This window comes from Xiphophorus maculatus, chromosome 21 (assembly GCF_002775205.1).
Source record: "Xiphophorus maculatus strain JP 163 A chromosome 21, X_maculatus-5.0-male, whole genome shotgun sequence".
Taxonomy (NCBI): domain Eukaryota; kingdom Metazoa; phylum Chordata; class Actinopteri; order Cyprinodontiformes; family Poeciliidae; genus Xiphophorus; species Xiphophorus maculatus.
Genome location: NC_036463.1, coordinates 8447008 through 8696493, shown reverse-complemented (window position 1 = coordinate 8696493; position 249486 = coordinate 8447008). Strand labels below are relative to the sequence as shown.

Genomic DNA, 249486 nt, shown 5'->3' with positions numbered 1-249486 from the left:
TTGGCCTTGTGGCGCAACAAAATAGCCTCTTCCTCACCCCAGGACCCTATAATGAGCCGACACAATGAGGCTTCAGTTCAAGTTCACTGCTCCCCTCTCCTTGGTCTCTCTCAGGGTCTTTGTTGATGTTTGTCAGCCCATAGGAATTTGGGGGTTAGAATTTGGCTGCAAAAGCCAATGGCAGACTCAGACCACAATTTTGACTCCCAGAATAACACACAAAAGGGGAAAACGTTTGCTGATTGAAAAATGGTTTCAACCTGTCAGACAAGAAAAGACATGGGGGTAAAAAAAAGTTGGCTGATTTAATTGGTATAATGTGACTGAAAACTGAGAAAATTTCATTTTTACACTTTCATCTACTTTTCAGAGACTATTATAGACACATTTCAAAACATTTTACAAAAATGCATAAAAAAACATATTTTTTGTTAATGTGTGAAAGGAAAGCTTTTCCAATTTTAAGCCAATTAGGCGTACCAAAATCATTTTTACTTTTCATCTACCAGAATGAATTTTTTTTTTTTCAATTTAACTTTCTTCCGCTTCAAGTTTACCCAAATTTCTTGGTAAAACTGCATTTAAAACAGTAAAACCTGGAAAAAACGTGTTGGGTTTTGTGTTGCTCATCCTAGTAGTTTGCTGGAATTTTAGCCAATTTCTCATTTGTTCCCATATTTTCACCAAGACAGGGATCTGGGATTTTTGGTGTCTGGTTCCAAATATTGACATTGTGGTTCGGAAGACTTAAAGACAACTAATTTGTCTTTGGGTCGCTGTCATTGTTGAAGAGCCATTTGACCCAAAGTTTTACATTCCTGGCTTATGTCTTGCCAAAATGTTATTTTGTGGAAATAACATTTCCACAAAATGTTATTTTGTAATCATCCTTTCTATTTTGTGAAGTCCATTAGGATATAGTATATATAGGATATAATATATAAAAGATGTTTACAGACCTTTAGCCATTACTGTCCAATTCTATCTTTAGTCACTAAATGCTTATAAACTGTGTAGAGGCTTGATTTTCGCTTCTGGCCCATAATTATCATTCCTGTTGTGCTTGACACAAGAGGCATTAGAGAGGTCAAATGGAAAGGCTTTTGGCACTTAGGCTAGGGGTTTGGCTCAACATAAATAGTGATTGTAGAGTGCTTTGAGATGTTTTTTTTTTTTTACTTTTTATCATACAGACCTTTTACAGTGCCTTGCAAAAGTGTCACATTTCATCTTGTTACAGCCGCAAACTTCAAAGACACATTGATAATTGTTCAACTTCTGAGGTGGAATAATAATAATAAATGGTTTTGAAATGCTTGTCACAAATAAAAAGTCTGTAAAAATGTGGTGTGCATTTGAAATGTTAAGTTCATTACCTGGAAACGGAAAGAGCTTGGCACCAAGAAATGTCCACATCTAAACTAACAAGGAGAGTGCAAATCTGGTCTCACTGAGGAGGCAACACAGGGATTGTTGAAAGAAAGCCTTAAAATGTGTTATTTGCAATTCGCCACAAGCCATGCAAGAGACATCCACAGCAACTATGTGAAAAAAGGACTTCTGGTAGATGAGACAAAATGTAACATCTTTGTCTGACATGATAAAAGCTAATACTGCTTTCTCTTCACTGTTATCCAAATTACCTTAAGTTGGTCTATCACACAAAGCCATACAAGAATATGCTGACATTGTGGTTGCAACATGGAAAAGTGTGGTAAAAGTTCAGGGGTATGAATACTTCAAAAGGGCCTATAGGGCCTAAAGCTTAATAAAACCATCATTTTTTTCTATATATTATTTATGCACCTACATCTTATATTTTATAGATAAATAGTGTACTATTCTGCAGACAGAGCCTGCTCTTCTTTCAGCTTCTCCAAGTGTGTTCTTGTCCTTCAGTATATAGATACCATCATAAAACATGGTAACCCCAAAAGACATTCCATGTTTACAAAACTCACAAATTATTCAGATGTTTGAGTAGGAAAGGACGATGGGCACACTGATGCAACTTTTTCAAATTGTGAGCTGGCCGGACCAGACTTTATCTTTCCCCTGGTTCTGTGAGAGGTGTTACATTTCTATACAGGAGTTAAGGATGATCTTATTTTTTGGTGTTTTTGGTTCTTGATAATGTCAGAATTGTAAGCATTTCTCATTTCTGCTAGTGACAGCAATTTTGAAATTTAGGGAAAAACACTTTTTGAAGCAAAACAAAACTAGTCTCTCACCATCAAGACACTATATCTTTTTTCATTATGTAGCTTTAAATAAACAGATATTCTAGAATGCATTTATTTGCTGGATTAAGTTGCATGGAAAACAAAACAAAGCAGATTATATATGTGTGAATGGGAGAGTATCATGACCTGCATTTGTGTATTTCATGTTAGTTTGAGAACAGCTTATTAAACAATTTATACGAGTAAGAATAAATGAAAAGAATAAAATGTGTTGTTTTTAATAGAAATAATAATACAAGTGATAATAGTACCTCATAGAGTTTGTTTGATTTAAACTAAATTACTGGTTTTCTTTGATTCTCTTTGACTTATCTGAAGTTGGGCTGCAGAGGGAACAGGTCGAAAAGGAAACCAAGAATTCCATTTGCAGCAATCCCATCCAGTTTATTCTGTTGGATCCCAAGGTGTTCTGATCAGCTGGGGTATAAAGTTCTCCAGGAAGTTCTTCGTCTTCTGAGGGTTCTTCTCCCTATTTTGCAGTCATGAATTTGCAACTGAAACCCTTGTCCCTTGTGAGGTCGGGAGGGGTGCTGGTGCCTATCTCCAGCTAACGTTCCAGGCGAGAGGCGGAGTACACCCTAGACAGGTCGCCAGTCTGTCACAGGGCAACAGAGAGACAGACAGGACAAACAACCATGCACACACACACACTCACACCTAGAATTTAGAGAGATCAATTTACCTAACAGTCAGTTTTTGGACTGTCGGAGGAAGCCGGAGTACACGGAGAGAACCCACGCATGCACAGGAGAACATGCAAACTCCGTGTAGAAAGACCCCGAGCTGGGAATCAAACCCAGGACCTTCTTGCTGCAAGGCAACAGTGCTACCAACTGCGCCATTGTGCAGCCCAGCCATCTCTCTAAATCTCCTGCAAAAACATTCGTTACTTTTACATTTTTATCCATTTTGTCACATTGCAACCAAATTATGTATTGTATTAATTTGATTTTTGTCATAGTGCAACAAAAAGTAAAACCTAGTGGTGAAATGAAAGAAAGAATGACATATTTTTATGGGTATATTCCTGCCGACTTTGCACATCTTGAAACTGAAAGAAATAGCTGATTCTTCCTTGAAAAACAGCTCAAATTCAGTCAGATTAGATGGAAAGCATCTGACAACAAAACGTTTCGAGTCTCATTATAGATTAATTAATTACTTGGTTTAGTTTCAGTCTGAAGTATTGTGTCGCCTCCAACGGGTTTTTTCTTACATTACCTTATATTTAACTCCAGACATCTTAACTTAACTTTGACTAGAGTCCCTGGCCCAGGATCAGCCCACAGCATACCACCACTATGTGTCACTGTGTGGATGATGTGCTCAGGATGATGCATAGTTTGAGTTTTCCACCGCACATAGTGGAAAAGTTGACTTTATTTTTATTTGATGAACACACCTTAATTGAGTTGTTTCCGGTGTCTTCCACATAGCTTGTCAAACTTTAAACTAACAGTCTCAATCTTATCCTGAAGGATATACTGTATCCTGCAACTTACAGATGTGATTTTGTTTCAAGACACCTGATTTTAAATTATTTTGAATAATTCTAAATAATTAGGTCATTTGCAGGAGTCTATTGAATTTAATTCAGGTCTGCCAAACCAGGGATTAATTTAAAATCTGCGGGTCACATGGCTGTGAAGACTGAAGTTGAAAGCCCAGCTATAAACAGAACTTCTTAAGGCTTTGTTTCACCAGTGATTTTCTTCATCCCACTTTTCTTTAAATGAAATATGTGTATAGTGTTTAAATAGGGTAATGCCAATGGCAATTAGCTGTACTGGATTTCATTTAGGAGTATAAGATTAAAACTTTTAATCTTATAGTCCTTTAATAAAGGTGGCTGAATAAATATGTACACCACATGTTTCAGACCTCTATTGGCAGAAAATGTTGAAAACCTTGCGTCATCTCCCTTCAATTCACTGTTTTGACCACTGAATTTGGGATATTAGTTAATATCCCAGTAAGCATTATAAGCTCAAGAAGTATAAATTCTTCTGAAAAATATTAAAAATATTCATCTAAATAAATAAACAAACACCAGGGGGGTTTGAGCATCCAATATATTCATATTGGAACGCCTCTGAGTTTCTTGGTCGTTCTAAGCAGTTTACACATATAGGCTTTAATAGTAGTGAATTAAAAATAAATTGTGCATCTGTCCTAATGCAATAGTGAAAGGTGCTCTTGTTACCGTTAGAAGTGCACGCAATGGGTCTATGCAGCAAAAAAGATCGAAAGACCTGCTTGTCTCTCCACCCCCATTTCATCATCGCCGCAAACCTCCCTCTGCCATGTTTGTGCCGTCGTCGTGGGGAGAGACTGCTACTGTATAGACGCTATTTCACACTACTCCGTTTTTTAACTATCATAATGTTGACGTTCTGAGTATTAAATGCACCCACTGCTTCCGTAAACCTTAAGCGGTTGGGCTTTGCACAATGGCAGCCGACGCTCAGGGTGAGTATTTTCTTTTTCTTGACCTAAAATTGCTAAGTTAGCTGTAAGCTAACATGGCTAGCTAATGCTAATGGCAGCTTCTAAGGAGGCTGCAGCCAAGGTTGTAGGCCGTGTTGTAGACCAGCGACGGAATGTAAAACACCAAAAATGTTTACAGCGCCAATAACAACATAGCACAGCTAATTTTGTAAACGTGATAATAATCAATTTAATAAACTACTTCAATCACGTTGACGCTATAAGAACGAAACAATTACACGTAAGCTAGCACGCAAGCTAGCTTATAAATTGGTGCACAACTTGCAAGAAAAATCTGTCAACTTTAGAATGGCTGGTGTAACCCCAAAGTAACGTGATGTTTAGTGATTTTACATTTATATTACTGCTATTTACGGAGTGTTTTTACTCGAGGCGTGTTGTGTTTACTTGGTATTAGATTATCGAGGCCATCAGAAGCTTCGAAGCTTCTTAAGACGAGGGTAGTTTTGAGCTCACCCAAAATAACATTACTGTGCACGTATAGTTGCATTAATAATTGCAGACAGATTATACAGTATTTAGTTCAATAAAAATTTTTTTTCGTTTTGGTAAATGTCACAATAATGACAGAGAGAATATGTCTTATTAATGTCTTCAAGATCATAAGTTTATATACGGAATGATTAATGTCTCTTTAAATAAAGAGGAAAAGCCCAGATGTTGATTTCATGGTTTTGGAAAATTCTGGCAGGTTAATTGACACAGTTGAGATAAATGGAGGCCGACCCCTGGATGTATTTTAACACCTTTCTTTTTTGAAATTCTAGGAAAGAAACATAAAATGTCAGATTTCAGTTTGCAAGTGAACACAGGGACAAACAACTTTATTTTGGAGACATGCCCTGTGGCCTGATGATTCTAAAGTGGAACCGTTTGGTTGTAAGGACCATGTTACACTTGTATGATGAAATCGGATGCTTGTAAGCCTAGGAACACCAATCCATCTGCAAAGAATGGGGTTGTTTTGCTTCAAGGAGGAACTGGTGCACTCTGCATTAGGAAATAATGTCATGTGGAAGTATTGAAGCAACATCTAAAGACATCAGTCAGAAAGTTAAAACTCTTTTGCAGATTGATCTTCCAAATAGACAGTAACCTGAAACATACAACCAAATTGCTAAAAAAGTGCCTTAAGGACAACAAAGTCAATTCTTTGGCATAGCCATCACAAAGTCCTGATCTATAGCCTATAGAGAAGTTGAGGGCAGATTTAAAAAGGTGTGTGTAAGTGGTTTGGTCTACAAATGTTACTCAGTTCCAGCAGTCCTGTCAGGAGGAATAGACCACAACTCCAGCAAACTATTGTGAGAAGTCAGTTCAAATGCAATCCTACCAAATGCAGAGGAAATGTATATAGAAATCTTATCTTGGAGACATTAATAAAAAGACTTGTCACAATAACAACTTTTGCTTGATGATAAATTGTCTCAGAAGTTATTGTGATAAATAATAATATTGTCGTTTTGAGAACATTTTCAAGTAAAATAATGATAATGGCATAATAATGCAAGAACACATTCTCAAACATCAGTAAATACTAGAGAATAGTCTCAGAATTTGGAAAGGTTATATTTCTGTCGGTCCTGCCTATATAGTGAATGAATGACTAAAAAAAGTCATGTTTATTCTATTTTATTTTATTTTGCGTTTTTCAAATTACACTATGCTTCTAGAACAAGAACTCAATCATGTAGGGAAGGAATCTTATATAGACGCTGTTTTAAAAAATTTATATGTATTCAGATTCTGAATATATTTATAAACCTGGAAATCTCTATGCATGTATTAAGGGTGCACCCAGTTGTTGGTGTTCCCATTCTACATTTTAGATATGAGTTTTTAAATAAGGTTCTAGTCTGACATAACATAGTCTGTGTTCTTCTTATTCGTTGAGGTTTGTAACTTTGCAGGGTGTATTTTAACGTATAAACCCTGACAACTTTCAGCTTGAATAAATCATTCACTCACTAAAGACATTTCTATGCATCTGAAAATGCACTTAAAATAAAATTGCTGAAATAATACATAGTTGAAGTTGATCCATATATATTTAGTGTAATAATATTTACCTCAAAAATATGATTTTGGGGGTTACTTGATGTGGTTCTCAATATGCTGGGTCACTGTCTAAGAATTCAGCATTCCTGAACATTTTGCTTTTATTATTATTTTAAGTGATCCCACATGCACAGTATTAATACATTTTTAAGTTATGCTACTTGCAGTATTCTGACCTATTTTGTGTGTTGTTTTCTAATTTTCTTTAGATGTTTATGTTACAAATTGAAAAATGTATGTGCTGCACACCTAATCAAAAACGAAATGTTTTCAGGTTTTGTTCTCAGTAAATTGATATGTGTTTGCTATAGCATTGGTATGTCTGTAATGCTGATGTACCAATGCTAAGTCATGTGACTGCTTGGCATAGTTGCCGTTTTAAAAACTTCATGGTTGAAGCTAAAAAGTATTCTCCATCAACATCAGTGAGCAAATTTTTATGATTCAGACAGACAGAATTAAATAAAGTCTTGAACTAACCTAAAAAGTTAAACTTAAAGTACATTTAGGATACGTGCTGAAATACTGTGGCAAAACTTGTCCCCATCTCATTAACCTATTTTTTTAAGTTTTCTGTCTCATTTCTCTTTCCTCTCTCTTCTAAATGTCTTTGGGGCATATATTAAAAGCTGCTTCAAGGGTGCTCATACACAGAAGTGTAAGCTAATTAAAGTTTGGTATTAAGTAGCTAAAAACACATTAGCAAAGAACACTTCTACACTTGTAAATGTTATTCACAGGGTAGAAATTTCATCACATAGCACAAAAATCCTCATGGACCAGTTGCTGTGAAGAAAAAATGGCCAATCTTGCTTTGGATTTCTAATATCTGGCACTCAACTTTGTAGCTCTTCGTTATGCCTTGTGTCTCCAGTGGTTTAGTTTTTAGGGCCATGTTTGTAAATCTTAAGTTAACATCAAAAGTTAGATTGTTTCTTGAAGTTTTCCTTATCAGACATGCTGCCAAGATAATATTATCAGTGTTAGTGTTGACAATGATTGGAGTTGCTGAACTGTGCTATTCTTAGATAATGAGTATTAATAGACAATATCTTAAGATGCCCTGCTTGACAATAATCATGTAACTGTATTTTTTTTAATTCATTGCTAGTAATTTTATGTCTATACAAGATTGTTTGCAGATTATGTATTTTATGAGCTGTTGCTGATTTGTTAATTTATTAATTGAAGCTTTCACATAAAATCTTGTCCCTTATTGTTCCTTGATACTAAAGTAGCTCACTTGAATTAATAAATGAGAAAATACTGTTGTTATCCAAAAACAAGTAAATATTTAAACTGGTATTAAAGATGATCATGTTTTACTGCAAAACGGCAATTGGTAGTATATTTATAAGAGAAACTGTTTCTCTGTTGCAGACTTTGACTTTGATGAGTATGACAAACCTGGTGCTGAGCGTTCCCGCAGAAGAAGGGGTGAAGATGCTCTGGAGAGGTAAAACCTCATATCAAAATGATCTTCCTTTCATACCTGTGACTTTGTTGGGAGCCAAAACAGTCTTAAATTATATGAGACTTTGAATATTACCAATGAAATGTGCTGCAATATGAGCCTTCAAACAATAAAACTTGTTTTGTGTTGCTGTACTTGCTGTTAAATGTTAATTATCTACCATTCCTGCTTTATAGCAACTGATTTTTCTGCAGCAGTGCCCTGTGTTTAGTAGAGGGACTCCAGTGATTACGATTCATAGATGTAAACAATCCTGCTATGGTGACGCTAGAGCTTGTTTACTGCATTTACCAAGGAACAGCTACATACAGCATTGCTCTTATTGTTTAGTCAAACAGAAACTTAAAATTGTTCTTTTAATCTAAGAAGTTAATGTTAAAAGTATGTTAGAACGCCTCAAAAATATACATACCTGTTATCTGTATAGTTATGAAACATTAAAGATCTGTGCAGATGGCGAATTTATACATTTTTTGAGGCGAATGCTTAACAATATTAAAAAGATATGTCGTCCAATGCTAATTTCTAAAAATAAAGCTATTATGTCATTGCTAATAGCTCAATAGAGTAAAAAGGGTCAATTTCCTGTAAGGGTCATGTAAAAGGTCCTGTAAAACATTGTATTTTTTTATGAACAAAATATAATCTTGCAGATTGACAACCTGAGTGACAATATGGTTTTAGGAACAGTCAAAACTGTCTCTTAAAATTTTCACCTTTAAGCTAACTGTCAAGTCATTGTTTATGTATCCTTCCAAATATCTAAGAGTCACTTATCTATTTAGTACGAAACAACAGAAAATTCAAACATAGAAATTGTTTAAGGCAGTGGTTCCCAAAGTTTGGGGCGCACCTCCTGGGGGGAGGTGGGGACGCGGGAAGCTTTATGAATGAATGGAAAAAAAGAAAAAAACAGTTACACAAAAGTGTTTCACTGTAAAGATGGTTTGTAGTGTGTTGTGTTGCAACCTGAAGTGTGAAATAAACTTCAGTGGAGTTTCAAAACAAAATATGTGTATAGGTTTATGTCTGGTTGAACGATGTGTGTGCCCAGTTGATTTTTTTTTTGGGGGGGGAGGGGTGGGAGGATTTTATTGTAATCCATAGGGGGCGCCAGTAAATCTTTGGGAACCACTGCGGGGGCCCAGAAGAAAATCTTTGGGAACCACTGGTTTAAGGGCAATTGTTTTTACACTGCTATCCTCATGTAGTAACCTCTGGGGCTGCAAGATGACTTTAATCTTCAAGATACTAAAAAATGACTAGTGCTCTGTAGTAAAAAAACAAGGCAGGGTTAATTCTATCTGCATTATCCATCTATTTATTTGTTTATTTGACACTGCTCTAATTTTCTATTGTCCAGTGATTTGGAAGAGGATTTGTTGGAGGAAGACTGGCTGTCTGCTAAAAAGGTAAGCGTAAACAAAAATGTTTGGGAGTCGGTTGTTGTTTTATTTTGCAGCAGCAAAACAATTGAGTTTGAAGCGGATTTTGTGCTTACGACAGGAATATGACGCCCAAAACATTAGGCAATATTACTGTTGAAACCCTTGAGAATAGTTGTGAGGATTGGACATGTAGCAGGTGGCTCCTCTGCAGGGGGAACTGTTGATGTGAAACAGGAGGAAATGTAGTGGACAAAAAAGGCCAGTGTTGACCTGCCCAGATTGTCTTCACCACATGGGAATAAAGCATCCTCAGGGGTTGGAGGTGACCTGCCCCCACGCCTTTAACAAACACACACACTCCTAAAAGAGGCATAGGCAGTGCAATTTTAACATGGACTGAAAATGTCACATTAGAATGATGTTTTTTAACTTTGTTTTAGAATCCTTCAGAAATGTCAGATGAAGAGCTAAATGATGACCTTCTTCAAAGTGACGATGACGACCTGAACATGAGGTACATTTCCATAAAATAATGTTTCCAGATTATTTTGTAGCTCAGATTTAGCATCAGTGTTTGCTTCTGTTTCTCTGACACTTTAGCCCTGCCTCTTTTATTAATCTAATTGACATTTTTGTCAATGTAGCAACTAATTAAAGCAGCTGATTTCCCTCAAGATATTCAAAGCATTTTTATGTAGTTAATTTCTTCAATTTATTTCACATTTTGTACTTCAATAAAGAGCAAAATATAGGTAGAAAAAGCAGATTCTTCAAAGATATATACGATGCCACCCTTAATACCTTTTCAGTCATGACTGTAGCTCTGAGTAATATGTTTTTTTTAAACCCTTTACTAAAATTAAATATTGGATTATGTTTCCATGTAATGTATTAACTTTATTCACCAGTTTATGTCTTTTTTAAAAAGTATTATTTTATATTTAAAATTAGCTAGACAAAGGTGCTTAAAACAGCAAAAGTTCAAAATAATATTCAGGGCTTTGGCAGTTACTTTACAGTATGATGATGTTTTCCACACTTTGCAAAACGTTCAGCTGATTAGCATCCTGCATTGACGTGAAGGGCAAATTTCAAGAAGAGAAATGTAAATCACTTATTCTTATGATTAATTGATTACTCAGATTATTATTTGGATAAAAAAGGGTCACATTCTGCTGATTTTTCATTTAAACACTTAAGCTTTTAAAAAAAAATACTGGGAATACACTAGAAGAGGCAAATAAACAAATAGTTCAATTTCTTTTTTATATAAGAAAATAAACATTTTATGACCTGAAATACAATAACAGCAATCCTTTGGAGTACGCTTGACTATCTGTGTCAAAGGAAGCTAAAAATAATAATTCTAACAACATATGAAAATCTCAACCTTTTCTGCTTGTCTTAACATCAGTTGTTCTTTCAGCAAATGACTTTTTACTGAGCCTGTATACTGCAACTAACTATTACTCTATCACAAAATTAGTTGATGATTATTTCAATAATCATTTTGTCACGTTTAATAATTTAGCTTTTGTTGAGGTGATTAACTATCACAATGAGTCCCAGCAGCTCTAATGTTGTTTTCTCTCTCAGTGGTCAACATGCTACATACAGCATGGGAGCTTCCTATAACCAGCAGGGCAACTTGCGGGAAGTAGACTACGCAGATGATGTCGTGAATCTGGGTGCAGAGGGCTGCGAAGAGGAAGAGGAGTTCCGCCAAGAAGAAGATGCATATGCAGAATCCTACAACCAGGAGGACAACACAGAGATGTCTGAGAACCAAATTGATTATGCCGGAGAGCCAGCTGAGGGTGACGATGGCTACCAGTATGAAGTGCTAGACATCGACATCAACGAGCCATTAGACGGTGAATTTCAAGTGAGTTTTCACATTTGCTTGTTGCTGCTGTGTAAAGGTTCACATGCACACACACAATCACACCCACACGTTCTCCCACTCACATTTTCTCCCCCCCCTCTATTGTGTCCTAGAGATAATGTCTCGTCTTAGGAGAAGTCAGGATGAAAAAAAATCTATTCAGGAGACGGAGACATCTGTTGGCGTTTTTTGGGCAGAGGACGATTAAAATCATTATCGCCTCCTGCCAGCAAATTTCTCCATCTTGCTGACAAAGTTTACTTGACGGCTTGTTTGGCCGCTGTCGCCTTCAAATCCCACTGCCATTGTGACCTTGGGCCCGTGTATCTTTAGAGCAGCGAGAAGCCTCTTTGTGTTGGGGAGATGTGCTGCCAATCGCCAGAGGTTAATGTGGGAGGCCCCCCCCCCTTTCTGGCTTTTACACTGGATCTGATAAAGTCTCACACAGGTGAAAAGATTATTGACCTTCCTAAGGACACTCCATACAGTTTTCTAATGATTGATGTTAGTTTCTCTTTTATTCGTTTCCCTTTCCTCTTTAGCCAGACTAAGAGGATCAAAGATAAGGCCAGATCCATGTGCAAATGTCTGTTATGCTCCATTTACCGTGTTGTGATTGTATTTGGCACCTGACAGAGATATATTAGCCCATCTCCCCTTTCAAAACAAAGATAAGATGTCGACCTTCTTAGCCAAAGTGGCTGTCTCTTTTGAATCTAGGGGGATGTGTGAGTATAGATGCGTATTTGCTGTTTACAGGGTCACTAACCTGGTTGACCTTGACTCTTTGCTCACCCTGGTTTCATTGAGGATTATGTGGACTGGTTTAAATGATTAAGATGTTCTCCTCTCTTGGGAGAGTCACTCCATTTGTTTGCTTCTATGCAAGTTTGTTTTTATGTTTTGCATTTATGTGCTTTCCAGTTGGGAGGTTAATGGGGTACAACAGAGAAACACTGTTGTGTGACCTGCAATCTGACCTTATTTACCAGCTAATGCTTGTTACTCTGAATCACTTTACTAGCTCTGTTAGTAAGTGAATGACTTGTAGATTTTTGCCTCTGCAGCAGACTTGTTTATTTTGAATTCATAATAATAAATCGCAACGAATCAGAAGCCGAATGAAACAGTTATGAAGATAAAAAGAGAGAAAAACTGATTTGTCATCCTGAAATGTTTTGCTTCCTTCGCTACACAGTCGTGAACTTACAGTTCAGCCAATAACAGTGATTTGTGAGGAGTCAGTCAATGATATTTTCACCATCACTGAAGCAGGGAGGAGTGTTTTTATCTGTGCCTGCATTTCTGTATATCATGTCAAACATTTACATCTCATTGAATTTCAAATGCTGTCAGGAATAGTAATGAAGCCTTGCTCCCACTGTTATGGTAATTTGCCTTTGGAAAGGGGTGGGGCTCCCTGGTGCCTTCCAAATCCTCACCATAACATTTTGGTCTCCGTTCTCTTTTGTTTTTTGTCTCTGTTGATGTAAAAAATGTATATATCTAAAATGCAAATCCTACATTAATTCAACAAACCTGTATTTTTCTTAATTCACTCACCTCTTTTGCTTCTATTCATTTGTTTGTTGAGATTATTCTTGCTATTTTACTTTCTAACAGGAATAGGATATGATTTTTTAGACCAAGAATTTCTAAAATACAGTAGTACATTGTTGGTAAATATCAGAGAACTGACACTTATTTTGTGTATTTACGTTTAAGAATGAGGAATTTCAAAGATCTAATGGCAATGAAGCAGAAACGACTCAGGAGGAAGATGCTGAGGAGGGGAGAGGAGTAGAGCAGCAAGAAAAAGACGCTACAGAGGAACTTCCAGTCTATGAGACAGAGGAGGTGGGTCTGGACTGAGTACTTTGATTTGTGATTAAATGTAAAACTACATAACACATACTTCTCATTTGTATGACTTTTCTCAATTTTGTCATAATTTCTTTTTAACAAATTTATATTAAAAAAATAACATTTTTATTGTACCTATTAGAGATAAAAGAAAATAATCAAAAGGGAAATGTACCAAGTCAGAAATGAGCAACTTTTCTAATCTAATCTACGTTTTTTGCCCACACTCCTGCAAAATAAAACTGACTTGACCCTAGGAATAAGAAATATATCAACATTTTTAAATTTTGTTTATATATAATGTTCCTTAATGGTATAAATTTTTGATATTACAACTTAATCTTTTTTTTTAAAATTTGTTCTGTTTTACCAGTAATATTGGTTTCATTCTGTTGTGGAAAGTCAAAAGAGATTTTGCAACCATCATTGCAGCAAAACGTTTCCTTAACCTTTCTTTGTTTTGATGGTGCTCAAGACTGCTAGTTGATGTTTTTATAGACCAAAAACGCTGTATGCTTCTTGGAAGTTATGCATTTCATGGAAAAAAACAAACAATTCTTAGTATTTGACCTTTGTATTATCAGTCAGTTGACTGGTTCATCTGTGGATGTCTTTATATTATTTTTAGCTAATGTTTTCTCAGTAGACTCTTTGTCAGGCTTAGACAGCTTCTTGATACCATAGAGCTTCAAGTTAAAGATCTCTATGAAATCGACCTGTTTCTGACAAATGCAACTCTCTTCTGTAAAAGTTGTTATAATTTTTAAGATAACATTTTTTTACACTAAAAACCTGGATGGCTAAAAGAATAGTAACTCTGGCATGAATTACTGTAATTGTAGCTGGAACATTTTAAGTGATTTACTTGTGTGTGTTTTTTTTTTTTCTTAGTATTAGTGGCTTTTATTTGCAGCAGTAGAGGGATTTGGGGGAAAGACAATGCAGCATAAGTTTCAGATTCAGGAATCGAATCCTGGACAGCTGCAGCTGCTCTACCTCTACACCACACACTGCCATGGTACTTGTGATTTTAATGTTGGGCACTGTCTTCAGGGTGGGAATAAGACTCTTCTTGAGGATGAAACGCAGGAGGAGTCTGATGAAGAGGATGAAGAAGGTGCAGAATCTGGCAGAATACGGTTTAAATCTGAGAGGAAGGATGGCGCTGTTGTGCGCCTCGCGGATTCTGGCAGTAAAAAAAGGCACATCCCTGAAACTCTAGGTATGCTTTTTCTGTTTTCTTGATTATTTTTGTGGATAATTTATACTTTTCTCCCTGAAAGAGGAAGGCATGAATATTATGTTTCTACGTGTCTCCAGAGCTTTCAGACAAGGCCAAGAAAGACTTGATGGAGTTTGAGGTGCAGGAACGGCAGAAGAGACAAAACCGTCACGGAGGCCGAGGCAGAGGAGCAGGAATGGGAGGAGGGGGGCGAGGAGGCAGAGGAAGAGGAGGTTTCTCTGGCTTTGGAATGGCAGATTTTAGAGGAGGACAAAGAAGAAAAATGCATGACCAAATGCTGCCCCTGATGGGAAACATGAGCATACAGGTAAACTGATGAACTTATCTGCCCAAATTCCATTTGGGTCCATTTGGATTTTTTGAAAGTGTCTCTCCCTTACAATAATTTACATATTATATACAAATTTATTGTGACAGACCAAAACAAAGTTAGGGTATAGTTTTCAAGTGGATTGGAAATAATACATGGTTTTCAAAATGAACAGCTTAGCGTATTCTTTTCAGTTCAATACTCCTGAGTCAGTTTTTTTTAGAAAGCAGATTTTTGCACTTTGATCTGCAAGTACAAGCCTCTTTTATGGTCATTTTATATTACCTGGATGTAGTGTGCATTATTTCCTTTTTATGCTATCAACTTGTGACATTTGTGACAATTTTTTTGTAAAATCTGTTTAGCACAAATGCAGGTTTAATACATTTAAATAATGTCAAATATCTTCTGTTTTGACAACTCTAACCTCCAAATTATCAGGGTGTAAATCTGTATCGATGTACTGAGAGGAACCTTATTTACCTTATATACACTATTTTGAATAATAACATTGATACTTTAGTGGTAATGTAGCAAGACATGATTTTTTTTGTTTGTTTTCCAATAAACCAAATTTTATATATACCAACATGATATGTGGGCAGAACCAAAGACATGGTTGTACCATGTTGCAGTAACACCAAATCAAACTTTGACACTAAGTAATGTTTATACTTGAACAGAAAAGCATGAAAAAACTCATTTGACTCTGCCCACGACTCCTCACACAATGTTTTTATTTGACTTTGTCCTCGACGCGTCATGCTACAATATTTTTATTTGATAGATCTTGTTTTGAAGTCTGTCTTTCCAATGACAACATACATCAAATATATGTACAGCTTCTAATCGTCAGAGCATATCTCCAGTTTGATGTTTTTCTAATTTTAGTTTCACTTATTAGTGGCTACTTGCGGAAAATAGCTTCTCCAAGAGTTCTATTTTCTATAAATAACTCACCTGATTTTTCTCTTGTACATATTCAGTTATATTCATGTTATAGAAACTACAAGAACAATCTGAACTGTTGATATCAGGCTTTTTCTTGTAAAAAAAAAAAAGCTTTTTCTGCTTAATATGCTGCAACGATGCCTTCTGTAAGTAGTACACATAAACCAAACTGAAATGAATATCTTTTAAATAAATTTTTAAACAAAAGCTGTATAGATCTGTGGCGGTTCTTCAAACTTTAGCTCAAGGCTACAGGTAACAAAACAAACTGAGCTAAAGAGAACCCCTAAGGTTAAACTAGTTCTCAAGGCTGCATTTAAACTCCAGCACTGCATTTTTTTAGGTTATATTAATTAATGATAATAAGCTGTAAAATTCCAAACACAACACCAACACAGGGAATGAAAAATTAATGGCACATAGATGACATGCCAACACCACAAACAGTTTGTTGTCTGGAGTTAATGAGGTCGTGCTTTTTGTGGCATACTGTAATTGTCAGGTTTTTACCATTTGACTAATGTGGTCAGTGGCATGTTTGTTTGTTTGACCAATTATCAAAGATCAATTTGAAACACCACTGAGCTTTACCGTTTGATCCCCCCAGCATTTATCAGTTGGTTAGTATATTTTTTGCAGGTACAGATGTTTATGTTTGTGAATCATGTTCACTGTAGCTCACTTTGAAAGTGTCCACTAATATATAAATACTCCTTAAATTAAGATTCTGTTTAACAGTTACACCTCATGTTGCAAATGAAATGGTGTCATTCTTAATGGGAAGACCTGTGTTTTGACAGCTTGTCTCGTTTTCTTACGTTTTCCAATTAACAGCCGTCCTCTCGAATGCCTTCCCCGCATCAGCAGCATCTGCAGTCCCATCAGCACCACCCTTCGCGTCCAAGAGGGCCACTTCCCTTCCAGGAGCACGGACGCCCCATTCCCCAGCAGGCTCTTCAGCCGCTGCTCCCCTCTCACCTGGCTCATCGCTCCCCACCGCTACGACCCCAGCTGGAACAACCCCCACCTCGAATGATGAGTTCCCCGCCACCTAGTTTCCCTCAGCATCACCAGCAACAGCCCACTCAACCCAAAAACATCCACATTAACCCCCACTTCAGAGGACCTGCGCAGACCTCTGTACAAAGTAGGTTATCCTGTCAGTAATAACTTTTTATTTTGACATGTGTTGTCTCATATTTAATTACTTGAGTTGTAATTTTTTTTATTGGTGAGAGGAAAAAAAAACAAGGAGGTACATTATTATGAATTATTTTAGTAATCCTGTACTCCATATATCCCGATTCCTAGGCGTATCAAGAATAAAGCCATAGTAAGCCATGTTTGCATTTTGTCACAAGCTATCTGGGGAAAAACTGTAAACAAAATGCATTTTAGTGAGATGAGACAGAAATTAAACTATTGGGCCACTATTGGCCACACTTTGTGTGGCAGAAAATCAATATTTCATGTAATCCCTAATGCAGTATCTCTATCTTGAAACATGGTAATAGCAGAATAATGCTGTGGGGACGCCTGTCGTCATGAGGAATAGGGAAGCTGGTCAGAGTCAGTGGGAAGATGGCTGAAGCAAAATGTGGAACAATCCTGGAAGAAAGCCTGTTAGAGGTTCCAAAAGACTTGAGACTGGAGTGTAATCAACTCCTAGCAGGACAAAGACCCTGAGCATTGAGCGAGAGCTACTGTGGAGCGGTTCGGATGAAAGTATACTGAGTATCAAGTCCATCGCTACACCATGGGGTTTTGCTCTAGGATGGTGGTTCCTAACTCATTCATTTCTTTTAAGTTTTGCAAGTATAAAAAATGTATCAGAGATCACAAACTGGGGTTCAAAGTGTTTAGTGTGTGATAAATCAGTCAAGATTTAGGATGTTAATTTCCAGATGTTGAATTTTTTCAAATTAAAAATCCAAAAACTATTTAAAAAAATCTTGAAAACTGAGTCTTAAGAATACAGAAGATTTAAATGAAATATTGAAAGAACCCTTAATGACTGGATGACATATGATCAATGTTACTGTCCATTGTTTCATTCATTTTTGCATATGTAGTATTTATTTACACAATTAAGTGGAAAAGCTCTGAATGAGTTGTTAATATACTGTCTCTGAATCCTTTTTTGTTATTAGAAATGTAGTTGCATCAAAATTGAATGTATTGAATTATTTGATGCCAAATGTTATGAAACTGCAAATGCCTTCTCTACTTTTTTGTAAATTGTTCTTATATTAATATTGCCTTGAGCTCCCTGCTCCATACCTATCAACGTAAAAATATGCAAATGTAACATTTATGCCTAAGAGTCCTTAGTATAGAGATATCTCCTCCTCTCTGCAATCATCCCCTCTCTGCCTACTGCCTCTCATTTTCCTTGTTTTCCACCCCTCCCCCACCTTTTGCTCCCTGTTTCTGCCCCTCTCTTCTCATTGCAGTGCCCTTGATGCCTCCTGCTCAGAGCCAGTCCAGACCTGCTGTGGGTCCTCAGAGGTTTCCTGTGAGTAGCAGCTGCTCCTCCACCTTCCATTTGCTTCACTTTCTTTCACTTGCCACACACGGTCGATGTCCCTTTATGTTAGAGGAAATATCATTACTTCAATTAGACCGTCTGCACTTACCAAATACTGTTAAAGCAAATCCGTAAACAGCGATACGAGCCTGGGTGTACGACTGGAAACGCATGATAGGAGCTCCAGGCTGAAGACTTTTGGAGGCAGGGCTCTGCTGTGACGGGAATTACTTAACAGCTCTTCATGGATGGTGTGGAGCTCAGACAAGCCAGCTTGGCACATAAGGGTATTGTGAATATGGGATATACTCCTGGTAAAAATTCAGTCTCTGCAAGTTTGTGTCCTAAAGACGCAGAAACGTTCTCTCAATGATATCTGAGCTAGTGAAACATGGTGGTGGACTGAGGCTTCCCCCCACCCTCCATCTTATATTCTTACATTTGACATACAAATGTATCTGAGATTAGTGATTTTTCTGGAAGAAAGGGTCTCCCATTTGAGTCACAAAGAAGCCCTCCCAAAAGGCGACAGAAATATCTTTCAAGTCATAATTGCATTGAGGAAGCCTGCTTTCCATAAAGTGAGCCGAAGTGCCCTAAGTTGCACTATCCTTTTAGATAATGATGCCCAGGCATCAGGTGGTGCTGCTGCTGACTGACATATTTCTGGAAATTGCATTTTATATGGATTTATGCAAATTAGCAATCAGAAAATGACTATATCCAATTGCCTTCATGTTGGATGTACAAATGAGCCTGGCTGTTTCTCTGGAGACGCTCTTAATGAAAAGCTGTATTTTTATTTACCTCTTTCTCAACCTTCTGTGTCAGAATGATGCTGCTCCTGTTCCCATATGTCTAACATCATGTTGGATGTTGACAGCAGACTTGCTAAAAAAACAGTTTGGGCTCTTATCAGAAAGCAGAAGATGTATTGGGAAGAGAATTCAGACAAGTTGAGAGATAAACAGCACGATATTGGATTCCCTAGCTGTCAATCACATTTAGGCTACCATTGCCAAGGACATGATTTGAAATGCAGGTGACACACCAGCAGGCAACTCTCCATTTATCAGTAGACATGTGATTACGCGTGATTATCATACATTATCATCCCATCAAATTTAATTGTTTAAAGGCTGGACTAATGGGGGGTCATAGCCTCCAGTATTAATGCATTAAATTTTTGGAGGTGGAGACAGGTTTTGAAATATTAATCTTAACTCCAATTAAAGCCCTTCTTAGGAATATTTGTTTCTACACATCTTTTAGCCTCTAAACTCCAACTTATGATGATTTTTTTAAATTATTCAATAAAATGATTAATTTATTTTAAAAATCAACATATGGAGGAAAAAAAATAAATGCTTGAAAGAACATTTTGTAAAAAAAATAAAAATTAGATGCTATTTATTTGATAGTTATTTGCTGTAATCTGCTGGATAGGGAAGCTTGGCTTACTTCCATCTATGGACAGTCGTCTCTTGGTGATATCTACTGATGCTGATGGCTGTTAAGGAGTTGCTAATGAGGTGTGTGAAAAAGAATTAATGTCACAACAGCGTCTGTGCCGAGCCAGAAAACAAAGCTAGCCAGTTCATCTTCTTGCTACCATGCTGTTTATTAGTTACTGTTTGAAATACAGTCTGCATCTACAAAAGTTAACAGGACTTCTGTGCAACACTGCTTCTAATAATAATGGTAGAACTGTGAACTGTAGAATGTTAGGTTGAGACTATTTGTGAAATTTCAAAAGGACAGTTGAAACTTTTTTCTATTGCGAGGTTCTGTGGAGTTTTGGAATCAGTGTCCTACACATAGTAGGTAGTCATTGGGATCAAACTGGTATCAGTTGTACTTTTAATTTCTCCCATCTTAATCAACCCTGCTTTCAAAAATGCTATCATACCCCCTATAATTGCCATTTATAGGTGGCATGTGACATGAGTCACATGTCTCATCCCCCCATCCCAATTTTAAGATGTGCCTAAGTCTGAAAGCCTTTGGAGTTTTGGAGTTTATCACCAAAGGTGCAAAAAGCTGCTCAGCACTTACAGTATAATGATAGTTTGATTGCTGTATTGCTGAAAGGCTCTTTCTTTGCTTACTGAAAAAATTATATCACATTTTCAGCATACCAAAATGCAAATGAATGCATTTTTTCTTCTTCTTAATTGACACTCTTTTGTTGTTTTCATATCAACAACCTTTCTGGTTGAAAGAAAATTATTTTAAATCTAAATCTGCCTGGACTAGGACTCACTTAGAGATTAACTGTAGTGTGACATTTATGAAACCTTTATTCTGTCTGTGTGAGCACAAAAAGTGTCAATTTCAAAGCCTTTTTGACATCGCCCAAGCTTGAGATGAGCACAGACCTCAATATATGGATGGGATTAGTTCACAGTTCTTACAGATTTACTGTAAATATGCAGTTTCTCTGTTTGGGAAAACAAAAAAATGAAGATCCATCCATCCTGTCCATCTGTTGTCTTGTTTTCCCCAATTTTTATTTCATCTAAATTGTTAGTTCATTGCAGTACTTGTTGTACCAATTTAAAGTGATTTGCTACATTCTGCTGCAAATATTTGATTATATGACTCCAATGAATTGCATCATTCCTTTTTTTAACAGACGATTGGCCCAAAAATGGATCGGAATTAAAATGAATGGAAATTAAATGCAAGACAAAGCTTTCAGATGATAACATACAATTAAATTACATATGACATTTGAGCATTTTTGCATTAACATTTTATAGCCATAATTCATTGAAATTCTTGGCTATAACAAGAAACAAACCAATAATCAAAAGTTAGTCAGTGGCTATGAAAAAAAATGTTTTTTCGAACTACTGGTAGTTTACAGGTACAAAATTGAAGTAGAAAGGGGAAAACGTATGCATATGTATTGCCATGGAATTCAAATATTTCAAAAATCAATTAACTTTATTGTTCACTCTAAGAAATCCATATAAATTCTCTTAAAAAACCATCTTGTTAAAATCAGATGTTCATTATGAATTGGGTGCTTTAATATTTGGCCTCCTCTAATATATTTGCCTATATTACACCTTGTTAGCTTGGAGCTTCACCAGCTTCACTCAAATATTGAGCTTTCCAGACACTGTTTTATCAAGGATTAGAAGTGAGAGGATGAGCTGTGGTATTTGAGAGGTATTATATGGACACCGGAGTCCTCATTGTGCAGACCTGTCTGTCTGACCTTTTAGAATAGTATGATTGTGCCCCCATTGTGATCCCCTGTCTTCATAAGCCCCTTTGATTAACTTTATGTTAAGCAAGTTTTGGGGACTCTGGCCTTGCTTTTTAACACCTCTTCTCTCTAAATACCTCCATAGAGCAGTGGAATAAAGATGGATTAGGCCTTGATAGCATCTTAAGTAATTTACAATAGGCTCAGAGGAGGCAAGCAGCCCATTTGTGGAAGTGTCACGTGTTGAATAGGAGGTTAATTTTTCAACAGAGATGGATGTTTAAAGAATAAAGGAGACAGTTATGAGGGGGGATTCAAATTCCAAGGAGGGATTAAATAGTTGTTATCTGGTTTTCTTGGTTAAATTGATTGGGTTTAGAGTAGAAAGCTGTCGACCAGACGAAGTGGTTGAAACAAAGATGAGGCCACCTATTCCCCCCGAAACACCCTTTCCTTATTAGACACTGGCTCTTCATTTATATCAATAAAGCCCCTAGAAATATTAATGCAGGTTTGCTCAGGAATTCATGCTGAAGGGTTCTTTTGGTATTGGTATGCATATTGATGTTTACATCTGTTTAAAGACCCCAGCACTTCAATTACTCTCACTCTCCCTGCCCAGTCTAATTCTCCACAAATTCCCTTTATTAGTTAGAGTGGTTTTTTGATTATTGAGTTTCCAGATTGGTGAAATGATTCATGAGTTGTGTGGGGTTTTCTTCCTAGGGCCTGGGAGACTTCCAGCAGCACATGCCGGGTAATTTTGGTCCACCCCAGCGACTGCCTCATCACATGGAGCCCTTAAGGAACCAGCCACCTCAGGGCCTTCAGGACAGGGAGCCTCTCTTTATAGGAGGTTAGTCTCAACGTCTAGCCTTGATGAGTGTTAGGAAGCTTTCAGAGCATATTGAGCTCTCTTCATCACCTCTAGCACTATACCTAGAGGGTATGCTGCCAGCTCTCTGGTGCTGCTGTATTAGCAGATCTCATGTTAAATGCATGTATGTATATACATGTGAATGAACCTTGGAAATGGCTTTAAACATACATATTTATGATTTTTCATACCCATCGTTAATGTAAAATTGATAACCTATATTCTTGTTTCCCCCTTCACCCTGATAGAGTTGTCTGATGTTGTTTTTCATGCTGCAAAGAAATCTGAAATTTCTTCTTTGAGAGAAAACAAACTAAACTGAGCTGTTGTTGTTTTGTCTACCCTGTGTGTCCACAGAGTGTGGAGATTCATCACGGTTTCCAGGTCAGCGCATGTTTGATCACCCAGGGCCTGGCTCTTTGATGAACAGCGGCAACAACCTCCACCACCATCAGCAGCAGCTGCCCGGCCAGGCCCACATGGGCTTCGGCCCTCCCGGAGCGCCCTTCAACCAGCCAGGCCAGGGCCCGTTAGGACTGTTCCAGAGAGAACCCCCGAGACCCAATCTCCCTCCCCACCAAGGCCACCAGGGGATGGCGAACCTGAATCAACAAGGTGGTCCCCCAAACCAGCCCCGGCCTTTCATGAGCCCTCGGCAGCCATTCGGCCAGCAGGGCAACATGTTCCCCCCTCCACCAGTTCAGTTTGGGATGCAGGTACAACGAAGAGTAAGTGGTAGACATTTCTTTATCTTGTTTATGCTCTCATTCTGCTTGAAATTTCTGTTAAGTGTTCTGAGTAGTTTTTATGTTCCCATAAACTTGAAGTTATTATCAAACAGTCTCACTTAGCAAGAGCCAATGCATTTTGTCAAGAGAAATAGACTAGAGCTCCCCCTAGTGAGGGAATCCTTATCGTATCATATTTGAAATCCAACAACAAATAAGATACGCAACAATTAAAGTTAAGTTTACATCAATCACCAATAAGTAGCATATAAAATAGACACTTGCAGAATGAAATGACAAGTGGGATAATACGTAGGCTATGAAATATAGAAAGGTAAGATTTTAGCCTCGTCTTCCAAGTTTGTCTGTTTTTGATGGTGGATACAAATAAATAGGTCAGTAATATATGTGTGGTCTTGCTGAGAGGACCTTCATATATATCCTCAAATTTAAGCTTTAAGTCAAGTTTATTTGTCTAGCACATTTCAGTAACAATCCAGTTCAAAGTGCTTTACACAATAAAAGCATGACAGAGTAGCCAGTTATGAAACAAGCAATAAATATTAAATATTGCCAATGGCCATAATCAAAATCATCAAGCAAAGATATATGAAATGTATTGATCAATGTTCCAGTTATTAATTAAAGGCAAAAAGTTTCCATATGACTCTACAAAGATGTCTTAGCTTACTGACAAGGATTTTGATCATGACTCTGTAGGATTTTATTGGTGTCATTTCTGAAGATGAATTTCTCAAAAACCAAAGAAAAGTGCAGAAAAATGTCTCCACTTTGCCCTCCAGTTATTATCCTTGAAAGCTGTTAAGATTACAGATTACAGATAACTTTGTAATATGATTTACAGCTGCTAAACAGAAACAGTCTATACTAAGGGCTTTATAGTTTTATTGGATATTGAGAGTATTTCTGAAAATGATAAACTCCTTTTTGATTCAGTCAGCTTAAGCTTTTACTTTTATTTAGTGATTTGAGTCTCTCACTCTAAAGCAGAAGCCCAAACTAAACAGCGTAGTAAATATGTGCAGCAAAACTATAGGGCTAAGTCTCGTAGAGCTTCCCCATCTCTACAGGACTAGACTTGCAAAATGTTCTTTTGTCCCTTTTAGGGATAACCTTATTCATAATTTTAACTGACTGGCCAAAATAGAGAGGGTCATAGTCTATGTTTGTATTCTATTTTTATCATGCATTTTGTTGTTTGTGTATTTATGTCAATCATATTTGGGCTTTTCTGGGTTCAAATCAAATAGTCCCTTTGGTGATGATAGCATTAATTTTGATCTGCTCTGTTTGTAATCAGCTAGTCAATAGTTGAAAAATCAATCAAAACTAAGTACTCCAATCATTTTTCAGTGTGTCCTTTAAAATGAATATGGATAATCTTATAATTTTTTTCTCGTATACACACACAAATAAGTTAGACCTCAGCATAAAACCTGAATAGAGAATTAAGAGCCTCAAAGTTGGTATCTGAGTTGGTGGACCAAAAATACTAAATTTCAGTTTTGCCAACTTTGCAAACAGAATTTTTCACCCATTAGGTTATTTTACTTAGATAGAAGAGGAGCAGTTATAGGGAATCTGAAGACTTCAGAGAGAGGTACAAGTAGGTGCCATGGGCATCAAAAGGCCAAAAACATGTTTTGCTCCCTGATCACGTTTCCTGGGAGGCAGAGGATGTACAGAAAAATGTAAAAGACTCCATAATAGAACCTTGGGGTATTCCATGCGAAAGACATGATATCAGTTGAACACAATTTCACAAGTTTGCAGTCTATTACAGAGTAAACATTTTATAGAAAAGTAATTCAAGATGATTTAAAATATTTGTTTGAATGTGAATTCTGCTACCGTTTCAGGGCTTGATGCCTTCCCCTCCTGTCTCCCAGCTGCCACATCATGATCCTTTATCTCCCCATCCCATACATCAGCAGCAGCAGCAGCACCACCACCATAGGCAAGAGATGCCCCATCAACAGCACCAACAGATAAATCTCAATGAGCCTCGCTCCATGACACATCATGGTCAAAATCCTTTCCATCAGCAGCAGGGGCATGGTGGCCCCAGGCACATGAATCCCCGTTCTCAGAACCCCCCACAGAGGAACATGCCAAACAGGCAGAGAATGGTAAGAGATCAACAGAGAAGGTCATTATTGGTCAAAGTGAAATCAGAGTGTTCTGTTTTGCCATAGTGTCGCAAAATTATTCTTTAGTATTTTTTCATTGTATTTATTTTTTTCAGTTGGAACCTGTCAATTTCATTTGAGACCAAAATTATGCAAGTAGATAAAAAGTAATTAAAGACCTGAATTAAATCTCTTTGTGTCTTCAGAACACGCCCATCTCCAAGCAAATGCAGCACCGCAACAGTAACCTACGGGAGCTCCCTGTAGCACCTGCTAACACAAACATGAACAGTTCCTCCCCCGCTGCCAGCATCCATCCTGTTGCCAGGACAACGCCGGGAACGCGTCCGGGGCAGAACACTCAGCCGACGTATGGCGGTGGCAGAGGAAGAGGCCAAGCTGCGAAGACTGAACCACAGGCTGGGGAAGCAGGCAGGGTGGTGACTCAACAACAGGAAACTCCAAACATACCGTACAGCTCAATACCACAGGTCAGTGATCTAGGATCAGACCCAATTGCAAGAAAAAAACAACAAAAAAATTGCCGTCCAGATAGTTGAGAAATGGTTTCCCCTGTTAAGCTGATCTAAAATGGGACGCTGTATATTAACTCAGGAAATACTGTGCCTTGCTGCAGTAGTCGTTCAGTACCTTAAATTTTAGGTTTATTTAGAAATATGGCTCAATCTGGCCTGTACTGTTAGTAATCCAAGTGAATACCAGCAGTCCACTGTAATCCATTCTTCATTGTCTAAATGTTACATATTTTAAACTACTAGAGTTAGTCCAAGTTTGGTCATTTGACCTAAAAAAGGGAAATTCTGCTGATTCAGAAGTGAGCATTTATTTTTTTCTAAGTAGCAGAAGTCGAGGTAAAGGTTTTGTACAGTGGATGTCTGATATTGGTGGGGGTTTGGGACCACAAGTAGTTAAAATGTTTGAATATTTGAAACCATCTCTATGAAAGCTTCTATTTTAACATTTCAACACCAAATATACTCAATATGCATAAACTGCATGTTAATGCGTGTTAATAAATGGTACTCCTGGATTGGCTGCTTTGTAAACTCCATCCAATAGCATGTCAAGTAGCATTGTCTCTATATATTTCAGTTTCCCAATGCACTTTTCTTTTAGAATATTTCAGATTTTTCATGAGTAATTTGGAATTGTGTTCCACAGACAAATCTGCAAATAGACAGGGCTTCAATGTTGTCCAATGATGTAAAATCTCTTTGGAGTAAAATAAATTAGCCATGCCTTAAAAGATACAAATTAACATAATGTTGGGAAAAAACTTTAATTTTGTTTTCAAGTGCGAGAAATATAGGATGCTTCAACCCCATTAAATAACTATGGCATATAATTGTGATTTTAATATTGACTACAATTATTATGATTTTTTATTCTTTGAGCAGCCCTTTTTACTGTTAAATCACCTTTTGCAACATGCTTTTTATGCTGCAGGACCCTGACGAAGATGAGGAGACGCGGCAGTACCGTCTGAAGATCGAGGAGCAGAAGCGTCTGAGAGAGGAGATCCTGAAGAGGAAGGAACTGCGGCGGCAGATGCAGGCTGGTGTCAGGAAGAAGGAGCTGCTGGAGAGACTTAACGCTCAGACAAGCACACAAAACCAGGACTCTACTCCTACACAGACTCAACCTTCACTACCAAATCAACAAAAGCAACACCCTGTACCACAGCAGCAACAGCAGCAGCAACAGCAGCAGCAGCAGCAGCAAGAACAAAACCTGCAACAGCTACAGGCTCACCAGCAGCAGAGGCCAGTTCCTCAGAGACCACAACAGTCAGTAAATCACACATTAACTAATCCTAATCAGGACAGTGCCATGCCTCCTAGCATTCCTGCCCTGATCCCTGTCCCACGCCCCAACGTCAAGTCACGCCTACAGATGGTAAAAGGGAGCCCACAGGAGCAGCAGACCCCCGGCTCAGGCCCTGAGCAGCAGTGGAAGCAACCCCAACAGAACCAGCAGCAGCAACAACAGCAGCAGCAGGAGCCACTTCTGCTGCAACAAAGAAGAAACAGCTCTTTGCAGAGTGCAAACAAACCGGGCGCTCAAGTTCCTCAAAAGAACGCCCCTCTTTCAGTGAGGCAAGGCCCAGCTCAGACTCTAGGACCTAAACCTGGGGCGAAAAGAACTGTGATGCAGCGAGTGAAAAATTCAGGTGTGGAAGCCCAGCAGGTGCCACAGAAAGTCAGAGTCGTCAAACTTTCAGGACCGGTGAGCTCAGGATTTCATTTTTATTTGACACCTTCTTTTGTGTCTGACATTTATTTGATCCTTTGCTGTAGATTTTACCCACAAGGGAAACTGCATAACTGGGGAAGGAAATGCCATTGATTCCCTCTCACTGTCTATTTTGTTATGTAGTTGATATCTAACCTATGAGAATGACATGGTGATGTCTGTGTCATTTTGGTAAAATTGGATCTGTTAACAGTATCTTCTATTAAGCATTAGGAGCTGGTATTTAAGCCTCAATGTCTTTACACACTTTTTAGTTCTTGGAACTCAGAACGTCTGGTGGCATTAATAAAAAAAAGATCAGTTTGACATTTATCTGTAGAGTTGGAGATTCCTCTGCTCTGCTTTTAAAGGTTGAGTCCTCTTTTCAAGACGGATGGGCAAAATAAGAATAACAAGATATTCAGGAATGCCATTTCATACTCTCTTGATGCACTGGATTTCAAAACTATTGATATCCTTTGAACTTTTTAAACATTTTGATTATGGTACAATCCTATGCTTGAGAGTTTTTCATTGAAATATTTTTTTGATTGAATAATATTGTCAATATTTGCAAACTGACACAGGGTGTGTTGTCAAGTGGTGTTCAACACATCTGAGTAATTACTTTGTAGGACCCCCTTTTGGGTCGATTACAGCTGCAAATTTTATTAGGCATATCGTTACAGTGTTGCACATCTGCAGACTGAAATTCGAGCTCATTCTTATCTGCAAAATATCTCAAACATACTGCATAGAGAACGTCATTGTTTTTTGACACTGTAGTCTGGTAGACTTTGTTCGATTGGGGACCAAAATAGCAACTTTTGTTACATTTTCAGTTGGTGCAGTTTGCTTTCACATTTCACTGTCAAAAGAACCAAACCTTTTGAAAAAATTTTCACCCCCTCACCTGTGGTGGTGCTGCACAAAGATCCACAACATGAAGCCCTCCAAAGAAGACATATAAGGCAACTTCCTTCTTCACAAAATGTAAATAAAAATGGAGTTGGGTCATATTTTAGTGGTTGTAGGATTTCTCTTTTGTCTTTGGCAAAAGACCACGACCCATTTCTCCCGCTAGCTCCAGACACTCGTGTTTTTTAGGTTGTAATCAAAACGCACCATAGTTCACTTCAATGGAACCGAACCTGGGTTTAATTACGCATTCACATTGGACTTTCTGGACAATCGAACCAGAGTTTGATGAAAGCGGACTAAAAAGAGCTGGTGTGAACACACTTATAAAATTCTCCCGGAGATTCCAGCTCTGTGCTTTGACTTTACCGTTCTTGTGTTCACATGCGCACCAGGATTAATCTCCATCTAGCTTTTAATCAGTTTTCTCTGTATCCGCAGAAAAAAAGATCACCATAGCATGATGCAGCTGCTACCTTGCTTTACCATAAAGATGATGAGTTCAGGATGTGCAGTTGCAGTTTTCAGCCATTCATAGACTGTTGGTGGCACAAAAGGTTAAGTTTTGGTCTGATCAGACAGAATAATCTTCTTCCATGATTTTAGTTTACTGTGTGGCAAACTGTTAACAGGAAATCTTATGGATTTCTTCAACTTTCAACCATGGCTTGTTGTTCTAACCAACTAACACAGTTTTCATTTTTAAATAAAGGCTATGTAGTGTAGTGCACTATTATTAGTTGTCCTGATTATGTGTTTTTGCATATAGTTTGGTGGACATTTTGGCCGTACCTTTTCCATTCTTGGACATTGGGTTGAACTGAGCTCTGTCCAAAGTTTGGGTTATTGATTTATGATTTAATGCTGCTTTAGATTTATCAACAACCTTATCCCTGACTTGTATGCTATGATCTGTAGTCTTCATTTTGCAGTTCATTCATCAATGCTTTCTAAGAAGCATCTGAGGACTTCAGAAAACAGCAGGGTTTATACTGAGAGAAATTAAAGATGGAATCTTATTGAGGCCTGTCAAAGTAAAGCATGTTAAACGTATGTGCATGCCACACTTTTTTGATTTTTATTTGTTAAATCTTTAAAACACAGAATTTTCTTCCTGCTTCACAATTATTCACATTTTCTATTGAGCTGTGGCATAAAATCTCAATAAAATACATTAAAATGTGTAGTTGTAAGATGACAAAAAACTTGAAGGTTTATGTTAAGTTACTGCTTTGTTCTAATTGCACACTAATCTTTTTTTTTGTTGTTATTTTGAACAATGACAAAGGGGATGCATGTTGAGCATTAATACTCATCATTGAAGAGACATGTCAGTGGGATGTGATGCTATTTGAAATAAGCCGTTTTCAGCCCCTCATTCCTTAGGATGAAGCAGCTGCGGTAAAATTGCAGACTGGCTGCAGATGAAGTTCACAGGGTGTCACTGTGTTAATGGACATACTAAATCAGGAAATCAGATGCAGAGCCATCTGATTTCCTGAACCTTATAGGGGAAAAAAGTGTAGGAGGATCTGAAGTGGAGGAAAAGTGGTTGAAAACGAAAAACCTCATAAGTTGCAGAGCGAAGAAGATTCCCTCCTGCATTGTTCTGCTGTCATCAACGAGAGCTTGACAATGTTATCTCCTCTTATTCCCCTTCCCTCTTCCTCTCTGTCATCCCTCAGTTGCTTTTGATATCAACCCATCTCTCAGGTGTGAGGCAACAATAGATGCCAATCCAAGACCCTTGTAATTAATCTTTCTTGGTTGAAGGTGTAAGGGGGGATAACATAATACCTGTGTAAGAAAGTTGCCACTTTTGAGGATTTTGGATTTGTATAGCTTAGGCACAGAGATAAGAGGCAAATTATATTTTCATCAGAGGTAATACAAAAGCAGTGCAAAACACAAAAGCTCAGGAAAATGGTTGTGTGTGAAGCGGGGGGAGGGATGGGATACACATCGAGCTGCTGTCGCTTCAGTGTAATACAGCTTAGCATTTGATGGGTGCAATCAGGAGCTGTGATTTCTATAGAAGGGATTAATCCATTTACTCTCCGCTGGGGACAGGTCAGAGATAGCGGCTCTTTTCTTCCCGTGTATTGATCTGTCACATCTTTCTGCAGAGTCGGAGAAGGAACGACCTTCAATTCGTCGCCGCATGTCAACAGCGGAGCTGTGACTTTATTTGATAATGAGACCATCACCTTGTTGGGTTGATCTTTATTCTCTGCAGAGTGGCTGATAGAAATCCAGTTCCAGTGATTGCAGATATTTAGTTTCTTTTGTGGAGCTCCTTTCGCAACCCTTAGTCAATTATATACAGTTCCTTGCAGAAGTGTTAATACCCCTTGAACTTTTCAATGTTTTTCAATGTATTTAATCGGGATTTTATGTGACAGACAAACACAAATAGTGCAATAGTGGAATGGAAAGAAAATTATATGTTTATTTTTTATATGCATGTTAGAATATTAGGGACATGGCAAATGTTTGGAGAAGATGGTCTGGTCAGATTAGACCAAAATAAATCTTTTTTTATTTTGGAACATGATGTTGGTTGCATAGTCCTGATAAAAAAAAAAATACTAAAATTATAGTCTCCCTATTATTGCAAACCTGGAAACCTTTTGCTATATTTTGTAAAAAAAAGTCATTAGTTTCAGCCAAAATTGGAATCAGCAGGTCAGGTTTTTTAGAGATTGGTGATTGGACAGAAAATTGCAATTGGTGAACCCCTACCTACTTCTAAGTACATTAATCACTGTAGTAATCAATGTAGCGGCCATTAATTGAAAAAAAAATATGTATTTAACAGTTGCTGAAGGAGTACTAGAACACGTTTCGACTGTTTACATTTTTGACGGAACATTTCTAAAGAAAAAAACATGTTAAAATTGTCTTTATTGATCTTCTACATACTGTATTTATATAACTCTATTTCTGTTTCTATCTTCTCAAAGCTGTAAGAGTATTTCCTAAGTACAATACTAAATAATTTGACAATTATTTCAGTAATCAATTCATCACAATAATAAGATGAATCGTTTCAACAGTCATTTTGATTGGTTAATAAAGCTGCCATTACAATTATTACATGCTACTCTTCTTTGAGAGAGCACAGAATTATCCTGCTCTTGGATAATGGGAGGACAAATGCTGCTGTGTAAAATAACACACAAATAAAGACGAGCAGAATTTGGATAGTGAGTGTTTTTCCCCATTGTTCCAATCCAGAGTGGAAAGGGGCCCGAGGCAACCAGCAGCCCAGCGCAGCAGCAAGGCACCTGGCAAGCACCTCCACTCAACCAGAGCATCCAGAGGAAGGTGACCATGATGGGACAGCAGCAAGCGGGACCAGGTGGAACACCGCAGGCTAGCCGTGGGGGCTCGGGAGACGCACAGCAAAGCAGGGTGTGACATGAAAGAGATCTATCTCTATCTCTGTCTCTTTTGTTTTAGGACACTAAGAATCTTTTTACCTGTAATGTATTTATTACCAGTGTAAACTCGTGTTTCATGGCAACTCCCAGCCAAACCGTCTCCTGTAAAAAATGATTATGCCGGCGCTGGGTAGATGTAGCAATCATGCAGTAGGACAGACCGGTGTGCCAGGTTCAGGAGTATTGACAGGCTGAAAGCAGCAGAACAAGCAGGGATCCTCTATCTCCCCTGGCCGCTCTGCGCACATGTCACCACCAGGCTCTTGTCACTGGTTCCAGACTCGCAGATGCTGACAGTGTAAGGCAGCCACCACTACGCCTGCATGGCTGCTCTGCCTTTATGCTTCCTCAATCCCCAGATACACACACACACACTCGTAACCATATTTCTTCCACCTCCTCCTCTTTCTGCACCAGGGGAAACATACCTCTCTCTCACACAAGATCATATGAAGATATGTCATGCAGCCTGGCATCATCTTCTGACGTTTATGTTCTGTGTAGAAATATGATGAGTCAATCACGTTAAAAGTCTGAAAGGCACAAGAGGAAAAATGTGTGACGTTTTTTAAACGTATCTTTGCACAAAGAAAAGTCGTATCTTCAACAGAAGCAGAGTTTAATTTTTTTTTTTTCCCAAGTCTTGTTTTATTTATTTTTGCTCACTGCTTGGTTTAGGTTGTCGTATCGGGCCGGGGTCGAGGTAGAGGGACCGGTCCGATGGGACGGGGTCACCCACTACCCACTAGGCAGAGCCAGAGAGGAGCAGAGAAAGAACACAGCACTGTGTGCATCGAGGGCCTCTCCACATCTACCACTGAGTTTCAGCTTAAGAACCTCCTCATGTCTATCGGCCCTATAGAGGTAGGACACACCACATCTTTAGAAAGGTTCAAGTTTAAAATACATTTTTGTAAACTTTTCCTGATTTAGTTTTAGCCACAAACATCAATCTCATTTATGTGGGTTTATTTGATGGAACTGACCTTCTGATAAAAGAGTGGCTAGAAGAAAGCAATTTTTGAAGTAAATGCAATCATGTCAAACCCTGTGGTGTACAGCTAAATTTTAGTGTAAAACAAACACTTCAATGGCAGTGGCAGCATTATGCTGTGGGGTTGCTTTTTTTTTTCAAGAACAAGGAAGCTGTTCAAAGCTGATTGAAAGATGGATGCACCTCATATTGTGTTGATGATCTGGCAGAGAAGAGATCTGTAGAGCATTTTCTGTGTTGAAGTGCTCTTATTCATTATATGCTTATATATAAGGACATCTATTTTACATAGAGAAATTGTGATGAAACTCAACCTTTCCAGTTAGTATTTACCAGATATGGATCTTGATTTGGGACAAATTCTCCATTTAGACACCTTGAATCTTCTGTAGTTTTTATGCCAGGCCACTATTTGGCTCTGTGATTGTAGCATGTTGTCAAAACATAGGTCTTAGCTCTCACGTCATTTAGAAAACAGTAACCAAGTTTTCGTGTGATTCATATGTATTTTTTGTCAGAAGTTGTATTAAGCTGAACAGGTTCCGTGGCACCATAGAGTACAATCCTATCACCCATTGTTTTTATTCGCCAGTGTTGGCATAGACAAATCCTATGGCCATGTGTTCTGGGCATGTGTTCTTTCACAGTGCTTCGCACATCTGCAGGAGTTGTTCTTAAAAACTCCCACTCTGAGACCTGGTTTCAAAAAGTGATCGCGTCAGAGACTCGAATCGATCACTGGGAATGTGTAACACAACGGCTTTATCGCAACAGAAATGTTAGTTTCACTTAAGAGCAGCTTTGTGTAAATGGGGCCTGAGTAGCAAGATTAGAAACTGATGTTCACAGAAATACTTTGTCTAATTTGACTGAGCTTGAGTTACTTTTTGAAAAAGAAGGGGAAAAAAGTTCAGTTTCTCAGATGCATTGAATACAAATTTATGTCACACTTTTTAGATTTCTAATCCTTTAATTTCTCTTTAATTTTGCTGTTTTGCTCTACTATGTTTGGTCTGTCACCAGTAAAAACATTGATGCTTGGTGAAAAAATATGAAACGGTTCAAAAAGTATGAAATTCATCTCTCCACCAGTGTAGAAATGTGATCTCTTAGCGCCCTCTGTTGGGTTGATTTTGAAGTTAATGAATAAATTACCCCAGTTGGCCCCACCACCCCCAGGTTCTCTTGTGTATTGGATGAGTATCTCTCTTTATTCAGTTCGTTCCTTCTCTGTCTCCTGCAGATGTTCAAAATGATGCCGCAGCAGAGAAAAGCTATTGCCAAATTTTCCAACCCCCAGCATGCTGCGAGTTTCCAAATGAGCTTCCATAGGTAATCAATACTCACCTTCCTTTCATCTTTGTTTACATAATTAAATGATTAGTAGTCCTGATAGAGCCTGTGATGATTTCACGTACGGTGTCTCTCAGCAATCTGTGGTACAAACAATATTATCACCATTGCTACACAGGCACATGATTGATTTGTCCCACATTGATGTGTCGCTGACTGATGGCTGAGGAGCTCAGCAAATCCACCAAAGGGTCTCTTTCTCCTGCTGTGGTGGGAGTCTCTTGTGCAAAGCTCTGCTCCACGTGGATACAGGATTATTTCTTCAACGCACTCATCGTCTCGCCACAGATTTCATCATTCGTCTCCCTCCAGTTTGGACATGTGAACACAAAGACAGTAGATGTGTGCATGCATGTGTTTGATTCTGCCTGCCAAGTGGCTGTAGTTTTAAAATAGCATTGTAGAGACACTAAACAGTGAATCATCCCTCGATGTTTGAACTTTCTTTTTTTCCCCCTATCTCAAAAGGACATGGTAAAATCTATCATGGGACAATTAATGGTTGCTACCCTCTTCATTGAGTTATCTATAATAAACTTAAAAAGTCACTTGATTATCATTCAGTTTAAACACCTCATAGTATGTTTATTTTATACTTCGGTTTTATGCAGGGAGAAGTTTGTGGTGTCATTTTTACTCCCTCGCTGTAGATGGCAGCATTTTATCTCTTTCGTTGCATTGTTGGTTTCAGCCTAAGCTTATCCTCATGTTGGTTTTTTGGCCAATGGCGCCATCTAGTGGGGATGTTTCATGCAGGGACAGAAGGGACAAGGATGCTGATGGGATGTTTACTATAGCAGCAGCTGAAGTCAGAGATCCTTAGATGATTTAGTTTTCAGAATGCCAAGCACTCTGAGGAGTTTGTAAATACTGTTTAGCCTTTCTGGTTCTCCTCAGAGTCCTCTGGATTTAAAGGTTAAAGAATTTCTGTTTCTTTTTGTTCTGAATGTAATTCAGTCTTTTAGCTGTTGACTGTAAGGCATTGGAGATAAATGTTTTCTTTTGACATGCAGTTTGTTTGTTTGTCAGATTATGTACTTGTCAAAAGTTCAGAGCTGTACCAAAAATAGAAAGTTTATTATTATCAAAGTGACTTGATTTGTTATAGTTGGCAAGTTCCATATTTAGAATAATTTTTTAAAAATTACTTTGGGAGAGAAACTGCTTTCATTCATTCCTTATTCTTTTTTTAAGCCAGAGAAAGGATCTAAGATTTTGAAGTCATCTGATTGGTTGGTGCCTTGTAACTGAGCAGGGTGGTTTACTTGGATTTGAAATCATTGTCACTGCTTAACACTATTAGTTAGAAGAAAAGTCAAAGAAATTTAACTGAAAACCTTGTACTATAAATTGAATTCACACAAACACTCATCTGAACATGCTGAAGTAGTTCAGTTAAAAACTATTGGGGAAATTACCCAGATTTCTCCATTACTTATTATGACACATATTTTTCCAAGTTTTTCTGTCTTTTTATATAGCAATACATAAATCAGTGATAAACGGGTTTTCTGTGACATTTCAATTGACATTTAAACTCATTTCATCTCCCTTTTTTTCTCCACTACATTTTTTATGTATTCCACAAAAATATCACTGAAGTTGGTGACATTTAAATATTATTTGTAGTAAATGTTGAGGGAGCAACCATTAAACTTCTAGTGGTCCTGTATACAAGTAAACAAGACATTTTGCTCTTAATTTATCCTTTTTGACTATTTCTTTCCTTTCCTTGTGTTAGTCAAGTTGTAACAAGTTAGTTTTTTTATATGTAAAAGCTGAGCTAATTTGTCCTGAGAGAAATCCTTTTTACAAGTGGTGTGTTTCTATTTTAGAGTCACAACGAGAATTGAAATTTCTGTTCATGAGTGAAAAAACAACAACAAACGTTTAAAGGAAAACAACAACAGAAAAATGCTAATAAAAACATGGCCAATATACCGTAAACATGCTGGTATGTGAAGCCGGTCAAACTTTAGCTCAAAGATGTGTGCTTGGTTATGTGTGACGTTCATGTGTCTGGTGCCTTTATGACAACGTCTATTTATATGTGTGTTATATTTTAATCTTTGGTACTTCACAGAAGCTGTGAGTTTGTGGGTATTCACCAACTCAGGATTAAACCATTTCTAAAAATATTCCTTAGGTTTAAGTATTTAAGAGGTAGGCTTAAAAACATGCGACCTCATTGTCCATTTTTGCACTGATTTTATCAGGAATATTAAACATTTTAACATTCAGATTTTACCGTGGTGACATCCTGATGTGCAGCCTCATAAAACAAAGTCTGCATAATTTTACTGTGGTATAATTTAGATGAAATAAGGATAGATGAAAAATTGGAGTATTAAATATGGATGTTGGATAGTTTGATAAAACTTTCCCTTGGCTGCTTATCTGGATGACACCCCAAATGAAGATCCTAATTTTGTGTCTTAAGCTGCAATCTTGTTTACAAGTTCTTGTTTACATCTGACCATTCTGCATGTGTCACAAACTTTTTTAGTGATATTTCCTTAATAATTTGGGTTTAATTGAAATAATTTACTTTTAAAGAAGCTGCACATTCATGAAGTTACTGCACTAAGATATTAGTAACTGAAGGTATGAAGCAATATGTTACTAATTCCCTCTTGTAAACAAGAGGTTTTGCATTTAAGTTATACTTTGTGTCTGAACTGACTTCAGCATGTTTCATTCTCTTTGATTTAAGTTTAGCTATTTTAAGAGATTTTTTCTTTATATGTTTCATGTTCCTGTGTTTTAAGTTGTTGATTTTTCTTAAGGTATTAGTAAATCCTGTGGATTTGGAAGAAGTATCAGCATTGCTGCTCATAATGACAATATTATAAGACATTATGTCTTTATAATTCCAAACACAGATTCACGTTGAATCTTTTGTACTTTACAATGAAGAATTACTTGCATACAAACTGTGAATAGTTGAACTTGATGCAGTAAGTTTGCATATTAACGACATATTGCAGTGAGCTGTTTAACTAGCAGCAACTGTTTCTTATCAGACCACATGTGGTAACATTTTTTTTTTTTTTTGGTTTATTTTTTTCCTCTTATCTTTTATTAAGAAGTTCTATCCGTATTAATTGATAATCAGAAGGTTTATGCCAGCTTTGATCAAAGATGTAATGTAGTTGGATGCTCAGAACCACTAATGTATTGCTGTTTGTTTTTGTATTAGGCCTCGGGATCCAGATGATAGGAAGATCTGCTGTAATCTTCACATTAATGTTCTTTTATGTTTTTTTTCCAGATCGATCCCATCTATTAAAGACGCACTTATTGTGGTTTAAGCCTGAGTGACCATATAAATGGCCTAGCATGTAGTTAAATGTATTTTTCCTTGCTAGTTCAGCATACTCGTATTTAAAGTAGATGATTTAATAGAGTTGCAAACATGAATCATTTAAAAGTGGCAATGTTTCAGTTCTGTAACACAGGATTTTACTATTTAAACAAAGGTGGACTTTTTAAACTGCTATGCTGTATTGGCCATTAGCGTGGTTAGTAAAAATCGTAGCATTTGTGTGTTCCCTTGATAATTCAGTTCCCTACCTGAACTATGATTTGCTAAACAGAGCCAACATTTTCAAATCCAGTATGTTCCCTAACAATCCCAAGTTGATAGTTCTAATGAGTGAAATGGAATATCTTTGCTGTACTCTATCAAGCCTTCGTGTTATCTGATGAAAGTTATGCTCTTTTTCACTCTTGTGCTGCCTCAATGTAGCTCAGACATTTGTCAATATGCTGTAGAAAATAGTTTCCTTTTAAATATCTTCTTAACGTTTCTTTGCTTCTCCTGACTTCATCTTGCTGATGCTGAACATAGTTGCTTAGTCTTTGTCTTCTTCTTTCAGTAACAACTTTAACACTGAAGAGTACTCTTGCTATCACAAGCAGCATAGGCACGCCTAACTGAAAATGTCCAGTTGTTTATTCTGATCATAAACGGATTTTCCTTTGGTCATTTCTATTATTTAGTCAATACAACTGCATGTTAGGATTATTTGTGGATTTGTTTTTGTCTGTGTAATATTTAAAAATCTGATATTACTCTTAAAATTAGAGTAAGATCAGATTGTTTCTGTTGGTTTATTTGTATTAAGGAAAATTGGAGGAAGTTGAAGCTCATAAAACCTATTCAAATTCAATTCAAACATGATATTTTTTATTTCAAACATGATAGCAATATAAAGTAACAAATTGTTTTGTTTCACTGGAGGTACGTGTTAATTTTACTTGTGTTCTAAAACCCCCTTGCTTTTCTTCAAGGCCTTGTTTTTTTAGAATTAAACCAGTAGATTTGCTTTATCAAAAGAATGCAATACGTTTGTTTCTTTAATTTTGGTTTCTGTCAGTCTCTGTTCCATGCCTCTGAACATAGGCTTGTCTTGTACAAACTTTATAATCGGTTTTAGACTTTGTTGATCCCTGTAAACCTAACATAATTAACTTTTTTTTTTTTTTTTTTTCCCGTTCAGTTTTATTTTTTTATTGTATGTAGTCAGGTCTTCTCTGTGACATTCCTAGTCTTTGGTATGATCCACTTCTTGTACTGTTTTAGTCACACAGGCTAATAAGTTTTGCATTTAGTACTGTCTGTAATGTCTGAATTAAATCCATGCACTTTATCTTCAACAGAATAATGGTGATCTGAGCACTTTGATGGGCCAAGGACACTCCTGTCTCATTAATGCTGCTTCATATGCTTAACACTCAGGTTTTCTTTCAGCTGTTCAGTTCCTGGGCTCAGAATGAAGGTTTTATGTTGACCTTTTTTCCCTGAACAGCTGCAGCTGATCTTTTGTTGCTGCCTCTTCTTTCCTTTGCTCTTCTACTTACTTACGGCACACAAACTTGACCATTTCTCATCTTTCCTTCCACACCTCTGTTGAGTGAATTGCAGCAGGTTGGCCTCCCTGGATTACCATTGTTTGTTAGCCCTGTGGATGGAGGTTTCCACTTATGTGACGACTTCTGGGCTCGCAGAGCAGACACGTTACTCTAAAGAGAGCCGCTTTATGGCTTTCTCTGCACCAAAGGGTCCTCCAAGCTTCTTGACAATCACTGTTTGGTCAAACTCTTTAAGAAGCCTCTATGGACTCCTGATGTCAAACTGTATGTTGCATCAAACAGTGACTAAAGAAATCCAACATGTTGGAGTCTTGATGGAAAATGTTAACAAAGCATCGTGTTGTGTCTTTACACCCTTGAGTGATATTTCAAATGTGAAATGATCAGGATTATGTCTGAAATTATTGTTCCATTTGTTCTGATGCTGTGAATGTGGAAAATCTTCTACAATTATGTACATTTGAACTTGCAAAATGTTTCTATAAAGTTCTGATTTGTTACATTGGAAAGCAAAGATGGAAAATAAACTACTTGACACAGCAAATGTGTTCTTGACTAATTGGGGGAGATGGGTTTTTGTTTAAAGGATTTAAAAAGAAATAGATTTCCTTTATACTTGTTGGTTCGGTAATCAAATTATAAAGATGCTGCACATTTTTCATTTCTTTTTTTTTTTTTTGCTTCAATCACTGGTTTTCTAAACTTGGCATGTATATTTTTTCATGGTTTTGACCATGAGTTTGCTTAGATTTTTCAATATGACATTTTACTTGGAGGCCTCACAGCTTGCTTTTGTGCAAGCTGTGAATCTGTTGGTCAATTGGGTGAAAGATGGATTAAATTGTTGCATTTTTCTGATCATGGTGACCACTGAAAGAGCCTTGCACTATTGCTAAATTCACCATATCACACTAAAGCCAATATGATTTGCATATCAGCAAACCTGAAAGTAAGTGCTCATTATTTGGTATGAGTGGGAAATGAACCATTAACTTTCTGATTGATTTCCTATTGCTCCATAGGCTTCAAAGATTTTCTCATATACAAAGTCTCTCAATATACAAAGTCTGGTTTGGTCATTTGCTGGTCATGAATAATGCATCTTGGATTGTAGAAAAATGCCATCAACCACTCTTATTAAAGTTGCATTTTACTAACTTCTGTTGACCAGTTTAAACAAAAGGAAATACTGTAGATCTTGATATAACTGTTGTTTTAACTCTTGGTGTTATTTCAGTGACTCTGTAGTGTTCAGCCTCCGGTGTTCATGATATTCACACTGGGATCTCATACTGGCCCATGCCTACCCTAACAGAAGCCACACATAGTACTACTCAGGCCAGAGGTTCCTGCAGATGGTGAGAAAAGATGGTGCAGAAAATGATGTGTGGATCTATTTTCAGAGTAGCTGCAATCATACCTTTCATTTTTATTATATATTTTTTTGATGAATTAACATTCTTTAATTTATCTTAGAAAGAGTTAAGACCTTTAGTATTATTTTGGTGTAGTAGTAGTTATATATTTTATTTGTTGGGGTTGTTTTAGTCATTTTGGGACTGCAAAATGACTAAAACAACTAGACTTCTCAATTATTGGAGTGTCAGGTTGTTGATGCTGTTCAGTTCCCTCTGCCGCCACAGAAGAGCAAAAAGGACTTTGATGGACCAAGCCAGCCAACACCATTTGCAGAAACTGGGAGTTTTGTTTTCCAGCAAAACCAGACTGTTCATGTTTGCGAATGTCAGCATTTGTAAAAGCAGTTGTTGAGCCCTGGCAGACTGAGGGCCCCCAGAGGGATTAGAGGAGGCTCTGTTTACCTGCTCTGAGGAATGCTGCCCTGCGCGGACGCTTTTGTATCTGATGGGGACCCAAGGTCACAGCGCCGGCAGAGATGGGCCGCTTTGTCTCCTCCCTGAAGTTTCCACCTCACAATATCAACAGGACAACACAATGTGGGAGAAGAAAAGGGAATTCCTGCTCATGTTGCAACAGTGCTCAGAAACTCAGGTTCGCTGCCCCTTTTTACCTCTGAAAGCTCAATGATGGATGACTTTTTTGTCAGTTTTTCAATCTGTATGGCTAGAACTTCCTAATTCCCACCATGTTCTAATTCACTTTTAGGGAATAGTTACTAGTTTTTCTGTTTCAACTTTAGTGCAAATTGTTGACCAAAATTCACCACTTTAGTCATTTTCTTAGGGTTTTATGACTCTGGTGGTCTGTATTTGACAGTCAGCTAACAAGAAAATGAGTTGTGAGTGAGGGGGAAGACTTGTGGCAAAGGTCAACAGACTGGGACTCAAACCTGTGATGGCTGCATATACGAATGAGACGTCCATACGCCACCATCTGAAAGGACTATTAAAGTGTCTTTAACCTCAGTGTGAGATCTGTTTCAGAAAGGACAAAAACGTTGAGCATTGTCAAACTCTTCAGATCATCTACACCAACTTTTTCTGTCTGCTGCTATCAGGAACACCAAACTACTGCACTGCTTTCTGCCCCATCCTATTAAGGCACTTTGTCTTATTGCAGGTATTGTGTTTGGATCGTATATGTGTTATAATATTTTTAAGGCAATCTGTTGAATGATCTCAAAGAAAGGCTGCTCAAAGTAATTTGAACAAATTCCTCAAAAGTATTTTATTTCAGTCAGTACATCCATTCATTCTTCCAGTTATCCAGACTAGGTCACATGGCTAACAGATCCAGGTCAGTAACCCAGACATCCCTGTCCCCTGCGACACGCTCCAGTCCATTCTAGGCAACCCTAAGGGATGTCTAGGTCAGAAACTTTATACAATATATGGTGCCTGGTTTGTGTTCTTGGTCTAACCCAGGATCTCCTCCCAATGAGAAACCTCTGCAGGAAACCATCTAGGAGGAATCTTAGTCACATGCCAGAACCATGTCAATTTACTCTTTCATGCTGAGGAGTTCTGGCTCTATATAAAGAGTTCCTCATGGTATCGCTGAGGCTCAGTCCAGCCACTTTTACAGGTTCTTGTTATTCTGGTGATCTGATCATAAGCGAGAGTCGAGACACTCTCACTAATAAATCTGGAGCTCCATTTTATGGAGAAGTTTTCTCTTTGCTTTTTTTAAAAGTTAGTTCTCAATTGTAAAAGGATTTCTTCCATTGGGTGAGGGATGCTGTCTTTTCCTGAAGTGGATTTTGTGAAAGTGGATTTAACCTTTGACCAACAAAAATAAACTATGTTAGAAACCTAAACTCAGATTATTTCTGTCATGCAAACATTTCTTGTTAAATCAGATCAATTTGTGCCTTTTTGTTTCCAGTGTGTTCCACGTTCTCCAATTATCAGTACCTCTATTTTACCACACGGTGTCACCATTGTACTGACTAATAACCTCCAAGCAACCGTGCAAGAAATTGGCGCTGGAATCAATTTAACAAAGATGCACCTCGAAAGCTCTCCATTAAGCGCTAAACGCGTACTATAAGTCTGTATGAAAATAGCGGAGGATTACAGAGATTTGCTCAGACTAAGTGAAGCTGTGATGTGATTTTGGGACTATATTTCCTACAGCCCGTGTTTGACCTGAAGCCGCCGACACCGGTGGCACAACAAACACGCTCCTGTTTAATCTGTCTGCACGTTGGGGAAGTTATTTGCAGAGGGCAAAGCTCGTTAAATTTGACATAGGCTCTCAACATTTCACAAGCATGCAAAAGGCAGTTCAAAGCGCAATATTCGTCTCACTCTCTGCGTTTCTCTCTCTTTCTGTTTTCATTTTTTGTTCATGAGTGTTCCGCCATTAATTCAAATAATCCAATTGGAACTCAGAACGCCAGATTCTTGTTCGTTATTGCCACACAGTTTGCAAATAGAAAATGGCATTAACATAAGAAATAAAGCTAACTTACGAGCCTCGAGGGTGGGTAGGGGTGGGTCTTCTTTATATGGTGATTTCTTAAGTGGAGCTCATTTAGACAAAGACAACTGCAATTTTCAAGATTTTCTTTATCTCATTTTTGTAATAAACATATAAATAATAAACTCTAGACATTTCTTGACACATCGCCCTGTTATGAAAGTTAACTGGTATGGTAGAGACTATCCAGACATGTGCATCTGCCGCAGGTCATTTTCTATACATAGAAAACTATGTCCCTATTACAAAATATGAAAAGAAAAAAAACAAAACATTTTAGTACATTTACAGGAGTTACTTATTAATTTATTTAACGAAGTTGCTTCAGTACTACTTTAATGGTTACTGAACTGTCAAAATCAGAAATTTTTGACATGTTCATTTCCTCTGAAGAAAACAAAGAAAATAGAAACATACACACACACACAGAAAAGCATAAAATGCAGACATGACACCAAAAATAATAAAATAAAATAGCAAATAGCAGTAAAAGAATTCCAATACTTTCCAAGCTACTGTATTTTTTTTTTAAATTAAAATATATTCTCATATCTTACACTATTTCAAATAACGAAATGTGATTCGGCAGCAAATCTAATTTACATTTCTGTGTATAAAAATATAATTTATGGAACCCCGCAAAGTTTGTTCTATACCCCCAAAATATAACAGTCAGTTGCACATGTATAGTGATCTTCTTCTCTGTCCAGTTATTTTTTTTTACTCATTTTTATATATTTTTTTGTTGTTTTTCTCCGTTTTCAAATCTTTTTGCTTTTTGTAGTTGAGATATACAAAAATAGATTATGCACAATTTGCTGCTCGCATCGTTTCACAATCCATTTCTGTGACAGCAGCAGCAGAGTTCACATGAGAATAAATTATTCAAAGAGGATTTTTTTTAAGGCTCCATTCATTCATTGAAAGGGGACGCATCATGGAAAAGTCACTGAAATAAATATCCCAACTCCGCTGGGGCCTTTTTGTTCGTTTTTCTTTTCTTTTTTTATTTTAAGATTATTATTATTATTATTTAATATGTCATTCTACTGGATAGTTCGAGGGTCCTACTTGAGTCTGATTTTGTTCCTGTGGGGGGGATTTTCAGCTTGGGTATGCTGACATTCCCAGTGGATGGATCGAGTGGTCGTCCAAGAGCCACGTCCCCAGCTGGTAAAGAAGTTTGGAGTACCAGTGGACCCCCTCGTTGTGCGCGCTGACCCGAGGCCGGGAGATGAACAGCGATGAGGACACCCAGTGGGCGATCCTAACGGGCGCCAGGGCCCAGTGCGCAAGCTGGTGGTCCTCGATCACCGCGTAACAGGATGCCAGAACCTGATCCACCACCACGGTCCCCTGTGCCGTCACGGGCGCGAAGGAGCCCTCGTGCTCTTGCGTGTAAATCCGTTTCACGTTCACGGCCACGACTCGCCTCCGCTCCCCGTCGTAGACGAACACCTTCTGTCCGGGTCGCACGTCGCTGGCGAACGTTGCCGACCGCGTGGAGTTCTCGCGGGCGACAAAGATGAGGTGCGCGGCGGTGAGGGTGATCTTCTGGCCCGTCTCGGTCTCGATCACGTAGAAGGTCCTCCTGGTGGTGGAGTCTCGGTCTATGAACATGATGAAGTCGGTGAAGATCGGGTTTCCGACGCCGTCCGCAGCCAGGACTCTGTCCCCGGGTTGGAGGTCTCTGACCGGCTTCTTGGTGCCGTCCTGCAGGGTGACTGTGGAGGATCCCGGGAAGCAGCCACCTGACTTTGCTGCCACTGAATTTTCTGTTGGAATAAAAGTTTATGTAAAGTCATTACACTGACTCAAAAAAAAAAAAAAAAGAAAGAAAACGAAAGAAAAAAACCAAACTTAAAATGTAAATGTTCTTGATTTTCCCCTGAGCCTTTAGTCATTGATTCATGCTTGTTGGAGAGTGATGTTTTCCTTAAATCTGACAGTTCCTGTGAGACCACAAGGCTTTAAGATGTGTTATAACCACTATCAAAGAACTACATTTCTTTCCATTTTGTTCAGTCTTGACACATTTTGATGAGCCCAAAGATTTTTGCATATTTAAGCTCTTTTGGTTGTTTTGTATCAAATGTGACCTGAAACATGAAAGTTCCTGTAAAATTACAAAATTTAAATTTATATTATAGCCATCATACAAAACCTGCTGAAGAACCTGCTGAAGAAGGCATTTCTTTCAATGTTCACATGTCTTCTTGGCCCTATATGCATTTTTATACTGATGCCAAACTGGCTTCTTTAAACAAGATGTTAAGCCTGATTTTTTGTGTGTGTGAAATCAAAAGACTTAATCTCATATAATAATCATCATTACAAAAACACCTAAAAACTTCTTTTTCTTGAACTTATTCATTTTCCACAGGTCTCAGTGCTCCCCCATGCATGTGATATATGTGTATTGACTTCGTCTATAACCTGAAGGTTTTATGATGTTAGAAAATGTAAAGTCATTGCCTTAATTAAAGAATCATTGCCTCTCAAATTTCTTCAGGTTTCACACATTTGGGGTCTCCATGATATCATATGTGTATCAGCCTGAAACCTGATTTTCTTTTTTTTTAAAACCTGAGCTGTCATTCAAAAGCCACTCAAGAACTAATTCCCCCTGATTTTATTTATTTATTTATTTATTTTTTTTAGCCTTTAGACGTCTTGATGTTCCTGTATGCATTTTGCATATTGATGCCTCGCAGACTCCTTGATGTCAGATGTGTATTGGCTTGGCCTGTAAAACCTAAAAGCCTGGGCTCATCTATCCTTAATTAGAAAAAAACCCAATAAAGAACAAGCATTGTTATTCTAAATCAGCTTGGTGGATGGAGCTACTCTTGGTAAAGAACACTCACGCCTTTCCCAGCTTCTCTCCCCATATTTACTCAGGTGCAGAAACCTCCATGTGACAATTCACACAAATAGGCGACTCACAACTACTATTTACCCAGTGGAGCCACTTTTCCATGCCTCTCGAGTTGTAGATTTGAATTTAAATGAGTGCCCCCGGACTCTTAAATGCTTGCTGTTGTGCAACATCAATACACCCCCCCTCCACCACCACCCTGTCTACCACCTCTCCTTGCTTTGTTGTCAGTCTTGATGACGATAATTTTGGCCTTGGTGGAAGCTCTTCACATACCAGTTTCTAGGATCATGCAGGGAAAAAAAAGAAAGGGGGAAAAAAGGGAGGTTTTTCTACTCAGAATTTGGGGGCTTTTAATCTTCTTTTAAGGTTCCTGAGCATGAAATGAGGTGACAACTGCAAACCAGATTTGGCTAACATTGTTCGGCCAAATCCTTTCTGTAAAGTCGCATGACCCCTGATGACATGTCAGCCTAGAGCATACTGTGATCTCAGAACGTGTGACATGAATGAGAAATAAGGGATTTATCAATAAAGTGTGGACTGAGAGAAGCGCGATGGTTCATCTGTCAGTGGTAAAGGGAATTTAAGTGTGACGCAGTTAAGGTCTGGATTTTATAGATATATATATATGAGACAAAATGAGACAAAACAGAAGCCAGACATTTCACAAGTGATACTGAGATCTAAACACACTACATCATTATATTATGTATTTTTTAAAGAAATGGGATTTATCTAAAATATTGTTGTATCCTTTTCGTGGAGCTTTAGCTTTTCTGGGTCACAGCCAGCAGCCTTGTTGAGACTGCAGTGTGTCGTTCCCACTAGGAGACGGTGTGGGGCAATGTAAGCTTAAGGAATGAGCTGCATGGTAAATGCTCACAAATGGATGATAAGTGCTCATACATCACTGCCTGAAATATTCCTGTGAAATTCCTTCCTCATCACCATTGGTACTGCCAGGAGGTGTATAACGTAGATTAATCAGTCTCATTTGAGATAATTTTTAAACAGAAGATAATTATTTTTAATCTGCAACCTGTTGCACCTGATTGACTGCTGTGTTCTTTAGACACCATGGGTTTGTTTTCTACGCTTCCCAGAAAAGCATCTAGAAAAGAAAATTGCCTTATTTTTCTGAGATATAACTGATGACCAACCCTTTACAAATGTAAACCTGTTTCTGTATATTTTGTTTTCAAAAACAGGTTTCAAGAATCAGACCTTCATATCTTTAGTCCAGGTATGACCTGTTGACACGTTGTGATTTTTATGCTGCACAATATAAGGTTGGTCTTGATGCCAAAAAGTATTGAACATCTCCCTTTTTTCAGAAGCAGAATGTCGATTTCATGGTCGATATTAATTAAAAAACATTTGTGAAATACTCCCTAAACAACAATAAGAAGAATCTGAATTCAAATAAGTGGCTAATCTCTCTGAACGTTTATATGTTCTTACAATACCCATCCTCTATTGACTAGACAACTCAGTGAGTTGTAGGAAACCAATTCAACAACAACTGACATTAAACCCTTTTTCCCAAGCACTATTGTTGCCCCCTGATAGAATTACATCCTGGGCTGTGAGCCAAATTGACATAATAAAAAAAACCCAGTGGTAAGAGAGAGACAGGTACTCCTTCCTGGTACTGCTTATTCCCCAACCCTAGCCTCTCTACATGGTATATGATTTGATTTGTCTCAAAGGTTAAACCTCTGCCCTGGAAATGATGAGACACCCAAGTTCAAGTTGGAGATTGGAAATCCAGCATTGTTGGTTGTTGTTTTGATAACAGCAATTAGCAAGGCTAAATAATAAAGTTTTCCCCTATTTTTCTGTATAAAAGTTCACAAGTGGAGCTCATACTGAAACACAAGGTAAATGGTCAAAACACTTCATATCAGTTTTTATGTGTGGCAGCCATGTTGGATACTGAATTTAGGGGATATTATTGTTCCATTTCTGTCAGGAAAAACTGAACATCCAATATTCAAGTACAAATATAACATAGACATCCCACCCTGAAGTTATTCATTCCCCCTCCTGGAAAGCCTCTTGGATCATTACCAGGACAAATGTAGTGTTAACCAGTAGGACATGTTTTAAAACAAATCTGCAGCCATTTTTAATCAGCTCCCCTCACTTTTCTTTGCAGGGCCATCTGATAAGTCCAGAAAAAAATCCTGAGCTGCACCTGCTTTTGAAGATTCATTTGCACAGCAGTGTGCACCTCATAGCTCCCACCTTAATGCAACGTTGCAAGCAGGAGAGATCAAGGGGGGTAATCGCCATCCTACAAATTACCCCTAACCCACCTCCAGTAACTAGACACTTATGCGTAATACTGTACATGAACATAAATTGAGAGGAGTAGTCAAGTTACAACTCCGACTTCCTCCACAGTCCAGAAACATGACTGTCAGGTTAATTGGTCTCTCTAAATTCTCCCTAGGTGTGAGTGAGTGAGTGTGTGTGTGTGTGTGCGTGTGTGTGTGTGTGTGTGTGTGCATGGTTGTTTGTCCTGTCTGTCTTTGTGTTGCCCTGTGACAGACTGGCGACCTGTCCAGGGTGTACTACGCCTTTTGATCGGAACGTTAGCTGGAGATAGGCACCACTACCCCTCCTGACCCCACTAGGGACGAGGGGGTTAGAAAATGGATGGAAGAATGGATAGTCAAGTTACATGACAATGAGTCACATTGTTGCTGTATTTGTTCATATAACTAAGTAGTGTTTTTTTTTTCATTTTTCTTTTTTACCTTTAGAGTTGCATTAGGGACATTTTCTCACCCTTATATATTGATACGGTATTAGAAAAACTGCAATTCTGTGATGACTTGATTCTGATTTTGGTCCCTATCTTCTCCCCATGCTCTGTCTTTTAAAATGTTCTGGAGACACCCCTGCTTACCTGCTTTCACAGAGCAGTGGATGTGGGCCTTTGACTCATAGTAGACCCAGTCGAATCCGGCTTCCACGGCGAGCCTGGACAAGGTGCCATATTTGCTCTTGTCCCTGTCTGAGGTGGTGATGTCCACGGCCCTGCCCTCATAGTGCAGGGACTCGTCAAAGTGGTGCCCGTCCTCGTCCCAGCCCTCTGTGACCCGGAGCTTCACCCCGGGCCATTGGTTCATCACAGAGATGGCCAGCGAATTCAGCTTGTCCTTGCATCTCTGCAGCGAAGCAGAAATCAGGTAAATCAGCTGAGAGCAATGCAGATCATTCAAATAAATTGAACTAAAAACATGTATATTTTTTAATCCTATTGCCACACTTTCATTTGCACACTTTCTCCATTAAACATCTGCTTGATTTTATATATATATATATATATATATATATATATATATATATATATATATATATATATATATATATATATATATATATATATATATATATATATATATATATATATATATATATATATATATATATATATATATATATATCAGTAGCAAGGAAAGATGAACATTTGGACTCAGTGAAGCCTCTCCATCCCCACATGAATCCATAAATTCTCTCAGCTGTGCTGAAACACTGCACCTCTGATCCTGAGCTTGCATTTCTCAGTGTGAGCAGCAGCGTCAGAGGGCACAGCTCGGGTAAGAAAGCTGCTCATGAAATATGGATAAAGCACTGCATTCGCTTCACTGGCCCTATATCATCTGGGTCTTTGGTTTCTGGAAGGTGCGTGAAACGTCCCCCCTTTTCTCCCTATCAAAGAAGGGACAAGATAAGCACATTATAAACGCTCAAGCTAATGTTTTTTGTTTACTTTAAATCAATAACTGGTTCTGGGGGTGATATGAAGATTATCTTTCCTTAAAATGTGTGTGTGAGCACTCAGTGAAGATACTTGGCCCTCTCCAGGACAACTGTTCTCAATATGTCAAATAAAACATCACAAAGAGTCCTTTCAGACATAGGACAGGGGGGGTGGGGGGGGAGACTTTCATTATTCTGCTCCTGCAAAGTCCTGGAAAACGTGACATGCCTCCTTAAGTGGAGGTGTTATTAGTTTGCTGACAGACAGACCTGTGAAATATCAGAGGAGCCTCACGGACAGCTCAAGATTTCTGAGGTTTCACAGAGACCTTTAATCTGTGTATCACACTTGTAGCATGTGATGAATAAAAAAAAAATGTGTTTTTGGGGGGAGCAACTCACAGAGTGGGGATTGTCGTAGTCAAGAGCCGTAAAAAGCTTGAACCCTGTTTATTAATTCATCAGGTCGTGTGCCGCAAATCAAGCCAAGTTCTGCTCAGCCACCATGCATGAAGCAAAGCCCAGCAGGGAGCCTGCAAACCTGCGCTCTTGCGCTCCGGAGGGGTGAGGCGCTCAGCAGCCCGCCTCTTAATCTTTTTTCACAAATGATTTGGTTAGAGGAAACACTTATCAGCTACCTGTCAGTGCAAACATCTCTTTCCCCCACTCACTTATTACATAAATACCTACTTTAAAAGCGATTTAATCCATTAAGTCGAACTCATCTAAGTTAAAATAGAAATCAGAGACAGAGACTTAGACCAGCTAGTTAAAAAGGAAAAGATGATATTTCATAAAGAAAGTAGAGGATACGCTCATCTCCACCTGTTTATTATGAGACTCATGGAGCTGAGCGGTGAAGCCGCAGTAAAAGCGGCCCCGTCACCTTTGGAGCTCTGCTCCTCCAAAACTGTACCAGACTAAACGGGATAGTTCTCAAGTTCCCTGGCAATGAATTGGACTTCCTTCACTGAGAAGCAGGGTCGCTTCTCCTTCGGTGAATTGTTTTATACATTTTGTCACAGCTCACATCTACCAGAGTTACCGCCTGCGCGTCTATCACCGAATATCTATTTTCTAAAGCGCCAGAGACTGGGTTAAAAACTGCGCGTAAAGTTCTGCCCGCCAATGCGCGCAACCTAAGGCACAGTGCAAACCACGCTGGTAAATCTTTATACATAAGGCTTAAGTCACCTTCAGTCGCCATCACTTTGCCTGGATGTTAACTCATTGTAATAGTTTTATGTGATGTAAATGAAAAGAACGGCGATCAGGTCTGCTACATGGACTCTAAGAAGTTAAACTTTTGCTTCAAGTCAAATTGAGGATGCCTTGAAGCTCTTCAAAAATAAGACATGGTCCAGGTTAACAAATTGGCTGAAAAATAAACAATGCTACACAAGACTACAGTAACGAAGTTATCACCCTCCCTTCCACGCGTGTTTAAATCTATTCCAGGAATAACACCCAAGTTCCTTTAAAACCCCCATTTCTATTGGAAATGAACCACAGAACCTCTAAGTTTATCCTCACGTCTCCACTCTGGAAAGAAGCCATCCTCCAAGGCCTATAATTTCCTAATCCCCATCTTTTGGTAACTTAAACGTATCGGATAGAAAGGAGAGAGGAGGGATATGTGGGGAAGGCTGAGACCTCACGCACGCAGCGAATATTTCATCGGAGCCCATGTCTGGTGCAAGGCGCGAGTTCAGAGACTCCAGCGCGCCACCATCGCCACCATCACTCCCACCGTCGCATTTTTATTCTCACTGAGCCGATACGAACCCAAAGCTGCCTGTTCAGTGTTTTCCTAATTCGCCGAGCTCTTAGTGCCGAATGCAAGGACGGAGAGACGCGACGTCCTGCAAGCCTGGAGACATGAATCGAGTCGCGCAATAAGATCTGCCGTCCTTCCTGCAAAACGCGCTTGCAGAAAACGGCCAACCGGTCCACGTCCACTGGCTCCCCACCCTGAAATGCAACATCTTTCACTGCACCGCTGCGCGCACAATCCAGAGGGAAGAAATGTCTAAAGCGCATCACCAGGGAACACAATAATCACCTTAATCCAGAAACACACACACACGCACAAAAAAGAGTCAAAGAACGAGGCTCTGCAGAGCTCTCAGATGGAGCCTCGTTCAGATACAAATATAGATATGAGGAGATGGAGGAGGCGGAGGAGGAGGAGGACGAGGAGGAGGAGGAAAAGGGTGGGTAGGGGTGTGGGGGGGCGCATTAATATTTCAAATTCACTGTCACAATAATGAAGGCCGAGTGTCCTGACTGTCCGCCTGCACATCACTCCTCCAGCTGGATCTCTGTGCGAGAAAGTCCCAGGCTGGCGCATCAGAGTGCATCTGCATTTACAGTGAAGTTAAAAGGCTCAGTGTGAAGAGTTCAGACTTCACCTAACGTGCGCAATCAGTCTGACAGGGAGGCTGTTGCAGTGCGCAGTGATGGTGGTGGAGGAAGAAAATATACAGGAAAAAAAAAAGATTATTCAGTGCTCTTACCTGAGTCATCATCCTGTCGGCTCCTGTGTTCTCCTCATCCTTGAAGATGATGTCTGTGTTATAATTGGGAGTGAGCTCTTTAAAGCGCTCGGAGTTCCGTGTGATCTTGCCCTCGTATCTACCGCTCGCCCCCAGGGTCTTCTCCGCCACATTGGGGATGAACTGCTTGTACGCCAGAGGTGTCAGCTTCTTGGGGTGTCTCCTCCTGCCGTAGCCCCTGCCCGGTCCGCATCCCATCGCGGAGGACACCAAGGACAAGCAGATGAGAGCGACAGAAGCGATTCTGGTCCAGCGCTGATGCATGTTAAATATAAAATAATGAAGAAAAAAAAAAAAAGATCTAAAAAAAAAAAGAAAAAAGAGTCACCGCTGCGGCTGCTGTCTTATCTCAGCTGCAGATGTCCTTGTCTCCTCTCTTCTCCCTTTTTTTTTCCGCCTGCGTCTCTTGGTCTCTTACCGCGGCAGGTGCGGAAATGAGCGCCTCAGACTGATGGTAATAACGGGGCACATCGAAAGAGGATATAAAAAAAGAAAAGTAGTGAGAGAATTATAAGCCACGGGATCTCTGGTTTAAACTGCAGCCGCTCGTGTGAGCCGAGCGCTTTTACTGCTTTGTATTATAGCAGCGATCTATAGCAGGGGTGGGACTTAATTGGCTCGCCTAGACAAACCCTCCTGATGTTATCCCACTGAAAAAAGGGGGGAAAAATCAGGAAAAAAAAAAAGATTTTCTCCCACCTTACGGTTAGTCTCCCCTTCTCGGAGGACGCGGGCTCCTCCTCCATGGGAAAACATCAATTATGAAGCAAAGCGTCTCCTACCCTCCCGTTTTCGAGCCTATTCACATCACAGGGAGAAACTTGCAAAGTGCTGGACACAGATCTGAAATCAGTGTTAAGTTCTCCGTGTGTGCACCGGGGCAACTCTCCGCATGGAGACACTCGTGGACGCGCAGTGCGCATACCTGTGTTGGATGACTTCGCCGTGATCCGTGTCCAGTGAGGATAAAGACGTTAAAGACATAAAATAAAATGGAGATCTCGCTTGGACTTGAAACGACCTGATCTGGCATTCCCTCTGTAAGAAAAAACAAACAAAAAACCCCCATAAAACATAAAACCTATGCGCAAAGTTGCGCAAAAATGCCACTGGTGACACTTTTAGATAATCTAAAGTCTTATGAGATTCCAGTAAACTTACTTGAATTGATGTTACGATTTTAACGGAAAATAGTCTAAATGTTTGTGAAAGAATCAGGTCTTTGGTGCGCTCGTGCTGTGCGCCATTTTACGCATCCAAGCAACAAGACAGACCAACAGAAAAAAAAACAACATATTTTGTCTTAGATCCTATTGAAAAACTAGTCAGGGACACCTACAACTCCAGAGACCGTTAGAATGAGCGGGTTTGATTATCAGATGAGATTTCTACGTATTAAAGCACTCAGAATTAATCAAATGACCTCCACTGTTTTGCTGACCGGTTCAAAGCAGGGCATAGCTGTGAAGTTAAAGAAAAATAATCTATGTTGTCCATTTTTTAAGAGTGAAAATAAAAAAAACTGACATGCAATTACAACTGTAAGCCTTCAGAGGTTTGTCTCTACCTGCTTAGAACATCTAGAGATTGAAATGTTTGTCCCTTTTTTTTTTTTTTTGCATAAATAGCTTCAGCTCAGTGACATTGGATGGAGAGTATCTATGATAATCAGTTTTTAATTCCTGCCATAGATTGTTAGATTTTAATCAAAACTTCAACTGAGCTTTTCTATGAATTTTATCCTGCAGGAAGGTGAACCTTTATCTCAATTTCACATCTTTTCACACAAGTTTTAGTCCACGATTTTACTCCTTTATGAACTCTGAGCAGCTTCTCTGTCTCAAGTGATGCAAAAATATCCCCGTAGTTATCATGCTGCCTTAATACTTGTCACTTTAATTGATCATGTTCGGTAGGTTTGCAGTTGTGCCTTTCAGTGCACATTTTCAGATGAGTGATGAGTGAGAACAGTGCTCAGTAAGATGTTCAAGGCTTGGAACCTGACCCGTCTTTAAATTTGTCCAGAACTTTCTCCCTGACCTGTGTTCCCTGGTCTTTGTGAAGATGTTCTTAGCAGAAGTTCTCAAACACATCTTTGGGAATTCCATATAACAGCTGGACTTATACCCAGATTAAATGACAGAGGGGTATCAGAGAAAAGGATGATTAATGCAAATGCATATCACACATTTTAGGCTTGTATTTGTAGAAAAAAGAAAAAAAAATTCACCTAATTGTTCTCCAACTTCACAAATCCAGATAAAATACAATGAAAGTTGCAAATAATGTGACAGACTGTGGGAAAATACAAGGGGTTTAAATATCTTTGGAAGTTTTTGTAAAGATGAAGGGTGGGGGAGTGCAGACATAATCATGTTCCATTTTGCACCTGTACTGTTTTCTTATGTATGCAACTAGACTTTATGAGTCAGCAATATAGGAAAGCTGCTTTGACCCAACACACAAAAAAAATAATTCTTGTTTGACATAGCTTCACTCTGTCAGTCCTAACCCCTCACTGCATTCAAGACACATGAGTTCAGACAAAAACAGATATTCAAAACAGTTTCAGGTATTAAAAAAAAGATTTGTCTCATAACAAAGAGTAATTACAGACAGAGGACTGTTTCGGGGCCAAGCTTGGCTCTCATCACACAAACTGCGTGGCACGTTCGCTCTGAAGTGAGGACAGATATGCCAGGCTTTGGTGTGGCTTCAGTCTCATTAAAGCAGGCTCTGGCTGACCTCCAGTCTGGTGTTGTTCAAGCCTGTGCCAGGCTTGTGGGAACCAGAGGGGGTAAGACTACCTGCTGCTCAATGAGATCGTGATCATCAGCTCCTGGCCAAAAGATGGCGTGTGCACCTGGCAAACTGCTGTATAATCCTAAAATGCTTCCAGTGGTGGATTTCGGTTTGGGTGTTTGACGGATTTTCTTAAGATGTCCTCCTCCATAGTTGGTTTTATAGATGAGCTAGTCAAACATAAGGCTCACAGCAATTATGGGAGCACCACAGTCAGTGTTTTGCCTGGTGGACCTCAGAAGTTTCCTTCAGTACAAGTAATCATAAAAATGTCTGTCAGGCAAAATAAAACTCACGATAAGGTGAATACTACAGGCCAAAGAGGGTTCTATGTAAATTAAGCGAGTGACAAAACGCAACGCAGAATGAAATGAATTATGGAGAAATCGCAATGAATTATGCAGCCGAAGGAGCGAGCTGCACTGATGGGTCTGAACTTGAGTTTCTCCCGCAGAGGAAACCAAGAATCTTTCAGGCAGACCTGGGGCAAAGAATATTTGCAAACATTACACTTTAGTGTTTAGCTTTGGTCTACGGCAGCACCAAATGGGTGGAGTTAGAAGCTAAAAGCAAAGGGAATCTCTGCAGGCAGACAGCACAAATCTGGTAAATGAGAATAATAGGAGACCTTTTCTTTTCTTTAACTGTCTAAAGGAACAATTTAAAACAACATGATTTCATCGACGATGAAATGATATGTAGCTTGATATGATATTTAAATTTTTACTTAAAAATAAAAATCTACAAAAGCAGGAATGCACTGATACACTAATTAAAACCCTGTGACCAGACAGCACACAAAAGTTTAAAACAGATTTAGGTTGTAAAATAACATCTCCCAGGACAAAGTTAAAGCCATCTTTTGGAAATGAAAAGAGTGAAGCAGATAAGGTGTCATGGTGACTCTGGAAGAGCTACAGAGGTATACACTCAATCCCTACTTATTCACATTGAAATATTGGCAACTTTTTTGTGCTGAGTGGAAGTTATTTGCAGAAAATTCACTGTTCTTTTATACAGCATCTCTAAAATATTCTAAAGAAAATGCAGCTTGGGAAGATGAAATAGCTTGGCAGAATGCTACTTGACAAGTTTTTTTGTCAAGGAGCCAATCGAGGAGTGCCATTTCTTTTCCTTTTCCTTGGCACTGATTGGCTGTACCTACAAGAGGCAAGGAAGACTGCAAATGTTAGCAATGTGTAGACAGTTTCCATCCATCCATCCATCCATCCATCCATCCATCCATCCATCCATCCATCCATCCATCCATCCATCCATCCATCCATCCATCCATCCATCCATCCATCCGTCCATCCATCCATCCATCCATCCATCCATTTTCTGTACACCCTTGTCCCTAGTTGGGTTGGGAGGGGTGCTGGTGCCTATCTCCAGCGAACATTTCGGGCAAGAGGCAGGGTACACCCTGGACAGGTCGCCAGTCTGTCGCAGGGCATAGACAGTTTCCACTGTGCACATTAATCCATCTTAAGGTATATTTGGTACTTACACTTTCAACATAGTTAGTTGCAACCATTTCTAGAAGGGACCTGTAATATTCACGGATTTCAGCTGTTCAAGTTTCAGCTGTGGTCCCAAAGTCCCCCGAGAAATTGGGGGTCCTTTGTACAACTCTGTACAAAGTGGGAAAATCTGTGTACTGGATAACTATTTGTAATGGACTCCACAAATCTGACCTTGATGGAGAAGTTGGAAGGACAAATTGATAAAACAAACTTTCAATTCAATAAATAGTTCATTAATAGCAAATTAACAAGCTTTATTTACCGTTAGGCACCACCTGTATAGTAAACATGTAGAAGAAAGGGCTTTTCACATCGCTCTAAATGTACAATCTCCATAGTGAAACATAGTGGTGGCAAGATTGTGCTTTAGGGATGCCTTTCTTCAGTGTTGTGTATTGTATCACAGTTTCATTCACATTCTCATTAGGGTTAGATATTTCTGCAAAACTCAGGTCTGTTTATGATGTAGTCTGGATGGGATTGAGGTTATTTCAATTACACAATTCATATTAAGAAGTTTGTTATGCCTTTCCCATTCAGGCACAGAGCAGCCAGTGAGTAATCACTTTTTGCCATTTTTGTGTCTCTATTCCCTTCAGACTTCACCTGCACTGCTTCCTCCGCTAAGAAATACTCGCAGCTATTGTGCTGCCTTCATTTTAAAATCCTCCCTCTTCATCTTGACATTGAAAGGAATTAATAGATATGCTGTTGCTAAGACGAAATCCACGCCTATGTTTGATTTCTCGAACCACAGTCCTCATGAAGCACAAGCTAGATGCAACCAGGAGTGTTTGATGGAGTTTAACCAGAGTAAGTCCCCCCAATTACTGCTTAAAGCCTCCTCCTGTCTGAATGTTTTGTAACATTGTTAGACGGATTAGGACTGCGGAATAATCACGCACAAAACATTTAAGCAGTGTCAGGCTGCTGTGCTGTTTTCCCTTTACTGCAAATAGGGTTTCCTTTTTGTCAGTCAATCGGAAAGCCGGCTCAACTGCAATTCATTGTGGGTTTTTCTCGTTCGCAGGTGGAGTTCACATTCAGACCTTTATCCTGTTTTGAACATTTGACAAACCGTTTACAACACAGGCAGGTAGCCACCAATCCCACAAACATGTGTCCTCTTTTGTCCCGGCAATAATGTGTGAATGGCCATCCTCTCAGTGGTTTATCTAAGTCGCACGCATAAAGCATTATGTGGAAGCAGTGAGTAACAATCCAGCCCAACAGATACAGGTGCCCTGGAGCTAATCCGTGAGCTACAATGGGAATTTCACAATACTGTATTTGGAATCACAGCTCTCCCGGAGTCCGTAAAGGCATTTTATTTGCACTCTCCAGCCGCTCCCAATACTTAAACATTAAACGCCAAGGCTAGACAGGCAAAACCACTTTGAACTGCAGGGCAGGGTGAACTCTGAGGGAGGGGAAGGAGCGCTGAGAGAGCACAGAGCAAAGGGGGCTGGTGTTTGAGCTCAAGGTGAGTCAGTGCAACACCATCAGAGTCTTTTGCAATGGTGACAGAGAAGGGAGGGACCACATGTGTCAGTATTTTTAAATATGACTGTATTTAAAGTTTCACACCAGACAATATAAACAAAATCATATTGTTACTTTTATGCCTCTGTGTTTATGCGCAAAAATGTATTATGTAATATACCTTTAGAGGCTATATGCAATTATCTTTTAAAGCTGCATGATGCAATGTTTTTAAACAATGTGTTTATATATATATATATCTGTGAAAAGGAATTGGAGCTTCTCCTTGTAGTCCTGTTGCCGTCTGCATAAATACCCTCAGTCAGACCATGATCCTAACAGATTGCTCAGTCAACAGACAGATCACCCAGGTGTCATTTGTGGACATGATTGAATTGAGAAATGAGCATCAATAATTAGCTATAGAAGCATGTCTTTTCAGTGTCTGAGCAAATGATTGATATAAAGCAGAAACCATCTGTCTGCAGTAGATGTCTAATTCTACTTCCTTCCCTTACAACCACTAAATGTGTTGTATTGGTGTTGGAGTGACTTTCAAGATCTAAACAACACTTTAAATGATGGTTATTGTCAAAAACAGTCTTGTGGTGAGTCCACCAGGTAGGCTGGGTTTCTAAAGGGTGCCAGTTTGCTAAGCCTCCCTGCAACTGCTTTCACACAATAATTCTCCTGACTGGATAAATCACCAAGTATGTTTTTATGAACTCACACTAGAGTTGGATAGAGCAGCTATAACTGCTTTCCTCTTGGTTGGCCATTGGGTTATGAACAGGCATTCCAGATTTAAGGTCACCATTCCTCATCTTATCCCTTGCATTCATTATTTTTCTTTCATTCAAGCTTTCAATTTCAGACAGAAAATAATATAACTGATAGCTACAAACATAACCATATCAGAAAAAAAGTTGTAAAATTGATGGGTGATATATGCCCTGCAGAATGTACATCTAAGGTATTTGTGGAAAATTCACCTATTCGCACATCCTTTTGGAGAGCATATCTAAAATATCAACTTGGAAAACTGAGACACCTTGGCACAATGCCACTTGACACTCTTTGGGCTGGCATGTGCAAAGCAGCCAATATAGGAGCAGCATTCATTTTCCTTGGTACTGATTAGATGTACTCCCAAGAGAGGTTTTAAGGAAGTCTCTGGATGTTAGGTTCTGTGGTCGTGCAAGACAGTTTCCACTCTGATATCAAGGATGGAAAATTAAATAAATACATTTCTGGTGATTGGATACTGGCTAATCAGCAACTAGGCCAAAATGCAGCAGTCCTGCAAAAGTAAATCAACCCTTGTTGCTTTTATAAGAATTAAGAATGAAAGAGGCAGCCAGGCACATTTTATGTAATGAACAACATCCAGTGACTAACAGCAGGTGTGACCACTTCTAGAAAGGAAACTGCATTAACTGTTTGCTCAGCTGAACCATTCAAGCATGTGATACATATTACTATATATTTAAGTTGTTACATGGATGACAGTGACTTATGGAAAAATGGCAATTGAACAAAAATCATCAAAGTGTAAGTCTTAGGCCACCATAATATTAGAACTTTTCTTTAAGCACAGTGGTGGAGTGGTGATTACAAAAACTTGCTTTGTACTCACAGGACAAAGTCACATTACAGACATTGAATCAGACACTTTTAACTACCAATGTTTTAAACAATTTTGAGTCCACCTGTCCAACAGCTTAAACTAAAATTGTATCATTCAGTACAACAACATTGCCAAGCCCATCAGCTTACTCTGTAAGCTGAGAAGGAAAAGAATCAATGTGTTGTATTGCAACGTTAGACCTCAGTGGAACTGAATGCACTTGATTATTTACTAATAATAATCATAGAGGTGTACACACTTCTATAAAAGTAGAAACTTTGGCAGTTTTGTTGATCTAGAGCTTACATGTGTGTGTTAGCATAATACCAAGTTGGAAAGACATAAGCAGTGTCCTTAGAGAAGCATTGTTTCTGCAGACCAATCTCTCAAGAGTTATTAATTCATTTCCAAACAATCTGAAGTACATCATTCTACACTGAGAAAAGGGAAAACATGAAAGTGCCAAAAGTTAGCTATGAAACACTTAAATAAATTTGAAACTCAAAGACTAAACAAAACCTAAAAATATGGCACGCTAATTTTAACTTACAAAGGTACATCTGAGTAAAACACAAAGCCTCTGGAACAATATCAGTCCTGTAGATGAGAACAAGGTATGTTTAGGTTTAGTCATGATGCACAAGACTGTGTTCAGAGAAATTATAAAAAGAAACTATAAAAAGAAATTTTACTCTCACACTTCTGGTGTCACTGGTAGACACACACTTTGCACACTTGCAGTCATGTGACCTGACCACTGTGCAGTTATGGCATGGACAATGGACTCCTCTGTAACACACACTATTCTGGAGTCAAACAAGAGGATATCGGTATGACATGAAGTTTGACCGAAATTGAATCACCATCTGGAGAATTTACCAAAACTTAAAGGCGATTTGAAAACAAAATAGCTAAAAAAATGAGAAGAATCAAGATGTTGCAATGGTTCAATAAAAGTACAGAGATCAACGTGGTAAGCAGTAGTTGACAATGATGCCTGTTGATCTCAGGTCAAGGAAGAATGGACTTGTTTAAGATGTTAGAGAAGCAAGGTATACAGACTACCATCTCTGAATGCACAAAATGTTGAACCGTGATCCAGATAGTTCCAGCAGCAGAAGACCACTCCAGGTCCATCTCCAGATTCATTTGGAAATGTTAAAATTGCCACCTGGTTTTATACACTTTAAATTCAGAGATTATGCTGTTTCTTTTCAGTGTTTCAGGCTGATGGCTGTGGTGTGATGGTGTGGAGCATAATTTTTTCAGCATACTTTTGGCCCTTTTGTACCGGTTGAGCATAATTTAAACACCAGAACTTATCTGGGTATTACTACAGACCATTTCCATAGTTTTTTGTCATTAGTGCATCCATCTTCTGCTGGCAAACTCTAGCAGGACAGCAGATCATGATCTGCTGACACTAATCTCAGTTCTTCACACATTGGTTACTTGAACATGGCAATGGGTGATTTTATTTTATTTTTTCCTGTCATCACAGTCATTAGATCTACAGCAGTGTTTGGTGTTATGGTTAACCTATTTTAGCCAGTTTTTCTCTTTTTTGTCTTGTCTTGGGTCTAGATTAATATGTTACCTCACCTCCCTCCTCTTATCTTCCCCCAAGTTCTCTTACAAACCTTCATAATAAAAGAGCCAAAGCAGGAATTTTCCTCCAAATATGTGAAGCTTTCTCCCATGGCAACAAAAGCCTTTTGCTGTTCCCCTTTATATCCAAATAGACTTGGCATGCTTGGAATGAATCAATATTTAATTGAATCAGAAATAAAACTGAATTGTGACTTTATGAATCAGAGCCATCCATTGTTAGAACAACTAGCATGGCCTGTTTCATATTTTCTGTGTTGAAATTTACAATCCAGGCTTTTGTTGTGTAAAATAAATTTTGAAGCCTTGAGTGAAGAGCAAACTCTGACCCAAATCATCAATGACAATAAGCAGCAAAACTAGTAGAATGTAGTCAATTAAAAACAAAGAATGACACAATCTTTTAAAAAAGAAGACTCATTTGAACTCCTGCTAGTATGAGCTGTCTGTTCCACTCTTGTCTAAATCAAAGCCCTCACTTTAACAACAACAAAACACTTCCAATGGCAGGGACCCATAACTAAAAATAATATCCTATTGCTGAAGTGCATTGCAAAAGCAGTCATTCCTGTTGAACTTTCCCACATTTTGTCATATAAAAACCACAGAATTTAATGTTGTCAACTGGATTTTGTGTAATAGATGAACACACACTCCATAGTACTGGAAAAGATAGAACATGTTCTGTGGTTTTCAAAACAGTTCAAATCCACACTTGAAAAGTGGCAAAGAGTTATATTCATTCTAATTTTGATTGCACCAACTAGGGTCCAGTGCAACTAATTTAATATCAGGATAAATGCAGCTGTTCTGTGAAGAGCTTAGAGGATTGTTAGAGAACATTAGTGGACAGTCATCAAGAAAAACAGCGGCATCGCTGGGACACACTAAAAGACACCTTCAGCTTAACAATTATGAACTACTTTGTGTTGGTCTGTCACATAGAATCCCAACAAACTTCTTTGACGTTTGTGGCTGTAATGTAATGAAACATGAAACATTTCAGGCATGCTTTTCCAAAGTTTGACAAAAGTATAGAACCATATTACTGTTTCTTTTTTTGTTGTTGTTGTTGCACCATGTTGATTATACTCAGATTTTCTTAAAACAAGAGTTATAAAGTGGCATAAAGAGTACAGTTAGAGTATTATATTTAACACTAAATGTGAGCTTTGGCAGATATAATGCTTGTACCAACACATGTTGATCTACAAGGCTACAGGAGAGAGTCAGTTGGAGAACACCACCAATGACTCGAAGACATAAAGTTGTGAAACAGCATTATAAATGATTAATGCCCCAATCTGATTCACTGTGATCTGAGAGCACTGGCTGTACAAATATACTTCTCAGAGATGAGCAATGTGCTTCAACATGAACTCCTCTGGGTTTGCTTTCATTAAAGTGAGGACACTGATTCTATCTCTCTAATGAGCCCTGAGTGCTTCGAGTGTGTGCCATTTCACCTCGGGCAGCGAAAAGTGATGGTAATAACTCCCCTCTGACTGAAAAGGGGAATAGGAACACAACAAACAGCAGAAAAAGCTTCAATCACGCCCCGTTAGCAGGCTACTACACTACCTGTGCCGACCGCAGTAACCACCTGTCTGCCTGAGTCACTTCATTTTTGATAACGAGGTGCTCAGACATTCCTCTCCTCAATCAGCTCTTTCTCATTTGTTGCAGTTATGAATGCAAAACATCACGTCTCTTAGCAAACTGACAACAAAACGTTTGTTTGTTCCTGTGCAAGGTAAAAAATAAGTTTTTGTTTTCCAGAGGATTTCAACCAATCTCCGGTCGATTTGCAGCAGATATCTCAATTTGTAACCAAAAGAGGAGGAAGTGCTGACATGCAATAGATAGACTTGGTGCTAGTGTTAAATCAAAGCTGATAGCAATCAACCTATATCCTTCCCGCTTCTGCTCATTCATTCAGACCCCACTAATCCAGGAAACTGCAGCTGCTGATCAAAATTGTTGCTTAGAAGGAACAAGGAAAAAGAGCTGATGTGGCTGAGCCTCATATCTTATTGTAAGAGGTTTGGATGGACACAGATCTTTGTCAGCTGGATGTTTGATCACAATCTGTAGTGGAAATATTGGCAGTTTAATAGTGTTGACAAACTACTTGTACAGATCGGATTTTATTTTACTAAAACAACCGCAAGCATCAACATTTAGGAAGCAGACTGAAGTCAAGAGGAAGTGATTTGTGGTTTGCAAACATTTTCATGAATAAAAGTCTAAACTCTGCAGGGTGCATTTGTTTTCACTTCACCTGAGATATTACTTTGTAGCATAACTTTTTTTGGTAAATAATGCAAGCCTTTTGGAGGTGTTTCTCTGTCATCTCTTTTCATGCAGACAGAGAAATTTTTGCCTCTTTGCAAATTAGTTCAGTCAGACTGAATGGAGAGCATGTATGGAAATTATTCTAACAAAGGGATATGCTTTGATCTAAATCATTCTATATTTAGGCTCTGGCTGAATGTTTAAGGTAGTTCTTCTCAAAGGTGAACCTGCTCCAGGATCAATTCTGGAACCGGTGTTCTTCCAGTAGTGTTCTTTATTAAACATCATGCTTCTTCCTATCCACTGTAACAACAGTTTCTGTCCCTATTGAAACAACCTCTACCTCATGATGCTGCCACCACTATGTTTCATTATTGGGAGATCGTAAATCAAGTTGGTGTGCAGTGCTTGTTTTCCTCCAAGCAGAGTGCTTTGCATCAACTTGTTCTGATATGACCTGAGCACTGTCTTCCACATGTTTGCGTGTCTCGTACAAGATTTGTGACAAACTGCAAATTTGACTTGGTGTTTTCTTTCAGCAGCGGCTTTCGTCTTGATTTGTAGAGTGCACAACTAGTGCTGGTTTGTTCCGGCAGGTTTTCTCACCCGAGCTGCAAAGTTCTGCATCTCCATCAGAGACACTGTGAGAGTCTTGGGAGATTCCCGGGTGACCAGAGAGAATCAACGCTGATATTAAATGCTCTCAGCTCCACCTTGGCTTATACCCTCATGTCCTCAATAGCAAGATCCACCCTGAGATGTCTTCAGTCTGTTTCGTTTTACAAGCAGGACCTCTCTGAGAAAAGATTCATAAAACGGACCAAATCCATTGACGGCAGCTTCATAAAAGACCTAGGCTCTTGTAGCTATTTTTATGATTTGTTTAGCCAGATTGCTCACGTGAGCTCAGGGTCTAATTGTCTTAAATGGCAGCGGCTTCTGTTTGTGACACTTAAAAGAGGCTATATTGAAGTGACCTGCATTAAAACCTCTTTGATGTACGGCAAGCGATGGATCGATTTAACTGACCACAAACAGACCACAAACAGACATGTAGCTTAATTTAACTCTGCCACCAAACGTTCATTTGTGGTGACATTCATTTTATCAAAGATAAAATAAACAAGATGTGACATTAATTTATTCAGATAAACAAAAGTATGTATTAAAAACTAAAACAAGTCTAACCAGAAAGACAGTTTATTTTTAAGGAAATATCACAGGTTTCCTCTCAGGCAACATTCTAAATCATTTTTTTTAATCATTTTCATTTACAATGTTTTGCTTACGCTGCAAAATCTTGAAGTTACACATAGAAAGTACCAACATTTACAAGGTAAAAATGAATAATTAAGTTAGTTGTTTTTCCCTTAATAAAAAGATAAATCACAATTTCAAGACTGCAGCTTTTATTTTTCGGGTTATTTTTATCTCACAATAGAATGGATGGATGGAGTTAGATAAGAAACAGTTATGAAAGTAAAGTTGTTAGACTTTGGCAGATGTTCATCTTCCTCTTACCGTGAACATGAAGGATTTAGGTTAAAGCATAATCAGGAATTAGAATGGTCTAGTCAAAGTGCAAACCTAAATCCAAGTGAGAATCTGAGGCAAGACTTGAAAGCTGGTTCTCACACCTTTCTAAAATATTTATATGTTAGAAATCTTTTCATTTCCCTTCAGTCAAACTCTTTGCGTTGATCTAAAATCACAGGGAAACACATGGAGGTTTGTGGTTGTTCACTTACAAGAATTGGGAATACTCTTGCAATGCAACGTAGCTGCAGTCTACAAGCTCTCTTGACAAAGCATGATAAGTTTGAAATGATAGATAATGCACATGTTTTTCACCACAGTTGTTGATTCACAAGCTGAGGCGAGGCACATTCTTTCACTCTCCACCAAAGTTCACAAAGTCTAAAGGCTGCCTCTACTTCTCGCTCCGTCTGTGCACAGCTCGGTAAGCCCAAACTAATCCTGTCCTGCCACCGCAAATAAAACCCCAAGCCCTAAATACATTTCAGAAGTACAAACGAGGAACTGGAGCATTACTTTAGGTGGGATGTATGAAGAAGAAGGTGGGCTGCTGGGGCATGTCTTAGCAGGTCCCAACAACATATTTCGGTTGCTATATCAGTTGCTTTTCAGGATTCAGTTCCTATTACAAATTGATCTCTGCAAGGTCTAAAAAAGTACCTATGTTTGGCTGCTCTGGTTTTAAACGAACTCAAACTCATTTCCTGTCGACAGGTGGGAAACTCCTCATCCTTTATCTTTACTGCCTCAGTAAAACGTCTGCCCCGTCAGTCTCAGAGGGAGGAGTTTCACCTTTCTTTCCAGTGTGCTGCTGAAGGTTTATAAAAGGCTTAGATCACAGGTGAGGGGATCACAGAGCAGACAGCACAGGTGTTTGAACAGTGAACTGAAGACTGTTTTAGTGCCCTGTATATTTGAACATAATCTCAAATCGTACGTTATGTTTCAGCTTTGTGAAGACGTGTTTCTGTCTGCAGATCAAAAGCACAGGAAACGGACCTGCTCCCACTGGAGATGGTGGCAGCATATTGTACTGTCGCCCAGCTTGCAGATAATCCTGCTCAGGGCCTTTATTATTTAATACCAGCGTAAATTGATGATTGTTTAGGGCGCCTTAAAATTGATGTTTATGTCATTACAGGAAAGGTGCTTCCCCCACTTTAGATCTTTTTTTGTGTTTCTCATGTAACCTCGCCTCACATTTATTTGAAAATTCCACGTTGCAAACTTTTGCATATGAGTTTCATCCAAACATTTTGCACCTTTTAAGGAAGGTTAGGGCAATGGTGGGAAAACATTCTCCACTTGCGAAGCTCCCTGAAAACTGGCAAGATGGTGTGCAAAAACTCACCCACTCGCTACATTGTCCAGGCTGCCAACCAGACTGGAGCTCAGCACTCAAAAATGTATCAAATTTACTATCCTCAAAGTATTTTCCTTAAATACGGAGGCACTGAGTGAGATGTTGCTGTCTGAACAGGCAGACGTGGAGAGTCAAAGAGGTGCTAAACGTTTTATCACAGCAAAAGCTTGACAAATCTGAGATTTAGTCTAAATCTCAGGTTTAGACTAAATCTTAGACAAAAAGGTGCAAAAACAGACTCGTACTAGGAGTGTCAGCTGCTTTGGTCCCTATCAGACTGTTTGTCTGTCTGCATGTCTGGGTCACAGTTGAAATAGTTGAAACAGTGTGCAGTGTGACGCACAGCAGGCCAGTGCAGAAAGCAGAGCAGCAGGCGAACTCATCCAAGGTGCTTTAGGGGTTGCTGGAGGCGGTTTATGGTGCTCCATATCATTTCGTGTGAAAATGTAATTATTAGGCAGCAAATTTGTTCCTAGAATGTATGTACAGTAATACTACTTTGTATTTAAGGGTGCAAGAGTGAAGAAGAGTTCTGCCAAAATGTTCTGATTTTTATTTGTGATTATTTTACAAAGAGAACAGATTTTCTGTTGCAAAATTTTTGCAATAGTTCAGAATAAATATAACAAATTTATCATTTTCTCTATATGCTGTGAACATTTTCATGTCATTACCATTTTAATTAATTTAATCACCATTCACTTCAGGATCATGGATGAGCCAGAGTCGATGGCAAAGGAGTGTGAAATCGCCAGGACAGGAACAAAACCGAGACATATGAACAGCCATGCACACACACACCATCAAATCTAAATATGTAGCTGCCATTTTGGCTCACAAGCATGTTTTTAGGATTGTGGTGAGGAAACAGAAAAATTACTCACATGCACAGAAAGATCAACAAATAATTTAGGAAGTTTTATTACAGTTTTTTTTTTTCAATTCTCAGGTGATGTTTGATAGAACATATTGTCTGAGAATTAGTGAGTTACATTTAACATGTTATCAAATCAATACACACAAATACAAAAATATTTTACATTTTTAATGAAAGAGTAGTTCTCATACTAAAAGATTGAGTTTTATCAGTCACTTTGGTTTTCACTTTTTATCATAATTAATTTAGTGTTTACTAATTTTTTAAAAGCACAGTCTGGATTTATATCCATACACAGACAATCCAGTACGTGAGTTGTCCTTAAATGCACTGTTGAAGTTCACCTGGTCTAACATAGGACAGAGTCCCCTCGATACAGTACCGGCAGGTGGTCAGATGCCTTTACAGCAACAGGTATACATTACATGCAAGTTTAAATTCATTAATAATGAGCAAACAGATTCAGAAATAGACTGTGATGCATTTTTTTCCCCTTCAAGAACACAACTCACACAGCAGGAACACTCAGAAATTTCAGCCCTAAATATCTGAGTTAAAGTATGATTCTGTCATAATGAATGAGGCTAAAAATAAAGCAAACTGTGAGAATCATGAGAATGATTAGGATTAATTTTAGAACTGCGACTGGTACAAATCTATTTAAATAGCTGTTTTAAGTTTTTCCATTTGATAAGATTCCACACCCACGTTCCCCAGTAATATACACCAGTTTCTGCAACTGCTATCAGCTTAATCAAGTAATATTACGATGATATTGGCAGAATATTAAAAACACTGAAAAGTGCAACAACAGAGAAAACCTTGTTTTGTTACTTACGTATAACTAAATTACGAACTGCATTACTAGATATAATCATTTATATTATACTAAGAATGTACCTTAGATCATGTTTTATGTGCAGCTATGATGGGGGTAACCAGTCCAACTGGACTCATTATCAGTCTGTCAACTTGCAGATGTTTGTTGTGAGGGTAAATCTTTACCCAGTGAAGTCGCAAACTACTACAAAATAACAAAAGATTAAAACTAGACTGACATTTTGTTTTGTAGTACAGTTGGTACCTCAAAACCAATTGTTTTGAGTCTTTTTTTTTTCTTTCCTACCTCCATTTCAGGTAACCTGCAAAAAGACACTCCTATAGGTCAAAGTTCACTTCCAAGTGTATGTGTGATGATTTCATCAGAGTTTCAGTAACCACTGGACAACCAGACACAAATGGAGGCGGTTTCTAAGCTAACATATAAAGAAAAAAAATAGGTTTAATTATTTACACTAAATGTAGTGTCCTGTTGGGTAAAAACACATATCCACTCATTGTTAAAGCATCAATCTTTAAATTTCACAGAAATAATCACATTTTTGTGGAATTAGTTTTCACACAACACACACTTAGACATATTTTGTTCACAAATATGTTTAGATGATGCTTCTTCAACTTTGTGTAGTATCATTCAAAAATGATGCTTCTACAACCTCCCGTCTGACCATAACAACAGCAGGAAATAATAAAAATGAAATCACATAGCACATAAAAATGGATGCTAGATAATAAAGGTTCCCCAAACACACATAAAATGTGTCCCGTAAGAAGCAATATCTCTAACACTAAAGGGGCAAGTAAATTTCAAAGCTGAGGTAATGGATGTTGAAAGATTAATAAAGAGTGTCCTGTTTATCTCACCATTGTTAAAGTTGTGGTTTTTAGATGTTTACAGAGGTCTTGGCTGCAGCACTTAAAGCTTTGAAAAAGCTATAAAAAAATAAAAGAGTGACAATCCGTGAACTACCTCAAAGAGAGTTGGATTTGTGCTCTGCTACTGCTTTTACTGCGCAGTATTTATAGCACTGAAGTGTGTTCACATGCAAAGAGTCTGTCACATTGAAGCCACAAACTTTGATTTGTTTAATTGGGATTTTTATGTGGCATACAGTAGCACATAATCATGAAGTGAAAGGATCAATGTCTTTCATAATAAAATCTAAGAAGTGTGGCATGTATTTGCCCACCTTCATTATGATACCCATAAATAAAATCCGGTGCCACCAAATGCATTCAAAGGTCACATAATAGCTAGACAGAGTCTATGTTCATGTACTTTAATCATCTGTTTTGTGTAATTCTGGAGGAGCTGCAGAGTTTCACAGCATACGTGGGAGAATCTGTTGACAGGTCAACTATCAGTCATGCACTCTTTCCATCTGACCTTTATGTAAAAGTGTCAAGAATGAAAACATTCCTGAAATTCTAAAGTTAACCATAAGTTATGAACATTTCCTGAAAATTATATTTTTTGGCCAATAGCAAAAACACGAGCAAATCCATATTTTTTGCTAGGGTATTGCTGGCTTGTGCTGCTAAACTTTAATTTGTACAACCGTATGTTTCTTTTTTATGCCCCCTAGTTTCCTACAGGGATTTATTACTTGTTTCTCATTCATTATACATATCTTTGTTATCTTCAAAATTCAAGTGGCACAAACAAGGAGACACAAAAACATCAGAAAGTTGAGCAGCAGTGATGGACCGAGTTAAATACATGGAAAAACTGGAAAAGTAAAATAAAATGAACACGAGGAAAAGTTCTAAAGATATCAGTATTTTTGTAAGGAACTGCTTAAATAAGATTTGCAGGATGGAAACTTAAATGCATCTACTCATTGCTGTCTATCCCCCTCCATCTGATTCCATCATCATCATTTCTGATTGGAAAAAGAAAAAGAATCAGCTAGTAATCTGGATAAAAACCAAAAAACATGGACAAAAATAACCTATGACAGCCTTTCATTTTTTCAGGTAATCTTATTGAACATTTTATATGAAGGCCTGAGTTTAGACATTATGATTTTTCATGCCTTTTTCCTCATGAATGTGGAGGATCAGTGTGTGAGAGGATCAACAGATGATGTGGGGGCCAACAGGGGGCACTGGGGGCCTAATCCTCAATTCAAGGGAACATAGAAGAGAATTTGCTTTTGCTTCTGCTAATACCTCCCTGCACCGACTTTGTAGCAGCCAACTGAATCAGATGGACAATTAATTTCTCTTATCACATTTCAAGATATTAATGTGCTTTGAAGAAGCAATCAATCTTGTGTGTTCAACGAGCCTGCGGACACGACTGCTCCCATCTGAACCGTCATCAGTGAGTCAGTGATGTCTAATCAGGACTTGATTGGCACCCTGGGTAGAAACGACCTGTGAATCAATCAGATGTGAAGTGCATTTTCAAGGGCTCAGCCAGCTCTCTGCAGGCATACACACTCCTGTTGGGCTCTCTGTAAATATTCCCATGCATTTAATGCGGTGCGTTTTTCCACATATATGCCCGGTTTAAACCTTTTCTAAGAATATCTGCTTAAAATCGGATTGCATTCAACATAATCAACAACTTTAAGAGGCTTTCGCTCTAATTATTCTCTAAGTCTCTCTGCTTCTGTGAGTTATTTGCTGTGGAGAATTATGATAAAGCACATTGTTTTCACCAATTATCCTCCACGGAGAGAATGACCTGCTCCCCCTCTCTACCTACTGAGCCGTGGTTACCAATGGAAACGGTGTGAGACTAACATTTACTCTTTTGTGTGATGCATTGCAGTTTAAAAAAAAAAAAAGAACAAAGCACAGAAGCGTACTGTGTGCAAGAGCGAGAGGGAGACAAGGCTCTGCAGAGGCTGAACTTTCTCAACTAACGTACCTTGTGAGGCTGATGGTGACAAAGATAAATTAGCCAGAGAAAGAGCAGGGAACGCTTCAACAGCAGCCGACCCTCCGACACCAATTAGCAGATTGATTATGCGCCTGAGAGAAGCGGACGCTTGTCAATCAGCGCCACACAAGGGGAGCGACAGGAAGGAGCTGGTGTGGATGTACCTGGAATGTTAAAGGAACAAGAGGCTGCTCCAAGGGACTCATACAGAGGCACTGATCCATAGGACTGTGCAGCGATCAACACTGACACACTAAAACAGCAAAGGTGCAAATACCACTATGCCATATAGAGGCCCGAATACCTGCAAACTAAAATACCTGTATCACTGGATGCAAGCAGGCCCGTTTGTGTGCCCAGATTCCTATACTACAAAGATCAGAGTAGATTACTGTTCATTACAGTGGCCTGCAAAATTGTCTATACCCCCTGAACTTTGTCACATTACAGCCAGGAACATGAAGTGAAGTGGAATGAAAATGATACAAAACTGCCTACGAATCAAAATCTGTGCGATGTACACCTTTTATTCTGATACCCTTAAATAAAACCCAGTGCAACCAATAAATTGATATGTAATTTACGTATAACCTAATCTCAGTATAAAAGCAGGTATGCTGCTAAGGCCCCAGAGGTTTGTTAGAGAACACTAACGAACAAACAGCTTCACAAAGAATATTGTTCTTTGCAACCTAAGAATAAAGTTGTAGAGAAGTTTAGCACTTTTGACCATTATGTATCTCATTAAACTAATTGCACACTTAATGTTCTGCAAAATCTGCTTGGAAGCATGGGCCTTCAGCATTTAAACAAACAAATGTGAAGAAAAGGTTTGCTAACAGCTTCTACCGCTAACAGTCGTTAGCACCAAGACATTCTAACTTGCAACAAGAAAGCAATCAATTTAGGTGGAAGGTAATTCCCAGTTCTGAGTTCAAATGTTTGTGGAAATCAAATGCAGCATAAGTACAGGGCAAAAACAGAAGAAAACCTGTTAGAGGTGGCAAAGTAGTTGGGGCTGGTGAGAGATTCATCCTCCAGCAGAAGGGCAACACTAAACGTACAGGCAGAGCTACAGTGGAAAGGTTTACAGTACATCAAATGAAATTAATGTGTTGAAAAGGCCTAGTTAAAGCTCAGGCTTGAACTTAATTACAGCTATATGTATAAATTCACATATGTTCTTTCCCTTTCGCAAGTAAGCACAAACTCTGAATTGGACCAGTAAACAAAATAACTTTATGTGCATGGATGTTTTCAGTTATATGACAAAATATGACCTTTTCAACAAACATAACAATATTTGCAAAGTATTGTTTGTGTATGTCACTAGATTTGATCATTTTCTCCAGTTGATGCACAAACATCTCCATGTTATTCATTTAATCCTGAGGAGGTGGGCAGTGCTGTCCTCTGGATGGTAGCAGTCCTGTTTGACTTCATTTAGCAAGGACACGCCAGCAAGGACATAAAGTAAATAAACTCTAAATTTGGTGCAGCCTGACAAAGGCAAAAGAAGAAGAGGTGCTTCATCATTTTTAATTTACATAGAATATTGGAAATCCTAATGTTTTCATCAGTTCAAACTGGGTCACCTGCATAGGGTTAATAATAGCAGGCAGATGTGCAGCTGCAGCTCAGTTTGATGTATGATTTCACATATGCAAAAACACTGACTGAGGAAAGTCAACAGTTAAAGTCCACAAAGCTCGATGGGATAGCTAAACTTGGAAAAGATAAGGACAGAATTAGATTTGGCTGCAGGAGGAGAGACCATTAGGTCCTGATTCTCTGCCTCTCCCTCACAATATATGGTTCACAGTCACTCTTAAAAGGATGAGATGATGACATCACCCCCATATTCAGAATACCAACTGCATGAAAGAATGAAAAAAAAGAGGGGAAACAGAAACCAATTTGTTAGATTAAACATTTCTCATGCCGCTGCGTGATTTAGAAGGCCCTCTGACCGCAGTCGCACAAGGTTTTACCCACCCTAAAACACAGTATTCTGAAAATCTAGCCCAGACAGAATTTCTAATTATAGGCTACAGACGCAAGAAGGTCAAAGGCTTATTAAATGTCAAGATTAAAATTCCCAATGCATATTATAAGCTACCTCCTCCCCTCACTAGCAGTTATTTGCTAACTCATGCCAGCAAAGTGAGCAATAATTCTCTAGAGGAGCAGGTTAAAGTACATTTGAGGTGAATATATGCGTGTGCGTGTGTGTGTGTGTGTGTGTGTGTGTGTGTGTGTGTGTGTGTGTGTGTGTGTGTGTGTGTGTGTGTGTGTGTGGGAGGATAATAGTGTTTCAAATAATGTGCAACAAGGTACTCCACTGAGCAGATATCTGCCCATTGCTGTTTATAATCTGTCATAAAAACTAACTAAGCAATTTACTTTGTGATTAAATATGTTTATTTAAGTAATTATGAATACTTAACATTAATTTGGTACTTGTATCATCTTAAAAACACATGTTTTAAGTGCTTGTTAAATTAATAATCAGTAGCAGCACTGAAATTATTTAGAATTTAAATTCTTTCATGAGCCATTTTATTCTTTAGTTTTTACTCCAATCTTGGCAAAATGCACAAAAAAATTATCAATTTGCAATCTTGGGTTTGCAAGCCTCTTGTGTAGCGTTTGTATATTCTCTGAACATGTTCAGTCAAAATGTTTGTCACAAAATACGATGACGTGCGTAGCAGAATAGAGACTGTATTGGCAGCTGCAGCGCTGCAGCTAGAATTCTAGTTATTAAATTTAACATTGTTCAAAGATGAGGAAGGACTTTTTCTGTAGATTTTTACAGCAAACCATAAACTGGACCAACAGTAAGATATATCACAGGCGAAATTGTTGAAACACAGAGGAGACATGTTGACGTTAACCTAACATTTCAGGAAACTGCTCCAGAGGACTTTCTTTTGCAGAATATGGGTTTATTGAAGACTGTAGCTTTATGTATAGAGTCAGATTTAGATGAAATGGTGACGGTACAGTCTGTGTATTTGAGGTAACTCACATTTTCTTAACAGAGTTAACTTGGAGCTCAATCACTATATTGAGTCTTTTGGCAGAATTTCTGGTTGGGATAAAATATCTGTTACAAACCAGAGAAAAGGGGTTTGATGCTACTGTCAGATCCAACGTGTTATTGGATAGAGATGGCACAATTACACACTAAAATATGTCTCTAATTATGATAAGGTATTGACCCTGGAGTTGGTATTGGAGAAATAACTGTTCTTTAAGGCCTCAGATTGGCATTGGGGCCAAAAAAATGACGATTGGTGCATCATCCCTACTTAGTTTTTTTCTTCTTTTAGTCGAGAAACTTTACTTATTTGAAAAGATACTTTGCAAAATAAAAATGCTTGTATTACATAATTGGTAATTGCAGAATGCAATATGCGTTTTCAACGTAAAGGAAATAAAATGAATTCCTTGATGTGTGTGCATGGAAACTGTCTGAAAATCTACCCTTGGAGTAGCATGTTTAGGTGCCATGAAAGCTGCCTTGCAATGTCAAGGCAGTTCATCACAATATACATCTTTTTTTTCTGCCTCTTTTCTAACAGTGACTTCTTTACTCACCTTCTTTAAAGAACCTCCCAAAAGATGTGCAGACAGACACTCCACTGGACCAGATAAGCTGTTGCTAGCAGACATGGTCCGTTATGAACCAAGGCCATTTCCGTCAACAAGATCAATCTCACTCAAGAAAAAAATAGGCTGTCTGCTTTTTTTTTTTCCTTTCTTCTTCTTCCCCCTCCTGTCGCTGGACCAGTTCCAGTGGTGTCTAATCACTTTGCCGCTCTGTTATAGAGTTCACCTTCCATTACAGCATTAAAGCTCCTTAATCATAATTGAAAAATTGATTAAAGAATAATGACATGACACTTGTTTAATCAGCCCACTCGGAGCCAAGCAAATAAACTTACTCATCCACACGCAGGCGCTGTCTGGTGTGTGGATAATGAAAGCTGCAAGGTGAAAAGCACTTTATCAAATGAATGGCTGAAACAGAGCCCGACCATAGTTATTATCAGTCCGAGCTGGAGGCTGAGACTCCTATGAAGACAGAGATGCAGCTGAGAGTTATCTCTAACTAGATTTAATTGCTAGGTAAAAAACAGCTATAAGAAGGGCAGAGGGGGGATAGAGGGGGATTGCCATATTTATGAAAGTAAACGTGATACCTCACTTCCATGCTGCCTCTTCACATGTGGTTTCCCTGTCTCAGGTCATCTTCCCTGCATCTGCAGCTTGTGAAGGCAGCTGAGAAGGAATAAAGCATTAATTATGCCTGTGTGGTTAAATGGTGTCTCAGGGTATTGGCGTGGCACCTCATTTTGAATTTGACCCTCGGTGATTCTCGTACATTTGGGCTCAGATGCTAGACCGGGCACGTTTCTGGTCGGCGCTGATGCATCCAGGGTCTGAGGCGAACTCTGGAGAAAGCCATGCATTTGCATTCATATATTCACAATACAACAATAAAGCTCTCTGTGGCTCCAAGTCGGGGATGACACAAGCTTTTCCGACTGTGATCAATTTACCCAGCCACACAAAGGTGTTGGGTTTTTCTGAGCACCATTCCCGCTTCTTCTTTGTGATCTGACGGATTCAAAGACTGGCACAGAAGACAAACTCTGTGAATCATCTTATTTCTGTAGCCTATATTGGTTGGCACTTATTTACATTTTAATAACAGGGTCATTTGATATAACGTGGTCGTCAACAGTGCTGCATTCATGCAACCTGCACAACTGAGCGGGAAACATTTTCAGTGGTAATTTTACATGCCTTGCAAATGTACTCAAACCCTTTGAACTTTTTTTGCTCTTGTTCTCTTTGCGAACAGAAATTTCTATGTATTTTTAACTGACTGTCAAAAAATAAAAGTGCACTATCTTTTTCTTTTCCAATAGAATCACCCAAAAGTGTTACATGCATTTTTCCCATTTACTCTAACACACCAACAATATTAAAAAAAACTACGTTACAAACCGCACTGGAATGGTGTGTGAAAAAAAATCCAGAGACTTGTTAGAAAAATTAAAAGAAAGCTATAAAATCTGCAGATTGCCATAAGATATCTTGTGGGTGTCGCAAACGTGCAGAACCTCTGGTCAAATTAATCTATAACTTGGCTTTTTAACCCAAATGCAAAATGCTACATGTTCTGTTAGGTGAACACATCATCCTTATGGTGAAACATAGGGACGTTATTATTATTTTATACGATTTTTACCGTTATTAAATGGCTCACCTTCCAGAAGAACAGTAATCCCAAAAATATATCAAATTTGCCAGACTTCAATAAACAATTAGGTCAGCAGAAAGGATCATCAGGGCTGACTTTCCCTCCATCTAGTACTGAATAAATCTTCATAAAAAAAATATTAAATTAGCTTAAAATTCACATATTTTTCCTTGGTAACACTTAATAATATTAAGCACTAAGGGAAAATAAAATAAGAATTTATACTATATGTTTGTATGCTGTGAGGGCTTGAAAACCAATTTAAATTCCTTATTTACAAGGAATTTAAACATCTGATCAGGTTGTGCAGATCAGTTGACAAAAATGTTGAAAAGTTCAAGGGGTGTGAAAACTAGACTGATTGTGTTTCTAGTTTTGGATTTATTCTGCTCTTAAAGAAGTCTCCCACAGGGCAGAAACAGATTTTAGGCACAGGTATCAGTAGGAATTACAGACGGGCTTCTGCAGAGTGTCAGCAGCACTTTCTTATGGTTCACTAAGTAAAACTGGGTGTTGTTAAAGATGAAGGCCCACAGTAAAGTTTTACATAAATGATCAGGAGTTATTTTTTTTATGTTCTTCACTCCAAACCTTTGAACACAGGATACATGCAATTTATTCTGGCTATGGTCAGTTTCATCCACACCCTGTCAAAAGATTTGAAGGGAACTGCACACAATGAAACAATAAAACTGAAATATCAACCAAGTGTAGTTTTAGATTCCCAATTGCATTATTCTAAATGTTTAAATGTGTGGAATTGGCATTATTTAAATTGTGTAATAAGATCATTTAATTAAGCTTGATCCAAGCCAAGTTCTTAACACCCCATAATAGTCATTACCTTAAATGGGTTTCTAGAAATCCACGCTTGCTCTTCGTTTCCAAACAGGATAATGTATTTAATATTATATTGGTGCCACTTCCTCTTGACACATAAAGACCATATTTCATTATTTGGTGCCAGAAAAACTCAAGTTTTTCAGTGAACTAAAAGAATTAAATCTGTGCATTTTTCATGTTTTCAAAGCAATTAACTATTTAAAAAACCCAACACTTTTCTGACCGTAAGAAACAACAGAGGCAGGGGTTTGTATAACATCATTTCTACTGCCATTTGGTCAGTTGTTTCTTAAAAGGGGGAGAGAGTTACTGTGCCAAATCAACTTTTTTTTTTTCATATAATTTGTATAATTCCTTTATAATTACAATGTTATTCCTTCATGGAGTGTTGCTTTGATTCTTTCATGCATCTTTAAGGAATACTTGAATCTCACATGGCAAAAATTTGGGGGTATATAAACACAAACCCTTCCCCACTCAGTTCCACAAGATTAGCGGCAGCAACAATTAGCAAACATCTGGTGGAACGAGGCTGCTGAGTTTATCAGAGCAACTTGTACTCAGTTCAACACTCCTAAGAAGAGTTGTTAGTGACTCAATTAGAAGGCATTGTTGTGACGATGTGCTGAAGACGGAGAAAGAGCAGGAACTTCTTAAAGAGACAGAGGCTGATTTCAAATTGCAAAGTTAAATGTCTTCTAGGCTGTTGTTCGCATATATGGCATTTTTGTAACAACTAAAGAAAATATAATTACTAGATAGAGTTACAAAAAGCTATTATCTTCCTGAAAAAATACATAATACCCCGTCTTTAAGTCCAAGTGGTCAGGGTTGAAATAAGTTATGAGGTCTAGGGGACTATGACTTTGTTTTTTTACACAGATCCAGGTTGTGTTTGATAGATATGTCCCTTTAATAAATAAAAATATTTGAAGCTCCATTTTGTACTTACTTTGCTTATCTTTTGCTCACTACAGAACAGCAGGGATATGTTTTTTTGTTGTTGTTGGTTTTGTTGTTGTAATGTTTCTGATGGCAACTTATTGCACTAAGGTTGAATTTGTCTTTTATTTCTCTGTTAGACATGTGAAGCAGAAGAGTTTAACCAAAGAAGATTCATTTGTTTCATCTCTAAATGCGCCAACACAGATCCCTTAAGGACTGCACTCAGTGAAGTGTGTTAAATGTGCATCTTTTGACTAAATGTTAAATTGGAAAGCACTGTTTGCCCAGTTTGATCTCTACTGAGTATTATCTTAATGTTCTCTAGATCTTTTCAAATAATTTGTGCTTCGCATAAAATAAGAAAATATATTACATTTATGTATCCCTGATGTTTTATTGAGATGTCCTTAAGCTAAAGTTTAAAACTAGATTCATACACTGATTATTTGGTGTCAGTTGAACATATTCGCTTTAGAAGTACACAATCTGGATGCTCTCACATCTGAGCTGCTACTCAGCAACTTGGCAGCACACTGGGAGTCACTGAATGGCAAATAAGGGACAAAGAGAGCCAAACACGAAACAAAAGTAAAGTCAAACAATAAACAATATTGAAGAAACACACTCCCAGCCCAATATACATTGTTTTGCAAGTGCAGCATAGTTAATGTCAATCCAAGAAAACTGTAAATGTTCTCCATAAGTACACGGATCTCAGTTGATGTCCTGCTTGAGGAAAATATATTTTATTAATGAAAATTTCCCTGCCTGTTTCAAATAGAATAATTAAATTCATACTTAAATATTTAAAATTACAGAATGCATATTCAGTTCTTGGTTAGCAAAGCAGGTTTTTTTTTTTTTTTTTAAATACACATCTAACTTGCTGTCTTGCATTTGTTCAAATTTGTGGGAGTATCTGAATATCAATTTTGGCTTTGTTTTGGCCCAGTCATTGTCTTTCCATCTGTGTTAAAGAGAGGCTGAGCTCTTCACTGAGACACTTTGATTAAAAGTAATAAATGTGAAGGAGAATAAAGTAAACAGCATGACAGTAAGTGTCAATTCATTATACCCCCGGCTGTGTGAGCTATAAAGCAGGCAAGAAAAGCATTAGCCATTATGTTTGTAACAAAATGAGTTACACTGACACTTGTAAACATCGTAGTCTATCACACTGACAGTACCAGGATATTCAAGATAAATGAACATCCCGGTGACCCAAACTGTTGGAAAGCCATCAAGAAACATTTTTCTGACAAAATCTAGTGTTAAACCTTAAAAGAATCTACCAAAATACAACCACGACCACCTACAAGTAATGAATGTAGAAAGAAGTTTTCCTGTTTGTTAATCTTATTATTTGGAAGATAAATATAGTTGACAATGTTTTGCATTAGATGTGCGTTCAGGTATATTTCAGTTTAAAGGTAAGAAACATGAACCCAAGTATGTGGTACATAATGCAAATGTTTTTAATTTATTACCAAGCACAAGCTTTTAATAGAAACAAATTTTGACAATGTTACCTGAAAAGACACAGAGAAAACAGAGGTTTTCTCCAGCATTGTTCAGAGAAATGGTATTGCTTCTGTCATGTGTAGAAAGTACATAGTTGTAATTTGTGTTGTTTGACAAACATCAAATCTTGCTCTGCACTGCAAAAACTAATGCCTCTGGTGCTGACGATGTTGCCCAAGTATCTTCAGTCTAATTGCCACCAAGCAATATCAGTGACGTAATGTTCTTCCAGTGACAAATACAGAAATATGATCTTACATCATCGGCACTAAACCTGGGAAGAGAGCGCAGACATGTATGATCTATATACACACTCTCTCTCTTTCTCCCTCTATCTCTCTCTCTTTCACACACACGCACACACATTTTGGATAATTAAGCTTTTTGCTGCTCAGGCTTCATTGTTGCAGCCTTTCAGAGCCTTTGAATGTGGTGCTAATTTGGCAACGATGGTGCTTTTTATCATCTAGCAGATGCTTTTCAATCTCGTGTGATGCTGTGGGAGGAAAACGAGGATTTCAGGATAGTTCAGGGGAGTTTGGTAAATTGGTGGATTTTGGGAGGAGGGGGGTTAAGGAAGCTTTCAATGTGTCTCCACTCATGGTGGGAATAACAAGACCAGAGTGCAGGAAGAACTAATTACATCCCCTGAAGAGTTGTTTGACAGTTTTATAGTGCAACATCTATTTTGTCTATCCGGCATATTGACATCTGTCTAGGGAAAAGGAAAGGAGGGCTGGAGAGGGCATTGGTTTCTTAATTATTTAGACTTAAATGAAATCTATTTTAGATATCACAGAATAGAATTAATAATGATCACTCCTTTATCATAGAATTTTATATGTTTGCAAGGATCACGCAATCCTGATAATCAAAACAAGATAGGTAAATTATTGATTAAGATTTCTTAGATTGCTTGCTCATTGAGAATGAGGTTAAGTAGATAAACAAAAGTTAAGACAAAATTCAAGACACTATTAATTAAACTAGACAAACAGAAAATGCAGGTTTTTGATCCTATATTTGATCTCTACTTTAGTTCTCAAATCATGTAGATATTATGTCTGTTGCTTTTCCTTGTGTAATCCAGGTCTCTTATTCTTGCGTCCTTATCTTTTCTGGAAACGAGGCGCCTTGGCATGGCCATATGTAGTTTAGTTACACAAGTGATAAGGACGGATCTCCAGATAGCAGTGTCCAGGACAGCAAATATTTACCTCTCCAAGATAAAATACCTGCCAAAGTACAATTACTCTCTATAACTTCCAAGAAAATGATCTTGACAGTATCTCATGACACCATTATGAACGCGTTCCCTTTGTTTTCTCAGTATTCTTCAGATCTGCAGTTGAATTTGATTTTAATTATTTGTAATGTTATTATTATCATGTGATTACAACATAAACATTAGAACAAATACTGCTGAATTGCTGCATAAATCAATGAATGTTTTGACCACTTGAAGAAATATTTCCCCATCATTATAAATGTTTGAGGGTTTTATCCCTTCATTAATTCAATCCCATTGTTGATTCCTGCAAGGTCGATTGGGGGAGGAGGGTGCCATTTTCTAGTGGTTATTGGACAAGAGACATCATACATTATGGACATGTCATGCAGATCTAGGAAGGGGACACAGACACACAGATGACAACTGACCATGCGCACACATGTTCTTACCCAAGGGCAATTCATAGAGACTAATTAACCTGACAGTCATGTTTTTGGACTGTGGGGGGAAGCCGGGGTTCCCGTAAAGAGCCCATGCATGGGGAGAACATGCAAACTCCATGCTTCAAGACAACAGTCCCATCTCTAAGTCTACAAAAATTTCCTCACACCATTTTAAACACCTCAGACATTGTTAGCCAGTGCCCTGCAAAGTTAAAACTCACCTGACGCATATCTTGTGTGCTGAGTATAGAAAGGTCAGCGTGTACCTCTGTTCTTTGCCAGATTGACTGGCCACTACTTATCTTAATCATATTCTTGTCTTCCAGAATCTTTGTAAATCCGCTGAATGGTTCCTGTATCTTCTTCCTTTCTCCTGCAACCTACCTTTGCTGAGACCAAAGCAGTTTAGCTAAATTCAGCACATCTTTGCAACATTGCTCTTTTGCTGTGTCTGGTGTAATGTTTATTGCGTTGAAATTGACCATTTCAAGCCACTGGCACTTAAAAATCAGACGGCTGTTGAAGCCGACGCGCCTGGAATCAACAATATCTTGTCAAAAGTTGCCTAAATCACATGCTTATTCCTGCAGAAAAGAAGCAAAATGCTGACTCGATGTCTGCAAAACCGAGCTCTTTGTATAAACAGGAAGATGTTTCTGATGAAGCAGAGTCACTATAGAAAGATTTTCATTGCCCACATTTCATAATTGTGTTGTTATGACGCATGCACTTCCATATGTAACAAATGGCTTGATGTATTGAGGCTTTTGTAAGCAGTGAGAGTTCCCGATGTCTCTCACAATTATGTGTGAGTATCATCGCTATTTAGCAGAATACCCTGTAATATTATTCCTTCTCTCTGTAAATTAGGGACTGTGAAAATTACAGGCTGGAGTTCTGGCTCACAGATTTATGAACTTTAAGTGCTGATATTGATGGAAGGGTAATAGTAGAGCTCAGCCCTGAGTGTAAATAGTGTCTAAGGTGATTACACTTTTATCACATGGGGGAAATACGAGGAGAAAAACCGTGAGAGACCTTACATGAAAGGCTGTACTTTGGATAAGAAAGCACAAGGTTTGTTGCAATTTGAACATTAAGCATTGAAATCTTCACTATGGATTGTTGATTGTTAATCAGAGAAACGTTTATATGTAACAATGCATTTTAGAAGCTGTACTGCTTCTACTGCTGTATTTCTTGCAGATTTCTCATTCAGGTCCAATAGCAGTTGGTGCCTAACCAAATAATCAAAGCAAACATAATATGGTTATTTTGATGATCTTTTTTTTTTGTCAGTGAAGATGTGCATTAATAGAAACTATTAGAATCAATTAAAGGGAAAAAATAGAGGACATTTTTTAAAGCTTCTTATTTGAGAGCAAAGTGAAAATGTCACAAATAGAGTAAGTTGATGTTAAAGACAAAGATTTATTTAAAAAAGCAAATATTGTGACAGAGGTCAAAATTCGAAGAGAACCTCTGACAGAGTTACATAATTAAAACTAAGATGATGAGAATAAAGTATGAATAATGTCATTAAATGGGCTGGAATTACTATGCTCTATCAATGTTTTTTTACGTAAGGATTAACTGTCTCATCTTATTTTGATGGGATATATTTACACATTTTTTAAAGTCTTCCTCTTTTCTGTGTGTGATTGGATGCAAGAAGGTCCTGGGTTCGATACCCAGCCCGGGGTTTTTATACATGGAGTTTGCATGTTCTCCCTGTGCATGTGTGGGTTCTCTCTGGGTTCTCCGGCTCCCTCCCACAGTCCAAAAACATGACTGTCAGGTTAAGTGGTCTCTCTAAATTCTCCCTAGGTGTGAGTGTGTGTGTGCATGGTTGATTGTCCTGTCTGACTCTGTGTTGCCCTGCAACAGACTGGTGACCTGTCCAGGATGTACCCTGCCTCTCGCCCGGGACATTCGCTGGAGAAAGGCACCAGCACCCCTCCTGACCCCACTAGGGACAAGGGGGTTAGAAAATGGATGAATGGATGGATTTCAACCTTATAATTTTTTCTGTAATCTTGACTTGTTTTTCTCTACAGTTAAACTTGTTTCTTGTAATTTCAACTTGTTATTTTTACTTTTTTGTTTCAACTTCAATCTCAACATTTCATTGACACTGAGTTTTTCTCAACATAATACTTTGAATTTTGACTACTTTTGTCCAAAACCTATTTTGATATTTTCTCAACATATTAGTTTTTTTTTCTTTTTATGGTTTGCTTTCTTTTTTTAAATCAACACCAAAATTTATTTTTCTCGTCATTTCAAGATTTTTTCTTGGCATTTTGACTTTGTTATTTTTGTGTCTTTTTTGACATTTGCCTTTTTCCTTCCCAGTTTGATTTTAATTTCAAAACAGGTAAACAAAACAATATACTTCATTTTAATTTTTATTTCCCAAGTTACACTAATGCGTTCAACTGCAGGTGATTGCCATTTTTTAAAAACAATTAATGATGTTACAAACTAAAAACTCTCACAAATTGTTCATCTTAGATGTTGTTGCACTTGTGGCCCCCACTTGACAACTGCTAGACATCCTAAGAAGCAGCAAAATTAGGGCTGTTTAAGATGACATCCAAACTGAACATACCCAGGTGTTTTAGGATGCTCATCTCCACCCCTGTTTGAGCTACAGGATTTGAAAAGTTCCTTCAAACGTCTAAACTGTAAACATGAAAAAGATATAACAGATATACAACTTAAAAAGCAAAATTCCATGTTTAACGAGGTCTTGGTTGTGAAATATTTCTATATGTATCATCGACAGTCACAGGGAACAAAAGCTTCTTTGAGATTCAACAAAATCATGGGAAAAATAAAGAGCACCTGATGACCAAACAGCTTGTAAAACCACCTTAAGCAGCCATAACCTGTATTTGTTATCCGTCTGCTTATCAGCCTCTCGTGTATAATTGCTGAGAAGGAAGTTTGACCATCTCTTCGTTACAGTATTGCTTTAGTTCATTGACCTTTAAAGGGCACCCCTTTCTGTGTTGTGCACAACATTCAAACATTTAAATGAGGCTCACGTCTGGACTTTGACTAGGTCATTGCAGCACCTTCATATGAATTTTTCTTAGCCACTCTATAGTTGATTTGATGACATTTGCGGAATCATACTTCTGTTCACAACCCAGTGTCAGCTGAGCTTTGCCCTTTACCTTTTGGACTTTGGATTAGATTTGATAATAATTTTGGGCACTTCATGGTTGACTCAGCCACTACAAGGTGTCTTGTTTATGGGGCAACATAACAAGCCCAAATCATAACTCCTCCACCACCATGCTTAACAGCTTGTATGAAACTGATTGGCAATGTTTGATGGAGCGCTTAGTGGCCAAACATCTTCATTTTTTTTCATCTATCCAAAATATGTTTCAGAAATCTCTTTGTTCCTTCTGATGCAACTTCGCAAACTTAATGTTTGTTGCCACATCGCTTTTACAGTGATGACAGTCATTGCTTTTACAGTGCATTAACCAAAGGATGTTGCAAATCTTGTATGAAAAGAGAAAAACTCCAAACCTCAATATTTGTTTCAGCGTAACAAAATTAATCTCACAGATCTTTATTTACTAGATTGAGAATGTACATGTCTTTGCATATACCACAGTTTTGCTGCTAGAAGTGGAACATTTTATATCAAGACAATAAATATAAGGACTTTTATGTCCTAAAACAACAATGCTGTCATGCAGGCAACACCTTTCTCTGGAAGGTGTCGTCTCGTTTACTTTAGAAAGTATTTGACATTGCTCTGCAAAATGAATTTGGCTATTAACTGGCATTCCTGCAATCCATGCCTAAAAAAACTTTAGAAAAACATATTTCTACAGAATTTACTGTATAGTGACTTAAACATTTGCAAAATACAAATCAGATTAGGTTGACAGTGTCAAAGTGACTTTAAATACTATAGAGAAGATCAGGGAAGCTGCTGGTTCGATGCCATGTGTTCATGCTAATTTTGCAGCAATGTCTGTGAATGAAATAAATAGTTATTACCGTCTTCTAAACAATTTAATGAAGCCCAAATGATGTGATAATGTTTTAAGCTCCTAGACAAAGTCATATAATTCAAGTGCATTGGAGTTACAGATATCGATGTAATGAAAAGACCTGAAACACACTGCAACCATGAAATCAGGAAGACAACTTTGGGCCTCCACAATATTTATACATTCCTGGGTATGGTAAAGATGGAGATTAAAAAATAAACCCAATTTGTCAGATTATCAGATGAAAAAATATATAAATCTGTACAAACAATGAGCTAGGAAACTATATCTTTACAATCGCTTTCTTAATACATGATTTGTATTCATGCTTCATTTAATTTTCCCAAATGAAATTTATTTGAAGGTGCTGTTGATACAGTTCCTGTTCAGATTGCTTTCTATGTTTCTAGTTGTAGAGAAGACAGATGAAGCCTATAAAATTTAAATGAAACTTTATAGGCAACTTAAGTCTTGATTTTTATTTTTTTTTCAACAAGATGTTTTGAACTCAGCGGTGGAAATACTGTTCAGCTTGATGTGTAATCTAATGATCTGACGGTGATGCATGATCAGCGGCTTGCTCTACAGCAGCGGATCTTGAAACTTACTCTCCTTTCATTTCCAGTCAATCTGCCTGGCAGCTCCTCTCTTCACAGTAAAGCATCTGTTAAATTGTTTTGGTAAATTTCAATCTGAAGGTTCTCGTTGCGCCGCGGCTCCCTGTGAAGCTCTCTTGACACCCATGTCGAAGGGATCAGATTTTTTTAAATTTTCATCAGTGAGCTGTGCTGCAGCCCTCCCCGCCTTCTTCCTCCACACGGCTCTTCCATTTGGCCCCCTGCTTTCTGCTGAACATATAGCTGATATCTTTCAATCAAGAGCTCCACTGTCCTTGCAATCACAGTGTCATTGTTCACCTCATGTTGTGGAAAGCTCTTTTGACAGAGTGCTGTGATGAATCACCTGGCTAAGGCTTTTGGAAAAGAAGCATTTAGATCCCATCGCCGTTTTTTTTTTTTTTTTCTCATAGACTTAGGGGGGGGGAAAAACAACATTCAATTCACTTCTGCTCTTTCTGCTCTTTCATGTCTTCTGCAGCTTTTTTCGTTTCATACACAGTGTTTTAAAAGTTATTCACAGCAAACCCTCCTCTTTTCTTTTCGCTGGGATTCACAAAGCAAATATCTGGGGGGTTTAGCTCATAAAGGGAGCGCTTTTACTTGCTTAAGGTGCTGATGGCAAGGCACACTCTGTTATGTTGGAGGCTTAGAAAAACAAAACTTTGCAGGGTAAGTCTCAGCCGCCAAATTAAGTGGCAGAGTCTTCCAATTCTTCTCTGCTCACCCCGTGGAAAAACGAATCCCCTTGCTCTTTTGTCCAATAAGCCTTAGAAATGTAGAGAAACTTGTGGCCCTTTTCAGCTCAGTCATGTAATTCTGACATTTTCTACATCTTCTTCGTCCTCTTATATCAACTTCTAAAAGTGAAAAGAGAGACGAATATAAACATGCAAGAGGAGCATGTGAGCACACGATGTGGTTCACAGGTAGTGTTTTTCAAAAGGATGATCACATCTTAGAAAAAAACGAACTGAAGGAGTGCTGATCGCAATCCCTTCAAAATGGGCAGATTAATTCTGAGCACCTGCAATTTCACTACATCAAAACGCAAACAGTGCTAATAATTCAGGATTTCTGTCTGTGGCCGAACTGAAAATGCAAAGAGTGAAGCACAATCACAAACCTATACTGAGATCTGTTGGTCTACCAAAACTGATAGGGCAAGCAGAGAATAGGTCAAGAGGCCTGTGGTGATTCTAGAGGAGCTGCAGAGACTCACAGCTCAAGTTGAAAAATCTTCTTGAACTGTGATAATTATTGCTAGTAAGCAAATCTGGCATTCAGGAGGAACATGCTGAAAGACACCAAAAAGGGGTTTGAATCCAGGATCTTCTTGCTGCAAGGAAACATAGATACAGACTGTGTTACCTTGCAGTCACATAAAAGCTGTGAAGCAGAAATGGAATTTTATACTATAAATACAACATCCTGATGGTGAAAATATGTCCTGGCACCATCCTACTGAGGAAGATTTTTTGAAAATCTTTACAGATCTGGAAAGGGTCGTGTGCCCCATTTCATTCTGATACCCCTAAATAAATAACGTGCATGTGATTGCTCTTAATGCATACCTTCCTTCTACAACAATTATGATGAGGGGATGCTTGTCTTCAGAGTTGATGAGAAGATGGATATCAGATGAAAATCAGATGAAATAAAGAGCTAATAAGAATGATTTGATTGCTTCATGTGCAGAGCTAGTAACAACATACTCCACAGCACTGCAGTAAAACATTGTTCTATAACACTCAGGGAACTGAATGCAAATGCACACTTTTTGAGGACCATGCATTAATTCTACTTATTCTAATTATTATCTACTTTGTGTTGTCCTACTACACAAACTCCCAATAAAATATATCATGCACAGATCTATGTTAGGGATGAGTTTGCCAAAGGTGACCAATGCTGTACACTGTGGGAGAAAATAATTTCTTACTCCAGAGACATTTTACCTGCCTGTTGTGCCGACATCACTCCGCCCAGTGCAACACACACACAGACGTCTCTGAGTGATTGGACTGACAGTTATGGAATGGCCTCCAAAAGCTGAACCTTAACCAAACACTGCAGATTTCAGTGACGTACAGACAAAGCAGTGTTCATGCCGATATATTTATACCTTCAATACATTCTGACCACAAAACAGGGAGTGAGTATTTTATATAGAGCAGTTACAAATTGTATTTCAGTAGTCTCACATAAAGAGTAACTACAATGCATTCATTTTGTTTGGGAAAAGAGAGCGTGCAGAACGGCACGTAAAAAACACAAAGCTGGATATTGAGCACATGTAAATTCGTGCGACTATTAAGTTCAACTGTTTGGCGATCACACGTTTATCAACAAGACTTTGAAAAGCATTTTCTAAACATCTTTTCTAGTATTGAATGCAGGGCATGTTCCAACAACAGGTTTTTTTTTTGCTTTGTTTTTTGTTTTTTTTCTGGTCACAATTATTTTTTAGTGTTTCTTTCATTTCTGTTCTGAATGAGGCCATGCAATCAAGACACAGCAGCTTCAGTAATGTGAAATTCGGAGACCTGGACAAGCCCTCCGCTGTCTGCAGCGGGGAGGCCCGACACCTGGGCAAACACTGCAGCCCGATGATCTGTCATCAGCTATGGAAACCAGCTTCAACCTGGTCCCTTTTGTCAACGCACAAAAGAAAATGCCTCAAATTAATTTAGCACTCTGCATTCATCTTCTGTGGAGGCTTAAGACCTCATCTAAGCTTGCGAAACAGCACAGAGCTCATGGAGCTCATGTAAGAATTTTGGCTCTTAGATGAAGCCAAACGCTGTTAAGACATGACATGTTGACTGTCTCATGAAGTATGTGTATCCTGTTAATTCAGACAGTTGGTAATACCTGGGATCTAGGAAGCCTTCAGATGTACTTCTGTGTGTACCTTCCTTCTCTGATCTTTTTTACTCAGCCTTTTCCTCCACAATGCCAGACCTCTTGAGGACATACACGATAATTGCCCCCTCAGCCCTCGTCCTCCCACAGGCAACTTCAAATGGAGCATTACCGATACAAGATCACGTTGAGAGCTGTGGTGATGACCACTATGATGTTCAGTGATGACACATTTGTGGTATTCCTAGTGGTTTTCAACTTGATTTTACACCTACCATAAGTGAAAATTCAAATAGGAATGCAAATATTCAGCGTTTTCCTTTTAAAGACATTATTTACTAGCACCCTTGGAAAAGATTTGTGAAAAACGTAAGATGAATGAATCCTTATTGAAAATATATGTTTACATTAATATGTAAAAAATCTTAATGTAAACATTAAATTTTTTTAATATTTACATTAAACGTAAAAAAATGTAAACATTAAAATTTTTACTTATCTTAAAGTAGTAATTGTAGATGAATTTAATGGGGAGAAGAACCATTATTAAAGACCAAAAATCCTGCTTTTGGAGCCAGAAAGGCTACAAATTTTGAAACAATATGAAACAATAATAAATCTAAATTGGTTTTGATTTATTATGTATTATTGGTTTATATAATTCACACACACACACACACACACACACACACACACACACACACACGCACACATATATATATATATATATATATATATATATATATATATATATATATATATATATATATATATATATATATATATATATATGCAGTATATACAGTATATATACCCATAGTCTTTACACAGAAAAGGTTTCGTATGAGTGAAATGGTCTCAGAATTAATAGTGCTAGTCAATAAAAGCCTATGGAGTGACTGAGATTATATGCTCTTCAGTATGTGGATAAATGGCCTCTTCACAGTATACACTGCCAACATGAGCTGCATTTTGAGTCAGACCTGCAGCCCTGAAGGAATATGTTTATCCCAGATGAGAATCCTATAGACTACTACAAAGCATTGCACCAAAGGAGTAACCTGAGTGCCATTTCCATGGAAACACCATGTGGCTTGACTGTAATCAGCACTCAGTAGCTACAGCTGTCACACAAAGCCTTTCAGACAGGAAGGACCTTGAGAGTAAGACGGACCAAGGTGAGGCAGTGTGACAGGGATGTTATTTTTTTCTCTCTTTCTTCTTAGCATCATATAATGAGGCAAGCTACCTAAACTTTATGAGTATCTCATCTTTAGTTCTTTAAACTAATATTCAATGTGAAAAAAACTCCTGTCTTCAGCTAAGAATGCAACTTTGGTTTTCTTTGTTTTTCTTTTTTACAGGTGAAAATCTGGAAAGTGTCATGTGCTTTGGTGCTCAGTTGTTCTGAAAAAGTACTTTTCAGAATCACCTTTTTCCTACAAGTAACCCTGCGAGTGTGCAAGTATGTTTCTACCAGCTGTGCGCAAATGGAGAGAAAAATATTTAAAAGCATCCATTTGATCAAGGTGTTCATCTAAATAAGCATCTTATGGCAAACTGCACCTGAGTTCTGAGCTGTGAGTGTCTGTAGCTTCTCCTGCGTTACAGTAGGCCTGTTGGCTGTTTCTACTTTAGCAGCTAGATAGGCCCATAGTCTTCAGCTGTGCCATAAATAAATGAAAGCTGAATAACTTTATCAGAGAGCTGTTGCTGACCCCATTAATCTTCATCATCAATATTCTCTATTCATGTTTACTCTTTAGTAATCACAGTTAAATCTAACATTGCATTATTTACAAAAGGGTGAGAAATAACAACTGAAGAAAAAATAAATATAAATTCTTTGAGGTTTAGAATGAAGAATTTTTTCTATTACTGTTGTGTTCTTTTTTACAATATTATGAGACAATACATTGATATAGCAATATTAATGTCACCTAAAATCTTCAGTACACGTTTTGAAGTGGTTGTAATGTGATAGTATGCAAAAGGTTTTGAAAGGCACTGTAAATCCTATTACTACCACAGTATGGAAGAAATGTTACAGTATGACAACATATTGGCCTACACACCTTATATTAGCATTACAAATGTAAGAAATACAAAATGTTTTTAGTGCAAACAAGTCTAAGGGCACTAACTTTTTAGCTGTAACAGTAAACTTGCTAGTAGATGCATTCTAATACTTATCAGCATAACTGCCTTCTTTTATTTTTTATAAATCTTATTCACTTTATTAGGAGCTCAAAGACTATTAGTGGGGATTGATAAGACTTAAACTGAGTTACTTATCATTCCTTCCTAAGTTTACAAATCCTTTCCAAGTTTTCTTCAGTGTAGCCAGAGGACGAACAATATACTTTGTCCCTAAACTCCGTCTCCTGGCTTGCTTCCCCACGGGTTTCTTTTCAGCAACAGGTTAGCCACAAGGGCAGATTAAGCCGTCTCCCCCTCCCCAATCATGCGGTAATACCAGCGGGCTGCACTGGGTTTTTGCCTGTTGAATGGTGGCTTATGGCAGCTAAAGACGTCTAGAGGGGGAATCCTGAGGGGATTACTCTCACGTCCTGCATGAAGTGGGAAATCAAAACAGTCTGGAGCGCACTATGGAGGAACCTCATACATCCCACATTCCCCCGCTTGTGCACACACACCAGCGCACATATACGCTCTTCGGAAAACATGCACAATTATACTGTTGATACCCATGTATAGACATCTAACAACTAATCGCTCTTAGAGAGGATTAGTTGGACTGATAATGAAATCACAGACTGAGGAGCTGTGGTTCGGAGGATTTTGCACAAAAAAACCTGAATTGTTTTGTCTCTTCTTTGTCCTATCGTTAAAATTGGAAGCGTAAGAAAATGTGTAACTTCTGCAACGGATGTCATCGTGTGACCTCACACCACTAATGCGCAGGGAATCCCAACATTTTCCAGCTTTCTTATAGGAAGTGTTTGGCCTGGCTCTCAGCGGCAGCGGAACGCATCATCCTGGCATTAATCTGCTGCAAAGCCTGCATCGTCTTTCACCAGAAGAGCCTGACTGGGATTACACCATCTATCCATGTTCGCCTGTAAAACGGAGCTGTTGGGCACAGAAAAAGAGTCTTTGCCATGGTGAATTGCTAAGGATCCGCATCAACTTCTTAATTATCATCCAAGTGCAACAAATAGTGTTTTTGTTTCACTTCCTGTCATCCTGGTTCTGAGTCAATTGGAATTTCACCTAAATCTGAAAGCAAAAGAAATTGAAAACATCTAGGATGTGCATTTTAAATATTTCAGATTACATAAGTATGAGTCAGAATTGACAAAATAATTAATTTGATAGCAGTTTTGTTACTACCTAAGATTTAATAAAAGATTATAAAATCTGGCTTTGCTATTATATATATCATGACATAATTAAGCTCAAAGTAAGTTCCTATATTATTGCAGATTTAGAGAACATTGTATGTAAACCTGCTAATATTAGATCAGATAATTAAATGCATCTTGGGATTTCTAGACATTGTTTTTTCCCATTTGACTAATCTTTTGTCTAATTATGTGTACCCTTGATCTATCTACAATGCAGAAAAACAATTGTATGCAAAGATTTTTACATAACATAAATTTGTACATAAAATTATTTTTCAATCTTAGCATTTATATAGTACTATAAAATGTTTCTTATCTTCTATAAAATTGTGATAAAAACACATTTAGTCATTTTATAGCATATACTTTTTGGCAGATTTTTACCACTGTATTGCCTGAGTCATATTGGATTCTATGTAACATATACTTTATTTACTTCATATAATATTGTGACTTAAATATATAATTGAGTTGAGTCAGCAGTCCATCACAGGGAAACACAGAAATATACAGGAAAATGCCATACAGAGAGGACTCGTAATCTGAAAGTCATTACATAAGACGTGGGATATGTTCTGGTCTGCACAACATCACTGAGCTAACACAGAGATGAACAGCTATCTAAATTTATACTTGCCCCCAAGGCCAAATTCCAGTCACCTGTAAACCCAACCTGCAGGTTCTGGAGCTGTGGGGAGACACTTAAGAAAGAGAACACCTCATGCACCAAAAGCACTTGTCAACTACACAAACAATGATCCAGCTGTGATTTGAACAACCACTTCTAAACCTTGCTGCATTGTCATGATCCATGGTTCTTAGTGGTGTGGTTATCACTTTGATTTTATACGTGCACCATTTAAGGTTGCTGTTATTTTTGGGTGTGCCACATGCGGTTTACAGATTGTACATGGTGTGAGTTTCTTGTGTCCTGTTTATGATTTAGTTTTTAGCTTTAGATTTAGTTAGATGTTTTTGCTTACTAATTTGTTATTTTCCCTTAGCCTTTCACTGATTAACCTCTCCTGTTTCTCATGTCATTTAATCGCCGCCCCAGCAGTTAAAAGTCGGTAAGCTTCTTTACCTCCTTGTCACATCCTTCCGTTGCCTTTATCCGGATTAACACTACCGGTACAGATGGCGTCTCTCCACCGCGCACTTCATCACCATTCGTGACACCCTTGATTTACACTACTTTGGGGTCAGCTTCACTGTAAAGCCTAGAGGTGATCCACTAAGCGTGCATAAAATGAAAGATCACCCGTCAAAGTCAGTGGAAAAAAGGAGTGGTGTCATATAAAATACTGCAGTTCTCAACTTCCAAAATTAATTGTTATCCATTGCTCTCTCACTTTGTCTACCTTGACTGGCGCTCCTAATATGACTACAACGAGAAGACATAACTTAATAGGTTTTATAATAAGTCTAACTAAAAACTTTATCAAAGGGAAAGGTTTTAAGCCTATTCTTAAAAGCATTTGGGTCTACTTTAAGTCTGGCTCATGGACTAAAACTGGGAGACGGTCTCACAGTAGAGGAGCCTGATAAATAAAAGATCTGCCTCCCATTCGACTTTTTCTAGGAGCCATGAGCAGCCCTGCAGTCTGAGAGCAAAGGGCTTGGCTGTTATATTTTATAACGTGATGAAAAATCAAGAATTACAAAACATTAAAACCCACAAAAAAATTTGTTAAAAAGGTGTTTCTGTACTGTCTGGCAGTGTACAGCTGTCTCCCCACCAAATTAAAAACTATATCACTTAATAAAGTGTGTAACTTTTTGTACACACAAGTTATTTTCATGTTTGTCCTGTCATATTACAATTTACTTTTCACTTTTGAACAACATAAATCATTCTAACATCACAACAAGGTTATGATCTGTTATCTGGTAGTTTAACATAAAACATTTCATGTTCAGAATCCAATCTAGCCATACCTTTATGTATGTTGTCAAGATTCATAGTAGTCAGGATGCCACATTATCACATGAGTACAACGTTTATGTTCTAATAACATAGTAGAAAATAATAAATAGGACGGTATTTTTTATTTCAAGATAGATTTGGTTTGCACAGTATTAGAAGAAAGATATTTATATAGATACTCCAGCAGAAGCTAATCTAAATTCAGAAGGACATCATTCAAGGACCTGTCCACCCACATCATCAAATCATCAAAGGAGGATTTTCAGACTTAGGAAGTTATCTTTTAGCATGTACAATAGAGTGAGTCATACACACACACGCACACACACACACCCCTACAAAAACAGTTTCAGCTCGCTTCAAAGCAGCAGCATCATAAACAGCTGTTGCCTGCAAAAATAAATTTACATTTTGGTTCGGCAAACCAGCAAAACTAATGATTTCAATAAGTAACTAAATCCCACTTCCACTGAAACTGACCTGTAGCTTACGCGCACAGAAGGGTGGTGAGAAATGTAGGTCAAAAGCTAATTATGTGGCCTGGCAAGTGAGGCTTATATCAAGAAATTTCTCAAGGACTACGGCAAATCTGCCTGCACATGCTTTCTGAAAACCCATACCATGTGATCCATTAGGCTATTATTAGTTTGAGTATGGGATACAGTCACACCTTCGCGTCATGAACTTAATGGTCTACAAAAGCCAAAGTCCAAATGTCAGTGCGAGCTGTCATGGTGGTTTTGTTGACTTAAACCAAGGTTAGAATACAACAAGGGCAATCATATTTGTCAAACCCATCCCTCTTGGAGGGTCTCATAGAAGAGCGGTAATTTAGGGATCAGAATGGGAGAGCCACCTGTTGAGAGACGGGCGGTAAAAAGAATCTGCAGGCCGTCCCCGGCGTGCCTCTGTTTGTAGCCAGGAAGTAGCTTAATGTTGCATTCCACAAGTCTCAGGAATGCTGCTCTCAGAGTGCGTGAGATTAATATTTAACAACATTGCGTTAAAACTGCTGCTTTGAGTCTGTGGTTTAAATGGTCGTGTTGTCATAAGAACCCACCTGTCACTGTTATCAGGCTCTCCTACATAACAAAATGTTTACGCCTCTTCTCAAATGACTTCTCCAAGTGGTTTTAGTGCTCAGAGGTGAATTATTTCCACATTATAGTGGGGTCTTCACCTTAATGTGCAAATTACTTTTAGATTACTTTGCTTCTACAGCCTAAATGAAGAACTACAAATTATTGGATCAGTCAGAATTTTGTGGCAGGTTAACTGTTGACATGTTATGACAACATTAGCTACATCCTGGACCACTAACCCATTTCAACCCACCCAAATGGTAACAGAGTATCTGTTTTATTAACACATCTTGCTGTAGAGACAGAAAAAATAATAATCAATACAGTTCAATTTACTGTGGAATCTGGGTCCTCATCAGATGCATGCATTGCTAGGCAACAGTGTCCTGAAGCATACATTAATGCAAGATAAAATACAAAAGTTCAAAATGCATTAGCAAGGTGCATTTGCAATTAGCATTGGCAAACTCGATTCAAACTCAGACTCTGTATCTGTTACCAACAGTCTTCAAGTTTGCCCACACATTACCTCTGGGAAATAGGTCTGGAATTCGATAGTGCCATTCTAATAGTCTTCGATCTATACTGTTCCACTGTAGCTCTGGCTGTATGTTCAGAGATATTGTATAAATGTGAACCTTCCTGCCAGTTTCCAGTAATTTGTTGCCTCTTCCAAGCTTTTACCTAATAATACCCATCGTCTGATCACATACAACCAGATTCACTATCAACGTAATTACTTCTATTCTATTTTATTTAGCGGTATCCTAGTAAAGAGAATATCTCACTTTTAAGATTTTTGGATCATTTGAATTGCCCTTACACCTTCATCCAAATGTTTGATTGAGTCACATTAAATCCCACTAAAATATTATGAATTAATCCTATGAATACTTTTTCAAAGCACAAAATACTGGATGGCTGCTTTAGCTGTAAATTCTTGAAACTACACCTCTTGTGGTGTTCAAATAGTGTATATAAAAGTTTAATTTTGTTATAATCATGCATATTAAATGTATTAAATTTAATCATTTAGATTTAGGTTAAATAGACAGTCAAAATAATTAAAAAGAACTAAAAATATAATTTTTGCTTCTTTTTTCTCTAGGAAAAGATGTACATATACGAACAATTACAAAATTACTTCATGTAGCTAAGAATCAAAATTTTATTGCTCACAATTATTGAGTTTTATTCTGCGTCTGATGTATGACAGAGACAACTCATCTTTTGCAGGTAAACCATTATAAAATCATATTGTTGACATCCTGATTTTGAGTCTATAAAAGATTAAAACATTACATTAAACTTATATTTCCAGGAATAGTGTGTTGGCTAAGAAAGTGAAGAGACCCACATCTAACTGCTGGTCAAACCTAACTCTCTCAGAGCAATCACTGCACTGATTGGGTGACAAAGATGAAAAAAGGCCTTTCAATAACCCGGACTAATGTTGTGCCTTTGCTCAGACCGGCTGTTGCCCCGGGTGCGTGTGAAATGCTTGCCGTGGACAAAGTAAACCAGTGCCGGTGCCCATGCTCCATTGTCCTCAAAGCCTCCCAAAGAGGTCTCTTCACAGGTCCAGCAAACACACTCTCCAGACTCTTGGCATATCTCTGAAGATCCTCCTTTTGTGCGAGGAAACACATTACTCTCTCAAGGGGAGGAACAGGGGAAACAAGGCAGCACTGGTGAAAAGGCTTAAGTATCTCACCCCCACACCTCAACCCCCGTCAGACCGCCTCGCCTCTCCTTCTTGCCAAATGATAATTGGGGCTGAAACACTTTTTTTCTGGTCAAAACCTAATTCAGTGAGTAAATTGCAACATGGGAAAAACATGAATGGGGCCCAGGCTGTGTGGTGACTCAGCCACAGAGGCGCTAAGAGTTGCTCTTTGTGATTGTGTACAAAAGGGAAATGTTCTGTTAATCAGCATTGTTGTATCAAGTAAGTGTGCTTTCCTTCAAAACTGCATGAATGCTCATTCTGAGCTTTTCGTCAAAAATTATTGATGAATAGCTCAATTTTATCAAATGCTAATTGATAAATTAACATTTACAAACCTAACATTTGGGATGCAACATAACTCACAGGTGAAACATCTGTATGCCAGGCACATCATTCTGCTGTTTTGTTCAAGCGGTGTGTTGCAAACAAAAACACAGCATAGACGGTGGAAAACAATTAACTGGTTATTTTTCATGGCGGTCAAATGCAGTTGTCACAGAAAACAAACCACAATGCTGACCTGACCAGCTTACGCCGAATTATTTCCCTCTTTGCTTGTTTGAAAAGAAAAGCAAAGAAGATTAAAACTCAATAAGGAATGCAAAAAATGCCTCTGCACACGGATCAGGGACAGTTTAAACTGGACCGCGCAAATCTTTGTTTCACAACACAAAAACTCACAAGAATATTTATGGTTCCTTTTAAAGTGACATCATAAAATGAAATTCCCAGTACTATTTTAGCAGTATAGAGCACCAGAACTAGAATAGAGAAAATGGGTATTCTACATATTTTGGCAAATAAATGTCTTTAAATTTCTAATAGAGCAGAGTTGCTGGGGTTTCAATTGACAGAAAAACTAAATAATTGTTAATTGGGCTGCGCAGTCCCCCAGTAAGAACGCCCCATGTTACATTTCTCATCGAGATCTTTTGGCATGGCGCTTGCATGTTCTCCCTGCACATGTGTGGATTCTCTCCATGTACTCCAGTTTTCTCCCTCAGTTAAAAGGTATGCATGTTAGGCTGATTTGATGCTGCAGATTGTCCTCTGGTGTGAGTGTGTGTGTGTACATACTTGTACACACACTGCCTGGTAGACCAGAAAGTTGCCTAGGGTTTATTCAGCAGGGGTTTGAATAGTTTTGGACTTAACTGCATTCTAAGGTTTTAAACTGAGCTGGTGATCATTGTGAATAGTATCATAGAACTGTTTTCAGAAGATTCAAAATTGGCAGAATGTAATGTTTCTGGAGGTAAAACACAGTTGTTTACAATAAAATCAGTATTTATATTTATCTTCTGTGCAAAATCATACATTTGAACTTAATTTTCCTCCAGTTTTGGATTCTTATCGAGTTTAAGGCTCCAAAACCTGAATGAATAAGAAAAGCACATTGACTGGTCAATACATTTTCATAAATCATATACATTGCTCCAAAACTCTATTTTGAAATCTTTTTGTTGCCAGATGAATAAAACTTTACTTGATTTATTCACACAAACAATTAGAGGGTGCATCAACACGTGAACTGGCTTCTTACGAGGATGCCATTTCCAAATATTTGTTGACAATTGCACCAAGAACGGATGCAAATGCAGGCAATGTTTGGTCATTTGTGCAAAAGAAGTAAGATGATCTTTCAGGGGAAGATTTCTTTCCAAGCATCTTGAAATATGTATGTCTTCAATGTAAATAACTTTAATGCTCATCATACATAGAGAAAATACCACTGTATACATTGTATTTTAGTGATGAGAAATCACTCCCTCCCTCCCAAAAGTAACAATATTCAATTGCTAGTGACTCACCTCAGCATGATCCACACTTGGAGAGGCTCCAACTGTTCATCACCCACCTACTTTCTGATTTATTCAGCTAAAATATATTGAGTATTGAGTAATCACCAGATGGTCAATTGAGCTTTTAACATAGAAAATAAATAAAATGAGGCAATGTTTTTATCCCAATAAATGAGAACACTTTAAAAAGTAACACATTACGTTCATTGACATGGCAGAGTTTTACTTCACAATATGTGTCTAATTTTCTCATGTTTATATTTGTCTTTTACTACACTAACTTACATGGCTAAAAAGGCGCCCTTGTATCAGCTTTATGCATAAATCAAAATATTCATGGGAAACTGTGTCAAAAGCAATTACTAATGCTTTCAAACCTTGAGCAGATTCAGCTTATTCTTTAAATTAAGTAAAACAATTAAATCAAAACTAAACAAAGTATAGCTTTGGGCAATCTCAGGAGATAATTTTCAAAATTGCAAGTCTCTTCTTTCCTCTGTCTCACCATGGAAGCTCAGATCTCATTTAGACAGCCAACTCTCTCATTACTGCCTTCTTCATGCACATCACGTGAACAGGTTAAACAGTAGTTGTACTGAGGTCACCTGAAATTTCTTTGAAACAAAAAAAAACTTTTGCTCTTTTTGATTTTGATTTCTTTATTATGAAATGCTTGTGAATCGGCAGGAAGCAGCAGCAAAAATAAGTTGTACTTTTTCAAACTAGAGTTGCAAAAGGGAAATTTATTTTTCAGAGTTCCATGTGAATTCTTGTGACTTCTATTTATTGGGGCTGTCTTAGCAGAGCATAGTGTCGCCTTTCCTGCAGGATCCTGGGAATGCGATTTGCATTTCGTTGTGTATTCTGCATATCCGCCACCTGCAGTGGATGGCAAACCAAGGAACTTAAAGGATGATAATCTCCTTGGAATTCCTCTGAATTTTCTTATATGGATGAGAGGAGGGCTGGACAGTGGGGTTGAAAGGTCAACGGGACCAGTTTGCTGAGACCCATCTGTCGGCCCCTGCTCTGTTTACGCACCATCTCAGGAGTGAAAGGCAGGCGTCTCAAGAGCTATCCTGTTCTCATAACACCACAGTGCTTCATGTAGCTGAAGAATCCACAGAGGGAAGCTTGTGGTGGTCTGTGCACGATGAAGAGCAGCATTCCTCCTCCTATTCATCATCTGCTTGACTAATAATAACCAATAGACTCAAGCTGCTTTTAAGCTTGATGCTGTATGCTGCAGTCTGAGATTCTCACGGTATGATAACCTTGGTTAAAATATGTCGATTTTACGCTATTTCTGTATTTTCACAAAAATGTCAAACAAAAGTGTAAGCTGTACTTGATATTTGCTCATTACTAAGTTGGGTAATCTGCCCAGGAAGAGCCTCCAGTTGCCTGTTTGTCTGGCCAGCAGTTCATAGCTTACCAGATGAAGTTTTAAACAATTCCAGATAGGCCCCAAATAATTCCTACAGCTGGCAAATTTTGATTCAAAATATTTTTTCATAAAACCAAGAACTTTTTTCTCTCATATCAATGCCTCAAGTGATGATAAAACACAAAAAGAGCTCACATTTGTAAATATTGCTTGTTGAAATCCAGTTAAAAGATTAACAAATTACCTTAAAATCACATCCACCAGTGATTTGAAAACTGTTGGGCTTCACTGTGCATTAATGTAAGTTAGGTTTGGATCTCCTTAGGTTTGCACAACATGACAGTAATCATTATTTGCAAAGCATTTCCAAACAGACAGCTCTGCCTTTACTGTCAGCAAGTAGTAGCCTTGCTGTCAGCCAGCTGACAAGAAGCATACAGCAATATATTAGAGAGTAGCAACACATATAATAGAAGACAAGGTTTGAAAGTATGTCATTTTTAATCTTTGTCATACCTTGATCACTGTAGATTGAAGCATGAAAAATGTACCCAATTAAAAGTTATTCTGAAGATGTCTCATTAAAATTTGTGCATAAAATTCAATCCTCAACCAAATCAAGTTGCTTTACAAAATCACAAGAAAGAAAAGTGCATAATGATTGGCCATCTATAAACATAAAAAACTATCCCAAGACGAAAATGTTTCTTATGTAGAAATAACTGATTTAATATTTAATTTAGAGACGAGTAAACTAGCTAACCATGTTTCTGTGTATTCTCTATACTTTAGATCAAAGTAAATCTAAGCTTGTATGAATTCATTCCTTCAAAATGACACACTTCCATCTGGAGGACTGCCAGCAGTAAAATACTCTAACTAAAAGTTTCATACCTGCCACTTCACTGAATCGTTTCATTCACAAAATCTATGATTATGTGTTTTAATAACACCACTCCACTCGATGAGAGAAAAGGATGGCTCAGGGAATATCAAATGTTGATGTATGCAAAATTAGATGGTTTCCTCACTCAGGTGAAACCATGATACTGTATTTAGACTGCATTTTGCCTTAACTTGTAAAAATTACAGCCTTGGCTATGTGTTTAAGAGGAGCTGACTGGAGTTGGAAGGCAATATATGAAGCCCATGACCACATTAAACACTACTTTAATATCTGACTTCAAAGCGGAAGGGTAAAAGCACCAGGAGCAAAAACAATAATTTCAGACATAATTATAAATATTAGTTAGGATTTAAACCTATTTTAGGAGCGATTTTTACACACTGACCTGATATGGAAGAACACTGGAAGAAGAATGCATTAGGTGAATGCCTCAATACTGTTAAATATTAGAAAATAAATAAACGTTTGCAATGTAGTACTTACATAATATGTATTGAACTACTCAATAAGTAGATCAATTTAGAATGTTTGTAGGAGACTTTTAATTTGTCTGAATCATTGGATTGAATTGACTTTTTTTGCAAAGTGCCTTGAAACTATGTGTTGTGAATTGGTGTCTGAATTGAATATGTCAGTCTGTCGTACTCATTATTTACACAGTAAAACAATTTTTTCTACCTTACTAACTGACTTTTGCAAAACGTTCTGTCCAGTACAAAGCTCATCCACTAATTTTATGTTTTAATATTCACTAATTCAGTTTATAATACCCAAAGAACACATGCTTTCTGAGCAGATCCTCACTCTGCTTTTTTGCTTTTATTCCTGTGAATAATGCCAGTACATCACAAAGCAACAATTAGTTTAAAAGTGTAACACGTCTGAGGTTAAGTGTATAAAACATGTTACTAGGGAGAAGGTATTTATCCTAGTTTTAACATTATTTAGAAAAAAAATTGCATATTTTCCTTTTTTTTAATTTTCTGAAATGTTAATAAAACCACAAGACAAGATTACAATATGACTTTTTAATTTGAAGAAATTATATAATTACAAGAGAGCCCTTTCAGCAATCATAATTACATTAATTGATAAAGATTAAGTCGGCTCAGATGAAAGATTTTGAGGTAATCAAACATTTAAGGTGCATGAACCTTCCAAAGAAAAGGAAACAAATGAGCATAAATCTTCTGTGATAATTTCTCTCTGTGCTGGAGTTGTGTAAACTGGGGAAATTCCTATTGTTGGCAGATGCACCATGAGGCCTTGAAACTCCTTCAGGCATCTGTTCTACAAGTCCCGGCTTTACGAGACACAGCCTGAGGAGCTCAGCCAAAATATTCAGACCAAGTATACAAAATAAGTCATCACGTAGTCTAGATGAGAGATGGACCAGGAATTGTCTCATGAGGATGACATGCAGGGAAAATAAGCACAAATAGTTCACTTTTATTTTATGCTGTTCAGTAAGCATGAAATAATAATGGTTTGTGACAAATAGGAGCATCAAAGTCCTTGAGAAAGATTTAGACTTGCTTTGTGTGGACAGGCACGTGCAGGTCTAAACAAGCCTTGATGAACATTTAATAAATCTTACATTGAAGGAGGAAAACCCTCTGCAGATTGATTAACTGCTGACAGCTTTATGACAAAATTACTATTGTTGCACTGAGAGCACTCATCATTAGTTAAATCAATAGTAAGGCATGATCATTTATAGTACACCGCACTTCTAGAGTTTCTGTCAACCCTTTCATTTGGTCCAAGTCTATCACCAGTCACCTGCACTGCAACACACAGGCTCTCCTAATAGGCAGTAGTTATGACCTGAGAACCTGTAATGTGACACCTTGCAGCATTTAGAGAACAACATACCTCTGAGGGTTTGTTGGAAATCATTAATTTTGCAAACATTTTAGTTGTTAATGCTTCAGATTTGTTTGGAAATGCTTCAGCATTAGAAGTGTGCAGATTGTTACACAATTAATCCTGTACTTGTGTTAAGCTTGCAGAATAGACTGGAGTCAGCAAAATTAAAGAAGGTTTCAGGATTTGACAGCATCTTACAGAACAGGACCCCACAGGCGTTACTTGCTCTTTTAATGGAGTGAAAATGCCAAATACCAAAAAGAAAATCACTATAATCTCTTTTGGTTTATTTCGGGTATGACTTTGTGCAAATTCCCCAATATGAATATGTTTTTGTTGCACAAATTAACAATGGCATGATGTGTTGACCCTCAACTTTTGCTGGTTGAAGTTAAAGAAGGCCTGAATAGTAGAACAACAAAGACTGCTGATTTTATCTTTAGTTACAAATATGGAAAGGAAAACTCTTACAAATTATTTTTTGCTTAATTTACTTATGAAAATCATTTCAACACCCCACACTTGGGTTTCATCATCAAGACCAGAGGAGTTTGCAGTGCCAGTGTCTTCAACTCTGTTTGATACAATTTATGATTATACCTACATGAAGTTTAAATGTAAACTTATATAACAGAGAAATGTCCAAAGTCGTAACAGTCACTTAATGTGGCAGAATTCAAAACTGAAATTTCCATCCATCCATCCATCCATCCATCCATCCATCCATCCATCCATCCATCCATCCATCCATCCATCCATCCATTCATTTTCTTACAGCTTCATCCCATTGGGGTCGGGATGGGTGCTGGTGTCTATCTCCAGTCGACAACGGGCGACAGATGGGGTACACCCTGGACAGATCACCGGTCCATCGCAGGGCAAAACAGAGACAAGGTCTAGTCCATACATACATAGTCTTGTACATCCGTAAATAAATATTTATATCTCGTAGAGCACTTCTGGATAGATGCAAACTACATCTCGTTGCTTGTACTTGTGACAGTGCAATGACAATAAAGTTGAATTCTATTCTATTCTAAACAGGACAGAACTGAAACTTTTCAATTTGTTTTGTTTTTCAAACTTGTTGCGCCAAATGCCGTTGCATCTGTTTTTTCTGACTTAAAATTAGCAAACTTCCAACCTTTTTATTTATATTTATTAATATTCATTCCTCAGCTAGATACTCTCCCTACAATGGACGAATGAGATAAGGGATGACAACTTGGACCTTGAACAGTTTTAAAGGCAAAGTTTAACATTCAGTTGTTAGCATTCGTTGGTTTTGGCTGAGATTTTGCTTCCTAAGTGCCAAGATGTTATAGTACTATGAAAGTGGACGTAGCTTATATTTCTTTATGGAAAATTAAGACCTTTTGTGATTCCAAATGGGATTTCTGAAAGTTTTATCACAAAACAAACAGTAATATCATTCGTCGTAAAAGGTGAATGATGACCCAAATGTGGCCAAAGTGCTTTAGGAAAGCCAGATTCTCAGGATAATTGCCATTTGTGGTTGTCTTGGCCCCCCTTCTTATAACTTTCACATTACATAAGTCAGTTAAGCCATTGTTATCACACAAATATTGTTTGGTGGCACTTTAAATTGTTCCCATAAAGTTGTCCAAAATTCCAGTCTTGCTGTGCTTGGGCTAAACATTAAATTCAAGATGATGCCTTGAAGCAAGTTGAACTTCACTGGGCTATTTCCTATTTTAGGGGTGACATTTTCTTTTAGCACAAACTGCCAGTAAAAGAAAGAAACACCCACTTGAAACCAAACAATGCCAACTTGTTTGAGTGAAATGCTTAAGTTTAATCTCATTTGGTTGATTAAAGGAGCTTAAAGCACAAAGAATGTTATGCAAGTTGCGTCATAATAGAGACTGGAAAGGAGATTTAGAAATAGGAGAAAGTCTTACAAATGCCAAGGAGTTGGGTCAAATACATATATATTGCCTTTCAAGGTTACTAAAAACAGTCAATTTTACATTAGTAAAGGCGGTGGAGTTGGCAGCACTGTTGCTTTTTGAAACTGTCTTGGATCCTTGGTTCAAATCCCAATCTGGAGTCTTCATGTATGGAATTTGCATGTTCTCTCTATGCTTACTCCCTGGGTACCTTGGCTTCCTCCTACAGTCCAAAAGCATTACTTTTAGGCCCCCTTTTCTCTGATACCCCTACATGAATCTCAGTTTTACCATACCCTATCTTACAAAAGCTAAGCCATTTTTTTTACATATAATAATGGGCAGACAAATTGCTCTGCAGATGTGAAGAGGGGGTAAAGTAGGGAGCTCAGACTCAAGTCCTGCATCTGTCAGATGCAGTCCTCAATAAATGTAACTGTATCAAATGCCTTTATTACCTCCTCAACATGCAGTTACATTCTACAGAGTCCTGTGGATGAACAAATGATTTCATTTGGGTGTGCGCAAGAAGAAATTAATCTAAAAGTTTCACAACAACATCAACTCTGGAATGCTTGAATCTGATACCCAAAGGGTATAGGCATGCAGTACCATGAAGACTTCCTGCTGTGACTGCAGTAAAATGTGGTTCTAAAAAATATTGATATATAGGACGCAAACACAAATGTACGCCACACTTTTTAAATTTTTATTTTTCAAAAGTGTTTTGAAAACCATGCATTCTTTTTAATGCACAATTTTGATTGATCTGTAGATATATTCCAGTACAATTCTGAAGCATAAGGTTGTAATGTAACAAAAGATGAAAGAGGTGGTTTCCTCTTGTGTTGAATTAGCAAGTAAAACCCTGCTTGCCTTACGTCATTAAAAGTTTTGACAAAACCCTGTATGGACTATCTTTGAGACTCAATCGACACATATCCCTCCTCAAGTGGACGTCCTCCACCTCTTTCCCACTGCAACGCTCACAGAACCACAGGAGAATGTAACTTCAGCTCATTTTTATCATTTTTCTCAAAAGGTGTGCGCTGTTTACAAAACCACAACAAATGTGACACTTAGCACATCGGTGGGTACAAAGCCCCAGTCGAGTGATCTGGACCTGGCAGTGAAAGATGAAAGCTCACACCAAGACTGGAGCTCTGGTTGACGCTCAGACAGACAGGTGGAAGAAAAGGACGGAAAGACAACTGGGAGTTTTGGACAGGGAAGACAGGTCGGTGGGGGGAGGTTAAGCCAAGGCCAAGGCTAACATCTTTCCTGTTTGATATACTTTGATATGAGCACTGCAGTCTGAGAGTGTAAAAGGGTGATAAGCAGGGACTTGTCAGCCTCTTTATGGGATGCACCGTTTGTTTATTAATCACTAGGTTCTGTGATGTGTCTCTCATCACCCCAACAGGTATAATTAAGCTTTAAAGGGCATGGGGGAGGCTTGATGTGTCTGCAATTCATTTTATCTCCTTGTTCCTTTTGAAGTCGCTGCATGTGAGTGTACACTGCAGGGTGTGGGTGTACAGTAGGTGAGTAAATCTCTGTATGGTCAGGGGGGCCGCTCTACAAGGAATCTGTCTGTGGTTCCCGAGTTGCATGACCTGAAACGTCTGCTTACACGCCAGCTCATTTAGCCTGACACGTCTTGTTTAGCCTCTGTGGATGCTGTCATTTCGAGCACTGACAGTTCAAAGGTTGGCAGTTTTTGATGGCCAGGTATTGTGCTGCTTTGTGGGACATCTTGGGTTCCCAGCAGGCAGCTGTGGAGGCCCCTTTCCCCCCTCCTCCCTCGTCCCCTTACCGAAAGTATGCGACAGGTGTCGGTGGTGAAAACAAAACAAAGAGCCGTCTTGTTGTGATTGGCGAAGTGCTGTTGAGCAGAACCAAAAGGTTAAGCGAAACGAAATATACATCAGAGAAATGTTCTTTCTATACCACTTCATAAGTCCTGAAATTTACTTGTGGTGTCAAATGAGATATTTTGAGCGGGACATCATGTAGGAATGTAAACAAGTCAGCACTGCTCCTCAGTAGCCTTGATCTTCTGACTGTCTTTCAGCAAGGTATATTCTTACTTATTTTACCTTTAAAGAAAAAAGTATACACAGTCTAGTCTGGTATATTCTCTTTTCTGTTCCAAGTAAAATAAGATAACTGAAATAACATCTTTGAGGCAATAGGTGCTATCAAAACACCTCTGCTACCTACAAGAAGGCCAGACCATTGTCTCTAGAGTCTGATGTGCTTCGTCTTGATTCTGCTCTCTCAGGAGTCGAACGAGGTGAGAAAAGATGAGGCACTCTCTTGTTTTGTTTGGCAACAAGTCCTGAGGAGGCCAACAGTCAATATTTCCCTTTTCGGTCTTCTCATGGAAGAAAGATCTATGCATTTTACATAGAAGTGATGCCTGGTGCATCATAAGCAATGTTACTAATCCCCCATAATAATCACAATTGTATTTAGCAGACGTGAGGTGAAACTTCATGGTTATAACAATGTGATGCATGAAGAGGGTCACCAGATTTTTAACTTCAAAAAGTCGTGATTGTGATTGATTATTACAAAATCTGAAAACAAGGGGTATGAATACTTTTACAGGACACTGTACAGAGAATTGCTCTAAGGAACTTTCAACCATCACTCACAATAATTCAGTTACTATGTTCTTTATAGCAGACATTATGCATATGATGTAAAAAATATACATTTGTTAACCATTTAACTAAATATGTGTTACCTAAAAGTACATACTAATAATAACAGCCAGTCTGTAGTTGATGTTTTTAAATAAGTTATGTTGTGGCTTCTTGGGCATAAAAGTTAACTCTGACCTAAAAATACTTCTCTCGCGTGAGCCATGCTGATTTTTTTTTTTTTTTGGTAATATTTATTAAACTGACTTCTGAAACAGTTTAGCATTTTTGGTAAGGAACTCTTACTAGTGTGTGAATCACTAAGCGGCTGCTCAGCATGCTGTGCTTTGGGCCGGCCCTGCTTGCACACAATTTGTGTAATTGTAGCTAAATAGAGGCCATCAAGCGTCACATTTATATCACCAGTTGCAAGGCTGACACAGGAACTTCTAATCATCAGATAGAATCATGATAATAAGTAAATGACAAGCTAGAAACAGAGGTTCCTTGTGATAACAGGTTTTAGTTGTCAGTACTGAGACATTTGATACTTTCAAATTGAGCCAATAAAGCAGAGTGTCCACAAATAAACGCTCATCAGATTATCAGAGAGATATACATGATCAAACAGATAGAAACAAAAACATCTGCGGCTGCACCTACTTTTGGCACACTGAATAACATGCAAATCATGTGTTCCTACTTCAGCTTTCATCAGGCACTCAGATTAACACTCTTGTTTGGCAGACTCAGAACAAGCTTTGTTGAGGGTGAAAAAGTGGCAAACTTATGGAACACAAATCATCACATCACAGGTTTGTGAGTGATACAGAAGTGAATGAGTGGCAAAGGAGTATGTCTGCCGAATGTTTGGTTTTTTCAACAGTCCAGGATGCTTTCAACATTCAACCCATCTGATGTTATTTTATTGAAGTCAGTGAGAGTTAATAGTAAATATTGCTATGGAAATTAGAACTTAAATATCAATATTTCTGTTGAGATAACATATAAGACAATTTCCGATTTCAAAAAAAAAAAAAAAAACAGGCAATAATTCACCTCTACTGATGGTTTCAAAACATCTTGAAGTGAAAATATTTCCATTATTAGTAATTATTATTATTGCTAATAAGAAAAATAATGTTTCCATTAATAATAATTATTAGTATAATTATTAGAAATTATTATTACTAATAATGGAAATATTATTTACATTATTGGTAATGATTAGTCTAAATAGAATATTAGTAAGTATTCTATTTATATATTTTATCAGCAATTTTGCATATTTTAATGCAAAATTGTCTCTGTTTAAAACAATTGTTTCTCACTACTTTATTATGTAGTGCATTTTAGTTTATTATGGTGTTTTAGTTTCATATATAAAGAAGAAAAATAGAGATTGATCACAGTGATGCTACTCTTAGCCAGCAACAAAGGCAGTGACAGAGATGAACTGGGACGCAGGGGGCGGTGCAGGTGGAAGAAACCTAATGACGCTGCTGTCCCCCAGCTGATTCAAAATTACTGGCTTGCTTCGACACTCTGTTTAAGAATCAATATGAAATAGGGTAATAACACTCTGACTTGCAAAAGCATGAACGTCCTTTTATTGTTTTCACACGACAAACGAGTAAGATGATGTTTTGGAGCGTTGCGTGGCACAGTGGGTTGCGTGGCACAGTGTTTACAGAGGCTACGGACCTCAATGCAGCCATCCCAAGTTTGCCTCCCATCCTTGGTACCGTTGCCACATGTTGCTTTCTCTTTGCCCCCTTCCTGTAAGAATACTATTGAAAATAAAGGCCACTAACATCGAAAAAAAATGTGTTCTGACTGAATGATACCAAAATGTAACTTTTGCGCCATATCAAGCACCATCCATGAAAAAAGTTGTAAGCTCTTAAAAGATGAAACCCTTGGTTAAAAAAAGATGGTGGCAGAATCATGATGTGGGAATGATTTTCTTCAGGTGGACCAGAAAATTCGTTAGAGTTGATGGGAAGTAACTCTAGCTAAATGCAGGCCAATCCTGGAAGAAACCATCTTGAGAATGTAGCAAGCGCTCTCCTTCGTTCTGAACACAAACAATAAATATATAGCAGGATTTATAACGTGCTACTTTATGTTGGTTTATAGCTATGACACCAACATGGTGGGCATCTACTACTGCTGTCAATAATTTCATGTTTTCTTTATGTACTATTTGTTCTTTCCTTGAAGCAACTATCTAGGAAACAGTGCACTGTTTTCATTCTGTGCTGTATGGCTGGTTAAGAGCATATATACAGTATATTCAAAGTCAAATTCAAGTGGACTTTATTAAACCCAAAGAACAATTAAATGTTGTAGCTCATTTAGTTAAATAGTCATAATAGATGGTGATGGCTGTGGGCAGTCTGACAGAATCTAGGACATTTTGAATGCTGCAGTATCAGATTAGAGCACTTTGGGAAAAATACATAAAATAACAGGTATATGTAGAGGCCAATTCAGGGTCTGATTCCCAACCTCAGGACTTTTGCTGGATGTCTTCTCTCCTTTTCTCTCTGCCCATTTCTTGTCTGAAACGGTTTGAACAATAGTGCCACAAATTACATTCACTTTAGGAGCCTTGTATGTGTGATTGATGTATAGGTCAAAGTAAAGTGGCTTCACAAACAAAAGACCAATCTTCTTAGAAAAAAAAAGGAAAAAAGAAACATATATATATAAAAAAAATATCAGCTAAATCAAGTTTTCTCTACCCTTCTTCATCTTGATATGAATCCATTTTGGTGCATGTAAGGTAGCAGGGAGGAGACAGCAGGGAAAGTCCCCAATTATGTGGTAAATCTAGAGAGAGGTTGTGATATTTAGTCTTATTGCCCAGAAGAACTTGGCATTTATGAGACTCACCACAAACACATTCCCCGCAGCAGCGCAGGCAAACTTCAAGCTCTGTGCACCAGCTCAATCAGATGAAATAGCTACTGCTTGTGATTTATGGTGGAGTTTTTGAAAAAAAATAAATAAATAAAAGTCTCCAGCAGCCCTGCTTATTTAATTCAGGTGCTCTTTAAAAAATAGAAAAAAATGAAATAAGTTAATTATGTTTACAGTTGCTACTCTTTGACAAAAAGGTTGATGAATGGGTCTTAAATTTTCCACAGCTGGGAGCTGCTGAGAACACTGCTCTGTGTTTCCAGTTCAAGGAGTGCACACTTTAATGTCTAGATGTTAGGAATATTATCTAGAACCATTAATGAACAATGGCATTACATCAGGCAAATGCCAAGATTTTCACTAACAACCTTTTTTTTTCCTCCAGAATTGCAGGCATACGTTGCACCTTTAACGCTCCATAAAGGTCAGCTGATTGCCCTGTGAGCTTAATGCGTATGATTTGGCTCAACTGTGTGTGCATTGTATGTAATCAGCATGGTGTCAAAATGTAAGGACAAAAAGGGAATGCACACATGTTGTAATGCCTCTCAGGCACAACGGGGGTGATTGGATTTTCAGTGCCCTCGCAGGCCACAATTTATGGCCATTATGGTGGTCTATTTCCAGCTATAGTGATGGATTCTGCTCAATTATTGTCCATTATGGAGAAAGATGGCTGCGCAGCCATGCCAGAAATTACTGATTCCTGTAGCAGCACATTACATTAAAATCATCTCTGCTTGTTGAGCTAAGCCAAAACTGAAGCAAAATTATGTTCTTTTGTTTTCAGGCTGATTAAGAAAATGATTCTCAACTCTTTCTTTACCTTTAATTCCTGGTAATTACAGTGACACTTCTACCTCTCAATGCATTTAAAAAAAAATTGTCTATTATGTCTGTTTAATGTTTGGATTTTATAGTATTATCAAAAGAAGGATATGGCACTTCCCTGCAGAAAATGTAAAAAAGTATAGCTTGCCACAAATGCAGTGCTGTAAAAAAGTATTTATGACAGTGATAACCTTAAAACATAAAAAAGCTGCTTTAAAATTATTTTGTTTATCAAACAGCTACTAACTGTTTGAATTAATAAACTCAGGCTTGATTGCAGCCAGATCAAAAGAATCAAGAAATAACTCAAACTGAACCAGTGTCACTATAAGAATTAGGCTAAAAGATTTGAAAAAGTAACACATCCTGGCATAATCTAAAACAATTGTATAACAAAAACAAAGTTACTGACATCTATCAGTCTGGAAAGGGTTACAAAGCCATTTCTAAGGCCTTTGGACTCTTATTACTCATAGTGATAGTCATCTTCTATTACCCATAGTGAGACAAACAAAATTACTCCAGGGATTCATTAACAACTCACCCAATAAGTAAAAAAAAAAAAAAGACATCTAAATGACTGCAGGCCTACCTTACAAAAAATAGCATCCATGTTTAAAAGCATTGCCTTCCAAAAAGAAGGCATCTCAAATTTGTCTAAAAGACTTCAAGGTGATCTCCAAAATTTTGGGGGAAAGTTTGAACTTTTAATGTGTCCCCATTAAAGCTGGCACCGCATTTCAGAAAAATAATATTTTGCAGGGTAGTGATAGTGTAGTGGTTGGGAGCTGCTTTACTGTATCACAACTTTAACAATCTGATCTACCTGATGGAACCATGACTTCTTCTCTGACTTTGTCCACAGTGACTAATAAACTTGACCTGATACAGATTTACCTGTTTTCTTAGCCATGAATGTTCAAATAGGAAAGACAAATGAATATGTTTTTCACATAAGTTAAATCTGTGCTTATGTTTAAAGAGACATATATGTTTGCTAGAATATAGCTACTCTTCTAAAACTGCAATAAATAAATCTCTATAACAACCATTAGATGCTGTTTACATAGAAGCTGGATGTTTGTGCAGCATCCCAGAAAAAAGCCTTTTCTGTCCACCATCACAAATATAAACAATTGGAGTTTTCTAAACACTACAAGGATTTAGGCTGGAATGTTGTGGTTACATGAGATGAGATTTAGCTATTCAGCAACAATCATTTCATGTTGGTCTAGTAAGTGACTAAAATAGACCACAAGTATTCTCATCATGCTTGTGGCGGATCTGTGATACTGTGGGCCCGTTTCTCATTCAAAGGTCTTGGGAACCTTTTCAGGTCACATTCTGTAATATTTGAGTTTCTGTGTACTCCCAGGTTTGTATCTCTGCTATCTAGTGTCTGCGTTCCCAGATCTGTCCAGTAGTTTCCTTCAGTGTCTCCCAAGCTGTCTCACATCTGCACATCCACTTGCCTATCTAGCATTCTAGTAATTAAGTGGTTTTCTCACTCAGAGTGACTCTGTCACTGCCACCTGCCAATCTTCTTGTGTTTCTCTTGTGTATTATTTTGGAGTTCCCCCTGGATCTTATTTTGTACATTTTTTATTTTTATTTTTGCAAGCAAAACTTTTAATTTTCACTTGCTTGTTGCTTACCTCCTCCCTTCATTTAGGCCCCGCTTTTCACCAAGTCTTCTCTACCACTAAACTGAAAATGGGTCGATATTTAGGACAAATCAATGCAGACGTTGTACACCACTACATACAAAATCAACTTTCTCCCCTAATTATCTCAGGGGAAACAGCTGTGCCAGCTTTCCAGAGCTAATTTAACTCTATAAGTTGCTATGGTAAGATGTGACGAGATTGTTTATCTACTAAATAAAATGTAATGATTCCATATTTTTGTGATTGGTTGTACTACATGAAGAACATTTCAAAATTTATGAACATAGAAATGAGCAACATATTTGCACAGTTTGGTCTTGAGCTACCCTGCAAACATCATGCTCATTTCCGTTTTTTTCTATTCTGCTTGGAGATATTTATGCCTAAATAATACAGAAGAGTCTGGAAGCAGGAAGAGTTGCTGTTATTCCGGGCATCAGGGCACTGCAGTGACTGTAGCATTGCCAGAGCTCAGGCTGGCAGTCAGCACAAACTGCAGGTAATTGAGCAGCCAGCTGAACAGGGGGAGCTTCAATGGGCCTCTGAATGCCACAAGCAGACATTAATCAAAATCTTCGATCAATAACTTCTCAAGTGCTAATAAGCACTGGCACATCCAGTGATATGTGAGCCCCTTTATCATTTCAACCACCCGCAGATTTATAGGAAATCCATTGTTAGGTCCAAAGTATGAGGTAATGTAGCACTTAGTAAATGAAGTAAAACCAAAAGCCTGCGGTGATTTGTATTTCATTTACAAAGGACATGTCTAATCATTAGAAGCTCTATCTCTCCAAGAAGCAACCAAACGAGTGTAATGATGGCTGTGTTCTTTTATAGCTAACTTACTCAGCAATGATGCAGGACATGACAGCAGGATAGTAAAGCCTTGCTGTCCTTCCCTAACTGATCCACTCCCAGATGGCCATGGGGGACTCCTGTGCACCATGGAGTGATTAAAGTCATGTTAGGGAAGCATTATCGGTCAAGTCATAAAATAATTTGATTTCTGTTCCCCCTCCACTGTCTTCTATCAAAGTGATTGGTCTCCTGGTCATCTCACTGGCTGACATAATTGTTAATTAATCATTATGGGCTGCCCTTTCTCATCTATATCGCACCGCAATCATTCATTTGACAACAATGCAATGTACAGAAAATGCATAGTGTCGGGACACAGAGCAGTTTTCTGCAGTGTAGCTGTAAATTTGTGATAATTAGCATGAGTCATTTAAGAGTTTGTTTTGATGTTTCCATGACACGTTATCAACCTTGCATGTACCTTGCAAAGCGTACCTTACTCTCATCCCTTGAACTATTTCACTTTTTTTATGTTGCAATCACAAACTTCAGTACTGGGAATTCAGAATTACCTATTTTGAAGTTGAACAAAAGTGAGATATAAGCTATTTTTTAAAAAATTAAAAAATAAAAATAAATACAACTAAAATCTGAAAAGTGTGGCATGCATTTGCATAAAACACTTTCAGCACTTTGTAGGACCACCTTTTGTCATTTGTGGTTTCTTTCTATCAAGCTGTGCATAACTAGAGCATCAAGTATTTGACCATTTTGTTTGCAAAATAGCTCAAAATAGTCAAATAAATCGGCCAATAAACTTTGATCTCAGCATGCAAACATCTCGATGTGACAAAAAGAAAAACACTGATCTCATCCCTACTTTGAAACATGGAGGTGGCAGCACCATGCTGTGGGGAAGAAGTTAGAGAAAATCTGGTCAGAGTGGATTGCATGATGGACAAAGCTAAATACAGGACCAAAAAGTTACATTTTTGTCTCATCTGACCACAACACTTTCTTTCATGTTTGTTTTGTCCATCAGATGGCTTATTGCAAAATGTAAACAGGAATTTTTATGAGTTTCATTCAGCAGTGGCTTCTTCCAAGAAGGTTAAGATTTTTAAAATATAAATAATATGTATACTTTTCATTCCACTTAAGTTATGCTGTAGACAAAATCCCTGCAATATATTGTGAAATTTGAGGTGCATGTTTACATGTTAAAAAATTCAAAGAGTGTGAATGCTTCTTCAAGGCAGACCCTGTGCAAATTTACCAGGTAGCTTCGTCTTTCACATTTAGCTTTACATTCTTGCTCCATTAATCAGTTTTTGCATGTTAGTTGAAGTTAGTCGTCTTCAACACTGAAAACAGAAAGAGGTGTGGGAGGAGGGCGAGGGAAGTTAAATAAAAAGCTCTTTAAAACATTACTCCCAGACAAAAAGACAAACAACGTCCCTAAAATCCATTCTGATGACAGTTGGAAGAATGCGGGCTTTCTGGTGGACTGGAGCCCCATCTTTGCCGTATCTTTTAAGCGTGATTATTTACTTTAAAACAACAAACCAAAGCTCCAGGTCTGGCAATGTGGATCACAGGCCTTTGATTGAGTCCTGAGCTTCAATTCCCAGCTAATAAATTGCTCCAGCCTTTTGTTTGGGGCATTAACAGCAGTGGTCTCCGTTTTTCTAGCCCTAATCTCAAGAATGCAGCAGCCTCTTGAGAAGCTCAGGAGTTTCCTACTCTGACAGAGCTAGGTCTTCCCTTTGTTTTCTTAGAGAACTTCTGGGATTGACAGCCCTTGCTCTCCTTAGCTATCTGTTTGTGCTGATTCGGACTGATCCCATCAAAGTCAGCCAAGGCTGCATAGCATTTTTAAAGTCACACATACACCCAAACTTAATGTGAGAAATAAAGTTAACTTTTCATCAGGGACAAAATATTTTGTATTGTGTGCTTATCTGTAAGGTTTTCCATCGAAGGGCAACCTGGGAGGGATCTCTTAGCTCACTGCACAGGTATGAGCAACTTCGCTTTGTTCAGCTCATACTCTGACGACAGCTCAGTGAGTCACCTGGACACACAAACTAACCCCCTTTTAGACAGGTTCCAGCGATCACTGACAACTCCCTCACAATAAAATAATCATTAGTGAAAATGAGACCCTTTTCGTTTCAAAGAACAGAATTCTGTTTAAAAAGATCAATATGTGCACAGAATATAGCATTTAACTTAAACAATAAATAAAACTACAATGTACTGCAAAATTCCAGAATATTGCATAATTATTTTCATTCTCTGACAAACTTATTCACTTAATTGCCCTAGAGCATGAATGTGTTACACTGCCATTTTATCATGAAGCAGCAAAAATGAAATGCATGCTCTTATTTAAGTGTAACAATCTAATCAACCATGGTGAAGAACTGATAGAATTAATAAAATAGAATTAATAACAATATATCAAAAGTTATCATTATCTTGTTGTTTGTTAAAAGACAGAAACAGTTAGATTTCAAATGTGTTACTATTTGAAATAGTAACACATTTGTTCATTAATTTGTTCAGAAATAGTTCATTATCTCTATGAAATTTGCTTTCTCTGACCTTTCAGGTCAGCCAATCAGATGCCATAATGTCAAACTTGGTGACAGTGACGCTATAGGTAAACTGGTAACCACAGATCCCAACTCTCGTTAGTTAAGTAGAAAACACAGAGTAAACATATACTGTGAAAAATATAATTTAAAAATGCTTTTTGACATAGTTTAAGCTCTTAAGATACCAAGCAAGTAAATGATCAAATGAAATTACGATGCAGGGCTTAGCTTTTTAAGGAAAACACCAAATGCCACCAAGATACGGGGCGCAACAGGTAAATTACTACTCAAGCACTGTTGATAATATAGCGACGCAGAAGGTTTGGGGCTGCTTTTATCTTATGTTTTTAATTACCTTTCCATAAAAGTTTGTTCTAAATAACTGTTAGTAATTTGAGTTTTTTGTCGGACAACTGCGGACTGTGATGTTTTCATTGCGCTTAATTAGTTAAATAGAAAACACCTGTTAACTCTTCACAGTGCTATGTGAAAAAGTATCGAAAGTTTCTACGTGTTAGTCTACTTCATCTGAGTTTAGATCTTTCAGAACGGGATGTCTTTGACCAACTTATGCTTTCTGGATTTTCTGTCACAGGTAGAGGAATTTCTTCCTATTTTCTTTATGTGATAATTACCTGAACACATAAGGTAATTATGTGACAAACATTGACAAACATCTTTTTCAGTCCAGTTCAAAAGTTCAGAATTGCATCATTGCTCGAGTTATAATTAAAGTAAATCTTGAATATTACTGTCATATTACACTAGTAAACAGACTTTACAGAAACTGAAGTCAAGAAGAATCAACAACATGGTAATCGGGAAACAGTTTATATGCAGTTATATACTATGGCCTTATCGAGCTGATTATTAGCTTTGATGTGGCCCCTCATCCTTACCAAGCATGGGGGAGAGAAATTATGACCTTTTAACACCGACTTCAGCTCAGCAGCTTCCAACCCTTTTATAGCAAGTGCCACCTAGAAATCCCTAAGTCTTTAAAGTACCATCATAGCGTCAAACTTTAGAATATGGTGGCAAAAGCTTATGCATCAGTGAGCAAACTGATTAGATCTGTGCTCTGTCATACAGTTTTGAATGAAATGATCCAAACTTAAGATGCTGAGAAGCCATCTATCTTGTCTATAAAATACTAACCACACTTGATCACCAACACAAGATTGGATGCCATTTTAATGTTTATTTGGACTGCATTTGTAGCCAAAAGGTTTTGGTTTAAGCTTTGATGGTTTCATGTAGTTGTAAAGCTAATACTGCCATGTTGGCCCTCAAAAACCTTAAGCTATTAGCTAGATAAAACTCTATGCAATTCATGTCAATGACATTCCCATCCCTTTAAAGTCTTTACACCACAATGTATCTCTGTGGCATTTGACAAAATGTGGGAAAATTTAAGAGGTGGGAATCATTTGTTCATGGCACTGAATGTACTGAAGATTTATATTTTTTTGTACTTAATAGGGTGCCAATCAAGAGAAGCTACAACTGCAAAAATATAATGTCTCATTTTTATGTGATTAATACATTCATATTTGGACTTTTTTTTTATTGTTTGTAGCTCAGAAGTTGGATTTGGTGGCCGCCCCTACTGAGAGATTGACAGAAGATGAATGGATCCAGGTAACGACAAGGTCTATACTGCAAGAAGAATCAGCTAAGCTGTGTGCTATACACACGGAGGAGTTTTGCCTTCAGGCTCAGGTATTCCCCAACACAGTAGCTGCTTGTAAATATTTTTTTATCCCTTCGTTTTCTGTGTCTGTTTTTAGGAAAAGCTGTGTTTCTTTGCACACACGGATAGCAACACACACAAAGAATTTTCCTTAGTCACTCTCTTTCCCCCACTGTTCTTGTATGTTCTAATCTGTGTAGACAACTGTACAAATTTACCCATACTGCCTTGGAACTCAACTGTGAGGCGATGATGTAGCAATCAGTGTGTTACTGTGAGGGTAATTCTGTCTTTTGCACCTTTCTGATCCCCTTTTAAGATGCCAATCTCCTCAAGAATGTGGAACTAGAATAACCAGCCTCACAAAGGACAGTTGCCATAGATGCACATGTAAATATTAGTTTAACTCGGGGCAAAAGAAAGTTAATTAGAGCCTGCTAACAAGAGAAAGTGATGAGAGTCTTTGTTGAGTTGGCATTTTCCTGCAAACTTTCAAACTATGACAATGCAATTGTGGTATAGTCTTGTACTTCATTGATGTGATTGTTAAAACTGCTTACAACAGCAGTTGTTATGAGTCTCTGGCACTGACTGGGATATTCACTCATTTATCAACTGAGTTGATAATTGAGTTTATTTTAAACCTTAATAAAAAAGGATTTATTACAAAAAACAGCTTTTGTAATAAGAATATTAGATCAACAGGGTATTTTTGCAATTATTTATTTTATATCCTTTTTATAGCAAGAAAGACTCAACGTTTCTCTGTAATTTAATAGGCTGTCAAAGGGTCTTGGAGATTGTGCACTACGGGGAGCCCTTTCACTGATGATGGAGTGTGTTGGTCAGGCCAAAAACAATGGGAAATCAATATGCCTCCTCCTTGCACTCAAGAGGTCTGAGTAAACTGGTTTGTGTACCAAGCTTCATAGCTTTGGTTTTCTCCTTTCAGACGATAAAAGGCTCTCTCTCAAAGGTATGAGAAGGCTATAGGGCAGGTCCTATATAGCCTACAGGGGGTCATGCTGATTCCTTCAGTCTTATTGGACAATAGCACTGAAAGCTACAGACAGATATCTTTATATAGGTGAAAGTGTTTAAGTGTGTGTTTGTGTTGTTCTGAATATTAATTGAGGCTTCCCTTGTCAGTGAAATAAACTTAAATTCAGAAGCAGTTTCACTATTTGTTTTTTTTACAGCACATGTCTTTTCTTTCCTTTTTTAGGGGTTTCTGTCTTGCTCTCATGTTTTCCACAGAAACTGTATGCAGGCTTTTGAGTGGTATTCTGGTAGGAAGTGCTGCCCAGTGTGCAGAAGGGAGCATTACGAAACATGTGTAATTCATGAAGCTGCTTGACTTGACAGATGTCACTGTTCTACCAGGTAAACAATGGCATATAACACTATAATTAATGATGACACCATTTCAGTGACCATAGGAACGAGACTCCACGTACTCATACCTGTTGAATTAGTTCAATTCTTTCTCATTACAATTGTATTTTATTAGAAACTTGTATAATTTACAAATTGTAAAGTAGCACATGGTTGTGACGTTTAAGGAAAATTTGATATTTTTTCAGAAATAATTGATGTGTGTTTCACTTTGTTAGTTGAGTATGGAAATAAATAAACCTTTCAGTGATATTCTAATTTATGGAGATGCACACATAACCTAACATTTGTTGGGGGAACAGTAAGCATATATTTTTAAACATGTTAACTATTGATGTTTTTAATTTTTTTTATATTTATTTTATTTTTTTGTATTCAAGCATACTGGCGAGGCTATATTGCTTGTAAAAAGTACAAAAATATCCAGAAAATCAAGTTCCCCAAAGACAAAAAGATGACTCGCCAGTTCTTGGCACTGAGTGTAAGTTTGGTACTGAGCTGCAGGAAGCATAATTTCAAATCATACAATCCTAGCAAAGTTTACAGACACTTTTAGTTGTTCAACCACTCTTCTTGAAAGGCATTGCTAGTGTTCGACCATTCTAGATGCCTAATTTGTCTCTTTCAAGTCTAATTTTGATATGCGTTTGTCATTTTGGAAAACCAAATTCAGTTAAATTTTTAACCATCTAAATCAAACAATCACCTAACAACTTGAGAGTGAATAATGTTCAGTTCTCTGTTAAAAAATACACTGCTGCAACAGAAGCGTGCCTGTGTAAAGGTAGTTTAAAAAAATCAACATTGAAGGACAGAGCTCCTGGAAGATGCAGTTGCTCCAAAATCAATACATTTAAACCCATTTAAAAGTTGCAGCTGCCCTCATGGACAAGCCAAGTTACTTCTAGGTATTTTTTTTTTGTCCAAGAAGATAAAGATTGAGAAATTTGGCTTCAATGAGAAGAAGCAGTGGGTGTTTTTAGATCACTTTGGTAGTTGCCTGAGGAATAAGAGGAGTAAGAAAGGTACCCCCGTACGAATACAGAAAAACATTATGTCTGTTAGCAGCTTCTAGAACAAGGTTTGAATGATAAGGGGACAAATTCTGAAATGTCCAGCCAGAAACATTCCAGAAACTTGTTGATAGCAACCAGAAATGTGTTTCTTACCAACATGTTGGGACATTTTATTTATGTTCTTGTCCATATCTGAAATTTTAACCACAGAAATTGCACAATAAAATCTAAAGTGTGCACCCAATTGAAGTTCTTCATTGTATGATCAATCCAATCTGAAAATAAATATTAAAATGCATAAATGACTAACATTTATGCAACATCCATACCCATTGCACATTTTGTATCTCCAAAGTGGAGGAGTGGGTTTTAGGAACTTGCTAGCCTCTGAATGTACCTTCACTCATCTGCTCTCACTTTTGAAGCACTTTTTAATAATTTGTAAATTACATACTTTGTTCACCAATGACAGCGTTTTGTTTTAGTTGCAACATTCTGGATCTTCCAGTTAAGACATCAGGATCCTTTCTGCTGTGCATGTTTGGGTTGATTTTTATCTTCATTCATTGGCGCATGTCAGGAGGACTGCCCATATTCTGAAAATGAAAGACATTGAAGAGGTGAAGAAAGAGTCAAGTTTTTGGATACTTTATGCATTTAAATTTCTCATACTGGAGAGGATGGACATGATGGAGTAATACTGACAAATCTCTGACCGTTGGTTTAAATAATTTCACTCTCATGCTTCATGGTACCCCATAAGAAAAGGGAACATTGCCACCTAGTGAACCTGTCCAAGCTGAGATCTTCAATAAACAGCGACTACAACGGTCAAGATTGCTCTCAACCATTTATCAGCTCTCTACAGAGGGGGAATAATTTCTTCTGAAAATCCACTCACTCACACCTCTTTATGACAGATGAAGCTCCAACAGATGGATGTTCAATGTCAAGTGAAGAGCAGGTGGTAGTTCATTCTGTGTGGAGTGTTGCAATCACACAGAGTGCTTTGCTTCAAAGAGGCTGATTAAGGAAATTGACATATGCATGAGGTCCAGACTTGCAATATGTTGCAAGGGTCAGAGTGTCCTACCCTCTCTCCCTTGTCAGTTTCCAACATCTCACCCATAAACCGTTCCCTCATGTGTCTCATAAACAAAGATGCAGCATTTACTGAGCCAATTAGCTCGGACCTAATGCTGAAACCCAACACATACGGCTGTGTACAGGTTGACATGCTCAGGAAGGAGAAAGAATCATTCACTGTTGTCAGCTTCTTAATGGTCAAGTAGAGATCGACCACTTGAAATTCATTTTTGGTCTCACTGCCATTTTTGCATTTTGAAGCTCTACTTGGAACCTCCTTAATGTCCAACAGTGCAAAATATGAATTCTTGCAATTTTTCAACTGATCTTACAATTGGGATCAGGACTGTATATATAGGAGTGCTTTTAAAAAAATCTCTCACTGGTTAGCTCTTAGTCTTAGAATTTTATACGTCCTTCAGAGTCTTAGTCTTGATTCTGTCTCAGTTTAGGTGTTCTTGACAAAATACAACGCATGTAAATTTCACCTGTGGGCTGTAGAGGGGGCATCAGGAGCACATTTTTATGTAAAAAGAGAGTTATGTGATGTCATGCAGCCAATGAGGCAAGAGCTCTTCTTCTATGAGTTCACAAATATGAGATTATCACTCATAATAATTTATCTTAATTAAACCAAACTGACTGCTAAGCATTGTTTTGCACATCCAATATGTTTCTGAAATACACCTTCAACTTAACAAATACAGTAAAGGGTATTTCTATACTCTTCTGTTCATTTAAACATTAATTATTTTGACTAAATGAATGCTCAGTATTGAACCATGTGATGATTAATTATTGATTGTTCTAAGACCAATAATCATCAGAAAAGTGCTTGTGAGATAGTTAATGTTCTTTGTGTTTTTGCAGATGGCTGTCATACAATCAGAATAATAAACAGTTTGAAATGTCAGATAATCACACATTTTTGGGGATACTAGGTTCACTTTTCAACTTTTAGTTGAAAAGTAAAAACTAAAAAGTTGGCTTTTAACCACATTTTATTTGTGTGACTCAAAGGTTGCCAAGTAGTGGGTGGTCAGTAAATCGTCTCGTATCTTTTGTCACAAAGGAGGATGATCTTCAAGAGCAGCGCAGCATGGCGCCGACAGGTGTGATTGACGTGATTTTTCAGGGGAAAGACTTATTTGCTTAGCTGACTGTAATGCAAACAGGCACGTCAGTGCTAAGCTGGGACCTGTGTGAGATGGGAAACCTATTCTTTTAGTTTTCCTTGTGATAGCAGAGGGCAATAAAGCATCTTTGTATCATAAAGCCACAGGTGTTCCCTGGGAGAAGAGGGGAAAAACACCTTCATATAAGGCCAGCTTCAGTATTCTTATCAGCTTATTCCAATGCACAGCTTTCAATTTTTGCTCAGCTACAGAGGTCCGACCCTGAGTCAACACATTAAGCAAGACAGTACTGACATAGATGGATTGCAGCGAGATAACACCTCTGGGCCCACCTCCGCTTCCCCATTTCTGTGCCCTCTCTCATCCACTTCTAAAGTGGAACAAGGCAAAGTTCACCTCAGGCTGTGCTGTTTGCCCTGACTGTCGAAAAGTCAGCCAGAGACATAAAACCCTCCATTTGAATGGCTAAAATGTGTTTAATCAGTGATAAAAGCCTATCTGTAATGCAATTCTGATGTGTCTTTGACTTAAGGCTTAAGAGAGAGCATTTGGCTATGTGTGTGTGTGTGTCACAGGAAAGGAAGTTCGGTTTTTGCAAGCCTACTCTTTTTTTGAGTTGTGCAATTGCAATTGAAAGTTACAACTATTATTCCAATACTTGTTAAATATTTATGTGTGCATTCAATACATGAACACATTCAGCGTTTTTGATATTGTCTGATAACAGTTACTGTAAGTAAGAGAAGGTAGATGTGTTGTGTATCAGGAGTAAGCACACCTTTATAAAGAGATGCTATGTCAAACCACCCCACAAAATGAAATAATTCAAAAACTATGGTTAAAATCTTTATTTGTAAGAATAGTAGTTGGAAAATTAATCTCATTATATTCTATATCGCTATATATGATGATGAGTCATGTGCAGGCTCCTGTATCTAAGGGCATCAACCTTCCCATTGACTCTGACCAGGCATTTCTGTCCCCCTGCAAGTGTGTCCACAGCGTTATGGCGCTGCTCCCATATTTCACTGTGAAGATCGAGTGTTCAGGGTGAAACACTTTTTTTTGCATGAAGGCCAAATATGTGTAGTTTTGGTCGCATCTGACCAGACCACCTTCTTCCACGTGTTTCTTATACATGACTTGTGGCAAACATTTGTTTATTCATCAATGCTCCCTACCAACCAGACCTTCAGAAAACATCTGTATTCATACTGAGTTTAAATTACACTCCAGGTGATTGTGTTTAGTCATCAAGTGAATCTGAAAATGACTTGTTGCACAGAATTTTATTTAGTCCAATTAAGGGAAGCTGAATTCAAATTCAGATTTTAATTTATAAAACATTTTTGAGAACCATGCACTGTTTTACCTCTGTATCACAATTATGTTCTACCTTAATCTATCACTTTTGTGTTCAGAATGTGACAAAATGTTGAAAACTTGTAGTGCTGGATGCATGTGATATCAGAGCAGTTAGTTCTGCAGAATGCAAAAAGAAAAAAGAAAACATTTTTGATTGAACAGGCAAAACTCCTCAGTGTAGTCTATTTAAATATTTAGCAGCACTATATGTTTTTTTTGTTTGTTTTTCATTAATTCTCCATGTTAGTTGGAGACATGACAGTATTGATCTGGCTATTTAACAACTACAACCTGTCAGCATGCCTCAGCCATTACAATAAACTCACAATCAACCATCGCTGAAAACACAGCTCCATTGTGTATCTGAATGAAACATTCTCATCCTTTGTGCCACTAAAATGATTTTTCTAATTAGTTGCAGGAACTGAATGACAGCTTTGTCCGATACTGTCACACCGACATGGAGGCTTTTCTGAGTGATATCGACCGTTCGCTGTCATCAAGCAGACGAGTCCTCGAACAGCTGGAGAGAAAAGGCATCTCAGAACCTCGGGAGAACGAGTGGGAGCGACTGAAGAGCCAGGTCGGAAACAAGACACATTTTGTCATAAAATCCTGAATTCTGTTTCCAACCTTGCCTTCCTCCTAACATGTTAAAGCTTGCAAAGAGACAAGAGCTTCAAAGCTGCTGCATAAAGAGCACAGATCTCCACAGACGTGATCATTCACTTTACAATGTGAATGTAGATATGTGGGAGTAGTAGTCTTTTGTTTACTAAAAACAGAAGCAAGTCTGATAATGCACAGCAGACTTTTTATTCATAGCCTGGACTGCCACCGGGGAGCTGAAAAGACATTAAGATTTGCTGCTCCTTAAGGCTTCATTGTGTGCTTTCTTTACCAACAGTGCTGTTTTTCCATTCAGGAGAGCTGGGCGTGTTCAAAGAAAAAAACATAGATGTCTTTATTTCTCTTTATCTGGTGTGAAAAGGTTGAGCACGAGGCAGGAGTGGCTCAACCTTGACACGAAGCCTCAAATGGTGAATGTGCTTTCAACACTTACCTTGCACCCTTTTGCATGGGTGCAAACTCTATAAAGTGGAGTGCAGCTTGCTATGAAACATTTAACAGCAAGACATATTGGCCTCTAAATACAGGAAGCTGACACTGGTTAATCATTGGTGAAGCTGTGCTTGTTTATAAGCGCAACTCAGCTTGCAAAAGTGTTTGTCCCCCAAAACCTTTATAGATTTTGTCATGTTACAGACACAAACTACTATGTGTTTACTTGGGATTTTTGTGATAGGTTAACACAAAGTAGAGTATGATTTTGAGGTGGAAGGAAATAAAAAAAAAAGATATAACATGCGGTTGTACTTATCCCCTCTGTTACCCTTGTATAAATCCAATGTAAATGACGGCTTTCAAAAGTCACTCATTGAGTGAAATTTAATGCAAGTGTACCACAAAGGCTTTTTAGAGAACATTTTGGACAAAGTTTGTCACAAAGTAGTATGAGGTACATACTACCTACATGGAAAACACCGTGTTTGTCCCCCCCCCAAAAAAACAACTAAGAGTTCACATCAATCAGACGCAAACCATCAACATCCATATAGCTCAGATTTTTGAGGTTTGATCGGCAGTCCTAATTTTACGTATTTTACAAGAGTTGACTGGCTTAAACAGGGACAAGAGCCACAATTGATTGAAACGGAGTAATACAAAGTATTCAGAGAGTGATATTTATTCAAATTAAACATCTAATTTGAGCATTTTTGATTATCTCCATAATTCATAAAAATATTTTACCAAGTGAACTAAATCCATTTGCAACAATTATGTACACTACATGTGAATAAAAAAATGTCAGGATTTAACATCCAAAAGAGATAAATAATGTAAAAACGTGATGTCCACCCAAGGTCACATAGAACTCAAACACCCAGACAAAATAAAAGCAGGTAAACATTTTACTTTTATTTGCAAACACACAAACAACAAAAATACCATTGATCAAACTGAGAAATCGTAAAAAATACATTCACAAAAACATGTACCAAAATTTACATGCAGAGATTAACAGACAGATGGATAGAAATAAAAGTTACACCTGCAGCACGGAACGACTTGACACCTTCATTCAAACACGGTATGGACTGGAAAACCAGTAAAATCATTTCCAATGAGAAGTGGTCCAATATTTATATGTGAAGTTTTATTTTTCCCAAGAATTACCAAAAAGTCCACTTCTTTTTAAGCCAATGGAACTGCTATTTTATTTCAACCCTTCACTAAATTACAGCTTGCGCATATGAAAGGAGAAAATCTTTACTTTGACTAATTCATCTGCCTCTCTTACATGGAAAACTGTTTAAATCTTAATTAATTTACAATATCACTTTTTATCTTCAGAATTCACATCTTCACATCATCCAAAAACCAATAAAATACAAACAAAAACAAAATATATCTGGCAGAACAGAAAGTTATTTGTTTTTCATTATTATGAAATATTACTGGATGCCCTTTGTCATATTTTTGTGTACTGCATGACATTGCAAGTGTATATTAAAAAAAATTGCGCTGTACATTTTTTTTGTTCAAGTCTTGAATGCATATATAACTTCAGATTTCTATTTGTCATGACAAAGAAAAACAATGCCACTCTTCATCCAAGTAGAATCATTCCAACCAATGCAAGAAAGTGCTCAAAAATGAAGCTCCTTCCTAAACACTAAATAGTGAAAAAAAAAGTAACATATAGCTGGCTTTGAAGCAGAAACTCAGTGGCAGATAGGATCACAGTGTGGCTGTGCAAAGAGACCAATTACCATTACATTACGCCTACAAGATGTTTTGTCATAAGGCATTCGAGGTGATTGTGAAGACAAAGAAAATCACAGTTTACAAGATTACGCAGCAATGCAACAAAACGTAGAGGGACGCCTGAGTTACCAAGTCTTTCTCTTGGCTACAAAGCTGGCTGGCTTGTGGTGCTCCACAAATTCATAGAACAAATTGTGTGTGATTTACAGATGAAGTCGATGTTGGTCCTGTAGCAAAACCTTCTTTCACTTGCACTTCTTTATTGTCTTTAAATTATATTTCACTACAAACAAATTGTAGACAGCCCCTCTAAATTACTGGTAAATCAAATTGTTCACTTCCACAATCTTCTAAGGGAGCCAAATGCAAATCCATCTGTGTTTGTTGAATATCTACTATCCTTAGCTCTGCAAAGTGTGAGGTCAATGCAAACAGATACATCTGTGCAGCAATATTCCAAGCCTACCATGTCTGAATTTCAGAACACATATGATTAAAATAATATCAAAGATGCTTTCTGTAAAACCTTCAATGGGCTCAGTGAAAACTGATTATTTACATCCAAACATTGGAATAAAATCTGAAACAAATTATTATATACATGTAAGTACAACATTTACAAAACAGTCTCCTGTGCGTGCCTGTTTTTCTTTTTGTTTTTTTTTGAAAGAGCAAAAATAATTATGCAAGATGTGCAAAAATTAAAAGTAAGACAAAACTACAGATTCCCTTCAGATTAACTAAAGTTTTCCAATCAGTGAGATTTGGCTTGTTTAAAACGGCCAATTTCTGATTGGCTTAAATCAAATCAGGAGAACCTTAAAAAAAAGTGTCCTCCTTCATACAAACTGACATCAAAAAGTTAAAGCCCACTTGCATAAAGTCAGATAAAAACACATACGACAGCAAAATCACAACAAGATAAGACGTTCAGACCTGACAGGTGCAATGCATAAAATGCAACCCACAATGCGGTGCAGCATTCTGCTCTGGCTCTGTTCAGTGGGAATAAAACACAAGTTACAATGTTTCAAAAAGCATTTTCTGTCAGTTTTTTTCTTATTTTGAGTTCAAAGAAGAAAAAGACAAATTGAGATCCCCTCATGCTTGCATCACTAAGAAAAAAACAACCAACCAACCACAAAAAAGAAATTAAAAATTAATTTATTCTGAGTTTCTCACCAACATTAATTAGAAAAAAATGAATTTAAATATCTTTGTAATTGAATGGTTGAGTTCTACTTCAGCAACTGATTTAAGACTTTCATACAGAAACGGAACCAAGCAGAAACTGCTTTTATCTAGTGCAAAGGTAAGAGTTGCAAAAGGAATAAGGTGACGACGACGGGTGCAAGAATGCCCCAGAAGCAAGAGATGGGTAGTTTAAAGTCACAGTTGAGGTTAGCATCAAGGTCGGTCCATTGATGCCAGTCTTTTTCACTCCTCTGTCTCCGTCCTGGCTCTGTCCCAGCTTCCATCAAAGACGCAGAGGATGGAATGTCACGAAGCTAAATTGCTCTCAGCCTCCATTTGCAGCAACAGTCAGACACTGCCTGGGTTTATTAAGTTCCTTCCTATCCTTTTCACCTTTCAGCACTCAGACAGTACTGTTGAAATCTCCCTGTGGCTCTGCTAGCATGTGTGTGTGTGCGTGCGTGCTGATCAATCGTCCCTTTCACAGAGTTTTCTGATGCCCATTGGCCGAGAGCTTCCCAGATTCGGGGTCTGCGGGGCTGTTTGACAGTTGCAATTTATCCAGACCTGGGCGGTGGGAGATAAGGCAGAGAAATCTCATTAAAAAGCCTCAGATTTTCATTTAGGCACAGGTATTGATGTTCTTTTCTCTCCTCAGTGCCTCTATCTGACATTTTCTAACCCCATTCCGTCTTGTGTATCAAACATTCAGGAATAGTCACATCAAGTCTTAAAATGCAGCTCACTGCTATTTTTTTTTATTTGGTTTCTTTCTAGGTCATTCAATCTGAAAAATAAATAAAATCACAAGTGCATCTCAGTAAATTGGAAAAATCACCTAAAAGTTTATATATTTCAGCAACTTTAGTCAAGAACTAAAACTTTTAGCTTATTGCTAACACTCAATTCAGATTCTCAGAAAATTAAAAAATTAAATAAAGCCAGCAAAAACATTTTTATTACAGAAATGTCATGCATGTCTATGTACTGCAGAATATATACGTTCCATAGTCGGTTGTGGCTCCTTTTGCATTAATTGCTGCATCAATGCAGTAGGTCCTCAATGGCTAATCTCCTGCACTTCATAAGGTTTCAATGCAATTGCGGCTATATTCACTGATTGTGCACCTTTTTCTACCACACATTCTTCCTTCCACTTAATGTTCCGTGAACATGCTTGGACACACAACTCCGAAAGCCAGCTTATTTAGCAGTGACTATTGGTGTCTTATCTCGTTTGTGGAGGGCGTCACAAACAAATTGTAAATTAGCTGGACAACTGAGAAGTCAGCAGTCTTTCCCGTAATTATGTAGATCATTTTGTATTTTAAAAATTCATTTTAAAATACTCATAAGATATACTCAATACTCATTTCTCATATATTATGTAATATTATGAGAAATTGAATGTTGGGTTTGGATAAACTGCAAGCCATAATTATAAAAGATTTACAGAAATAAACCCCTGAAATGTATTCTTCTGTGAGGAATCTACATTAAAAACGAGTTTAACATTTTTTAATTGAATTACTAAAATAAATCAACTTTTCATTTATTATCTACTATAATGCACCTGTGGATTGTCAATGTTCCAGAACAAAATAAGATCAGGCTTAAGAGACATTTACCTAGGGCCTTCAGGAGTTCTTCTCGCACTGCAGAGGTGAATTTTCTCACAAGACAAAGAGTTGTCACAACAGCAAAAAGCAAGTTGTAAGAGAGGACAATGTAGAAGTTTCCCAGCCAATTAAATCTCCCAAAGTCCCCCAAGAGATCAAACCTGGTGATACCTGTGAAGGACAAACAGAACTGTCAAATTGTTTTTCTCCCCCATAGTGTTCAAAAGACAAAATCCACAAAGGGAACGCATACAACTTATTTTGTCAATGCCAGTTTTGAAAAGTGAGGTTCTGTGTTCATAAGCAGGATTTTATCCTTCTTGGTGAAAAGCACTGAGGCTTCTGGAAAATGCAGCCATATCTTTTCTCCCTGCGGTTTGACGGATCTTTCTGCAGGAGCTTATCTCTTTCAACAAGTGAAAACACTCATTCTGAAAGACAGAATCAAATCAAATACTATTTTTTGTCTCTACAATCTTGTATATGGTAAGTGATTTGTAACATTTCATTTTCCCCCTTTTTAAAACATTTTAAAAGGTTTTAAAAATCCTTTTTAGTCATCTGCTTACACATTAAAAAATATAAAACTTTAATATCTTCATTTTTTTATTACAACCTTCAAGATATGTAAACAGAATTCAAATACATTCAGGATACAAAATACATTTTGAAAGTCATGGGCTTTTTAATCATATCAAAGTAAATTGTGGTTATCAAAAGTTAGTTTTAGAAGTGCTACAGTTTTTCCCCGTAGCGTTCCAACTGTTGAAAGTTTGTTTGATGAGATGCCAGGAAAAAGTATCAGAGTACTGAAAACACACTACTAGTTCCTCACTGACATGACATAATATCTGTTTGCAAATACTATTGGTCACAAAAATAAAAGGAAACAAAAAAGAAATGTTACAAATCACTTGCTATTAAGCTGAAGCTCCACGAGATAATTGTGGGCAGTAAAGTCTTTCTGCATATTACTCGATACCATTTCAAAAGAGATAGGCCACCAAATATTATCTCCAAGTAATCCTCTTAAGTTTGTGTTTTTGCACATATGAATACAGTAAGGACTGCTATAATTGTAATCATTTTTAGAATTATTTTAACTTCAGTGCATCATCCGGAGCAGCTTTGTTTTGCCATACGGCAACACAATATTAGTTTACCGGTGCAAAGTGCCCACTGTTTTCTCCCTATATACTGTTTTGCAGCTTAAGTGTAAATTGCAAAACTGAATAATATATGCACTTGAAAACTATGATCAAATTTAGTAAGTATTTATTTAAGTCCATGCAGTAGAATCAAAATAAATTGGAAACTTATTTTAGCAGCAGTTGTAATGAGTGTTCCAACTGTTTGGTCATTTTTTTTAAATGTTGTGTAAATAAAGTCACATGGTGGTGAACCTATTGTTTTAATTGTATTGTTTTCATGCTCCCATGTTTAGCCTGGATATGCATGTTTGGCAACGGTCAAAAATAGATTAGTTAAAGGCTTTACATCTTGGCGCTTCGGGAGGTAGAAATTACTCTGCAATTAATTAAAGGTGGTTTTCAGCTTAAACTGTAATCTAGTAATAAATAAATGTACAGTTAGTCTTGCAAGTCCCTTTCAGGTCCTGCAAGACCTTTTAGGTCCAGAAGATTTAACATGCATGTTAAATCTTCTGGTTGAGTTGATCATGTCAAATTTCTACTGCAGCCATCATTGTTGCTTTTCTTCCCAGCCTGTTTATCTTTATGTTGCTGACCCTCGTTTTGTATAGTTGAACAACAAAATCTTGTCAGTTATGATTTACAATGTATTTTAAAAGATACTTATGCTGTCAATTGGATGATAAAATACTGTTTTATTTAATATGCTAAATTGATCAAGCAAACCACCAATTCAAGTCTGTGTTTCATAACACTTTCATATCTGATCTCGTCTATAATTTGTATGCACGAATCATATTCTGATGTGTCAGACTGAAGAAGCCCCAGTCTCTGGGCACTACTTCTCCTGTAACATCTTCACAATCTCTGTCGTCAATTAGATTGAGCTATCGATTCAGTGTCTGCAGAGATGTATTTGCAGCCGCAGTAAGCAGTTTGGCAGACATCGCAGACCTTTAACAAAATTGCCCATGAAGAGGCAGGGAGAAAAATGACGGAGACCTCAGTCGATGCAGCTAGGCACTGTGGTCTGGCCAAATTTGTTTCTAATAGCAAAGGTTCTGATCCTGGTTTGGTAATTTGATACAATCTAATTAAAACTTTAAAAAAAATGATTTTTAAAATGCCCAGAGCATATCTGTAGTGGAGAGTTGCAGACATCTATCTGCATGCTGCTGGTTACACATCCAAAAGGCATTCATCTGTTTGACCGGGGTCATCTTTAGATTGCTAAAGTCTTTACTGAAACACTTCAGGACTAATCAGTTGCTTGTACATGTTAACAAATATGAAACCCTTGCCAGAAAATATCCCCATTTTCTTTTTCTTACGCATTTATTCATCTTAGGAAGGATCTTAGACTTAGCTCTGGTCGTCACTGACTATGAAATCACAGGCTAGTAAGAAATTTTTATTCTATGGTCAGTTTTAAATAAAAGAAGCACCGTGTTGCAGTTTTTAAACAAAAAAATTTAAATTCAATGCATAACATAATTAACCTTGGAAAGAAAAACAGCAATTGTTTTGGTTGTTAAAACAACATTCAACTTTATGTCTTAAAATGTCTTAACACACCACATTTTCCATACCAAGTCTTAAATCATGTTTAGGTTCATCTTAAATTTTTTATCCACTTTATGCTTCCTTCATTTGTTTGTTTCTTCAGAAATGAGCCAGAAACACTCAAATGCTCTGTAACTAGCAGTTCTGGTAAACACATGTGGACGTTCTTCCACAAAAACTACAAGCCCCATGCAGCAAAATAGCAAAACATACAGCCTGTTGGATTTTATCCTTCCTGGTGAACCTGCAACACCAAAACCTTACTTATTGCACATTTATTTTAAAAAAATGTAAACATTCATGTTATTTTATCTACTACAACCTTCATCGTGGAAAAGTCTATCTTTAAAGCAGTTTGGCTTATAAAACAGCCTCATGAAGCAGTGAAAAGCTCAGACAAAACTCACTCAAGCACTTTTATGGCTTCTCATTGAAAGGGGTTTAAACTGTAGGAACAATTTGGCAGATAGCTGGAGAGATTTTGAAACATATATATTGGTAATTTTGGTATAAGATTTAAACTCTAGATTCAGGGTGGTAGGTTACCGTGTTATCTGAAACCATATTAGAAAATGTGTATATCGATCGACCTTGTTTTAGTGCTTCTCAAATCTCCGTAACAACCCTGACTACAGACAATAAGACGCAGCAAGACTCTGAGTCAACCTTATTAAAGTTCAGTAGGTTCATAACCCAACCACTCTGCATCCTGGGAACTGGTTATAATATGCATTTGATGTAACTCATCTGTCACTCCTCTGTAAAGATGACATATATTCTGCAAAGCTTTGTACTGTGATACACTTGTTTCCCCCCACTGGAAAGTATACAAAAAAAACTGATAAACACACAAAACTTTTTTTTTCTTCTCTCCTAACATCTCACTTCGTCACACTCAACTCTCAATGAGTTTTTTTTATCTTTCAGTGGGAGGCCTTTTTCCTTTTCAGCTCAGTCTCATGCATCTATTCCTTTCATTTATTCAGCGTCACAAAGCAGAACCTGTTGATATTTTGTAAAGCTCCCAGTGACTCACTGTATGCTTGCTCCATCCCATTCTGCAGCCGGTCACACAACACACACACACAGAATAGGGCTATTTAAACAGCTGGGCTCTGCATGTGTATTACTGCCATTATGATGGTGCCACTCCTCACATTTCTAGCCCTTCTAACAGCACTCTGTTCTACTGTCACTATAGAAAGTTTCAGTAAATTCAGCCTAAATGACCTCATGTTGATAGTTAATCTGCAAGTGTTTATATGGGTGCCATATTAACAGTGTCTTGAAGAAGCAGTCATAACACTTGAACCTTTTCATATTTTGCTTTGCCTCAAACTTTAATGTATTTTATTGGGGAGAGAAAGGAAAAAATATGGCCACATCATGCCGTGGGGATGCTTTGCTTTAGCAGGTACAGAAAAGCTATATAGAATGGACATAGTAAAGTGGACAGAGTTAAAACAAAGGGCAGTCCTATTAGAAAACTTGAGAGGACATAGTTAGAGGTCTATCTTGCAGGGGGACAATGAGACAAAACCAACAGGCAGAGGTACTGTATGATGGAATGATTTGGTTCAAAGTATATTATTGTTTTAGACTGTTCCAGTTGATGTCCAGAACTAAATTCAACTGATAATCTGTGATAATGCCCAATAATGCTCATAAATAAACTTAGTGTGCACTATAGTAATTAAAAGGATAAAGCAGGTAGAGATTTGTAGGAAATGGGCGTGCAAATTATTGTACATCAAAACATCTCCAATAAATGGATATTTTGGACATTAACTGTTTTCTATTTTGTTTTCTTGTGCTGGTGGATCAAATTTCTACCATTCAAATTCAAATTGGTGGTTGCACAAAAACAGTCCAGGTACCACAAATGGTCTGCCGGCCACACTTTGGACATCCCTGCTTTAACACATTAAATCCCAATAAAATACATTTCAGTTTGTGATTGGAGTATGACAATTGAAAAAGATTGAGGAAGATGAACCACTTTATGATGCATTTCATTGTTTGAAGTTAGATCATTAGGAACCATCTAAAAACTTACATTTATCTTTAAAACTCAAATCTACACATCAGCAGCTGTAAAATTATTTATTTAACTTCTTCACAGGAAAAGATAGAAAGTTTATGTATGTGGTTCATTTATTTAGGTTAAATCATGCCTACGAAAGATAAACCAAACAAGTTTAAATATGTGTAGTCAATCTTGTCAGGCTGTTTTGTCTAATTTCTGGTTGAAAATCCAAAGAAACTGCTGATATACAAAATGATTCTAATTCAAGCAGGCAATAAACTTACCAAGAGTTCTGGACATCACTGGTAGAGCTGAGCTCAGGACCAAGATGGACACACAGCAGCCGATGATCTAAAAATATGATAAAATGGTCCCATTTTAGTTTCCAGGTCACTCAAGCACACAATGTGCACTTTATATGTGGAGGAAGGAAAGCACCTGATAGTTCCAGTGCTGATATGTCCACACACATACACACCACTTAATGTTAAATTGGTTCCACATATTACACAATTAGTACCTCTGAAGTTGCTCATTACCAGGTTCCCTCTATTGTCCTTTCAAGCCCTTTCACTGAAGCGTCATGGCTAGTTAACAAGCTGCACCACTCCCAAACTCATTATCAAGTGAAAAGGTGCCCCTATAGGCTGAACAGAACACACATCCTCAACCCCCTAACAACCCCAGTCTCCCTCTGATGTATAAGAAAGGAGCTCGCACTTTGTCAGTGTTTACGCAACCCGCAAACAAATATTGGACAGATCGACGAAAGCTGTTGTGAAGCTTTGAAGGGTAGGAATTCAGAGAAAAAGGAGGTAGAGGACAAAAAAAAAGGAACAGATGAAACTCCAGGAGTCCCCAAACACATCAGCACCTCTGGAGTAATTTCAACACCTTTGCCCTCCACTTGAGCCCATCTTTACCGTTGTCATGGTTGTGTCATCCTTCCTGGGAGTGAATCCCTCAAAGACACGCAGGCTGTAGAATCCAACGACGGAAGACACCATCAAGTAGCTGTTCAGCAAATCAATCAAGGAACTGAAAACACTTTGCTGCAAAGAAGCTTTATTGAGTCTTTTATATGTGTGCCTGGATTGCTCCTTTTCAACTATCATAAAAGGTGATGAAACAACACAACTTGTTCCCGGAAGGTGTTTGGCTGAGCTATGCCCTAAGCAAACAAGGCAGCCTTGGCGCTGTTGCTCTTGGTCATGGAGCATACGACAAACAAAGAGGAGGTCACTTGAAGGATACAACATGAGGATGATCTCCACCACCGCCTGAATCACGCCAAATGTGGACAAAGACGTATTCCCAATGCCTCGCTCCTGGACAACAAAGAAAAAATGCACAGTTAGCTCTCGTCGCATAGAGCACCCCTTTAAACACATCCTAAATTAAACAAAAGGTTTATGATAACTCTGGTTATTGGGAGTAAAATACTGAATTGCCGAAATCTTGCAAAGTCAGTACATGTTGCCCAACAAATTTTCCTACAGAATCAGAATAAAACCTGCTAAATAATGAATAGAAGAAGATGAAAGAGGCTCCTACAATATATGAACAGGTGTTCAAACAAAAAACACTATATTGCTTATGGTAAGAAGCGTAGACCGGCTGAAAGCATGCCAAAAACATAAAAACAACAAAACAAATACTTAAGCAAATAGACTACATGTCCCTCCCCCTCAACCCCCAACCTTCTCTCCACCTCAAAGATCTTCGGAAATCAGAGCAAGACAAACATTTACATACTCTGAACATTCCAAGCAGCTGTTTTGTTATATGATTAATATTTGCTTTTATTGGTCTTGGCACAAGAACTGACCTTTCAAAGTGAATTATATGGAGCAACTTAATTACTTTATTGAACTAAACAGAGTCAAGCTTTGCAAATCTGAAATTAAGGCACCTACAATAAAAAGAAAAAAGCAAACGTAGTCGTCTTTGCTAATCCAGAAAAACATAAAACATTTCATATCCATTTATTCTGGTTATATGGGATTTTACTGAAAAATGTTACTGAGGAAAGGGAGAAAAAAAACCCCAGTCTGGCATGTTGTTTCATGCCTCTTAATGCAACCGTCATCTTTGGGAGCTTACTGCAAAGCCATCCTGCAGAGTTCTTACTCTATTACACGGATAATTTAGTAGAGCTGATGTAATTTATTATTGCAGGAATGGCGAGCATGCATTTGGTTATGTATGCTCTCAATATGCATGAATATAAAAACTCACAGAAGCTAGCTTTAGATAAGAATTGTCAGGTCTTAGTACAACTAAGCCTGTTTGTAGGAGGAGTGATGTATATCTTTGACTAATGCTTACAAAATAATTTAAAGAAGAAGATATGCCCACAACAATAAAATCATTAACAGGTGAAATAAATCATTTGTTTAGTCATAGTATCTCAGACTAGTTTCTAAACAGGTCTCAAACAATAATGCTGCAAAAACTACTTTACAATGGCACACATGTTGACACAATCACAACTGGACAGGTATAATTAACCTGGGATTTCTCAATTAGGATCACAATAATCATACCATATATTAAAAACATAACTATTATTACACAGTCAAATGTCAGATCAGCAACCGAGGGGGTGAATACTTTTATTAGTTTGTATTGTGATGTCATTCCTAGTTTAACCCAACTTAACTGATATACAATTCAGTCTGAATCCTGGCTCTAAATGTAAAAACAACACAACACACACAGTAGGTCCATAACAGCATCTTTATGGCCTGTATTATAATCCACATGCTGTGTGCAGGCTGTAACCCACCACAAGACATTTTTGCTTGGGAGCTGCACATTTATTTATTAATGAATTTATACACTAATATCCAAAAGGTGTGCTGCAAAAAGCCAGATTTTATAGCAAAGTGGGCAGATTGTTTGGATTTTAGATTGTGTCACAATAATTACAGCATGGGAAATGAATTGAGCAGCTAGTTGTTGTTTTTTTTGTTTGTTTTAAACCACATCTATTTAAAAATATATAGATTTTTAATTCTACTTGTACGGAAATTACCATAAACCTGAAGGTTAGGTGTCCATTTTACTAGAATACAACATTTTTGCGACAGCTAGCAACGGAAAGGACCTGCAGTAACATCTTTACTAGTCCCTCTCAGAGTTTGTTCATAAAGCCATTAAATGCTGCTCTCCTTAATGGAAGTAGCAGCAGCTTTACATGTTCTCTCTTTACTCTCCTGTTCTGTAAAGCCGAGTGGGACACTGCTCAGTATGCTGAAGACTGCAGTAGGACGCTCAGTTAGAAAGGAAGACAAACGTTGACAGGGCACTTTCATTGTGTGCGCTCCATATAACAATTAGCATATCAGGGGTTCATTTGACTTTCCCACAGTCTGAGGCTTTGCTCGGGTCGTGGCGCGTCCAGATGTCAAACCAGATGTTTTTCCAACTTTCTTTCCACTATCCAATCAAACTTTGGGCAGAGGGAATTTTTGTGCCAGAGGGGGAGCGTGAATTAATGTGTAGGTTACATAGGTAAACAGATGGATTTCATATCAGTATTGATTGTTTAAGAGGACGTGACACCCCCTTCTTCTGGTCCTGTGAGATTAGATCAAAGGTGTGGCATTCATCCAGTTGGACAGACGCATAACTCGTTTTAATTGGGCCAAACTATCAGGGAGGACAGGTTCGAGCTACATGACGCGCGTAATTTTGGGGGGGGATTTTCGCAGATGTGTCAAGTCAAAGCAAACATCATCTCAATAAAATAATTGGAATGTGGAGGGCAGCCCTGTCAGTTGCCTGCCAGACGCAAAAACATAATGTGGGAGAAATAGGATACATAATGTTGCCCCCTTTTCCAGACAAGAATGCAACCACAAACGCACGCACATGCGCATAAGTGCACGCGTGTATGCACCTCTGAGTGCCGATGAGATGAGATACAGAAATCTTTAAACAGCTTTCTTGTTAGGTGAAGATGAAAATCTCCAAGAGTCATTCCACTCTCTCAGCCTCACAGTGAGAGTCCTCTACTTGGCCCTGTTTGTCTTTGCGGCAAGGAGGAAAAGCAGCTTTATTCAATCACCATGGACATGAGACACGTAACAAGCTCATTGAGTCTGCAGGCTGCTGTGAAATGACTCTGAATGAACTTCCAAAACAAAACCGGCAACACATGGTTGGGGCCAGATTACCATCTTGTTGAGCTCTTTCTTCCGAGGTGCACCTGAGCATATCCGGAATTTGATTTATGTCTCTGCTGAGAGCATGGCAGGTCCGACAGGCGTGCTCCTCTGCAGTTTACATTCTGGGTGTGTGATAGTGTATGTGTGAGAGAAAGAGCTGAAAATGTACTGCAGTTAGAGGGCTTACCGTGGATCCTTTGGGCATGGCCGTCTCATCCACTAGAAGGTAGAGGATGTTCAGCGCCACCATAATGACAGAGATTGTCTGCAAACACAAAGGAAGATATAGATTTGTTTACATACAGCATAAATGTAAGGTAATTGTTCCATTTCTTTCAGAATTTGCCATTGTGATATACTTAACTTGCTGATTTGCAGGAATGGTGAGGTATAATAACTATTTTGTCATTGTAAACCGCTCCAACATAAAGCTTTAAAAAAAAGCTAAACAATGAGAAGTAGGCAGGACTGTGACGCACGTGCCATGCTTCACCCTTCTCCTTTTCTAGTGGTATTAGATGGCATAAACAGTATCTTTCACACTGTAATTTATACAAAATCCCAGTTATTGCAAGTGGCTAATCAGCACTGTTTAAAACAACTATTAGATAAAAGTAGTTTCCCCACCCAGACTCTGTGGGAAAAGTTGAGTTTGGAGGTGACTGTGTTAGTCCCAGTGGCCACCAGCCAGGCTGCAGACGCCGAGAGCAAACAGAGCTTAATGACAGGTCAGCCTCAACACTTACCGTTCCTGCGAGCAGGATCAGCATCACTATGGGATACAACAAGTTCTTCTCCCATCCTGATGCCTTCTTTCTTCTCTCTAACAAACAGCAAAGTGCAATGTTAATCTTAAAGACACTGGGCCTCGTTTATGAAACGTGTAAGATGCAAAAATAAGTATAGTCATTTTCACATTCACTTTGAGATGCATTACTCTGGACTTGACTGAGAGTTGTTTATGTTTAATTATGATGATATATATATATTTTTTTTTTACTTTTTTTTTTTTTAATCAGATTTTTTTCTGACATTTCACTTGTTTGAAAAAACATAAAGGGACAATCCCATGGCAGTTCACACACAATAGTTTATATCTGTGTGGACCAGAAGAAAATAAGCTATGTCATCCATGCTAATGAAACATGTTTATTTCCCAGTGATTTCAAGTGATACTGGGAGTTATATTTGATGAAAATTCATTGGAGTACTTTGCAATTTAGAGAGACAGACCACAGAAACATGTCAAATGCTCTGCAAAGTTAGTGTATGAATCTGGGACAACGTTATTGATGGCTGATCAGCTGCACAGAGATTTTTTTCAAATTACAAATCTGTGGCTGATAATTATGTAATTCCACACAGGAGGATCAAACAGATTTGCCTTTATAAAGAGTGAACACATCACCTCAAATCTGACCTTTCACACACATCAAACAACCTTTTATTGGATGCTAGAGGTTTACTCATTAATGGAAATAAATCTGATTGATGGTAAATAAGTTTTCTTAGTCTAAGAAAAATATTGAATCTCTTTTGCTTCTTTAAATATATGAGAAAGTTTGCTTGCTCTGAAATCCTTAATCAGAACTGATTTATGGTTAATTGTGTGATAAGACAAATTGAATATAGTTTAGCATAGCATATCAGATGCTACACTATAATCAATATTGCATTCAAATGTCATAACATAACCCTAGACCTGCAGTTGAGGAGGGAAAATTTGGCATCCAGAACAGATTTTTTTTGGACAACAAGATATTTCAGTGGGAGATTGGGGAAGCTTGAATTTGGACTCATTTTTGTGCCCAAATATAAGCAGTGAAGAGTGTAACTTCACCACTTTAATATGTTCATCTGAAACCACACGACTTCTAACTGTATTGAGAAGATTCATATCGTTTATTTTAGTGAATTATATTGTAGGTTATGTGCACCAAACACATCTCACCTGCGAACGAAACCACAGCACCTCCAGGTAATACAAATCTCATAACCATCAACAACGATGCTCTTCCTCTTTAATCAGCCACACTCATCATTGCCTTAATTAACGGAAACAGTAATAAATCTCAAGATAAAATGAAACGCAGCAAAATTAATTTTGTGATTTATATTTTGGTTTCAACATCTAAGAGTGTGGTGGGCAAACCAACGTGACTTTCCTCCAAGCCAGATGAAACATTTCAATTTTATACCTACGTCGTATTTCAGCAGCTGATCAGTCATGTTTGTAGTTGCGACTGACAGCTTGTAAACCTCATGCACTCTGTCGCTGTAACACTGTTCTCCTACATTGTGTATGTGACCGTCCTTATATCTCTGACATATTGATTGTCTTTGTCTATTCCCAACCAACAGTCAGTTCTCTGTATTCTCAAAGTGTATTCAGTCTGCTTGCCCGAGAAGTTTGCCAAGTGCATTTTATATGCACCATCCTTCTAAATTAATGACATCACTAAAAGGCTTGCTACAATATAAAGTTTGCATCTTGTCCAATATCCTAAGTGCCTTTGTGCTCTCCTTTCCCTGAAACACGGCTCCCCAAAAGGCTCTGGCTTCATTTATAATATCCTAAAATGGATGGAAAATTATCAGGCAGTTCTGATCCAAGTCCAAATTAAGAAATTAAGGCAGATGAAGAGGGAGCAGCTGCCTGTCAGCAATATGTAAAAAGCTAATGTCTTTGCCATACATTACTCTAGTAATTCAAGGTCTTAAAACAAAATACATCAGTCTTATCAGAGAATGCAAACGCTTACCCAGTTTACTCTTCTGATTTCTAATATTGTCCAGTTCTTTGGTGAGTTGAAAAGTAAAGCTCCCTCGGATGTAGGTGTGTGAAGATGATCCTGTGGAAGAACAAACAAATTAAACTTTTACCATCATACAGTGCATCGGGCTTCACAAAATACTGTGCAGAGAGGTTTTTATTATTGTGATAAATATCAAGATTATCAACTGAAACTGTTTATCAATTGATATAAATTGTTCATACATATGCTATCTAAAATTAATTTTATACATTCAGGTACATCAGTTAATTAGAAGAATTTGAAGAAAATTATCTTAAAAAGTCAAGGTAAAAGAGGACTGCTCTTCCAACTCCAATTTTTAATTTACCAAAAGACAGTAGAAAAAAAATCCTCTGCCTCTCATCTTAAAATTAAATGAATAGGACTCTGAATAAACAACAACTCTTGCCACATCACATTGTGTCATTACTTCTTTAGCAAAACCAACACAGAGAAGCACAATATAAGAAAAACAACATGTATCCTTACAGTTTCCTTAAGAATTAAAAGATTAAGAAGCATCTAGGGCTTTCTAAGCAAATGCAGCTGAATAAGTGATTGTCAGCAAGCGTGAAAACCTCTAAAAAACACGACTGACAACTTCTCAACAGTCTCCTGATAAATTAAACATGTCAGCAGTCGGGGAAGTAATTCTGAAAGTACACAGCAACAGTGCAATAATCTTAAGCACACAAGGAAATATACAGCAGAAGGGTTAAACCCTCTAGAAATGTTATAAAAGACAGTTAATTTATGGATAAAAGTTATTTCATTACATGGTAACCGTTAGATTTCACGAACTACTTCTACAGTTTGATTTAGCTTGTAATATTTTTTTAACGTAATTTTCAGACTTTTTTATTTATGCCATTTAATTTTTCTTCGTAAGAAAATGTCACCCAAGCATGTAATCCTGCTTATAGCACATGGCAATGTTTTTAAATTTCAACGTGATTTCACACTAAAACTACTCAGGAGCTGTCTCACACATGCCACAACTAGTTGAGTGGGCTCAGTAAGCCAGCAAGGGATTCTCCAGGAAAACCACAAGGCCAGCTCATTTAGGGCTAATTTATCTGTTTTACTCTGTTTTCCTTCCAGCTTGACATACTAGCATTGAAGGCCGGTGAAGCCAAAGTGGAAAAGTATCCATTTGCATCCCTCGGGGTGACTGGCAGATCGAGACCAATTAGCTCAGTGTTACACTGTTACTACCATGCAATAAAAATACCATCTTTCATCTTTGTTACAGGAGTGAGGGACTGATCACTTTGATCAAACCTCTTCCTTTCCACTGTCATTATGACACGCCCTGTCTGGATGAGTTTAAGTAGGTTACAAAGGTGAGATAGGAAGAGAGCAAGGTAGAAGTCTATGTCTAAGCCTTTAGAGATAACACTATCTGTCCTGGGATCTGAAAAGGGGAAAGTTTGAACCCTGAGAGCAAAATCAAAGAGAAAAGCGCAGCACCAAAGGAAATGTTGAGAGTTTCGTTAGACTATTTTCCCCTTCAATCACAAACTAAAGTGATCATCTGGGAACTCAAATCTACTCAGTCAACTTCACTGCTTTATCAGTTTTTCATACGAACAGGATTTTAGATGTAAAAAGTAGATATAAATGACTTCTTCATAGCTGAAAAACGAATAGATTGCATTTAAAAACAAAGATTTTTTCAGTTGTTGAAGCAAAAAGGGGAAGTGATGAGGAACTGAGCTGCAGTATCTTCAATGACATCATTCCATACTGAAGTTACATATATCCTTCCTCTCCCTCTGCTGGCACCGTCAAGTAACAGACTGAGTTACAGCGAGGCAGAGATGCTGAGTGAGGGCTCTGGCAGCCAGGAGGGCTCAGAGTTAATTCAACATATCCTCTCCAACCTTCTCCGGTGCTCAAAAAATTACGTCATCCCCAAATATGCTAAACACCATGCTGAGAAAAGAGGCAGTGGCAAGGTCATTGTGCCGCATAGCATCTGGACAAGCACCATGTTGCTTTGTTTTCAGAATACCAGGATGTAAAAACATCACTTTGCAATAAATTAGTTATATACCCCAAAATCTACATAACACATGCATAAAAAAAAAAAAAAGAGAGATTTTTTTTCTTGTCCCTACAACTTTAATATAAACTACTGGAGACATCCAGTGGTACACCACACCTGTGCTTGCAAATTAAATTCTGAATTTGTAAGCATATTTATAAATTTGTAAGCCAGATGTTCATAAATCCAGGGCCTGTCAGCCAGTTTTCAGCTTCTTTCATAAAGCTGAAAACGGAATCATCAGTTTTTACAAGCATTTGCTGTTTGTTGAGATGCTGAAGGGGACTGAGGTTTGCACAGATCCAAAGAAAACGTGGCCACACCTGAAAGATAAACCTGAGTGGATACAATATATTTATGTGTTCGAGTCAGAGTGTTTGACTTTAGCAGAGTTTCTGTGAGTTCTGCAAGTCATAAAAAGCCTTAAGTTTAATCATCTAAATTTAAGGCTTTAAAAAGTGTTAGATGTGCCCAGATTTAATGCTTGGTCTTAAATTATATTTACCTGAGTCTTAAACTTTTTACGATTTGTTTATTCATTGCTCTTTCTATAATTCTATCATTTTTTCATGCACTTTTTATGCACTGGTAGAATTTATTTGTCTCATCTGTACCGGTGTCATATTGTAACAAATATACTGTATATGTCCTATGTTCACAGCCTAATGTAGGCATTAGAGTTTGATAACTCAGATATAAAAAGTACTTGAGTCACATACAAAAAAAAACCCAAAAACAATTCAAGTCATAGTCAAATTGTTGAAGTCATCAAATGAGTTAAATAGTTATTAAATATTTACCAACACTTGCAAAAAACCCAACTACACTTTTAAATTTTAGCAACTTGTAATCCGTTTCATGTCATAGAGCTGCAATATTTGGAACAATTTCTTAGTTTCTACTTCCAACCATTCATCTATCGATTTATTGGCATTTTCTTTACTGCTTGTATAAAAAAATAAGCAATTTTGACTGGTGTTTCTGTAATTACATGTTAAAACCACAAAGTAAGTGTAAATGGGCTGCAACAAACAGTTTATCATTACATAGTATGTTCATGTTATGTGAACTCTCTTGTTTTTCCACTTCAAAGAAAGTAGACACATGACTACTGATCCTCAAGATGTACTGATCCACACAATTTAAACCACAGAGATGTCCCTTTAAAATGGGCAATTACACATCGAGGGACCACAACAAAGAGCCCCACACGTAAACAAACATGAATGCATCGACTGATGAGGCTCAACAGTTTGCTTCTAGAAAACACAAACCGGCGAAGGGGATAATCTATCAGAGAGCGGACACAGGTGAAGCAAGAACACACTGACGTCTCTGGAGTGTGTCCTGTGAACTGTTCCTGAACCGATTTCTTTTCAATTCTCTCAGATCAAAGAAATGCCACCCGAGCCTTCGGTTTCACCAACATAGAAACATGAAAAACAAGTATTTGCATGTGGATAAAAAAAACACTTGTCTGATAAGGCAGAAAATCCTCCCTCACTTCTAACTCCCACCTCTTTAACAAGCAGAATGAACTGCAGTTTGGCCTCAGTCCACTGTCAGACATGTGTTGACCACAGTTATTTTTTTCCCCTCAGAGGGACTTGAAAAGATCAAACAGTTAAGGAGATGATAAAGAACAGATTACAATTATTCTATCAGATAGTTCAAAGCTGGGCAGTGTGGAATGAGCCCCGAAGAGACCGTACGCATTGGTGGCAGTCTATGGAGGAGGCAGGCGGTGCATTCAAAAACACACACGCTATCAGAAAGAGATCTTTCTTTTACCTTCCTGGTTTGAAAGGACGCTTGTCCTCTTCATTTACTCACATCTGTACACTTGGTTGCGTGCTTGAGTTCATGCTAAAGTAGGTTTTGGAACTTAACTTCCTGCTTTTAGAGATAATTCCATGTCAAACAAGGATTTTATGGAACACAGAGGGGCTGGACATAGGAGGGAAATGCAGGCTAAAAAAAAATAACATTTTTATCATCTTTGAACTCTAAACTTTCCCTTTGTGTGCAATTCCTAAGAAAAGCAAAGGACTTTGGTCGCTTTTTCAGACATCAATAAAAAAGCAGGTCTTTAATGTCCACAGCAGCAAGCCGCAAATTCCTCAAAAGCTTTAATTTCCTCCCTATTAACCAGGATACCATTCTAGTCCCGACATTAAATGAGGCAATCACTTCACCAGTGGTGACAGAGGCTCTGCAGAAAAACTTCCCAACCATAAAATATCGTCCACGGTTAAGGTGGCTACTTTGACCTTTGGCAGAAAGTTAGAAGAGCGGAGCCGTGTGTGGAAAAACCTATGTCAAAGTGTGTGTGAATTTCTTTTGCCCCGCTGAATTCTCGATGCTAATTGATTCCAGTGAGGCCAGCCTTTATCACACCCAATAGTGCAGTCAACCTCTACCCCTGCCTATAACGTGCCAACACGTCTCCCACAGACATACCGTTTAATCTCCTCTGAAGGGCTTCCTCCTGCAAATGGATGCAGTAAATCTGCTCATCCAGGTCCTCCAGGATCTAAAGGGGAGGGGAGCAGAGAAGGGAAAGATGAAATGGGTTATAATTAGGTCCAAAGTGGGACTGGAGCGATGGCAGATGGGAGGATGAGTAGGTGATTTATTTGTAGTCCTGTCATGCTTTTAATGGCTAAATGTTGGAGCTTTAGGAACAGAAGAGCACAATGTAATAGATCTGACACGGATTCTGTTAAAAAAATACAATAAAGCATTTCTAACTTAACCACATAAATATTTAATTTGAATTGTTACCTACCGTCGGTTTCACTAATAACTGGCCCATGACAGTAAACATCCTGGACATCCCCACAGGAGTGCACACTTAATAGAAAACAGACAACAACTATGATTATCACTTCTGTTTAAGTGCAAAAGGGAAAACAAAATTAGGGACGTTTATGTGCTGTGCATAAAATTGAATCAAACAACTTACTTAGCAAAAGCAGTCCTCCCATCAGGGATATACAGGAATAGAGGTATGGCAGGTAGAATTCCCAAAGATCTAGAAGAAATTATTTCATAGTTTTTTTAGTTGATTTAACAGATTCATTTTTTTTATTTGCAGTGTGTAATGCATATTTTCTAAGCACTTTTAAGGTCAGAGTTAAATTTCAACATTCTGCATTTGAATTTCTATTTAGAGCTGGAATCTGGACTAGTTTAGATCAGCTCTATTGTAACTTCTAAACTTATTTGTCACATGAATTAAAAACAGAACAGTTTAAACATGGGCAGACTGTTTAAAATAAAGAGGTCGAATGGAATTTAAGTACATTTGAAAAATGAGGTAATAAAAATTATTAAATTTATATTTGGATAAGTCAAAGAAAAAATGTGTTAACTAAAAAAAATACATGTATTATTCTGAATTTTTCTAGATAATATAATAAAACAAAACATATCAGAAATCTCAAGTTTCTTTTTTTTTCTAAACTCTGTTTTCTTTTTTCCAAACATTTACAACTCAAATGATAAAATTCAGTAGTTTGTAAAGGTTTTCAAAATGAGGTTGGTTTCCTCCTAATCTCATCCTGTGAACCATTATGTGCAAAATAATTTTTCTACTTTAACTTTTATGGAGTGATCGATACTGGGTCATAAAGTAGATATTTAAGAGCTCTCGCTTTTTAATAAGGATATTTCTCAGTCACAGTGGAACTGTGCCCCTGTCTGACCCTTTTACAGGTTACATTTTATAGCTACAATAGGGACAAGGTGAAGAGCTTTACAAAAAGTGAATGATTCACCCTTGCAGGATATTTTCTAAACTTCAAAGCACAATGAAACACCAGCTGGTCATGAACATATTTTGATGCCGGTTTGAGGTTATCCAGTCATGATCATTATTTAGTCCAGAAGAATATGAATTATAAAAGTCACTTTTTTAGTCCAAATGTAGCCTGAACAAAGATGATGAAGGTCAAGTTTAACCCTTACATAATATTGCACCAACATTATTTGGACACTAACGGATATGTTTAGATGTTTCTATGTCTTATTTCAAAAGAATCTCCATGTAACTTAAAACAAAATTAGTTAAATTTGAAAATGCATAACATTAATAGTTTAATTGAAGAAAAAGATATTAAGCCACTTACCATAGAGTGATTCCATACTGGCTGCATCATTGTCAATCAGGGCTGATGCCACCCACACAATGCCAAGAATGAGCAAAGCCAGCAGGAAGAGCATCACAAACGTCTCCAGAATGCGAGCCTTTATGCCCTGACAGAGGACAAATTATGGATTAATGTTGAACATAAATATCACAGTAGAAATCATCACAAAAGACATAATATTTCATCACAGTAATATTTTGTTTTTTGTTTTCTGTAACTCATGCAGTCAAAATAATACAATTGGAGCAGCAGAAGTCAATTAGAATGGCTTTAAATTAACAATGAACTGTCAAAGATATGTTCCCTATTTTCATACAAAATGGTCAAATACTCAGACTTTAAAATTAATTCGGTTCCTGGGACATGGACACTTCTTGCGTGTCAATTTGAATTTTCAAGGATACCATTCAGGCATATCTTTCATTGGGTAATTCAATGACCTACGTGCATGAAACACATTTTAACATTTACAAACACTGTTAATTCAATCAATTCATAATTTTGTGAATTATAAAATAGATTTACGATTCTTTTTTTCTTCTTCTAAAACCCAAGACTGGCGTTGACAAAAGTTGACCAGAAACCAGCTAGAACACCTGGACAGCTAACTCGACACCAAAGGAAATGTGATGCAAAATGACCAGAAACACGGAACATGGAGAGTGCTGCTCAGGAATACAGTGAATTGACCCGATTCTTCTGTACAATAACAATTTCTTTTTGCACAAATAGAGACAAAAAATATTTCCAAACGTCCACTCATTTCAACATAATGGTTAATAATTAATAATGGGCAATGTGTCCATATTGCCCATTAAGCAAATTCAAAATACTTCTACAATTTCACAGTACTGTGTACTTATTTTTATCTGACAGGTTTATTTGTTTCTACTTTAGGATTTAAAGTAATAATAACAAAACTTTTGCAAGAAGAGGATGGTTACATTTTCTTGTATGGGATGTTCCTAATTATGGAAAATGATGTATTAAAAACCTTTTGCATCATTCTCTTGTCGAAATTCAATTGAAAAACAGCTCAAATCTTGATTTCTTATTATTTCTATTTTTAAAAAAACATTTTTCAGTTCTTTATCAATTTTATCTAGTTATTAGGATCCAATGTGAACGATCGAAAGAGCCACTTGAGGCTCCGGAGCCGCAGATTGCAGACCCCACTCTAAAAACCCCCAGAATACCTGGAGAAGAAGAAAAAAAAAGTAGACAGAGGGTGAACATTTGTACCCATACAGAAAGACTTGCTCAACTTATATTTACCAAAGTGACATTCGTGTACACCATTTATTTACCTTTAAGCTATCCTTACATAAAAATACTTACTGGATGCCACTTCCAACATCTGACATTTTCAACAGGAAGCAAAATTCCCCCAACACCAAATCACTCCTTTTTAAACTGCCTCACCTAATAACAGCATGACTTCCACTAACCCTACACAAACATCACATAAAGGCTCCCATGGATCTGTGTGTAAAACAGCTCTTTTATACACGCTTATTGTAGTCTATAAAATAGGCCCAACAGAGGCTGACAGTGGCAGAGGCGAAATTAAAAAGAGGAGGGGAGCAGGGGTGTTCCGAGGGGCGCAGCTACTGTCTGCGATCAAGAGCAGACCTCCCATATGGGGCCGATTAGCAACTCCCTGAGTACCGCGGCCAAGTCCCATGTTGTGTAGACGAGAGAGTTTTGGGGTAATTTGGGTTTTCCGGGTCACAAACTGCTGAGTGGTTAATAAAGCCCCTTCCTATCTGTTCTCACAGTTTCTAAAACCTCCCTCCTCTGGTGGAGACATGAGCTGTCTAGGGCAGAAAGATGGATAGGTGCTCCCAAACACATGTAAGGTACACAACCAGACATGGGATAACAAGCGTTCCCTGCCTTTTTGGGGAGTGCCATTTAAATTAAGGACATGTGAGCAATTTGTTACCAACTAACATAATGGCTGTGTGGTTGCTGTTCAGTATTTGCCAACAAGTACATTAAGGAGAACCCTCTTCGAATGCTTCGCCTCTTAATCATGAGGCCACTTTATAGAGTGGACCCGGCTGCGGTTTGAGGGAGTAAATCATACAATGTTCTTCATTCCTCAGCACCCTTCCAAGTACACCTGTCCTTAGGGGTCTGCTTTATTATACAGTTCCACCACTGTATAAAAGCTTTTTTCTTCCCATAATAAAATGTATTGGTAACTTACTTTAAAATTGCGACATTGTTTTATGTATACACGTACAACACAAACACTGGGTTGCCAAAACAGTTTTAATTTTGTCACACCGCAACCACAAACTGTGTTCTATTGAGATTTTATGTAATAAAATCATTATTTTGAACTGAAAAGTAAATGAACTGAAACTTTTGTCCTTAACCCTCTCTGAGCCAACACTTTGTAGAATCACCTTAAGCTGTATTTACAGATGCAGTTCTTTTGGAATAAATCAGGGTAGCTTTGCAGATTTACAAAGCAAACTCTTTGTCCGTTTTTCTTTTCAAAATGGTCATGCTGCCGTTGATCAATCAAACTGGTCAGAAAGCGTCAAACTGGAATTTTAAATTGAATTTAGGTCTGGGGTTTGATTGGGTCGGATGAATATCCCTTGACTTAAACCATTCTATTAGACCTGTGATTGTATAGTTGAGGTCCTGTTTGAACGTAAACTTCTGTCCGCCACAGGCTTCAGTCTTTAGCAGACATTAAATGACTTCCTTTCAGCTACAATTAGCCTTCTTATCAACTCTGAGCAGCTTTGCTATTCCCTGCTGAAAAAAAACATCATGTCATGCTGCTGCTGTCATATTAACTTAGTAGCGCACCTTCCTTCACACCTTTATGTGTCCCTGGGATAACTTTTAAACTACAAGGACTTCTCATGTCTTTTTGTCCAACTGTTATTTTTTTTCTTGACATCCCATAAGAAAGGACACATTTGGAGAGTCAATTATTACTAGTGGTCTTGTTGAGAAATGCAACCACTGGTTTGTATCTCTGCAGCTCCTCCAGTTACTGAGGGCCTGTTAATTGCTTCTTTGATTCATGCTGTCCTGATATGGAGGGTATGAATCAAATCATTGGCCATATCTTTACAAGTTGTGTCATAATCTGTTTTCAAATGGTTGATAGAACAATGTCTTTTGAAATATTGAAAGCTTAGAATATTCCTTTATCACATAATTTCTCCTTAAAGCCCTTCACAACTTTATCCCCGACCTGTTTTGCCGTTTGTTCACTAATGTTCCCTAACAAACCTCTGAGGCCTTCACAGAACAGCTGGATTTATACTGAGATTAAATTACACACATTTGGACTCTGATTACATATTAGGTGACTTTTAAAGGCTCACACTAGATTACATTTAAGGATATCAGGGTCTATTGAGTGAAATACAAATCAAAACTACATGTTCTAATTAGTATTTTTTATTTATAAAAATAAAAAAAGTTAAAACCAATGTATTACTTCCCTTCAACTTCCCTCTATTTTGTGTTGGTCTATTACTTAAAATCCCAAATATCTGAAGCTTGAAAAAGTTCAAGGGATCTGCATAAGTTTGCAAATCACCGTTTCTGATAAAACATCCATACATAACCACACATCTATTGAGTCTGTATTACCAACCATTATAGAAAAATAGGACTGCAGACTTATTTACATCATTGGTGTAAATCCCCTACAGCATCCCTTTGCTATTATTGAGCAATTACATGCCAATCACTTCTTATTTCAGGAAAACCCTCAGTGAGGGTAGAATTTTCTAGCACAACAAAGAAGATAATGGGCAGAGACCAGAGTGCCCCAGTGTGGCTAACACAAACACTACAGCTACTTTACAGGTGACTGGACAGGGACACAGAAGAACCATTTAAAAACATCAACAATGTTTGCACATTTTTTTGTGCAAAAATATTCTGAAATTGGTGACTCTATGCATCTACATATTTGACTAATAATTTTACTCACTGTCTTGTTCATTAAACTCTTGCATCCTTTGTACATTAGGCGGACATGTTAATCTTGCATCGCACAGCCGCATACAAATACACTCAACACAAGAAGAGGAGAAGAAAAAAGACCAACAAGAATAAAGAGGAAAAAATAATGAGAGGGAACAACATAGGGAGACTGGAGTCAGCGTCTGAGCAAATCTCAATCCCCAGAGTTAAGAGAGGTGAGAGAGGAATGCTTTCAGGGACTTCAACCACGTCCCACATGTGCACTCTTAAGGATGCATCAAAACACGCAGAACCCACAGGCAGGACATGTGTCCAGTCAAGCACACCAGTCCACCTTAACAAGCTGTCCATGCCACACTGAAGGTATATTCCCTTTAGATATGTCTCTCAATCATTTATAAGGCTCAAATCATTCCACATTCACGTCATTTAGGGCAAAAGCAGAGCTCATCACCTCCTTCACTGTCATCTACAATCTACTGTTTCAGGCATAATTTCACTCAACACATTATTGGAGAAGAATAGTGGCTTTGTTTTGAATCACAAAACAAAGCCACTATGATGAAAGTCACAAGGATGAAAGTATGGTTCATAAATAGAAGCTGTCCAAAAGAGTCATCATTAATGATCAAAGTTTTAATAGTCAAACGGTGAAGGCTATGGAAAAAAACTACAAAAAAAAAACCTGTGCCTTGGCATCCAGAGTGCCCGTTGAAAGTTTCTATTCTTGCTATTCTAAATGTGTAACTACCTCTAAATATAGCAGATCTAAAATATTCAGCATCCCCTGATCCTCACACCGACATCCAGCAAGGGGCTGGTTGCCTGCTTCAAATCTGCTTATACAATACTGGAGAGATTTCCAAGAAAAGTGAAAAGCATCATAAGAGACATGTGACATTTATTCATCAAATAATGCCAAACAAAAGTATTCATAACACTTAAACTTTTCTACACTTTGTCACATTACAACCACAAACCCTAATGAATTTATTTTATTGGAAGTTAGCAGTTAATTGTAAAATCAAATGTAGGAAAAACTACCCATGTTTTTGAAAAATTTTATGCAAAACCAAAAGAATAAATAAGTAAAACTGAAAAATGTGCCATGCTTTTTTAATCCACCTCTAAGAATCAGGATCAAAAAGTGAAGAGTATGCTACAATCCTACCAAGGCATGGCGACCCAACTAAACTGTCAAGTTAGCTAATAAGAGTCATAATCAGAGAGGAAGCAAGGAGGTCCATGGCTCATGTGGACTACACAACTGTTAGCAGTGGAGACCACTTCAAAATGAAGGCCAAGTAGCTCTATTGGCCAACATGCAAAATACTGTGTGAGGGAAAACTTAACACTTGGACAATAACCCTAAACAAGTTCTGCCAGAGTACAAGGCCAGGTTTAAATCCCACAGCGAAGTTGTGCCAAAAGTTCAAAATCAATTTTGGTAGAAAATGCCAATCTGACTGAAACCGAGTAGTTTTGCAATGAAAAATAGGCAACACTGATTGAGACACATCCCAAAAAGACTTGCATCTATAAAATCTTCAAAAGGTGGCTGAATGCTTATGTATGCCACTTTATAATGTTATGCTTGCAACAAAATTTCAAAACTATGCATGTTTCATTTCCCTCCTTTAAGATTATGAACGACTTTGACTTTCTGTATTGAATAAAACCCAATAGGTTTCAATGTAACAAAACATGAAAAGATTAAAGAGGTACGCAATCTGGAAGGTACTGTACTTAATGAAGTACTATGTCCAGTGAAATACTCCAAGACCTAAATAGATGTGAATCATTTTCCCAATTTAAAGAATCAATTGAACTGGAAACTGCTAGGTTTAAATTTAGCCTCAGCAAGAGACTTGATGCCTATAGCGAATACCTCTAAAAGCGAAATAGAGACAAGCTATTTGTAAAGCTCCTACGGCCACACTAATGAAGAATAAATAAGAGAGAAAAGTGAGAAAATGGAAGAGGCTCCAACGGGAGCTTTCTTGCTGCTGCCATCAATTTTGAGAAGGTCAGTAGGTGGTGGCAGAGACCGTTCTGCGCACCATCTCTCTGCTGACTGTCAGGTAAGCGTGCAACAAGGGCCAAGAGTGTAAAAAGTAAAGGAGGGGGCAGGGTCCATTTCACATCTTAGCAAAAACACTGTTCTCTTTGGTAAAGACGTGCCAGATGCTCTGGGACCTTGTTAGTGTATCCTTCAAGCAGTCGGCAGCAGCACAATGACCGTGTCAAAGACAGAAAGCAGAAAAGAAGGACATTCCCCTGTAAACCTGCTCAGTACACTTCTAAATACCGTTTATACTTCTTAACAAAGCAACGATGACATCTGAGACTGGAAAATGGTCACCACTGCAGCAAAACGCAGATTTATTTCATTCAACTTTAGTACACAGTCACTTCAAAAAAGAAGAAGCATCCATTCTTTTTATTCATAAAGTGTGCTTCTCAGAAATGAAGAAATGTTTCCTCAGTTATTTATTTATTTATTCTTACACCCAGCAACACAAGTCATACTTTTCCAACACTGCCCAAATGATTGATATCTTTCTCTGAGCAAAAACAGCTTAGACTTTGGTCAAGAATCAGTTAAGTTTCATTCGCAACGTTTCACTTCAGTTTAGAAGAACTGAGTCATGAAAGGACAGGAAAATCTTGTTTGTCCTTTTTAAAATTCCCCCGCTCGAGCTAATATGTTGCTGTGGTAACCAACATTGTAACGGGCAGCTTTAGGGAGACACTATGACCCTAAAGGAAGGTATGTAAACACCACTATATTCTCCGGCTGGGCCTGCCTAGAAAGAAGGCCTGGGAAAAATGTCTGCATGTGCAGGAGATTTGAAATAAATATCCAGGCTCCCATTGTGGAGCGCCAACAAAGAGGAGTATCTTAGTAACACCAAACAGGGTTTGCTCGGCGAGACGTTTTCACCCTCTCCACCTCCCCTTCCTCCACAATAAACACACTTCTCATCATCGGCGGGTTAGGGCTTAGGATGAGATTGATGAGGAGTTTCTTTAACTACCAGATGAAACCTGTTGGCCCTTCGCTGGGTCAGTCGCAGGGTCAAACTCGTTCCAACTCGTTCCAGGATCAAAAAGATTTCAATACTGGTTGGGACTAAAAGACTATTCAACACATAGCGCGTTGGCAGCTTAAAATAATAATTAGCAGCTGAAACAGATGGGAAAAAATAGAAACCCTTTATGCTTCTATACTAAAAATAGATTAAGGTTGTCTTTATCAAAATGTGTTTTAACAAAAATAACTTCAAAACTACCTCAGATTTAGTTTAGTTGATTGAAGCCACTTAGATGGCTGGAGAGTACACTTTTATAGTCTTTGGAAGGAAATGCAAATGAATTCAGTAGGTTATTATTGTTCCAATTTAATGAGGTTCACTATTAAACAAAATCTGTAAGTTGAGCTCCATTAACTCTAATAAGTTACACTAACAACTAACACCACAACAACCCTGGGCACCCAAAGTAATACAGGTCTTAAGCAAAAATCTGAGAACACGGCCATAAAGTGGGAGACATTTTACAGCAGCAACTAAAGCTAGATCATAACTTCTGACATCACAACCCTTAGTCGCCCTGATTCATCCACAATTTGGACAATTTGTTAAACTGTTAATCATTCAGGGTGACAGAGGCCCTAAAGAGTGTCGCATTAAAAAAAACACACGCATTAAAAAAGAAAAAACATCCACATTTCCATCCTTATTCCGTTGGCGTCTTTTAGTGCATCGTCAAAAGTAAACACAGCCACATGAAAAGGCTGACTTATAGTGTTAGCGGTGAAATTCATCATTCACTTCATTTCCGCAGGCAAAGAGACCTTGCGGGGCTACAACATAAGCCCAGGAGGTTAAAATGCCACATAAAACCTTATTACATCTTGGTCTAATGCTATTATTGGATGAAAGGATAATATCACATTATAAAAATGGAGATCTGTGTTTTACGTTCTTCTTGCTGTCGGAGACACTATTTCCTTTACAGGCGGCTACGGTTTTTTTTTTTTGGGGGGGGGGGGCTTGGTGGGGGAATAGGGGGTACTTGAGTGTCAGCCCACCCCCTCCCTCTCCAAACACAATATATATCTAAAAGTGAAGCTCAACACTGAACAGTGCTTCCTCTGAACAGATTTATGGAAGCTAAGCTGCAGGAATAAATTTTGTTCAAGTCTTATTTGTTAAAAAAATCTATACAGTACCTTAAACGTTTTCTAAACCACAATTTTCAATACATTGTACTAGGATATATTTTTTGTTTCATGTAGATGTTGTGTGCTGGGTTAAGGGTGAGCATTTATCACATAGTATATCATTTACCGTGATAAATTTCTTATCATAAGAATTTTGATTTATTGTTGTCACAATAAATTCTAATTAATGACATTTAACAAAAAAAGGTCTGTATTACCGGAATTGATGTTTTTACTATTATCTCCAATGGTTGTTCATTGAAAGCACCAATAAATCAATAAATTTGAAAATCTGATTAAATGCAATTACCATGTACAGTTAAATGCTACAAATCATGATTCTTTATGCGATTACCAACGAGAATGTTTTTATAGGGCAGTATTTGTATTTGAGGGCCTATAATTGCTGTGCCACAGTTGTAGCCATAAACAAGAAAAAAATAGTTTTAATCACAAAATATCTTGATAAAGCTTTAAATTCCATCTCATCCACTCCTATTCAGGGAATTAGTTTTCCACCCCACATAGCGTTTTGCATGTTTTGGTCTTATCTGGGCAGAGTCCTTTCTTCCACTCTGCCCCCAAGGCTCCTCTTACTGTAGCTATGGATCTCTGCAGCTCCTCCAAAGATGCCTCTTGGTTGCTACTCTAAATAATGTTCGTCCTGCTCTGCCCATCAGTTTGGGGAAACTGTTTTAGTCGGTTTGCAATTGTGCCATGTTCTTCCCAGTTTCAGAAAATCAGTAGAGAAATGCCTTGCAAGATGCTTGAAACTCTGACTTTTGCTTTATAACTCTGCCATGAACATCCCCACAGCTTTATCCCTGACCTGCAGTGTGTGTGTCTTGAAAGCATCATGACGCTGTTTGTTCACTGATGTCGACTGGATTTTATTAAACCAGTTGATTAAAGATTTCTCTGACTCATTTGCAAAGCAATTTTCCATCATCTTCTGTATGCACTTCTATGCACTACTTTGTATTGATATCACAATACCTAACAAAAAATAACAAAATACATAGAAGGTATGGTTGTTATGTAACCAAAGTGGTATTGTGACTTTTAAAAGGACTATACTACTATGTTGGACCACTGCTGTATATTTTGAACTGACAGGTTTTGGAGTAATTTCTTTATAACTAAGATTCTAAAGACAGAATTGGTCCCCTTCATCGCTATGTGTCAAGTTCCAATTGTTCCCCCCAATATACAAGTTAATACAACATGTTCCAATTTGTCCCTCTCTCAAAACACTAAAACAAACAGAAACTTGTTCAAATTAAAAAGAACAAACAGGAGAATTGTTGTCCTTCCTACACACCAGGACCAGCTGTCTACATAAGAAATCCAACTGAAACAATTAGTGGCCTGCCTATCCACTACAGTATGGACTGATTTTTATGTGCTTTGGCCAGGAGGGACATAAACCAGAGAGGTTTCAAACTGTGACACAGGATAGAGGCATATTAAAGGTAAATCTTTCCCTTTCCTTTCTGCAAGGCTCTATTGTCCTGTCATGTTGCTGCCACTTTATGGACTTCTGGGACACGAGCACCCAGCCTTTTTTTTTTCTCCTTGGGGTACGGTTTGAGGGAAGAAGGGGGGTTCGGGTAATCAATTAAACGAGGAAGTTCGCTGAGCCTTACAACTCGATTATTAGCCTGTGCTTTTGAAGTTTTATTTTCGGGGGGCTGGGGAAGGGGTGACAAGGAATCAGGCTTTAAATCAGTGGGGCCGATGCAGCAGTGTTGAAGCGTTTGCAGCCTATGGCCTTATTGAAAGGGTTTGTCAGGATGTGGCACTGAGCGAAGACCAGATTCAGACTTTCATGCTTAATGAGCTTTTTTTTGCTGTGGCAGTTACAGTGGCCTGTCTGAGTCAAGCAGAGGGCACAGGCTACGCACCTGCTGCCACTGGCTGTTCACAGAAAATCTCCTGCACCATGCTCATGTAACTCAATATCAATCAATGAACAGAAAACCCATGGAGAAATACCTTAGAAATATAATCGAGTTTCTACGAAGTAAAAATGTATAGAATTCTGATTGTCTAAGAATAATCAAGGATGTTCAAATTTGATTTAGATGATAAAGTTCAGAAAAGTTCCCAAAGATATTGTGTGGCATCTGTTTTCCAGAACAAGCTATGAGTAAAGCAAATCTAGAATGGAGAATTTGAGATTTCTTGTACCTTTTTCGATCCAGCAAATCCCTCAGACTCCAGAAAGAAATAGGCAAATGGCATCAGGACAAAGAGGCAAAGGTTAGAGAACAGCGACACCAGGTTCCACAGACCTGCAGAAAACCAACAAGCCATTAGCAGCACATATAGAGGAGCAATTCCCAGTTTACTACTTTAACTCTTAAAGATACCACGTGACCCACTTTTGCTGGTTTCCCCTCTATCCTGCTAAAGTAGTTTGCCATAAAACGGGTTTCATCAAACAGCATCAGCTTTTAAATTATGGACTCCGGTGCCACCTAGTGGATTTCAAGTAACCTAGCAGTTTTTTTTAACAACACTGAAGTCTGGAAAATTTTCATTTTTAACCTAGGAACACTGGAACTACCTAACAGTTTTTGTTTTTGATATTAACCATGTTAATCATTTCCCCTCCCCAATCATATAAACTGCAACTCACAATGACAATTTGCAATTCAAAATTCACTTATTTCCTTCACAAATACACCACAGGGTAGGTATGGCAAAGACTTACTATATTCAAACATGACACAAATTTGTCTGAAGAGTATTTTTATTTGACACAATCATGTGATAATTTAAATAGCAACAAGTAATAATTATTCTTGTCAGATCCATGAACAGCGTAAAGTACTGACCATGAATGAGGGAACCATTGAGCCACTGAATGTAGTAGTTTCTGGGGAAGGAGAGGAGGATCTCGCTGCTAATAATCGAGAAAGGCAGAAGGAAGACGGCACCGCCGGACACAGCCAGCGTGAAGGTGCACAAATATAATCTGTAAATGAAACCAAGACACACACAGACACACACACGCACACATTAAAAACATCCCCAATCCAAGCAAAAATCTTTTACACCTTTACAAATTAGATAAGGCTATGATTTAAAGCTTTGTGCTATGACCGTTGTTGTGAGGGGAGATTAATTTGTTCCACCTGTGCGATGTATCACTCTAGAATGTATACAGAATTTATCTGCATTTTCACATTTTTAATAATACTACAACTTTACTTTCAGCCTTGTGCTATCTTTAAAAATTGCATAAAGTATATATTTTTTAAAAGAATCTTAATTCCTCAGAGCAAAAGTTGAAGCTTGAAAGCAATTAGCTTTTACTTCTTTGTTGAAATAACATATTAATTTTTAAAACCACATTCCTACATCAGCAACCAAATATTTATTTTTCTTGCAGCTGAAAAATAAATGAACATCTTGTCTGACAAGTTGTTGGTCAGCAAATTACAGGAATTCTAAAAGTTATAGATGAAAAACTTAAAATCGCATCAATTCTCAAAGACGAGCGAGATAAAAACAGCAACGCTTACGATATCCTGTTGACGACAGCATCTTCATCCTCGTGATCATCTGGAAAGTAAACAAAAACACTTCGGTCACAGAGCCAGACATTGTAGACCAGAATGCTAACAGTGTTGGACATCACACATTTTCAAAACTAGATTGATTTATTTTGAACACCAGAATAAATGACTGAGTTTTAAAACAAAGGATTACGCAGGTTGAAACACAAATGCTTGGTTTCATCAGAGCAGAATAATGTCCCCAAAAATATTTTGGGATGCGCTTTGATGTGTTTCGAGGAACAGGCACATGTGATGTAACATTCTAAGAATGCAGTAGTATTGTCACATACAACACAATTAGGATTCGAAGAAAGTTCCTGTAAGTTTCATGTCTGACTAGTTTCTGACTTTTAATTTTCTCATTTTTGAATAACTAAATTTCTCTCATTTTCTCCACTTTTGTTAGCCATATCCTCAGACTGTTCCTCAGTAGCCACTGATGATTGCAGAGAAGGATTTGTCAGCATTATGAAGGTATTTTATTGTGAACAAATGTCTTTACATTGCAAGCAGCTAAAGTCCTAAACAATTAAGGGTGGATACAGTTCATGCTCACACAAAGCTAAAGGTGATAAATGGCTCTATAGAAATGGGTTTGGTCTGTTCTACATACTCCTGGAGTTTTTATATTAATGACCTGGTTTTAATCTGAACACAATGAAGGGTTGTGTGTGTGAACTAACAAGTTTGTTCTTAATGGTCCTCAGTGTTCCTGTAGTTAATGCACAGTGACATTTTTCTGAGGAACAGTCTGATGTGTTGTTACAGACACCGTACTTTAAACAGACGTACCACTTTTCCTTTTGTATCTGGTTATAATGCAGTAGGAGACGATGTAGAGGACGGCAAACAGGAGGAAGCAAATCTTAAAAATGAGAAAAAAAAAGATTCAATGATGCAGCAAATGATCCACATATTTTTTAAACAATGTAGAGATAAAGAAAAGCTTTGCAGATTACAAAGATTGATGTAGAATTAGTCATTTTTGGTCTCAAAAAAAGAATAGATGCAACCTTTTGACAACTCTGATCAACTTTATGGATCGCACTGCTGCTCTGGGTCTATTTGTAGGGTCACACAGAGCTGATGTCTACCTCCTGCGGTCACTGCGGGAGATGTGGGATAAACCCTGGACTTGTAATCAGTCCAGGGTCCATCACAAGGACACACAGGACAAATAACTATGTATTCACATATGTCTTTCTGGACCATGGAAGGAAACCAGAGCACGGAAGGAAACCAGAGCACTCAAAGAGAACACAAGAATGCACAGAGAGAGCATCCTAGCTTGGTTCAGGATCTGAACCAAGAACCTTTTTTCTGTAAGGCAACAGCGCAAACCTCTGCCCCAAAATGTACTGTAAAAAAAAGTACTCTAAAAACACGTAATACTGTTTGTGTGGCCTGGTGCACTGCAGCATGAAACAGCTGTTTATTGCTAGATGTGATAATGTACACTAATTTAATAACATCACTGCGCTTAGTCAAGAGATGACTACTTGCTTTAAAATACATAACAGAATTACAGATCATTACCTCATTGAGTTTTAGAGAAAGGAGTAAGTTTCAAATAATCACAAATAAAACTGCTGATAGAAATTACTCAATATTATCCATTTATAGGATATTTATTGTAAGTCATTTCATACGACGTTGTTTTTTCATGGTGTAACACCTCAAATGATATAACTTCAGGCTCAAAACTAACTGGATAGTTTTACAGAAAGATCATACCCCTCATTCCTTTTTCCAACTGGGACACTAATCAGGATGTAACTAATATTAGAAGCTCTCACTTCAGCACTTTGCATGCTGTCAACACTACACAAATCATTCTGTTTTCAGACATTACTCAACAAAATTGTATACATTTCAAACGTGTTATATACAAGCTTCAGAAAAACAACTTCCCCGTCTCATGCTGTTATCTTGTAAATGGAGAAAATACTTATGCATTTAAAGCTACACACAATTTTGCCAACACTGGCCAAAGTCAAGAGAAGTCCACCGCAATCCCAGAACAATCCAGAATAATCCAGAACCAGGTGCCGAGTTCTGACAAGCCAGTTTACAACAGAAACAGAAAGACAAACTGAAAAATAACAAACAGCTTGTTCTAAGCATATCTGCCAACACTTAAATCTTGGTTACATCCTGTTTACTCCTTAGAGAATTGCACACCAAGTCGAAGAAAATGGCATGCGGTATCTTCTTTGTGCCAAGCACAGTACAAAAATCTCTAACCCTTTTCATTGATAGTATTTTTTCTGCCTTTATAGTACAGAAAGAAAACTGGAAAGGAATTATAGAAAATGTTAAGTCACACATCAAACATTCACTGAAGACTCGGTGTAAAATTAGGTCATTTTGAGCATGGTATGTTCCCATGCTTGATGCCCCCACCAGACATCAATTGTAATTGCTAAGATGTTCAGGGTCAAAGTTGACATCGCAGTCTTCCACAATTTAAGGGATGCACAAAAATGAACATTAAACCCTTATTGACAGCTGACATTTAAATTTGTGCTGCTTCATGATCACTGTCACATGCCCAAACAAATACAACACAGTTAACCCCTCGCAAAACACACAAAAACAGCAACAAGATGGAAATAAATAATGTTTATTAAGATCAGCCCAGTTGTACTTATGGGACCAATAATGATAAGTTAAAAATTGATAGACATTGGGTAATGTTGATATGTCATACATTAATAGACAATGTACAATATTATGCAGCTGGTATCATCAAATGTTTGTACAGCTATGCTAGATAATAAACGTATTCATATAATATGGAACAGAACGTTTTTTGCTGGTTTTTTTAAAAGAGCAGCATTGTGAGTTAAAATAAAATGTCGCAATAAGCAATAGATCAATTAATCCATAATAAATTAAAACAAACTCAATCATTTCCATTTGCATGATTTATAGTCGTTCTCTTTTCTCTCTCTTTCTACCAAAAACTGAATGACAAGACTTCAGTCTCTCAACTAGCCCTTTTTTTGAAGGACAAATTTGTTTACAGAGACTTTAGGATTTATTTTATTTGTCGTCTCTGTTGTTTTGTTTATTTATTTTCGCTATTGAAAATGTCTTCCAGTTGCAGTGTTAAATGCTTGTTACAATTTAAAGTTGATTGATTTTGAGAATGTGTTTTTGCATTATTATCCCATTACCATTATATTACTTGAAAATGAATTCAAAATAACAATATTATCGCAAGAACTTCTGGGACAATTTATTGTCCAGCAAACTTTGTTATTGTGACAGGCCTATGCATACACAGAGATTGCTGTCATAACTTGATTTCTCAAAGAAGTTCGACTTATGTGCTCTTGGCAAGGAATGGTTTGACTTTTTTTTTTAAAGAATTATTTAACTGGTCGTACAACAAAAATTCACCGACTACACATTAATTAGATGCATATTTTCTTTTCACAGAGCCATGTCAACCTACTTTAACCCTAACCCAAATTAGCACAGACAACCTCAAATATGCCTGTGTCATCCACATACTGAGTCACAGAAACACTACTGCTAACCGATACACTTCACATCTTGGTGTAAGGTTAGGCATGTTGATATGGGATATTAAGAAGTAGAGACGCTTAGGACAACATGTACAAGCCAACGCTGAACTGTTGAGCCGACTCGCTTCCGAGACATTTGATAGGTTAAAAATTATTTCTTTAAAATTATGGGATTATGAACTTGCTCATACATGAAATTTCCCAGAGTTCTCCTAGTTTGCTCTACTGATGTTGTTTCTAGCTCTGAAGAGCATAGAAACAATTCAATTCTAGGCGGCAGATCAGCATGACAATAGGGAAACATGTAATAATGTTGCTGATAATCATTATCCAGATACTGATTGTATATTAATCAACATTTTCCACACAGTTACATTTTTATTACATGTATCACTATGGCATTACTACTTTCTCTAAAGTGCACAGCTCTTGACAGTGACCTTATACATTACTGGCATGCAGAATATTGAATGCATGACACTTCCAGTACACGGATGATTGCATCTCAGCAGTTCCTTGTAATCGTAATATTGTACAAATTAAAAGTGTGATTTCAAGTGTTATTAAACATAAAGTGCAGCTCTAGTAAGAGACATTATAAAGAAAAAATAAGCACTTTCATCCATCTTCATCCCACTCCAATACGGTTATGTACAATAATATAACTTGTAGTTTTTTCATTATAATACAGCAACAACTTTACTTTTCCACTCCTTGTCCAAAACTACACAAAACCTGTAAAACATTCAAGTCATCAGTATTTCTCCAAGAATAGGTTCAAAACTGATGGTCAAATTGACACAATCTACAACAATTTGACTTCAACATAAAGGTAGCTTGACAGCTTTGCAGCATGAACGTATAGAAAACCACGCACTAAGAAATACATAAAATAATAAATTGTGCAATAATTCATATGTCTTTTTCGATTTATAATTGTAAGTTAGCTGGTGAGATTTATAAGCCATGTGTGGTGTTTTCACCAGGACACACCATTCATTTCCTTTTAGATTTGTTGTGAATTGGTTTCTATCTAACCAAAGGCATGATTATAAATATTAAAAGTGCTGAAAGTAATCCTACGAGGTAACGTGTTTTGATGTGCTAACTAGCTAGCTGTGGCTAACGTCAGCTGCCCTGGAGAGACCTCCCGATCTTCACTATGCGGTTTAAATTCAAACTAATTTAGCAAGTGCTAATATTCAAATCCACAACAATGAAGACCGGAGTATCAAGTTTTATAATTTCCCCCCAAAAAAATCCATCTGACAAAGCTAATGCTAGCCTCCAGTGATGTGCTGACAGAGGGCATTAGCCAGCTAGCTCCATTACTTACGATGTACTCTCGAACTTGACTGTGAAAATTCTGCTCTCTGATGGTAACATCGTCTTCTTCCATTCTTCATATTGCAAGTACAAATAGGCTACAGGTTCTCCACATTCTAGCTTGCCTCACTGGCAACAACTGAGGATCGCTCTCCACTGGGCGCAAAGTGCTTTGGCAGTTTAAGTCGGGCTTCTCCGTGGTAAGTAGAAAAAAACACTCCCCAAAATAATGATCGTCATCTCAAAGCGTCAAGCTTTTAAAACTGCAAGCATTGTTGGAACGTCATCACCGCCGCCATATTGGAGAGGAAATGTTTTTTTTATAAAATACAATTTAGTATATAACATAATGAAACAAACTGAATGAAAATTAATAAGAAAATAGCAATAAGATTAAAAAATCCCTGAACCATGCGGGAAGTGTCCGTTTTTTAGAGTGTTAAAATGACTTAAATTCCTTATGGCTTTCAAGTTGACTTGAACTTTGCAGTTTCAAATAAACAGCAATGAATGTACTGTGATAAATGAATGAAGTACTTAATAATTTATTTTATCCTCAAAGGGATTTAAAGAGCTGTGTAATAGTAGCCAGTTAGTAATTATTAATGTATCTAAAAACTTGTGGAGGGAATTTTCCGTATTTATTAAACATATAAAAATCAATATTTGAATAAGGAGCCAGACATATTGTTATCCATTTTTTTTCTGGTAGGTTGAATTTTTAGTACTCCATTGGATTATGCACAACAATCATGTGGCCTCAAATGCATGTGATCTGTCAACACTTTTTTGTGTTTAAGGAGTTTCTGGTTAGTTACAAATTTCAGCATCATCAACTGACATCATATAGTACATAATTGACATCATAAAAACATCACAAATTGACACAAACTGGAAATGCAAGAAGCATAAAAAAACTTATTCAGTGTGAAACATTTAGCAATCAGTGTGGGATTTCTTGTGGCGTACTACCCTGGGCAAAAACCCAAAATGGTTTGATAAATAACAATGATGTTTGATGAGAAGAAAATACACTTAAAATAGTGATAGTCAATCAAGAAAAATGTGTCCTGATCCTTTTTTCAAAGATATTTCTACTGTGTTCAGTGACTCAACCCTGAAAAGACAATTTGGGCCACTGTTGTTTCTGTTTCATTGTTTTATTTAATTTTCAAGCCATGTACACTGTGTTGATATAAAGTTTAACTAATACATTATTCTATCAAAATTTCATTTGGATAGCCATCAAGTATTAATATTTATTTGTCCATCAAATGATGCTACATTTTCTCCTCTTCAAAGCATGTAGGGAAATGTCCCACATTTTATTTAGTCTTTTATTTTGTTTTGTTTTGTTTTTCAGAGCTGCATTGCCACTGAAATCAATCAAACAATGGTAGTTGGAAACTGATGCATGAAAAACTAGCAAATTTGTTATTTTTTAATTTTTGTTTTTCTTTTCTCTCTTTTTTTCTTTTGATTTTAGTAATTTCTTTGTAAACTTCCTGACTTTTACAAGGCAGAATTTTCACAATATGTAGTACTTTAATTTAGATGCAAATCTAAATAGTGTTGGTTAAGTGTAAGTTGAAGCTGTTTTAGGGCCTTGAAATGTATTTTATGGGAAAAACTTTAGTATTTAATTATTTTATTTCACAAAAATGGTAGATTTAAGCAAATGTAGTCAAAGTGGAAGTATTGGTTTAACTAGTTAAACGAATAGAATAGAATAGAATAGAATAGAATAGAATAGAATAGAATAGAATAGAATATGATATACTTTATTGATCCCCAAGGGGAAATTGCTTATTTGTTGAAAGCTACTCCAATTTAGATAATAAATACAACGTTTGTAATCCTAAGAGTGATAAGTTCTAAATGACTAGATATAAACAAATAAATAAATACAGTGATTAATTATTTTTCTTAGGTAACCACAACCTTGCGATAGATGCTGAATTTGTGGAAATGTTGGTAATGCTACTGGCCAGCGTCTCCCCTCCCAATATGGCGGACGTTTTGACGTACGCCATTGTTTTCTTTTTACGCCTACGGTGCAACCTGGAAGTAAATAGTCACGTGTCATGTCAACAAACCTTCACTCATGGAAACGCATGTGCAGTTTCAGGTTTTTATTTGATCAAAAATAGGAAACATATTGCTTAGCTACTTATGTTGACTGCAACTATTCGTGCTTTAAGTTTTCGTGTCGCCGGTTTGAATTAACTTTGTTAAGCTAACCTTGTTCATTCCCAGACTTTTAGAAATGAAAGGTGGGAAAATGAAACAGAACAGCAAGAAGAAGAAGAAGGGAAATGCGGTCTTACAGAAGTACATGTGTGCGGTGGACGAGTTTGTTAAAAATATTAGTGATCATGAAGACGCAGACAGGGACCAGAGGCTGCGATCCGTGAAAACCAAAAGCAGAAAGGAGTTACGAAAAGAAAAGAGAAGACTGAAAAAAGCCAAAATGAAAAGTCACTATGAAGGGAAAAAGAGCGTCAGTTTTGCCTCAGATGTTGGGGAAAAGTTGGAAGTCAGATCAGAAATTAAGCACCAGACTCAGAAGAAGAAAACTGATCAAATAAAAAGGGAAGTGACAAAAACTCTTTCAAATAAGCACGCTGAGGGTCCTAAAGAGAAAACGGAGTCATCTGGATCTAAATCCTCCTCCAAGAAAGGCAAGAAAATTAACAAGCTTCAAGAATCCAGAAAAATGGCTCTGCTGGAGGCAAATGAACAAGAGGACAGAGAGATAAAAAAGCTGGAGCGATGTCTTGGATTAAACAAAAGGAAAAACAAGAAAAGTCTCCCTCAGTCCTTTGTGACCGATGGACTGGACTACATACTTGGAGTCCTTGACCCCGGCTCATCTGGAGCAGGAATATACGACGATGAGTTTGATGAAGATGAGAATATGGACACTGCTAGAGAGAACTTTGAAAAGCTGGATCAGGATGACTCTCCTCTGTCAGATGAAGATGAGGAAGCTGAGGATGACATGGCGAGTGAGGAAAGTGATGATGCTGAAGAGGAAGAGATGGGTAGTGAGGAGGATGAAGAGGAGGAGATGGGTGACGAGAATGATATGAATGAAAGTGATGCTGCTTCAGGAGCTGAAAGTGAGGAAGAAGCTTCCCATCCTGACCAAAGATCAGAAATTGTGAGTTTAGATTTTAACTCACATAATTTTGTTGCTTGTTTCATAATTAGTTATTGTGTTATGTTTTTGTCATTTAAAGCACTGTGAACTGCATTTTTGCTGAAATGTGTTTTTTTTTAAGGGCACCTCAATGACTGGCAAGTATGTCCCACCTCAGCTGCGAAATATCGCAGATGACAAACGCAAAGCTGAGCTTGAAAAGCTGAAAAGGAAAGTGAAAGGCCTACTGAACAGGTAACACTCTCCTGCAGCAGCACAAATAATTCAGATAGTAATAAATGGAAAATGTAGTTTTGAATATTTAACCTCTCAGGTTCCTCTCATTTTAAGCACCACATTTTCACTTGAACACAAAAACGCTCTGCTAAAGGTTACACTTGAACTATTATGTCACATCCTTTTAATTTATTTTAATTAATGCCATCAACATACCTGACAAATAGTAATGATTTGTCTGAATCTCTAATTGTTCAAGTGTCAGGTTTAGAAAATTTCAAGGAGATGTGTTTTTCCCCATATCCCATATGTGTGAATTGTAAATTCTTGGGCCATCATTTGAAGGATGCCGTGTATTATTTTTTTCTGTGAATCTTTTAAGAACAATATCAACTGCATCCCTAACATACCATAGCCGATTAAGTTCTGAATTTTTAAACCCTTAATTTCTTTTTAAAAAAGTATATATTCTCCATTGCATATTCATAAATTGGCTTATTATCCAGTTCAAGGAAAGTCAGAATTTTGAAACATTAGTTCTGATTTACCGTACATTTTATTTATATAAGTAGTAGATAACTTACTCAGCCTGAATCCCATAAATGAAAACAAATGATCTCTTAAATATTAACATGTCTTCATTTTTTCTACAGTTATGTTTTATTCATCCAATCATTAACTGCAGTCCATACCACCCTTCAAATATTCATGAATTTTCTGAATTTAACCACTTCCTTCATGATTTACCTGACAAAATCCTGATGGCAACAACTGATGATAAACTTGCACCCTGTCCTCCTCTCATTTTCTTAAACTAGAATCGTCATTGTCAGGGATGTGTTTTATTCTCATCAATGTACTGTTTTCAGGCTGAGCGAGGCCAACATGGCCTCTATCTGTGGTCAGCTGGAGGAGCTGTACATGAGCTGCAGCAGGAAGGACATGAACGACACGCTGACAGACGTTCTGCTGGCAGCCTGCGTCACTCCCACCCTGATGCCCGATAGACTGCTGATGGAGCATGTGCTGCTTGTCAGCATCCTTCATTATGCTGTGGGGCTGGAGGTGAGGCCCTTCAGTTCTTTGCCTTGAATATTTTAGATTTGAAATGAGCTGTAGGAACATTGACGTCATACAGACTGGCGAGTTTAATTTCTCTTTGTGGTATTGCGTTTATATGTATGCCTTTGCTGCAGTTTGTGAGAACCAGATGCTTCTTTTCTTCATATTAACTTTGGATATTTTGTTATTGGTTTGGTTCAGTTTTCAAAAATATCTACTTTCTCTACATGTTTTAACTTCTGAGTTAAAGCTTTTTGAAGTAACTCAAAAGCAGTGACTATTTCTTCCAATTATGTAATATATTCATACTTGTTTGATTTTAATTTTGTATTTTTTCATCAATCACTAGGGTAAGATTTTTAAATCATCATTTAATTTCCCTTCGGTATTATCCCACAAGGTTCCTCCAACTGCAGTCCTCCTGTAACAGGTTGAAATTTATTAAAGCGTTTTCCAGATTTGGGTAAATATGGCATTTGAAAATAAATTCATATTTTCATATTGTATTCCCGTTTTAATGTCAGTATGGTAAATATTTCTTATTTTATTTCATTTTTTTTTACTTCCAGTCTGTATTTTCTCGTGTTTTAAAATAAAAAAAGCATCCATCCACACATGCATTTGTCCATCTTCCTTCCTTTCATCCCTCCCTCCATCCTTTCCATCTGTCAGTCCATTCATCTGTTTGTCCATCTCCAAAGAGGACTGAATTCTAACTGTATGGTATTTTTATACCTGGAAAATGTGTATATTCTCTTAGACAACTACAGACATTTGCACTGTCTTGTATCCCATCACAGGTCGGAGCCCATTTTCTCGAGACAGTCGTGCGGCAGTTTGACGAGGTCTACAAGAACTCCAGTGAGGACAAAGAGTGTGACAACCTCATCGCCATCATCGCTCATCTCTACAATTTTCAGTTGGTGCATTCTGTCCTCATTTTTGACATCCTGAAGCTACTGGTGGGAACTTTCTCAGAGAAGGACATCGAGTTAGTTCTGTTTGTGCTGAGGAATGTCGGCTTTGCCCTGAGGAAGGACGACGCGCTCGCTCTCAAGGAGCTCATCTCTGATGCTCAGCGCAAGGCCAGTGACATTGGAACACGGTTCAAAGATCAAACCAGGGTAGGCCGTGCAAAATTATTTACCTTCACACAAAACTCACTTTCATAACATCAGTTTAGCTTAAGTTGATCATTGCATTTTTACATTTATTTGGGTTTTTGTTATAAACCGAGGAGGCTGCTAAAAGACTCGTTAATTTATCTCCAGGTGCGATTCATGCTGGAAACCATGCTGGCTTTAAAGAACAACGACATGAGGAAGATCCCAGGGTACGATCCGGAGCCTGTGGAGAGACTGAGGAAGCTGCAGAGGACTCTGGTAGGTGGTGATGAGACTGGGCTGACGTCGGTAAATTTCCTGCCAGGTTGGCAGGGTTGTCTTCAGATTTCATTTTTGACATTTTTTAAAAATATAAACAAAAGGTTAATATTCATAAACACAGACTGTTGGTATGAGATGGATGGATAGATGAATACAGCTTTCAGAGAATGCCATAGAGAACAAAGTTTGAAAATCTAAGCATGTTCCTGTAGTCTGTTTTTCCATACTTATCTAGATGTGTAAAATATTTCGATCTAATTCCTCAGTTTTCCTAAGTGCAAGAGGATCCATCTTTTTAATTGTATCACTTGCAGTATTTTATGTTACCAACAGGTGGCACCAGAGTCCCACTTTCATATTCTTGGTCATCAGTGCTGATGTTACAATCAACGTGACTTTTTGGAGACGATTAAAACTCTTACATGTTTTGTGGGATCTTTTTATTTTAATCCTTTAAGATGAATTTAATGTTACTTGCTGGTGAATGCTTGATCCGCAGATCCGCAGCAGTGCTGGAGGCAGTGACCTGAAACTGAGAGTGTCTCTGGAGAACATCCTGAAAGCAGAGCAGGTGGGCCGCTGGTGGATCGTTGGCTCGTCGTGGAGCGGAGCGCCCATGATCAACAAGCACGATGACACAACCTCAAAGCAGAGTGCTGCTGAGGGACAGGTAGATTAAGAGAACCATAAAATATTATGTGAATGACAGGAATAACTTAACCCAAATCTATTCTAATGTTTTCATATGGTTTCTGGTACCAACCGCTTACTTCCTCTGCACCGTCTTGTCCCAGATTTGTTGTAGCCTTTTTCATTTTAATCATTCAGCCAAGGCCAGCTTGCCTTTTACAAGTTATTCATCATGTTCCTTGAAGAGTTTAAACCCTTTGGACTTATGTACTGGTACACAAACTTCTGTGTGTTTTATTGAAACACACATTGAGATTTTTGTCTGATAGATCAACTCAAATTGGTGTATAATTGTAAAGTCAGAACAAAATGATACATGACTTTACATGTATTATACTGCCTGTAGCAAGTTCTCTGCCAGGACTAGTCTGTATTTTGCTCCATCCATCAGCGTGATGCTGCCTTTACCTTACTTAACTATTGTGTTCTTTCTGCCACACGTTCAGTCATAATGTTTTAACAAACTTCTGAGGCCGTTACAGAACAGTATTGTACTATTTACAGAATAAATCACTCAAGCTACAAAGTACACTCTGATTTTTATTTATTTAAAAATTAAATAATGCATCCTACTCTTTCCTCTTTATACAGTTATGTACCACTTGTAACAGTTTATTCATTACAGTACAATATAATAAAACGTTGCATTTGCATTTGATAAAGGTACCAAACATTGTTGAGCTTGACGTCATGTTACAATACTGTGCTGAAGCCAAACACATAAACAAATCTGAACATACAATACTATTTTTTTTTCCTTTTACTGTTTTCCATCTCCTTCAGTTCAGCCAGAAAGTGTTGGAGCTGGCAAGGAAGCAGAGGATGAACACTGAGGTCAGGAGAAACATCTTCTGTGTCCTTATGACCAGCGAGGACTATCTGGATGCTTTCGAGAAGTTGTTGAGGTTTGTTTTGGCTCACATAATTGTCCTTTCATTGGGTTCAATTCTCCAAAAGAATCATAATTTATCATTTCCTCAGTAGTTTGGCTGACTTCACCCTAGATTTTTTATTTTTTTTTGTGAAGCTCTTTTTGTGTTTTTTTCTTGTTGAAGAATGGGTCTGAAGGACAAGCAGGAGAGAGAGATCGTCCATGTTCTGATGGACTGCTGCCTGCAGGAGAAAACCTTTAACGCATTTTACGCCGTCCTCGGAGAGAAATTCTGCTCCCAAGATCGACGCTTCCAGGTACGAATAGTGCAAAGCCTGTAATCTGTGTTAGATGCAGTTATGCATTATAAAACAGTTAGTGACACTATTTTTACAGTTTAAACTGTAATCTGTGTCAGATGAAGTAGTGTACACATTGAAAAAAAAATGGTGGTTAGACATTAATTAACTGTATAAAATTAGGGATGCTGCATTAAAATTGTAAAAATAATATTCTCAATAAATGATTTTATTTTCTAATTAAAATGACTTATTTACACTAGTTACTTTGTGGGTACATTTGAATGTATGAAAAATGATTTATAAATAATTAGTTACACATTTAGAAGACCACCCAGTGTGTGTTTGTGATTTGATTGCGGCCTTCGGTTCACCTCGGCAGTGTGGGAGACCCTCACACCTCTCGCTCCTGATTTGAGTGCAAACATTGGGGCTGCGAGATCACCTGCACTACTGCCATGGTAGCCAGCAGCTCATATCAGAGACCAGTGACCATTGTCCTGATCAAAGAGCTTTAACTAGAGCTGCTGGGACTGTTTGCTCTTCACATGTAAGCTGGATAGAGATGCAGTCACTTACTGCTTGTGAGAGTGAACCTTTTGCCTCAAATGACATGCAAATAAACTGAGGGAAGTTGTTTGAAGATTGGCACCTCAAAAAAAAATTCAGCATAAATCATGGAAGATATATTCTTGGATACAAAATGAAGCCTTTGTATGGGGTGCCACCAGGGACATAAATCAGGATGAACTTCCATATATACATAAGAAATTAAACTTTGTGTTTTTTAAGTAACATTTCTGAAGACATTTCATTAAAAGAGAAATGAACATTGGAGAAAATGTCAAGGAAAAACAGAAAACATTGTAGTAGTTCTTTTTCATTTTCTTGCAATTTTCAAAATGTTGTCTACATGTTTCCTTTCTTTCTGGACCCTCACCTCTTTATGTGTACAGTTTATGCTTTTGTCATAATGTCCTTAGGGAGTTTAAATCTCTTTTTGGAGCCCAAATGTCTTGCAAGAGACCCAAAGCAATTGCAACATTTACTTATACCTCAAACTGCTTTGTTAATTTCCTAGCAAACCATATGTGTCTGGAAAACTTCAGGGCAGTAATGAAAAAGTATCCAGTATGTTAATTTAAAAGATTAAGAAAGTCTGGCTCTTAAGAAGAAAATTGTAAAGTAATAAAGGGATGACTTTATGTGCCGACCCCCCCCCCCCCCCCCTCCACTTTACTGGATTGTCCTTGTACTAAACAAGAACTGTTACTTTCCTAGATGACGTTCCAGTTCTGCTTGTGGGACAAGTTCAAAGAGTTGTCCAACCTTCCCAGCTGTGCATTTACCAATCTAGTCCAGCTGGTGACTCACTTTCTTCGGAAGAAATGCCTCTCACTCTCCATCCTCAAAGTGAGTCATTCATTTTGTGCCACTATGTCCTGTCATAAATCGAGTCAGACATATCTTTTGTGCTTATTCCCCTTTCTTTGTGTAGGTGATAGAGTTTGGGGAGTTGGATAAGTCCAAGGTGCGTTTCTTACGTCAGGTCCTGACGAAGCTACTGAAAGAAACTGAGCCAGAGGAGATAGCCTGCATATTTGGGAGGTGAGCTTCTTTCTTTTCTAGACTTGTATCAAATAAGCAGTAAATGTTTAAGTTGTTACAGGTTAAAGACACAGAATTAGCGTATACCACACTTCACAAATTTTTATTCATTTATTTATTTGACTTTATTTCATTTTCCTTACTTTTTGAAACTATGCTTTGTTTTGTGTTGGTGTATCACATAAATTCCAATAAGGTGTATTGAATGTTTAGTTTGTAAAATGAAAAAAAAAAATGTTGTAAATGTTCTTTATAGTGATATGAAAGGTCATGTCAAATAACTGTTAATTACACTTTGACATTTTTGTAAAATTTGATAATACATATCTCTTGTTTCTCCATCTCACCAGGATTTCAGGAATCGTTAAGCTGGGATTGCTGCGAGAGGGCTTGAAGCTGTTCATCAGTCATTTCCTCCTGAAGAACTCCCAGTCTCAGGGACCAGCTGAGCATGCCGCGTTCCTGCGGGAGCGTGCTCAGGTCGCCACCAAGGCTATGGAAACTAAAGACACCAAGCTCAAACTGTAAAACAGACCCAAAGTTCATGGCATTAAAAGCTTGTTGGCCTCACATAAATCCACAAAGAAAGACCTAAAAACACTCAATGTTGAAATGTAGGGCTGAGATCCACCTTTCGTGATCTACGACCACCAACTGAAACATTTTGCATTCTCTGATTTGTGTGTGTAAGAACGAAAATGTTTTGTTTCCATCTGCAACATACACAATCAGAGTTTATCTTTGTAAATTTGTTTAGCCCTCCCGCAAACTTAGCGAGACACCCTGGAGGAGCGCGGGAGATGTCACTGTCGGTCAGTCTCCATCTCCAATTAGCTTTTAGTGGAAATCATATTTTAGCATGGCTGCCCTCTTGGAGGTACTGTATGATCAGAGTTTGACTTTATTGTGTGTATTATTTTTATTCCTAGCAAAATATTTGTTTTTACATGTAAAACTCAACTGAACTTTAACTGTCTGCATTGTAGACTTTTTCCGCTTTCCCGTGTGTTTTGACCTGAACACTAAGAGGTTGTGGCATTGCTCTTCAGTGTTTACATGCCCTGATAAATTGACTTGGGGACGCTGAATATGGCCTGTCCTGTTCGCCTGCTGACACCAGTATATTTCCCACATGGTTTGCATAGCAGAGTCATTCTGTTACATTTGATACTTGCTCCTATAAATTAGCTCTGTCGATGCCTGTATTATTCTAAAGGCGTAGAGCGGGCAGCCCTTGGGGTCAGGAACAGGCCGGGTCAACCAGATCAAGTGTTTGTCAGTACATGAAGTAGGCTGCTGCTGATGGAAGGTCAAACTTTTTCCATTTAAAGCCAAACATTCAGTGATGTGCACAATGTTAAAAGAAAAATATTAGAAGGTAAAGTGTTTACACCTTTTCAATTTTTTTATTGTGATGTGGTTAAAGGACATGAAAACAATTATTTTGAAAGTTCTTCACAAATAAAGAAGAATTGATAGTTTTCAGAGCAGATTTATTTTGGTACCCCTAATTTAAACAAACATACAATAGTTGACTTAAGAAGTCACAAAATCAGTAAGTTATGTCTCTTGCAAAGAACTGTCGCTAAGTAACCCTGGACACACCTTTCCTACTGTGAAGCACAGTGGTGGCACCATCATGTTGTGGGGATGGGTGTTTTTCAGCATTGAAGTCAAAGCTGGTCCATGTTAATGGAAAATACAGTTAAATCCTGCAAGAAATCCTGCAGAAAATTTGAAGCACAAACATATTTATATAATTTAAAAATGTTTTATCCTTCTTCTTCACAGTCATCCTCAACTTTATATCAACGAATAAAATACATCAAAGTTGTACTGTGACAAAATTCAAGTTTAGGGGGAATGAATATAGTAGTGTATGCATCAATTTTTAGTGCAATTATTTTTTGAGAAAAACAGTGTTTTAGAGCAGCACTATTATAAACAGATCTGTAAGTCCACTACAGCTTGATTTTTGCCTGCTGACCCTAAGCTGAACTTTAAGTTAGCCTGCTAAAGCAAACAGCTCAACAGATTACTCGGTAAACCTGGTATAAATGGTGCAAAGATCTCTCCGGTGCTGTCGATTAACAGTGATCACTGCAGGAACACAAAATCTTTTCAGTCTGCTGCATTGCACCAACATATCAGGAGTTCACTGTAAAGTCGTATTAAAAGTTGACAAAAGTCTAAAACGAACGCTTTCAGACAATAACATTACTAAAGTAAAAGACTCATATTTTGAACCTACCTGCTAGATTTTTTTTTTTTTTTTTTGTGAAATCAACCAAACAATCTTTAGGGATAATTTATTATCTATGAAGCAACATCATGGTCAGTTCATTTATTTTGTTTAGTTGTAAATCACCATTAAATGAAGCTAAAATGCACACTTCCAAAAACAGTCCTTCATACCTCTGGTGACATCACAAAGGGTAACTGACCACAAGTGTCATTGATTCCTCTGGTGCTTTTCTGCCTTTTTCTGCTATTATAATCACATTCATGCGGAAATTCCAGGTTCAGACGTGTTTACTTATTTCCTGTACCCAACAGTAGCGTCAGCTTTTCTGCTCAGGGTGTTCTCCACCATTACTTTGTTGTCACAAGAGTCAAAGTCTAGCACTAACATGTAAAGTTAAACCCTTTACTACTTAATAATAGTAACTCCTGTGCCATAAATATTCTTAATATTGCCTGATCAGCGATTCTTATGCCTCTTGTGATGTCATCGACCCAAATGCACACAAGCAAAAATATCTCTTTCCACCCGCTAATATCTTTAAATTGGAAACGCATATGTTTTTTTTTGGGAGGGGGGGGGGTGTTTGTTTTTTAATTTCTTACATTTACAAACTAAGTTTTAAGCCGATATCACAGATTATAACTACAGATCTTACCTTAAAATCTCAGTCTGCATGAAACTATCCAGCAGCATGTTTTCCTGCTTTTTAAAGGGTGTATTAATACGAGCCTATTGTCGGTGTGGTGTGAAATGTTTCCTCTGTCTGACTGCCTGCTCGCTGTTTGCTCTCACTGCCCGTTTGCACAGATCCGACAGCGCTATTAACAGTGATTCCCATGACCCGAGCTGTCAGAGCAAAGAGAGGGAACACAGGACTCAAACACTCCCTGTAAATCATGAATGAGCCTCTGTGTTTCCGAAAAGAAGGGGGGGAAAGGAATACGCCGAAACATTACCTGATTTTAATTTTAAGCTAAAAAGAACATTCTATTTTACATTATTTGCAGGAAGATAAAGGTCAAACAATTATTTTTAGCATGCATTTTTTTTCTATGAGCAATTTATTGTATAAATACATTATAGAAAAATAATTTTCCGTTTAATTTGTCATATTGCTGTGAATAATTTTGTTTTATGGCCTCTTTACCCGGATAAACCAAAGCAAACCGCAGAATTTCGCCAATTCTGACCCATTCTAGGCTTCATGGAGTATCTATGGGTGCGCAATGAGCATAGCCTAAATAAAATGCAGGTCTTCTGATTTGTTGCTTCTTTTTTCAACATCAGCGTCATTTTTGCGAATTTCGTACAGGAAAATTCTTGGATTACATGCAGCTGCATTATTTTTCTTTTTTACAGTGAAACGTCCCAGAGTCAGTCAGCTGAAGGTCAGCTCAGTTAAGGCTGCGGACTGGCGTCGCTGTTGTGATTGCGCTCCTCGTCCGAAGAGCAGTCCGACGAGTTGTACAAGAAACTGTCGCCTTCGTCGTCGTCGCTGTCTCTGAAGTCTCTTATTCTGCCGTTTTTTGAGTCCGTCTTGCTGTGATAATCTGACTGTTCAAGTCCGTCTGATTTCTCCTGGCCGCTCTTGTTGGTGCCTTTCTGCTTCTCGGCCTCCTGGGCGGCCTGCTCTTTGGCCTTTTTGCTCCTCTTCCATTTCATGCGTCTGTTCTGGAACCAGATTTTCACCTGAGGAGAAGAGGAGCCGATAATTCATCGAACAGAAGCGTCAATAAGGTTATTGGACATCATTGTTCAATAACCTTTTTTTTATAGTTTTCCATTTACTTCTTATTTCACGTCACTTCTCTTTCTAGTAGTGTTTTAGTCATTTTCAACGCTAAGAAGAAATATCTCATTTCTCCACTAATTGAAATTGAGAGAAAAAAAATAGCACTCGTCACCATCGTTTCCACATCCAAGTAGCGAGATTGTACGTAAAAACAGTGCATCTTATAATAATTATAAAAAAATGAAAATAATCATATATAAAAACAGGTCTTATGTTTAAATGTCACTCCTTTGTGCTGATATCAAAAAAGGATTCCAAAAGTAGTAAACAAAGGTGGGTAAAATCATCTTTCCGCTAAGCAGTTACATTTTTCAGGTTGAAAGAAAAAAAACCCCACTAACATTTAATGGATTTTTTAATAAAATCAACAAAATTACTTAACATTCAAAAATTATGCCTTTTTTATGTCAAGTTTATCCAGCTGAACTGTTTAGTAGCTGCTGTAAAATAATTTAAAAAAAACACAAGGCTGTAAAGAGCTATAGATGCCTAAAATAGTTCAAATGTGATTAGAGTTCATCATATAAGACTACCAAGAATGACTTTTATAGACTTAAAATTCAAACCAAAATGTCAAATCTCTAAGTTATTTTTTTCTAGGTTAAAGCAAGGGTTGGCTAACCATAATAGCAATGTATCCTTTTCTAAACCCAAATAGTATAAAGTAATTAAGATGCGCCAAAATAAACAATGGAAACATAATTTTAAAACTCAAACTGACTCATCTGGATTTATGACTATGGCATATTAAAATTTCTTAAATTTCTTCATGGTTATTGGTTTTGGTGTGTCATTCCAAAGTTAAAAAAAATGGTCCCCACTTAGCCGTCCTTTTAAAAGCTTTCTAGAGGCACCCTGTCTGCATTAAACACAGCAATGCTAAGAATGGCCTAATCCTGGGGGGCTTTTTTAGTAATGCTGCTGTATCTGACAAAACAGAAAGAATTTCTTGTATCTGAGCAAAATCTCATACAATAGACATAGAGAAGACAATGCATCCATCCATCCATCCATCCATCCATCCATCCATCCATCCATCCATCCATCCATCCATCCATCCATCCATCCAAAGAAGTGAAATTGGGAAGTTAAAGGTGAAAAAAACATTTGTTCAGGCTATATTCTTATCTGCTCTACTCTTAAGGTGTATAAGTCATCAAAATTATTTAACTCTCAATTGAACATTTGACTTTGTAATGTAATGATGCTAAATTCTAACAGCATTAAGGCTTGTTCATTTTTTGTTTGTTTGTTTTGTTTGGGGTTTTTTGGTACCAAATATTACCTTAACAATTTGATCAGCGCAGTGAATAGTTATTCTTGTTTTTCATGTGCTGTGTTTATTAATGGACAGTAAGGCTAATAAGTTAATATGATTTGACAGTATAATAATAGTAATAGGTTAAGTATTGTTAAAATCTCTGGTTTTGATAGGATGTGCTTTTAGCAAAAAATAATTTCTGTATCCCGCTTCAGCTGCCTAAAGTGCTAATGCTAACATCAAACTTGAAGGAAAGTTAGACTTCTTAACTTCGTTAATGTTTTATGCCATAGCAACGAACAGATGTGTATTTATTGTTTTTGGTAACATATGAGTAAAATTATCTTAGTTATTTAGCTTAAGATAAATATAACTAATTATGTTTGGCAGTGGATGAATCATCAGTTGAATCTCACATGATGTCTAGTCAAATGGTTTTTCATTAATTAGATTAAAACACTTAGTTTTTAGACAACTAAAACCATGCCAAAGTGTAATTTACTCTGTTTTTGTGGGTTTAAAAATGATGATATAATAGTCACTGAGTAAAGCCATTATAAACTGGGCTTTTCTTAGTATAGTTGCTATAAAATGCATAATGTCATCTTTCAATTTGTTGAAAAGATTCAATTACCTTATAAACCAATTGTAAATGTGGTTGAAAGTTGAAAAGATGTTGGTATAAAGCCGTCTACCATATCTGTTGGTCAAAAGGCTTTGTTTGATCAAATGGACAAACTAGACCTAAAAACTAAGCTTTAATTGTGGAACTGCGCTAAAAGAATTTTAAAGAGTCATAAATATTAGCTATTGATATTATGTACCTAAATTCAAATTGAGTACATTGGTGTGTAAATAAAATGTTCAACAATTGTCCCATTTAAACATAAGCTTCTGCTTTGGTAACAAACTCGTTTCAAACCTTTTCATTATAAATTAACTGCAGGTGTTGATTTAGTTAATTTAGTTTAATTAACTGTAATTGTCATTTGCTAATTTGTTTATTTGAATCAAATTATAATTGAATTGATTAACTGAAATGAAGGCTAACAACTGTCACAAGATTAGTTGAGGTGATTTTGCATTGGAGCAAGAATTTAAATTTTTATCCAGCCTTAGCTAGCATAGCAACTGTGCTAGTGCTAAAGCCAAATTTCCAGTGAAATCCATTTACTTGAGGAGGTCATTGTATATGAACAGCGCTTTTTAGTTGTAGTTCAAAGGAGAAGTTTAGTTCTGATAAAGGAGAATTTAAAGGTTTACATCCGCTTTATAGCAACAGCACTAAGCAATAAATACATACACTTTATCAATCCCACACTGGGAAAATTCACATCAAAATAACAAAGTTACAAATAATAAACAAATCACATTGAAAAACAATCTAAGCAATCTAAAAGAAATTAAACACTTTGCAGAATGTATAATTTTTTTTAAAGCTGTAATGTTGCACCTATTATAATGATGTATACGAAATTACTTATGAAATATGGTATAATGCCAATGTAATAATAACTGCATAGATGAGAGGTAAAAGAGACATTAGTGGTAACAAGAAGAACAAATTTATCAACAAGTTGTCTGACTGCAGTTTGTATGAATGACCTGCTGTATCTTTCCTTCCTTTAAGTGGGTCTGTCAGTTTGCTACTGAAGGAGCTGCTTACGGCCTCAGCAATGTCATGTAGAGCATTAAAGGGATTTAGTTAAATCCCTTTAATTTTAACAGCATTTAACAGCATTTTGCTTTCAGCTTAATGCTGTACAGGCAAGCTGAACTTTGTAACCTTGTAGCAGTCGTTGCCTAATGGCATATCCAGCTGTAGTTTTCAGGGGAAACGTTTAACACAATGCTGCATAGTTTAAAATAGATTTTAAAGGTCTGTGTTCATCTTGAACTATTTTGGCATCAATGCTTAAGTTAAACTTGCCAGCAAGCTACACCTTGCAGGTTGGCTTGAACCTGCCCAGAAATAACACCAGCTAGAAGACTCCTTGGCAAGTCTTCTTAGCTGCGGTTGCCAGGGAAAATGTTCATGCAATATGTTCATTGCAAATTTAGTAGCTTGTTATGCCTTAATCAGAAACCAAGTACTTTTCTTGTTTCTTTTTAAACACGGAAAACAAGCATCATTTAGGGTTAGGGTTTTATTATTAATTAATTTAGTGAAAGAAACAGTGAGGGGTGTTAAAAACGTCATGTGCTCCAATGACTCCAGCTGTGAACGTGTATATTTGGTGTCTAATGCAATGCATTTGGTATTAATCAGTCTGAATGTGCAGCTTTTTATCTTAATGAAGACAGTTCTAAATTGAGAAATGTGACATAAATGCATTTATCCTGGTTCTATGGGTGGTCAGTTGTGTGAATGGGATTTCCCCTTTTGATTAATGACATAAATAAATAAAAAAAATATTGTCTGTTGTATCTAAATTCCAGGCTAATTTGAAACCAAATATTTAAAACCTAATTAATTTATTTGAGAGATCAAAAATGAGTTAAATTAATTTAGTTTGATTTAATTCCATTGACATTTTTAATACAACAAATTTGGCTAAACTCTGTTGTAAACTGGAATTGAACAAATTTAATTGTTACTATTTGATCAACTGTTTTAGAAGTGTATGGGCAGAAAGAAATAGTTCTGCTTTCAGTGTGCATTCAATAAACTGAATAAATTGAATGCCCAAACTTAAGAAAAAAAAAAAAAAACGGTGGCGTGTATATTTTCAAGTGTTGTGACGCGTAATGTTTTATTTCTGAGTGTAAGGCAGGTCCTCATTCCCTACTTGTTTGCCATTATCATGTATCGAGCAATCGCTAAATAAGATGTGCAGGACTGAGGTATACCTGAGTTTCGGTGAGCATGAGCGACGTGGCCACCTCGAAGCGCTTCGGTCGCGACAGATACTTGTTCAGTTTGAACTGATGCTCCAGCTCCAGCAGCTGCTGACTGGTGAACGCTGTCCTGGGCCTTCTGCACTTTCCGAGCAGGTTTGACTGCGTCTGAGCTGCAAGACAAAACAATGAACAAAGATGTGCTGTTTTCTGGGTAAAAAAAAAAAAAAAATCCTTTAGAATAATTAAATTGGTCTCATTGTAGAAATATACGATCTTGACAGGTGTTTACGCTGTTGATATTGAGTCTAGTTCTTAAAATAAGATTCTATTCGGTCAAAAATTATAGTTCCACATATGAAGGCAGATAAACTTCCTGCCCTCTTAATTTTGACCAAATCCGCTAAAGTGAGCAGAAACAAAAAAGCCAGTATCTGCTGAGCAGATCGCATGTCGGCTGTGGCTTTCACACTCCTCTGCCACTTTCCCCACTCTCCATTATCTGTCCATTTTAGTTCCTCTGCAGAAAAACCAACGCTGCATGACAGCCTCCGCATCGAGGCGGTACAATCTGGTGGGAAATGTGGGGAGCCTTGATATTTCAAAAATAAACTTGTATTTTTTTTTTTTTTTTTAAAAAAAGATGTGGCTGCTGTTTTAACGCATCTTATTACGCCACATTTTTTTCTTCATTATATTTTAGTAAATAGAATGAAACGAATTCAGCATTTATAATTTCTACTACTTAAATCTGCTTATTTCCACTAAAAGTTCTATTTTTATTTGGCACAGCAATTTGCACATTCCTCTGAACCTTATTTTTGGCATTTTGCTTTAACTTTATTATTAAGTTTTTCTTTTTCTTTCATTGTTTTTTTTTCTTCTTCTTTTCTGTATTATAGTTTTAAACTTTACATATAAATAAAAAAACTTTTCTCTTAATCCTAATCGGAGAGGAAGGGTGAGAAAATTCTGCAACTCACCATTAAAATCGGACATCTTTGGCAGCATCATCCCAGCTGTGGACACTCGCAGCCAGTGATCCAGCTGGAAGGTGCTGGCTGTCAGTTTAATGGGGTCGCTGGTGTGGTGGTGATGCGAGCCGTGCGGATAGGAGTAGGACAGTGCGGGGTGTTGGCCCGTGAGCGCAGCGGCGGAGTATGTGTACATGGGATGGCCGTAGAGAGCCTGAGCCGGGATCCCCGCGCTGCTCTGCGGGTGTAGTCCCATCATGCCGTGCGCGCTGTTCAGAAACCCCGGTTTGGGAATCAGCCCGCAGGTGGAAATCCTCGGCGGAGACGGCGGCGTCTCTGCGCGTAACGATTCGGCGGCCGCTGTGAGGTCCGGGGCAGCTCCGCTCCCAGACGACGGGATGGAGGAGGAAGATGCGGAGGAAGAGGACAGGGAAGTCACAAGTGCCAGCGGCGAAGTCTGCGCCTTTGGCGTATCGACTGCCAGAAGCGCGTCGATGCGAAAGTTTTTGGATTTCTCCATTGGGTCGGCCGTCCTGGGAGCCTCTGCGGCCGATGAACTGGAGAAGAAATCAACCCTGTTTTCCTCACCTTTCAGAAGTTGATGATGTGCTCCGAAGTGTGAGAGAAGAGCGCCGTTTGACACTTAATCCCGGTCAGATGGAGGCGATTGGTGCAGCGTGAGTCAGGGGGCTGTCCCACCGGATGCACTCAGCGGACTCAACACCGCCTCCTGCCCTAATGACCGCGCACCAAGATGATGGCGACAATATTTACGCCACGATTGGTTTAATGGCAGCGAAAAATGATGATTTCAAATAAACTCAGTCATGACTTTTTCCAATAGTGAATTTGTGTGTGTGCGGGTTTTTTTTAATATAATAAAATATTATTTTTATTATTATTATTATTTTTATTTTTACTAGTCTTGCAAATAACCAAATAGCCATTTTATTACGTCAGATAGAATTAAAATAAGCAGCAACTTTAAATATGCTCAATTTGGGTAAATAATTAATAATAAATCACATGTTGATTTGATGTCATTTTAGTTCAATTTGAAGAGATATACCTGTGGCCAACGGAGTTCAGAGAACTCCTCTTCTGATGAAATGGTTAAATAAAACAACGCAATCAATCAGAAATTCTGCTTTAAAACAAAAAGTAACACTTTTCACGGCCTTCAGTGCTGTTAAATGTTTAACGCAGCCTTTTTATATTAATACAAAAAATAAAATAAGACAAGTTGTATAATTAAAAAAAAAAGATTTATAAAGCATTGACTTCGACTCAGTATTATTTTTCTTTTTAAAATGAAATCCTTAAAGGTTGGTGGTGAAGGGTTCAAAAGGCCTTTCAATATTGTAGCTCTTTACTCGTTATTGGTCGGTTGTTCTTCATCGTAGTTTTCTCGGGTGAAGTTCAAGTAAGCAAGTGCTGCCTTTAATTTCGGTTTAGATCAATTATAAATTGGAAAATATTGATCTGATATTTTTTAGTTGAGCTCAAATTTGAATAGATTACTGTTAAATTAGACAGTAAAAAACGGAAGCGCTAGAGGTGACACGTTATTGATATGGGAGGCAGATATTCAATGGCTTTTAAACACCCTGTCTTTTCCACAGTCTAGAAACAATTTTTGTTCAAATCATAATTTGCGGTCCTCCCAGGCTGATTGTTCAGGTCTTTGCCTGCTTCCCCCGCATTGTGGTTTGATTTGCTTTGTCTCTACTTGGTCATCTACCTTCCTGCAGAGCAGGTTCATGGGGACACATCCAGCCCATCGCCTTTAAAGGGAGCAGCGAGCAGTGTGTGATTAAAGTATATTTTCCACCACTTGTATGTGTGGAGGCGGGGAGGATTGTGCTGTTTTTGTTTGTTTGTTTGTTGTTCGTCTGTATTTTGTTTAATTTTTTTTTTTTACTTTTATTAAAAGTCATTTTAAGTCTTCCTTTTCCATTAAAATTGATCAAATTAGACTCTTTGTTAATGACACCTATAAATGTTCATGATTAAGGTTGTCTGTCCCAACTTCTTTCATTTCTGTAATGTGAAGGACGCCAACACACGAGAGGAGTGGAAACATTGTGTCTGCACGAGAGGCCAACGGGGAAATTTAAGTAAAAGCCCTCCTTCTGTCACTTCCACAGTCAGAAGCTGGCAGATGCACAGCATGTGCAATAAATCCAAATATTATCAGCAAACTGTTAATTGTGCATTTGTAAATATTATGAACAACATGCCAGGCAATAAAATTAGAATAAAACAGATTTTTGCTGATACACAGAAAAAATGACTATAGATAGATAGATAGATAGATAGATAGATAGATAGATAGATAGATAGATAGATAGATAGATAGATAGATAGATAGATAGATAGATAGATAGATAGATAGATAGATAGATAGACAGACAGACAGACAGACAGACAGACAGACAGACAGACAGACAGACAGACAGACAGACAGACAGACAGACAGACAGTAATTTTTTAATATCCTAAACTAAGTTGGCCAATACAATGTATAAATAAAATGAAGACAAGAGTCCAAATCATGACGAGCAGACGGACGGATTCGGTCTGAATAAGCCACTTAAACCTAATGGAAGAGGAGGTCGAAAACGAGAATTATCGACACCCCGTTGCCCTTAACCTGTCTCCCAATAAAGCTGATTGGTTTTTGTCGATTCATCAGTGACGCGCCCTCCCCGGGACGTTTATTTGCTCGGGGGAAATCAACAAGTCAGCCAGGAGTTTTCTAGTAAAGAATCGCCGTTTAATTGCGGACCCTGATGATCATGACCAATTACAGAATGATAACTGGGAGATTGATGCGGGTGCTGGGACGTCATCACGCGGGCCTGCAAGGAAAGCTGAGGAAAAAAATGCTGGAAGGTGGTGGCGGGGAGGGCAGAACCTGAAATTCGCAGTATCTTGCATGCAGGTGTATAAATTTAACAATTTAACTTATGTCAAAAATGACTAATATTGTATTTTTAACTGTTGCATTCAGATTTAGTTTTCTTTGTTCTCAAACAGGTTTTGGGCACTTTGGAAGAATTAAAACGAACTGGGAGTTCTATGGTTAAATTTGCAGCTCTGGATGTTTTCATTAAGAAACGAAACAGAAAATTAAGTTAAACGCAATGTATCAGCCTCATTTACCAGCGCGAGTTTTCTTCGGCATGCGGGTTTAATTTCATTAAGGGCCCCCACATGAATATTTCTATTAAGGCAGCGGTGAAATATGGGGCCATTTACTATTGGCCCCGACCGATCACCCAGATTTATCGCCCCTTTTCATCACATCTTTAAACGAGAGAGAAATTAATAAGGCGGCCCAAGATGGAGCCGGACCTGCAGAAGCCTTTTTCTTTCCTGAAAGCTGTTAATTTGCCCCGTAATTACGTCCACAATTAACTAAAATACGAATCAACGTGACAAATCGGAGGAGTTTATATATTAATTACCTGTGCTGAATTAAGTGGGAGCTGCTCTGTCTCTTTTAATGCAATAAATATGTTCGCTCCAACTGGCCCCAAAATGGATACATTTATGAAATGTCGGAAAATGGCTTTGGAAACATTAACTGCTAATCATTCTCATTTAATCTCTCTCTCTCTCTCTTTTAGCACATCTCTTTGGCTGATATTTTCTGGTTTCAGGAGAAAAACTAAAGGCCTTTTCTCAGTTCAACTGTAACCAATAATCCTATGTGATGAACTAACTAACTAACTAACTAACTAACTAACTAACTAACTAACTAACTAACTAACTAACTAACTAACTAACTAACTAACTAACTAACTAACTAACTAACTAACTAACTAACTATTCACATTTTCTTGCATTAAAATTGTATTTATTTATTTATTTATTTATTACTTTGTATTCAGGGAGCATTACATTTTATTAGATTTTGTGGCAAGTGGCTTGTAGGACCTTTCACAATAGCTCCCCAAATCTTGACTAGAAGTGATTAGAAAGCAACAAAGATTTTTAAAAATAGATATGCAGAAAATTTTATTTCGAATTGAATTTCCACAACAGAATGTCACTATAATACTATTTAACCATCATTTCTTCGCAATTAACAACATCCCATTGACCACAATGTGCCCAACCTCTTTTTGACATGTTTTTGTTATTTTTAAAAACCCATCAAAAATGACAACATATTTCTTACAGTAGGGATTTCTTTTTTCAAAAGATCATGTAACATTTGAAACTCTGAAAAAGTTTTATTTAGGGGGATAAATGGCAAAGATGGCTCTTTGGACCGTAAAGACTGCAGACCCCTGCTCTGCAAAGCAACGCCTAATTTGAAGGCGAAGAACAACAACACAGGGTTTAAAAATGTGGAAATCTTCCATGTGTGGATTCAAGTGTGGATTTGAATGCATCCCTCCTTAGTCAAAACTTTTTTTAAATTAATTAATTAATTTATTTTTTTATTTTTTTATTTTATTTATTTATTTATTTTTGCTAAAATTATAACTGCAAGTCTCGTGGCTCATGCAGGTTTGAACATCCATGCAGTAGTGGTAATAAAAGTAAGCACAGCAGCAGGATCTGGGAAACATCAAACTGAGAGGCTTTAATGTTGGTGAGGTTGATCACAGGAATGGACGCCAGTGAGGCTATTTACTTGATAGATAACAGCTGATGGAGAGAAGAGTGTTAAAAAAACAACTGAAGAGCATCTAATGAAAAAAATAAATGAGATGTTTCCCAGGTAAACAAAGCACATAGCTAGACTAAATGGAAACTAAAATGCAATACCAAAGCAAGGACAAGTGGAACACAGATTGCACAAAGGGTTATAACTAAATCCACAGGAATATACACAAAACCACAAACACAAGCATAAGAAAGACAACAGGTAGTTTTGTATCAATTTTCAGTGATGGGTTGAACAACAACACAGAAACACAAATCCGATGAGGACTTATGCTCGAGATTGGTCTGAATCTTTGAAACTTGTGGTCCTTTAAAGCAAAGAAATAAGGGACTTCTTATATGTCTCATACAAAAGACATCATATTAATTTTGACCTTTTGTGACTCATTTGGGCTAAATCAACATAGACTGGTTACACAACAAATAAATGGAATTGACTTTTAAAAAGAAGAATTTGTTTCACAATTTGAATTTATTATTTATTAGTTCTATGCAAGACAGGCAGAGTACCCCAAAGTCGCACTCAAATAAGATTAGCACTAGCTCAAGTAAAAGTAAGAAGTCCAAGAAATTATTCAACTAAGAGTAAACAAGTATTTGGTAAAAACAGGCCACTTAAGTACTGCGTATGATCATAAAGTCTGATTTGATATTGTCTAATGATGCAATCAGACACAAAAATAAAGTTATGTGCAAATATTGGTATTCTAAAGACTACTTAGCTAAAAAAAGAGCACATTTTAAGCATGAGAAACAATGTTCTAAACAAATATTTTCTATATAAAACTGAGACAACATGAATAGCCTATGAATAGGCTAAAATACGTCTAATGACAATGTATGGTGTTGATCTAAAGAATGCTTTAACGTAAACTGCAAGTTTATGTCTGCATCTGGTGCATTTTTGGTTAAAATTTGTTTGTTTTTTCTTTTATTAATGAAGCTATTTGCAATGAGTAGAGTATTTAGAAATTTGACACAAATTAAATGGTACTTCATAATACTTAATTAAAAATAAAAGATACAAGTATTTCTAATTCCCCAAAAAAGTGATTCTTATAAATGTAACTAGTTGCTGGCCCCCTCTGATTTATTGTATGTTTATTTTATGAAGATACCATTTTGAAGTTGGCAGGACATGGTTGAGCATCTATCACTTTTGAGTTTGTCCACAAATGTAACCAAAATCCAACCCAAGTCCTCTCAACACGTACAATCTTATTATGAATAACAAGAAATTGATCTTTCTCGTCCCCGCAAAATATACAATTCTAGTGTTCACACATTTACTCATAGAAGCTTCTCAATCTATCTACTAGAAAGGTGGAGCTAACGCTTAATTGACGTGGATTTTGTCCAATCGCCTGCTTGGGATTTGCAGGAACCGGAAGAAGTTAACTGTTTCTGTGTTGTGATGATTTCCAGAGTGGAGGAAAAGAAGACTTGATAATTGGATTTCTCAGTGTCAGTGTTTCTGTTACACTTCGTAGTTTACAAGTTAAAGGTAAGAAGGTTATTGATTGTATATATGGTGTTTTTTGGTGTCTAATTTGAAATTTGAATGATGTCAAACAGAACATGCGGGTAGAAAGAATCCCCACGTAAAGTTAGCCTCTCTGACTTCTTAGCCGGTGGCTAGTTAGCTTCAGTGCTAACGCGAACAAAATCAGGCTAAATACACGGATATTATTCTATATTGTTGTTTTTAATCATTATTTGTTGTATATTGGCATTGTTTCGGTTTACACTTTGTATCGTAAGTCATACACCCCCTTAAAAAACCTTGACAGCTGCTGAGTCATGAGCTACGGTAGCTAAGTTAGCTAACTATTGTTGCTGCCAAATTGAGACTGTCACTTGGAGAAACTAGGTGAAGTCAGAGTGCTAACTATTTCTTTGATAACTAAAGTTCTTGACTGAGCACATGAATTAAAACTGTAGCTGTGTGAAGGCTTTACATGCTATAAAACAAGGTTGTTTCGAAATTAGAGCCCTAGTCCAGGGTCACCAGAGAAGTTTTGATGCATTTCAATTTAACCTGGTTTCGTTTTATCTTTTAGAACTTCATCAACAAGTCTGAATCAGTCATTGGGAAAAACCTAACAATGTTCAGCTTTGAGGGAGATTTCAAAACACGACCCAAGGTGTCATTGGGAGGAGCGAGTAAAAAGGTAAGGATCACTTTAACGTGGAGACAGTAGCTCAAAAACAACACACACTCTATTGTGCTTTTTGCAGAAAAATAGACCAGTAATAAAACACTATCTTTCTATTGTGTAACTTATCTTGTCTCAGGAAGAAAAAGCCTCCTTGTTGCATCGTACACAAGAGGAAAGACGGAAAAGAGAGGTAATCTTTTATGGCGTATATGAGAGAACCAAACATTAAGACCTTTTTAAATCAGGATGTAGTGTGTTAGAAAAATAAATGTGTGGCAATATTCCAACACTGATACTTATTTGGAAAAAAGTAGAGATTTATTTCATTAACAATGCACAATTTTTAGGTCCAGCTCACAATTTATGGTTTAAAAGCAGATCTCAAAACGTGTAAGCCTGACATTATAAAATCCTCATTCAAATATGTGTCACCAAACAGTGTAGTTTGTTGCTACGGCAGAAACGTTGAACAATAAATGGAAAGTAACTCCTTACATTAATGCTTGTATTGTTTGGTTTAGACTTTTAAAAACAGCGGTCACTCTGTTGAATTTTTCCAGAAAATTTCTAACAAATTTAATGTGTAATTGGTCCAGAAAGTGTTATATTGGTTGTCACACTTGACATTTTTTGTGACACTTCAAGGTACATTTTAACTTTACATTTCTTCTGAATACTTTTTTGACTCATTTAAACAATTCATGTTGGCAACTCGTTAATTCCTAACTTCTTGGCTAATAATGGATTCTCATATTCGTCTGTTATGTCACTTTATATTTGTTTAAATAAGTATTATAATACTAATGTTTCATATGTTGAATTATGGTTGTGTTATTTTTAAGCTTTGCTTCTTTTCTGCTTTAGGAAGAAAGAAAAAGGCTGAAAAACGCAATCATCATTCAGTCCTACATACGTGGCTACCAAGACCTAAAACAACAGGTATGTCTGCCTCCTCCACATCAACAGATTTTCTTTATTTAATTTAGGAACATATTACATTTATGTTGATTCAGATTGCTTTTTGCTGGAGAAATAGTTGCAAATATGAATGTTTCTTAGTGTTAGCAGGTCTTGTCCATTTTGAACTGGGGGTGAGTTGCTGCCTCAAGCATTACAGTCTGATTCATGAGTGGTAATAAAAGCAAAACATGAGTTTATAAGAGGTTGATTTCTCACCATGTATTGTGATACAATTGTTCAGTTGGTCTTTTTTTCTGACTTGAAAACTGAGCTGAATAAGCCATTTATCTGCAATCCATTTCAAATTATTGTTGTGCAGTAAAGTCGTGCCCACAAATAACTTTTTTCTCACACATCATACTAATTGATCTTTTGAGACCAAAGGGCCTTGTCCGTATTCAGCTGATGGTCAACTGCCCTTAAAGGAGCTCTGATTTTTTGTGCTTCTCCATTAAAAGGAACCTCTGACCGAGATGACATATGTACGTTGCTTTTGGGAGACTTTTTAGGATATTTTTCCATTAGAAGAAGACGAAGGACAGAATCTGAACACCTGGTATTAAGTATCACCTGGTTGATTTTGGAATGCCTTAGTTGGAAGAAGGAAAGGTGGAAAAGTCTGTAGATCTGCTCTTAAGTTTTTGTAGGATAAAATTTATGATTTCTCAAGTTCCTCAAACTTTGATTTTTAACATTTACTTTTTAGGTTTTTATAATGAAAATTATGAACAATTTATTTCTTTATGTTTAGGTTTACCGAACAAGTGTTTTCATTCAATTACTGTATTTCTTCCCTTCAGTATGCCATTCAGAGGGCTAAGTTTGATGAGTCTGTCAGTCAGTCACAGGCAGAGGGAACGCAGCACGTCTTGGCTGCCACTACTCTATGCCTCCTATCGAGACGACTTATATTTTTCTACAGACAGAATGTGGATGCACATAGATTGGTAAGAATGCAGTATTACCAGTGCTTTTGTTATTTTTTTGGTAGTGCTTTAATTACTATGTTATGTTGAACATCTGCCTCTTTATGTGTTTATAAAGATATGGTTATGCCAGAACCTGGTAAAACACAACAGTCAGTTTGTGAAGCTGTTAAACAGTCCCCAGAAGCAGACATGTGTATTTCAGATCAAAAGAATCCTGGGATTCTGCTGCAGGTAAGGTTCTGGGCACACAAACACAGGATGCTGATTGATTGCCATGATGAAGCTGAAACTTTCTCTGGACTTACATACTTTTTTTTCCCCCAGACTCCTGCAAAACTGCCCAGATGACAGTTTAAATGTTGCTGTTCCCATGCGGATGTTAGAAATCTTTTCTTCAGAGAGAACTTATCTTATTGTTATTCCAGATGCTAACAATGTAGCTTCATTACTTGAGCAGATTTTGCACTATATGGTACAAAAAGGTGAGCTAGCGGTGCATTGAAATAAAATGCATTTTTACATTTAAAACTTTTAAAATGTTGTTAAATCGACCTTAATACTACTCTTTTTACATGGACTGAGGCCATTCAAATTATCGAGACTTCAGTTTGAGTTTTTTTGTGAGATGTTTAGAAAAATTACATAATTTACTGCAGCACAATAAACTTTTCCTAAACATCTAGTTTGTGTTAATTTTTAGTTAGTGTAGTTTTCATGCAACCTAATTTCTTCTATTTCTTTTTTTTGTTTTAAGGATACTACAAGTCGCTGTATAGTCTTGTAAATCACAGACTGCCCTCCAGTCTGGAGTACAGCGATGCTCCCTCTATTCCTCTGGCAAGCACACTGTTGGAGCACATCCTCAAACCTTTGCACTTTACTTACTCCTCCTGCACAACAGGCGCAAGGTACACATAATTTTTTTAAAAACATTTTTACAACCGTTTTAGTTGTGTTTGTGCTTTTTGCTCATATTTGTTTACATGTCTGGTGGAAAAATATGTAAAATGTGTAAAAGACATAACTAAAGGCAGTTGGGAGTTACCAGGCAGGGATTAGTTAATGTGCTGAACTCAAAAACTGGGCATTGTTGGAAAAGAAACCCATGTTGAAAGTTGTTTGGATAAAGTTAAAACAACTTAGACTTGAGATTGTAACAGTAAACCAACTACCTCAGTTGGAAAGCAGATGAGTATGAACAAAGACATCTCAACAATATCTTTGTTGAGATATTGAATGTATTTCAAAAGGTATCCATGTATGCAGCCCCCACAGTATCTACAGAAAACAACAGGAGAAATAAGCGTTTAAGTTCATGTTGGAGGCTTATTGCTTCTTCCTATCAAATAAAAGTTTTGTGTGTGTGTGCTCTTCCATCAGTCTGAAAGCATTAATTACATAAGAGACCCACTGACAATAAGTCATAAAAGTCCCCCTGGATTCTTGAGCTGAATATCAGACTGTTGACACTCAGTTTAAGACTTTTCTAATAACGACAGGAGAATTTCTTTTCTTTTATGAAGAAAGGCACAGCAGGATGGAGGCAAACTTGTGTACACAGTGATTCCAATAGTTAATTATCTCTTCTTCACCCCACCAGATGTTATTGACCAAGTTAGACAAAGCACTCCTATTTGGAGAGACAATATTGTTTGGTTAGAATGCCAATGAAGCAGAATTGTGTTGAAACAACCCCAATAACTAAAACCAGTTTGATCTGCTATTTTTCTACACTGTATTCAAAGGGGTTTTTGGCTGTTGTCTTGCAGGCAGTTTGTATTTGCGGCGTTTACAGAGGAGTTCATCTCTGCGCCGTTCACCGAGCAGATCTTTCACTTTTTTATCCCGGCTCTGTCGGACCGTCGTCTCTCGTTCCCGTTCGAGGCCTTCCTGAGCTCCCTGCAGGTCACCATCGACTCTTTCTCAGCAGCACAAAGCCAGGCACCGTGGCTCTTCTACTTTGTCCTCTCTGCAGGAGAGAACTGCTTAGGTAGGTGACACAATTAAGTTTACTGTTTTTCCTGTGCATATTCAATTCCTTATGTTATCGAAGTACACAAACTTAAAAAATAAACAACGTAGTAACGGTAGGTGTATGTTTGAAGGCTCACTATCAGAGGAGGGACACCTGCTCTACCTTCGGGCTCTGCAGGCCCTGCTGCCGCTGCTTCCGGTGTCGGAAAGCACCAGCCGGCCGGAAGTGAACAGTGATTCAGAGGATGATGATGATGGTGACATGCACCCTACACCCATGCAGGTACAACCGACGCATAAAGACACACAGCATTCAGGGAATAAAACAAATTTGTGCTTTGGGTTTTGTAAGGTGAGATGAGACTCCTACAAAATAAATCCTGTTGATTTATTTTCTGTGATGTCATTAAACTTTTAAGCATTTATATGTAACTTATGACAATACAAACTCTTGAATGAAGCTATTATGAAGGTCAAGAAACTAAAGTTTGTCCTCTGACCAGACCGCTGCATTTCCATGTTTTTGAGTGTCTCTCACATAAAATCCCACAATGAATGAACTGCATTAATGTTTGTAGTTATAATTAGATTTTTTTTTGTTTTTTTCGGACATTATTTGTAGTTAAAGATGTGTTATGGTAATAAGTCTCTCTTTTTTTTTTTGCCCATCTCTGTTAGGACAACAGCCGCATTTCTGTGCAGTTGATAACGGAGGAATGCATCCACAAGCTGGACACAAAACAGCAGACTAATGCCCTGCTGAACCTGGTTTGGAGGGACTCGGCCAGTGAGGAGGTCTTCACCATGATGGCATCCATTTGTCACACGCTCATGGTGCAGCATCGACTCATGGTGCCAAAAGTCAGGTAGAAATACACAAAAAGGATGATGTAGCACCCTGTCTGGTGTTTATTACTGTATTTCTCCTCTTTTGTTGTTCTGATGGCTCTTTACTCGACTGTGATCGTAAAACACTTGAGAGTTTTTGGTCAATTAACCCACATGCCTTTGATTTTAAAAAGCAGCCAGGGTATTGTCCTTCACTGCTGGCGGACATATCTGTGTGTCCCCTCCACTGTAAATTCACAAAGTACTAAGTGGACTTTCATAATGTAAACACACACTTAATTTATGTTTTTTAATCGCTTTTAAATAATGTGAAGCATGCACTAAACCTTATTATAATAATTTCCCCAGTCAGTCGTGGATTCCACCTGACTGAGAAGAAAACAGTTTTATGTGTTGCTGTTCCGCATTCAGCAATGTAGCTAATGGGGATTTTAGACAAGCAGCTATCATTGGTCCGCACCCACTGGCATTTACAACCGGCAGAGATGTCAAGGAAGCCCTACGTTCTGGACAAGGGAAATTAGCTCTTTTCCTCATTAATTACATTAGGGTTGGGATGGATGTCAGTGACGGCTTTGGATGGAAGGCATTGGCTAACAGGAAGTCAGCTAGACCCACCTTCATGGACAGTAAACCCAGTGGAGTTAATCATTAGTGGAGTCATTACCTGTTAGTTGAATTGTATCTGATGGGGAGAGTTGGCGATGAATAGATAAATATCGCAGTGGTAATTTTAGTTTACTGTATATTCAACTAAAGAATAATAGTGGGGCTTAATGAAAAAATTTAGTTGAGTTAATTGCAGTGACTAATTAATTAATCATGTTTTAATCAAAAGCCATATATTGAGAAAATAAGCAACACTGTCAATTCAAAGACTTTTTTTGCTGCTAAATTATGCAAATAAAGATATGTATTGTTTTTAATCTATTATTTAGGTTATTCAACCATCAGATTGGTGCAGATTAGTATTAAACCCATTAAGCTTTTAAGTGTTTTAGGAATCCCTAATCATTCATGTAACTTCTTTGAAAATATACTTAGAAATATGAACTGTGGACGCTGAGATTCGTGTTGGGAACGTCTGACATTCGTGTTGGGAACGTCTGCTAATTATGTTGCTATTGCAACATAATTAGCATGAAGATGGTATTTTGGACTTAAATAGCTTTTGTGATAGACCAACTCCTTTCAGCACAATTTGAACACAATAATAGTCTTTTTCATCAGATCATTTTTCAAAGCAAAAGTTAACCTCCAGTGGACCAAGACAAGTGACTTTGTCGTCCATTGCTGTTGCTTATGGATGCCACTTGTGTGTCAGATTTACGGGCGTTCCAGAAACCCATTACAAAGGTTTTGGCCGGAACTTTGTGATTAATTGCATTAAAAATTTTAACGTCTTAAAAGCTATGTAATTAATTAATTGAAATTAATGTCTTAAAATCTGAGCGCTACTGTACTTTACACAATATCCATGCCTCTAGAAAATGGCAACCACAAACATCTGTATTTTATTGGGATTTTCTATCACACATTACCAAGTTGATGAAAGAGCTTCAGTGCTCTTTAGTTTTATACCTCTAAATTAAACCCAGTGGAACCAGTTGCTTTCAGCAGCCACTTAATTTGTATAGAGAACCCACCTGCATTTTAATTTACATCAGAAGTCAAATCTAAATCTTGATTCTGAAACCAGTTGATAGAAATATGGATGAAGCTGAAAACGGGGCAATCATGGAAGAAATCCTGATCAAATCAAGCTCAAAGAATGTTCTGAAGTTAGAGTGGTCCAGTTAAAGCACAGATTAAGAATATGTCGGAAGACTTCCAAGTCAATGTTCACATGGGCTCTCCATCCAATCTGACTTAGTATTATCTGCTTCACAAATATTAATGCAAAAAAGACTTCTTTTAGGACACTCAACTTAGTTTTTTTTGTTTTTTTGCAGAGTTCTTGAGGATTTCTCTTTCAGTCCCTGTCCTCTTTTACAGCTTCCCTCTCTTCTCCACTTTTATCATAAATCCTGTCCTTCGTCTTCCATCATTATTGGATATCTGTAACAAAATAATTAGCTCACGGAGGAAGATTAATCGCTGCAGGAGTGGACGGGATAGCTTTACAAGAGGCTAAGGGGAGCAAATTGCATCCCCGTCTTGATTTACTGCTCTTACAGCAAAAAAAGGAGAGACTGGCTGCATGCAGTGGGCCCGGCACACTTCCTTTGTAATAAATATAGAAAATATCTCATTAAATTTCTCTTTCTTTGCTGGTTTTAATTGGAGAACTGCTTTTTGACTCGCTCAATAAGTTGATATTTTGTTTGTCCTGTTGAGTGTGTTGTAATTTCTCTTTAATTGGTAAAGTTAGATATTTGGCGTAATTTCCCAGCATAACACCAATCTGCTAACTGGTTCCCTTTGAAGGAAGGAGTCCACATTTACTTTTAGATGGTTGCTGTGATTTTTGTGTTGTTGTGAAATAATGACGTTGATGATGAAGATTTAATTTGCATTGAGGCAGAAACTCACTCCGGTTTCCTGGTCTCAGATCCGACTCCAGCCTACCATCGGACATGGTTTTTGTTTTCATCACAGCAAAATGAAACGATCCAGACATTATTTGTCAAGACATTCGTCGCAAGCACGTACATGCAACCCCCTTTTGATGCCTTGACTTTGTTTATTAGTGCTTCATTCCGTGATTGAAATTGGGGAGGGGTTCGGTTTCCCCGCGGCTGTAAATCAGCAGGTCAGCTGGCATTTAGTGCTTTGTTTCTCATTTCAATCAAACACCAGCCGGACTTGTTATGAGCCCCCAGCGCTGCTCTGTGCTTCTCTTCTGAGCCTTGTTGCACTGACAGATGGTCTGTGCTCGACACCAACCATTTTTCATGCCTTATTGAGGGTTTGCCTGACAGTCTGCCCCCTAATGTTCATTTCTAATTTAGGATTTCTGAATGAGCTCTGATATATTGAAACGGATATATTGGAAGGGTTGGAAATTAAAGGCTTATATTGAGGATTTGGATGTTTTGTCTTCCTCGTTGTGTTAAAGGCCAGTGTCTTTACAGCTGTCCCACCTAGACAAGGGCCTATTATATTTAGGGACACTTTATTTTGCCTGTTAGCTTACTTACCACTCTATTGTCGCCTTTACTTACCCTCGGTGTGAAAAACCGAGCAATTCCAGCGTATACGCAAACAAATACTCTGGAACAAAGAACCTCTTCACACCTTCTTGCCTCAGCCTGCTGAGTCCAACAGGAGGGAGGTATGTAGCTCCTTCTGTGTTTCTCAACTAATTCAACCTGAGTGTGGAAGCATGCTAGTCATCAGGGGTCACAGCAAGGACCAGGGTGCCCCTCCTCCTTTTTCTCCATCCTCCATTGTCCTGGTTCCCTGGCCATTAAGTTAAATGGGGGGGAGGGCTCCAGCAGGAAGCCAGTGGGGCTGTTTATGACCTGAGCTGGGCACCCTCGCCAGCAACTAGTTTACTAATGGAAGGTGCCTCGCCTAAATAAAGCTTAATGGCTCATTTAATCTCCTTTTGGCCCCTCGCAGCGCATAAAAGGAGGGAAAGGCCAAGAAGATTCTATAACTGAAATGTTTGGTCACAATTTTTTTTGCTTTTTTTCTGTGTCCGCTGTTAAGCGAGGCAAAGTTAACAGTCTTAGCGCTGCAGACTGTTAGGCTGAGAGTAATTTTATTGTTTATTGCACTGATTGTGTCATTTGAACTGCCTTTTAATGCATTTCTGTCTTAAATCTTGCTTATTATTAATTTGTTGTTTGTCTGCAGACTCCTGTACAGCTTAGCTTTTAATGCACGTTTCCTGAGGCATCTGTGGCACCTGATAACCTCCATGACAACTAAAATGATTACCGGGTAAGATACTATGACTGTTTCTACTCTTTGCTGAGCATTTAATGTCGGCGGTGTGATCATGCTTCTGCTTTTTCTGTGTCTTCCTTCTTAGCTCAATGGTGCCACTGCTCCAACTGATCTCTCGGGGTTCCCCCATGTCATTTGAAGATTCAAACCGGATCATTCCCCTTTTTTACCTCTTCAGCTCTCTCTTCAGTCACTCTCTTATCTCGGTGCATGACAGCGAGTTCTTTGGACATGAAATGGAAGGTACTGGGCATATAAGTCTGTTAAGTTATTTATTGTAGAAAATATAATAATATCAACTTCATGTTAGTTTCCAAATAATTATTTTAGGAGTTCTCCTTTATATGGCAAACAAAGTCATATAAAGGGTTGCAAAAGTATTTATACCTCTAGAAACCTAGAACATATTTTATTAAATTTGATGTGATAGACCAAAGTAGCACATCATGGAAATACTAAAATAGTGAAGTCTGGTGTGTGAATGCTTTCTGTCCTCTTTACTCTGATAAATAAATTAGGGCTGCAACTAATGATTATTTTAGTGATTGTTTATTCTGATGACTCTTCAGATTAAAAAAAAGGTTCATTCTGCAGATTTTTTCATCAAACCTCTTAAGCATATATTATTCAATAACAGAGAAAAATGAAAATACATTTCAAAAGAAGAAATTCAATTTTCTTGCCTAAGAAAGAAAAAAAAATCATAGTATTATCTCAAATGCAGTATCATGGCATTTCTTTAGTGAACACTTGATTATTTGTTATAATGGATGCATTAGCAGCTAAAACCACACTTCTAATACTAACATGTGAAAAGTTAAGTTAGTCATCTTAATTGCAAGGTATATTTTTTTACAGTTTTGCCTTCATTACTGCTCTGAGAGTTTTGTTCCTTCAGTAAATGACCTGTTCTTGAGTTTGTATACTAAAGTTAAAAGTTACTCTATTACTAAATTACTTTTTTTTCTAGTAATTGCTTATTCACTAAATATGTTTTCACAATTCCCTACAGCAGCTTGAACAGCTTGTAGAGATCAACGTTTGTTAGAAGACTTTGAGAACGTTCTCCTTCTGAGCAGGTCAGATGCAGTCCTCCATGATGCCCTTCACTCTGACTGAGCTGGTGACTTTGTCCCGCTGCCTGAGAGATGCATGCCTGGGAATCATCAAGCTGGCCTACCCTGAGACTAAAGCAGAGCACAGGGAGGAATACATGGCCGCCTTCCGCAGCGTGGGAGTCAAGACGAACACCGAGGTCCAGCGGCGCATCCAGGCTGAGCAGAAGCGCTGGGTGCAGCTCTTCAAGGTAAATAATATAGTTAACTCATCATTTGAAAAGTCCAATTTTAAGCCAGCAGTTAGTAACTTTTATAATTTATTTTTACATTTGTTAAAACTGAAAAATTGAGCTCCTCAGCCTTCTCCCCACAATCCTGCTGTCATCTACACAAATATGCCACTCAGTCACAAACAACCAATCAGAGCCAGGAATAGGGTCTTAACACTAATGTATGTGCTGCTCTATCCTCCCCCTTTCTCTTTGTTATGCTACAGCTGGTCCACCATAACGAACCCCATCATGAATGCTCAGGCTAGTTAGCATGGCCACTGATAATGATGGATAAACAAGACAGCGTGTACACAGAATGATTGACAGCGCTAAAACCTTCCTCCTGGCTCTGATTGGCTGCTTTTGACCAGGAGTGCCATCTTCAGATGGCAATAGTAGATTAGATAAGAGGTGGTAAAGCTTGATGACTTCACAGGACATCTATCTCATTCTGTCAAAACATGGACACAGTTTTAAGAAATGTGTAAAAAGCATATTTTTGTAATAGTTACATACTACTGTTTTAATATTAGGCCACTTTATCCATTTCTAAATTAGCTTCAATGTGTGTTTGGGATTATTTTCCTACTGGAACAAGAATTCCATGCTGCAGTCACTTAGTAGTCTCCCTTTTTAATGGTAAAAATGGTAAATGGTCTGAACTTATATAATGCTTTTTCAGTCACACCAACGACTTTCAGTGCTTTGCACTACAGCCACATTCACCCATTCATACACACATATATACAGCAGTATGCAGATTGGTAGGCAACTTAGTATTTAGTGTCTTGAGAAGGGGGACATGAAAATGGGACAGTATGAAGCTGAAACAGAACCTACAACTTGCTAATTTCAAGACCACTACTTTACCCACTGAGCCACAGTTGGCCACTATAAATGCCTTAATATGAAAGCATAACAGCGCCACAGCATGAGGCTGCTAATACAGCCTGCTATGATCATGACCTAATACAGTGTTGTGAAGTCCAAAAGTTTCATCCTGACTGATACGGATAGAATATTTAGGTCATCGTCTGACCAGATCGCCTGACCAGATTTGGTTTTTCCACAGAATAATTCCATCGAGCAAAATAGTTCAGACTTTTGGTCATCAGCCTGTCAACCCATGGTGAATATAAAATTTGTTCTATTGTGAAAAGCATCAGAGATGTTCCATCAGTTTCCAGTTAATGACAAAATACAGCCTTCCTGGTTTGTGGGTTATTCCTGAACAACACACAGAGATTCAAAATGAAAAATAAAATTGAATATTTTTGTTGTTTCCCTTAAGTTTTAAGGCGAATAAAAGTTTCCAAAGGCCATGGCTACAATTCAGATGAAATAAAATGTGTATTATCCTGCTAGTAAATTAAACACACTATTTCCACAGTGTGTTGCATAATCTGTGTGTTGTTGTCATTAAATTGCTGTATAGTTTCTATGTGCATCAATGCTGTAATGATTATCTGTTAGTGGAAGTTGGCAAAATATGCCTGAGTGGGCAAAGACAACGAGCACTGGTTGTTTACTGTGGGGAAATGAGGCTGAAAACAGGATCGACTTCAATCCTCTCATTCAAGGCCTTCTGTCATTTCTCTTTCTTTTGTTTATTCAAGGAAACGGCTCTTAGGTCACTTTTGTTCTGGGCTGTTAGAAGTGAACACAAGCATTTAGAAGGAGGTGGCAAATACTCCAAAAGCACGTCGAGGGAGTTTTCATAAAAGATCAGTTCAAAGGCCTCTTGTCAGCTAAAACGACCCATTAAAGAAGTGAGGAGCAGGGAAAATGCATTTTCCAAATTGAACAGTGGGATTTACAGTTGGTTTAACGCCGCTGACCCCTAACACGTTAATGTTTGGTTCGTGTCATCAGCCGTCCCTCTCCATCTTTTATCACCCCCATTGTCGAGCTATCTATTTAATTGAAAGAAGTTAATTGAATGAAAATGATCAACTAAGCTTGTATTAATATTGCTAATGGAACTTTCTTCTTGGCCATGTTTGGAGAGCGATGTCACGAAGGAGTTTGGGAAAGACCCATTAAGGTTTGCACTTAACCCAATGGGCTAATTAAGGAATGCTTATTCATTCCCAGAGTCAGGGGGTGGGTCTGCTCTGAGCCCATCTCCACGCACCTTTTACAGCATTTTGCACTCGCCATTATTGCGGACTCTGGTTGCCTCATGGTGATTGGCCGGGATTGATTGTCGGTCTATGAAAATGACACATCTCAGAGAGGAGGGTTTCGATTGAGTTAATCCAGCTGGGGTATTATATGGAAATGGACTGGCTTTGAGTGTTATTGCATCAATGGCACACGTGACATTATTCAAATGTGTCTGAATGTGTTTTTCTCAATAGCAACAAGGAGTCCTTTTATAATTGAATGAGAAAGCCTTGTTTTTTTTGTTATAGCTCTAAGAACTTGATCTTTGCTTGTGTCCGTTATATAACGGTATAAAAACCTTTTTCAGATTTTTTTTAAAGTGGCAATATAATTTATAGAAACTCCTGATACCAACCATCAACATTACATCAAAGCGAGCTAACTTCTTTTTAACGTCCCGTTAGACGGCCACTCTTGTACTCAAAGCACATTGAGCTGTAAAGCCTTGGCGTTCTCTGTCCGATGGCTGATGTCAGCAGACCTCGCTGGTAATTAACAAGGCTGGACATTGAGGGACGGCACAGGTCGTTTTTCTTTTATACTCCCCATAAATGGTGCACTAATGGCTGAATTCTCAAATTGCTTTTTTTCCCCTCTAAGAAGAAGCACTTCATCCTGTTCAAAAGACATTTAAAAAAAAAGGCTTCACTGGACACTTTGTTTTCAACTATTATGAATATTTTTGTTTTAGTGAAAGATGCTAATGTGACTTCTTTTTTTTTTTTGATATACAACACAGGTCATCACTAACTTGGTGAAAATGCTGAAAGCTCGCGACATCAGACGACCTTTCTGTCCGGTGGGTCACTGGCTGTCTGAGGAGGTCAACATTCGGGCCGATAAGGTGCTTCACCTGCATCATAACACTTTAACTTTAGCTCAGATTTCCGTCTCAAATATCTTTTAGATTAACAAATAAAAAAGGGATAGAGTGTATTTAAAAATTTGCAGGTTAACTAAAAATATATTTTGTTAAAATTGGCAGTATGCTTTGGGTGCTTTTACAAGTATCTTCTGTCATAGGTGAGTTGTCCACACAGTCTACCTGAGAGAAACTGAACCGAATGTGGATAAATAGTTTACCACACTGTTCTGTCTATTGTAATTTCACTCAAATTTTGAGAAAATAATTTTTTTTTCTTCAAATAAAAGAAAAAAGAAACAAAACTTTCACTCTAGGGACGTTTTGAAACTGAAAATGTTGAAAAAACTTTGATACCTTAAAGCAACTATGGTTCTTCATCTTAAAGACAAGGTGATCTTCATCTTTACTTCTGTGTAGGTCACTCAGCTTTATGTCCCATCAGCAAGACACGTGTGGAGAACAAGAAGGATGGGGCGCATTGGACCTCTTCAGTCTACGCTTGACGGTAATATAGGCTACAGTCAAACTTTTTAATTTGATATAAATGTACAAGATGGATTATTTTCCACAAAAAAAACTGTCTGTAGATGTTCTTTCTAAGTAGAGTTTGTACTTTGTGTCCCTACTTGCTCAAAGCTTATGTATTACAATTGCGTTGTCAACCGTTTTTAAACTCATTAGAATCATGAAGTATTTCATTTAAGCATGCTTATAATTATGTGATGTTAGGGTCATCTCGCCTGCCCACACAATCAGTGATTTCTTCCTAAAATCACTGCATCTGTTTGCCAACACAAATCAAGCTGGCCCTCTCATTTAGCCACATTCAGGTTAAAACACGGATGCACACAGGACTCATTAGGCTCACTTTTAACTACAGCGCTTTTCTCTGACATATAGTGTGAAAACAGGCTGATAACAATGTGTGTATGATCTCCCTAATGCCACTCAAAGCCTGTATGAGATAAATTCAATTAGCGTGAAAGTACCTGATGAACTCAGCCACATCTGGTGCATGTGTTTGTCTGGCCTTTTCTCATTTCCTTAAATGGACAGGCCCAGCGCTGATAAATGAGGTACGTATTGACCACTCGGAGGCCATATTTCTCCTCAAAGATGGAAACCTGATGGGAGAATGCAGATCAGGTTGACTAATTGGGCAGAATAATTGAGCTGCATTTGAACGACCAGGGTAAAGAGCAGTTTAGCAATTGGGGCGGTTTTTCCCCTCCTTTGAATTTAAGAAAACATTAACTTAGATGGGTTTACAAAATCAAAAAGACAGAAAAGTGCAATCCTCATTTAGCTCATGCACACAGTTACAGAAAATACATAAAACAAGAAATTTAGTTGGATTATTGACTGACTTTCTAGACCTAAAGGTTTATGTGTTATGATTACTTTTAAGTTTACCTGTATGTGTCTTGACATATTTATTAAAAAAAAGACTGAAAATATATTTTCTACATGGAGTCTTGATAAACAAGATGTACATGTGTTTATTTCTGCAGTTGGTTTTGAGCCTCCGCAGCTCTCTGTGTCTGAAGAGAGACACCTGGCCATCCTCACAGAGTTGCCTTTTGTTGTTCCATTTGAGGAGCGAGTCAAGGTATCCCACCGCTACATGAAACTAGAACAAAAGCCTAAGAGTTGAATCATAATCAAACATTCAAATTTATTGTTTTTGGTTTCAGTGTTATGAATTTACCTCTTTAAATGGTTTCTGGAATGTCTTAAAAAGCCTGGAATAGGTTCTCCACTCCAAACTGATACCATGTTTAGGCGCTTATTCTAACATCCCTGCTATGTTACTAAAGTAGAAGTGTGTTAAAATCACTCCAAAGTAGTGATTTTTAGTAGTTATTTCTTAAACTGGCTGTGGTGCCAACTAGCTATATATTGTGTCAAAGTTAAATATCTAGGTGTGAAGTTAAATAAACCTCTCAAGCATCCTTTTTTTCTATTATTGTGTGATGTATAAATGGGTTACAGTTGAAAAAAAATTGTTGATAATATAAACCTCTTCACCTATCAATATATAATTATAGATAAAACTGTATTTAGCTTGCATTAATCTCAGGAGAAAGTACTTGTTACAAACTCCATCGCTGGATGTACATCCTCCCTCCAGATCTTCCAGAGGTTGATCTCTGTGGACAAACGTGACGTGCAGGGGGATGGGCCTTTCCCCGACGGCATCAATGTCACCATCAGACGCAACTACATCTACGAAGACGCCTACGATAAACTCTCCCCAGAAAATGGTGAGACGAGCGTCGCTGTCATTTCAGTAAAAGCACTGCCATATGATTGTGTGTGTTATAAGTTGCGTTGGACTTAAAAAGTCCATGCACACGTCTGAAAAACTATTCTGTAACCTGTCCATAATTTTTTTTCATTTATACTGTGATGACGAACGCCATAAGACTGAGATAGTTTACTAGATGCCCATGCTGCCACTGAAACTCTTGTTAAACTATATAAAACCCCGATAATAAGGACAAGGGTTAGAGTTTGCATAGAAGATGAAGGTTACCTCCATCCTCGGGCAGCATATTGAATTTCAGTAAAGCATAATTGTGATTCTGATTATTATAATGGATCACATAAAAGCTGAATCAATTATTTTAAGTCACCTCTTTTGTGTTTGAGTTTGAAAGGGTACTCGGATGATGGGGCCACTCTGATTAAAAAGAGTAGTAGGCGACCTGGGTTGAAGACATGATCTATATCATTTGTGTGTCTATAAGTTAAAACTGCTTTGATTTATCACTCTACATTTATTATTCTGGAAGACAACCTCGTATAGAATTGATCTGAATATTCTGTAGGTCAAGATGAGCAAGTTTTGTAAATAATGTTTGTTAAAGAAAAAGCCTTTTCTTCTTTTGTTGTGATGCTTTCAAAATATTCACCGTGCCTTGGAAAAGTCTTAAACTTTATCCTTCAACCAAAAGGATAAAGTTACCGGTTGATGTGGAGATCACGAGATGCGCGGTCACTCACATTGTTTTGCATATAATCCAAAAGGTTTTGAGGTTTTACTTGGGTGAAAATTTTGTGAACAAAGTATAATTTTCTTTTACCTCACAGTTTATGCTCCGTGTTGTGTTTGGGTCTCTTCATTAAAATTGCACTAAAACGTATTAAGGTTTGTAAGAGGAATAAAAACAATTTAAATGACAAAAAATAACATTTAATAATTTAAATTCTGTGCTTTTGAAAAGGTATTTAAATTAATACATTACAACTACACAAACAGCTGCTTTAAAATCAGCTGCGTTTTCCTGTTCCTGAGTTCTATTTAGAAGAAAAATAACTATAACCACGATAAGCTAGAAAGGTAAATAGCCAGATTGCTAATGACCCTGCTAGAAATAGCTTTTAAACATATGAAAGAATAAATGAAGTACAAAATATGTTTTAAAAGACTCAAGACTGCTGGTCATAAATTAGTTGTTAAAATATATTTTTGTAAATATTTCCTTTTATTTGAATTCTACTGACTTGTTGCTTAATCAGAACCAGACCTTAAGAAGAGGATTCGAGTCCACCTTCTCAACGCTCATGGTCTGGATGAGGCAGGCATTGACGGAGGTGGCATCTTTCGCGAGTTCCTCAACGAGCTTCTCAAATCGGGCTTCAATCCCAACCAGGGCTTTTTCAAAACCACCAACGAGGGTTTGTTGTATCCGAATCCTGCTGCAGAGATGCTGGTGGGCGACTCCTTCACAAGACACTACTATTTCCTGGGCAGGATCCTCGGAAAGGTGAGTGTGTCAAATTAAAGGTGGTCGGATAGAAACTCAAAAATCTGACCAGTGAATACAGTTGGCCACTATCAGGAAACGCTAACTACAACACTTTTCAGTGTGGATGTTATTACTGAGGAAAGAAGGATCAAAGTTGGCTGTTTTGGTGTAAGTGGGAAAATGTATAGTTAAGTTAGAAGAAGCACAGTGATGTAAGAAACTATTTAAAAGGAAAACGTGCAAAAGAGAGCAAGACTTTATCATACTAAGGCTAAAAAAAGCAAAGTTGCTCTGTTTTATCCTATGAGCTCTAACATGGATTTAGAAATATTTACAACGTTTTTGAATTCCCTGGTAGCTGAAATGTGCTGTACAGATAGACTTGACAAAATTATGATCAGTGGATCTCTTCATTAGATGTGACAGTGTAAAGATCATACAATATTTTTGTAGAAAACTAGACCTTATTTGTTCCAAAAGCTTACATTTCTTAAATTTTTTAATACAATTAGGGTTAGTGGTAACAGCTGGAATTTAACTATGCTGTAAGACAACGTTTGCCTGCTCCTTTACTCCTCTGATGCAGCTGTTTATTAGAGCCTAATGTTTTTAAATCATCTCTAATGCAAGTGGTGACGATTGTTTATCAAGATGTCTTCCTCATGAGGGAGCTATCATCTCAACACCAAGAGGAATTACCTCATGACAAGCGGTCGCCTCTCAATTAGGGCTTCCATTAGCGGATGATTCCTACCTCTTGTTTGTGTAGTGACTGCATTTGGCTAGCATTAAATCAACAGCCTCACAAAGACAGGACATAAATAAGCGTTCAAAGCATGTGGTAATAGCATTTTGATCTGTTTTACAGTCAGGAACATCCAGGGCTCTTCTCTCTTAAACAGTCTCGGATGTTGTGGTCCACTTACCGGAGCGTCATAACTCCTGCTCCTCCTCTTGTTTCCTTTTCTTCTCTATGTTCTGTTCAAGTGAGAAGCAATCAATCTGCTCCTACAGTTCCTGCATCTATCGCGCTGTGCTCTCTGTAGCTAATGGTCGAGGCAATTAGTCTGAGGGAAATTAATTTGAATTTGACTTTCAATTAACCCTACCTTTAAGTTCCTCTTTCTCCATAAAAATGGACATTTGAGTGGCCATTTGAGAGGCGTATTGATATTTGTTTAGTGCCCGTTATTGCCTGGATAAAAGGCGAGCAGTTTATATGGATTGAAATTGCATCACCGCTGCCGCAGCGCGTGTGGTGCACATTGCAGCTCAAAGGACACAGGAGATTAATATTCTTAATTAATGTCCGAGGCGTGCCATTGTTGTGGAGGTGATGTATTACAGGCGGGAGTGGCTTGTCTGGGGGTACTCACTGAAATGGGATTGAGCATCAGAATAGAGGCCGGCCATCATCCCTCTTCCTCACTTGTCCACCCCGTTGACAAGCTGAAAGATTTAAGCTACACATATTGAAAACATGCACAGAGGGTTGCTTTGCATTTCTGGATTTGGCCTAAAGATTAGAGCGCTGCTTTCTCTTTTTCACATGCCACTGGTACGAGCCGTGAGAGATTCTCCCCAACTCATTACCGCCAAACCTCCGCCCTCATCAGCAGCACTTCTTCTCACTTCGTAATCGCTCTGATCCTCCGAGCTCGGCATCCTCTCTGCAGACGTGTGAAAGCGTTGCTGCTCTGATTGATAAAGATGAGTGTGAAAGGCATTATAATTTTATTGATTCATAATGTTGTAAATTAAGGAATTTATTTGGCAGCTAACAGAACGCACCTGCAATGCCGCTGGCATTTATTCCACCTGATGGTGCCGCGATCTGCTTTAATTGCGTTGCCACTGCACTCACTTATATTAAAAGGCTCCGGGCCATAATAATTAATTCTTTCCAACCCAAGTCATTTTGGCACAATTTCTGGCAATAAACACTCATAAATAAGGCTGGTGGCATAGAAAAAATAAGGCTACAAGTTTTCTCCATATACTTATTGCTGCCTTTTCCCGGCACAAGTGTTATTGATAGGTTTCAAGGGGCCACGCAGCGCATATGGTCTGAAATTAGTGCCGGCCATGAGAGTAACACTAAGTGGATTATTTTGCATAAAAAATAGACAATGTTTGAAGTTGCGCAGTTAACCTGTGTTTAGAAAATAGCTGTGATTTATGCATTTGTGTGTGTTTAAGATGCATGCATTATGGAAATCCTCTAGATTTATAATCCATTTAGCTGATGCGGTCAGGGTTTTTAGCGCTATCATTTATAAGGACCTGTATATTTTAATGTCTCCAATAGGTTCGTTTTCTACTATTCCAGTACATTAGCTTAGGGGTTTTATGAGTCACCTGCCCGGTTGCACTTCTTAATTGCGTTTAGGGTCAAGGTGAGAATCGACATTTATAAAGTTTGAATCAAGGGAAGAAGAAGCCGAATATGCATGTTCAAGATTGATTGGACTCTGTTTTGATCTCAAACGCTGTGATCAGTTTAGCCTGACTGCTGAAAACCTTTTGTGTTCAACAGGAAGTTACATGTTTGAGTATTTACTTATGGGACGGTGCTTGACGCAAACCATTGTCCGTATAGTACAACTGATGCAAAAATATTTCTACCATTTAGGCATTTTTATGTTCTGTCACTTAACCTCAGACTTCAGGGTGTTTTATGCAAAAGATCAACTCAAAATAATGCACTATTGTGGAGTAGAAAAATGATTGATTGTTATCAATTCTGTTTATTTTGATTCACCGCAATGAAATCCGGTGCAACCAATTGCCTTTAGGAGTAAAAGTGAAAAGTAATCAGAGTTTGGAGAATTGCACTATAAAAGTGTTTCTACAGAACTCAGAGATGTTGAGTTAATTTACACACCACACTTTCCAGACTATTATTTTAAGAAATGTGAAAAACATGTACAGTCTTGCACTGCTTTGTGTTGGCTCATTCACTCAAAAACATTACATTTTGAGGATTTAACATGACAAAATAAAAAATAACTTTGAGGGCCTCGTTACTAATGTCGGTGTTTCTCCTCAGGCACTCTACGAGAACATGCTGGTAGAATTGCCCTTTGCCAGCTTCTTCCTGTCCAAACTTCTGGGAACCAGTGCAGACGTGGACATCCACCACCTTGCCTCTTTAGACCCTGAGATGTATCGCAACCTTCTGTTCCTCAAGAGCTACGAGGGCGATGTGGAAGAGCTGGGCCTCAACTTCACTGTGGTCAACAATGACCTGGGAGAAGCTCAGGTAACTCGACCGACCGAATATGACAAATGGCTCTTGTGTGTTTATTTTTCAGCTCTGTTTCTTTCTCCTGTTTGGTTTCTCTTTGTGGCGTTAATAATTCATTTCCCGCCTGATGCACCACTTCTCAGCCCTGACAGAGATAAAGCACGTCACTGCTGTCGCTCCAGGCCCTGCTGCAGTGCAGAGGACGCAGCAGCTCTGTTGACCGTTCCGGCCTGCCTTTTGCTCCACAAATTATCTCACACCATGCATGACAGAAGCAGCCAACAGCTCTTAAGCATGTCTCCTTCTCTCTCCAAAGCTGTGCTCAGACCTGATCTCTACATGGAGCCCCTGTTTGCTCTGGACCTTAACGTGTCTTATTAGCTCTTCTCAAACAACACCTGAAACAGCAGAGTTACAATGTGGCCCTTTCTGGTCACCAAATAGAGCGCAACAGAGGAAAACAATTTGTGGAAGATTAGGCACACCCAGGAGCAGTCTGCCCTGCATTTGCCCTTGCGAGATAGCCAAAGCAAGCAAGATAACAGCAGTAATTCTTTTACATTAGCACATAATCAGAATCTGGTGGGAGGGAGAAAAGGCAGAAAATGGATTCCTGAAAGGTGGAGTTTGCAGCACTATGGGAATGAACAGATTAGATGGACCCCATTATATTAAATGCCAGTGTATTCTCAGCATTGCTGCACTGAAGCTTAGTGTTTTTTGTTGAGAATGCATGATGGGGGTCCTTATTAGTGCTTTTTGTAGGTTTGATGAACAAATATCTTTTAAAGCATTTTTCAACCCGAGCTCAACAACAGATGTGCTAGGTTTGAATTCATGGAGATTTATCTACAACTCTGGATGTTAGTTTGTTTACCATCCATCATTATGTCAGCTTTTTTCTTTTCTTTTTCCTTTCCTGTTTCCTTTTTTCTTTTTGTCCTTTTATTTTCCTTTCTTCAGGTTCAGTATTTACATTCTGAGCACTGTAGAAATATCTGTTGTAGAATTGTTGTATTTTTACTTTACAAATGTGCTAAAAAGAACTGAGAACTCTGAAAAACTATGCCTGGAAGTTCAACATAAATGTGCAGAAACCCCGGTAATGACTACAGCTCCGTAAATGCCTCGTTTGTGTCTGTTCCAGGTGGTGGAACTGAAGCCAGGAGGAAAAGATATCCCGGTGACAACAGCCAACCGGATAGCTTACATCCATTTAGTGGCTGACTATAGGCTCAACAAACAGATCAGGCCTCACTGCCTGGCCTTCAGGCAGGGTCTGGCCAATGTGGTCAACCTTGAGTGGCTGCGTATGTTTGATCAGCAGGAAATCCAGGTGCTGAATTGCTGAACCAAACAAAGATTAGATTTTTTTTTTTGTAGCATACATCTAAAAAGCATGTCTCTTGCCTCATCCTGACAGGTGCTGATATCTGGGGCTCATGTTCCAATTTGTCTCGATGATCTGAAAAACTTCACAAACTATTCAGGTAGGTTCTTATTATCGCTGCACAATGTTAGGAAAACTTGCAGAATGCAGTAATGTAGGTAAATGTTGCCAAAATGATGGAAGTTGAACTATGTAAGCAATCTCATAGGTATTACATAGGAAGAGCTCAATTGTTAGCTAATTTTTAAAGCTTTGTTAAATCCTTGTTTGAAGCTTAAATGTTTATTTATTTTTATGAAAATACACATTTAAAATCTCTTTGGCAGCTGAGCTAACAAAGAGGTCTAAATTGAACCCCTCTGTTTTATTTTGTAGTATTATTAGATTAGTGTAAAACTGAAGGAATGAGCACAAAAAATTATCTAATTGCAAAAATAAGCTCCACAATGCTATTGTAACCTCTTAGCTAATGCTCAGATATCTTTCAAAATATAAATTTTGTCTTTACATGTCTTTATTTTTGTAAAATTAGATTTTGGACTCCTAATGGACTTTAAGGCCCAAAGCTGATGTACATCTCATGTGTTGCATTTGTATAGTTTTCATGAATCTATGCTCACTTATTTTCTTTAATTAGGCTTTGATCATGCACAACATGAGGTAGTAATATGGTTTCTGTTCAATAATCTCTTTTAGGTGGATACTCTGCTAACCACCCCGTTATTCAGATCTTCTGGGAAGTGGTCGAAGGATTTACAGATGAAGAAAAACGCAAACTGTTAAAGTTTGTCACCAGCTGCTCCAGACCTCCGCTGCTAGGCTTTAAGGTGAGCAATCTTCCAGACTTAGACGTCCTCTTTTACTTCCTGTATGTTTTCATCCCAACGTTTACTCCTATTTGAAGCAGGTTTCCAAACCAGACAGAAGTTCAGTTAATGTGCCTTTATAAAAATACCCAGACTGATAAGAACCCTAATAATGATAATTTTCCTATTAGTTGTGCTTAGAAAAGGTCTCTTTGGTGAACTCTTATCACCACGTTCGCTATTGTGTTATAGTTCGTGACCTTCCTCTGTGGAAGAAGTCTGTCTGCAGCTCTGTGTGTGTCTGGAGACCTTGGCTGGACAAATACTGTCATTCTGAAGTTGGTAGATGGTTAAACTCTTCACCTTTTTTCCGAATGGGTCACGTGGCAGAAAGCAGCAATAGCTGCAGAGATAAATTGCCTCGAAACTACGTCTGTCTCCTTCTGAATATCATTTTAAAAGTCTTGAATCATTACAGCAAATTATATCTAAAACGATGTCCTAATTGGAAGCCATTCAGGTTTTTCATTGACCTGATTTATGGGACACTTAGAAAGATACAGTGAAATGCTAGAAAGTGTTGGTCAGGGCTATTAAAGAGTTTTTATGCCACACTTTGTCCCACCAGGAGCTGCGAGTCTATAGTGCCTTGCATAAGTATTCATACATCTTGAATTTTTTTCACTTTTCTTTCATTACAGCCACCTTTAATGTGTGTAATTAGGAATGGATATGATAGACCAACACAGAGTACTGCATAATTGCGAGGAAGGAAAGTAATACATAATTTTATAAATGTTATTTTCTATAAAAAATGTTTTTATGTGCATTTTAAAGTAACACTTTAGAACGGGTTGATGGAAATGGCTAAATTTGAAATAACTTTGTCAGTTTAGCAAAAAAACGTTTTCACGCTCTCTTGGGGTGATTTTTGACTTTTGCGAAAACAAGTCAATCTCCTAAAGGGGAGATGGAAACACACTTGCAGAATAAGATCTGATGTGGCAAACACTCCTATCCACTGGTGGGTCTATGTCTTAACATAGACATGAAACTCTAAAACTCTAAAGTCCAAAACTCCATCTCACAGGGGAGAACTGTATATTTTTCTGATATGTGTGATCTGTGCAAGTTTGCAACCTGTGCATCTTGTTTATTACATCCATGTGTAACGTCAACATCTAATGAAGTTGTGCTGGTTAATTTGTTCCCAACCAGTAGTTGGAAACATGCCTAATTTGCATTTTCTTTTTTGTGACATTTTTAAAGGTTTGCTCAAAATTCACATGACAGTTGGATGGAAACATAGCTTGTGTTTGTCAAAAAGCTTAAAAAATGTAATTTAGTGGTGTGAATACTTCTGCAAAGCACTATAATGTACTTCTATTTAATAAATTAGAATATCATTGAAAGTTCATTTATTACAGTAACTCAATTCACTAAGTGAAACACAGATTAATTGCACACTGTTTTCAAGCCTTAATTTCTGTAAATTATGGTGATTTTCTGTACATATTTAATAAAAACGCATTATTTAAAGTTACAGTTCTATATTAGACCAATAAACAGCATTTTCAAGGCAGAAATATGGGTTTTATAAAAAGTATGTTTAGTACCTGCTTTAATTTTATTTTTAAAAACTACTTCTAATCTGACAAATTAGCCTCATTGAAATGCTTTTTTAAATTTATTAAATATGACTGTGATTAAGTTTTGTTCTCACTGCCATTAGTCAAGAAAATATTTGTCTTACTTTAAACTTGGAAGTGACGACACTAAACTTTAAATCCTTCAAGCTTTAAATGATCCCCTCCCTTCTCATTTACTAAGTTTGACTTTGGCCAGCATTCAGATACACCACCCCTCCCACACAGATGCCTCACTTGAGACTTAAAGGGTGGTAATTTGTGGGGGGGTGACCCCTGACCTAGTCCTCAGCTCAAGCCAGCAAAGCCTTAATTAGCTGTCGTGAAAACTGCCCAGGATTCATTAGAGGAGAAATAGCTCTGTCAAGAGAAGCCATTTAAAAAAGATGATGGAAGCTGTCTTTTTTTTTCTCTCTCCTCAAAATGATAGTTGTGGTAATGATACTTTTTCAATAGGCAATGATAGTTTAATACGGTAATTGTCAGAAAAATGGGGTCATTACAGCAAAGCCCCTGAAGGGCCATTTAATTGGGTAAGTATAGCCGGTGGGACATATAGTCTAACGTTAAATATCGTGATGGAATCAGGGCGGAGTAGTTTGTACGTGATGGAAACCGTCAGTGTCACAGTTTACAGATGAAGTGGCCTCATCAGCTGCGAGGTTTGATTTAAAAAAAAAAAATGCCAGATGGACAACATGAAACGACTATCCTTTTAGCGTCTCAGCCAAGGGTCAACCTCTGAGCCCATCTCCCCCCTCAATATCTTTCAAAGCACTAAGCTGATTTCCTAAATTTATACTTTGGCTTTATTCGTTTGGCTCTTTACACATTTAATCCCTTGTGAAATTTGACATTTATTGCTTAATCGGGATGGGTTTGGAAATTGGGATCATTACCGACACGTGTTGATTCATTCTCCGTCTGGCTCTGAAGACGTTCATCCACCTCGCTCAGTTAATTAACTCCAGACGTCACTGGGATCGAAAAAACGTTTAGGAAGATATACAAAATCACAACATGTGCAATAAATATTTAATCAAACCTAAATAGGCTTTATAGTTTTTATTAGTTGTGGACTGTTTACCCACTAACTTCAGGATGTTGGCAAGAATTGCATTTTACTTAGAAGCCCCAAGAAACTGGCTGATGAGTGGAACTGGCAAAATTCCATCTAGATAAGCCCCGACAGGTGACTAGCCAGATGAAAATTTAAAAATCAGTGAACACACTATAACAAAATGCAGCTATGATAAGCAGGCAAATTCAACTCAAAAAAACCATTATTATTATTGTAAAATCGGATTAGAAACATCCAGAGATATTTCAGCTGCCCTCAGATATATGTAATCAGTGATTTTTTTTATTTTTTGCCTACAGGAGCTTTATCCAGCCTTCTGCATTCACAACGGTGGAAGTGACCTGGAGCGCCTGCCTACAGCCAGCACCTGCATGAACCTGCTCAAGCTCCCAGAGTTCTGCGACCAACACCTGATGAGGAGCAAGCTGCTATATGCCATCGAGTCGAGCGCCGGGTTCGAGCTCAGCTGAGCCGGGACAAAACGTTTGTCCGTTTCAGTGCCGGCGGACCCGACGCGACTGAGGTGGCTTTAGAGTAAAAGACTCTAAATAGAAGAGAGAAGGCAAAAAAAATGCACTGATTGATTATTGTGTTTCTGTCAGCGTGTGTGAGTGCCAAGTAAAAGAAAAAAAAGGGAGAGACTTAGTGGGATGTTTTCTTTTAAACCCTTGTTTTTAGGACATTTTTAAATAATTTTTGAGAACCATACAGAAGATCAGTGTTGCATCTGACATTTAAATGCAGATGATGGTAAACAAGAGCAACGGCAACTCACTGTGTCATTTAATGACGTGAACTATTGTTTTTCCACCAAATACAAAGTAGTGTTGTATTAAAAAGGCAATATGGCAGCTTGTGGTACACCAAAGGCTGCTGAGAGGGACCGTCTTTGCCTAGAGCTAACAAAGTGTTTTCGTGTAGAGGTCACTGAAATTCCAGTTTTTGTCATTTCTAAGTAACTGTGCCTTGCAATAGTATTTATACCCCACAATTTTTTCCATTTTATTAAAACGAACTGTTATGAATTTTATGCAATCACTAAGTAAGGAATAATTAAGTGGAAGGATAAGAATGTAAGAAGATTTTAGATCTAAAAGAAAATTATGAATGCATTTGTATTCAGTTCTTCTAGTTCAGTCAACCAATTGTTTGATTTTTTTTTTCTTTTTTTTTTTTACAAAACGGCTCAAGTTCCATCTGGTTATATTGAGTGTCTGTGAACATCAATTTTCCAGTTTTTCCACATATTCTCAATTATCCTTAGGTCTGGACTTTGACTAGGCCACTCTAAACCAGGAATATGATTTGTTCTGGCTTTCTGCTGGATCTCTGACTACAATAAGGTTTTTGTTCTGCTGGTAGATTACCCGAGTCTTCTTTCATCTTCTGTTTTTCCTCCAGGACTTCTAGCCCAATTAATCATTGCATAAACTTTGATCAGCTCTCCTGTCTAGTAAAACAGCTCATAGCATAATGCTGCTCCCATCATGTTTTGCTGTGGGGAGATAGTGTTCAGGATGATGCGTAGTTAATTTTTCTGTAAAGGTTCGGTGTGCGGCTCATCTGATTTGAGCAACTTCTTTCACCTGTTTGCCTACATGCCCTACATTCCCACAAGCCCTTAAAGGCCTTTGGGAAAATGCAAACGGGACTTCTTGTGGCTTTTTTTTTCTTCCATAAAGGCTCAGTGTACAGACGATATACCTAATAGTTGCTCTATTATATCTCTGCAGCTCCCCCAGAGTTACCAGTGCTCCATTACTACTACTCAGATTTTTTGTGGCCTTTCATTCTCTAGCTTCATCCTTTTTCTATTAATCAATTAGTCTTTATGAGGCTCTTTTATCCCTGTCATCCAACAAACCTCCGAGGCATTTGGAGGATTTCGCTGGGCTTTATTAAAGGGTACGGGGATGAAAAGAGTTGAAAACAAATTCATGCATGTGCTACTCTGTCACAGAAAACCCAATGAATGACATACAAGTTTATGGTTGTAACTTGGTAAAATATGGAAAAGATTAAGGGCTATGAAAACGTTTGCAAGGCACTGTAACTTGTGTTAAGTTTTATGTCTAAAAACCATTCTCCACACAGTGTCTGAAATCTCGAGAAGACTAGACTTGCTGGGATAAATTAGAGGAAAGCATTATATGATTGCGGCTTTGTTAATATGTATATGTTTTAAACCGCTCTTGTATGAGTCATGTATTTGTTATTTGTACAGGTTTGTTTCCGTTCCCCCATGTACCCGCTTAGGTGAACAGTTTTTTTCGCCTGATCAGCACATGAAGGCTTGTGTCCTACTGATGACCTGTGTACCAACAGGGTGGAGAGAGTGAATATGGATATGAATAAATCCGCTTTTCTTTTTGCATTTTCCGTCCATTAGCCGTCCAGTTTTTCTTGTTACTTGTAATTTACAGTAATGACCGAGACATAAAACGGTGCTTTGTGGGGAAATTTCCGCTCCGAGTTTTACGGCCTCTGACATATAATTAAAGAAACATCCAGTTAAGAAACACTGAGCAGAACTGTTCTGGCCTTGAGATGCATTATCGGGTTGAGCACAAATTAAGATTGTGTGCGTTTATCATAAATCTCTCTGCCCCCCGATGCAGCATGGCCCGGGAAGACATCCATTCCTTTTTGGACCGAGTCCATCTCTCCGTCCTATCCTTCTCTTTCTCACTCCCCGCTCAGCTGAAATGACCAGCGTCTCCTCTTGTGTCGACGCCGGATCCTCTACTCTTCAACTGGGCCAGAGAACTCATAGTGGTAATTGGGTCTTAAAAACTGGACTTGTCGTTGAAATGAGGGATTTATCTCAATTACTGTGAGATTTATTTAGGTCTATTACCTTGTGATGGATTGCAACTGACAATGTTAATGCAGGATGTTATGAATCTTCTCCAGTATATGCTTTTTTTAAAGGGATGTCTGATGTTTGTTGATCTGATTTGAGAGAAAACATCTGTTTTTTTTAATATATATGAGGCAAGCACCATTGATACACAAGGTAATGTGAAGTACTTTACACAATAACCAAATCAAAACAAACAAAACAGAAAGGTGTCTCATAAAAGAATAAAACTATGAGCCCTAATAAAAATAGTAGGTTAAAATGGCTATATTTAAGCTAATAAAAAGCCAATACATGTTAGAAATGAAAAGCACCATTGTTTAAGTTTTAGTCCAAAACAGATTGAAGAAGTCTGACGTGAAGAAGTTACACAATTACCTGATTATCAACTCTGAAAATATATTTAGACCATCAAGATTTGAAAATGCTATTTGAACAGATGGGCATTTTGTCCTGAAAACTGTAAGCGTAGATATCTACAAGTAACTGCTAGCTGAAACTAAATGTGTATTTGGGCTATTCTGTTTTTGCTTATGACATACTGCCATCTGGTGGCTGATTTGGTACTTGAAAACATTTTAAGCATTTCAAGGTTTTTTTTTTTTTAGCTACAAGAAGAAAAAGACCATGTGTCAGACGATTTCTTCTCCAAGCCCTCTCATCTCCAAGGATGAGATTGAGTAAACGTCATCATTTCAAAACTCACGAGTTTTAACAGCGTGTGACATTTTGCCTGTCTAGACATGATCTGGGAGTTGACCAACCTTGTCTTCATTTTAAAATAATCCTTGTTAGCAGTAGTTAATCCTACATTTAATTTGTTTTAAAGTTTACAGTTACAAGCCATTTTTGTCTCCTTGTGAAATGTATCTACAGTGATAGCAGTCCGATAAATACATAAAGATCTTTATTACATCATTTAGACACAGCTACTGCGAGCATAAAGCATATTAACCTGTACATAGTGTCTATTGCTGTCATTTCTTTTGTACTTTATCTACATTCTGACTGTCCAGAATGCACTGTCTAATCAATAGATGTGTGTAATTTTCATTGTGTTCTCTGTAGCTTGCAAGTTCTGCCCCTGGATTGAACTGCAAAACAGACTTTAATTTCTTTTTGAAAATCAATTTAAGAGATTTGATCTTTAGACTCAGTGTGGCTCAAATTTAAGTTAATGTTTCCCATGTGGAAAAAAAGCATAGATCCTGTGAATGTGAATGTCTGACGATTTTTTTAATCAATCAAATTTTATTTGTATAGCACATTTCAGCAGCAAGACATTTCAATTAATGCTAGTGTCCTCTAGTGACAATAGTCAGAGAAGGTGAGAGGAGATTAAATTTATTTTTAATGAGAAACAGGAATTTTAATTTTAATTGAAATTTAATTGAAATGTTTAAAAGCGATACACAAATTATGTTAGTTAATTGTTTTTCATTATTGTATGTTTTATATTGTTAGTAATCTATGGCTTGTGAAATACACCCTTACCTTTTTAAACCTTTAGTTTACTAGAAGTCCCTTGAAATAAAATCTCTTTTTTGGGGGCGAGAGACCTGTCCATGCCAAGAGGCACACCAGTGCACTGTAAACTATTAGACACAGAAAATTAAAGCATCCTAAAACAGCTGTAAATACAAAATAAATAAAAACCAGGATGGAGCATAAGATTAAGACATCGTTAAAATAATTAAAAAGGTGTTTAAGAATAGGAAAATGCTCTTCAGTTAAACCAATTTTAAATAGTTATTAATTTTAATTAGTTTTGCAAATTAGTCCATGACCAAGATGCAGTAGAAAAGAAAGTTCTGATCAAATTTTCCCGAGCGGATTTTGTGTCCACTCCTGACTGGAGACATGAGACGAAGCAATGCTGCTGCCACAGTCTTTCACATTATTACAGTATACATAACATAAGTATTGTTTCCTTAATCTGTCGATAGATGGCGCACCATTTACACCATCTTCGTCCATGCCGGATAGCGTCTGTTCCTTCCTATAAACTAAATTTTATTAACGATATATCGTTTTAAGTCGGTAACTCCGTTTAAAAATATTCGGTTTAAACCCCCAATGTACCTCCACTGCAAGATGTCTAATGAATTTCCACAGTGAATAGCAGGTCAGTGATACCGGAGACGCAGCGTTTGTGTGGCCGCTGAAAGACGTGCTGCCTTTAGATATTCCTCGTAAATATAGATTGCAGAATAAAATTATGCTTTTTATTTTTGTTGTTGTACAAACCTAATGAATTCTCATCGATGGTAAGACAATAATCGAACTCAACATTGGAAATTAAATGCAACATAATCAAAATTGTATTCGAATAGTCGTATAATTTCTTCTTTCATGTCAGTTATTTATATTGGGGTTTATTGCAAATTGTATCTGTTTCTAGATTTGTGATTCGAGATATATTATGAATATTTTTACGGCTGCAAAAGTACAGCTTTTAAAGGATACCCATAAAAAGGCCGATTGTTGGATTTCCGACAGCACCTGAAAGCAGCAGTCGCAGCTAGTGGGCAAGGCCAGAAAAACTCCACCATCATTATTAACCAGCTGCCGCCGACTGCAGCTACAGTTTCTGTTCTCAGGAAAAATATAGTCTGAACAGCAATAACAGAGAGGTGGCATAAAGGTGAAAATCTTTGTTTCAGAGGTATGTATTGTAATATTTACGTTGTTTAATTTTTTTTACGGAACATTAAACGGCTTAAGGCTGGGATCGGCCTCTGTGAATTCGGTTAAAACCTGGCGTGCCGCATAGAGTCATAATGTGATGCTGTGTTGTCCTCTGTGCTGTCGTTGATAATATACTTAAGTTATTAGCGCCTTTTTATGTCCGATTTCACTTTACGCCTGCACCCATACAGGCGGTTTTTGAAATCGTAGCGGGGGGTCTTCTACGGTTTAGCAAATCAAGCTAATTGCTATTACTAGCCACGACTGTTAACTAAATAGCGTTAGCTGTTCTACAGTTAGCTAGTAACTATCAGCAACTGTTTAAACTGTGTTTATAAGTAGTGTTTATTGCGCAGGTTACGAGAACCTCAAGTTCATGTTTTGGCTCATAATGTCTTAAAATCTTGGGGTAAAGCTATTGTTAGCAAGACAAGGTCCACAGTCTAATGTTAAAATTACCATGACTTTACCTTTTGAGGTCGTTTATTTTTGTTTTGCGTAAAGTTGTTTATTTTTAATTGGTGTGTCGCTAATAGTTTCTACTGCAAAGTGCGTTTCAAGCTGAGAGACTTTCTAGAAGTTTCTGTATCTGATCGACCGCATTTTAAGTGCTAACATGCTAGTTTAGGCGTGTGATTGGCCTGTTTGTGCTAATTCTAAGAAAACCTGAACATATTTAGTAGTTTTCCATTTGACATTTAGTGATTAAAATTACTATAGGTTAACAAGGATAGTTGCTATTGGGGACAGAGTCCCTGGGGGAATGATTAGGTTTCAACAAATGATAGTGATTCATCAACTCTGATTTTAGCATTTAATCTGTCAATATATTTTTATTAATCTAGTATTTTCAATATTATTCTGGTTTTCCTGTTCCTTCCATAATAAAAATATTTCATACCAATCCTTAATATTTGGGGAATTAATTTTGAACCATTTCTTGCAATGTTTTTTCTTGTATCAATGCCGATCCAAATAAGTGTATTATTTATGTTAACCTGCCGAGAAAAGGCGAGGAAGGTGGGAATGTTATGGCATTCACAGCAATTATTTTAAAATGTTTTAAAGTAATTTTGAACCAGGCCTTATAAAGTAGGGTTCTTGGAACACATTATGGCAAATTTGTTTTCTTGTGTTTTTAGCAAGTTATTGTTTCATTAATAGATCACAGAAAACTTTAAATGCACAAATATGTTGAAAACTTTTACCTTTAAAAAAAAAATTATTGTATAGCTGCTCACTTATGTTTTTCTTCAGATCTATTTTTATTTGGATAGAAAACTGCTTATGAAGTCTACAGTTGAAATGCAGTGTTCACGAGTCCCACTTTAATGACTTTGACAGTATCTTAGTGTGTAATTTCCTTGTTATCACAGACGGTAAAACTCTACTGAGTATTACGTGTTGTTGCATGACTCCTCAAGGCCTGAAACATTCTTATTTTGTGCCTCATGGTTTTTTGTCAAATTAAGTGTCTTGATGATATTAACAATTTCATCTACATGGATCATACCCTGACGCAACAGTGAAAGTTGACGGCAAAATCCAGCCCAAAGGAGTTTCTCTTTACTGCTTTCTGAAGCTCTCTTTGCCTGGATCATTTCAGGTGAAGGGCGTGGGTTTTATTGTGGTGTTCTTCGCAGTCACCTGGTTTTCTTCTCTGTCAGCGGTGGTTTGTGTTGGACCTTCCCTGTTCCCTGTCGTTTTGTGCGGAGCTCTTGCCTAGTTAATGTCACATTTACTGTGGTGTTCTGGATGTTTTCAAGCACAGACAAACCTCTTCTAGTTGTTTATGAGGTCAGTCACGTTGTCGGAAAAATATTAGGAGTTCGGGTTGAAATCCTGGAAACTTATTATTAAATTAAAAACTTTCATGTCTTGGGGAAGGGGGAGGAGGGGGGTAAAATGCTCAACTCTTATCAGATATCTTAGTCTCTTGATAAAACCTGAAAGTCACCTGCAGATAATTAACTTGGGTCTTTATGTAGATGTTTTGATGATAATGTTGATCTGTAAATGGCTGATAGGGACACAAAGTAGACACAAAGGGTTGAGTCTCATCTATGATCAATGATGTACATTTTTATTGATGTTTTATAGACCTGAACAGTCATTTCTATCAAGAAAACAATGTTATGGATAAAATACACTTAGTTTTTGAGAATCTATAAAATAAATATATATTGGGAAAGACTTAATTCCCAATATAAGGAATTAAGTCTTATATTGGGAAATAAGTGACAAGCGGTTGTAATATAGACTTGGATGTCTCCCAGTCACATGTTGCATTTCAGGACTAACCAGATTACTTAAAAAAAACAAAACATATAAAGAGTTGCATGGAAATGGCTTAAATGGGAGGAATAACAACTTATGTAACTAACTTGACACATTCAGTGTTTCCAGATATTTGAGTTTGTAACAAAATCTTGATTATTTAACATTTGTGCTTTTAGAGTTTAGAAACACACCGATTGAAACAAAATAACAGTGAACTAACAAATCAGAATGCTACAAAGTAATTTTAATAATTCTTTGGTGTTTGCATTGTTTTCATTTAAAGGCAAAGTTGAAATACTGACTCAAATCTTATTTTAAGAGTTTTAATGTAACTTGTTACATAATGTCACCCCTGAAAGGGGAAACTCATGTGGCACACCATCGTAACTCAGCTGAACAAAGCAGATGTTGTTTTAATCTCTTGCTGCTCAACAAGCCTGGAAGTGTTTGATTCACATTTTGGTGCATAAAATGAAGAACATTAAGATCAGACCATGCTGTTGAGTTCCTTGTGTGAACTTTTGTCCCACGGTGCAGATCCCATGAACATGTGAAGTTGTTGCATTTAAGTGACTTATAAAAGTAATATTGTTAACTCATTTTCAAAAAACGTCTAATTTCTTAATTTACTTAACTTTACTGCTTTATTTCATTTTAACTATCTAAGTTTGGGTTGATAATATTATATATATGAAAGTTTTTATTCTGCTACTGATAAAGAAAATCTAGAAGTTCCTGTTTGAGCCTTCAACTATGAGTTACTGCTAAAAATTAACTAGAAGTTTCAGTTGGAATCCTTGTCAGCTCTCATTTCCTGCCATACATGTAGGGTCTCCAACAAAAAGTCTTACCTAAAAATTGTTTCCTCCAATGAGGTGAGGGGCAGTTCCATGACGGTGGATAAAGATGTGGCCACCTATCCACCTGGTAATGGAAATAAGTTCAAACTTGGGGTGTGATCTTTTTTTGCTGTGACTATATAATCATGTGATCTGTGGTGTTTGGGGCTCTTATACTGACTGTGTTCAGTGGGATGGGTCTTTGAATGCTTTTGCCTTCGAATAAAAATAAAATCAAAGATGAATCTTTCTCTAGCTTTTGAAACAGTCTCTCATTCTTTGATAACAGAAATTTCCACAACAAAACACATAAAACCCATGTGTTTATGCAGTGTCAGATTTATCTGTAAGAAAATCTGGAGGACTCGTGTTTTTCTTTTTTCCCCAAAATTGCCATTTTTAAATTTTTATTAATCTGAATTCCCCTTTTTTTTCATTCTAACCATATTTATTAACCCAGAAAGTTTGTAATTATGGAGTGAATGAAAACAGTTGAACAAATCAATAGCTAGTGGTTCACATTTACAGTTGTTCAATATAACTAAGGGCTGTGCTTCAGCAGAATGTTAACATTAAATGCTTTTACCAAGTGTTTCAGATGTGAAACATTATGTACAAAACAAAGAATCTTTTTTTTCCACATTAAAAAAAACTCGCAAAAATTAAATCCTTGCGTACTTCCATAATGACAGGAACTTGTTCATTTTATTTCTTCCATCTGTCACAGCATTCAAGTACCTGATCGTTAGTGTTTCTGTGTTTAGCTCTTATGTTCCTGCATCAACCCCTGTGCCACCATTCCTGTTTTTTTAAATGCTTTTTTCCTTTTAATTTTTTCCTGAAAAAGTGAAAGCTGAGTCAGCACACTAAGCAACAAAAGTGTTAGCAGGCATAACTCTTCACAATGAAAAATACTTGGTTGGTTTAGAAATTTCCAGATTAGATCAATCTAGTATTCATGGATTCTAATCCAGTTTTCCTAGCCTTGCTCACAAGTATAGGCCTTGATTAGAAAACTAAGTAGACATTGTTGGGACTCTGAAGAAACAAAAAAAAATTCTGAAAGAAAATGTCATTGTTGATGGATCTGCTTTGTATCTGACTGAAAGGAATCAGTCTGCATAAAATGCTTCTTTCTATGTTATTAGGCTTACTCTTGTCATGATCAAATCTGTTTAGTTAATTCTTGCAAAGCATAACTAAACAAATTAACATGAGTAATCTAATTTCCTTGGTCTGCAATGCCTAGTATTTATTAAATGAAATATAAAAAATATATATTTATAGTTGAAAACTTCTGCAATCTGAATAATTTGAAGGACTTTGGCTGGAGTTCATCTGAGTGTAATGCTACCCAAGGCTTATATCACCAAGTGTGCAAACATATGCAATGTGCAGAACAATAGGCTAGTTTGGAGTCACTGTTTTCCATTATACTTCAGCATATGGTGGTTTAATGGATCCGTAATGGCTACATTCTCTGGGGAAAAGATGCATTTAAAGGGACAAGTCTGTCTTACAGGAAAAGAATCACTTTCTGGGTCATGTCTCTAAATTTAGATGGTCTATATTAGGACGTGAAAGTGATCAGTGTTGACTGATTAATGTTTTATCAGTAGATGGTAAGTTTATCTGACAAAAGGCAAGAGCTCAGTCAGAATGTGCACCCCGCTGCAGCAGTCAGAACGCAGAGGTCAGTGCCTGGACTGTTTTCCAAGCTGGAGTCGGTGTTTGGCACCAACACGTGCCAAACGGCCCCCAGCTCCCCACAAATAACCCAAACACAATCTAACGGCAAAGGCCACAGGTTATATATAGCAAACAAACAGAACACCGTGCGCTCATGTCCGACTCTCTGGGTTGTTTATCTTTTGAAGATTTCTCAGAGGACATCTTTCATAATCAAAAGCGAGTTTTGGGGTTTGCCTATTAAGTGTGTGGTTCTCACATCTGTGGAAAACACACTTAGGTTTTTTTTCTAGGTTAAGGTTTTACTGAACTTGAAAGTACTTTGTCATGTAAACTGTAGCAGCTGCATAAAGTTAAATCTGTTCTAGTTTTGTAGTTGGAAGCTTAAATGTAGATTTGTAAAGGGAAGCAGATTTATATGCTGGTTCACGCTGAGTAAAAACTCTCAATCTAATAGTCTCTTGATTTGTATCAGACTTGTTTTGGCTTGTTTTTTCAGGAGTTTCATAACTCCTTGATTTATGGCTGTACAGCGAACTTCAAAAATTAAAGGGAAACATTTTTCATAGTCTCTTACAGCCTCAGGCTTGAAGGATGTTTTCAGTGGTGTCATTTTGCTTGGCTTGCATTAGTAGCTAAGCTGTCATCTTTCCAGCATTGTTGGTTCAGAACAGAGCAACAGCGTTGGGTTTTTCCATCCTTTAAAATATGTTTCTTCTCTCTGATCTGGAGTGTAGGAATCCTGCAGGTCACACTTGACTGGATTCCTACACTCCAGATTCCTACACTCTTTGCTTTTTGTTGAGCTTGATTTAATCTCTTGGTTCCTAACAAAGCATATTTCTTCCCACAGAGGCCAGTCAGAAGAGCCTGAAGTAAATCAGAATAAAACAGACAGAGCCATGGTGGAGTACTACCAGATATTGGGAGTCCAAAGGAATGCATCGCAAGAGGACATCAAAAAAGCGTAAGTGCTTGAGTGTTTGCTGCTTTGTATTATTTATTTTTTGCTTTCTGCTGATGTTACAATTTGTCATCTTCTTATGGTGTGTAATAAGGAAATAATGCAGCCTGTACTTGGATAAGCTGGCACAAAGGAACGATGAGGAGTTTTGAGTCATTTAGTGACCAGTACAGTTCAAACTAACTGTTTTTCCTCCCAGATTTTATGTGAACAGATGCTCCGATAAGGAAAAAACGTCTGTAGAGTTGAGGAATCATAACAATGTTAAGGAAAGAAATAAAACCTAGTCATCTGCTAGAAATAAGGATGGAAATTTATCTTTACTGTGAAAAATTTGACAAAGTGTAGGTCTTTTTTGTTGTTTTGTTTGTGGGGTTGTAACAGCAGTCACAACCAGACAGTTGCCTTAAAAAAAAAGACCTAAAAGAAGTTGTAAATGCTTTTTTTAATAATCACTATTAATTTTATCACAGCGATTATCTCACCATAGCTGGAAATGACAAAACAAGAGTATTTTTTTCTAAAGCAGAAAATTAATCTGTGAAAGTAGAACTTTTGGCTGTGGAATATGTTGTCTGATGAAAATTGATCAGTCACTGATGTGATCAGCCAGCACTAATTTGCAGAAAGCTTTAAACCTTAAAACTGGTATAGTTATCTCTGGAGTCGATACATTTTATACTGCTCTATGACACAAAATCTCTGATTTGCCACTGATATTTTATTAACATTCTGGAAGAACTGTTTATTCGCTGAACTTGAGGTGCACAGAGAAATTATCGCAATGGGACATTTTCTTGATAATTGCACATGCTTTATCTGTGTTTTATTGGGTACTGCTTCTGACCACTCTTTGGTGTGGAAGCTGTTATTGAGGGAAGAAAGCCCCGTTAGTAGTAATTGAATGTTTCTGTGCAAAGTTAGAGAAAACAAAAGCTGCTCCTGTCTACTATGGAGCAATGTCTGCTGTATATTGAGAGAGAGAAAACGAGACTTGCCTGGGTACTGGTTTATTTAGTGTCTTTACCATATCTAACATCAGTTTTTATAGTTTATATACCTCACAAATTCAGGTCCAGTCTATACCACAGACTATCTTGGACTCATCTTGGTGTTTATTGAAGAAGAGCTGATTGAATCAGAGCCCACAGCTTGCATGATATTTTGAAAACATAAAATTGTGACATTGTTTGAATATTGTTTAAGAATAAGGAATCCACATCAGAATGACTCCACCACTCTTGTTGACATTCAGGATTTGGTCACTCAGCTGAAATGACGTGTTTGGGGGTCAGTTAAAAAACAAAAAACTAACTTATTGGAATGCCAGGGAAATTAAGTCTTCATTTTGAAACGGCATTTCTAACAAAATTTTGATTAAACTTTTTTTTTTTAATCAACAACTGTTTCATCCTTGCTACATGATGTATTTAAGAGCAATTGACCTCAGTGGAATGTAGATTGCACTGATAAAGTTTCACATGCTGCTTTTTTCCCCCTGGTGAACTGATTTGGATGTTGCACAATTATTAAGTAGTCTGCTTTGTATGACCTGGTCTGGCCTCTGACCACTCATACAGGCTTTTGACAGCAAGATAATAAGACGGCTTACAACACAGATGTGAGCAACAAAACCTGTTCACCAAAGGGAGTGAATCCCCTGAATAGTATGAACCCCCCCACCAACAGACCCCCGTTCGTTTTTTTAAGTCCCTTGTCTTATTGGCGGCTTCTGTGTTTCTGCTTAGAAACAAACGGCTGATGCAGCGTAAGCCGCTCTGCAAGGCCCACTCTGCTGGTCAATGCAGAGTGGGCAGTCTGTCTTTGTTAAATAAGCTCGGGAGGGGGGGAAGGGAGCTGCCTTTTTCCATTTGGGTTTGGCGTCGTCATGGTCACTGCCTCGAAACAAGCCCCCAACGTGAACATGTATTTCTCCACAAAGGGATTTATTTTACACATGTGACAAACGAAATCATATGGTTCTTAACGGGTTGTATAATTATTTAAGTACAGTCTGAAATGAGCAGCAGTAAGTAAGACGGAAGGACTGTATGAACTCTGTATAGGTCATAATTTGAAAGGTTTTGTGCTTTGTGTGATCTTAGCAGTGTTGTGGAGGAATTTTGGCCTCCTTATGTTTCCAACATTCCTGTAGCTCATTGAGGTCAGAACACATAGAAGTTTATTTTAGTGGTTAAAGCTTGTTTTTTCTTTTTGAACCGTCCTGGAACGGAGTTGCATTCAATACCAGATGTACCACCATAAAGTAAAGCATCGACTAGGATGAAAGCCAAAACTGCACATCAAGACAACCTTGTACACTTTAATCTAGACGTCGTGTGTCTGCGCTGTAATGTATTCTTTGGAGAAGAAGGTTTTCCCTGACAATCCCTACAAGACTGAACAAGTTATACATATTTAGTCTTCATCCAACTGTACTGTCATGGACTTTTAGCTCCCTGGTAGAGGCATGTACAGGTTAAGCTGCATTTGTTTTTTTGGGGGGGTTCTGAGTATGTGTGTGTGTACTTAATTGGAGCATTGTTCTGTCTGACCTCTGAGTGAACCTGCTTGTACATCCACTTCTGGAAACACTGGCAAATATCCTAGATGTTTTCTTACTTGTGAAAAGCCTTTTTCATTAAAGAGCAAGAGATTCCAACTTGTCTCTAAACTAAATTTGGGATTGTTTGGAAAGGCAGATTTCTATAAAAAAAATGTGTTAAAATGAAATGAGGGATAAAAGAGTAAAAAACTACTTGTCAAACAAGCAATCGTTTTTAAATAAATGTTGATATAAACTAATCTGGCAATAATCTTACACATAATATAACTGTAATAATCTGTTATTTTAACAGCAGTAGGAATTCTTGTTTAAAATTTACTAGTTCTACCATCTTGTCCAATTTTCTTTAAAATTTGTCAATGCTGTGATTTTTGATATAGATGTTATCATAAAATACTTTTACAAAGTTGTCTAAAAACTAATTACCTCATAAAAATGTGTGTTATTTGCTTTGAAGTAAAATCTTATGACTTGCTTTTTCTGTAATGTCTGACCTCATTTGTTTTTTGAAGACAATGTGTAAGAGAACAAAGAGTTTTGGTTTCAAGTTTTATGATACAAGTATCGGTTTTAAACTCTTATTAAATTACGCTATGTATCAAAGTGAGGGTAGCATGTGTATCTTTTTTATTATTATTATTAAATGATGCAAAAAAGTGTGTAAAGTAAATGCTGGTGGCTGATGTGTTTGTAGACCAAGCAAGGTGGGAATTCTTGGTTGTGATGCATTCAGTGGATAAACTGAGTGATGTAAAAGTAGCCAATTCTCATCTCTGGCTGATTGATTTGTACATCTCATATGCAGCTGATTGTCCCACCTCTGTATTACTGGTGGGGGGTTTTTGGCATATTTGTGTATTATATGCTATGTTGGTTGTTTTAACCATGTGTTTCTTTTCCCTTTCACAGTTATAGAAAATTGGCATTGAAATGGCATCCTGATAAGAACCCAGACAACAAGGAAGAGGCAGAGAGACGGTTCAAAGAGCTGTCAGAGGCTTATGAAGTCCTGTCAGATGGTAAGATGGGTCTATTTTAACTTCAAATGTTCTGTTTTTATCCCTGATATGTTGACTCTACCCTCTGTGTTTTTCTACTTTTTACTATTCAAGTTAAGTGGTTTTGTTTGAGAGACAACAGTTTGTAAAATATTGATTTGGTGTGTTTTTTTCCAAATCTGTTTTAAAGTTGCTTAGTAACGAACTACCAGTCTTTTTTTAACAAGTTTTTATTGAAAGCCTCTCTTCAGTTTTGTAGGAAATACAGTTAAGTCTTTAGTTATTTGACTTTCAAAAAAAAAAGTTTGTTCTTCAAAATGAAAAGGGAGTGAAGAGCTCAAGGACTAAATGAACACCCTGCAGGGTAAAAAAGGGAAACAAAAGACTCATAAATCCCTTTCAAGGCAACATTCTATATGTTGCAACTCTACAATTGTTATGAGGCTGCTAACTTTTCAAAAGCATAGTAGCACCTCTCTTGAAAAATGTAACCAGCAGTCAAATTGTTCCTTAAATTACAGGTTGCACTTTGAAATTTGAAATTTTGAAATTTGAAATTTGAAATTTTATTCGAACATGATACAAATATAAAAATAAAATAGTGCACAGTAACAAGAAGTGCATAAAAAAGAAGAGAAAATACAGATTTTTTGTTTCAGTTAACATATCATGCTCAAAATGGGGTAGGAAGAAGTGAGAACTTATAAACTCCTACCCCCTAAACACTTGAAACTTTAGAGTCCTACTGTCATTAAAAAAATCAAAATCAAAATGGCAGTCAGAAGTAACAGTTACTAATATTTACCTATACATTTTCCCATTTTATGCTGGTTTGTCTTTCTAAGCCCTTACACCAAGTTGTTATCTGCAATACACACCTTATTGCTTTCTGTCACCCATATGTGTATCTATTGAAAATTACCTCCTTGTACTTTCTTTTGAATTGTGTTAAGCTATTGCTTTGTTTTAAATCTTCATGTAACTTGTTCCATAACTTTACACCTTTAATTGAAATACAGAAGCTTTTTCTTGTTCTAAAATTGCGGATCTTGAAGTTTGAGTGACCCCTTAAGTTATACCCCCCTTCGCTTTCAGAAAACGTGCTCTGTATGTGCTCAGGTAACAACTTTTTAGATACTTTGAACATAAATTGAGCCATTTTAAATTCTACAAGCTCCTCAAATTTGAGAATTCTAGATATTATGAAGAGCGGGTGTGTATGCTCATAATAACCGACATTATGGATGATTCTAATGGCTCGTTTCTGTAGGACGGTTACCGGATGTAAAGAGCTCTTGTAATTAACTCCCCACACTTCACAACAATATGATAGATATGGTAAAATCAGAGAGTTATACAGAATATGAAGAGGTATACTGGTTGGTTGTGAAGAACAGAGGGAATTAAGGTTATCAATGTCACAGTGGTGAAAGAAGATGCCTGCAGCAGCAGTTCCTGTGATTTTCTTTTTTTTTTTTTTTTTTTTTTTTCATTGCACCGCGTCAGACTTCTGGAATGCATCTGTTTTGTTTTTTTTGTTTGTTTGTGTTTCTCAAGAAAGTCTATTATGATTTTTACTTTTAGTTTGACACAGGCAGTCTGACAGGTGTGACCGGTGTGTTAGAGCCAAATGTAAATCCAGGAAGGGGGTTCTGTATTTCAACCTACAGCAAAAACAGAGAATTTAATTAGAATATTAGTATTTCTTTGTGTATGATTTCAGACTAGATGTCTTAGTTAACATGGTGTCTTATCTTTTTAGCTTGACACTGCCTTTGTTTGTTTGTTTACACCGCCTCGACCCACAGTGCAATGCAAACCTGGCTTTGAGAAGGCATTTGACTCGGTCTCTGATTGACGTCGGCTCCTATTGACGCCACAAACGAACCACTGTGGAGTTTGTTTGAATCATTTAACCACTTCTTCCAAAAGGCATCAACACCCTGGTGCTATCGTGGGGTTCACATTTACACAAACAAATGGGAAATGAACAAATTGAACATCCCTAACCATTGTTTATTTAATTTAAATAGTATTTGATATAAGCTAAAAATATTTGAGCAAACAGATGAAACAGTTCCTAGATTCTCATTGAACCTGAGGGTATGTTCTTTATGGAAGATGATTTTAAGTAGGAAAATGTAAAATATAATCATGATTTAACCTCAAAAGGAGAGATCGTTTTGTCTTTTTTTTTTTTGCACTGCTATAAAAGCCATTCATATTTTTCTTGTTGTGTAGTTTGACATGACATTAACCTTTTTAACAAAGAAAAAGCAGTTATTCACAATTGGGGCGGGGGGAAGTTGATACAAAATTAAATCTTGCAGGTCATATATTTAAATTTTCAGTTTATCTTTTCTCACATAAATTTTCTTTCTCTCCCAGAAAACAAAAGGAGTCATTATGACCGATATGGAAAAGATGGCCTCAATGGAGGAGGTAAGACAACGCTCAAACAGGCTGAGGATCTTTCAGTGTCCTAGACTTGACTGATGAGATTTAACCCGTCATGACGAAATAAGATGATTATTAGGCGTATCTCTTTCATCTTACTCCCTTGTTGACGCACTGACACGTTATATTTGCAGTGATGTGTGTAGATTGTCATGTAGTTAAATCTTTTTTTTTTTTTTTTTCTCTAATGTTTTACAGGAAACCATTACGATAACTTCAGCCATAGTGGCTTCACATTCCGTAACCCAGAGGACGTTTTCAGGGAATTCTTTGGCGGGAGAGATCCGTTTGCAGATTTGTTTGGTAAGGCCACGCTACTCTGCTCTGCGCACACACATCGTGAAACACTAACATGTTTCGGAAGTTGGAAAAGAAGCTGTCTACTTGCATCTAAGAGCTATGATTACCTTGTAAAATGTGTTTGGTAAAAAAAATCAACCCTCCAAAAAGTTATTTCTTTGTATGAAGAGCAATATGTTCTATTACCAAATATTTTTGCCCTCTCAGCCATGCTTTTCCTGTGGTGTTTAGTGCAGCTTTAAACGTAGAAGAAAAGTCCCGCTGTTGATCCCTCTGCTGTCCACTCAACATTCTTCCCAAAAAGATGTCCTCTGCCAATGAAGTCTCATGTAGAGTCACTGCTGACTTTACTTTCATTACATAACCTCCTCCATTTAGCAATTGTTTTGACCTTCCCTGTAACATAATCTTTAACTTGTATTAAAAAGTAATTGACCTTTTCTCATTGGAGATGGCGAAGGCTCTTTACGACAGGAACTGTAAGTTTGCTTGTTGATTCCTCTCTGTTCAAATATTTCCTTTGCATGGGAGTGCATTTCCATCATGTTGACAGCTGTATCAGATCTTATGTAACCTCAAAGGGACTGTAAATAATGGTTCTGGTTGGTTTCTGTCTTGTTTGTTAAAATATGTCTCCTGATAATAGTAAGAAGGCAAAGTATCAGAAGTTTCATCGTTTTTATAGCACATGTAGCGCTTGTTCGGGGGCGTCTGGGTTGAGCAGAAGACTGATTGAAAAGCATGTTGTACTTCACCTCGTGTAACTCTAAATAAGGAGTTCAGACGCAGGCAGAGGATGGATTGGACCATCTACATCACTCAACTGGAATGCATTCAAAAATAGCGTCCGTGTTAAAACAAAAGCAGATGTAATAACGGCAAGCGTGTTTTTGCCTCCTGTCTGAACGGACATGGAATATACTGATTCAAGATTTTTCCTCTATTTCGTGATGTTATAGTTGTGTTGATATGGAAAGGGTGGCACGGCGGAGCTCAGCTGTTTCTGTTTACTTGTAAACAGTGATCATAAAACAAGATGGCCGAGTGGAAGAGTGAGATTTAGTTTCTGTTTTGACTTTAAATAGCCTTTATCACATTTGTCTGACTGGTAAACAGAGTGATACATTACCTTCCAAAAGTATTCATACCTCTTGAACTTCTTTAACAAACTTCACAAAAATATGTGTACTATGTACTGTAATCCAATTACTTTTTTTTTTTTTTAAATGGAGTACAAGCAATTGCCTTAAAGTCTTCTAACTAGTTTGTACAATCCACCTATGAGTGTTTTCTCAGCTTAGGCGATACTTAATTCTGGCCTTTGTTGAAAGAAGGCAATAAGAACATCTGTTTGCAGGATACAGAGTGGAGATGCTCTGGTCAGATTAAACCAAATGATGAACTACTACCCTTAAAATGGAAGTCCAGGAGGCACAGGATGTAACATGGAACATAGAAAATAAATCTAGCAACCAACAACAAGCATAAAAGTGTCTTTTATTGCCCAAGTTAAGGATTTCACACAGCTAAACAAAAAGGGAAGCGATAAACTTCAAGGTCTCGAAGGCCAAACTAAACAAAAACGCTCCCTTTTGTGTGAAAGTAAAAGCTTTCTTATCTGTAAAAAACATGCGTACAATGCCTAAACTCCTGGTTTGACCTAAAAACAGGGGGAAAAAGAACTTAAAGAAAACTGCAAAGAACCCATGTTAATATCTCATCTAAAAGTGATATTTTAAAACATTTATCCAAACAATATCTAATCGCAGTATTATGCTAAGTACACAGGATTTACTTCAATAGCCAATCAAATCACTGATGTCAAAGGGGAGAGGGTGTGGCGTTGGATTATTGAAGCGCTTATCCAGTTGCGCCAGTTTTTAGTGATGGTGAAAATTCATGCAAAATCAACAAATCTTTCTTTTTTCACACCAGTGCATAGTTGTGACTTTATTGCAAACATAGTGGTGACTTTATTGCAAAGTGGGGGATAGGGGGATTATTTTGCACACCTTGCAATAAGATACTCTTGGAACAGGTTTAATGAAGAACAATTAAAAACATTTCTTGTTAAAATATCAGCACAAAGTCAGTGATTTTAATTGCAAGAAAAGGTGCTGTTAATGCATAGTGACAGAGCATTTTACATTAAAGTCAAAACGTTCTGTGCTGCAACAACTGCTGCATAAAAGCCTGACCACACCATCCTCATGAGCTAATGTGGTAGGGGAAGTGTCATGCTGTGGGAATGCTTTTTAGTGTCAAGTGAGTTTGTCTTAATGAAACTCCATAGAGTAAAGCTTAAAGCTTCTCAGCTCAATGTACCAATGGCAGAGAAACAACTTACCATTCCAGGAAATCTGTTTATCCTCCGTCATCAGTGGCTATGCTAACTAGCTTGAGCATTTATGGCAGGCTCCGCTGTGGGAAACTAGCTGTAGCGTAGCAGTGATTGGTTGTTTCTGACCAAGCGGTGTATTTATGCGGATGGCAATAGGATCACAGTAAGAAGGCAGAGGAGCTCAATTTTTATCCTTTTATTCAGATTATCTCTTATTCTGTCACAACATAGTGACAGTTTCAACAAATAGTGCATTGCTATTTTTTAATAAGTTACATACTGCAACTTTAAGTCTTTAAAAAAGTGGATGTATTGTTTTCCAAGCCAATTTTTACAATACATGAAGTTCAGTTGGCATGTTTAGAATGAGCTCAGTCAGAGAATGTGTCTGATTTGTTTCTAAGTCCCATCCAGCCCTCCGCTCCTGATGGTCCAGCAGTCTGTCTTGTCGAGCAGCAGCTGGTCCTGTAGATCTGTCACTCAGCCACATCAGAGGGACTAGCAGCTTGCAGAGAGGGAGTGCAGTGGCTGCAGTGTTCCCCTGAGACACAGACTTGCACTGCGATCCGGCCAAGATGTCTGCCAGGAACAGCAGACACTGTTATCCTGAAATGAACATGGGATGAATCAGGCTGGAGGAGAGAGAGATCAGCTGACTCTTCCCTGGGCTCCTTGCTGGTTTCAGATCAGAAATTTGACAGCAGCTCTGTTGGACTTTGCTGCATTTCAACTTACACAAATTTTAGTTTGAGTAATGCTACAGCATTTTTTTAAGACCATTATTCAGTATGTAATTTACAGTATGAGTCCACATCTGCGTTGCCCTTAATCTTTATTTTTTTTATTTTATTTTTTTTAAGTACAGCCTCACTCTTCACTCAGATTTCCAAAAGCTGAATCACAGTTCAAGTGTTAAACAACATTCCTTACAGCTTACATTCCTCTTTATTTTGCACTGATGCGTAACTTCTCTGCTAAAGCTCACGTTTGTGCGCTCAGAGGTCCACTTCTTGGTAAACAGAAACACGGGAGACTTATTTTAAGCTTTTCTCTCAGAGGGAACAAGCAAATCATTCTTTCTTTTTTAAATGCACCCTTGGTATGTTCAAGGTTGAAGGAGGAGTCTTCTTTCAGTGCCAGTGATTCCAGCCTTATCCTGCCAGGGTGACCTAGATCGGCAGCACACAATTAGCGGAAGCTCCTCGGGGGCTTTCGGATGAAAATGAGTTTGCGGCACTTGAACAGTTTTTAACGGATAACGTTGTTCCAGAAAGGACTAATAAATGCTCTGTCACCAATGAGAGTCTTTATCTAATCAGTTTCTTGAGCTTTTTTTTTTTTTTTTTTTCAAGCTGGGACCATTTTCCTCAAATAAAATACTCGAAATATTTTAACATTGATACTTGATTTGGAAAAATGCTAAATTATTTGGCCAAGTATTGATTAAATACTAGCCCTCCATCAATCTATTCATCCACTACTTTTATCTATTAATCTATAAATTCATTAATCTCTCCATTCGTACATTTGCCCAACAATCGTTGCGTTCATACTGTCATCAATTTATCGGCCACCCATCCATCCCTGAATATTACTCCAGCCATCTTGTCATCTATCAAGTTTTTTTTAAATATATAAATCCATCCATTCATCATCCAGCCATCTATCAATCCATAAAACCACATCTACCCCATTAATCAAAGTTTCCCTCCATTTGTTCATTATCTAACCAGCTGTTTATCAATCAGTTCCTCAATTTATCCATCCACCACTCAACCTGTTGTCCATCCATCTTTACGTCCATTTGATCACTGGAAAAATACTTATAAAATGTGTTATAAAATTATAAGAATCTACAGAAATTTAAACGACTATAAAAGGTCATATTGAAAGTGAGACCTTCAGTAGTTGAAGAACCAAAAAGGAAATTTGATGGTGAAACATTGCAAGAATTTTGAAATAAATATATCACCGTGGCAAACGGTGTTTGCTTTTGCAGCTGATGATCCCTTTGATGATTTCTTTGGAGGCCGCAGTCGTCAAAGAGGTGCGCACAGGAGCCGGATGGGTGGGTCGCTCTTTGGTTTCGGCGGCTTTCCAGCATTTGGGCCTGGCTACTCAGGGTTTGACTCAGGTCTGCACATACTTTACATTTTTGTGATTACTTCATATTTTATTGAAATAATGGCATTAAAAAGAATTACATTGTCTGTTAACTGAAATTAATTAAAAAAAAATTTGTTACCGATTATTAGGTTTTAGCTCCTTTGGCGATATGGGTGGCGGAGGATTTACTTCCTTTTCTTCCTCTTCATTCGGAGGCAACGGAGGAGGGATGGGCAACTTCAGATCTGTGTCGACCTCTACCAAGATTGTCAATGGCAGGAAAATCACCACAAAGCGGTATGAGTGTTGAACTCGTGGTACAGTGCCTTGGAATACATTCATATTTTGAGCTTTTCTAAATCTTGTAACGATACAAAAAGATACTTTTATATTTTTAAGATTCAAAACAGATAAACAGTAAGGACACGTTTTCCTGTGAAATGACATTCTTAGTTTGATGCCAGAAATTTAAAATTTAGGTATAAAAAAAATATTAAATGAACCATGAAATATAAAATTATAAATAAACTGTACAGAAATGTAAACTATGCAGAATATAAACTTGCATATATGGTACATTTGCTGATATGAAGATAATCCCATCAGACAAGATTAGATGTACCATATTTTCCGCACTATAAGGCGCACCTAAAAACCTTCAATTTTCTCAAAAGCCGAGAGTGCACCTTATAATCCGGTGTGCCTTATATATGGACCAATATTGAGCCGCAACAGGTCTCACAACTACGGTAAGCAGCCGCCAACTTAATTTCCCCCCGTAGAAGAAGAAGTGCGCGGTGCACGTTGGATTTTGTGTAAAGACCCCAAAATGGCCCCTATTAAGAGACACGCTTACGACGCAGAGTTTAAGCTCAAGGCGATCAGTCACGCAGTAGAACACGGGAATAGAGCAGCAACGAGAGAATTTAACATGAACGAATCAATGATGCGGAAGTGGATATATATTGTGATTGCACTAACGTTTGATTTACCGTAACAGTATCAGACTGTTTTTTACGCGTTTATTGAATCGAGGAAAAGTTCCCCTCCACTATAGTATGTTATACCTTGCTGTTGTTAAAAGATAAACTGTGTCACGAAAATGCCCCGTCACTTTACCTCGGGGGAAATAATAAAACAGCTGTTTATTCATTTTGGGAATGAACGGAGTTTTCAGAACGCTGGTTTGTAATCTATTAATAAAGTTTGACTGACCTATCTGACTATTTTGTTGACATTCCCTTTAGCGCGGTTCCATCTAATGGATGCATAACGTAACCCCAGCCTCTACTGTAGCGTCTATTCTATGCGCCTTATAATGCGGTGCGCCTTATATATGAAAAAAGTTTTAAAATGGGCCATTCATTGAAGGTGAGCCTTATAGTGCGGAAAATACGGTATGTTCAAATTTGATGGGATATAATGTGCAAAGAAGAAATGCAAGCATTTAGTTTGAGTCTTATTTCATTGACCCAAATGAAGTGATCCATCATTTCAAAAGGAAAGTATTTTTCATTAACAAATGAAGGTTCCTTTACTCTGATACCCCTAAATAAAATCCAGTGCCATAACTTGCCTGCAGAAATAACCTAATTAGTAAATGCAGTCAGTCTGACTTTAATTTAATCTCACTACAAATACAGCTGTTCCATGTAGTAGTATAGTAAATAAAGTCGGTCACTAAATGTATAAAAATGCAAAAAGCAGTTGTATCTGCTGTGAAAGGTGGTGCTACAAAGTCTTGACTCGGGGAGGTTAAATATAAATGCACACCACACTTTCAGATTTTGTCATGCTATATGAAACTCATACAAAATCTGAAAAGGATCATTAAGTGTGACTACTTTTAGAAGATGTTTTATTTTCAATAATTCTTGCTCCCAGGTTCCTGAAGAAGCTGCTGTCTTTCTGTGTGTGTGTGTGAACAGGATTGTGGAGAACGGCCAGGAGCGGGTGGAAGTGGTGGAAGATGGTCAGTTAAAATCCCTTACAGTTAATGGTAAGGAGCAGCTACTAAGACTGGATAACAAGTAAATATCTCGCCACAAAATTTGACCAACATGCAATTGTCTCATCTGGAAAAAAAAAAAAAAAAAGTCTCTTCTCTCTCTGTTCCTCCTGCATCTCATTCCCAAAGAAGAATTTTCTCATGTTAGCTTAGTTGCCAGGGAGGAGAGGGACATGTTTTCAGTATTTGTATATTTGTATTTATTCCATTATTTAGGGGGACCAGCTTGCTGGGATTTGTTGTTTTTATTTTCTGAATTTATTGAATTGTACTTTTCTGCCATAAACGCTAAGTTGGCTGTGTGCTGTATATTTTCTTTTTCCTTCATTCAGGGTGTATATCGTCTTAGGTGTTGTGGCAGAAAAAAGATGCTGTATGTTTAACTTGCGCATGTCATTTTTGCTCCCTTTTATTTGATTAGTTTAACAAGTGAATGAGAAGCTTAACCACCTCACATTAATGTCTTTAACATAAACTCCACCTTGCTAACCTGTTGGCTATTGTTCATGCGAGTGTAATAAGATTTGTGTTCATTAATAAATTAATTATAACAACATGCATATTTTGTTCATTTTCTCTGTTTGGAAGCGTGTTTGGTTTCTTTCTGCATGATAGAAGAAGGCTACCTTTATGATTTCACATTAACTGCTTCGCCAGCTCAGACTGTGAATTTAAACAGCAGCACCAGCTAAAGGGGACTCACTGAGGACTTTTTTTTTCCTTCATGCAGCTCAGATTCAATAAATAAAGCTTGGTTTGTGAAACGTCATGGAAACCCCACTGCCCTCATCTGGTGTCTGTGTGTTTCTTGTGGCTTGAGTGGCTTTGAATCATCTCTCCTCATGGATGTGTGAGTTTACCTGCTTATACGCCCGATCGCAACCGCACTAAAAAGGAACTACACCGGCTGCTTCCTGTTGTACACTCACTGACCACCCATCACACAGCTCACCGTGTGTATTATATAACTTACTAATGCCTTAGTGACTCACATTAGGGTTTGGTGCCTGTCTGTCCTCACTCAAGTAACCCTTGTCATTGTTAGATGTGTCTTCACTGGAATTTCATCTATCTTCAATCTTTGAGCTTTTTTCTTCTGTTCCCTGATGGGTATATTTCCATTGAACAAGTCAGCTGATTTTTAAAATGTCCCCTTATTCACACACGTCCACAAGGTTATAAAAGTTCTGTTGGCTACAGCATTTACTCACCAATAGAACCCATTAAATGCAGAAACATTTACGTTTTTGTGGTAATTGCTGCTGAAGATAAAAGCTGAAGCCTTTTAATGTTTGTTCAATATCCCAGGATCTCATTAAAAGAGGAGGAAATTAAATTTCCCTAAATATCGACCAGAATCTCAAGTTTTATTAAAGGTTTAAGCATTTTTGAGATCTCTATGTTGAGTGTGGGAAGATTTTCAAATGTTTTCTCATATCTCTTTGTCAGTCTCTTTATTCCTCTCTTTATCCATCAATGTCCGTCTGTCACTGCATTATTCATGCATCTATTTATTCTTTTGTCTACTGTCCATTGCTTTGTCCAGTTACCTGTCTATTCATCCATCCATCATTTATCTTGCTACCTATCCTTTTTTGTCTATTATCCATTTCTTTATTCAGCCTTTAACTTGTTTCCATTATCTCACCCATTCATCCTTCCAACTGTTGTTCATCCATCTACCAATTTTTTATCCATTATTCATCCAACATTTCACATATCCATTCCTTTATTCTCACATTACCTGTCCACTGTAATTTTGTCAATTATCCATCAAACCATCCATCCCTCCTTTTTGTCCAGTATATGTCCATTCATCCCCTTGTGTCTTGTCTCTGTCCTTTCTGTTTTTTCTAGGTTCCAGACAAGAATGAGCTGGAACTCGGAAACTCGGATTACAACACTGCAAATCATAATTCAGTTTATCTACTTCATTTTTACATTTTCCTCTACATGATTGCAAAAGAAAAATCATATCCAAATAGGACTGCTACATACATTTAATTTAAATTAATGGTACAATCTGTCCCATAATGCTTTAGTATAAAATCCTTTCAAAATGATGCACCTGGCCATGAAAATTCATTTGTTTCTAGACTAGACTAAACCCCCAATGTTGCTGATTTGCTGCTTAATCTCTTTAATGTCTTATGAAGTGTAAAATGAAGATGTACACGAGATAAGACACTTTTGCTCGTGGGATTTCCTGTCTTAAACCATAAAGCTGGAGTCATGGAGATTGCATTTGTTTTACAGCTTGCTCAGTGGAACACAGAAAAACATGAGTGTTCCTAAAAGAATGTGCTCAAGGCTAGTTTATTTGAACAGGGCCCACTTCAGTTTTTGAGACATGTCAAGCAAAGGAAACAATAAAATCGGGGTGAGGCCTGCAATGAGTCAAACTGAAGCTGTAGAGCTTCCACTTGGATTTCTAACTTTTTACATATCTGATTCCAAATGTGTCTGGCAGAGCTGGTGTTTAGATTAACACAGTCTATTTCAGTTTGACCTCTTTAGATTTCTCTTATGAGTAGCAATAGATTAAATGCTAGACTAAAAGATTTCATTTATAACCCTTCAGGTTGGCTGTGTCACCTCTTTTCCGTCAGTATAATTTTATTTAAATGTGACGTGTAAGCTGAATGTTTTTTTGTTTTTTTTTTAACCCTGTATTTTAGAGCCCCAGAATCAATCATTTAAGAAATTGAAGAACTCTTCAGGGTGTAGGTGCCGGATTTGTTGAGCAATAGCGCCATCTTCCGGTCATAGCCTACTGGAGTTTCTCTTAACCTTACTGTTAACAGTTTGAACAGTATTACCATTTTTGGTGCGTTTAGCATGTTAATAGGATTAGAAATAAATAGAAAATGTCGAGATACTGAAGGATGTGTGTTTTCACTGCACTATTAACATTATTTTGAACTTCAAAATAAGTTCAAAACAACAGAATAGCATCACTTCAAAACTTAAAGCGATGCTATTCTGACTTCAGTACAATTTGTGGTTACTTTAGCCACCTCTAGTTATTTCACTGAATAAAATACGAACCTCTAGCAAACAAAAATGCACAACATAGAAGCCTAAACAGTTTGTTAAAGTCAGACTTCTTTTGTTCAAGTTTTGTTGTTGAAGTGAAAAGGACATGCTGTAAGCATATGTTACTAGAAGTATTTTTTGCGCAGTTCTATACATCGTCATCGTAACGCATATTCTGAGATGTTCCTATAATAAACGAGAAAGCAAAGAAATCCTACTGAAGTGCAAAAGTTCTCAAATCTTTCTAGTTTAGATCTCGGGCCAGTAAAATATTACTTGACCTCAAGTTAAACTTATTGATGAAAGAAGATCCTGCAGATGAGAAAACTAGCAACAAATGCTGTGAGTTTTACAACAGACAAAATGTCTGGTCAATGAGGCTATTTTCTCTAGACTCATAGGCAGAAAATGTAATTTAGAAATCTGATGTTTGATAGAGATTATTGTTCTTGGTAAACAGAACACAAACATCCGCAAATATTCATGAAAGAAGACATAATAGTTGATAATATATTTATTACAACAAATATTACTGATATTGGGGAAAAAAATAAACAATACAACTTAAATGTACAATCATAATACATTTATTTGCTTAACGGAAAACATTAGGTGGTTTAAAAGTGTATCTCTTGTGACCACTAGATGTCATCATTTGTATGCAAACAGTAAATAATCCCAAATAGGCAAAACTACCATTTAGAGAAAGAATCACAAAACCCCGAGTTCAGTTGAACTCAATTTACTACCGAAAGCAAGTCTGAAGAAAGAAGATATTTTTAAAAAGTGCCTTAAAAATGTAAACCAATGTCAGTTAATTAGGTACAAAAATTGCTATTCTTCTCTTCAGCAAAAGAAAAAGTTTTTTTTCCTCCTCTGCATGGAAAAACAGTAACCAAGAAAACTCTTGCTGCTTTTGCTATTCCCTCGTCATCCATCTGCTCCAGTATGACACACACGTCTGATTTGTTACACCGCCCCCATCCTCACCTCACCTCGCCTCACCTTATACCCCCACAGCCTTTCCTCCCACAAACACACAGAAACACAGTCTGCTTGACAGCTTAGCACGACACCAGAGCCTCTAGCCACTGGCTATTTTATGAACGATGGGAAAAGATAAGCCGCCTGCTTCTCCTCGGCCGTGTCTGAACAAGGATTTTATCTGTCAGTGCTCAGCAGTGGGGTCCCCATCAGCACGACACCAGACATCCTGAACCCAGCGATGGTGGACTGTTGAATATAATCTGGCTGAAGTTGTCATCTAGAGGTAGCCCTCCTTTGGAGCTGTGATTTATTTCAGACTCTCTAAGTCCATGATTCAACCTCCAGTCTGCTGCGTGTAACGCTGTAAATGTCTCTCTCATATAGATTTAGTGTTAAGGTGTAACTTGGTGGTTGTGTTCATGCCTGCATTACAACTGGCCACATTATTTAACCTGGAGACAAATGACAGGTGCTCTCAGCACAATAGCTGCAACTGAAACATCTTACTGCTGAAGGGTGTTCACTTTTTAAATTAAGTCTTTGATCCAGAAAATAATAGACCACTTATTTGAACATTAACTAAAACCTCATTATCACTATAGCTCTTTGATATTGTCTTTGTTTTATTTAATTAAATGCTGCTGGATTATGCGACTTGGTAGCAGAAGAAGCCCTATTACAGAGGTAGCAGGATGCCTAATAGATGCAAATATTGATCCTCTGGAGTAGCAGAGGCTGGAATGAAGCAGGCGGCCTTGAAGTCACAAATGTTTTGGCTTAATCCAGCTATCTAGCATCACCTGATGGGATCGTGAAACAAATATGGGTTAGAAGTGAGAGAAAAAGCCACCAATTTTCCTGCTATCTGGTGGTCCACTGAGAGCTGCTGTCTCCTTGTAGGGTCGACTCTTGGTTGTCCAGTTTAATAAGCTGGTTTGTAAACTCTGAAAACAAAAGGCACTCTAGTTTGAGGCTAAAATAGCATAAATAACCTTAAAGTGTGAGCTTTTTCAGTGAGAAGATAAACACGTTTTCTGTGGATTGTTTCAGAATAAGTAAGAAAAAATAAAGTCCTTTTGTGAGGAATAAATCACAAATCACAAGGTCATGATGAATGACCTTGGGTGAAATGTTTTGGTTAAAACCTGGGTATCATGACATTCTTTTGCTGGAACTGAAAAAGGTTTTACCTGAAGCACTCAAAAACCATTTGAAAGACATTTTATACATTCACAAGCCAGCTTACTTTGTATGTTTCCTCAAGTTGCTTGTTCACAAATGGCTTGGTAGAAAGCTGACGATTTTAGACATCTTGGTGAGGTGAAGACAACATGTTGAAGATCAAATTTAAAAAAGAAGACTTTGGTGACTGAATGTGGCATTGCTGCCAGTTCCAGCCATCCTGTGTTTTCTTTTTTTTCAGGAACTGATGATCCACTTTTTATGTTCAACCACAGGTCAGACAGACAGTGGTCAAATAATCACTGTGTGGACAAAACAACTTAACATCAATTACATGAATTAATGCTAACAAACATGAATTAAACATAGCTTGTATCAACATTTCAGGCTGGTGCTGGAAGTATAACGGTGTGCTAGATATTTTCTTGGCATACTTTGGACCTTTTACTACCAGATGAGCATTATTTACACACTATAATCTGAGTATTGTTCCTGCCAATGTCCATCCAGCCACAACAATTATTACTTTCAACAGAACAATGCACTGCCACAATATTTTGATTATCTCAAGCTGGTTTATTGAACATAAAGATTAATTCTTCTCAAAGAGACCTCCATGCTTGACTGCAGTTGTTGCTGCCCAACCAGTTGTTAGGTTTACTGGGCAATCACTTTTTCCACACAAAGCCATGTGGGTTAGGATTTGTTTTTCTCTCTCTCTCTTTATGGTAAAAACCATTTAAAAAACTGCATTTTCTGTTTACTTGTGTTGTTTGATGTTTTGATATACGAAAGTGTAACAAACATGTAGAAAAGAGGGCAAACACTTTTCACACCACTCCATTTACACAGCGGAGGTTTTATCATGCTCTGGGCTCTGCTGTGTTTTATATAGAAAAAAAAAGTCCCACTGCTTATGTGTTCATGTTAGTTATATTTTTTTTACAAGTTGGTGCAGACCCTCCTTTAATGGGAGCGGTTCCAGGAAGGCGAGCATCTGGCTTTCTTTCTTCTCCTCAGCGCTGCCTTAATTACACAACACAATGGCGATCCGATCTGCCTGTAATCTTCTAGCATAATAACCCCTCCACTCCCACCCCCAACCACAGCCACCTCACACCATTCCCTGCCTGCCACTAATTCAATATAAATGTAAATTACCTAGAGAGAAGAATAACCAAATCTCATTTTATTTACATGACTAATCACAATCAAAGTCAGGCAGATGAAAAATGAATGAAATATATGCCTGGAGTTTGATTGAAGGAGGGGGGGTCTGTTTACCTTAAGGGTACCTGGTTTATATCATCTCTGTTTTTTTCTTCTTGCTTACATCAATATACCTTTTCGGACTCACGCCTAACTTGCAGTAATATAAGTTTGTATCTCTATTCCTGTGTCTGATTGTATTCAAACAGCCAAGGGCATCAGAAGGCAATATGTTTTTCTCTTTTGCAACAAACACATCTCATGTCAAAAGGGACAGGGGGAAAAAAACGACTTTATGTTGAACACCTCGGGCAATCCAACCAGACAGCGATAAGCTTAGGTGTGATTCATTCCCTCTCTGCTCACACCCACAGATATCGCCCCCCAAGACCCATTTGAGGAGGAGTTTCGCAGCCGCAGACAAAACATGCTCCCCGGTTTGGGCCTCCACCAGCGCTACCTGAGGAACTCCCCCCAGAACCCCTCTGAGGAAGAGGAGGAGCACGGCCCGCAGAGCCTGGGACTAACGAGAGGTCCGCCCTGCTGCCACTGCAGGCCTGATTAATTACCAACACACAGAGCTCTGCCTTAAAGACTCCTAATGAGCACGGCTAATTGTCTGCTTTTGTGCCTGATGGCCTCACAAAGCACAGTGACGACGTCTGATTGGCAGATGTAAACACCGAGGACAGAGATGTTCATTAGCCAGCTCTGTTTTACGTCGCCGTAACGACCAGAGGTCAGAGTCGGCCCCCTGTTTTCCTTCACGGGGTCAGGAAGTCAGGCACAAAAGCTGAGCAATTACACACAGCCGCCGAGCGTTTTACACACGGCTGCTTCGTTAGTTGAGGAGGGAACCTTTAATTTCAACGTGCATAGTTCCTGCTGAGATACAAAGAGCCTGATTTTCAGTCACTCTCTCTGTCTTAGGGAGATTTTAACTAGCATTCCTGTCTGAAACCCAGAGAAAATGAGGGCAAAATCAACAGCGAGGTCTGACAAGTCCAAAAAAAAAAAAAAAAAAAATTACAAATTTAACAAGCCAAATGTGGTGTAGTTTACTAACAGTTCATTAATCATTCACAAAACCATGTCAACATGCTGCAAAATATTATGGATGACCTATGGTTGCTTTGATGAGTCTTATGTGTTTTTTGGGTAATGAGAATAATTCCAATTAATGACTAAATGTTCTCAATTTTAGCACTAAAGAAAGACCCTCATAATGCAAGAAAATGCTTCCTTCAGTTACGACATCTGCATTCCTGCTTCCACAATTAATCATTTTTTATTAATTGCCAGCAAAATGCTTGCAAACATATTTATCCTACTTTAACAAATGTCAGTGTGCAAGATTAAAAAAATTTAAATATATGATAAATGGTTTTAAAAAATCTGAAAAATATGGCATACCTTTGTATTCAGCTACTTTTCCTCCAATATGCCGAAATAAAATGTAGCGTAACAAACTGCATGCAAAAGTAACATGATTAACCTCAATATAAATACATTTGTTATATGTGGATCTCATAGAGAACATTGATGAACAAACAGCATCATGAAGACCAAGAGCCACAACAAACAGGTCATGGATAAAGTTGCTGAGAAAAAGACATCTATGTGAAACAATCTTCCAAATATGGCTGTCAAGCTCAGCTGATTGGGGAAAGAAAGGCTGTTGCAACTCCGGAAAAACAGCAGAGAAGAACATCTGTTAAAACTTGAAAATGGATCCTCACAGATTTTCTCATCTTCAGTCTATTTTGAAAAACAGAATGGGCAAAAGTTTGATTTTCTGAAAAGCAGGTAGAGACATTCAATAAAGGGGTCGCTGCTGTAAATGCAGGAAAAGGTTTTCTACAAAGTAGTCAAGGAGGCTGAATATAAATTAACCACATCTTTCAATCTTTTACTTGTAAGAAAAAGAAACATCTTGAAGACTCAGTATAATTTTTCTTAACTTCACAATTATTGTCTGTTTTGTGTTACTCTAGCACATAAAATCCCAATAAAATCAGTTAAAGTTTGTGGATGTAGCAATGATTTGGAAACTTTTGGTAGGTGTAAATAATTTTGTTGTACGCTATTTGTAATGGGGTAGTTTAAGAGTTGTTGACACCACAAGAATCCATGGGTTAAACAATGCCCTCATTTACTGATACTATTTTCTTCTTTGCTGTTTTGTAGGACATGTGGACACCAAGAGGAAGAAGCTGTGGCTGAAGGAGGCAGAATCCAAAAAGAAGCGAGCTCCTCGGCATTTCCCTCGTTTCAGTGGATTTGGTACCTATTTTTGAACAGTTCTCAGTTATATTTGGCAGATGCGCCTTCAGCTGTATGTGGCATTAATTTGCTTTGGCTAAAATTCAGAGGTGCTACTCTGCTTCTGCATCATAGTTCCCTTTTTTCTATTAACTGCAGCAAAGAGAATTATGTCTCTCCTGCTTGTATTAACCAAAACCATTCTCTCTGAGTTCTCCGCTAAATATTTAGATTTGTACAGTATTCGTTGTAGTTTACTAGTTGGCAGTGGTGGTTCTTGCATGAACGGAGCCTTAGCTGAGACCCAACCAATTAAAATGTAGGAAATCATCTATATTCTGAGGTAGAATAAATTGCAATGGACTTCCACATAAAGCATGTAAAAGTCTCCCATTCTCCAGCAGGAAGCAGGAGACGCCAGCTCTGAATTGAATGTACATGAATAAAAGCAATAGAAAACTTGTTCAAGGTGCAACTGTGAGGTTTTCAGGTTTTAAATTAATTTTATGTTTTTTACCTGATGCTTGTGTGCTCCCCTTTCCAACTCAACCCTAGGCAACTGGCCAAATGGCCCACATCAAAAGCTTTATATAAAAAAAACATTCATGGGTTTGGCCTTGAAGATTTGCAGCTAACACACACACACAAAAAATCTAAATATTTTTTTTCTGATTGAGCTTTATTGGTTGCTTTGTGCGTATTTGAAAAGATACAGGTGGAAGGAGAATCACAGGAGCAGCTCTGTTTGAAATTAGCAGAAAGTTTCTGACACTGCACAGCATGTGAGTCAGTGAAGGTCAAACCATTTAGTGGATCCATCTTTAATAGGAGACAAAGAGGAAGAGGGAAAACTGAAAAATATGAGATATGAGTGGTAAAAAGGCTTAAAGCTATGGAGAGTATTAGGAAATGATTAACTTGTTCAGCTCAGTTGAATCACATTTTTCCACAGCATGAAAGGACACGATTACCGCTCTTAAATACTATCCAGAGAGAACCCATGCATGCACAGGGAGAACATGCAAACTCCATGCAGAAAAACCCAGGCTGGGAATTGAACCCAGGACCTTCTTGCTGCAAGGCAACAGCGCTACCCACTGCACAGCCCTCTTAAATACTACTTTAGAGAATTAATTGTTTGTGAACTCATTGTATTTGTAATAGTTTTCTCAAGAAATGTTTTCCTCATTTGATGACTCCTGACAAATCCAAGAGAAATGTTCATTTTTTATGGACTCTCATGATTAAATGCTTAAAGAAAGAAAATATAACCTGAGTTTTTTTTTTATTATTATGTTGACAATATGTTTTGGATAATTGTGGTAACTGAAAGACTTTAAATGACTCATTGTTATTGTTTCTGGCAAATGTTGACATATTTTTATATACGGTGTCCTAGTGCATCATGACAAGCTTTTCTTTTGAAGTTAAACAGGCCCACAGCATCACTGGGCCTCCACCACACTCAACAGTGGAGATGAGGTGCTTTTCTACAAATTGATGCTTGATTTTACTCCACACTAATGGTCACTCGTCAAACGCATCAAGAAACACTGTTTTGTGTTGAAAAACAACTGCTGATGAACTTACTGAAGAGGAAGAGCTGATCCTCAGGGCTGAGCCAAATCGGTCAACATTTTCATCACTCACCTGTCATAATGATACTTTGGTAAAACAAATCCATTGTACCAATAAATCTTAAATAAAAAAATAATTTATGCAAACATTGCACATGCCATTTAACAGTATAGAACATTAAAATTCTGTGTATAGGGCACTTTCAAGGTTTTGATTACAGTTCCTTCCAAAAGAAATTGAAAAGAGTGCCATTAGGAAATCTGCGAATTTCACAAATTTGTTCTTAATCAAAGATTGGCAAGAAGATAGAAAGGAAATGAAACCCAAATGAACATCTGTGGTAAAAAACTAAGACTGCATGTCGAACAAATCATTGCCATGGTGGAACATGGTGGTGGCAGCAGGATGAAGTGGGAGCAGCTTAACCTTCCACAATTATGCATTTCAATGTGATAGTGTATCAGAAAAAAACTCAATAAAATACATTAAGTTGTCACAAATATGTAAAAGTTCAAGGGGTTTCAGTACCTCCGCAAGGAATTTATATGGTTATTTGCATCTTTTTACATTGTTAAACTTAAAAACATTTGTATTCAGATGCATGCGTTTCTCTATGCTGTCAAACAGGTTATTATTTCAGAGTCATCTGCTCTTATTGTATGCGTGGATGTTTACCAGTTGCTCTCCAGGAAACAGTAACTGAATGGTGAACAAAACACCCTGAATT

At 37.7% G+C, this 249486-nt stretch overlaps 8 protein-coding genes across 9 annotated transcripts; 5 read left to right on the top strand and 3 right to left on the bottom strand.

Moving 5' to 3' along the window:
- The first annotated feature begins 4539 nt into the window (after positions 1-4539).
- On the top strand, positions 4540-39802 carry rbm33 (RNA binding motif protein 33). The gene is made up of 19 exons (XM_023325823.1): positions 4540-4712; positions 8190-8265; positions 9647-9695; positions 10112-10185; positions 11268-11556; positions 13282-13413; positions 14473-14641; positions 14740-14969; positions 16758-17070; positions 18377-18438; positions 22394-22523; positions 22902-23272; positions 25153-25422; positions 25629-25913; positions 26890-27669; positions 31831-32007; positions 32715-32900; positions 34274-34362; positions 34502-39802. Exons 1-19 carry the CDS (start codon positions 4694-4696, stop codon positions 34548-34550), a joined length of 3750 nt encoding a protein of 1249 aa, XP_023181591.1. The 5' UTR covers positions 4540-4693; the 3' UTR covers positions 34551-39802.
- Positions 39803-43221: 3419 nt separating this feature from the next.
- shh (sonic hedgehog) lies at positions 43222-53173 on the bottom strand. The gene is made up of 3 exons (XM_005798619.2): positions 52327-53173; positions 48954-49215; positions 43222-44933 (listed from the first exon to the last, which is right to left on the bottom strand). Exons 1-3 carry the CDS (start codon positions 52627-52629, stop codon positions 44263-44265), a joined length of 1236 nt encoding a protein of 411 aa, XP_005798676.1. The 5' UTR covers positions 52630-53173; the 3' UTR covers positions 43222-44262.
- A 64650-nt stretch (positions 53174-117823) lies between these two features.
- Positions 117824-125138, top strand: rnf32 (ring finger protein 32). The gene is given in 6 exon segments (XM_014468588.1): positions 117824-117842; positions 118003-118145; positions 119342-119500; positions 119885-119992; positions 124530-124697; positions 125106-125138. Coding segments are annotated over 6 exon segments (630 nt in total).
- A 941-nt stretch (positions 125139-126079) lies between these two features.
- Positions 126080-164487, bottom strand: lmbr1 (limb development membrane protein 1). The gene is made up of 17 exons (XM_023326532.1): positions 164288-164487; positions 160211-160283; positions 159383-159422; positions 158693-158832; positions 158043-158146; positions 147641-147767; positions 146476-146544; positions 146299-146363; positions 145971-146043; positions 141431-141520; positions 139415-139491; positions 138856-138933; positions 135751-135824; positions 135420-135510; positions 134781-134847; positions 129766-129927; positions 126080-128704 (listed from the first exon to the last, which is right to left on the bottom strand). Exons 1-17 carry the CDS (start codon positions 164348-164350, stop codon positions 128619-128621), a joined length of 1479 nt encoding a protein of 492 aa, XP_023182300.1. The 5' UTR covers positions 164351-164487; the 3' UTR covers positions 126080-128618.
- Positions 164488-166368: 1881 nt separating this feature from the next.
- On the top strand, positions 166369-175052 carry nom1 (nucleolar protein with MIF4G domain 1). Its single transcript, XM_005798580.3, has 11 exons — positions 166369-167440; positions 167562-167674; positions 168526-168721; positions 169519-169842; positions 169990-170100; positions 170603-170773; positions 171577-171698; positions 171849-171981; positions 173245-173376; positions 173462-173571; positions 173922-175052. Exons 1-11 carry the CDS (start codon positions 166544-166546, stop codon positions 174097-174099), a joined length of 2487 nt encoding a protein of 828 aa, XP_005798637.1. The 5' UTR covers positions 166369-166543; the 3' UTR covers positions 174100-175052.
- A 146-nt stretch (positions 175053-175198) lies between these two features.
- On the bottom strand, positions 175199-183292 carry mnx1 (motor neuron and pancreas homeobox 1). The gene is made up of 3 exons (XM_023326871.1): positions 182691-183292; positions 181720-181880; positions 175199-177505 (listed from the first exon to the last, which is right to left on the bottom strand). The coding sequence occupies exons 1-3, from the start codon at positions 183199-183201 to the stop codon at positions 177215-177217; spliced, it is 963 nt and encodes a 320-aa protein (XP_023182639.1). The 5' UTR covers positions 183202-183292; the 3' UTR covers positions 175199-177214.
- Positions 183293-188770: 5478 nt separating this feature from the next.
- ube3c (ubiquitin protein ligase E3C) lies at positions 188771-216783 on the top strand. Its single transcript, XM_023326352.1, has 24 exons — positions 188771-188865; positions 189422-189532; positions 189657-189710; positions 190385-190459; positions 191281-191427; positions 191525-191640; positions 191734-191891; positions 192164-192317; positions 193179-193399; positions 193515-193666; positions 194062-194249; positions 198034-198120; positions 198212-198369; positions 199206-199432; positions 202362-202466; positions 202905-202992; positions 203999-204096; positions 204619-204751; positions 206010-206257; positions 209289-209501; positions 210634-210822; positions 210910-210976; positions 211573-211703; positions 214709-216783. The coding sequence occupies exons 2-24, from the start codon at positions 189467-189469 to the stop codon at positions 214877-214879; spliced, it is 3246 nt and encodes a 1081-aa protein (XP_023182120.1). The 5' UTR covers positions 188771-188865; positions 189422-189466; the 3' UTR covers positions 214880-216783.
- A 2997-nt stretch (positions 216784-219780) lies between these two features.
- On the top strand, positions 219781-248449 carry dnajb6 (DnaJ heat shock protein family (Hsp40) member B6). 2 transcript variants are annotated; one of them, XM_023326070.1, is made up of 10 exons: positions 219781-219934; positions 225619-225732; positions 229205-229314; positions 231682-231735; positions 231949-232053; positions 236391-236525; positions 236647-236794; positions 238426-238496; positions 245294-245452; positions 247107-248449. In XM_023326070.1, exons 2-10 carry the CDS (start codon positions 225668-225670, stop codon positions 247214-247216), a joined length of 957 nt encoding a protein of 318 aa, XP_023181838.1. In that variant the 5' UTR covers positions 219781-219934; positions 225619-225667; the 3' UTR covers positions 247217-248449. The 2 variants fall into 2 exon arrangements, with proteins under 2 accessions (XP_023181838.1, XP_023181839.1); XM_023326071.1 differs by lacking the exons at positions 245294-245452; positions 247107-248449 and having other exon boundaries at positions 238426-239063.
- The last annotated feature ends 1037 nt before the right edge of the window (positions 248450-249486 follow it).

What these genes read in the sequence shown, in the direction of transcription:
- ube3c (XM_023326352.1), top strand. Translation starts at nt 189,467, where the DNA reads ATGTTCAGCTTTGAGGGAGATTTCAAAACACGACCCAAGGTGTCATTG. An exon ending in TGGGAGGAGCGAGTAAAAAG is followed by an intron (nt 189,533 to 189,656) that starts GTAAGGATCACT and finishes ATCTTGTCTCAG; the next exon opens with GAAGAAAAAGCCTCCTTGTT. An exon ending in CATTTGAGGAGCGAGTCAAG is followed by an intron (nt 204,097 to 204,618) that starts GTATCCCACCGC and finishes TCCTCCCTCCAG; the next exon opens with ATCTTCCAGAGGTTGATCTC.
- nom1 (XM_005798580.3), top strand. Translation starts at nt 166,544, where the DNA reads ATGAAAGGTGGGAAAATGAAACAGAACAGCAAGAAGAAGAAGAAGGGA. An exon ending in CTGACCAAAGATCAGAAATT is followed by an intron (nt 167,441 to 167,561) that starts GTGAGTTTAGAT and finishes TTTTTTTTTAAG; the next exon opens with GGCACCTCAATGACTGGCAA. An exon ending in GTGAAAGGCCTACTGAACAG is followed by an intron (nt 167,675 to 168,525) that starts GTAACACTCTCC and finishes TACTGTTTTCAG; the next exon opens with GCTGAGCGAGGCCAACATGG.
- shh (XM_005798619.2), bottom strand. Translation starts at nt 52,629, where the DNA reads ATGCATCAGCGCTGGACCAGAATCGCTTCTGTCGCTCTCATCTGCTTG. An exon ending in CCGACAGGATGATGACTCAG is followed by an intron (nt 49,216 to 52,326) that starts GTAAGAGCACTG and finishes GCTTCGCTGCAG; the next exon opens with AGATGCAAGGACAAGCTGAA. An exon ending in CCACTGCTCTGTGAAAGCAG is followed by an intron (nt 44,934 to 48,953) that starts GTAAGCAGGGGT and finishes TTATTCCAACAG; the next exon opens with AAAATTCAGTGGCAGCAAAG.
- lmbr1 (XM_023326532.1), bottom strand. Translation starts at nt 164,350, where the DNA reads ATGGAAGAAGACGATGTTACCATCAGAGAGCAGAATTTTCACAGTCAA. An exon ending in GATTTGCTGGATCGAAAAAG is followed by an intron (nt 147,768 to 158,042) that starts GTACAAGAAATC and finishes GTCCTCTGTCAG; the next exon opens with GGCATAAAGGCTCGCATTCT. An exon ending in AGTTATTAGTGAAACCGACG is followed by an intron (nt 146,044 to 146,298) that starts GTAGGTAACAAT and finishes CCTCCCCTTTAG; the next exon opens with ATCCTGGAGGACCTGGATGA.
- dnajb6 (XM_023326070.1), top strand. Translation starts at nt 225,668, where the DNA reads ATGGTGGAGTACTACCAGATATTGGGAGTCCAAAGGAATGCATCGCAA. An exon ending in AGATGGCCTCAATGGAGGAG is followed by an intron (nt 231,736 to 231,948) that starts GTAAGACAACGC and finishes AATGTTTTACAG; the next exon opens with GAAACCATTACGATAACTTC. An exon ending in AGGAAAATCACCACAAAGCG is followed by an intron (nt 236,795 to 238,425) that starts GTATGAGTGTTG and finishes GTGTGTGAACAG; the next exon opens with GATTGTGGAGAACGGCCAGG.
- rbm33 (XM_023325823.1), top strand. An exon ending in TGCGCAGACCTCTGTACAAA is followed by an intron (nt 17,071 to 18,376) that starts GTAGGTTATCCT and finishes TTCTCATTGCAG; the next exon opens with TGCCCTTGATGCCTCCTGCT. An exon ending in TGTCTATCGGCCCTATAGAG is followed by an intron (nt 32,901 to 34,273) that starts GTAGGACACACC and finishes TGTCTCCTGCAG; the next exon opens with ATGTTCAAAATGATGCCGCA.
- mnx1 (XM_023326871.1), bottom strand. Translation starts at nt 183,201, where the DNA reads ATGGAGAAATCCAAAAACTTTCGCATCGACGCGCTTCTGGCAGTCGAT. An exon ending in AAAGATGTCCGATTTTAATG is followed by an intron (nt 181,881 to 182,690) that starts GTGAGTTGCAGA and finishes TTTGTCTTGCAG; the next exon opens with CTCAGACGCAGTCAAACCTG. An exon ending in TCATGCTCACCGAAACTCAG is followed by an intron (nt 177,506 to 181,719) that starts GTATACCTCAGT and finishes TCTTCTCCTCAG; the next exon opens with GTGAAAATCTGGTTCCAGAA.